This window comes from Tursiops truncatus, chromosome 3 (genome assembly GCF_011762595.2).
Source record: "Tursiops truncatus isolate mTurTru1 chromosome 3, mTurTru1.mat.Y, whole genome shotgun sequence".
NCBI lineage: Eukaryota > Metazoa > Chordata > Mammalia > Artiodactyla > Delphinidae > Tursiops > Tursiops truncatus.
Genome location: NC_047036.1, coordinates 20112275 through 20400632, shown reverse-complemented (window position 1 = coordinate 20400632; position 288358 = coordinate 20112275). Strand labels below are relative to the sequence as shown.

Here is a 288358-nt window from a genome sequence, read left to right as displayed (position 1 = left end):
TTCTGGTGTGTGGAAACCTTTCCTCCTTCTCAGCTCCCTCCCACAGGTGTAGGTCCCATCCCTATTCTTCTGTCTCTGTTTTTTCTTTTTTCTTTTGCTCTACCCAGGTACATGAGGAGTTTCTTGCCTTTTGGGAAGTCTGAGGTCTTCTGCCAGCCTTCAGTAGGTGTTCTGTAGGAGTTGTTCCACATATAGATGTATTTCTGATGTGTTTGTGGGGAGGAAGGTGATCTCTGCGTCTTACTCCTCCACCATCTTGAAAGTGTCTCCAAAAGCTTTTGCAATTATGCAATTGTTCTGTCAAGGTTTCACTCATGTAGCTCTTCTTGAAAAATGTTTCTTGAATATTTCAAATTACCCTTGAATTTTTCCAAATTTAGAACTTCATCCCACACAAAATCCAGGCCATAATTTAAATTCTATTGCTCTTGGTAACAAGAAAAAGCAGAAATCTTAGAGATAAAGATGTGTCATGTGTTTTACCATAGGCTTTTCCTATATTGTCAAGTTCAGGGGCATGGTATATGCAAATGTCATCTTCTCTGCTTTAAGCCCTCTGCCTGAAAGTGGGATTGTCTAATCATCAAATAGTCTTGACCCAAAGAATTGGCCTTGCTTACTTGAAAAAGTAGAGCAGAAGTTAAAGTTACGTCTGTGGGCTACAGTGGATTTTGGGAAAGCATATTGTGAAACTTATTTCCAAGGAAGGCTTTCAAGTGAGAGTGAGTGTTGTTCTGACACTTTTTCTATTTTCCTTCAAGGTTAGTCATTCCATATCAATTCTCTCATACACAAAAGGCAAAAAGGGGTGGCTTTTTTCCTATTCTCTTATGGAACTGTGAAAAAACAGGCTAGTATGATTTTAACATAAAAAAGGATTATAAAAGGATATTGGCAGGCACTGCATAGTCTCACTTTCATTATAGAATACAGGCTTATATTATGGTAAAAGCCCAGAGAAACCTTTTGTGTCTTGCTTAAGACAAACAGACACTGATTTAATCTGTCTTTCTATTCTGCTTTCCATGAAAAAAGGGAAAAAAATGATAATTTTAGTGATGTCAAGGAATCTTAAGTCTAGTTTGGGATTTTTTTTTTTCTTGAGGGTCTTTATTAAGTATAAGGGATCACACAAAATGAAAAAGTAAAGAAAATGGTGTATTATAAAGAAAAGACAGTGAGGAGTGAAGTTTGTTAACCAAAGAAGTCTAAATTAAAAGATTGTTTTAAACAGGTTTATTGAGGTACCATCTACATACCATTAAAGTCCATTTAATTGTACAATTTAATAATTTAAGTAAATTTACAGAGTTGTGCAACCATCATCACAGACCAGGTTTAGAAAATTCCCTCACTCCAAAAGCTGCCTTGTGTTCATTTTCAATCATTCCCTATTTCCACACTCAACTCCAGGCAACCATTAATTTATTCTCTTATTCTATATGCTTGACTTTTCTGGGGAAAAATATCTATTCCAAAAATGAATACAATTATGTTTTAAAAAATATTTTAGGAAAGTGTCGAGTGAACTTCATATTCCTGATTCTGTTGCCCTGAATTCCAAATATCTGAACTTTCATGAGAAGCAGCCCTGCCTATATTCCGAGAAAAGAAAACGTTTACAAGCATGCTAAGTATTGTAAGAGCCTGGCCTCATTTGTTGTTGCTTAGAATAGTCTTACTATCAGCACTAGGCTACAAAGAGATGAAATTTTATTTCTACAGTGTTCCATTGCTGCTTATCAGACATGGTTCCAGTGTCACAAAAACCTCTTCTAGGCATCTATTTTCCCTGCAGTTGTTAATTTTTCACTCAACCCTGGTTGGACTTTATTCTTATTCATTAATTCTGTCTTATCCACAATCCCAAGGCTTTACTATATGACGAATTCTAGGTGGAATCAATGTGAGGAACTAGGTTTCTCTTTTTAAATGGATATATGTTCTAAATGTCACATGCTCACCTTCATGGACGAACAGCTGTAAGAGAATAGGTCCCTTTTTCTCATGGATAAATGTCTTAAATGTCAAATACTCACCTTCATCAGTGGACAACCATTTATGGCCCAGGGTAGTAAATGCACACAGTGGTTATAATCCTGACACCCCACCATCACTACCCTGGTTTCTCTGGTAGGCATTGCAATGAATTATGTGTGAGAAATCTTCATCCTCACAAAACCATTTTAATTGGTCAGTGTCTACATCTGTATTAATCCTTTCAGAACCTTCTGGGAACTAGTGGGCAGCTCTCGAACTAGGTTCCATATTTGTCTCCTGACCTGTCTTCCCCTCATTGCTATGCAGTTAAATTTGTATGTTTTAACTTACATCCAAGATATGCCAAGGAAGTTTATTTACACTTTCTTAAAATGACAGGCAGATATTCTGTATTCTAGCTTCAATGAACCTCACTTATTTTGAATTTCAACAAATCAGTTGGTAGAGGAGAAATTGGAGTCATTCAAAGACCACCTGCAAGAGACCTGGTGAGTCAGACAAGAAATCATGACATTTTGCACAGATGAGAAAGTGTACCCTAAAAAAATTGTCAGTATCTTTCTGTTTTGTCAGAAGACAGAGAAATATACAAGCTGCTATGCAAGAGAACTCAGCGTTACCTGGGAGTGCAGTGACAGATTATAAAGGGATCTATGTAGACCGTTTTCAATTTTTCTCTCTTTAATTGTTTTTCTTTTTCTTTTTTTTTTTAGTTAAGTTGCAAGTCATCAGATCCTGAACTCTAATGAAAGAAAATACTAACTGGTAAATCAAAATCACTGTCGAGAATGTCTGGTACTGGCATGACTAGTCATTTTGAGGCCACTGAGAGTTCAAACAAATTAAATTTGAAATATGTTTCTTTTTCATCCTAGACTCGAAAAAAAAAAAGTTTAGGCTGAAAGTGATTGATAATAGTTGAATATTTTTCTATTCATGCTTTTAAAAATACCAGGCTATAATGATTTTCCTTAATTTCTGTAACATGTAATTCTTCCTTAAGAGAAAAGTCATAGTAGGAGAGATAATATGACCGAAGGAAAAACTGTGGCCTTTAGAATCAGATGTAAATATGATTTACAGCTCTGTGCTCACTATGCATTTGAACTTTTGCATAAAAACAAATACCTAATAGTTATTACCTAAATATTTATTTTATGCCATGAGTAGTATAATCATTGGTCTTAATCTTTAAAGCAATTTTATAATGTAGGTGGTCCACCCTCATTTCCCCACTTGAAATCGGAAAGCAACTTAAAGTAAAACTAGAGATACATTTGGACCTAAATCTACATAACCCCAGAATATATTTCACTTTCATTTTAGCATTTTTTTGGTTAACTGAAATTTTAGTGTAGATTTTTATAAGAAAATTCACAAATCATAAATGTACAGTTCAATGAATTTTACAAACTGATCACACTGTATAACCAAAACTCAGAGCAAGAAACAAAATTACCAGTCAAAATTATCCTGAAAAGTTTGCCTTCCAGTCATTGCCTAACTTCAAAATCACAAACTCATTTTCTTTGTTTCTGAAATTTATATAAATGGAATCATATAGCAAAAAATTATATCTGCGTTCTTCAGTGCATCATTGTGTTTCTGAGATCTCTCTCTTTTATTGCATGTAAGTGTAGTTTGTTCATTAGCATTACTGTATAATAATTCCATGTATGAACCTACCCAGTTTTTATATACACACACACACACACACACACACACATATATGCAGATTTTGCAGTTTAGTTTTGGATATCATGAGTAAGGCTATGGACATTTTTGCACATAAATTTTGGTGAATATTACTACACATTTCTGTTGAATGTACACTTCGGAATAAAACTGTCAGTCAAGGAATATACAGATGTTCAACTTTGATAATGCCAAAAACTGTATTTTTTTTTGCTGTGCATTTAGTTTTTTATGTTACCATATCCTGGATTCCCCACTTTATCCTTTGCCAAGATATTTAACCTATCAAAATATTGTTTCACATCTGAAAAAACAAAGAATAACCTTGTGAACATGAGAATTAAATACTGTGGCACATTAAGAGTCATCTGTGTTTGTCCCATTGGAAGTATGTAGCCCTTTGAAAGTAGCTTACCTCTTTAGATAGTCTCCATATTTTTCATACAACATTAATTATTTTGATGATTCTGTCTGTTGCTATTAATTCTAATGCATCAAAAACTCATATACTTTATATGTCGAGTATTTGCATTCTAAGAAAAAATTATAAGTAAAATATGTATAGGAAATACCTTAGATTTGTCATATGTAGTAAACACACCATTTTGAGATCTAGGGAGCCAATTTCAAATAGCGTTACATTTTAGCTACTGGCTCAGAGTGGTAAACAAAACACAGTCCTTGCTTTCACGAAGTTTAGAGTCTGTCTTCATGTAATAAGTTTATAGATAATTACCAAGTTACATCTTTCTTCCCTTTTAATTTGCTGCAGAATAATGCCCAGTACTAGAACTATCATTGAGCTAACTGGAATTGGTGTGTACCACCTCTGATTTAAAATAAAGAGGCATATTTTTGGATAGGGAATAGAGATAAATATAATAAGTTTAGGAACTTGAGAACTATAGTTCAATAAATATTTATTGAGCAACTAACTCAGAACTCTGATTGATTATACAAAACTATACTAAAGCATGATCACTTCTATAAGAAATTCACAGAGTATCTCAGAATTAAAGAGCTGCACTGTGAGTATAAGTGTAATTCATATTCATGTTCAATTGAAGTTTTTGTTATTTGTTGTTTTTTTTTTATGATGGACAGTCTGATGGTTTTAAATTTGAATGACAAAGATACTGGTCTAATGATTTAATGGTATTTTAAACCTACTAAAGCAATAAAATAAATCATACATTTTTCAAAGTTTTCAGAAGGCACATTTTAATTTTAAATATACAAAACCATACTGCTCTGTCTTTTTCTATAAAATAAAAAAATAGTTATTGATAGAACAGCTTTTAAATTGTCTTAGTCAAACTCAACCAAAAGGATTTAAAAACTTAAACATGAACTAAAAAGAGTTTTACCAGAATATTGAACTTGCTTTGATATTCACAGAAATCAACACAATGTCCATTAGTGCAGAATAAAAGACATAGAACAATTCAGTGTAAGAAAAAAGCACATTGCATTAATGGAACATTAAAATTATGATTTAAACCCACAAAATTCAGGAAATTCAGAATTAGAACTCCCAAGGTAGTTCTTAACTGTGACCTCTTGTGCATGTATGCTGCTTAGAAAATTGAGATTTTTTTGCCTTCCTGATCACATATCACTATGAAGAACAATTTTGAAGGGGAAAAAAAAAGGTACTTTTCCTTAGAACCGCTGTATATGTTTAAAATTTTATATCCACTTAGAAAATCAAACGATCAATCTTATACTACCATATGAGCTAATTATGGAATAAGAAGGAATTTTTAAAATATACTATAGAAAGCTGTATAAGCTACAACATAATGCACATCTACTTGAAACATGATTTGAACTTTCTTTTTGATATAGCCATAAGTGCCTACTATATAAAAACATATTCACATTGCAGAAAGACAGAGGGGAACACTATTAAAATTGAATAGCATGTAGAGAAGAAGGGTCAGGGAAATAATTGAGCAGAGAGTCAAAAGTAACATCCTTCTTATTTTTAAATCTACACTTTCCTGGGAAGATATTTTATCTCTTCAACTATGGCTTCTTCAATTTTAAAATGAGAGGACTGAGTTAAGTAACATCATAGTTTCTTCTAACTTCAAAACTGTATGATTCAGTGACTTCATATAAATTAATATTCTAGAGGAGAATCTTAAATTTGATATTGTATTAAACCTTACATAATTTGTATCAGAGCTTAGTGAGATTTGCCAAGAAAGGAAATGATGTTGATAAAACCACTGGGCCTCTTTTAGATATGATCAGCCTATCTCATTGATCCTGCCCTATCTTTTGGATCTTTTAGTCAAAAAAAGGTTAACTCATCCATCCATCCAGATGTTAGTTCAGTATTTGGGCCCGGGGTTATTGGAAGATATCTTCTAGTAAATCAAAAAACATCATCAGGGCTTCCCTGGTGGCGCAGTGGTTGAGAGTCTGCCTGTCGATGCAGGGGACACGGGTTCGTGCCCCGGTCTGGGAAGATCCCACATGCCGCGGAGCGGCTGGGCCCGTGCACCATGGCCGCTGAGCCTGCACGTCCGGAGCCTGTGCTCCGCAACGAAAGAGGCCACAACAGTGAGGGGCCCGTGTACTGCAAAAAAAACCCCAAAAACAAACCAAAAAAACCATCATCAGGCCTCCTGAGATATGTTTCTCAATATTATGAATGTGAGATCAAGAAGGACTACAGAGAAAGGTAGTAAAAAAGGTAGTAAGCGTAAGAAGGCCATATTAATGTCACCACGGTATATAGCTCTTCAAGCAAAGTCACCACGGCCCATTTTTTTAAATAAGGAAATATATTTATTGAAAAGACAACTGAAAAAAAAGCGTATATACTTACAGTTATATAAACTGTGGCATAACAGATACTATCACAGCCCTTTTGCTCTCCCAGCAGCCAGCACTTGCATCTCTGTCAGCCAGCTGCCCCCAGTCTGCCAAAACCTGGTTTATCTACATGCACAGAGAATATGCATATCCCAGAAGTATCTTGGAATTTACAGACCCCATAGTGGCTTTTGACCAGTATCTGTAAATACCACTGCTCTCTTGTTTCCTATGCTGCAACCTCCACTGTCTTCACAGCTTCCCTGCAAGGCTGAGGCAATGTTATCTATCCTTCAAAGGATTTACTTGAAATCACATCTAGTCCTAATATGCTGCTGGGTTGACTTTGGGAATCCTGGAATAAAAAAAGGCCCAGTTTTTCACAATGTGTTTATTCCAGAATTCCTTTGGGAGGATATTGAGGATGGCAATCAAAAGGCTAAAAGAAGTGAACATGTGAGAAAAGTCCCATTATATACAAGGGGTGAAACTCTTACTGGGCAACCAACTGAAGTGTGAGTGGCATCCTGCTGACCCTATTCTACCATGAGCCCTGTAGTCCTGCACCTGCTGGCCACCAGCCTGGACCAGTCTGAAGGCACTCTGGACCTGACGTTGATGCATGCCCGCCTCCATGACTTCACCCAGGACATGGGCTGCATGTTTCTCTCTCAATTCATTTTCATATATGTTAGCTTGATGCCCAGTTATAGGCCTATTAATTAAATAATAAATTTCTAAAAGCTAGCAACAACAAAAAAATTCATGACTTTTGTTCTATTTAGATCAAAGGAAGAATAGCACTTTGTTTTTAATTGCATGTGTTTGAATCCTTTGTTGAATGAAAATACAATTAGTTCCAAATATAGAATAACACAGAACAACATAAGGATTCTGTCTCAGGGCAACTCAAGTCTAATAACCATCTGTGAAGTTGAAACTTTGTGCCCAACAATTCTTTAACCCAAGAGCAGAATGCAATCTTCAAGAAAACCAAAATGTCTTTGGATTTTCTGTCATAGATAAAGAATCATTGAGATCACTTGTGGAATCCTAGGGAAAAAGAGATTTGTATGGCCCATTTACATGTAGAGAAAGGTGACTCTTTGATGAATATACTGTGGAGAAAATAATATTAAGGTGTTACCTTAATATCATTTAGAAAAAACTAAGAAACCTCTTGATTACTGGTGTTATAGATTAATTGCTGACAATTTTTGCCTAGCTTTCTTACATGCAGTTGGATAAATTGGGAGAATAGCAGCAACAGAGCTTAAGACAAAGTCTTTTATTGAAAAACAAAGTGAATTCTGAAGAAAATAAAATACCCTGTAAATCAAAAATGTCTCAATTATTTTTATATTTGCATATTATCTTTTAAATATTGTCAATAGGGATATGCATATTTTATGGCTGAAATAGTAATGACCAAATCATTGTATAGTCTTCTTTTTAATGGAATTTTATATCATGTTTATATGTCACAAAATTTTTCACGATAATCTTAAAGACAATAATATGTTGCCAAGTTAGTGTACTATAATTTACTTAATTTCTTTATTGTAAGAGACTTTAGGTATTAGAGAATAGACCTTGGGGAATAACCAGGTGCATATTGCTTTTTTTTCTCTTCCTGACAAATTTCCAACATGAAATATTTATGACAATACACAAAGTGACATTGTAACTAGTTGAAGGTGAGGAAAGGAGTGTTTAAAAATTAGACTGCTGTCTTAACGGAAGTGACTGTCAATGATAAATTGTCTACTGAGGAACCAAGACAGAAATCCTGTCTCCTAATGGTATGTAGACATTTAAAAGTAAACTCCCATAGACACGCATTATCTATTCAGCACCCCAAACTAGTTGTTGATGAAAGAGTATCAGAGATGTTTTAGATTTCAACATCCATTCAATGTCACAAAATACTTTTTAGTGCCTATCAAACTGATTTTATCACCTTAAGGTTCAGGTTAAAATATTAGATAACAAATACGGGTACATTCATACTGAAACAAAAATATGGATGCTATATACATTTTAGCAGGGCAAGCATTAATATTTTTAGAATGAGCACTTTGCTTTGTGTATGTAATAGAATTTGGTGGATATTGTTCCATTATGCAAGACAATTGTTTTTGCTCTGGAATATCACTGCAATTGAGGCTAATATCATTTTAACAAACACCCTTTCACCAGCGTGAATGCCTTGTGGTGTTTTCCTTCTCTTTCCTAACACAGATACATTTCTTTATGGAGGAACCAATCCTCTTATTAACTTTTTTCCTCACAATCACTCCTCAACCTTTGTGGTCTGGTTGCTGGCCCTACCATTTGACTGAAACCTCTCTGAAAATAGGCAGAAATAACCTGTGTGAGATGAAATCTAATGGGCACTTTTCAGTCTCTATTTTATTTGACTTCCCTGCCACATTTGATATTTTTGATCAGTTGCTCCAGGAGATTTTATTTTCTCCTTGTTGTCCTATAAATTTGTTATCTCAGCTTTTTTTTTTTTCAATCCTTTTAGGTTGAGGCTCCCCGAAGTAATGTCCTACCCAATTCCCTTCTTATTTTATACTTCTGCCTGCTAAAACCTTATTCATTTCAGTACTTAAAAATTATCTCTTATATACTGATTCTATAATTTAGATTTCCTGTCTAAACTTATGTAGAGAGATCTATTATAAAGTCAATTTTCTGTCTACATGAATAGCTTAAGCCTATTGAAAACTGGACCTATTGCCTTGAACAACTATTCTTATTTCAATACTTGTTCCGATGAAATAAACCATCATCTGCTTAGTTAACCAGCCAGGATTGTGTCATCCTCATCATCACCACCACCATCACTCTTCTCTCATTCTATACATCCAATTAGTTATTGTACACCATCAAATATCTCTGTAATCTATTTATTTCACTTCATGCTCTCTATTTCTTGACAATCTCCTTTCCTAAACTATTAAAATATCTTCTTAACTCATATGCTGATAGTTGCCCTCTAATCCTGTCTCCGTCCAAATTTCCTTCCCAGGCTCACTAAAGACAATTTTCTAAAACACGCATTGGATGGAGTCACTTCCCTGTTTGATCCACTGTTCTTGAAACACCTGCAGAAAAGAATCCATACTCTCACAGCATTGTTTTGTATTTCCATTCAGCCACCCACCCATTCATACATCCATTCATTAGGCTGAGTTCCAACAATAAAGAGAATACAGAGCTCCTGGAGTTTATAGTCAAAGATGGAAGACTGAAGTTTAGCTCACAATGACATGTGGAATGAATGTGTGCCATAAAAACGGAAGCAAAGTTCCTATAGAGGTCCATAAATTGAGGACCCAGCAATGCTTCAGTCAGGCAAAGGCTTTGTAATCAACCGTAATTTGAAACTTGCATATGAATTTTCCAATTGAGGGTGAAAAGAAAAAAGGCAGTATATCATGGAGAATATTGAGTGAAATGATTGTCCCAAATAGAGGGAATAGCATTAACCAGACTCTGAGGGAAAAGAGAACATATAGTTTTAGAACAACCTGATTGGGGGGGGGGGGGACGGTGTGGAGCACAAGGATTTTACCTTCATTAAAAAGGATAAGAGGTCTTCCCTGGTGGCGCAGTGGTTGAGAGTCCGCCTGCCGATGCAGGGGACACGGGTTCGTGCCCCGGTCCGGGAAGATCCCACATGCCACGGAGCGGCTGGGCCCGTGAGCCATGGCCACTGAGCCTGCGCTTCTGGAGCCTGTGCTCCGCAACAGGAGAGACCGCAGCGGTGAGAGGCCCGCGTACCGCAAAACAAACAAACAAAAAGGATAAGAAAGAGTCGGTACAGATGAAATTTAGGAGGATTACTGGGACAAGAGCTTGGTGGACCCCACTGTCCCACTAAAGACATTTACATTTTTAAGAAAAATAAGCAATCAACCAACCAACAAAGCATAAACTTGCTGGTTACAGAATATAACTGTAAGGATCTTCATGATCAAGCTCCTGCCTAAGCCCCTGCCTCATCTCCTTCCACTCATCCTCATGACTCTCCTCCTCTACCCCAAATATCCCCCATCAAAGTTAACATGGCTTTTTCCTAGTATCTACTCTTTCGTGCCTCTACATCTATGCAAATCCTTTTTCTGGTTTCTATAATTTGCTTTTCCTTTTCTCAAACCATCAAAATCTTCCTCATTCTATAGAGCCAGCTCTAGAATTTTCTCTTCTGTAAAGTCATCCTTGACTGTACTTTCACGCACCATATACAGAACTCTCTTTGAAGATATGCATACCCATTTTGTGATTTCCTGGTCCTACACGCAAATTATAGTACCTAGAATGACAACATATTTTTAACTCTTTATCCACTGCAGCTAGAACACTACCGGGAACTTGATGAAAAGAAAGAAAGAAGGGAGGGTAGGAGATGGGGAGGCAGGGAGAGAGACTGTGTGTGTTATTTGATGAATGTGTGGTATTTTCCTACTATTTCTATTACAAGGGTAAAATACTGAAGTGGTAAAAAAGACTTCCCATGAAAATAAGTAATCTCTACAGAATCCTTGACAGATGGTCCTACAGACTTTGTTTGAACATTCGGTGACTTGTGGCTCATTCTTTTTAAACTAAACCATTGTTTAAAATGTTGAATTTTTAGAGCTGACATTTACCTTATAACTTATATCCATTATAACTAGTTCTTCTCCCTGAGGATATATGAAATAAGTGAAAGAATATGGCTCTAGGTACTTTATGTTATTCAGTACATTTCTCTGAACACTTGCTGTTTGATAATGCCCAACATAGAATATAGCACTTATTAAGCATAATATGAAAGCAATATTCGAAGCTAATGCTATCAGATTATTCCATTTACTACCTGATCATGTTGGAGTCATCTACATTTGCTCTTATTTCTTGAAGATTTTGACCCTTAGTTTGCTGACATTCTTTCCAATATTTCTGTCCTGAACCATGATGATTTTAATATTCCCATGGATGATCTTTCTAATATCCTGGAGTTGATATTCTCTACTCCAATGAGTTATCACATAACTATCTTCCATCCACATTATGCATGGTCACAGCTGGACCTTTCTTACCAATAACTGATAATCCTCCACAAATTCAAAATTAAGAATTCCATTCCACCACTACCTGCTCCTTTTATTTCTCTCAGAACCCTGACCTCAGTAATGTTTGGACTCCAGAGGGATAAACAATTCATTGCATTTTAGAGCCTTTATAACAAGAGATACCAGAGAGCTTGCTTCCTATCTTTCTTCTGCCACGGGAGCACTCAATAAAAACTCTACCATCTGCAAGCCAAGAAGAGAGATCTCACCAGAACCTGATCATACCGACACCTTGATCTTGGAATTCCAGCCTTCAGAACGATGAGGAAATAAATTTCTGTTGTTTAAGCCACACAGTGTATGGCATTTTGTTACGGCATCCAGAGCTGGCTAAGACAGTACTGTTCTGCACAGAGTATGAGATGATAAAAAAATTCTATTATGTTGTATAATAATGCATAATTTTTCTTTTTTCATTATGCCACTATTTTAATCAAACTTCTTAAAAAACTTGCTTTCGTAATTCCATACCTCTTTCTTTATTTATCTCTTTCTGTCCTGGCCTACTTCCCTAAAGATTTTCTCCATTTTTGTCTGGAAACTCTACTTCCTTTCTCAAAAACTGGAGCATATGGTTGTTTATTTTAAGAACTTACTATTTCTTATCTGTTCGTGTGATCATTCTGCCCTTATTGCTCACAACATTTTTGACAATATCAGACAGGAAAACAAAGATAGTGTTGATTGAAGGTCACTTTATTGCTTTCATCAGAATCTATACTGCCTGGATCTCAAGTTGAACAATATTTTTCTGGGTCCCTTCTGAAAACAGCACTCCAAATTAACTGTACTTCAAATCCATTTGTCAGGATTCATGTTGGAGAAGAAATCTTATAAGTACCTTTATGCACTGGTTTATTATCTGATTCATTCAACAAAAATTCTTTAGTACTTGTAGTTATCTATATCTAACTGACTGAAATTTTATTGTTCTCATTTTCTCTTATTAAAATGCAGTGTTTATCCACAAGTAAGGATCAGTAATTCACCAATATTTCTTTTAGTTCTGTGTAATTAACCATCAGTATTCATGCTTTCTATAACTAAAAAATAAGATTCAGTAAAAAAATATAGAAGATATTACACTATGAAAGCAATTACTTCTTGCAATGCAGTTCACCAAGATGTTAACGTTAATTTTATTTTTAATTATTGTACTAAACAATTTCATTCAGTGCTTAAAAGTTAATGACTTCCCATTCTATCATTTATATTTTTTAAATGTGCTTGGGTGCTATTTATTAATAATTTGAAAATTATAAGTATCTTAAAATATGCACCTTTAATTCATCCCATTTACCTTCTGAATGAGTTCAACAAGCTTTAAATAACATTATTTGATGATGCAATAGATTTTATTCACTGATAAAATTTTACTGACTAATAACCATACTAAGTATTGTTCTTCCCTTGTCCTCAAATGGGTTAGAATACAATGAGTAAAGAAATGTGAGTAAACAGGCATTTAAAACAGTGAAATAATATTATGTTAAAGTAATACAGGATAAATAAGTTTAATAAGAAAGAACAGAGCTTTAAGGATCACTGCCAATATTCAAGTATGCCTATTCCATACAATGTGAATTGGATAGGAAATAGAGAAATGATAAGAGAGGAAATTGGATATATTAAAAAAAAGAGATTTTTGGGCTTCCCTGGTGGCGCAGTGGTTGAGAGTCTGCCTGCCGATGCAGGGGACACAGGTTCGTGCCCCGGTCCGGGAAGATCCCACATGCCACGGAGTGGCTAGACCCGTGAGCCATGGCCGCTGAGCCTGCGCGTCCGGAGCCTGTGCTCCGCAACGGGAGAGGCCACAACAGTGAGAGGCCCGCATACCGCAAAAAAAAAAAGAGAGATTTTAAAGAGGTATTATTTCATAATCATTTATAATGTTATGCTAGGTCATAGAATGTTATATTAGAAACAGTAGATAATTACTGAATGTTTTCTAATGGGGACATGGCATAATTATATACACATTTTAAAGAATCACTATGACTATAATGTGAAGAATACATTATTGACGAACTAGCGTGGTTAAAAAGTCAACTGTAGTGAAAATAAAATGGCAATCAAGAAAAAGTCATACCTAAATGTGGTGTGAAGTATGATGGTGTTACTACAGATGGAGAGAAGTAGATAGATATAAGGAATATTAAAATGCAGCAAGTAATTTAACAATATGTTTAATTAATTTCTACTCTATATAAAATATGACACATCTATTATAGTTATAGTTTAAATTAGAGAAATCTAGCAATAAAAAAAGACCCAGAAAATGTCTTTGGATAGCTTATAGCATTGTCAGATTTGAAGAGTGAAAACTTAAAAACAGAAAACAAAGATTTAATCTGAAGGATCAGTTATATTTATGATTGTAGCTTCCATTATTAGAAAAAAATCAAATGCTAAAACTTTGGTATTAACCAAATTATCTAATGAGAGTTCAAATTCAACTTCCAGTGGTGATGGGATAACTGGTACCAGCCTTGCTAAAAATGAAAGGACACTATTTTTAGATATTGGACAAAAGGAGTGCTATCCTTGAGAGAAGAGAAACATTCAAGTTGAAGTCCATCTGTCCTCCATTTTTCTACTTGGGAGTGCTTTCTAGTATTGGGCACAGGGAAAAAGAGGTAAAGCCGAGCACAGTGCTCTTGCTGACATGAAGAGGCAGAGATTGAAATGGTAGAAACTTTCAGGGCAGAACGCTGAAGAGGAAAGAGAGGAGAAAGATACACAGAGGTGAGCACCAGCTGTCTACATGGAGATATCTATGAAGCTTTGCCTAAGGCTGATCTGTGGTTTTATGTGCCAAACCCTTATGAGGCTAACAGAGAGGCACTGCTACTGGAGCTGCAAGCTTAATAAAGATACTAAAGGTCATACAGTGCTAGGAGAAGTTGGAATCCTGGCTGAGGATAAATTAGTTTGCACCACAGTAATCCATGCCTTAGAAATAAAGTCCATGTGCTAGATAAAGGTCAGATCCTAACAATAAGGTCAAATCAGAAATAGGATTTTCAAACAAATAATAAAATCAAGTGTGGAAGAATAAAATAATTTACCAGTTATTCAACTCATTGCCAGAACAAAACTTAAAACCTTTTATAGAGATACCACATTATTCAGATAACTTCCAACATGTCATAATAAATGTCCGGCATAAAGTTGAAAAAATAATTTTTCATGTGAAGAAGTAAGAAAAATTATAATCAATTCAAAAAACAAACTGTGTGATACTGGAATTAGCAGACAAGGACTTTAAAAAACTGTTGTGAACATGTTCAGTTATATGAAGAAAATGACTGACATAATGATTGAAGAGAAAGGCAATCTCAGCAGAGCAACTGAATCAATATGAGTGAACCAACTGAAAATTTCAAAATTGAAGATGACAATGTAGAATATGAAACATTTACTGAATGAGCATAATAGCAAATTGGAGACTACAGAAGAAAAAATAAATTTAGATTGATAGAAATTATCAAATCTGAAGCATAATCAAGAAATAAAATTTTTTGAAAGCAATGAACACTGTTTCATTCTGGACAATATTAAGCTTTGTAACAGAAGTGGAATCCCAGAAATAAAATTGTGCAGAAAATTTTTTTTTTAAATATTAGCTAAAAAATTCACACATTTTTGGAAAAAAACATAAACCTACATATCTAAAAGCTTGACTAATTGCTAAGGATCATTTTTTTTTAAAAAATGATAGGTATATAATAATTAACATGTTGGAAGTCAACTTTAAAAAAAGGAAAGGCAAACAGTGAATAAGGCTTACTAAATATAGGGGAACAGCAATTTTAATGATAGCTTCATTTTAATCAGAAACAGGTTAGAAGACAATCGGATAACATCTTTAAAGTGGAAAAAGTGTCAATCTAGAATTCTGTATCACAAAAACTTTGTTTAAATTAATTATATTTCAGATGAGTGAAAGCTCAGAGAATTGTTTTCCCTACTGACATACAGAAGAAAAAATACAAAATAAAAAATCAAATTAAATTCAAATAAGTAGGAGAAAGGAAATAATAAAGATAAGACAAAAAGGAAGCAAGAGAAAATCAATGAAACAATAAGTTTATTTTTTGTATTAATAAAATTTATAAATCTGTAGATTCATTCATCATGGGAAAAAAAGAGAAAAATATAAATTAGTAATAGCAGGAGTGAAAAAGGAAACATCTTTAGGAATCCTGGAGATACAAAAAATAACATGAGAATATTATGAAAATGTTAATGCCAATAAACAGAATAAATGGTTGCATTCCTTGACCACACAAATTATCAAAATTGACTCCAGATGAAACAGTAAATCTGAATAGTCCTGTATTTATTAAAAAATTAAACATAATAAAACACTTTCTTCCTACAGGAAGAAATGTGTAGTTTTCTACAGATGGCTTTGCTTATGAATTTGAGCAAACATTTAAAGAAGAAATACTACAAGTCCTACGCAAATCTTTTGAGAAAATGGAGGAGGAAGAAATCCAAATTAATTTTAGGAGGACAACATTACTCTGATATAAAAACCAGATGAAGAACATTAAAGGGGAAACATTCAGATAAGTTTTGGAAAAACTTGCATTATTTATATTAGTATGGGTGGCTGTGACAGAAAAAGAATTGAATTGGGGAGATGGAATAATGTAGATGAAAACAATTTAATACAGGTAAGAGTCACTCCCCACAGATTTTGAGGATAGTGTTCTCTGGGAGGGAGAATGCGTAACTCTGATTAGAAGTGCAAACAGGTTTAAATAAACAATAAAACTGAAGATGTCGCTGATGCAGGTTTGGAGGTTTAAGGGGAAAAGGAGAGGTGAATAGAAGTCTGAGCAACAAATGTCCTCATCTTACATAGTTTCAAGTCAAAAGAAATTATCTTGATAAGCACAAAATTTAAAAAAAAATAGAATCATATTTTGAGGAGAGAAGAACTAGAAATAATATTCTATTTAATCACATATTGGATGAAAGAGTCAAATAACCAGTAATGCCTAAAATTAATAATTCAAGAGTAATTGAAATAATATCTATAAGAATTAATAATAAACTGTTGAATGTTTTTGCCTCTGGGGAGTGTTGTATATTTGAAGAGAAAGAACTTTGAAATTACTTTTAAGCCATTCTAGGATAGTTGCCTTTTTTTCTGGAAAAAAAAAAAAGTGCCTATATTATTTTAAAATTAAAGAAAATAGTGAAACAGGATTCCAGTAAAACTGAAAAAAAAAAATGCTAGATGATACTAGAACTAGGAGATATGCCAGTCAACTAATCAATTATTAAAGTAGCAGCTGTCCTTTATTTTCAAGCGTCCATGTTAAAAGAAAAAGAGCATACCAAATTTCTGTGTTGTAGAATTTTTTATTGAAGAAGGTTTCAACGTAATCCAGCAGGACATATGCCTGCACACATACAAACACATACACACATATCCTCACAAACCATATACAAGTTGAATATACTTTCTGGCCTTTATGAGTATATTGCTTGAAGAGAATCAGATGTGTTGCACTAGATTTTGACTGTGATCTTCTCAATGAAGAAAAGAGAACCCCAAAAGCTTTCTGTGGAACAGCTGTATATTTTAGAATTACACATCTTAATATTAATTGACATTTAAAAGATTTGAATACGAACATTTAAATTACTACTCTAAGTGATAATTTCTAAATAACCTGAAAATATTAGCTTTTCAAGTTTCACAAATACTCAAATAAGATTTGATTATACTCCTCTTCCTAGCCAACTGTGCTAAAGTGTATCAATAAAAAGAGCTGCTTTTCTATTTTGTTAGGAACATTTGTCCATTTTGGTCAGGCCAATGTTCTCATGGTTTATTTTATTTTTTAAGGAAATATCAGTTAGAACGTCAGCAGATACCCTGCAAGTCTCAGGAAACCTCCCACACCCAACTGTTTTCCAAAGAGATTCTTGCAAATGTGAAAAAGCAGCTAAACCTTAAACAAAGGCTAATATGTTTTATGACAGCCAAGATGTGAATCAAGTACAAAAATATATGAGAACATTTCCCTTCATTCCAAAAAGTGAGTGGCTCCATTATGACTGTTAGACTATTTTTTAGACAGCTGTCCTTATTGCTATTGTTTTGGATTAAGTGGAAAGCATTTCATAAAAATAAGGGTTGTATGTTTTCCATGTGTGTTTATCAGGTAACAACAGATCAGTCCAGCATTGCTTTTGTCCACAGAACCTCCTAGAGTGATTTTTCAGGTCAGTTCACATCATGAATCCATTCCAGCCCCTCCTCCTTGCATTCAAGTTCATACTTTTAATATGACTGTATGTACTTCCTGATATCTTACCTGCTTTTCATTCTCTTTTTTGTTTCTAGTCTTACACATATGTTCTTTCTTCTGTCTACAGGTATTTCTGACTCCTGCCCACCCCTAAATCTAATAACTCTCTAGCTCCTCACATGAGCTGGTTGAACCCTAAGATCTTTCCTAGACTGGAGATCGACACGAATGCTGGCTTAGGTTCAGCAAAATCACTTTCTGTGTGTATTAGCAATAACTAACCAGCTAGATGCCCAAATGATGAAGGAAACAAGAATGCAAAATAGGAGAATAGCACCCTCTTTCTTATTTGGTGGTTATGACGATTTAAGTAAACAGAGAAAAGAATACTGTAGGTTTTTTGGAAAAGCCCAGATGACTTTACGCAGTCCATTAAAACAATCATTTATTTACTTCTACAGAGAAAACTTAACTGAATCCCTAAACAGCTCCAACTAGGTATTTCCTACCATAACTAAATGATTAACTTCACTTTTCCTTATCAGAGTCCAAACTCAATGAGCCAGGGGTGAGGTTACCTATTTTGTTAACTAGCAGAGTAGCTAGCATTAGCAAGCACTCAGCAATTATTTGTTTATGTGCTCTGAATGTTTCTCATGTACCTGCTATGTATCAAGCTGTTACTGGAGAATGAACAGAGAAAACAGAGGCAATAGCTTGGTAAAAATCCTATCGTTTACAAACTAAAAAAAGAAAAAAAAAAAAGAAAAGTCTTCCAGGCAATAACAACTGATTACACATGAGCAAAAATTAAAGAAATAAATGGAATTCTCATGTGCAACAGAAGGTGGAAGACAAAGGAAAAACATCTACAGCCTATGGAGAAGTTCAGACTGTGATCCAACTATCGTGTCCCCAACCAAAATACCAAACGTGTCAGACAAAAGAAAGGCATCTAGAACAATAACAAAAATTAAAAGAATGCACCTTTTTTCTATCTGAAGAAAATCCTCAAAGAAATATATTCAAAATATATCTGAATTAAGAACATGGATTTCAACAGGGAAAATAAAAGGAGAGGGGAAGCAGTGGTGGAGATCAATGAGTCTTGAAATGTATTTAGTTAACTGTAAATGGATAAATGTGCAATATAAGTGCAAGGCGGGGTTCTTGAGGGGAAAAAAAAACATACAGAAGAGAAAAACTAGTAATACCCTGGAGCTAAAATAAAATAAAATACTATCCTAGCACGAAATAAGAAATTAGAAAAAGGGCTCTAGGAGGTGGATGAGATTAGTAAAGTTAAATTTCTCTGAAGGTTTTATCTTATTTCATAGCATTTCCCCCAATAACGTTTGCTCCTCATTAGTCATGCATCTTCTTCATTGCTTAGTATGTGAGCAGAGTATTCTTGCCAGAGACAGTAAAACTAAATAGTAGGCAGTATTATTCAGCACTAACTTCTGCTGCTGAAAGGTTGTCAGATAATGGTGGGAAAAACACAGTTTTAAATAGAGAACAGAAAAATATTCAGGAAGCTGTGAACTTTAGAAGTGACTTTATGCATCCAAAAGGGAGACCAAGAAGACAGATGTTTTCTGGAAAGGGATCAGTATAAAAGGGGGAGGAGTAGTAATTTGTTAATAGGATTGAGTTTATTGTTTTAGGTTAAGTCTTAGCTCTCTGCTGTTTCCTGGAAGCATGGCCATCAGAGAAGCAATACCAGCTGCCACCACAGACTCCTGAAGCAACTGCGGAATAGCAAATAGCTAGACTGTCCCTGAAAAAGTGCCAGTTTGCTTCTCCCTCCCCAACATCCCCTACACAAGCATACATACACACACACAGCAGATTTACTGCATTTTTTTAAATTGGAAGAATGTAAATATGCTTTTTTTTTACTATATCAAAATCTAATATGTATCTGCATAAGAAAAAAAAATAATCTTCTCTTTAGCCAGATAAACCGAACCCTTCCTTGCATCAGAGAAAGGATTTAGATCTCGATGCCCTGCTTCAAACACAGTCATTAGAATACAAGGATAATTAAGCAGTTTTCAGATCCAGTGGGAAAGAGTGGGATCAAATGTACCCCCAGCTGGCATAGGGAACTGGGAACCAGCATCTGTGGCTTATAATTCCAACCCTTATGTTGTAAGGAAAAATGCTCATACTCTATTAGGGTCTATTTTCAATTGATCATTGTCTCTCTTCAGTTGTTTCATTTAGAAGCCTTGTAATTAACCTTCACCTAGAAGTTTCATTTGCTGAAATGGATGGCGCATTTTTGGCTGTGTTGTTTGAGGATTAGAACAGATCAATATAATCAATAAGATTAAAATAGAATGCATTCAAATTGTTCATTGTAATTAGACATATTTGACATGTCTTAGCATATTAACGATGAGATTGAGGAAATAAGTTAATCTCAATTTATAATAATAATGAAAGAGCAAACTAAGTGAAAAACAAGATACCCAAGGGAAAAAAAATTCTGCAGAGCTTTCTTTTGCTTTACTAAATTGAGGTTACAACTGTGCTGGGATCTCTAGTCCCCTTGTTATCACTACCATCACTATCACTGGGTCACCTTGTCATACATCACGTTAGTTACACACAGTTCTGTAGAAACTGCAATAATCAGTGTACATCCAGACAGGTTCCCCTGTCATCTCTCCAAAATGTTTACTGACAAAATGGAAGCAAATCAATGTATTGGCCAAGATTAGAACCTTCAGAATTCAATCAGTAGAGAGAAAAAGAGATATACTCGATGCTTCTAAGCAAATTTAAACTTAAGAAATAGCAATAAAAGTGACTAATAATAACTAATATAATACAGCTAATAAACATTAAGCGTATTTTCTGTGCAATTTGTCCCCATAGGTAGTGGAGGTAAAGTTGGAAGAGGCAGGTCAATTATTTCACCTGTTAACCAAAAAGAAACCTACTGAATGTAGATGTATCTACTTACATCTGTAGATATTGCCTCCTTTGGACACATATTGGTAAGGTCAGATTCACCCACCTATTGCTCTTGTTTCCTCCTTTGTCTATTACTTGGGAAAAGGTAGAGTCAGAAATAGTGAATCCGTCAACAAATAAATTTCATGAACCAGTATTAGGCCAATTCATGAATTTTGCAAAATATTCTTCTCTCATTTATTGTTTGAATGGTAGTGTTAGAGATGATGCAATAGAGAGAGAAAATGAGGTAATATAAATGGGAAAAAAAACTATAGATAAAATAATTCTGGCTATAATTTGGAAATAACCCCCTTCAAATGAGGGAGAAATTTCCATAAAAATCATAGATGTCTTAAAAAATATATACCATTCCTTCTAATTTATAAAATAATGCTACAGATGCAAATAAGCACAAAAAAAATGAGAAAAAGAAAGACAGACTAAAACCTGGAATGTGCTCATATTTTTCCTGCTATTGGAATGAACTGGCTTTCTGTTATTAATAGACCCAAACAGCTTTTACTAGTATTACTCCCATGTCACAATGTGTTGACACATTATGTATTTTCTAACACATTTGGAATGCTAGGTTTCCCTAGTGAATCTCAGTATCTCACAGGATGAAAACAAAGTCTGAACACTGTCAGAATCATCCAGATCTGCTCTAATTTAAAGACTCAGTGGATTGCCCAATTGTCTTGAGATGTTCATTATATGAGAAGAGATACACCTTTTCTTTTTAGTTTTAACTTCTTTAATTATTTTCCTTTTATTTTTGGCATACTGCTATTATGTTTGCCATTCCTCTCCTTTCCTAGGTCACATAACCAAAATAAATAACAGGAAGCAGGAAAGTTAAAAAAAAAAGAGTACAAAGAAAAAATTAAATTACATGATAGAATATTTTGTAAATCACTGCTAATAGTTTTTATGAACTTTCCTCCATTACTGTTTCTTGGTGCATACATGTAGAGAGAAAACACATGTATATGTCCTTAAATATTCTTTGAACACCTGATTTTCAATAGCTACATATTAGCTAGTGTTTTGACTTAGTAATTCTCTATAGTTAGATATTTGAATTGCTTCTAGCTTTTTGCAATCATGGTTGCCATACATTTATGAATATAAAATGCTATTTCCATTTCTTATTATTGCCCTAGTAGAGTTTCCTACAAATGAAGTAACATGGTCTAAATTACTGATTTTTAAAAATTATTTATAGTCTACTTCTTCTTTAGAGAAAAATTGAAAGACCAGATACCAAAATGGAAAGGGCATGAAACTGCAAGAGTTTCGGATTTCACACCCAGTTGCATTGTTTAGCACCTCTGTCAACTTTGGAAATTTATGTCAGCTATTTGAGCTTCAGTTCCTTGTCTAGTCCAAGAATATAAACTCTAGAGATTTCTTGACATGCTGTGTATAAGTGATTACCATAATGTCTTGCAAAATGTAGTGCTCATAACTGGTAAATATTGTTGAAACTTACAAGCACAACTTTGTGGTTGAGAACTTGTCCTCTGGAGCCAGACAGCTTAAAATTGAATATTTGTTCTTCCACTCCACAGATTATGAAAACTAAACAAGTTTTGAAGCTCTCTGTGCCTCTATTTAATGTTAATGATGATGCCTATTTCTAAGATGTTGGGAGGATTAATTGGTAATACATTATAACTAAAGTCCTAGAAAAATGTCCTACACATAATGCATGCTCAATTAATATGGGTTACTACATTTTTTTTTTTTTTTTTTTTTTCTAGCAGTACACGGGCCTCTCACTGTAGTGGCCTCTCCCATTGCGGAGCACAGGCTCCGGACGCGCAGGCTCAGCGGCCATGGCTCACGGGCCCAGCCGCTCAGCGGCATGTGGGATCTTCCCAGACCGGGGCACGAACCCGTGTCCCCTGCATCGGCAGGCAGACTCTCAACCACTGCGCCACCAGGGAAGCCCCACTACATTATTTTTAATACTGCCATGTTCACCTTTCACCAACTTAAAGCTATATCTTATTTTTAAAATATAAAATAAATTCTTTCCAAAGGCCGTAATTATAAAAAGGGTAGTTTTTTAATGTCTTACTTTAGTTAAAGTTTTGTTGAATATCTTTGATTCTTATTCTTGGAATTGACTAACTGTACATTTTCCCTAGGTGATGGTAATTTAAAATGTTCATATGCTATGAATTTTAACACTTTGCCTTTCATATTTTCTTGCAAATTTTTTCCTAGTTTTATATGTAATGCTGTTGTTGTATTTCCTTTGTAGATTGTCAGATTCAACAATTATCCCTTGGTCTTGCTTCTCTTTTTTGCAGGCAAGTGGGAGTTTGTTGAAGTTCTGTTTAGAAGAGTTTACTTATTTTTAATGGAGGTCAGAACATTATATTTTATCATTTCATTGGCTACATTTAACTCTTTAGTGTTCATTTATAAACTTTATTTATTAACTTGATGTTGGGTGCTTTGGACTATTTGTGACCTCCTAAAATTTATATGTTGAATCCTAAATCCCCATTTAGAGGTGGGGCCTTTGGGAAGTAATTCATTCATGAGGTTGGAGCCTTCATGATGGGATTAGTGTTCTTATAAGAAAACAGCAGAAAAATGATTTCTCTCTCCAGCATGTGAGAATACAGCAAGAAGGTGTCTGTCTGCAAACTGGGAAGAGGTTTCTTACTAGAAACCACATTGACTGGCACCTTGATCTTGGGACTCCAGCCTCTATAATTGTGAGAAATAAATGTTTGCTGGTCAAGCCATCCAGTCCATGATATTTGTTATAGCAGCCTGAGCTAAGACACTGGGGAAGGCTTAATACAGAAATTATATTACTGTCGACTAAAAAACTATTCACAACTTAAAAGTTGAGAGTTATGTTTTATTCAGCGGGAATTTTTAGGACTTCAAGCCTGGGAGGCAGCATCTCAAGTAACCCTGAGAAAACTGCTCCGAGGAGGTGACGGCGGGGGGCGGGGAGCCAGAATATATAGAAGTTTTGCAACAAAGGGCAGGTAGTCTGAAGTCAAGAGATTATTGTGAACTAAAGAAAACCAGATATCTCAAGTTAAGGAATTTAGCTCTTCTCTATATATGGGAAGATGCAAGAGTCTGGGCTAACTGAAATCATTCCTTTGAAATGTACCTCAGCTATCTGGGGCCAGTATCCTGTGTTTTCTCATCCTGAGTTTCCTCAGGCTCGCTGTGGGGAGTGGCTGTAGTCTGATGGCTGCTATATGGCAGGTACCCTTTTCCTTCCTGAGTCCCCTCAGCGCTCATCAGCTCACCATTGGCTGTAGCTGCAGTCACTGATGACTGTGACATCCTTTGTTTACTGATATGGCAGGCAATATTCCATTACTCATTACAAAAAGAGTCAATGTAACAAGAGCCACTTTTAAACAGTTGTCCCTCTCATTTATGTATGATGATTTTTAAATTATATCACTCTGTTTTATTCCACAGATTCCTCATAACTATTTTCAACAGTGCTACACTATTATGATTCTGTGTCTTCTATGGTTTTACACTAGAGAAGATAAGTCTCACAATTCTTCTGAAACATTTTAGCTGTTACACTCATTGTTTTATAAGAGTTTAGAAATATATTTGTAACATAGTAACAAAACATAGTAACACTTAATTGCAATGTCAAAATCTTTTTTGTCTTTTGATGTAATGATATTTGTCTTAATTCTAGTGATTTTGGTAAAATGACATTTAAATTCTTTATTGGTAAAATTGAAATATTTATTAAATTTCCACAAATCTTTGAAAAAATATAAAAGATGGCTAAAATATTGGATTACTTGTGATCTGATTAGTACATGACTCTGAACTTGAAGAGCATATTTATAGAAACTGGATGCTCAGAGAACAAAGCAGAGTGATTTGTGCCTGTCAGGTATTGTGAAAAACCCTATTGGATTATATTTGTAGTACAAAAGGGTTAAAGCACTACATACCTGCTATTCAACTAGGAAGATTAATAACTCATTCAATTAGCCTAAGCTTAAATGATAAAAGTTGGGGAAAAATTCAAATTTAGTTAATCCTGGATAAAGAGGAGTGCACAAGTTTTTGGCAAAAATATATTTTATTTGAGTTCTCCTGATATAACTGGGTGCAAATATTTCAGTGGGCTCAAAAATCTCTAAATAATTATCACTTATCCACTTTAGGAAGAAATATATATGAAAGCACTACATCAAATATAAATGACTTTAAGTTTATTCTTGGATCTTCTCATCTACAATTTTTTAAAAAATATAATCAACAGATAAGATTTTTGCTTCAATTAGTGCTAATTTCTTGCTGAGAAAATATATAAAACAACTATCTGCATAATGTCACTAGTTTACTATATGATAATATTTAATGAGAAGAGTATAATTCACTCAACACTCATGAAAACACCTATTTTTTTAATATTAATGAATACATCTTTAAATACACTATATAGCAGTGGAAATATTCAATATCTTTATTTATATTATTTCAAAATACATATTATATACATATAAAATAAACAAAGATATGTGTTTATATATATCCAGTACTAGCATAATTAAAAACAGTGATTATACCATTGTCTATAGATGAAATAGGTTAAACTAGAGATGAGGTAATTTTCCTTCCAGAAATAAAATTTGCAGTTTGTTCTATTTAAAAAGTAATTTTTTAAAATTATAATTTCATCTTTTCATGGTTTAAAAAACTTAACCCTGTTTACCCCTGTACGTAAAAATTTATTTCAGGAAATCAATGATAGCTTAGCTGGAAAATTTAAATATGTGAGATGAACATACTTGAACATACTCCAAGGATTTCTTTTCATTGTCTTTTTCTTATCTGGATTACAAATCTGATTTTTAGAGACAAGTTTTAATTCCCTTTGGAATTAAATGGTTATTTGCCAAACAAAATGATCATTCTCTATGGGTCTTGATATCAGAGAACTTTACAACAATAGCCCAAATCATAGCTTACTGAATTTCTAGGATTATTGTTTTCAAAGTCATTCTATGGGTAATGTTAATATGCTGCCCAAAATAAACAGAGAAAAACATAGTTTTCTATAAAAATACCACAGTATACAATGTTCTTAGGTATGATTTCATCTTCCTGTATTCAGAACAAAGAAGTTCTGGATACATTCAACATCAGAATACAATTTGTCAAAGACCATTGCATCTGAATACAGTTATCATTAGATAGAGGGTGAGAGTATTAGTGGCTTTGCCAGTTGAAATTTATCCTGTTCAAGGAACAGGAAAATGTCTTTGGAAAAAAAAAAAAGTTAAACATGAAAGAAGAGAAATGCTTGTTGTAATTTTTTCAAGGCCACATACTTCATGTAGCTAAATTACTCTTTTTTATACTTTAACAACTTAGACAAATTTCAAGGCTTCTATCACTATTTAGGACCACTGGAGGGATATATAAAGAGAGCAGTAACAAACTCAAGAGTAAATAATACTCATGTGGCAGAAGGAGTTAAAATAGCTTCCAAAGGAAATTAGTTTTACAGGAGACATACTTAAGGCTTTAAGAACTTCTGACTTTCCTTTCCATCCTGATGAGGGCCCCCAAATCCCATTAATGTCACCATTTATCTCATTTTACAGCTAGTTCAGATTATTTTATTTTGGGCAAAGTGAGAAATAAGCAGAAAACACAACAAAGAAATTACCAAGCCACTGTCTTAAAGCAATTTGTCTCAAATATTTAATGTGCATCTTATGTCTCCCTTTTCTTTGCAAGGATCTATCCCCTTTGAAGATACATGGTTTGGATACTGAAATTAAATTGAAGAAAAAATTTTAAATATAAATAATTGTAAGAGCATACATTAGACTTGTAATCAATTATATTTGTGTCAGCTGGTTAACTCAAAGGGAAAAAGAGGAGAATTTCTTGAGAAATCCAGAGCTATGTTCTTTCTGATACTTAACCTGCTGACAGGACCAAAAATATACCTGGGAACATCACTTCGTATATAGCTGGCAAAAGTCAAGGGAACAGATATTTAAGTGGTAAATAGTAAAAGGTCACATACACACACATATGCTGGAAACCAACGGGGTGTCAGGGGGAAGCATAAAGTTCAGTTGAGCTAATACAACAAAGAATCTATACACAAGCATAGCATTTAGCCTAGATTATCAACACAAAATTTTTACTGGTCCCTGTCTTTAATTGACCTGTGCTCACAAGCAGTGAAATAGAATGTAAAAAAGTGGCATTTCCCTTGATATATTATTTGCAGTATACGAGGGTCACCTTACACTTAGGCTGTACGCTTTTAACTTATTCCCTCTCACAGAGGGATATTTTTCATATATGTAAGTATTTACATAATAGCTCTGCTGTTTTAAATCCATAAGCTTTTAGTCTTGTTCGTTAACCTGTGGAGAACACTGATTCTGTTTGTCCCTGTAAACTGATCAAATCCACAAATGAAAAGAGACAGAGAATAAGGAGCAGAAGGCGGCAGAGTGAGAGCTGAGAAAAGAGTAAATAGGTTACAGGGATGATTCCTGGTTGGGGACAGAGTATAAATGCCAAAGAAAAGACATTTGACAATCAGTGTTGTGCCAGTCAAGTGGTGTTTTTTTTTTTTTTAAGTGGTGTTTTGATAGACACACCAAGAGCATGAGTTACTTGTTCTTTACAAAGAGTTACTTGTTCTTATACAGAGTCTCATATACCCAAATCTCCTTTTAAATTTTGTATATAATATTCGACATCTGCTGAGTGTATTATTTATAATGCTTTGCAAAGCCATGAAACAAAATAGAATTCTTTTAAACTAGTGGGCATGCATGCCTCAGCTTACCCTGAAGCAGGACCATTATCATCTCCTGGGACCTACACTCTCCATTTATACTCCATCCCTGAGCAAAACCCCACTCCAGCTCATGTGAAATACATGAAAAGATCATTAAACCATTGGCAGTAGCTCCTGATCGATGCCTGGCCCCCTCTGAGCATGACACACAGGTTTCCATGACAGAGCTGACTCTCCTGGTCAATGCATTCCTTCAGTGCATGTATTCTTCATAGCTGCTTTGGATCATTTACTGGCTCAGCAGAGGAAGATCTGGGACAAGTCTCTACTGAGACTCTTGCTATTGTTAGTGCTCTACATGGAAACATACAAGCTCCATTGGCTATCTAGGAATATCCCAGCAGATATACTCAAAGTATACTTAATTGGGGGGTTAAATACATTATTAACTTTAGCACTTTTTTTTTTTTGCACATGCAATGTACTGTTTATTATCTTTACATCATTTCAGTTAAAGCCTATTTTTCCCAACAACAAAGGAAAACCCCAAGAATAATTGCATCGCTATCACAGTATTTTTTTTTCTTTTTGACATCTTTATTGGGGTATAATTGCTTTACAATGGTGTGTTAGTTTCTGCTTTATAACAAAATGAATCAGTTATACATATACATATGTTCCCATATCTCTTCCTTCTTGCGTCTCCCTCCCTCCCACCCTCCCTCTCCCACCCCTCCAGGCGGTCACAAAGCACCGAGCCAATATCCCTGTGCCATGCGGCGGCTTCCCACTAGCTATACTTTAGCACTTTTGAGTATCAGTTGAGTGACAAATGCTTAGTGAACACTTTTGTGCTACTTAGGTCCCATACTAGGCGTTTTGCTGAACTTTTTGTATTTTCTCACACTTCTTGAACTTGGATTATGTTTACTCATTTTGTTGTTGTTGTTCTGTCTCCTTCCATATTTTCCCACCCAAACTCCATTCATTTTAAGCTGGTGATGAGTTTTCATAATAGATGAATTTGTGATAGTATGTCAGGGACCATTGATACATTCGTGGAAAACACTGGTCTTTGTTACTCTCTTTTCCTACAGATGATAGATGTGCATTTTAAGGGGAACCTCATCAGGCCTCTGCCTTTGCTGTGTTAACACACTATGATTATATTAATGGCAGAGATATTGATTCAGGTATTTGTAGTGGGAGGTGTTTCTGGATATAAGGCTTTGTACTACTCCTATCTCCTCCTCCCATCCCAGGCCAGATCATACTGTATTCATGGATTCATATTCTACTCCCACAAAAGATTACTGGTTTCAATTATTTGCCAACTAAAATGGTACAATTATACACACACTATTTCTAGAACAAAGTATACAGATATATAGTTGAATGTTTATTAGACATTACGATGTTATTAAACATTCAACTATATATCTGGATATATCCTTCAAATCTTACTCATTTGGTGGTCTCATTCATTCATTGATTCATTCATTCATTTAATTTAAAAATGCATCTGTTACCTACAAGGTGTTAAGTTTATTTCCAAACACTAGGCATCATCTGGTGGACAAATTTCAGTCTTTTTCTTCTAGGGGCTTATAACCTATTGAGAATGGTTTGCGGGGTAGAGAATAAAGGGGCAGGGTCAAACAAATTCAAAGGAAATTGTACTAGTGTGGCCATTTCAGTGTTCCTAACTCAATTCAGATCTCATATTCACCTAGTTCAAAATCACCTTTTTAAAAAATTGAAGTATAGTTGACATACAATATTATATTAGTTTTAGGTGTACAATATAGTGATTCAACATTTATGTACATTATGAATTGATCACAATAAGTCTGGTAACCTCTTTCACCATACTAAGTTATTGAAATATTATTGATTATATTTCTATCTGTATGTTACATCCCCATGACTTTTTTTATTTTATGTCTGGAAGTTTGTACCTATTCATCCATTTTAATTATTTTGCACAACTTCCCACCCCCAATCCCTCAGGCCAGCACTAGTTTGTTCTTTGTATCTATGAACTTTTTCTCTTTTGTTTTGTTTATTTGTTTGTTTAGTTTCCACATATAAGGAAATTATATGGTATTTGTCTTTCTCTGTCTAGCTTATTTCACTTAACATAATACCCTCTAGATCCAACCATGCTGTTGCAACCATGTGGTATATATATATATATATATATATATATATATATCTCACATCTTCTTTATCCAATTTATCTGTCAATGGATACTTAGGTTACTTCCATATTTTAGCTATTATAAATAATGCTATAATGAACATGGGGCACATATATCTTCTTAAATTAGTATTTTCATTTTCTTTGGATAAATACCCAGAAGTGAAATTGCTGGATTGTACGGTAGTTCTATTTTGTAATTTTTTGAGGAAACTCCATGCTGTTTTCCATAGTGGCTCCACCAATTTACATTCCCATCAACAACAGTGCATAACAGTTCCCTTTTCTCCATATTCTGGCCAACACTTGTTTTTGTTGTCTTTTTGATAATTGCCATTCTGACAGGTGTGAGGTTATATCTAATTATGGTTTTGATTTAAATCTTCCTGATGATTAATGATATTGAGCATCTTTTCATGTGCCATCTGTATATTTTCTTTTGGAAAATGTCTGTTCAGGTCTTCTGCCATTTTTCAATTGGATTCTTTTATATTGAATTATGTGAGTTCTTTATATATTCTGGATAATAACACCTTATCAGATACATAATATGCAAATACCTTCTCCCTTTCAGTAGGTTGCCTTTTTGTTTTGTTGATTTTGTTGATTTTCACTATGCAAAAGTGTTTAGTTTGATGTAGTCCCATTTGTTTATTTTTGCTTTTGTTGCCCTTGCCTGAAGAGATAGATACAAAAAAAAATATTTCCAAGACCTATGTCAAAGCACATACTACCTATGTTTTCTTCTAGGAGTTTTATGGTTTCAGATCTTACATTTAAGTTTTTAGTCTCTTTCGAGTTTATTTTTGTATATAGTGTAAGAAAGTGGTTCAGTTTCATTCTTTTGCATGTAGCTGTCAAGTTTTTCCAACACCATTCATTAAAGAGGCTGTCTTTTCCCCACTGTTTATTGATGACTCCTTTGTCATAAATTAAATGACCATATAAGTATAGGTTTATTTCTGGAATTTCTATTCTGTTCCATTGGTCTGTGTCTGTTTTTGAGTCAGTACAGTTTTGATTACTCTAGCTTTGTAGTATAGTTTGAAATCAAGGAACATGATGCCTCCAACTTTGTTCTTTCTTAAAACTGCTTTGGCGGGCTTCCCTGGTGGCGCAGTGGCTGAGAGTCCGCCTGCCGATGCAGGGGACACGGGTTCGTGCCCCAGTCCAGGAAGATCCCACATGCCGCAGAGCAGCTGGGCCCGTGAGCCATGGCCGCAGGGCCCATGCGTCCGGAGCCTGTGCTCCGCAGCGGGAGAGGCCGCAATAGTGGGAGGCCCACGTACCATAAAAAAAAAAAAAACAAAGCAAACAACAAAAAAAACTGCTTTGGCTATTTGGGGTCTTTGTGATTCCATATAAATTTTAGGATTATTTGTTCCAGTTCTGTCAAAGCTGTCAATGGTATTTTGATGGGGATTGCAATGAAAATCTGTAGATTGCCTTGGCTAGTAGGACATTTTAACAATATTAACTCTTCCATTCCATGAGCATGGACTATCTCATTTATTGGTATCGTCTTCAATTACTTTCATCAGTGTCAAAATATCTTTCATCTCCAGAACCTTCGCAGGGGTTCAAGTGCCCTGAATCAGAGCACTAGTGCGCCAGCATAGACCCACTATGAACAATTCTCTGAATGAAGAAAGAAGTGACACCAACTACCCATATCTCCATTATTCAGCTGGGGGAGGAATTGTTCCTGAGGGAGGAGGTAACTAATGATACATTGGCACTGGCTCCTCTGCAACTACTGATTCAGCCATGTAAGTCCCCATTTAGTTTTTGTCCAAAGAGAATTAGAGCAATTCATTCAAGTCTTGCAATATTATATAAATTGTAGGAGCTCAAGTTTGGAAAAATCAGAGCAGAATAATCACCTCAGTGTTTGTATCTTGTAAAGGTTGTTATATCAGAAGCCAGAGTTCACATGAATTGGCTCATTTCCTTCTAAATCCCAATCATAGAAATTGGAATTGAATTATAGTGGCAAAGTTAGTAAATTATAGTGTTTTAATATTCAATATATACAGAACTATATTGTGTTATTACTGATTTATTTTGTATTTTAAATTAAGCTCTTATCAATAACTAAGCTTAAGTTCTCTAAAACAAGGAGTCTGAGGGCAGGGGATTTTTTTTTTTTAATTTACTTGCTTTTATATCCTTAGCACCTAGAAAAATGTCAGGTACATAATGGTTGTTTAATAAATGTATGTTGAGTGAAAAAGTACACCTAAGTACTTTTCTCCCTCTTCCATTAGGAAGAGGGAGAAATTGTTGTTTGAACAGCATTCTGAAGAAAATTCTCTTGCACAGATTTCCACTTTGTTTCATTTCTTCCCAATTGCCTCAAAATGAGAAAATTAAAAAGAACACTTTAGGGCTTCCCCGGTGGCGCAGTGGTTGGGAGTCCGCCTGCCGATGCAGGGGACACGGGTTCGTGCCCCGGTCTGGGAAGATCCCACATGCCGTAGAGCGGCTGGGCCCGTGAGCCATGGCCGCTGAGTCTGGGCGTCCGGAGCCTGTGCTCCGCAATGGGAGAGGCCACAGCAGTGAGAGGCCCGTGTAACGCAAAAAAAAAAAAGAACACTTTAGGAAACATGGGGTAAAATTACCACAACTATGGGTTTATAAAATCCAGAATGTTTAAGGATTCTTCCAGCTGTCAGTAACAAAAATCCAACTCAAAAGATTTAATAAGCAACTAAATTATTGTTTCACAAAGATGACAAAAACCCAATGATATATTTCTCAGACATGGTTGAATAGATGCTCCTATTATGTCCTCAGGGATCTGAGTCAATTATTTTTTTCCCTCTCAGTGATATTTTTCTTTTCATTGACTTTATTCTCAGGCAGACATCTGCATATGGATTCAAGATGCCAGTAACATCTCCAGACTTTCATGATATTATAGCTTGAGTTTTCAGAGAAAGAGAAATTATATTCCCAATACATCACGCTGATAAATGTCCAAAGAGAAATAAGATGATCTCAATATTTTTTATGTGCACATCCCTGAACCAACCCCTGGACTGCTAAGCCTGGGTCTCCTGCTGATCTCTGGGCTGGAGACAGAAAGTCAGGGTAAGATTAGCCCCACCCACAAGCTGGGTAGACAAAAAAATAAACAAACAAGCACTGTCAACCACTCATAGTCACAAGACACTGCAAAATCTCATTCCTACTTTCTTTGGTCACATCCCACCTCAACTCTTTCTATTTCCTCATGATCTGTGTTCCAAATAGAGTGACCTTATTTTTTTCCTAAATGCGTCAAAGCTCATTCACTCCAAAACACTTTTACACATGCTACTCTATCTGGAATGTTCTTCCTTCTTCTATTCTCTTCATCCTTACTAGGATGAAGGATATTTATCCATCAGCCAGCAATTTAGTGATTACTTTCTCATGGAAGCCATGGATGGTTTTCTAGCTTAGGCAAAATCCTGTGACACATGCTCCCTGCTAAAAAATGTATTTATCCAGAATTTGTCATTATTGTAATTACTTATATTCTAAATATTTGTTAACTTTTGGTCCTTTTACCTGCAGGAGGACAGTATTCTAGACTGTCTCCTTCCTCATGTTTCCCCCAGCATATGACATACTATCGGTCTGGCCCATGGTAGGCACTAAAAATATTTATTAATGAGTCCAAGAAAATAAGTCAAAGCAATGACTGGATTAATTAAATATTGAATAATTGACTAGTCCATAGGGAGAACAATTTTCTCAGTAAAGGACTAGGAAATAAATATTTTAGGTTTTGCAGCCACGTTTTCTGCTGTATATTCTTCTTTGGATTTTGCTTGTTTGTCTCTCTGTTTGCTTTTTTACAGTCATTTAAAAATGTAACAAACATTCCTATTTCCTAAGCCATACTAAATAGGTCACTAGCCAGATTTGGCCTGTGGGTCATAGTTGGCCCACCTCTGCATTAGTATACCAGTAGTTACAATTATTTCTGTAATTGCATAATTATAATGAGATTCTATCTCCAACTCTTTTATCTTTTGCTTTGCTTTTGTTACACTTGATTTTCTACCCTACATAAAATACATAAATATTACTTCTGTATTACTTCTGTTCTCAGACCCCAATCCAAGATCATATTGATGTGTTCTCTTTTCCAACCTATTTGTTACCAACTTTTTCTCCCTATAAAATGCCTGTGTATTTCTTCTAATATCCTGCTGTCTGTGCCACACTGTGTCTTTCGCATCCTTCAGCCAAGCGCACCTGCTGCCCTGGCTTCTTATTGCTGTTTTAAATTTTTATGCTGCATCATCATCCCTTCTGCTTTCGGCAGTATATAGTATAATACTTCAATAGAAGGAGAAATGTTTATTTAAAATAAACTCATTAAAACAGACATTCCTAGATTCTGACACCAGGGAAATAGCATGCCATCTGCCCTCCATAGGATCTCTTTGCCTGAGGGACATAACCATATCACCCAGGTAAGCTCTTACTAATGTGTAGATTGTACTGCAACCTACAAATTGTGGTTGTCATTCTAGACCTTCTGTCCTTTTGCTGCCCTTATTTCTATAGTACATTTTTTCTATTGTATATACTTTGACATTTCTTTCCCCAGAATGCAACAAGCACTATTCTTGTGAATAGGGAACTTAGAACATCTCACCCATTATTTTCTTGTGCCTTCAGTTTCTCAGTGTGAATTGCAAGAATTTTTTTTAGGAAAAACATGGCACATTTCAGGTACTGCTATTGCATAAATAGAGGGTAATAATTCAAAACCCAAAATGTATACATATATAGGTATTTTAAACGCCATCCCTTGTGAATTCATGGTTTATAAAAGTAAGTGAGCATGCCATGTCTTACAAACTTCAAACAAAAAAGGAATCTGTTATCAACTTATAAAATAATCAAATAAAGTGTGGCAAAAATAAATTGTTTCTCAATATTAACCATAGTTATCTATAAACAACACATAGTCTAGTAGCTCTTCATCCAATATGACAAATGGTATATTAAGATAAATTTTACATACAATAAACTGCTTGTTCCTGAACTTCATATAAGTTGAATAGTAGAGTATGTATTATTTTGTTCCCAATTTTTGTTCACCATGATGTTTTGAGATTCAGCCATGCTTTACATGTTCCAAAGGTCCATTCCTTTCATTGCAGAGGATTATTCCATTGTGTCATGAATATACCCCAATTATTCATTCATTACCATGTTGAAGGAATTCTGAGCTGTCAGTTTTTGTCCATTATTAATAAATCTGCTATAAATACACATGAATAAGTCATTTTGGTGGACCTAGGTGTTTATTTCACTTGGTTAAATACCTTGAAGGGTTTTTGCTGCATTATGAGGTAGGTGTACTTTTAACTTTATAAGATATTGCTGAACATTTCCAAAGTTGTTGCAACATTTTACATTCTCATCAGCAATGTTTGTGAGATTTAGTTGCTCCAAGCCTCATAAAAATTTGGCGCATACAGTATTTTAAATTTTACCCTTTTTATTGGGTGTGAGATAGTTTAATATGCATTTCTCTGATGACTAATGATGTTGAGTACTTTTTCAGTTGCTTATTGGTCTTTCATGTAATCTTCTGGCCTTTCATATAATTTCCTTTATGTTTTTTGGGCAACTTTATTGTTTTCTATTATTATTATTAGCTTATAGGAAGTCTTTATATATCCTGACTATAAAAATCTGGCATATATATTTTTGGTGTGCTTATTCATTTACTTAAAGGAGTTTTGAAAAGCAGTGAATACTTTTTAAAATAAGCTTTTTATTTGAGAATAACTTTAGATATACAGAAAAACTGCAAAGATAGTACAAGAATTCCCGTACATTCCACATCCAGTTTCCCCTGTTAATAACATCTTATATTTGTATGGTCTTATATTTGTATGGTCCATAAAGCAACATTTCACTGTTGCTTTAATTTGTAATTCCCAAATGACATACGATGCTGATAAATATTGTTTCCATTGGAAACAATATCAATACACTATTATTTCCTTAGTTTTTTTTCCTAATATCTTTTTTTCTGTTCCAAAATACCATGCAGTACATGTAGCAGCTATGTCTCCTTAAGCTCCTCTTGGTTGTAATAGTTTCTCAAGTGTTTTTGATGTCCATGACTATTTTGAGACGCACTGGTCAAGGATTTTGTAGAATGTTCCTCAAGTGGGATTTCTCTAGTATTTTTCTCATAAATAGACTGAAGTTATGAATATGTGAGAGGAAGACCATGAAGATAAAGTGCCATTTTTATCACATCATAAGATACATAGTATCAACCTGACTTGTTATTGTTGATGGTGACCTTGATGACCTGGCTGAGGTAATATTCGTCAGGTTTCCCACCTGTCAAGTTAACCACTTCCCCCTATTCGGTCCTTACTGTATTTTTTGGAACACTCTCACTATACACGGCCCAAACTTAAGGGGTGAAAAGTTATGCAACATCCTGAGGGTAGAGTATCTACATCAATTATTTGGCATTCTTTGGCACTGGGGATTTGTGTCTTCTCCCTTATTATTTATTGATTCAATAATTTGTTTTTATTAGTATGGACTCATGGCATATATTTAATACTTTTGATTGTAATACAACAATACTTTATGTATTTAGTTGCTCAAAATGTTGACATTGGCTATCGGAAACTCTTTCAGTTGACTTCTGTCTCCCTTTGACATGCTCCGTTATTTGTGTGTGTGTGTGTGTGTGTGTGTGTGTGTGTGTGTGTGTGTTTATGGTCTATTATTTATTTATTTAAAATTAATAGAGTTTATTTTTAGATCAGTTTTAGGGTTACAGAAAAATTGTGCAGAAAGCATAAAGAGTTCTTGTATTTCTCTTTTCCTCCCTTACCTAGTCTCCTCTATTATTAATATTTTACATTATTGAGGTATATTGTTATAACTGATGAGAGTATCGATACATTATTAACTAAATTTAATCTAGTTTACAATAGAGTTCATTTTTTGTGTTGTATATTCCATGTGTTTTGACAAATGCATAATGTCATGTATTCATCATTACAATTTCATAGTTTTACTACCCTAAATATCCACTGTGCTCCAACTATTTATTTGTCGCCTTCTCTGACCTGAACCCCTGGCAGACTGTTCCCCTGTCTCTACAGTTTTTCCCTTTCTAAAGTATCATATAGTTGGAATCATACAGTATGTAGCCTTTCTAGATGTTCTTCTCTCACTTACCAATATGCATTTAAGATTCCTTCGTGTCTTTTCTGACTTGATAGCTCTTTTCTTTTTATCACTGAATAGCATTCCATTGTATGGGTGTACAACTGTTTGTTTATTCATTCACTCATTGAAGAACATCTTGGTTGCTTCTAAATTTTGGCAGTTATGAAGAAACCTGTTGTAAGTTTTTTAATGCAGGTTTTTGTGTGGACATATATTTTCAATTCATTTGGATAAATACCTGAAAGAATGACGCCCGTATCATATGTTAAGCCTATATATTTAGCTTTATGAGAAACAGCAAACTGCTTCTAAAGTGGCTGTAACATTTTTCATTCTGACCAGCAATGAATAAGAGTTCCTGTTGCTCTATATTCTTTCTAGCATTTGGTTTTATAAGTGTTTTGGATTTTAGTTATTCTAAGAAGTATGTAGTAGTATTTCACTGTTGCTTTAATTTGTAATTCCCAAATGACATACGATGCTGAACATCTTTCTGTATGTTTATGTATGCATTTTTTGAGCACTGCCTTACTTTCTGGCACTACAGAATGTCTCAGGGTTATCTTATATATTTTCTGTCTATGTCCTAGAATCAGCCATTTCTCCAAGGAACCCTGGTTCTTTTTAATGGAGAATGGTATTAGAAACCAAACTCTGGGTGTACGACATGCTTGTTACTACTGGTGTCACTGTTTCTAAGCCATCACAGCTGACAAAACAAGGACATTTATATGTCTATACTAACCTGTATAGATTCACATCCATATTTATTGCTATATGTAATCTTCTGTATCTATATTAAGCTAAACATGAGTTCATAGATTATTGTATCCTCCTACCCTCGTTTAACTCTAACTTCCCACTTCATCAGTAGGAAACCTGGCTCCCACAATCTGCAATAGTATACTTATTTGTTCAATTACAGTATACTGTATAGGGGGTATCAGAATTATTAACCATTACTCCCATGTGAAACAACTTTATCAGCTAGAGGGAAATGCTAATGCACAGTTGGTTTTGCCTTTAGTGTTACAGAATTCACTCATTTCCAGAATTACTTCTTAGTAGTTTTCTTCCCTGACTCCCTTTAGTGAGGTTGTTTCATATATTTGTAATACAAGTAGATTGTTTGGTCACATCCTGGTTTCCATTCTCATATACTCAGACCTTCTAAAAAATATTGTATTTGCATATATAAAAAATTTGCATATATAAACATTTTACTCTTTGTGCTGTAAAGTTCTGTGATTTTGAAAAATGTACCCTGTCATGTACCCACCATTACAGTATCACACAGAATAGTTTCATTTCTCTAAAAAGTCCTCTGTGCTTCAGTAATTCAACCTCACGTCCACTCCAAACTCCTAGAAACTGTTGTTCTTTTTACTATCTCGATATTATTGCCTTTTCCAGAATGTCATAGAATTGGAATAATACAGGCTCCAATGCAGTCTTTTCAGACTGACTTCTTTTACTTACCAATAGGCAAGCTTTTTGTGGTTTGATAGCTTATACTTATCGTTAATAACAGTCCATTGTATGGATGTACAGTTTGTTAGAAGAATGTGTATTCTAATGTTGGTGGATGAAATATTCTATAAGTGTCAATTACATCTAGTTGATTGATGGTGCTGTTAAGTCAACAATATCTTTATTGATGTTCTGCCTACTTTATATATCAATTACTGGCAGAAGACTGTTGAAGTCTCCGATTATAATAGTAGATTTCTTTATGCCTCCCTCAGTTCTATCAGTTTTTGCCTCATGCTATTGGTGTCCTACTTTTAGTTGCATAGATGTTTAAGACTGTTATGCCTGGGCTTCCCTGGTGGTGCAGTAGTTGAGAGTCTGCCTGTCGATGAAGGGAACACGGGTTTGTGCCCTGGTCTGGGAAGATCCCACATGCCGCGGAGTGGCTGGGCCCGTGAGCCATGGCCGCTGAGCCTGCGCGTCCGGAACCTGTGCTCGGCAACGGGAGAGGCCACAACAGTGAGAGGCCCGCGTACCGCAAAAAGACTGTTATGCCATATTGGAGAATGATCCTTTTATCATAATATAATGTCTTGTGTTTTTTTATTGTTTTTTTGATAATTTTCTTCTGAGGTCTGCTTTGTCTGAAATTAATATAGCTATTCTTCTATTCCAGCTTTCTTATTAGAGTTAACATGGTATATCTTTATCCCATTACTTTAACTTATTTATGAGTTACAGACAAACAACAAATCATTGGGTCTTATTATTTTTATGCATTTTGATAATTTGTCTTTTATTTGGTGTATTCAGAAAATTCACATGTAAAATAATTATTGACATAGTCGGACTAATATCTACCATGTTGTAACTGCTTTCTATTCATTAATCTTGTTCATTTTTCCCTTTATTTCCTGCCTTATCTGGATTTAATTGAGCTTTTTATATTGTTCCATTTAATTTTAGTAGTTGCACTAAAGTTTCCAATATACATTTTTAACTAATATAAGTATACCTTCAACTGGCACTATTCCACTTCATATAAATTACAAGTACCTTATAACAGAGTAAAACAGGAATTCTTAATTCCTTCCTCCAATCCCTTATGACATTACTGCCATTCATTTCACTTATATATGCTGTAATCACCCAATACATTGTTAATATATATTATTCTCTTAAACAAATATCTTTTAGATTAAGAATAAAAGATTTTATCTTCATTTATCCCTTCCCTGACATTCTACCTTTCTTTGTGAAAATTTGAGTTTCTGACTTACTTTGTTTTCTCTCCCCCTTAAAGAAATTTTTAAAACACTTCTTTCATGGCAAGTCTGCTCTCCATGAAATCTCTGAGTTTTTGTTTATCTGAGAAAGTCTATTTCTCCTTCACTTTTTTTTTTTTTTTTTGCTGTACACGGGCCTCTCACTGTTGTGGCCTCTCCCGTTGCAGAGCACAGCCTCCAGAAGCGCAGGCCCAGCGGCAATGGCTCACGGGCCCAGCCGCTCCGCGGCATGTGGGATCCTCCTGGACCGGGGCACGAACCCGCGTCCCCTGCATCGGCAGGTGGACTCTCAACCACTGCGCCACCAGGGAAGCCCTCTCCTTCACATTTGAACAGAAAAAAATTTTGGCAGAAATCTTGGTTGGCAGTTTATTGTTTTTGTTTTGTCATCCAACAGTTTAAATATATATATATATATATATATATATATATATATATATATTTTAAAGAAGATGTTGGGGGTAGGAGTTTATTAATTAATCAATTTATTTTTGCTGTGTGGGTCTTCCTTTCTGTGCGAGGGCTTTCTCTAGTTGTGGCAAGAGGGAGCCACTCTTCATCGAGGTGTGCAGGCCTCTCACTGTCGTGGCCTCTCTCGTTTCGGAGCACAGGCTCCAAATGCACAGGCTCAGTAGTTGTGGCTCACGGGCCTAGTTGCTCTGCGGCACGTGGGATTCTCCCAGACCAGGGCTCGAACCCGTGTCCCCTGCATTAGCAGGCAGATTCTCAACCACTGCGCCACCAGGGAAGCCCAGTTTAAATATATTAATTCATTCTATTCTTGCTTGCATAGTTGCTTAGTTTTTGATAAGAGGTCATTGTAATGTTCCTTTTCAGGTAAGGTTTTTTTTTTCCCCTGGGATTTAAGGTTTTCTCTATGTCATTAGTTTTCTGCAGTTTGAATATACTTACCTAGGTTCATTATTTGGTTTGAATTTACTTTGCTTGATGTTTCCTGAGTTTCCTAAAACTGTAATTTGGTGTCTGCTTTAATCTTAGAAAGTTCTTGGCCATCATTAACTCAAATATTTTTTCTGCTCCAATGTCTTGTTTCTCTTTCTAGTATTTCAATTACATGTTCCACCATGTAAGATTAGACCACATATCTTTGATGCTCTCTTCTGTTCTTTTTCTTCTTTTTTTGTCATTTTTTATCTTTCATTGCAGTTTAGAAAGTTTCTATTGAACTGTCTTCAAACTCACTGATTCTTTCGTTAGCTAAGTCAGTTCACTAATGAGAACCTCCAAAGCATTCTTCAACCTGTTACAGTGCTTGTAGTTTCTAGAATGTCCTTCTGATTCTCTCTCAGTTTCCATCTCTCTGCTTGTATTACCCATATATTACATGATTTTATATTTTTTCCATTAGAGCCTTTAACATATTATTCATAGTTACTTTAAATTTCCTGTCTGATAATTTCAACATTTGTGTCATATCCAAGTCTGGTTCTGATACTTGTTCTGTGTCTTCAGATTTTATGTTTTCTTGCCTTTTGGCAGGTTTTCTAATATTCATTGAAAGCCATACATGTTTAATGGGTTCTAGGAACTGAGGTAATAGGCCTTGAATACGAGGATTTGTGTATTCTGGTTAGGAGTTACTGTGTTTAATGTTTGCTAGAGCTGTAGGTGCCAGAAGATTCCAACACCTCTAGTGTTTTTGTTGCTATCTTAACATTGGGCTTCCCTCAATATTCCTCCTCATAGGCAGTCTGCTTTTTGCCCCTCTTTCAGCAGCAATACGCTATTATTATTCTGGAGCCCTGTTGTATGGTGGTCAAGTGTGGGGAAAGGGAAGCATTCTAAAATCTTATGATTAAATCTTAGCATTTTAGTGGGCTTCTGTGTCTGGGTAATGACTTTAACAAGTGGTTTTTTAGGTGGTATAGCATTTTTCTTCCCTTATCTGAGACAGGAAGTCTATGCGAGATGGACTTGGAGGAAAGACAAGCTCTTCTCTCAATGGAATAAGGCTCTGATAAAACATTTTTACCCTGGAGAATTTTTTTGTAATGGAGAATGCTCTAGGCATAGTTCACAATGACTAGTCTTTCCCCACTGTCAGAGTTATGAGGGAATCTTTGAGAACCTAGTGTTCACAAACTTGTGGAAACCCCCCGAGACCATAGCCCCAGGTGTTTCTCACTCTCAAGGTAGTCCACATTTAAACTCCAAAAATTCATCAAAATTACCTTTAAATGGCCTTCAAGATTATGGCTACAGTGACTGTTCTCCAAGTAAGCAGATCTCAGCTGTGAATCTCTCAATTTGCCTCCTTTTCCACATTTCAGAATGGATGGTTTGTACTACAACCTTAGTTCTCTGATGGGTCCAAGAAAAGTTATTTATTTTCAGTTTGTTAATTTAATTCTTGATATAAACACAGATATGATGGCTTTCAAACTCTTTACATATTGGAACTGAAATCCAAAATATGGATACTTTAATTTTTATAAAACCAAATTTATACACTTTTTCTTTTTAGTCTAAGAAATTTTTGTCTATCCAAAGGTCATGAAAATTCTTTCCTACATTTTCTTTCAGACGTTTTATAGTTTTAACATTTACATTGCAGTTTGCCACCTATGTCAAACTAATTGCTCTGTGTGGAATTAGGCAAGCATTTAGGATCATCATTTTTTCAACAGTTGATGAAGCATCATTTGTTGAAAAGACATTCTTTTATACTGAACTTCTTGCACTTTTGTTGAAAATCAATCGTCTATATAAATGTGGGCTATTTCTAGACTGTCTTCTGCTTCATTGATGAAGTTTACAAATGTTAGGTCAATACTGCAGTGTCATTAGAGAATCTTTAAAATGTTTTAATGTTTTCATTAACAGTCATTTATTTTTTAAAGTAATTTAAAAGAAACAAAAGTAGTGTCTTTTTTACATTTGGTAGTGTATATATGTCCATGCCACTCTCTCACTTCTTCCCAGCTTCCCCTTCCCCTTCTCGTGTCCTCAAGTCCTGATTCACTTTGTTACAAAGAAGAAAGTAACACACCATTTTAAAGCAATTATACTCCAATAAAGATGCTAAAAAAAAAAAGTTGTGTCTTTTATATTTACCCATATATTTACTTTTCTGGGTGTTCTTCATTTTAATTCTATAAATCCAAGTTTCTATCTTGTGCAATTTCCCTTTTATTCTGAAAATTTTTCTTTAGCATTTTTTTGTAGTGCAGGCATTTCCTCAACCTTTGTTTTTCCTAAATTGTCTTTATATTGTGTTCATTTTTGAAGAATGTCTTTATTGGATCTTGAGTTACTTTTTTGTTTTGTTCTATTATGTACTAGTTTATTCCTGATTTTAAAAGTCTACTGTCTTTCCTATCATTGCTTCTCATATATTATGTGCTTTTTCTAAAAAATCAGTTTCAAAATTTTTCTAGCTTTTGTTTTCTGTAGCTTGTTTATATGGTCCTTTCTTCATCCTATATGAGTTTAACTGAGCTTCTTAGATTTCTAATATAATGTTTTCATAAAATTTGCAGGACTTTCAGTAATTATTTTTTCAAATAATTTTTTTCTTTCCCATTCTTTTACTCTACTTATGCTATTACTCCAATTAGATTTATGTTAGTCCAGTTGATAGTTCTCACAACTCATTGAGGTTCTGTTCCTTTCTATTTTTTACTTTTTGTTTTGAGTTTCTCTTTTTATTTCATAGTGGATCTTCATTCAAGTTCATATTCCTTACTTTTGCCATCTCCAATCTACTGTTGAGTCCATGCATTTTTTTAAACTTTTAGTTATTATAGTTTTCATTTCTATAATTTTCATTTGATTCTTTGGTATAATTTCTACTTCTTTTATGAAATGGTCTGTTTGTTTATTATTACTACATTTTCATTTAAGTCTATGACTTAAGAATTTATAATACCTACCTTGTATTATTTTTCTATTGCTCCATAACAAATTACTACAAATTTAGCTGCTTCAACCAACACCTATTCATTATCTCACAGTTTTGTAGGTCATCAACCTGGGTGTACTCTATTAGTTTCTACTAAATGCATAGGGTCTTACAAGGTTGAAATCAAGGTGTCTGCTGAGCTGGGCTCTTACCCAAGGACTTTAGGAAATAATTCACTTCCAAGTTCATTCCCATTTTTGGCAGAATAAATTTATTTGTGGTTGTAGGACAGAAGTACCCATTTTTTTCTAGCTCCTGGCCTAGGGCTACTTTCAGCTTTTAGAGGCCCTTCTCACATTCTGGAAGCTGGTCTAGTCCTTACATATGGCCTCTCCATCTTAAAAGCCAGCAATAATGTGACAGATCCTTCTTGTGCTCCAAATCAAGCAAGGAGACAACTGCTTGCTTTTAAAGGGTGAATTTGCTTAGAATAGGTCCAAGCAATAGGATATATAGATGTAAACACACAAACATGAAGATATTCATTATAAGAAACTGTCTCACATGATTATGGGGGTTAGCAAGTCCAATTCTGCAGTGTGGGCCTGCAGTAGAGTCGATGATGCTATATCAGTATGAATGCCAGAAGCCTAGGAACCAAGAAGAGTCAGTGGTATGGATAAAGTCTAAAGACAGTCTGCTAGATAATTCTCCTTTGTCCTGGAGGTCTGTCTTTTCATTCTAGTCAGGCTTTCAACTGATTGGACAAGGCCCACCCATATTATGGAGGATAATCTGCTTTACTCAAAATTCACTGATTGAAATGTTAATCTCATCCAAACACCCCCTCTAAGTTGACACATAATATTAATTACAAGTAGTAACCTTAACTTTATCTGTTTAATCTCTTTTGCCATGTTACATGATATAATCATTGCTGTGATATCTTATCATGTCATACCATATATACACTCTCAGGAATTAGAACAGAAAATCTTGGTGGGCCATTTTAGGATTCTACCTACTATATGATTTAAAGTTCTTGTCTGTTCATTATAACTAACCCACGTTATCTCAATTCTATTTTATTGACTGCTTTTTCTATTGATCTTTGATCACATTTCCTGTTATTTCATGTATAGTTACTTTTCACTATAACCTGGATAGTATGTATGATAAGGTGTAGAGACTCTGAATTCTATTATCTTCTCTGAACATACGTTTTGTTTTGTTTTGCTTCTAGTATGAAATTATATTACTGACTGTCACCTTGAATTTATGGAAGTTCAGTATTAAGCTTTTTTTTTAGGACTGCTCCTTTAGTCCTGCAGTATAGTCTTACTTTAAAGGTGTGGGAACTCTGAGTCTTAAATAATAAATCTGAAATGCTAACCATGTCCCTTCTAATGTTTTGGGGCTCACACTCCATATTTTGTCTCTCCTACAGCTTAGAGTTTTAGCCTTCCAGTGATTACCTTCTTTTTTTCTTTTCTTAATCTTTATTTATTTATTTGGCTGCATTGGGTCTTAGTTGAGGCATGCAGGATCTTTGTTGTGGCATGCGGGATCTTTCATTGCAGAACGCAGGCTTCTCTCTAGTTACGGCGTGCAGGCTCAGTAGTTTTGGTACATGGGCTCTCTAGTTGTAGTGCACAGGCTCCAGAGCATGCATGCTCAGTAGTTGTGGCACACGGGCTCTCTAGTTGTGGCACGCAGGCTCTAGAGCACGCGGGCTTAGTTGCCCTGTAGCATGTGGGATCTTAGTTCCCTGACCAGGGATCGAACCCACGTCCCCTGCATTGGAAGGTGGATTCTTAACCACTGGACCACCAGGGAAGTCCCCCAGTGGTTACCTTCTGATGGGCTTCTTGAAATCTGTCTTTTACATGTGTAAGTCAGGATTCATTTAAGGATTTAAAGAGACTTGTATGGAAATTGTGGAATTGCTCCTTTTTGGGTGGCTTCTTTCTTTACAAGATTTCCTTTCTCAATTTCCAGTCAATCTGGCAGCTGAGAACTCTATCTTCTAACATCTTAAATTACTAAGACTGCAACTTTCTGCTTGATTTCTAGTCAATTTGTGTCCCAGGGACTGAGAATTTCACTCAAATTTAAAGCATTTTAAGAATTTCACTTTGTACATTTCCCTTTTTTTCCCAAAGGGTTGCATTTACTCAAATATCTATCTAATTTTCTTTCTCTTCCAGTGCTTTCCTTTTAGTGATTTTCTATTTCCTTCCTTCAAATAGTTAAATTTTATCTGTTTACTCATTTAATATATTTTGTCCAGAGGTTATAATTTCTCTCTGTGAGAAGACTTGTCTGATAGCAGGTGATACTGAGCTGTGTTGTTATTACTGATAGCAACCTCCTATTGACATTTTATTTAAAATGCTAACAAATATTTAGATGATTATGATAATAATAGAAATAATCATAACTCTTGAATTGTGGTTTATCCCTAAATTTGGAAATTCATTTAATTTTGTTGAATTTTGTACACAAACTATACACACACATAAACTTGCATATGTATTCATATATACATATGCATACATACACACACACCTCTTTAGTAGAAATGGAATGTCATACAACTGTACTTGGAGGAAGTACTGAAATTATTATATGCCATTCAATTACCTCTATTCAAAATAAGTACAGTTGGTCCTTGCCTAATCATGCGTTTTAAACTATTCAAATTGGTTGTTCCTTTATGATCTAATTCAATTTCTATCTGCTAAATAAAGAATAATTCAACAACTGTTAACACTCCTGATATTTAAAACATGATTTAGCACTACTTTTCATACTGGCTTAGCTTTCTCACTCTTTGAGTCATATATTACTCATGCTACCTCAACTTGAGAGCATACCTCTTCATGATAAGTACAAAGTTAAAGGCTATTTTTTTAAACGGTTCATAAAGGAATTAAAAGAGTTTAAGATTTATTCTCAAACAGATATAAGTTGCAGTTCTGGCTTAACGCTTGGCTTTGTAACTTTGACACATTTTCTAACTTTTCTGGTCTCAGTTTCCCCTTCTGAAAAACATACTTGAGAGTGTTCTGCAGATTGTAAGTTGGTCTATCTATGTTATTATTTTTCTAGGATCATGTATTAATGTTGCAAACATACTTTTCTTTCAATAATCTTTGCTGATTGAGTGATAATTCTATTCTCAGTGTGTTGTGAGTGCCAAAAGCTAAAAAGATTTGTGTGCTTCTATTTATTACAACACTTTCGAACAACAAAGATTCCCACTTTTTGAATAATATTCCTAAATGATATACCCCTGATATCAACAATAAAGATTGCATAGCTATTTTAAGACCTGCACAGGAAACCAAACTAGATATATCTCTGTGGCTGAAAAATTTCAATGTGAAATGAGTAGGATGGTGAGAAACAGAATTTCTAAAACTTTAAATTTGATCTGAAATTATACCAGCCTTTATCAGTTTTTTACTTTACCTCATATATATGGAAATGTTTGCCTTTTAGTAAGCAGTTTGAGCACTAGAAAATTTAGAAATTTTCCCTTAGGAAAATTTTGCCTGGAAGTGGGGAAGAGAAAAGCAGTCTTCTTTTTTTTTCCAAAACAACAATTATTATGCAAATTGTTTAAATTGTAAAATCTCTAACTATAATAATTAAAGTCAGAGAAAATGAAATGGTGCCATGATAAATAAGCTTATATATGATACACTTTATCCCTAGACTCTGGCTTACCCAGCAACTGAAAAGTGAAATAATTTGCACAAATGCCATATTACATTTAGCTTATGATTTAGATGAGAAGTTTCAAACATTCAATTGATTTAGTTATGTTGTCATAATATCCTCCTATATTTTACCATAGCTCTCTGTTAATTGCAGCCTTCTTATTGATCTTTTTTTAGGTGAAAACAAATCTGGAAAAATGTGTAGGCCATATCTTGACAATTATGGAAAGATAAAACAGATTTTTCATAATCATGTTTGTGCTTACTGAAATGGTATAATGAAATTATATTTTTTGGATTAGTGCATCTGTAATTCTGTGAAATTCTAATCAAACACAGAGATTTGCAAGCATTCAGAATATAACTAAATGAAAACTTCAGGGAGATATACTAGGTTTCGATCAATGCATTCATAACTATTAAAAAACATGTAGGGGAAAATTGATAACGTTAGAACACATTTTAATTTGAAATCATTAAATATAGAAACTTTCCCTCTATTTTCATTTTAAAGAAAAAAGATATATTTTGTTACTGAACATAAAAAATTGACTGAATATTTTTCTTGTCTTCTTTTTTCTTTGTTCGCATTTTTCTTTTCTCTAAGCTCAGAAAGAGCTTAGTGGATTTTTCTAAGGAAGATAACGATGACAGTGATGATGATGGCGATAAATACGATTTTTATCAGTTAGTTTATTTGAAGAGTGCTACATTATACTATGGTATAAGTGCGAAACAATGTAAAGGACTGTTTTTCTTTTGTCGTTATTCTTTGGACAATAGATTACTGATGTTGCATTTGAAAACACATAAGCTGAGTTTTAATCTTTGGTTCTATATACAGGCAATTTTCTTTCACATTTTGTGTGTGGTGAAAATGGATTTACATACTTCCTTTTTATTTCCACTAATTACCTAATTCTGAGTATAATTTAACTCTTAATTTTTACGGTACGTGGGCCTCTCACTGTTGTGGCCTCTCCCGTTGCGGAGCACAGGCTCCGGACGCACAGGCTCAGAGGCCATGGCTCATGGGCCCAGCCGTTCCGCGGCATGTGGGATCCTCCCGGACCGGGACACGAACCCATGTCCCCTGCATCAGCAGGCGGACTCTCAACCACTGCGCCACCAGGGAAGCCCCTGACTCATAATTTTTAAAACAAGGCTATGAAGTAGGGACTATTATATTCTCCCATTTTATGGATGGGAAAAATGAGTTGCCGAAAAGATAAATAACTTTCTTAGCATTTTATAGCTGGTTGATACAAAGCAAATATTTGGACTCTGGAATTTTGGCTGCTGGATCCATGTCTTTAACCATTTAATTATGCTTCCTAAGAGTAAGTGGTCCTTTCATGGACAGGAGCTCCAAAAGTGCAGGTTGCTAAGCATGAACAGACAGGAAGCTGAATGTTGAAATGGCCATGATGTGTGGGATTGAAGAATCTCTTGCTTTCCTTTTTCATTAGGCTCTGGGAGACTTTAGGCTGCTAAAGTGATAGAAAAGAAAATAATGTTATTTGATCCTTTCTATGTGTTTATGTGTGCGTAAAACTCCTAACCACCAGGATAGACAGATACATGGCTAATTTTTTTTAACCTGGTATGTCCCTAGTTAAAGTGAAAATATATATACAGTTTACATAATGAAGAAGGAAAAAGAAAGAGAAAATGCATTAACAATACATTCAACTGAAGAATAAGAAAGACATTTTTGGATAGGGTGGATTAAGAGGGTAATTGAGGTCATATAGGAATAGCTACGGAGTATGAGGGTAGTTCATGGAAGAGAGAGAAAATAGTAGTTTAAGAAACATTTCTGTGAACTATAGGTTTAGTTTAGTTTTAATACATATATTTAAAAGCATAGAATTGTTGGTAAATTATTTTGTATCTTAGAAATACACTCTGATTTTGAACTGCATGAGGAAAGCACACATACACACACATGTGCACACACACACTGAGAGCCAGGTATGGCTATCCTCTCTCGAAAAACCCCTATTTCTGCTTTAAGCCAACACTGGAGTGTACATCTTTAGCATTTTCCTAAATGAAACCCATTGTACATGTCATTATTGAAAAATGTTGATTTGAGTGAATGTGTTGCTGGGTATCTGGGAATGGAGTGTTACTACACAAGAGAGCATTTCCTATCTAAAATCTCATTAGACATCCACTTCATACCAGCTCTGCCTAGGGAGTCTTCCTCCAAAGAGATTTAAATGGGAGTTCTTACCTATTTTTTTTTTTTTTTTTGCCGTACTCGGGCCTCTCACTGTTGTGGCCTCTCCTGTTGCGGAGCACAGGCTCCGGACGCGCAGGCTCAGCGGCCATGGCTCACGGGCCTAGCCGCTCCGCGGCATGTGGGATCTTACCAGACCGGGGCATGAACCCGTGTCCCCTGCATCGGCAGGCGGACTCTCAACCACTGCACCACCAGGGAAGCCCATTGCCTATTTTTTTTCTATACAATTTAGCTCATGCTCAGCTTCTTCAGACCTAGTTCCCAGTTGAACCACCATATTAGAAGCCTCTCTGAACTAGTTTACAATGATAATCATCCAACAAAATTCGCTCCCTCCCTGGAAGGAAGTGCATTACTAACCATTAAAAATATTAAATTTGGCAATATTGATACGTAAACATAAATTGAATATATAGTAAATATATAAAATTATTTTTCAAGGAAATATATATGAATACAGTATTCTTAAATCTAAATAATTTAATCATGGATATTTAAGGGTTTTTCCTCCAAGAATTCTAAGAAGCAAACTGTTATGGTTATATTCTTTTAATTAAATCTTTAATTTTATTTAAATGAAATAATGATTTCAGATAGGTCTACCTATCCTTCATAAAATGAAGCAAATCTAAAATCCTTTTAACATACTAATGGTAACTCATTTTCATTGATTAAAGTTACATTTGATTTACTGATAGCTAATATTCATGTCATCATTTTTGAAATCAGAAATAAAATTATGTGTGTACGAATAATATACTAGGTTTTATTTTCAGAGATTTTTGAAATGAACTTGAAGATATTTTAAAGTAAGCCAAAATATTAGAAAGGTTTTGCTGTATTCCACTGAAGCAGTTGATTTTCAGGAAGACTGATTGAGATTAGCAAGCATATTCTGAAAGCAGCACTGTTTTGCACTGATGAGGAAGATTGCCGGGCTCATTCCCATAAAACTTTTAATGATTCAAATATGTTGTCAGGCTGTTGTAATTTTTTAAGTTGTATTTTACTGTGGTAAGAACACTTAACATAAGATCTACACTCAACAAATTTTTAAGTGTGTAATACACTATTGTTGACTATAGGTACAATGTAGTACGGCAGATCTCTAGAGCTTATTCATTTTGCAAAACTGGAACTTTATTCCTGTTGAATAGAAACCCCCCATTTCTCCCTCCTCTTGCCTCTGGCAACCACCATTCTACATGTACTTCTATGTATTTGGCTATTCTAGATACCTCAGATAAGTACTTATCTTTCTGTGACAGGCTTATTTCACTTAGCATAGCGTCCTCCAGGTTCATCTATGGTGGCACATTTTGCAGAATTTTTTTCTTTTTAAAGTCATAATAATATTCCATTGTACCTTTATACCATTTTTATTGGTATCCATTCATCTGTTGATGGACATTTAGGTTGTTTCTACTTCTTAGCTATGGTGCATAGTGATGGAATGTGGGGATGCTGATATCTTTTTGATATCCTGATTTCAATTCTTTTGAATATATACCCGGAAGTGGGATTGTTGGCTCATATGGTACTCTTTTAATTTTATGAGGAACCTCCATACTATTTTCCATAGCAGCTGTTGTATTTTTAAAGCATTAAAATTGCAGAAATAATACAGATTGAGATAGGGACATTTTTTTCCCTTCATTTTATAGATGAGGAAACAGAGGTAGAGGAAGTTTAAGTCACTTGCACAATGTCAAATACCCACTGAGTGACAGAGCCCTAAAGCTAAGAACTACTGCACACATCCTCTAATGTAAGGTAGTATGGTGAAACATTTCACCTGTTTTCGCATCGATAAGATAAACTCTAATCACCACCATTGTATTGCTATCATTGATCCCAAGATGACAGAAAAAAGAGACATGGAAAAATAACATACAGGATTCTGCATAACGTAGTTAGCTTTCCAGATATACTGAGATTGATATCGTATCTCCCAAACAAACATATCTCAGCTCAGACATTATCAATTAAGCACCAAAGACACATATAAATGCTTCAATCAAAATAGGCCTTTCTAAATGAAACCATGCTTAGTCCACCAGACAGACCCAATCAGTGTCTACATTAAATCAAAATTTGTGTAACTTTGGACTAAAATCCTGTGGAGTTTTTTCAAAAGCTGTTAAAAATGTTATTTAACATTTTGAAAAAAAAAAGTTGACTGCTTTTTTAAAAATTTCAAGTAGTTGTTGTGTTCTTTCGTTGATACAGCCCCACATATAAAAGCTGGTATATTTTAAAGCAGCAAAACATAGCTTTATATAGCATTACATTTTCTACATATTGTGTTATTTTATATAATCTCTTCAGTCCCTTAAAAGTGTTATTGAATGAGTAAGTGGTTGTTTGGCAGTTTTACATTTATAATTGACCAGTAATGAAAATTTAAATAAGAGAAAAAATATAAAATGTTGTCAGATGGTGATCAATTTATAGTGGAATTTTTCCATGTAAAGTTCTATAAATGAAACAATATTTGGAAGAGTTATCTTAGAAGAAATTTTTCCTGAGTGCATGCATATGGAGCGTTTTCCAAATTGCCTTTGTTAAAACTTTACTCAGAACAAATATTTAAAAATTTTATTGGTATTAACCCTTCAGAAAATGAGTAGGACTTTTATTATGACAATAATATTGAGTACACAAACACCTAGAAATAACTCTATGCTTGAATATGGGTCTGCTATAAGAATATGGTACTGAATAATAATTTCATGTAAGTCTCTTTAATTCCTAACTTTGTGTGGGTTTTAAAAACTGAAACATAGGGAAAACAAACAAACAAACAAAAACAAACATTCCCAAGCTTGAACTAATAATCTCCCACAGGTCTTTTTTTTTTTTTTTTTTTTTTTTTTTTTTTTTTGCGGCACGCGGGCCCTCACTGTTGTGGCCTCTCCCGTTGCGGAGCACAGGCTCCGGACGCGCAGGCCCAGCGGCCATGGCTCACGGGCCCAGCCACTCCGCGGCAGGTGGGATCCTCCCGGACCGGGGCACGAACCCGCACCCCCTGCACCAGCAGGCGGACTCCCAACCACTGCGCCACCAGGGAAGCCCCTCCCACAGGTCTTAATTATAGTTCCTACCTTCATTCACTCCAACACATTAGAAACTTTCAGAACCTAGATTTAGATGAGGTTTCTTAGGAAAGCAGTGCAAGTAAAGAAACTAGAATCAAACACCCTTGGCCACTTTCCAGTTTATACATGAAAAATAGAGGCCACTGGCCTCTTAAACACTTTGTTTTTGTTGTTTGTGAGTTTGCTTTTTTTGGAAAAAAAAGATATATTACCTTAAGATAAAACTCTGTACTTTTTTTGTTTCTTTATGGACTTATTATTCTGTGCCATACTGTACTTTTTGTAGATAAAAATATAAAAACTTCTTTAGGGAATTGAAACATACCCTGCACCAAAAATAATATTTCAAAACTCTATTTCAGGGAAAAATTATCATGATGAAAGCTTCTTTCTAATCTACATTGACCCATGTGCCTTAACCTTTGTCAGGTAAGTTACAGCCTACAGAGCCACAATAATTCTACAGAGTACATAAAAACTGGTTTTCCAATTGGTGAGGTCACATTAAATCAAAACACAAACGCCGAGGTCATTGGTTTGATTTCTACTGTCCTATTAATTCCATCCATCAGCCATAGTTTGGTACCCTAACCTTGGAAAGTGAGCTTGAAAACATGAATATTTATTTTCTTAGATTTTGGGAATGAGGTAAACGTTAAGTGTGCAAATAGATCACCAGTCTTTTATGTAAAAAAACGATAGAGATAAAACTGCAAAGTCTACAAAGGGGGTTGATGAGGAGTATCGCTCAAAGGACTCTACATAAGAGTGCATTATTGTCACACACACGTGCTCTTGAAGATTTAATCCTCTGCTTCAAACATGCAACTCCAAGCTGGCAAGTGCCTTAGACCCAAAGGCCATGTGATTTAGTGTGCTTCTAATTCTGTGGTAGCATGCACAAGAATAAATAAGTGCTTAAGTATCCAGTCGTTTGACAGGTCTTGACTTTGCTAAAAATCAGCATTTTAGTCTCATGCAAGAATTAATATTTTTCTGACACCTCTTACTCAACTCTCAAACAATGATTTTGGAGAGGCTCACTCCCAAGTTTGCCACTCGACCTACGGTTTTATGAATTAGTGAGTTAGTTAACAATTAATATGTTACAAAAGAGGTCATATAATGTAGTCAAAGAATAAAAGTTAAAAGAAAAAGTCATCATGCAGGAAATCAGAGAATATTTAAATAGCACAATTAGTCCATTCTCAAAAGACATCAGAAAAATTTTGTTGAGTTAAAGTGATAGACAAATACTAAGATAAAAACTGGTGATTTGACTTATAATTAAAAGACCTTATAACAAATGTATGGAATAAATTAAAATTAGTAACTTTGTGATTTAATTGGGTGAAAAAAAAAGGCCTATACAGAACAATCATTAATTAAACATTTGGAAAGCAAACCTGGACATTTTAATTTTGACATCACTAAATTTTATTTGCAGGAAAAGGAAAAAAAAATTCTGTTGACTAACAATTATCTTAAGGTGGATGACATTGTGGTCTGCCTTGCATGGCTGTTGATCACATCTCACATTAATTTTTAAAAAACAATCAGATTAATGAAAGCTATTCTGGGTTGGTATATTTTTAGATTATTTCAATAAATTAGCAGAATAGTAACTTAATTCTACTATTTTTAAAATTCTGAATTTTGTAGAATATCTATGTTTTATCCTGAAACAGAAAGAGGTATTATTTTTGGTATAAATTATATTTTTATATTTAGACAAAAATTAGTGAACATATTTTATTATTATGTTATTAATTCAGTACCTAGGTCATGACTCAGCCGGTACTAATATTTATTATAAACATTTGTTATTTAATAGAATATTCTTTTTTTCCATCTATGTGTTGCTCTTCACACTATATACTTACAAGAATTTACCCACATGTGTATGCTTACATGACATCATCAAAGTTCAGTGAATACAGGAACACATATAAGCCTGAAGAAGGCTCACATGCCCAGGTAGGGAAGAATATATATATATATTTTTTCTTTAAGAATATCTAAACTCTTGGTAATACTTCAGATACTTGATGATAATCTACAAAATATATAATCAAAATAATTTCATTACCTGTCATTAAAATTATTTTCTCAACTGATGATTTAATGGGTGTTTATGTTGATCAGTAAATGTTTAAAAATACTACTTTGCTAAAATATAGTGAGAGATATGCACATTTCAGTTACATTGAAGTAAATCTTATTTTGTGTACAATTTTTAATTTCATATCTACATGTTTAGGTACTTCATATGGGTCTGGAGAGAGTTTATTATTGAGATCTACTTTTCAACAATTGGCAATTCTTGTAGATGTTTTAATTAAATACAAATTACTTTCAACTTTATTCTTCTTAATTCACTGTTTAATATTAAGTATACAAATCTATGCCTACTATTCCTAGTACAATGTTTTTGTAATATATGATGCTGACATTTTTGAATTCATGAAAATGATAGTAGTTATTTTTAATTTTTGAAACCTATCACCTAATAGAACAAAAGTGCTCATTCCCACATCCTAGCACCTGGGAACCAATTGCAATGGCTAAGAAAATCAAAGAGTAGAACTTTGTAATTGTGAAATTTCATCTCAATGAATTTGCATATACCTTCAAAATATCATTTTTATTTCGATTTTCAAATTAGGTTTTATCTAGAAAATACTCAAATGAAAAATGTATAATTTTCAGGATGGTTAGGAAGATAGGTAAGCAAAAAACGCTGAAGCTATGAATTTTCAGGTGAGCAACACAGAAGTGGTGCATCCAGCATGAAAATATTAATGGTCTCTTCTAAAGTATTATTTATTCTGAAAATTTTAAATTAATGAAAACTGAGCAAATAACTGAGCAATAATAGTCATGTGTGATATTGAAGGCAGAGAAAAAGACAGGTAACTACAACATATGTGAGGTGTGGAGAAGAAACGTTTAAAAATCACAAAACAGACAACCAAACCAATACTTTGGTTGGTTCCAAATCTACTTTTCCCTCAGTTCTCATCTCAGAATGGCGATTCTATTTGGCAGCCAGAGTCATCCCTCTCTTATTTTTCCTAACACTAATATGTAATTCATCATCAAGTCCTATCATATTTATCTTTATAGTATATACAAAATATAACTGTTCCTCCATGATATCATCATCTTCTACTTGAACATCATCGAAGTCTCTTTTTTGGTCTCTCAGCTTGACCAGTCCTACTCTTCCCCTTCCTTCAGTCTGTTCTCCATGGTGTGATCAAAATGACCCATTTTAAAATCTAAATCAGATGATGCTTTTCCTCTGCCCCAAACCTGCAAAAGCTCCCTATCTCAGTTAGAATAAAATGCCTGGATGTAACCAGCCCCACAAGGCTGACTCCTTGATGCCAGCACTCATCTCATTACAGAATTATTTACTTTCAATTTACTGCTTTTCAGTCCTGATGGTCTCTATGCTATTCTTCAAATAACTGAGCAAGTTTCCGCCTCTGGGCATTTGCATTTGCTGTTCCCTCTGCCTAGTGAGTTCTTCCCACATGTAGGCAGATGGCTGGTTTCGCTTCATTCACTTCTGCTCAAGCATCACATCATCAAAGACTCCTTTTCTAACAGTGTTGTGCGAAAAGGCATATACTTACCAATCTCTCTCGATCTCCTGTATTAGGTTTCTATTTCTCCTAGAACTAAGTACCTCAAATTTGGTGACTTAAATGACATAAATTTATTATCTTACAGTTCTGTAGGTTAGCATTCCCACACGAGTCTCACTAGACTAAAATCAAGATGTCAACAAGCTTTGTGTTCCTTTCTCTCTAGGATAGACTCTGTTCTCCTGTGTTTTCTAGCTTCCAGAGACTGACCACATTCCTTGGCTCCTCCGTCCTCTCATACCACCGTCTCACTGATTCCCTTCTATTTTCACATCACTTTTTGAGATGAGAAATGTTCTCTGCTTTTAAAGGTTCGTGAAATTATATTGAGCCTGCCAGAATCATACAGGATAAACATTTCATTTCAAGATCTTTAACTTAAACATATCTGCAAAGTCCCTTTTACTATGTAAGGTAATATATTCACAAATTTCAAATATTGGATTGTGGACATCTTTGGGTGCCATTCTTTTGTCTACCATCTCTCTTTACCCGCTTTATTTTTTCCTATAGCACTTATCACCATCTTTGGCATTAGTATATGCTTGTTTATTTGCTTACTTTCTTTCTCCCCTTACTTGAATGCAAGTTTCTTGAGACGAACCTTTCTATATTTTCTTTACTGCTCTATCCCTAAGTCCTAGAATAGTCCCTGGGATACTAGAGGCATTACAGAAATATTTGTTCAATGAATAAATAAGTCAGGTGCATTTAATAACTAAAATAGATACTTATGAGCAGGAATAGTAGATTTGATTTTGAAATTAAGAAATATTACTAAACAAATCTGTGATTTCATTTGAATATAAGAACAGAATTTGCAGGTATAGTGAAATAATATGTCTTACGTTTTCATCATAGCCGTCTGTCAGCAAAGGACCACTTCTTCCATGACCATCCAAGGAGTGGTAGGTTAAGTATATAAAAATGAACAAATCTCATATTGAAAGTTTGTTACCAGATGACACTTTAATTCTGTAAAAAAAACAAAACACACAATAGCATATTAACTGCTAAGCTAGATGGTACCCCGAAGATTCCAAAGTGGGTAGGTGGTAGGGTCACTGGAGAAAACAATGAAGTCTAAACATTTCGTACGAAGAGTACTGCACATCAATGTCTTTTCTTTGAAAAGTGTTAACACATATTAAAATAATTATCATCTGAAGTTATTCCCTTTGGCTACGGTCATAAATCTATCTCAAATTTTATCATTTAACTTTTGATTACATTTTATTTTTTGAGGAATTGCATATAAAATGTTATATTTTTGAGGGATTGCATGTAAACAAAAACTACATATTTATTTCTATGGGCTTCAAAAATGGGGGCTTGTAATCTTATTTGCACTGTACATGGTAAGCTAATAAGAACACAGAGGATAAAAGGTAATAATATCGTAAGAAAGATTTTCAAAGCTCTAAGAATTGATATCTGGAATGTATTTCTCTTTATGATATCAAATAGCCATTTATATGTGACTGTATATTGTGCTAAATTTGAATCCATCCACATATTTTGTATGGTTCACCTAGCTGTTTCAATACTGCTAATATAATATAATATAATTCAATACTGCTAATATAATATAATATAATTCAATACTGCTAATATAATATAATATAATTCACAAAGACTGAAATTTTTTACCTGCATGTGGTTATCAATTTCATAAATATTTTAGTGGCTTCTATTTATGTATAATTTTCTCCCTTAACAACAAAAGAAAAGGAGAATTAATTAAAGGACAGAATATATTGATCAGAGAGACAAAGACAGAGATACTTAAGAATGTATGTAGAATTTTAATACTAAATGCTAGGATTAAACTGTTATTTTAGCTTAGTCCACTTTATCCTACATCCTGGTTTAATGAGGGGGAACAGCCCCTTGTTGTGGTGACAACCACCTGTTCCAAGCTAGGACCAGAAGCCTCCAGTGATGAAGCCAAGCTTGGAGGCCTCCCTATCCTAGGGCTTTGATTCAAACTCAGTTCTTTCCCACTTCTGGGTCCCTGCATATGCTCCTCAGTTCAGGTCTTCTCTCCTTGCTGCTGTCCTCTCCCAACCCCAGTGTAAGATATAGGAGCTGAAAACATCTAGATTGATTAATACTGGACTGACCAGGAACTTATTCAAAAAAATGTCAATAGGTCTGGACGACTTACGAAGGGGGATGTTTGTGAGAGAGAGGAAAAGGCAGCTCAGGATTAAGATACAGGAAGGAATTCTTTTTGATAAATAAAAAAAAGTAATAATGTTTAAACATACTTTGATGATTATGATACTATAAGTCTCATGTCTGTACAAACACTTTAAAACTTTTTGGGTTATTATGATGCTATTAGATATGAGTTAATGTTGAAAGTCACGGATAGTTCTGCATCATAAATCTTCCCCCCTGTTTTGGAATTCTATGTTTAGCACTACTTATTTTGTTAAATGATGTTGTTCTCTTGTTTTTCTTAAATACTGATTATTTTATTTGTACTTTTCAGAAAAGCCCTTTTACTATACTAGAATGATGACAAATAACAAAAATAAAGTTGATATAGAACACACTTAAAAATTTCCACTCCTGGAGCAGTATTTACAGAAACCAACTAAGGAATTTCACAAGTGATCATTCTTTTGCTTTGATTTATTTTGTTTCTTAAATTTATTTATTTTTGTCTGCATTGGGTCTTCACTGCTGCGTGCGGGCTTTCTCTAGTTGCGGTGAGTGGGGGCTATTTGTCTCTGTGGTGCTCCGGCTTCTCCTTACGGTGGCTTCTCTTGTTGTGGAGCACGGGCTCTAGGTGCGCAGGCTTCAATAGCTGTGGCACGTGGGCTCAGTAGTTGTGGTGCACAGGCTTAGGTGCTCCATGGCATGTGGGATCTTCCTGGACCGGGCTCGAACCCATGTCCCCTGCATTGGCAGGCAGATTCGTAACCACTGCACCACCAGGGAAATCCCTATTTCTTAATTTAATATTTAAACTAGGCAGTAATTGAATTGCTAATAATTTTAACAAATCAGCTAGAAATTGATTTTGTATTTTTTGCAAAGAATTTGAATCATTTGCATTAATTAAGTTAGGATAAAAAATGCAAAATGTTAAGCAACTGTACGTAGCTTGAGATCTTGTATCTAGCTGAATAGCTGCAGTATCAGTTAAATGAAATTTATGAAATATAAACCTTTATCTAAAAATAAAACTCTTCTCTTGAGGGTGCATTTATTTTGGCCCTTCGTCTAACTGTCGGCTGTATCAGATTGTGTTTAAAGAAATCTAAATACTTGATAAATCTTGGTGACTTTTCAGCCAAAGGATATCTTGATGCAGGGACCATGATATCAAAATTAAATAAATCTTTACATAAAATTAAACAATGGTGTAGTCACTATATAAATGACTTGCACCAACACAGATTCTTTTTCTCCATGATTTTCTTAAAATACATGTGGTTCAATAGGTGTTGTTTTGCTTTTGTTTTTGTGTTGTTTTGCTTTGGTTTTTGATTTGTTTTGCTTGTGCTGAAAAGTGGTTGAAAAGTTGGCAAAGATTAAAGTACTTTTGCACGGGCTACATTGTAGGAGTTGAAGTGTGTTTTGCTCTATTTCAATGACCTATATAGCATGAGCAAGATGTTCTTAGGGCAACAAAAAGGATATATATATGCATAATATGTCTGGTAAATTAGGAATCCATTGTTGTAGTGTTTACATATATCTGCAGTAAGGAAACTACTTTGGCCAATTAGGTGCCAGGAGGGCATGATTTAAGTGTTACCAGGCAACACACACAATGATTTCTTCTAACAGTCACTGGAGTAAAGGGCATTCCATCATGTTTCTAATTTCACCTCAAGCCTCAACCTCATCTAGGAAACTTCTTTGACCCTCTTCCTAGCCCCTCCCCAGTTAGGTCAAGACCCTTATGAGATGCAATAGAATGGTGTCTTCTTTCGCAGTACTTATCATGGTGAATAATAATATAATCATTTATGAAATTAAATAATTATTCTTTTCTCCTACTAGAGAGTGAGCTCTGTGCAGTTGAGAGCTAAGTGAGCTATTGATTACATCACATCCCCAGTGATGAGCAAAATGTATGACGCATTGTAGCAGCTAAATAAGTAGCTGGAAAATGAATAACTGAATACAAGGATGAATGAAACTTTACCTACTCATATCATTGAGGCCTGATGCCAGTGACTTGACACTAGAGATCAGATGTTATAGAGTCAAGCCCAGCTTAACAGGAGTCAAATACACTTTATTGTCCTTGTTTACTATTGACAAATAAATTTATTGATGTGTTTGTTAATTGTCAACACTGATTACTGTTCAAAGACTCACCTATCATGGGAACTTTTCAGTCTGTGAATGACATCATAATGCATTAGTATTATAAGTAGTTCAGCTACAAAATCATGGGTTCCAGAGCAAAATGAAAATGTGGAACCCCTTGTTCAAAAATTACTAAGAAACTCAAGACTGCACCAGCAGTACATTAAACCAGGAGTGGGCTCCTTCTGAGCATGGGGCCCTGTGTGACTACACAGGATGCAGGCCCGCAAAGCCAGCCCTATCTATAAGGAAGAAGATATTTTCAGTTTCCTTTAGTTTTGGAATCTATGAAACTCCTCCTCCTTCCCCTGTTTCCTCTCCTCGTTTCATTACCTCTAGCTCTTCCATATTATCACATGAAGGATTACACAGGACTGAGCGTAATCCCAAGAGGGTATCGGGTAAGAACAGACATTTGCATGCCAAGCAAGCTACCATCATCACTGGAGATTGTAAGAAAGGAGTTCAGAACCCCTCCTTCTTCTGTTTGTTCTCCTGGTAATTCTGGTGGGACTCTGTTTAATCAACATGCTGCTGGGATAGAGTATCATCGCCAGGCATTTTCACTGCTGTCCTCCCTCTAACATGTTGACTGCTGAAATTAAAACCAAAACTGACATTTATAGGAGTTGTAACACTATATTTTGGAAGCCCGAGAGTAACTACTTCCACATTCATCACACACTTGGCAAATTCCCCCTTCTTTCCCTTCATTTACTTTCGTGTATCACTTGTCTTCATTTCTGTCTCTCTCATTAGACGGTTACGTCCTCATTTAGCCGGGATCATGATTATAGCTCTCCCCTACAATCTCATAAATAGCACAATGTTTTGCAGTGCTTCTGCATGTAATATATATGTGTTAAAAATAATGAGTGACTGCATAAACAGTTCTCTCAATTGTAAATCGTGAGTTTTAAGTTGGGGTTTCTTCCTTTCCTAGATTGCTTTACAGCAACTGTAGGCCAGTGATTCTCAGATTTCAGCTCTCAGGATCAATTTGAGACATCTGAAAACACAGAGTGCTGACCACCCCCTTAGTTTCTGAGTCAGTAGGTCTGAGAAGATGAGAATCTGCATTTATAACAAGGTTTCAGATGATGCTAATGTTGTTGGTCCATAGACTGCATTTGTGAACATTGTTCCACACATTTAAAGAAAACATTACTACTTTTCCTGCAGTTCTATTGAGATATAATTGACATACAGCACTGTCTAAGTTTAAGGTGTAGGGCATAATGATGTGATTTACATACATCATGAAATGATTAGCATATTAAGTCTGATGAACCTCCATCATCTCATGTAGATGCAAAATTAAAGAAAGAGAAAAAAGTATTTTTTCTTGTGATGAGAACACAGGATTTACTCTCTCAACTTTCATATATAACACAGAGCAGTGTTAATTATATTTATCATGTTATACATTACACATCCCTAATACTTATTTATCTTATAAATGAAAGTTTTTACAGAAAAAAAATATTCAGTGATACTTGCTAAAGCATGGTAAGGAAGTCTTTATTCAAAGGGGTCATCGAGATGGGTATAGGGACCACTGCAGTGGGGTCTGCGGTGGAGTAGAAAGGTTGGGCTTAACTCTGAATACAGCATGGGTAAGCGGGAATTATAGCCAAGGAGCAGGATGGGGCCAGTGGATGGAAAATTACTGATAGGAAACATCAGCGGTAAGGGGGGATTCTGGTTAAATTGACCTAATCAGACTCTTGCTAAAGGCAGAACAGAGTAATCAGACATCACCTGGGGGATGATAGAGCATGAGGAACTTGATCAAAAATTGAAGGTGATCAGATATTGAGGGTGGGGATTTTAATTAAATTGACTCAGCAGGATTCTTGCTAAAATTGAACAATGCAGAGTTGAACATGGAAGTCCAAATGTCAGGCCTAGTTGTAAAAGAGTTCAGGGGAGCCTGAGTAAAGTTTGATCAATGAGGGACTCTTTGTCACAGGCCACATATTTGGTTCTATAGGTTGAATGCCCAGTTATGTGCAGAATTTTCCTAAAGACTAGGGTGACCACATGCTGCAAATAGGTGAGTTTCCAGCTGACATTTCTCATTGGAACAACAAATAATAATCTGGGGAGACAATTTTCCATGTGTCTGTCTCAGATTTTTGTACTAAACTCCCTTTTCTTTGAGCTATCTCTTTAAAGACATGTGTATAGAAACACCCTTGAATGATGAGTTATTGTTTCCACCAGGGTGGAGGGATTTGCATGTTTTTCAATAACGTAAACATAATATCTCCCTTTGGAGTTCAGGCAGTTTTGTTCACAATCCATTATATAAAAAGCAGTGCTGGGCTTCCCTGGTGGCGCAGTGGTTGAGAGTCCGCCTGCCGATGCAGGGGACATGGGTTCGTGCCCCGGTCTGGGAACATCACACATGCCGCGGAGCGGCTGGGCCCGTGAGCCATGGCCGCTGAGCCTGCGCGTCCGGAGCCTGTGCTCCGCAACAGGAGAGGCCACAACAGTGAGAGGCCCGCGTACCGCCAAAAAAAAAAAAAGCAGTGCTCCCTAACCTTGGTGTCCCTCAGTTACAATGCAAACCCACTGCCTGTGCAACATCCACCTGCCCATCTCAGGCATTGCCCAAATGAGATGTGGAGACCAAGAACATGGACACAGATATGATAGCCATGCTGCTTCCGTTGCCTTTAGTCTCTGACTTAGGAGTCTCATGTCTTCTGCCAACATCCATCAAGCTCACAGCTAATTTGATAGCTTACGTGTAGGGTAAAATGTCACAAAATTAACATTTATTGACAAATAATAAGTGAAGGAAAGGAAGAGGAGGAATGAAATATTTTAAGAGAGAAGAAATAAAAAATAGTTGTGACGTTTCTAGTCTTAGATATTTAACTTATTTAAAAATATTGCCTTTTCTTAAAAAGATTCTAAGAATTCTTAGAATTCTTTTCAGAGTGATAATATTAATTAAAATGTTTTTACCACTCAGACCTAGTCTCTGTATTAACTGTACAACTTAAAATCTAACATGAGATTATATTTTTGTCCATTAAATGCAATTGCAAACACATTAGAATTATGATTTATTGTTTTCCACTTTTTTTATTTGAAAGATTTTCCTTTTATTCACTTTCTCAGGTATAAATTTAAGTCATAACCAAACAGTGGAAAATTCAGTCCTGATTACTTTCACTTCACCAGTGTCTCAAAATTTAAAATAAGCCACTATCCTTATTCAGGTAGAGATAGAAGCAGTCAGATTGAGTAAGAATTTACTTTTCAGTCAACATGAGAATTATTCAATCTATTTTTTCTGTCTCGCTAAGACAATAAGATTCAAGTTACTTGTAAATCTTTTCATGTGTCACCAAAAATTTTTACATTAAAAATAGTAGGAAAGAAGTCAAACAACGTGATTTAGGTTTGATCTAAGGAAGAAAATGAGCCCTGACCTTTATACCTAAAGTACACAGAACATGGTGGCTTATAAAGAGAAGGGGGCAGGAGGGTCAAAATAAATTTAAGATCACATGTTCTTTTATTAACTCTTGATTGTTTTTCTTAATAATTATATTTTTGGAAACATAACTGGCTATTTGACACTTTAATTTTTCCTGGCTCAAGCCTCCCTCGTCCCACTCCCAAACTGCATGATCAAAGAAATGTTGACATATGGTTAAATAGTATTAGTAACAGAGGTTATCATTACAAACAGGTTGTAGTAAGAGTTCAGTTGCAGATAACAGAAACTACTCCAGCTACTTCAGGCAAAATAAATAAGTAAAATAATAATTATTATTATTATTTCATTTTGAGTGATAGATGGTAGTTTACAACATGAATAGAAAGAGAGGATTAGGTGACTATCATCAAGAGCACTTCTAGCCCCCAAAATCACACATCCATTGCTGTGATCCAAACAGCTGCCTCAGGTAAGGGTGACTGCAAAACCATGCTTCTTCAGCTATTATCCATGGGGCCAAAATAATGCCTCTCACCTTGCCTTTCTCTTTATTTAATTCAATTTCTAATTCTAATATGATGAGGACACCTAAAAAATGGAATATGAATCACCCTACCCCCTCCCAGACCACTCACTGCCAGGAGAATGTACTTTAAAATTTTCCAGCCTCTAGAGTCTAGTAAGGCAGGCTGGTAGGAGAATAGAAAAAATGTGTCAAACAAACTATGCCAAATTATTTCTCTGCCATTGTATTTGTGGAGAGTGAAGCGGTGTACACATTCTCTATTCTCATTTCATAACCATAGAGAACTAGGTTTGATTAACTTCCTGTTATAGTGGAATTGATATAATCTCTAGTACCATTAAAAGAAACCCTGGATTTTTATTTTTCCTTAAAAAAATAAAAATAGAATTACCATATGACCCAGCAATCCCACTACTGGGCATATACCCAGAGAAAGCCATAATTCAAAAAGAGTCATGTACCAAAATGTTCATTGCAGCTCTATTTACAGTAGCCAGGAGATGGAAACAACCTAAGTGCCCATCATCAGATGAATGGATAAAGAAGATGTGGTACATATATACAATGGAATATTACTCAGCCAAGAACAAGGAATGAAATTGGGTCATGTGTAGAGACATGGGTGGACATAGAGACTGTCATAGAGTGAAGTAAGTCAGAAAGAGAAAAATGAATAGCATATAAAACAAAAACAAATGTATGGACACGAAGGTAGGAAAGTGGCGGGGGTGGTGGTGGTGGTGGTGGGATGAACTGGGAGATTGGGATTGACATATATATGCTAATATGTATAAAATAGATAACTAATGAGAACCTGTTGTCTAAAAAAATAAAATAAAATTCAAAAAGAAAAGACAAGAAAAGAAAAAAATGCATGTGAAATTAACTTGCTTCTAAAAAAAAAAAAAAAAGAAAAAGGAACCCTGGAAAGGTAGCTGAGAAGCTGTTGTTTTAAAACAAGTATGTAGCTGTTTAGCAGGTGACACCTTAAGGATTGATGCTTATTGTTTAGCAACAGTGAGACAACTTTTAGGCATATAATTCCACATGGAAGGGAAGGTTGTTTTAGTTAACTGATTTTAACCAAATTGGGTCTTTTACATTTGCAATGAAGAGGGTCAGCCTTCAGAGGGTCCCTTATTATAATGACAGCATGCTCTTCAATTTCTTGAGTGTTTTATTACTATAGTAAGGCATTTTCTGTGCAATTTCACATTTAGTTTTTAAATTATGGAAATATATTTTTTAAAGTTTTCATCAGCTTTTATTTGCTTATAATGGTCATGTGGCCTTTCCTTACATCGAGGGACACTTTTGTGAGGCGCTGACCCATTTGTCCCATTTATACAGAGTTTACTGTTCCTTTTTCTGACTTTCCATGGGGTAACATTTCCTAACATTCGTGACCATAGGGAAGATTTACCTAATGCGCAGGACTAGTTTATGTAAGATTTCCAGAGAAAACAAAAGAAATAGAGAAATTTGCAGAATCCCAAGTTAAACCATGTATAGAGTGAAACAGACAAGGAACTGAAAAATGATATTGCTTAATAAAACAAAAATTATCAGAAGCTTTAATTTTTAGCCAACATTTTGTTTATACTTTAATTTTTATTACTAAAGCTTTTACTCAACAGGATACCATATGAGTCTCTCTTGCACAAGGAGGGCATTAAGAAAAATGGGATACATTTTAATGCACTCGTTCAAATTCTCTGTCTCTGTCTCTCTCATATCTGTATCTACACATTCTGAATTTTAGGATACATGGATGTTTTGTTTACTATTTACCTAATACATATCTGATCATAAAACAGAAAATGCAATAACTGGTGATACCACTGTTTCATACTTCAAAGTTTTTAAATGCTAGTAAAATTTATATTGCATGGATACCATTCTGTAACATTATAACAAAATTTTAATTTTAAACAGAACAAAATTTTGTTTTTTCTCTTAAAACTAATAAAATATGCTGCTATATGATACATAGATATGGTGACACTACCGCTATTTTTATCCAATTCTGTCATCTTCTCTAATAGTATGAGTGGTTTTAGCTGGGCAAATAGCTTTCCAGAGTAAATACTACATTTCCAAGCATCCCTTGAAACAATTTGTGGCCAAGTGTCTCATTTCCAGCTAAGGAAACCATAGAAGATTCTAATGAAAGAGGGCATCCTTTCCTTCTTTATTTTATTCCTCTTTCTAGAAAGTGGATGTGGGGGTGATTGCTATTATATCATATATGTGAGTTCAACTCCTCAGGACTAGGAGAAAAGGAACCATCAAGAGAAAAGGAACCCAAGTTTCTGATGACTACACAGAGCACAGAAATCATATCAATTCCGAAATTTATGCAAGAGAAGAGTAAACTTCTATCTCGTTAAAGAAAACTGTTATCAGTATTTGGGGAATACATCATTGCAACATGTATTTTCATTAGTAAAACAGCATTTTACATATGAGATCAGCCTTTGGTTATTTTCTCAACTGGACCAATGAAAATGTAATATAAGCAACTCCTCATACTATGCAGCCATTTATTCTGAAACTAACAACAAACATACAAAAATAATTAATCTAGTAAAGTGCCATCATACATGTATGCACCTGACCTGTTGCATTTAATTAAACACTATACAATTTATATATAGACTATGACATTCTATAATTTCTCTTGACAACCAACTTTAATATGTCAATGGCAGTATTATATTGAACACATACATACATCATATTAACACAAATATATTACAGAAAAAAATGGAATATTTATTTTTATCCGATTCTAAAGTTAAGGTCCTCTGTTCAAAAGCAAAAACAAAAAAACTATGGGTAAGTGAACTAGAGACAAGTGTAAGAATTCTTGCTCTATTATCACACAACTTTAGTAGGGTGATCACAATTTTCCAGATGCCCTCATCTGGAAAATTGTTTCAAAAGGCTCTTTTGAGAGTTTCCCTGGTAGCGCAGTGGTTGGGAGTCCGCCTGCCGATGCAGGGGACACGGATTCGTGCCCCGGTCCAGGAGGATCCCACATGCCACGGAGCGGCTAGGCCTGTGAGCCATGGCCGCTGAGCCTGCGCGTCCGGAGCCTGTGCTCGGCAACGGGAGAGGCCACAACAGTGAGAGGCCCGCGTACCGCAAAAAAAAAAAAAAAAAAAAAGTCTCTTTTGGCTCTAAATATCATTTTGTTGAACCGAAATATTTGATATTTTAAAATATTAAACTAGCTGGTAACATTGGTCATATAATAACCTTGCGTATACTAAAACTTATTTGAAATCTAATTTAGGATCCCCACACCCTTTTTCTCCCCCAGATTGAGTTGTCCCATTATGCTGATTATATACGGGGTCTGCTGGGGTTAGAATAATAAAATAGTCTACCAGGAGGTAGTATGACATCTCAGAAACAGTACTAAACTGGAATTATGACTATACATAAGTATATATGTTATATATTTGATAAACATGTTTATATAAATATAAAATATAAATGTCATTCTAGTTTTAACTCTAGTTAGCTCTGTGACCTTAATTAAATCATTTAACATTTCTGAGCAGAATCATGTATTCTAAAAAAGTTACTATCTTCATAATTCCTCCTCCAGCTTTACGATTATATTTATAGTATATTATTATTTTATGGCATGTTTATGTAATTTATTTATTTAAAAAGGAATCTACATGTAGCCAGAAAAATATAAGGACGCTCATTATTTTGTGGAGCTATACTGACATCCTTTGGTAAGATTTTGGTTCATTCCAACTTAATGTAGAGATAAATAGGGAGATGAACAGTTAGATGGTTAAGTAAACAGAACCACCCAAATGTATTTATTACCTCCCCCCTCCCCCCCCGCCCCCCACACGTTTGGGCATGACAGTTAAGTTTCCGAGAAAAAAAGTTAAAAGAAAAAAAAAAGAAAGATGCTGTTACGCCCCAAATCTAAATATTTTAATAGGGTTAATTGAATATTTACATTATGAATAAAATATTTTATCTATAAAATATAAAAAGGCAAAGCAGGTAAGATTAAGCAGACAAGACTGGCTCACGGACATCCCCAAACGATGAGCAAGGTATGTTCTAGTATGAAAATAAGCAACAAAAATAAGGTGTTTGGAGAATCAAAGAAAGAAAGTTCCCTGAAAGCAAAAATAAATCATTTAAACCGCACCAAAAATCACTCTGGTAACGTGTCAGATCTCGTTGCAGTGTGACTTGGCACTCGGTTCATGTATTTCGGTAGTCTGGCGTAAGGATGGTGCCCGAATAGATATATCAGATGAAGAAGTATCTATTAAAAGGAATTGCAAGAAGCAGTCCTGTTCTGAGATTGTATTACGGACACAGCCGGATTAGATTGGGTTGATTACCTTAGCCTTGAAACAGAGAGTCTTTCTGCCCTGCGGGGGAGGGGACGCCTTTCATCCAAAGCTCTCCTCTGCGCTGCGCCCTCCCCTCGCATTCACTTGCAAATCGCTGTGTGCTTGCAAAAGCCAGCACTTCTAACCTTCCCATGGCGAGTGCTGCAGCTCTATCAGCAGAACCTTTCTCTCCGAGTGAGGAAGGGTTTTCCCCCCCTCCTTCCTTTTCTTTTCTTTTCTTTTCTTTCTTTTTGCTCCCTTAATCAGAAGCACTGAATGAAAGCCAATCAGAGAGAGCTCGCCCCCGTTTTTTTCGGTTCCCTGCCGTCCAGAGTTAAAAGTGATGCTGAGAGAAAGCTTGAGTTAGATTGAAGTAGAATCAGTGATAGAAAATAACAGCCGAAAACAAACAAAAAGGGGACATAGTGACAATTTCTCCAGGGTTATTTTGGCTGGAACCAACTTCCATTATCCAGAAGCTGATAAAAAAAGGTAGGAAGACTTCATCTCGCTCTCTCTCTCTCTGTCAATCTCTCTCTCTTTTTTTCCCCCTAACTCCCTTAAGGTCTCTTATTTTCTTTCCCTGGGGGAAAATGTTTGTTTTTAAGTTGTATTCAGCAGTTATTTTCAAATAATTATCTTTAATACATAGAAAATTACTAAGCATAAAACTATATATTGTATTTTAGAAACAACTGCTTTGAATATCTGAAGAGGTAATCTAAAACTGGATAAATTACATATTATGCTCAACAGTGGGTCATTATGTTAGAGTTTATGAATTCATTCACTGTGAGCAAATGCTAAAAATATATTATGGAGTGTAATTTGTCACGCTCATACTTGTTCATCTTAATTTTTAAAAATCCGTTGAAAAGAACATTGTTGCTATGAACTCTATCACCGAACATTACTTTGCATTCCATATGAATGGGTCCACTCTGCACTTATTTATAGTCGTAGTTCATTGTAAGTTCAATATAAGGAGAAATGACAGGCAGAAGACAGATGCCTTGAACCTGTCAATGGTCACTAAGCATCTACATAAATAAGATAGATTGGCATTTATCAGAAATAGAATAGGCATAATTCCTAGATTCGCATTTTGTATCTGAGTCAGAAGTATGAGAGGGGAAAGATGAAGAGGGGAGATTAAATGCATGTAGTCAGCAGTTGCAGTATTTATTGTCTCTGCTGCAATAAAATCCATATTTTATGTGGTGTTAAATTAATGCAGCACATTGCAAGACTAAATGCATGTCCCCAACAAGTAACTATTGATAGCCCTGTAAGTGTGGGAAAAAGCGGTAGTCTGAAAGTGTTTTTATGCCACTGCAATAAAAACCTACCATCTTCTTATCATTAAAAAGGGGGAGTCTACAGGTGCAGTCACAGGCAAACGTCATTTTAGAATTGACCTCTTGTCTTTTGCTTCCAAAAAGCAAATCTATTTCCTATAATTGTTGTTCTTCATTCCAGTAAGAGCTTCTATTATCCAAAAGGGCACATGCATTACTCTCAGCTGTTTGGAGATGCATGCTTTTTTCTTGCTGTGTTTTTCTTGAAGGATCTATATTAAAAATAATCTGTCCCTCTGATGCTGACAACTGGTATACTTCAATATATATGTTAGTAGAGTTTCTCCCTCCATAGCATCCCCCTGTCTATCCTGCTTTAAAATGTGGCTACAAGAGCTTCTCTGTGGTGAATAACACTTGGCAAGAGTGTGCTCATTTTTTAGGTCTGGTATGGTGAGGATTTTTAATTAGTAGAACTTTCAGGAAAACATTATGTCATGGACAAGAGCTCTAGGTTCATTTTTAGTTAAAGTATGAAGAAAATAGGAAGAGGTCTGTGTCATAGGGAAATAGGTAAATGGTAAATTGCATAGATAATCTGCTTGCCCCCCTTCCCCGTAGCATAGTAAAGGTGGCACATACGTATTCAATGTGTAATGCATAAGGAAAGAGTGGTTTATTGGTGGGCGGGTGTGGAGCAAAGGTGTTAGAAAGTGCACAAATCTAAGCAGAGTGTGTTTGTGGCTTAGGAACACATCAAATACAAATCCATTCTGATGATGAAAACAAAGAAATGCTTCTTTCATTTGCTTTCACTTTTTTTTTTTGGATGTGTTTTTAAAGTGTGAGTCAACGTCTGCTTTCATTAAATCAGATACTTCTTTGGTTTCAAATACTTGCTGCTAACATATTGACTTCCCTTGTGAATGTGTATGCCTTCCCTGACTCCAATCAAAGCATAGAATTCCATACACTTAGACGCCTGAAAAAGAAAAAAAAAAGAGAGAAAAAAAGCCCCAGGGACATAGGAGAGGCGCACATAACCTGTATGACATCCGTATGCACATGTATATGTGTGGTTAGATTGCTTGCTACCTGGTTAATGCTTCAGGTGATATTCCTACATGTTTATAGAACCTAGCTGTTTGTTGATAAGAACAGTACTATACAGGTATTGAATTTAATATTGTTCTGTTAGATTTTCACCTACACTAAGACTTTCTTAGAGAAAAAAGGGATAGAAAATTGTTCTTCTGTTTAGCGAGATATGCATTTCTGGCACAATATTAAGAAAGTTAGTGTATCTGAAAGAGGTATGCTTTTTTTTTTTTTTCCCCGTGTTGAAAAAGAGAATATTTGAAACTGAAAGGTTAATTCCAACATGTGTGAACCCTGTTCAGAGTCTAGGATGCGTTTTTTGGTCTTCATTTAATTTCACATATAAACAAATGACTGAGACAGAGTATATATGATCTGGGAGTTTCTGGGCATATGACTTATTTCATATGTTTCTTAACCTACTTTGCAGCAAGTGATAGAACCAGTGCTCCTGGAATATGTTATTTTTATACCAAATCATTCCGCTAGGCCGCAGCACGGGAACAGCATTCGCTCTGACGATGCTGATTCAGCAGCAAAGTGAACAATATTTCTGTTAAATGTTATTATCAGAAATAGCATTGCAGAGTAAACAATTAGTACAAAGCGGGGCTGTAAAACCAACTACCTCTAGTCTAGCCCTTGGGTTTCAAAAGCATTGACCATAATATATTCTTGTTTCTACCATGCAAATTACATTCTAATACTGTTGCCACACAGAAGTTCTCATAAAATACTGAAACAACAAAGTATTAAGTAGAGAAATAAAACTTATTTATGCCAGTCATAAGTAATTTTATACAGCTATTTGGTCTCCAGATTCCAGGTCTGTTTTTGAAAACTCTACTTCTGATTAAACTAAAGTATTATCTGGAATAGGGTTTCAGAAAAGTCACTTCACTAACCATATTATATTTAACAGTCATGCCTGAAATAGGCTGAAGTTAAAACCCAAGTAGCAAGAAAGGTGCCCTCATTCTTGTTAGGCTTATACTGAAAAATGGTGGCATAGATTAAGCCTTGTACTAGGTGTGTATAGTCCCTCTTATGAATATTTTGAAAAAATAATCAGAGTCCAAAGAATAGCATTATGAATTCATAGTTGAGAAATGAAAGTTAACATAAAAAAATCTTTTTCCTTTTCTTCACACTTAATTCGGACCAGTGAGTTCATGGAGAAAATTTTATTTTTTCATAATTGCAATAACCTAAAATATGCAGATAGAAAAAAAGTTCTGAATTTAAGCATTTTTAAATCTGCCTTTTTTTTTTCTAATTAAAGCATTTGAATTATGTCTACAGAGCAGTGATATAACAATCCCTGCTTTTACCTCCAGTAAGTTCCACACTCAGAATTACAGATTTTTTTTGATCACACATCTGAATGAGAAAATTTCAAACAAGTCTACAAGGAATGCCTGTTTTCTAAGATAACAAAATCAGCTCAGGGTCACCTCTCTCCTCTTCCTTTCTTGTCCTAGAGCAGCTTCAGCTCACTTGATATTTTAGTATGAGACCGCAAGCCCTTTTATAATCCAGTTATGCTGTCTTTCTTAAGGGTATCTAAAACATGTGATGGCATTTTTGCCTTTGCCATACCTTCTTCGTCCAACTAACTCAAGAGGCAAACATAAGAAAATCATATCTATGACATTAAAAGTTGTAGATTTCTGGGAATGCATTATTTTAATGTAATATTGGCATTGATCGGTTAAAATAGTCTGAGTTTAAAACAATGTTTCAGTATAACTTTTGATTAACTCTTTATTCTCAATGCAACTTCTCACAAAAAAGTAACTTGATTTTTTTTAAAGAATAAAGGTACTTTGTTTTCACCAGTCTTTTTACTTTTTCTCTCTTGCAATGTATGTGAATTTCTCTATATCACTAAGAGACATTTGTTAAATATTACCTGTTGGTGGTAATATTTAAAGAAAGGGATTTAAAGAAAGGGAAAACTGAAAATTGAGTAAGAACGAATAAAATAGAATTCCATTGTACTGCATTTTACGAAATATAGTGTAGCGTTCCTTGAAAATAATGACTGTCTGTGGGAGGCTGAAGTACCTTCATATAGCAGTCCCTTATAGCAGAGGACATTATGTCCTTAGAGAGTTTGTCAGTAACATTATAAAGCACTTAACCAAACCATGTGATCTCAATTTGAAATCCACCCCCCCCACCACCCCCCGCCCCTGCTTTGTTCTTTTTAGAAAGAAGCCTTGATACTACATACTCTATATGATGCAGAAATATAAAGTTAAATAACATTTCCACTTTCAGGGCAGGATTAAGCAATAGGCTATAAGGTATCATACAACAACATTGCTTCATAACAGGAAATTCAGTATTAATGACATGTCTAAACATTTCAGAGGCCTGCTGACCTTCCTCCCTTCCTCTACCGCCCCCCACCTCCTTCTCCCTCTCTCATTCCTTCTCCCTTCCTTTCTTCTCCTCTTCTTCATTTATGACAATCACAGACGTCTTTGAATGAGTTTTCTCTTGTGCTTTTTTTATATTATCCTATATGAAATAATATTTCTGTAAATCTTGTGATGTTTATGGCCAGTATTCTATCATCTGCCACATTGTACATTGGGTTGATTACATTATCCTTTGCATTACACCATAAAGTATATGAGAGTTCAGTTGACTAGAGCGTGTCCTTTCAAATGAAAGCAATTTTTATAAACATTATAACACCTAGGCTTTTAAGGAATTGAAATTGGCACCAAAGTAGTTTACTGCACTAGCAAGCAAAGTATGGGAATTCAGCATTTATTAGTGAAATGACTTCTCCTAAGTATCAGAATGTAGATGCATAGACATAAGTTATTATACTCAGTACATCAGTTATTGATTGGGAATTTTTGTTGGTTTACTGGAACAGAGAATATTGAAATAGTTTGACAGAGCCCTGATTTTAAACATACATTAAACATAAATTGTGTGTTTTCAGAAAGCAGTCTTTCATTAGACTTGTTGACTCTTCTTTGTTGCAAAATACAGATATTACCAGTGTGTAATCTAAAAATGTAAACTGATTTAAAATGAGCAAACGTCTATTCTAGATATTGTAGAGTAAAGAATTACATTGCTCCTACCTTGCTTCCAGTTGAAAATTTGGGAAACAAAAACCGTAACAATAATCAAGTCAAGCAGAACATGTGGGGAATTTAAATAACCAATAAACTGAATAAAGTCAATGTTTTAACTTGGGTTATTCTGGTAATTCTCTACAATGTTCATATGGTAGTTATAAATACAAGAATTGAAGTTGAAATTTGGAAGAGTTAGATGAATAGATCAAGGGCAATCAACATATTTGCCTAGGTTATTGAGTGCATTTTTTGCATAATGCTAGTATCATAAGTTTCAAAAATGTGACTGATTCTCCTTTTTTATGTAACTCTACTCCTAATAAAATCAAGTTCAATCAATCCCATGTGAAAACCATGGTAACTTCTGGGATTTTTAAAAGTAAAGAATGTTTCCATAATTCTTGGATCAGACTTCAAATTTAGATGAAGTACCATAATGTTTCTGGATAATTTGACTTCTAAGTACCAGCTTTAAACTAATAGCCTCACATATAGGTTGACTTGAAAGCATTTGAACTATCTGAGGGACTTTAATAGTTTTGTGTTTACCATGTAAATCTAAATTTAATTATTTTATTTAAAACATTTGCTTTAAATAGACCAAAAATTTTTAATTTTATTCCTTCAAACTCATTGGTTTCAATCTATTGCTAATAAAATAAAGACTGTGAATTACTAATCTTTTCATACCAACAGTGTGATATTTATTTGCTTTTGCAATGACATAAAAAGAAAAGGAACCATTAGAATAAAACCAAGTGTATATCAACTTATTTAATCAAATAAGCAGCAATTGAGTACACAATGACTAACCATAGCCTAGTAAAATATAATATTTTGTTTTACTTCTTTCTGAAGCCTTCTAAGTTGGGGGTTGTTCCTGCTCTGTAGTCTTGAACTGTATTTTGTCACCAGGGTGACTTTTTAATGTGTAGTGCACATTTATTCTGTCTGCATCTAGCTTCCTAAATTTGAATAAAATCCTTTCCCAGTGAGTAAGTACCTATGGAAAGTCTTGATTTCTTTATCCACTCCCTTCAACAAGGCTTCAGTGAGTCTTTTGGAGATTTGTTCAACATTGAATGCCAACCACAGGCAAATATTAAGAAACCCCTTCCCTTTCTCCTCTTCTTTTCCTTCTTCTTTTTTCCCCTGATTGAGTGAAGAACGGAGATTTATTATAGAATTTCTACATTTTAATCTACTGACCTAAAATTTCAACATTTTAACATACTGACCAAGGTTTTGGATGGATGCATCTGAAAGAGAACTACATTTTTCGAAGATTCTCTTCTGGCTACTGTGCCCTTTAAAATATGCCCTGATTTTTCAATATTTAACTAGATACTTCTACATAATCTTATCTTATTATCAATTTGTAAAATGTCACTATCTTGGGAAGAGACACTAGTAAGTATTTTCAATACTAAAAAAAAAAAGAAAAAAGACAAATACTGGGGGAATGAAATATCCCTAAAATCTAAGTTAAGAAAAATGGTTTCTTAGCTAGACTTATTTTCTTTGAGTTGGATTATCCTCCATAATTGAGTATGAAATCTGAACAAAGTAGATGAAAAACATGTTTTCTATTTTAGGGCAAAGATATGTCAGTGTTAGGCATACAACCTCTGCTGGGCATCTAGACCCGTGGAGATGTGAAGTTAGAGAAATGGTGACCACAGACTTGTCTTTGACTTCAGAGCAAAGACATTAATTCACCACTTTTTAGGTAGGGGTTGGATCAAACCAGTTTCTAGGTATGTCCAAGATGAACAAAGTATGAATGAGAAGAGCCGCGTCTTTTCTAGAAGCAAACTGAAACATTGAATATAAACCACTGCTCCCCCAAAATCCTTATGGAAATGTTCGGCTTTTAATGGTGCTAATAAATTAAGATATGATAATGCAAAATTCACAATCATTGTGTTTTGATTTTAAGCTATCATGTATACCTACATATTTATTATTTTGCATGTGTTATATTTTTCGTTTGCTTTTTACTCAATAAATTTAAATGAGCTCCTGGTATCTAAACAATCACTTGCTCAATTTTTTCTTAGCTTCTAATTAATTTTATTCATTTAGGGGGAGGTTCCTACGAGCCATTCCCTTAGTGCTACACCCAGAGATATAAGGATGTATCTAATATAAATTTTGTGCTTGAGAAGTGGTTTTAATGTGAGATATTCACAATTAAATATCATATGATTTATAATAGAAATATTAGTAGTTATGTTCTAAATATTTCAGTTATCATGGAAAAGTATTAAATTAGCAGAATGTCATTGGACAGTTACCTATTCCTCTGCCTAACACAGATTCTTCGGTTTTGATTTTCTATTATGTAAACTACCTAAGAAACTTCTCACTATCTTGTTAATTAATTCTTTCATTTTTCTATTCACTGTTCTTTAAATGCCTGCCATGAGCCAGACACTGTGCAAACAGCCAGATACGAGAATGAAGGGGGAGAAAGACAAAACAAAACAAAAACCTTTTCTGCAGTGAGGCATTAAATAATTAATCACATTACTTTTTATTATATTGTAGTTTTGATTAATACAAGAACGATGAGTATCAGGTACTTTTAAAATGAGTAACATGAGGTTCTAATTTCACCTATTTTCATAAGCTGTATTATTGTATTCAAGGCCACATGACATCTTTCAAGAACCTATCAAAATGAGTTAGCAGATTAGTTTAAGATGCATATTTATTCAGTCAGTGTTCAGCCAGTGGGGGCCCGAGGGTGGATTCTGAATTGGTGCTTCAGTTAGGAGCAGCCAAGGTGGTTGGTGATCCATGTTTGCACTTCACATGTGCAGTAACCGATTGTCATCCTGCAGCAAGGACTCAAATTTGAGACTAATATTCCAATCCCAAACGAGAAGCCTAAATGAAAAGCCTACATATCTGAAGACCAGGCAAATTCTATTGCTAAAAATTCTTAGGAACAGAAGCTTCCACACCCCAACAAGCAAAATATTCACTGCATAGAAGCCACTGAGTTTCAAACTTGGTCACTCCGTCAAAAAGTTTCTTCTATATAATATTATTTCGTGAGGATACCTGATAAAGGTCATGTTTAATAGGGAGATGACACAGTGATAAGGCTACATGCCAGAAGCACTGAGATTGCCTTTCTTAATAAATGTAGTGACTCTTACCTAAGTTTACTCACAAGGATGAAAGCATGGAAGGTGGCACCAAACTGGGTTCAAATGCTGTGTCACTTACCAAATATTTAATATTCCTGGTAGGTTTTTCATCTGTAAAATGGGGTTAAATAATTGTACTTATATGATAGTGCAGTTGTCATGACTGAAAGAAACCATAACTGTAAAGTACTAACAATTCTTGACGCACAATAGGTGTTCTAGTGCTACGTATTATTGTTATTGTCACCTTGGGGTTTTTTTTTGGTATTATTATTTGTAAATTAATGTGACCTATGCTTTTTCATTAATATTGAGCGTGTTTTATTTTAACCATAGCATATGATGCAACTTGGGCTATCAAATTCAATTTGTATCATGTAATAATAATTTTGTGTTGAGATGACAACTACATGGTGTTTGAAGTCTGATTTTGTCACTAATTCTACTGCCAACATCATAAATTTCTCATTCCAAATTTTTTGTTTGTTTGTGAAAATGGGAGTTTGAACCAAATAATTTCCAAGGACACAGTTAGTTTATCTATTGTTCCAATTGGAAAGGGCTAATACAACCTATTATTGTAACTGGAAAGGACCCAATATATTACTGTTAAAATATAATCATTCCCTAACCATTGTGAAAATGTCAGTTGCGTAAAGCGAGAATGTAACCTGAAAACTTAAACTACATTCTCAGAATCACATATAGTTAATCACATGAACTAGGGAATTAATGGATTCAAATTTTGAAAATGATGTGAAAGACCTAAAAAGGGGACAGAGGAGGGAGAAAGCATTAGAAAGATGGACACTAAGTGTTGTGAGTTCTGTAAGCCACATAAACTCACTCAGGTGAAACATGAACCATTTCTGAATATACTGCAGTAATGGTTCCTTTCACAGATTCTCCTTCTTGAGGTCAGAGTAATGAAAATTGGAACAAGGATGATGAACAGAGTCAGTGCATTAACAGAAATAATCCCATTAAAGTTTTGATACCTATAAATCTCAAGAATAGTTCTGCCATCTGTATTACAAGCTGAAAGGTCAGTGGGTCAGAAAGTCTCTATTACAAGCTGAAAGACTAGGTCCAAGAAACCGTCTGATGGAGACAGAATCTGCTGCAAAATGTGAAAATTTTAACAGGTTTTACTTAGATAGTTCATTTTTTCATTCTTCACATTTAAGGTAATATGAAAATCAATGAAAAATCACTGTTTCTGTTTTTTTCTGCCTTTTTGTGGCTCTATTTATATGGTATATTAAAAAACATCTGGAATGAATTCTATGGAATTATGTAAAGTCTATAAATTCCTTTCTTTGTAAAACTTCATTTTAAAAATCCAGAATTATATCACATTTTTTATTTTCTAGTTTTATTTATAATTCCGGACTCATTAATATATTTGTTTTAGAAATTTAAACATATTAAACATATTTAAAGAATAAACTTAGCCGTTTATCTTACCCACCCACATGTAGAGGTGAGGTGAGTCATAATAGAGACTACTAATCCTAGCCAACAAATATAATTTTGTGAACATAGTGAAGATAATTCTCATTTTTGGTCATAGCTATATATTTACATTTATTATCTATTTAATTATTTACTATTTAATCAAAGTCACAGTCTTCTTCATAACGTGTTTATTAATGCTATGATCATTTGATAATACTTTTTTTGTCATGGCTTCACTATAGTTTTGGCTAAGCGATTTAACTTTATGGCTGATTGATTAGAATGGCTAATTAAAAATATTCTAATAATAATATATACTTCATTTTACTTGACTTTCTAAAGGCATGTACTTTTAGAATTAGACCTCCCGAGGGCTAAAAATTAGTCATGCTTTCTCTTTAGTTTTAAAATTCTTTAATTATGCTAGAGAAAAAGTTCATTCACTCGCATATATATTTACTTTCATTTAACTGGGAATCAAGTGAGAATAAAATTGTGTGAAACTACAGGAGAAATTAATTTTGAAACCTAAGTAAAGGAAACGTTGAATAAATATGCAGATTAAATCACTTCCTTTCAAAATCCATCAAATTCTTCAAGGTTTTCAACCATTTAATGTGTTGTTTTGAAAGTCTGCATTTTAAAATAATATAAATTCGACTCCAAAACTTAATCAGAAGGTTGAAATGAGTTTATGTTTCTGAGGTATTGACCCATTTATAGGGTAAATCGCTGCTAATATTTCTGGTAAAATTCTATTCGACAAGAGGTAAAACATACTTAGGTGTTTGGCGCCCCCTTGTGGCCATCATATAGTATATTAGGGAAAACTCCAGATTCTTTTCCAACTGAACGCTGCACTTGGGGGGCATTGAAACAAATGTGAACTTATGTTAAGGGTTATACAATGGCATTACAGATGGTTCATGTTTAATATTTACATGTCTATATGAATTATAAAAATATTGTTTTTCAAAAATCTAAACAAAATATTTTAAACAACACTTTTCAGGCAAGATATAATTTCTAAACCAAAATATACTTTTACTGTGCAGCTGCAAGTCAACACTAATGACTCCTTAAACATTTAATGTTCTCAAAGCAAAATTCCTTCCAGTATCCTCTGGTGTGCCGCACAAAGAAACCCGGGGCTGCGTTATTGTGATTTTTGCATTTTGTAAAACTTAAATGTAAATATGCAGCCTGCATGAAAAGCATGAAACGACTGCCAGTAACCCCTGGTCATTGAATGTGTTTTTCAGGGGGCTCACTGGAAATTCAGAGAGACAAATTGTTTGCTTTCATTTTTTTCGTAAATATTCGAGTAATTTATAATTTGCATAGTGTAATATACATATTCACCAAATGTCTCTTTTACTAAGTTTTTTGTAACCTAACAACACACTTTCATGAGAGTAGGGCCCATTGTTTACTTCTCTTACAAGTTTACCAGGAAGTACCTGCATTTAAAAATAAAACAATACTATTATTTTCTTGAAACCAAAAATAAGACTTCTAGATTTTTAAATCCGGAACCCTCACTGATTTCTTATATGGTTTTCTTCCTCATTATCTAGTTTATTATCTGAGGGTAAAAATAAAGAAATTTGATCAGAATGAATTTTCTTTGTACATCACCCATAGCAATAGATGAGCAAAAGAAGTTCTCTAATTTATTGCTATATCTATAGCTCTTTCTCTCTATCTCTACCTACCTACCTATTAGGATGGCACACTTATGTTACCATCCTAAAATATTACCATTCATCATCATTATCATTAAAACCTGAGTAAGACTTCAGTTCCAAGACTGGACATGAAAATGCCTAGTCATACTTACAGGCTTCACTGTCAACAGTTCCTGAACTGCCTGTCTTTGGGGCACTGGGATGATTAATTTTAAAAGAATGGAACTTACTGGGAACTGAAGACAAATTTATAAAATAACAAAAAGTCTTGTGAAGATTATCTGTATGTTCTGTGTTAAAGCCCTGAGTTTCCCATCTTTATAAAGCAAATCATTTTCTCTCTGTTCTGAACTTGCCAGGCTGGCTCTTGATGTAAAACAGGTGGTCAGAGCACGTCATTTCTCATGCACAGCCCAACAGTCTCACTGAAAACGAAGATTACTTTGCTTCCCATTAAACCATGTTCCCTCTGTCAACAAAAGTGCTTCTATTCTAAGAGATATTACTATTGATTTGCCTTTATTCTCAAAAGACTGATAGGGTTTTCATTCTATGCAGTGGTGCACACTGTGTAATTTAAACAAATATGTAAAGTATATATTTCAACTCCAAAAGGGAGACAGAAATTGAAATGGTGTATTTAAGAGGTTAGAAATGTTTAAAATTTAGAAGAAGCCTTGTAATGATGTCATATTCACATTTAGTGCTATTGTTTAGGGCAAAGTCTCTTTTTTTGCAGAATGAATGGTAAACAGATAATCATAGATATTGAAAGAAACATATAGAAATCTCTCCTCTGGTGAGTAAAACCAAGAAATAACTCAAGACACTCTTACCTAGAAATTTCTAGTTCCTTCTCAATTTTAGTCTAAAACGTAGCATACCTATTTACCCAAGATAATTTAGCTTCAAGTGATAAGGGAGATTTCCATAATTAACCATCATCCTAAGACCATTATTAAACTTCTTAAAAATTTCTTCACTGTCCTAGAGCTAAAAATGCATTGTCTCTAATCTTAACTCTCCACCCCCAAATATGCTTATTTGATAAATCCTTTTAATTCTAACTGTGTAACAAATATAAAATTGGTCTTTTTAAAATTTCAACTCAATACTACAGAAGGGATTAAAATTACATTTCCTTCACAGTTCAATCATGTTTTAGAGTTCTTAATATATATTATAGAATTTGCTAGGAACTTGAGATACAGTTGTAGATAACATGGTCCCTTCCTCAATGAAATGAAAATATAGTAGGAAAGCAACATTTAAAGGTAAATACATTGTAAATTAGTGTTTTGCTTGTAGGATGAATGAAATTTTAGGGGAATGTAGGCGGGAGAACATGGCAATTTAATCCTGGGGGAGCTGAAGGGGGCTTGAAAGGTGAGTGTTATTTCATTGGTTATTAAGAGATGAAATTAATGAAATAAGAAACAGCTTTCTGCACATCCAAAATCCTCCTAGCTGATCTTCTCTCTTTCCCCTCTAACCCTTCCTAAAATATATTTTTCTTAATTTATTTTTTCATATAATTATTCATTCAATAATACTTACCAATTTTCCATTATGGAGAAGGCAGTATGTTAGGGACCATGATGTGATGGAAAATAAGTCATATTCAAACTTTTAAACCTCGAATGCCTTCTGGTGTTTTACAGGAGACAATCAAAACAGAAGTTAAAATATAGTCTGATAATTGCAAGGAACAGTGTCAGCACAGGGTACTATGACGTTAAAGATGTGGGCATATGCCAATGTTTGAGTCCAAGAACAGACTCCTTCAGGGATGAAATTAAAGCTAAACCCTTAAAGCTGTGACACTTTGTGTCACTCATATACTCAAAGATTTTTCTGCACAAGTCCATTTTGAGAGATATTGCTACATAGTGGTAAATTGTTCTCCAGAGTTGGGCAGATCTACATAGAGTATTACTTCTGTCACCAAGGAGTTTGGGAATCTTGGCCAAGATGTTTAATCTAGCTAAGCCTCAGTGTCTTGTCTGGAAGATGAGATAATATGGCTACTTCTTAAACCTGCTGAAAGGATTAAATGAAACTATACTTATAAAGCACTTAGTAGAATTGTTTTTGTTTTGTAATTAATAGATTCCTAATAAATATTCCCAGCATTATTACTCCTTGTGGGTAAAATCCAAATTCTTTAACCTAATATGATCTAATTCTTCCTTCTTCTTTTAAATCATTGTAAGTCCCTCTGCCCAAACCCCTGTAATTTGCCTCTTAGTAAAGACAAGTTCACCAGCTCTCAGTTTCAGGTGAATTGTCCTTACTTTGTGTATTATTTTATTATTATTATTTTTTTATCTCTCTAGCTTTGTTTATATTGGTCACTTTGCCCCTAGACTCTGCCTGGTAAAACTCATACTACTCAGGTAGGCTTCAAAAGTTATTTTTTCCTTAAGTTGTTCCTTGCATTCTCCTGCTAAAAGGGTTCTTTAGCTTTGGAAAATTCACAACTTTTTATTCATACCTCTCTTTACCATGAGTAATCATCTGCCTTGAATTTTTTTTGTGTGTTTGTCTTATTTCTTTTTTTAATATATAATTACTTTCTTAAAACCAGGATCATGTTGATTTTTATCTACAACTCCAGCACTTAGCTCAGTAACTCCCACATAGTAGCAGATGTGTGATAAGGAAATTCATGCGTCAGATAAGTACAACATATATTATGGTTTACATTTTATAGACATATTACCATAGAATAATTGAAAGATTAAACAACTGTTAAAAACACAAAAGGCATCTTCCTTTTCACTGGATAATATTCTGGATCTCTCCTTTACCCTAAAGCAATTTTCTTTTTTACAAATACAAACTCTAAAGCAGCTTTTTTCTCATCCTGATTGATTGATTGACTGATTATTATCTTATTCCTTTAGCATTCACAATTGGCTCACCCCAGACCTACTTTATCAGAATTTTTGGAGTTATGGTATGGCCATACATATTTTATTTTATTTATTTATTTTTTATGGAAGTATAGTTAATTTACAATGTGTTAGTTTCAGGTGTACAGCAAAGTGATTCAGTTATATGGCATATATATATACACACACACATATTGATATATATGTGTGTGTGTATATATATATTCTTTTTCAGATTCTTTTCCCTTGTAAGTTATTACAAAATATTAAATATAGTTCCCTGTGCTATACAGTAGATCCTTGTTGGTTATCTATTTTATATATAGTAATGTGTATCTGTTAATCTCAAACTCCTAATTTATCCTCCCTCTTTTCCCCTTTGGTAACCGTAAGTTTGTTTTCTATGTCTATGGGTCTATTATTGTTTTGCATGTAAGTTCATTTGTGTCTTTTTTTTTAATATTCCACATATAAGCCATATCATATGATATTTGCCTTTGTCTGGCTTATTTGACTTAGTATGATAATCTCTAGGTCTATCCATGTTGCTGCAAATGGCATTATTTCATTCTTTTTTTATGGCTAATATTCCATTATACATATATACCACATCTTCCTTACCCATTCATCTGTTGATGGACATTTAGGTTGCTTCCATGTCTTGGCTGTTGTAAATGGTGCTGCAGTGAACATTGGAGTGCATATATCTTTTTGAATTATGGTTTTCTCTTTATACGTGCCCAGGAGTGGGATTGCAGGATCTTATCGTAGCTCTATTTTTGGTTTTATAAGGAACCTCCATACTGTTATCCATAGTGGCTGTACCAATTTACATTCCTACCAACAGTGTAGGAAGGTTCCTTTTTCTCCACACCCTCTCCAGCATTAACTATTTGTAGACTTTTTGATGAAGGCCATTCTGACCAGTGTGAGGTGATACCTCATTGTAGTTTTGATTTGCATTTCTTTAATAATTAACAATGTTGAGCTATACCACAAAGCTACAGTAATCAAAATAGTATGGTACTGGCACAGAAACAAATATGGATCAATGGAACAGGATAGAAAGCCCAGAAATAAACACACACACCTAGGTCAATTAATTTACAACAAAGATGGCAAGAATATACTATGGTGAGAAGACAGTCTTTTCCATAAGTGGTGCTAGGAAAACTGAACAGCTACATGTAAAAGAATGAAATTAGAACATTCTCTAATACCATATACAAAAATAAACTCAAAATGGATTAAAGACCTAAATGTAAGACCAGATAGTATAAAACTCCTAGAGGAAAACGTAGGCAGAACACTCTTTGACATAAATCACAACAATATCTTTTTAGATCTGTGTCCTAGAGTAATGGAAATAAAAATAAACAAATGGGACCTAATTAAACTTAAAAGCTTTTGCATGGTGAAGGAAACCATAAACAAAAAGAAATGACAACCTATAGAATGAGAGAAAATATTTGCAAATGATGCGACCGACAAGGGATTGATCTCTAAAATATACCAAGAGTTCATACAGCTCAATATGAAGAAAACAGACAACCCAATCAAAAAATGGGCAGACGATCTAAATAGACATTTCTCCAAAGAAGACATACAGATGGCCGAGAGGCACATGAAAATATGCTCAACATCACTAATTATTAAAGGAATGGCTGTATATATTTAAAATTTTTTCCTGGGTTCTTTGAATGTGCACATCAGATAAATAACTGTAACTAGAAATTACTATGCTGTTTTCAATGTCTGAACCCACAAATGGATTCTAAAATCAATTTTAAAAGGAAAGTTTCATAAATACATTTAAAATTTATTTTTTTGAAGGCAGGTACATTAAAGGGAACATTACTCATTTTGAAATATGCATATTTTTAGGTTATTCTTTTTTTGAGTCTTGCTTTATAGCCATTTATTGGTTTAAGCACATATGTACAGAGCTTCATGTTGTACACTAAGATGAGTATAATAGAACAAGTAAGAAACATTATGTTATTGAGAAGCAAAATAGCACAGGCTGTGGTATGTAGTTAAGCATTAAAATTACTCTAAACCAGTAAGTATTAGGATTCCTTAGTATACGTCAGAAAGCTGAAGTCATGAGGGAGATGAAATTGTTACTTGACCTTGGCTTGGAGGATACACAGAGTGTATGCAAGGGGGCAGGTACTCCAGAACTTATATCACTGTGAGCAGAGACAGGAATGAACATGGGGATTTGGTTGGTCACTAAGGAACCAAGCTGGGTTTATGCTGAGAAAGCTATATTTATGAAGAAACTTGAATACTAAGGGTTTTAGACATGATTAAAAAGTTCATAAAAAGGTACTATTTTAAAAGTCCATTTAAAAATTCTTATTTTACCCCGAACTCATTGGGATGAACAAGGTTAAAAAAAAGAATCAACCATTATTCTTAGCATTTTATATGCCTCCAATGGTGGGGTTAATGTAAATCCAAATGCTTCAAAGTCAACCCCAAACTCTTGTCTCCCCGAGGTACCAACCTGAGAGTGCCAATGGAATTATCCTAATAAATACCATGTCTGATTCTGCCCATTCTCCATCCCCAGCAATTTTCTTATATGTGCTTTCAAATACATATATGCTGTGAGTTAGCATTTGATATCTGCCATTTTCCTCTACTTCATACATAGTTCCTCAAGGTTGATTTCTGTCTAGCATTTTCTCCCATCAATGAAAGTATAATTTTCTCTGGTCTGTGCATGGTCATAGTGTTCTGGTGTCCAAAGCTATTAAAACTACTGATGGCCACACTAATGAATTAGCATCTTTGATGTATCAGATAGTTTTGTTTAAATTCTCCTTTAGTATAAGCTCATTTGTGTGACTGGGGGTTATTTATTTCAAATTCTGTTTTGTTTTTTTCCTGAGAAAACAACTTGCTCTTAATCTCATAGCTAGTTATTGGCAAAATACGAAGTAGAACTTATGTCCTAAAACTCCCTTTCCTGTGTTATTATTACAATGTTATAGGAATAATCAAAGCTTTCCTTACTGTAAAATGAAAACTCAGACAATATTAATGTCATGACTTTTTTTTTTATAATTAACTGAGATAATACATGAAATATGCTAGTGCTGTGTGGTGTACAGTACATACTCTTAATATGATAATTAAAGCTATCATTTTGCTTTCACTAATAGTGATTATTTGTAAGAGATGTTAGTTATGTTATTACAAAGTTTTAAGCAAATGATTATTGATAATACACATAATAAAGGTAACTATCATTTATTGAGAGCTTATTAAGTGCTAGACGCTATACAGAATGATTTGTCCAGTATTTCTTTTAATCATCATGTTAAAGGAAATGGGTAATATTATTGTCTCCGTTTTATAAATGAGAGAACTGAGGCACAGAGAGGTTAGATAACTTTCACAAATCACAAAGCTAGTGAGAGACCCAGAATGCATACTCTGATAATATTGTCCCTGCCCTTCTGTTCCTAACCTTTACCCATATTTATGTAAGTCATATGTGCATTCCTGAGAGGAGATGTAGCATCTATTTATTTCTACTCCTGTTTTCCTTTTTATAAAATTTCTACTTATTAATGACTTATTTTTATTATTTCTTTTTCAATGAGATAACATTGGCCTAAAAATAAGTAGGATTTTAGGATGTAAAAGTACAACAAATGTGCCATATTTTAAGCCCTGTTCTAGTAACATGCACAATTGAGTTGTCAAAATTTGTGAATGATGAAGAAAGACTTGCCTTGTAGGTAGGAAAAGGTTCACTAAAACAACTTAAAAACTTAAAGTAACCATAACTTACAAAGTAGCCATAAATTCCTCAGTGGACTTCGTATCATTCTCTTAGCATTATGTAGTAGTTTTTTTTTTTTCTTAATGCTCCCTGTTGGAGAAATAAATATATAATGCTATTTTTGAAGTATATAAGATATTTTTCAAGTATACATAGGAAAATAGTCACAATGATTGCTTCTGGGAACAGAAGTAAGGGATTCATGTGTCGACAGAGAACCATTTTCATTGTATATGCATAATTTTGTTAGAAAGTATTATCATAAATATGGATTAATTTTTGAAAAAAAAATTTAATTTTAAAAAAGATTGTCACTCATCATGACTCCTATTGAGCATATGATAAATGAAAGATTCCAAACTCTTAAACTTGTCTTCATAGCATAAGATGACCCACTCATTGTCCCTTTATATAAAGGAAAAAAAAACAACAACAACTAACAAGTCCTTGTATATGCAGACACACTACTCACTGAGTTTTAGTAAACTGAGTAATTATTATGAGAAAAACACTCAATAACATTTCTTTCCCACGTGGCTCTAATCATAAGAAGGATTTTATATTTTTGAAAAAGTTCATGTTGAGGTTGTGACAATGCCCAGTTTTTCTCAAACCTGATTCAGGTTGTATGAATTGAAAGCTGTGTGCTTTCATATGATAATGTGAATATACTTCACATAGTCATATATTTAAGGTGAATAGCTATCTTGTAACAAGTAACTCTCATGTTATTTCAGGATCCACTTTTCTATTGTGATCATTGTTGCTTTCATACCACCTTTAGGTTTCTGCAAAAAGAACAGAGGTGGCAATATTTTATATCTTATAGGTTTTTGCCAAATGAGCTTCAAATGATGTTGCAATGAATTATGTGAACTATTTGAAACTTTTGCCACCTAGAGAAAAGTGAACCAAGAGTTTACTTTGCTCTATGTGTATTAATCTCTAAAGAATTTTCATTTTCATTCTTGGTGCCATATTCACACTTATCAAGCACTTAGTTTTGGTGAACCAAAAGAATCTGTTACATAAAATTAACATTAATTTGAATGCTATTAGTTTTGAGATTTTTGCTTGCAGATATTACTTTTTATGTTGTATTATAGGCACAAATATTTATCATTTTACTATATATATATAAGCTCTTATGCTTAGTTTATACATGTTCCAATAACATTATTCTGCAAGTCATTCACATCAATGAAGCAGCAGCTATCATAAGAGAACACAATTCAACATAAACGCCCATGATAAATTTGAGGTGATCTTTCAATACTTAGTAAAAATGTTGCAGTTAAAACATTACTGAGGGAGAGTAATACATAATGATGGTATTTTATTCTAAAGCTAAGATTAACGTTTTAAAATGCGATGGACATCATGATGTGAGAGAAGATAGATCCCTAAAACCAAAAGACTAAGATGCTTCAAAACAAACCTCTCTGAGTACCAAAATCTAGAATGCCTCTCTGGCTGAGATAGCCTTTGGTACGTTTTCATGTTTGTGAATTTGTGAATATATATAACCCCATTTTCATAATGCTCATTTGGAAGTTTTACCCTGACTGCAGGAGATTAATTTATTCAACAGCCATTGGGTCCTTGTTATGTGTAGAGCATGACACCTCATCAACTCTTGCTATTTAGCCCATGTTACCAAGACACCTGGTTCTTTAATTTCAGTCTGAAAATATTCAAACTCAATCCCTTCAGATATAACTACAGAACAAGGAGAGCCCTGTACTTTGGCAAAGATAAAAGCAGTACTAATGGTATATTGGGCCACTTCACTTGAATAGTCTAGAATTGATTTATTGTATGGTTGGTTTTTTTTTTTCTTTTTTTGCGGTACGCGGGTCTCTCACTGTTGTGGCCTCTCCCGTTGCGGAGCACAGGCTCCGGACACGCAGGCTCAGCGGCCGTGGTTCACGAGCGCAGCCGCTCCGCGGCATGTGGGATCTTCCCGGACCGGGGCACGAACCCGTGTCCCCTGCATCGGCAGGCGGACTCCCAACCACTGCGCCACCAGGGAAGCCCTATTTTATGTTTTTTATCTAAAGCTTTTATGAACCTATTGTATTCTCAGCCTGTGTTACTGCCATGAGCGCTCCACCTAATAAACAAAGTACTATGGCACTTCGCATTATTTGTCCTAAATTTATCTGTTTTAAACTTCAAAGCGTGCCCTCAGACCTGGTATAATTGAAGTGTGTGGAGAACTTGGCTTTCACACTATCCACCTTCTTCATGATTTAATAGATGTCAGAGTTTCCAGACTGAAAATTGTGTGGTGATTAATATGGAAATACCAATGCAATTTCGTGTACTGACATAGGAACCTCATACCTCTGTGACCACCTCATCATAGCTGACATTAAATGTCTCAGAGAATTTATGTTTTCCTCCCCCTTTGTTTATGTTGTTTACTCACAATTTGATTAAACAATTTTCAGCAATATTTGATATTTTTTATTGATCCATTTAAATATTATTGAAGCAGCAGGAAAAAATCCATATGTAAGATAGACTAAAATCTATTACCTTATGGAGTTTACATTCTAGAGAGGGGATCAGACAATAAAAATCTAAATAACAGAAATATTTAATATGGCTAGTTGTAATAAGTGCTATGGAGGAAACAATGCAGAGAAGGTGGTGTTATCGGTCCCAAAGTGATTTATTTCTCAAAACAGGACGCTGCTTCTTTATGTTGGATTTTGGCCCTTACTATACTTTGGAGCACCTAGTGAGCTCCCAAAAAAATGGTTGCTATGTGGTTATCTGTCTATGTCCCGTTTTTTCCCTTCAACTTGTTGCTGTACTTTGATAGTGAACAAATGTTACAGAAATGTATTTCTTAGGAAGAACAGGGAGAGAGAACTTTCATTCTCACTAGATAAGGTACAGTTCAGAAAATGCAAAAAAATAGTTTTGAGTGATACATTTTTCATTTTCATCATTGATATAGTTGACAGTTGTGTGAAGGGAAAAAAAAAAGACATGAGCCATGAGACAAATCTCTAAAAGCACATATGCGGTTATTTAAAAGTACAGCTCACCCTGCAATAGCATTTGGAATTCAGCGTTGCCTTCTGCTTGCTTTGTTGCTGATAGCTTTCCTTTTCTGCGAGGTAAGAGGTACTCTGACCAGAGGGTTGTTTCTTCTCATAAATATTTTTGTTCACATGATGCTTGAACGCTGTTGAAAAACTCCTGCCAGACCTACAAATCTCCCTGTTTGGGGTTTTCTGATTCTCTATTGCTAACTTTGCATTATTTTCCATTCACGTAGCTCTGAGGTGATTGAAAAGAGAGATTTTCTCTAATTGTTTAAATTATTTCTGATTTGAAAGAAATATCCTACTATAAGGATGCACATCACAATGAGGGTTCTCTTTTAAAATTTGTTATGCAATTTACGCGTTTTGAACTGTCACTGCACATTTGTTCTGTTGTATATTGTTATTACCTTTTCTCCTCATTGCATGCCATATTTTATATGCAATCATCAGACACTTTCATGCTCAAGTGGTCGTTAGCTGTGCGCTCTCCAGCTGTTCAAAACTGTTAAATAAAACTAGTCCTCCCATCGGGAGTGTGCCTGACTGGCTTCCCTGCATCTTTAGGAACCGCTGGCTTGGAGCTGGCTGTGAATGAACACTGACGCTGCCCTGAGCCCGTCGCTCTATTTCCCAGTCCTATACCTGCTTCCTGTGTGACACAAAGGAAAGGCGAAATAATACTCATTTCTGGCAGAGGCATAACCGTTTTCTTTTCTTCTTCTTTTCCATACACTTGGCGATAAGCATAGCACTCTTTGAAGCTATCTCACATTTTTTATGGCCTAGAAAGTGCCAGAACTAAGGTCAAATATGTAAGTCACTTAACTCTATTTGTCTCAGAATCCTCTTTTAGAAATTAGAGAACTAAACTGGATGATTTGTTTTTTTCTGAGTTCTACAAAATGAAATGATTCCAAGCAAATATTTTATTTTAAGAATATATGGGTAAAATATAAACCTGACTTTAGAAGGTTTTTTCCCTAACTACCTGTATTTTTATTTCTTTGTCATTAAAATACATGAAGCAGTGTTTGGTGTCTCATAAATATTGAGAGATACCATACTGCCACCTCCATAAATGCCTCTTCTGTCTTAGAATTTTTAAGTCCTGGGGACCTGGAGAGGAGTAAGACAGAGTCTGTATCCAAAAGTTGATATTATTGGATTTAAAGTACAACATGATTATTACTGTCAAGACTGGCAAAGGTTTGAAAAGGTGATCAATTCTCTACTCAGAAGCTAGAGTGATTTGGCTAAAGCACATATCTGATTCTGCACATTCTCATCCACCCTAATGTATTCCAAATTTTGCACCCGACTGGAACAGATCCTTTAGTATCAACAGAGCTAATGAATCTGATGTAGCTTAGCTAGGAGAATGTCTCTTCTGCCCTCATACTCCTATCCGCTCCCTCCTGGCAAATTCTCACAGCCCCTTTATGATGAATATCTCCTTGACCCACTGTGTGTACTCTTGCCCACAACATCCAGAAACCGAAGAAACTGGGTCACTGATCATTCACCAAATCAAGTGAATATGTTTTGTCAAAGGTCATCTGTGACTCCTGAGTTTGAGTTTGTGCCGACTTTTTCTGGAGTCTTCCTCCTGACCGAATAACCTTCAGATAGATCTAAATACCCTTCAAATAGGTCTCCTTGTTTCTGTGCTTGCCCTACCTCAACCCGTTCTCAGCCCAAGGAAGTGAGATTGTTCTGTGCAAATATCTCAGTTGGTGTAAAAGCCAAAGACTTTGCAAGAGCTGGCGAGACTTCTCTATCTTCTGGTTCCCATTCCCTCTTCAACCTCATCTCTTTCTGCTTTCCCAAGGCTCTCATCACTTCTGCCAGCCTGATTTCTAGCTAATCATCTAACTTTCTATCATGTTCCTGCTTTAGGTGAAGCCTTTGCATTTTGATGTTTCTCCTGCAGGAAAATATTTCCCTATACACCTATACATATACACTTACATGTATGCCTCCTTTCCCTCGGGTCTTTATTCAAACATGACCCTTCAGGAAGGCTTTCTCTGACTTCCCTAATTCAAGTAGAAATCCTTCAGCACTCCCTGTGCCATTTTCCAGTTTTGGTGTTTCTTAAGCACGTCCCACACTCAACATACCAATATTTTACTTATTCCATATGTTTATTGTTGATATCCTCCCAATGAAATCAGACTTCTTGCTGACAGTGAATTTGCTTGTTTTGTTTCTGTTGTGTTATTTACTTATTGTGCTTATTGTTTAAGTCCTTCCAATAAATTGTAAACTCAGTGCTGGCCCAGAATACTGTTTAATTTATTTAGCTCTGTGTCCTCTTAATCCATATGCATTGGTTGAATGCTTAAATAAACAAACAGATATGGGGGTTCTGTTTTGTTTCTAGATGGCAATCAATACTGGAGATTTCAAGGAGACTAGATCCCTTCTTTTTTTTTTTTTTTTTTTTTTGCGGTACGCGGGCCTCTCACTGTTGTGGCCTCTCCCGCTGCGGAGCACAGGCTCCGGACGCGCCGGCTCAGCGGCCATGGCTCACAGGCCCAGCCGCTCCGCGGCATGTGGGATCCTCCCGGACCGGGGCACGAACCCGCGTCCTCTGCATCGGCAGGCGGACTCTCAACCACTGCGCCACCAGGGAAGCCCTAGATCCCTTCTTTGGTTTTCTTTCTCCCCACTGCTGCTCTGACACATGTCAGTATTCTGGGTGAAGGGTGAGCAGCAAGGGCGCTTATGGACCCTCTAAGGAGCGATTCCCCTGACCTGGAAGTTCTGACTGTCGTTGAGTAGACAGCTGCTGAAGGAAGCTCATTCCTGAATTGAATTCATCAGAACTACCAGTGTTTGCTGCATGCTGGCAGATATATCCCAGTTTCAGCCTCAAAATAGTAAGTCAAATGCTAATAGGTCCAAATGTCTTGTGTATTATGCTGGCAGCTAGACCTTGACGCTAGGATGAAACTAAAACAGAGTTTTCCATAAACCTTCAAAAGTTGAAACAAACTGTCCAGAGCTAGTCAGTCAGTTGAATTAATTGCTGCTTTATGGGATTTGTATATTTTGTCTGTGCCTCTTCTGTCAACATTCTTTATGTCTAATATGAATACGGACTGGTACAGGGACCATTTACAAAGCTGTGGCGATGAGAGGAGAAAAAAACCTACTTTGTCCCTTAACTCTGGTAATATATAACTGGCACATTCAGAGTTGATTACCTGTAGTCACTCTAAATAATATATAAAGGTCAGACAAGTATATGTCTGACAAGTATATGTCTGACAACTTCGACAAGTATGTGTCTTGTCCTTACTACTCGCCTTAAAAAATAGTTGGATTTATATGATTTTAAATCAAATACAGTGTTAATATGCTTCTTCATTTTTAGAGACCTTCGTTTTTATTCAAAGGCCAGATTTTGAGATGATCATGTTATGTGTCTTATGCAAGGTGTTTTTTTAACTTGTTCATAAATAAGCCTTCTTCATTTTAAACAAAATGAAGAAGTTTGCTTTTTTTTTTTGGCGGTATGCGGGCCTCTCACTCTTGTGGCCTCTCCCATTGCTGTGCTCCGGACGCGCGGGCCCAGCCGCTCCGCGGCATGTGGGATCCTCCCGGACCGGGGCACGAACCTGTGTCCCCTGCATCGGCAGGCGGACTCTCAACCACTGCGCCACCAGGGAAGCCCCAGAAGTGTGCTTTTTAATACTATTCTTTCTCAGTAGATTTGGATTATTTAAAAGGATTATTTATATCTTGTAGAAATGTGGAATCTTCTTATAATGTACATAATTTTGTTAAAATGTGGTAGGCATAAATAATTAAATACTGCATTTTGAGCTGTCTGACAAAAAAACAACAGGAAAGAAATCTAAATTCAGGAATATTAGAAAAACTATTGCTATGTATACTGTGATAAAAATTAATATGTTAACATCTGTGAGAAATAAAAGGTATATGTCTGAGGTAGTAAGATAAGATTGAAAAAGAAGGAACTTACAGTATGCTTGTGGAGAAGCATCTAATTTGATACATGTAAGTATACTGTATTCATTTTATTGCTAAAAGTGTTCTTTTCAATGAACAAACCTCAGTGCTAACAAAGATTAAAAAACACGAGCAAAAAAATAAGCCCAGTGTGATACTATTTAAGTAGAAAGAATACAAAATAAAATTATATGTTGTTTTTGGATACACACATTTTGGTGAAAACAGAAAAAAAATGCATACAGACACACACATACCAACTTAATGATGGTGTTTATTTGTAGAAGGAGATGAAAAAGAAGAGTTAGAATGAGGCTTATTTTGATTTATTAGAAAGAGACTTCTGAAGCAAATATGCTGCTTTACTAACATGTCTAAACTCTGATTTTTGGTTATTTGAATTTTTGTTGCAGTATTTGCTATATTTAAAACACATGCATTAACATAACAATACTTGAATTCATAGACAATATCACATTGGCATTGTAGAAACTGTTCTGAAATTTTAAACCATTTTTAAGCATTCCAGATGTGTATAACTTTCTCTCTGTGCATATTGTTAGGAAGAAATTAAATGCCAGATTCTCTTTTTTCCAAAGTACATATGATTACATATACAGGTATATTATAAAATTTTATTTCTACTAGAAATATAATAGTTTACTTTCTATATACCAATGCACATCCCATATTTAACATACATTACCAATATTATAACCTCTTATACATTCTAATATTAACACCTTTCTTTCTTTTTAAAGACATAAAAGGAGAAATATTTATAATTTTTAAAGTTGTGGACAATTTTCATCTGGGAAGAATTCCAGATGCTTAAAAATATTAATCCTCTTATGAATTATTATTATTTGTTTTGCAGGGGTAGGGGTTAAAGTCATTGACAATGGAAGATTACGCCCTTTGTATTTAGTGAAATTTATTTGAATTTAACATGATCAGTCTTATTCTCTTTAGATGTGGAAGTCAAAACATCAAAGTTTCTGTCAGGATGTGTGAAAACAGTCCCAAGTTGCTGTGTGCTACACTTCGTTTGTTTGTTTGTTTTTTGTTTGTTTTTAAGGAGATAAGGGTCAGTCAATCCCAAGTCACTTATTGAGCTAATATTCTGTCTTAGCTGTGGGGATGAGGGGAGGTGGAGGTAGATAAAAAGATAAGTGAGAAATTACAATGAATTCCTTTACAATGAATTTATGATTATAAATTTTAAAAAGCATATGCATATATATATATAAGTATTTTTAATAATTGAGTATGATTCAGATTATAGGAGAATTTAAAACTTTTTGAGAAGATTCATTAGGGCATTACATTATTTCATCATCATCAATGTACCTATAAACCAAGTTGGCCACCTTGTAAAGGGGGTTTTAATCACAGAGCCATGCAGTTTTAGAATTATAAGGGAGCTGCTAGAGAATGAATGTTTTTATCTTCCTCAAATTTATGTTGAAACCTAATCCCTAATGTGAAGGGATTTGCAAGTGTGGCCTTTGGGAAGTGACTAGGTCATGAGAGTAGAGCCCTCGTGAATGGGATTTGAGAGACACCAGAGAATTCCCTTGCCCCTTCCCCATGTTGAGACACAGTGAGAAAATGGCCATCTAGAAGAGGGTTCTCACCAGACACCAGATCTGCTGGTGCCTGGATCTTGGACATCCCAGCATCCAGAACTGTAAGAGATAAATGTCTGTTGTTTAAGCCATATGGCATTTTTGTTATAGCAGCCCAGAAGGACTAAGGCAGGATCTTAGCAATTAGGCTGTCTCCAGCCCCACCTCCATTTTGTATAGCATTGTCAGAAATGTTCTGTGATTTTACCTATATCTCCTTCAATTGCTGCAAGGGTAGATTACACCCTGAAATTCACCAGTGTTCAATCTCAGTGTGTTTGCCCCATTATGTGTACATAATGAGGTGATGCATCATGTGTTCATTTAAGAGCACATCTCAGAAAAATAAACTATTACTATAAGCATAATTTCGGATAATATTGGGTTAAAGTAATTTAACATGGATATGATGGCAATAATTTCTAGGTCTCTGGAAACTGCACTGAGGAATGTGTACTGAAGGGTAATTAGTTATGAAGCAAAAGTTCAAACCATTTTAAAGTTCAAACTGTAAAGCTGGCTGCTGAGTGCTTCATCTCCACTCGTTTTAAAATCCTTTCAATTAACATGATATTTAATTAATAATTTAAATATCACTGTTAAAACTCATATGACTATACTGTTTTTATGCACAAATATTAAGTGGATAAGTAAGAAACCTTTAGTTTTTTGAACTTCATATTTTCATTAAAGTTCTAAAATTGTATTAACTATATCTCTTAAACTCTGGCCTAATTTTATTCTGACATAATGACTTTAAGGGGGTACTGGTTCCATCTAACTGATAACTGTCTAACTTATTAAACAAGTGGTTGATTAACTAGTGCTGGCCACTTCATAGAATCATAGAGGAGAAAAATTATATTGTGTAGTTATCTAAGTAATGCTTGAGTATTACGGCAATTTAATCAAATGTTTAGTCACAATCATGGAACTCAGTATCTACAAGAACATATCCTTTTCTTTAATTAGTTTTCTTGTTGCTCTGTTATTTTATACTGAAATTAAATGAAATAATTGGAAGTATTTAGAGGCGTTTTGTGGTGTTAGTGTTAAATTTCCTGTCGTCTTAATCATACTCAATATGTATTTGATAAAATAATTACTTGATTATTTAATTTTGAATTATTTGAAAATTTCAAAGGCCTCTGTAAAAATTTTAATTTTTATAATTGTTATTCTTTATTTTAGTGTGTTCTATAGGATTGTTCTGTAATATACTAAAATTGTCAAACTTAAAAATAACTCAAAACATGAGTTTATTTTTAATTGGTGAGATCAGTTATATAAAATAGTGATGGGAATTCTATAATTCTTAAATATTTGTAAGTGTTATCTTGTATCTTTAGATTGAAAGCGCAAGAACACAGGAAAGGTAACTAAGCACCCATTTACACATTTTAGCAAGATGTGAATTAAACCCTCTTCTATGAAATTGAATATAAATTATGTGTGAGCATGTTAATTTTAGGAAGCAAATGTAGGCATAAATTATTTAACTTAAAATAGTTATTAGTGTTTACTAGAAATATGAATTATATTAATGAAGTTGTAGGATTTAAACTGTTTGAAGTTGTAGGATTTAAACTGTTGGCTGGATAAAATTTGTGGTTTAGACTTAATATTCAAAGTTTCCAATCCTTATTTATGCCTTTTTAAAAATTATTTTAAAAATCTTCAAATAACAGGTTAAAATTATGACAAAATATTAATAAATGTGTACTGATAAATTTAAAAACCTTCACAAAATGTCCTGTGAATAAATCTTAATACTACTGGTTCTAATGAGGTAGATATTACCTGTATCAAAACACATCCTCAGGCATTCAAATGGCAAATTCTTAGAAAGTATTAATCCCACTGAAGTGAACACTAAATGTCATCATAGCTGGAAATTTATTTAGAAAAATCTCACACTTGCCAAGTTATTAATGGTATTAAGATGTTTTTTAAAACTCAAAGTATTATGTTAAGATAGCCAGCATTCTTTTTGCTTAATGAAAGAATTGCTTTCTTATCAACAAAAAATGTTGAATTTTTTGAAAACAAAGGAAAAAAAATTCATACATAAAAAATACATTATTTTATATAGAGCTAAACCAGAAAAGACTATCTTATTTCCAGTTATACATCCACAGCTTGTCACAGGAAGTTAAAATGATTTTGTTTGCAAATTTTAGTAAAACTCCAGTTAGTGAATCTTGTTAGATCTTTAAGAAAACCTATCAGTTCAGTAAAGTAGAAGACCAGAGATAGGTCAGCTGTACAGTTGCCTAGTATAGGGATTCTGTGCTAGTCAAGGACCCAGGTTCCTTCTGTCTCTCTTTTCTTCCATTCACAGTTTTGAATTCCTCCAGTGATAAGACCTCTAGGATCTATCAACCAGTGATATCACTAAGAAGAACTGATGAGATCCTTTCAGAATCCTATGCTTGAATCAGTCAGAAGCGAGGGGCATGGGATTACTGGAATTTATAAATTGGGATGTGGTAAAGTTTATGCTTGAGGCACATGAGCTGAGAAAGTAGGAATGGAATATAAAAATCTAAATCTGAGATTAAGAAAGTGGTAAAGGAATGAATGCTGCTAGCTAGCTGTTGGGGATTTTCTTCCAGTCTCTGAGCATGTTTATTCCAATTAACATGCCTAGAAACTGTGCCCTAGGTATTTTCATGAGCTTGAAGCTTTTATCAATATTCTCAAAATGTCCAGCTATTTCTCTCCCCATAGTTCATAGTTAGCCCAGAAAATATCCACAGTCTCATTTGGAAAAGCTGGGAAAAGATATTTGTGCTGTTATCATGGTTATCACTCAGGTGTACTTAAATACTTAATCATTCACTGGACCCTGAATCTTTGCAATGACTCAGTCTGGACTCAGGTCCAGAATTTGGCTGAAGAGCTATACATCTCTGTTGTAGTTGGAGGTATCATTTTTCTACCAGACCAACCACAAGGTTTTCCTGTTACATAAATCGTGTAGACCTTAGAGCTCTGTACTTATATTTCAGTTCTAGAGATTCTGTGGTCAACTAGCCATTGAAAAATGCTCTCTTGTGGTACCACTATTAGTTACAGAAATTACATTTTGCATCTGATGGTTCATTGATATTATTTGGTCTCAACACCCAAGGATCTCGTTCTGCTTATGGAATAAGAGAGCCTATTTGCTGCAAAATCTCTTAGCAGCAGTTCTAGCTAACAGAGAACAACCTCAACAATAGTTTTTAAAGATGCTGGTATGCTGTCATCCATGTATTTCTCAATACACAGGGGAGAAAGCATTTGCTATCCTCTCTTAAGAGATGTAAAGAATAGGTTGAATGAATTATACATGATAAAACCACTCTAATATTCTCATTTCTTTAATTAGATGAATCTTTTTATACAGAAAATACCGAAGAGTTTGGGGTATCTCAGAGTCATCATTAAGTCCATGTTTTAATTAGCAAACCAAGCAACAAAGCAAACCCCATTATCATGTGCTGAGGTTAGCACAACAATTCTAAATTGATGGGAAGGGCAACCATATTAATAAATGTTGCATTCTAAAATTATGTTCTGCAATCCTTGCTTTAGTACTTTCAAAATTTATTCCTATACATATTTTCTAGATTTTTGCTGATACAAATCCAAAATTATTACAATGATTTCATGCTTAATCATCTCTTCTAGAATTTGAGTTTGTAATTGTCTCCCTGGGACATGTTGAATTCTGATTCTAATTTAGATCAGGAGATAATTAGAAGTGGTGGAGGATGGGAATAATAAGAATAGTTTTCTCTGGAAAGGTAACTCTCTCAGATGAGGTTGTTATTGGATTTTAAGCAAAAGCAAAACAGGCCTTCTTGGACTTGGAAGGAAGGGCTGTTTCTTCTCACAGGGGAGATTCAGATGTTTGGGAGTTTGGGGGACACTGAGCCATCTGGATCCTACCACATTTTCCTGCTCCAATATTCAGAATCTTTCTTGTTATCAATCGACTTACTAGCTTTCCTATACTGTGGTAGTAATGAGACTGTGTATGTAACAAACTTTTAAATTTTATAATTGGTATGATCAAACTTTTGAGTTTGGAGCTCTGAGTTAAGTCTACAGTTGTAGATGATACAAGATTATTTCATCATTCATAAAATTCCCCTGGTTTCTCTCTGTGTCTTGAGCCAGGACTTAGGGCTTCACGCTTGTTGTTTCCTTCAAGCTGTCAATACAGTTTGAAACAATCAACTCACCTTCACAGTTTACACATTCCTCATGCCCTTTAATATTGTTCTCTCAAAACAGCCACCCGATCTCTCAAAGTCTCATGGCTCAGTGGGCATTTTACTCTAGGTCATAATTTAATTAGCTATTTGGCTACTGCAAACCATGGGATGATAAAATTTCATTTTTCAGCTAGAATTTTTTTTGAGCTATATCTTGCCTTTTTTCAGCTGTATCTTGCCTTATAATAAAGTGAACATTTTTTCTATTGCCCTGAAGTTCTGTTGCCTGCAGCCACTCCTCCTACCAATTTATATATCATTTAGGATATTGATGCATCAAGTTTGTGGAACCAAATTCGCATGTGGGTTTCCTAACTGCAAAGGAAGCTAAGAAATCTATTATTTGGAATTCTTCCTTGGGAGTCAGGAATTATAAAGCAGGACATTCAGTCAACACTGGAAGGATATTTGAAATAGACTTGTCAGCAAATAAAATGACAAATATATAATACCCTGATTCTTATCTTTCCTTTGGGCATTGCCTGTTCATTTTTTTACTTATTTTTTTCATTGTGGTCCTCATGGTTTTTTTCTTATTAATTTGTCAAAGTACATTGTACAAATTACAAAGTCCCTTAGAGGTAGTTAATCCTTTATCATATATTTTGCATGTATTTTTTTCCAAATATGCACATTGTCTTTAAAATGTGTAAGCTTGTTATTATTATCGCTTTTACATTTATTATCTCCCTAGTTAATGTATTAAATTTTTCTTTAAAGACCTTTTTAAAATGCCTTAGATATATTTGTGGTATTTTGATTTTGATTCCATTCGGATCCTATGTTGTCTCATGTTTTCTCTCCAAATGTCTCCCTAAGATCAGCTCAGTGCTTTGTGACCACCTAGAGGGGTGAGACAGGGAGGGTGGGAGGGAGACGCAAGAGGGAGGGATTATGGGGATATATGTATACGTATAGCTGATTCACTTTTTTATACAGCAGAAGCTAACACACCATTGTAAAGCAATTATACTCCAATAAAGATGTTAAAAAAAAGTCTCCCTGTAAGTACCAAAGTCATCTTTTTTCTATTGATAATGAAAGTAATGTCTATATGGAAATACAGCCAAAGCTTACATTTGTCAGTTATTTCTTTGAAGCTTTTGTGTAAACAAAACAAAACAAAATCCTAGTAGTTTTCTTGCTCCTGGGTCTGCCAGTCAGCTGGCCTAAACAAGTTAGATGGCCAGGATGAAAGTGAGTGGGGTGCGGATGTGAGTGTTATTAACCCAACAACTTCTCTTTGGTGGTACATGGCAAAGGGTATAGATATATAATCTTAATAGAAGGAGCAAATGAAGACTTAGAAATGGTTGTTTAATTATTCCTTTGTAACATCTTCCACTGGTTTATAGTTAGATATTTCTCTATTCTTTTGTTCTGTTTTCATTAGGCAATCTGAAAAAAATATTAAACACTATTTTCACTTTTACTCATTTTTTCCTTCCAGTTTTATTGACATATAAGTGACATACAGCACTGTGTAAGTTTTAGGTGTACAGCATAATGATTTGACTTACAAACATCATGAAATGATTAGCACAATAAGTTTGGTGAGCATCCATCATCTCATATAGATACACAGTAGAAGAAAAAGAAACAAATATTTGTCCTTGTGATGAGAACTCTTAGGATTTACTCTCTTAGTAACTTTCATGTGTTTCCTCTTTAATCATTTGGGATTTATGTTGACATCCCTAGGCTATGAGGATCCAATTTTATTTCAACTAATTTCATTAGCCAACTTACATGAACATATGTATTTTTTTGTGTTTTAAGTTAGTATCAACTGTTTCTTTTTTAATTTGGGGGAGTATTGTTAGTATTGAAAAATATCAAATAAGCTAAGATCACTTGTGGTCATCAAAAAGACCACAAATTATATTTTAATGTCATTATAAGACATTTTTTCTTCAGAAAAGGTATGTTGAGTTAATGCATTTCAATGAAAACCAAGGTGAAAATAAAGGTAGATGGTTAGACAGAGTCAGGATACAACCTCTAATATATACTGTATGCTGTTGCTTACTGAAAGTGACTTTTTGAGCGCCTCCTAACTTAAGCATTCTTGCCTCTGCCTTCTCCCACATAAAACGTCAAGTGTCAATGTCTCCAGCTTGTCTCTATACCAATTAAAACAGAATGGAACTTACTTACTAAGCCATATCAACCACACACACACTTTAGTGTAAAGGAGCTTTTCAATGTTTTCTTGAGTTTTGGTTCAGTGTACTGCTGGAGAGAGCCTAAGTCTATGCTTGAGGGTGTACAGAATGTTTTGGAGAATTTGGTGTGAGACTGGAGTCGAGAGTTTCGGGGTATTGGATCAGCTATGCTAGTATGAACCCTTGGGGAATAGTGACTCATTTTTTGCATTTCTACAACTACTGATTTGGATTAGATTAACTCTGAGGTCATTTTGAACTTCAAGGTTTTATGAAAATAACTTAGAAATGGAAAAACAGAAAAATATCCTATAATAATACTGGCTTCCATTGTAAGCCTTCATACAAATTAATTAGCAAACATGCTTAAGGCCTACTTCTTTTCAGGACTTTAGCCATGTGCTGATTTCAGCCTTCCTTTTTTCTTTAAATGAGCACATTTTGCTTAGGGTTTGCTTTCAGTGCTTAATTAAATTATTCACCTAAATATAAATACTCTAGGCAATGTTGCAATCTTGTGGTTCTTAACTGTTGGCAATTTTCCTCCTCCTCCCCCAGAGAACATTTGGCACTGTCTGGAGACATTTTTTTCTGTCACAACTAAGCAGGGGGTATTGCTACTGGCATTGGGGGATGATGGCCAGGGATGTTGGCTGCTAAACATCCTACGTTTCACAGGATGGCCTCCCACAGCCAAGAATTATTCAGTTCAACATATCAACAGTGCTACTGTTAAAAAACTCTGTCATAAATGCACTAGGAATACACAACTTGATGCATTTGCAAGGGGCTGGATTTGTCATTCTTTTTCAGGAATGACTGATGCAAAGATTGACTAAAGGGATATGTGTTTTAAAAGGATGAGATATTAAATTAAATGGAATCATAATATGAGAGATTTGTGTTTTTCTAAAATCACATGTCTTGCTTAGATATTCTTGAAAAAAAAGGAAGGTATATGCATAAGACAGCTGCTAGAGGAAAAAATAGTGCATACAGTCTGAGCACCAGTGTAATCTATGGTCATACCACAGAGTGAATTTACCTGACATACAAATTGGTAAACACAAGACTTTGGCCTTAGTCCAGTGGTCTACTGGATATATGAATTTGATACTCCTATTTATCTGGAATCAATGAAAACATGTGAGTGCCTACCAAAGTATTCTGGAGAACAAATTTCATTTTGTTCCACATCTAAATTCTCACAGAATAGGAACAATTGATTGTACAATATTTATTAATATGGAAAGCATTAGTTTTGTTCAGATTTTCCAAAGTAATTCCAATCTAGGAATAGCTTTTACTTTGTACTGACTTCATTGATATTCATGAGTGCTAGATTTCTTTTTATACTGATTAATTTTGTACTTTCTTCTCCTTTGTTTTGTCATTCAGCTTTAAGAAATCCACAAGTGTAGAACCCATATTCAGTGTTCTTCTCTTAAAATGCAAACAGTCTTGAAAACCATAATACAAATTTATTGCTGAAAAAACAAATTTCTGATTCTCGTTAGCCTCAGGAAACACAAAAAGTCATTCTTCTTTTAATGACTTAAATAGTGAACATTTAAATATTATTTGATCTTGAGATAACTAAAGTCTACCTTTTTACTAAACCTGGATACCTATTAAAAATTACTACAAATAGACTCCCCCATATTTTTTTTAAACTTGCCAAAAAAAAAAAAAAAAGACTAAGTCCATGCATTGTAATGGAATATATACTTTTGTTTGAAAAAGCATAACAGATAAAATAATTATAGGTAACACTGCATTAAAAAGTATAGTTCTCATGGATATGGTTTGGAGTAATTAAAAGACAAAGCATGCTAGTACCTTGGCAATGTGAAAAGATAAATGAAAAATTCTGTAGTCAAATCATAATCTCTAATAGACATTTCTCCAAAGATATACAGATTGCCAACAAACACATGAAAGGATGCTCAACATCACTAATCATTAGAGAAATGCAAATCGAAACTACAATGAGGTATCATCTCATACCAGTCAGAATGGCCATCATAAAAAAATCTAGAAACAATAAATGCTGGAGAGGGTGTGGAGAAAAGGGAGCCCTCTTGCACTGTTGGTGGGAATGTAAATTGATACAGCCACTATGGAGAACAGTATGGAGGTTCCTTAAAACTACAAATAGAACTACCATATGACCCACAATCCCACTACTGGGCATATACCCTGAGAAACCCATAATTCAAAAAGAGTCATGTACCACAATGTTCATTGCAGCTCTATTTACAATAACCAGGACATGGAAGCAACCTAGGTATCCATTGACAGAAGAATGGATAAAGAAGATGTGGCACATGTATACAATGGAATATTACTCAGCCATAAAAAGAAACAAAATTGAGTTATTTGTAGTGAGGTGGATGGACCTAGAGTCTGTATAGAGAGTGAAGTAAGTCAGAAAGAGAAAAACAAATACCATATGCTAACACATATATATGGAATCTAAAAAACAAAAAGTGGTGCTGAAGAACCTAGGGGCAGGACAGGAATAAAGATGCCGATGTAAAGAATGGACTTGAGGATACGGGAAGGGGGAAGGATAAGCTGGGCCAAAGTGAGAGAGGGGCATGGACTTATATATACTACCAAATGTAAAATAGGTAGTTAGTGGGAAGCAGCCTCATAGCACAGAGAGATCAGCTCAGTGCTTTGTGACCACCTAGAGGGGTGGGATGGGGGGTTGGGAGGGAGACGCAAGAGGGAGGAGATATGGGGATATATGTATATGTATAGCTGATTCACTTTGTTATAAAGCAGAAATAAATGCACTGCTGTAAAGCAATTATACTCCAATGAAGATGTTAAGAAAAAAATCATAATCTCTAATTGCCAAGAAATTTGAGTAGTGAATATCTGCTATGGCTGATCACAGTAAGGACCACTTCATGCTTCAAGGCATAATTTCCAAAAGATATGGCATGCTCAACTTTGATCACTTTGTTGAATTACATAATGAATTAATTTATGACATCATCAGTATAAAAAGAGTCAGTCTAATGGGTAGACTTGTAAGTGAATTCAAACTTTACCTGGAAATCAAGTGAAGGTTAGAGAGGTCTGTTCATATTATTTGGGGCATTATATTGACCAGAGGAAGCACCATCTCTGATAAATATAGAAGGTTTCAGGGAAGCTCCTTGGTCTTAGAAAAGACTTGTTATTCTTCATTTCTTTGTTTCATTTGATTTGTTTGCTAACAGAACATTATTCTACAAACGTGCCAAGACTGCATTTGGGCTGCAAAAAGAAAAAAACATAAATATTAGTTTCCTGTATTCCTGTAGAATATATTTTAGGGGGACAGATGATAGTTAAATAATAGACAAAAATAACAAAAATATTACACTGTGATGAAATCTGTGAAAGTAATGAATGACATGAAGTGAAAGAAAATGTCTTTGAGGGCTAGTTTTAAGTAGAATAGTCAGAAATTTTTAAGAAGGTTATATTTGAGTTGAGATTTAAGAAATGTGAAATATGTGAAATATGAAATATGTGAAATGTGAGCAGAAGAGCTCTCCGTGCAGGAGGAACAGCAAATGTAAATATCCTGATACAAAAATGGGCTTGAGGTATTGGGCGAAATGCATGGAGGCCAGTGTACCAAAAGAAAATCAATCAACACAAATAGAGGAGAGATGAATATAGAGCAATAGGCAGAAACTGTATTATAATGCATTGTGAGTACTTGTGCAACTTGTGAAGATGTAGGGAGGAGGAACTGAGTTGTTTAATGGGTCTAAAGTTACATTTATAAAGTGGAATAAGTTCTAGATATGTGCTGTACAACATAGGGCCTACAGTTAACAGTACTCTGTTGTGCATTTAAAAGCTTGCTAGGGAGGCAGATCTCACGTTCTTACTACATACACAAAAAAAGCAAGGAGACACAAAAAATCTTTTGGAGGTGATGGATAGGTTTATTACCTTGTATGTGGTAAGGATATCACAGGTTTATGCATATGTCCAAACTCATCAAAATGTATATGTTAGACACGTGCAATTTTCTGTATACTAAGTATACTTCAACAAAGTTAATTAAAAAGAAAGAAAGCCTAGTTAAGAATGTATGTTAATGAATTGGGGAGGTGTCACATGTACCAGTGATATCAGAAGATGCAAATACCTCCAAGTACTTGACTCCTGCTGTTGAAGATGGCTTGATGGTTGAAGTCAAAGCCTGCACATCTTCTTCAGCTACTGTTCTAGGCAGTAGGAAAGCAGGGGGGTGCTACATAAGAAAATAAGTCCTATTCTCTTCGATTTTCACAGAACAAGCAGGTGCAAAATGAAAAATGAAAATTAAGATAAACATAGGTTTCGTGCTACACCCCAGTTTAAACAGGTCTCCAGGATTCAGCCCCAAATACCACATTTTAATCTGGTAGGCAGAGAGAATTATTGTCGACACCATTAGCCTCCTGGTTCTGGTTGTGCTTGGTTCTCTGTTTACCTTGTCTGGAAAACAAAACTAAATTCTAGCTTCATCAGGTTGTGGCAAGGCAACAGCAGAGAAAATATGGTGAGATTGATCCTGGACCCATTTTGTTGGCTTCTGCAAATGTCAAAAAATGGTGAAAAAACTTCATCTGTGCTATGTATTGTATCTTCATAAGAGACTGGTTCTTTAATGACCAATAAATTATGTGCCCCCAAATTAATTTATTTAAAGCTTGAGATATTCACCGGGATGTCCTATGTTGCAACACTGTCCAATTCTTAATTACCAAGAATGTCCTCATCAGCTGCCCCAAATATTTCCAGGGATAGTCTTTCATTTTTATGGTAAATGAAAGCTGTCATTTCCTTTTTTTCAGTGAAGAGGATGCTTGCAAGCCAAACCGTACAGCAAAGAATACAATGAAAACGATGAACAAAATTTTGGAAACTAAAGAAAGAGAACACATAGAAAATAAAGATGATTTAGTTTCTCTTTTTGGTAGAAAGGCTATAAAAGTGAATCATGCTGCTGTGAAAGTGAGTCTTATTTAACAACCCATTTATTTATACTTGCTCATATATGTATTAACAGCAGAAAGTACAAATACATTGTTTCTCCTGAGTTTTTTAAAGGTACTTTCACTAACTACAGCTATAGTCAAACAAAACATGAAGTGGTAAAGGTTCAATGTTGATACCTAAGCCACTCTCCATGCATTTTCTACTGCTGATTTGCACTTCAGTTAACCATTTTCAGTTCTGAGAAACAGATGTCTCCAGTAAAGGTAGAATGAAAATCATTACTTTGCACTCTTTAACATTTTTTCTATATGGAAGTACTCTAGGATTATCCTAGATGATGACAATGATTCTGACAATCAGTTATTTGCAGTTTGTCTAGAAACGGTAGATGTGAGTTACATCTCTCAGAGGGATGTGTCTTCATGCTCTCCAAACAGGTACTGCAAAATCATGATAAAGAAATCCAATCATCCTTTAAAAAAGACTCAAAATGTAATAGTAATATTCCATTAGAGGCTGTCATTACCATATACATTTTTTGATGGACTAAAAACGTACCTTACTTTTCCCAAAGTTCAATTTGTGTCATATCAATTTCACTATGTTGATTAAATGGGGCAACACCAATAAATTTGAACAAAAAAAAATATTTAAACTGCTGTAAGAAATATGTGTATAGAGTTGAGGGCTTTATAGTTTCAGAAGTTGACTTTTGAATTTCTAAGGGCCACTGTTTTCATGAACTTTGTTTTTTATATCAATATTATAGAACAAAAAAGAATATTGACAATGTATATCATTAACACATTTGTAAGTTATTATGGTTCATCAGTTGTATGAGCACTGATACATTGTGTCAGTAGGAGAATGGGGGGAGGGATAAATTGAGAGATTGGGATTGACATATACACACTACTATGTATAAAATAGATATCTAATAAGGACCTACTGTGTAGCACAGTGAACTCTACGGAATACTTTGTAATGACCCATATGGGAAAACATATAAAAAAGAGTGGATATATTTATATGTAAAATAGAATCACTTTGCTGTACAGTAGAAACTAACACAACGTTTTAAATCAACTATACTACAATAAATTTTTTTAAAAAATGAGAATAAACTTCTTTCAATTCAGCTATCATCAATTAAAAGACATTTTCTATATTCAGAGATGGTAAAATGTGAAAAAAAATGCATCTTTGAATTGTCCAGATAAGGTCATAAGAAATGGGGTTTACACCAAAAAAAATTTTTAAGCTTTTTAAAAACTTCCTTTTTACAATACCTTATTGCAGTTGGAACCACAATAATTATAGCCTTTATTGTGGTTTAAGAAACTATTTTTACTTCCAGTGGGCCACTAGGACCCTTTGTCTCTTTCCTATGTATGTTTGTATGATCATAAGCAACTGAATAGGTGGTTGTTCTCAGGACTCAGTGCCTTACCGGTTATTGAACTGAGGATCCCAGTTTTTTGATAGCTGTGGGCCATGGGCCAGGGTCAGTTCCTTGCCACATGATCCTCTCCCCCAAGGCAGCTTATTGATGCAAACATGCAAGCAGAGAAGGCAGTAGAGTCTCCTAGTAGGTCGCAAGTTTTGAAAATAATATCCCTTCACATTTCCTGCATTGTACTTTTTAAAAGCAAATCACTAGGGCAGCTTACATTCAAGAGGAAGGGACTACATATGGGTGTGAATACCAAGAGGAAGGGATCATTGGAAACGATTTAGATATATACCTACTGCAACTGCAAACAAAAAATCTACTCTAAAAATAGACAGGAATTTAATAACTTTTCTAATGATCCTGTTTATTCTCGCTCTTATAACTGTATTCATGCTGTTTTATAAGCTATGAACACTCTATCATTAGAAGATAGTATAATAAACAGGAAAGAAAGTTTGTTTCAAAATCTGAGTTTAGCCACTTACTAGTTCTATTGCGTTAGATATGTTACTTAATTCCTCAGCCTCTTTGATTTATCAAGTTAATCAGATCAATATTTAATATAACCTAGTTGTAGGTATCCTGTTAGGGAAAAATTAAAATTTATTTTCCAAGAATTTATTGAGTGACTGTATACCCAAGGATCCACGCTAGATCCTAGGGATGAAAATCGGAACAGTAAATTAGATGAAGGAATATTTAAACTATATAGAAACATGTCTGGTATGTAATAGTCACTCAGCCAGTGTTGGCTCTGAAGAAGATTTTTTGTACTTTTTCTATTTTCTTTTACTAAACACTGATTGTTGATCCTTCAGTGACAGTAGAGGAACAATTATTATACTCTTAAGAGGGAGATCAATTAAAGGGGCAGCAACCCTACTTCCTCAGCAATCTCACCGCTTAATTTGCATTTCTTTACCTCTTTATCATGTCCCATCTTTCTTCCCCACACAATAAATGAAAGTAAGTACAAGGCACTTAAAATCTTGGGGTTTTGGACTGAGGAAAATAAAACATTGAGGATGAGAATATTGCCAGGAAATATTTATTGATTTTAGTATGAAGATTTCACCAGAAATAAATTAAATCAATATAAAATCTCTATATTCAGGGATCATAATTCCACTCGGTAGATCTATTTCACTTTTCCATTCTGAGGAAAAGTAATGTTTTATTCATAAGTGTTTTTGAAATAGAGACCAAACATTCGTATTCATAATATGAAAAAAACGCATTAATATTTAAATATCTCTAAATTTAATCAAATACAATTAGCACAATTGAAGCAAAAATACAGATGACCATAGTCAATAGTTTTTAAATGGACCATAAAATGACTATTTATTGAAATTAAGACTACAAAATTCAATTTATGTTTAAGAAGCTATTTAATATGATGCTACTTTCTATAGCCCAACTCATGCTTCTTGAGGATTCCTTGCCTTATTTTTCCGATTTATATAATTAGAAATCTAATTTACAGAATTTTAAGAATGAACTTAGTATTTGTGAAAGTACCTTTTTCAATGGTTGGCACATGATAATTGGTCATATAAAAGTTGATTTTTCAGAACTTTTCAGATAAAATTAGGTCTTGCAAACAAGGATCAACTAGGTAAAAATATCCAGTGCATTATATTAATATGGAATATTTCTGGCTCCATTGGCCCCTTAAAATAAGGTGGGTAACTTTTACTGGGTTTCTCTCTCTGTTCCTCTGTTCTGTACCCTCATCTTGCATTATAATGGTAACCAGACATTATTGCCTGAATTCGTTTTTTTTTTTATACATCTTTATTGGAGTATAATTGCTTTACAATGGTGTGTTAGTTTCTGCTTTATAACAAAGTGAATCAGTTATACATATACATATGTTCCCATATCTCTTCCCTCTTGCGTCTCCCTCCCTCCCACCCCCCCATCCCACCCCTCCAGGCGGTCACAAAGCACCGAGCTGATCTCCCTGTGCTATGCGGCTGCTTCCCACTGGCTATCTACCTTACGTTTGGTAGTGTATATATGTCCATGCCTCTCTCTCGCTTTGTCACAGCTTACCCTTCCCCCTCCCCATATCCTCAAGTCCATTCTCTAGTAGGTCTGTGTCTTTATTCCTGTCTTACCCCTATGTTCTTCATGACATTTTTTTTTCTTAAATTCCATATATATGTGTTAGCATACGGTATTTGTCTTTCTCTTTCTGACTTACTTCACTCGGTATGACAGACTCTAGGTCTATCCACCTCATTACAAATAGCTCAATTTCGTTTCCTTTTATGGCTGAGTAATATTCCATTGTATATATGTGCCACATCTTCTTTATCCATTCAGCCAATGATGGACACTTAGGTTGTTTCCATCTCCGGGCTATTGTAAATAGAGCTGCAATGAACATTTTGGTATGTGACTATTTTTGAATTATGGTTTTCTCAGAGTCTATGCCCAGTAGTGGGATTGCTGGGTCATATGGTAGTTCTATTTGTAGTTTTTTTAAGGAACCTCCATACTGTTCTCCACAGTGGCTGTATCAATTAACATTCCCACCAACAGTGCAAGAGGGTTCCCTTTTCTCCACACCCTCTCCAGCATTTATTGTTTCTAGATTTTTTGATGATGGCCATTCTGACTGGTGTGAGATGATATCTCATTGTAGTTTTGATTTGCATTTCTCTAATGATTAATGATGTTGAGCATTCTTTCACGTGTTTGTTTGCAGTCTGTATATATTCTTTGGAGAAATGTCTATTTAGGTCTTCTGCCCATTTTTGGATTAGGTTGTTTTTTTGTTATTGAGCTGCATGAGCTGCTTATAAATTTTGGAGATTAATCCTTTGTCAGTTGCTTCATTTGAAAATATTTTCTCCCATTCTGAGGGTTGTCTTTTGGTCTTGTTTATGGTTTCCTTTGCTGTGCAAAAGCTTTGAAGTTTCATTAGGTCCCATTTGTTTATTTTTGTTTTTATTTCCATTTCTCTAGGAGGTGGGTCAAAAAGGACCTTGCTGTGATTTATATCATAGAGTGTTCTGCCTATGTTTTCCTCTAAGAGTTTGATAGTTTCTGGCCTTACATTTCGGTCTTTAATCCGTTTTGAGCTTATTTTTGTGTATGGTGTTAGGGAGTGATCTAATCTCATACTTTTACATGTACCTGTCCAGTTTTCCCAGCACCACTTATTGAAGAGGCTGTCCTTTCTCCACTGTACATTCCTGCCACCTTTATCAAAGTTAAGGTGACCATATGTGCCTGGGTTTATCTGTGGGCTTTCTATCCTGTTCCATTGATCTATCTTTCTGTTTTTTGTGCCAGTACCATACTGTCTTGATTACTGTAGCTTTGTAGTATAGTCTGAAGTCAGGGAGCCTGATTCCTCCAGCTCCGTTTTTCATTCTCAAGGTTGCTTTGGCTATTCTGGGTCTTTTGTATTTCCATACAAATTGTGAAATTTTTTGTTCTATTTCTGTGAAAAGTGCCAGTGGTAGTTTGATAGGGATTGCATTGAATCTGTAGATTGCTTTGGGTAGTAGAGTCATTTTCACAATGTTGATTCTTCCAATCCAAGAACATGGTATATCTCTCCATCTATTTGTATCATCTTTAATTTCTTTCATCAGTGTCTTATAGTTTTCTGCATACAGGTCTTTTGTCTCCTTAGGTAGGTTTATTCCTAGATATTTTATTCTTTTTGTTGCAATGGTAAATGGGAGTGTTTTCTTGATTTCCCTTTCAGATTTTTCATCATTAGTGTATAGGAATGCCAGAGATTTCTGTGCATTAATTTTGTATCCTGCTACTTTACCAAATTCATTGATTAGCTCTAGTAATTTTCTGGTAGCATCTTTAGGATTCTCTATGTATAGGATCATGTCATCTGAAATCAGTGACAGCTTTACTTCTTCTTTTCTGATTTGGGTTCCTTTTACTTCCTTTTCTTCTCTGATTGCTGTGGCTAAAACTTCCAAAACTATGTTGAATAAGAGTGGTGAGAGTGGGCAACCTTGTCTTTTTCCTGATCTTAGTGGAAATGCTTTCAGTTTTTCACCGTTGAGGATGATGTTGGCCTTGGGTTTGTCATATATGGCCTTTATTATGTTGAGGAAATTTCCCTCTATGCCTACTTTCCCCAGGGTTTTTATCATAAATGGGTGTTGAAGTTTGTCGAAAGCTTTCTCTGCATCTATTGACATGATCATATGGTTTTTCTCCTTCAGTTTGTTAGTATGGTGTATCAAGTTGATTGATTTGCATATATTGAAGAATCCTTCCATTCCTGGAATAAACCCCACTTGATCATGGTGTTTGATCCTTTTAATGTGCTGTTGGATTCTGTTTGCTAGTATTTTGTTGAGGATTTTTGCATCTATGTTTATCAGTGATATTGGCCTGTAGTTTTCTTTCTTTGTGACATCCTTGTCTGGTTTTCGTATCAGGGTGATGGTGGCCTCATAGAATGAGTTTGGGAGTGTTCATCCCTCTGCTATATTGTGGAAGAGTTTGAGAAGGATAAGTGTTAGCTCTTCTCTAAATGTTTGATAGAATTCACCTGTGAAGCCATCTGGTCCTGGGCTTTTCTTTGTTGGAAGATTTTTAATCACAGTTTCAATTTCAGTGCTTGTGATTGGTCTGTTCATATTTTCTATTTCTTCCTGATTCAGTCTTGGCAGATTGTGCATTTCTAAGAATGTGTCCATTTCTTAGAGGTTTTCCATTTTATTGGCATACAGTTGCTTGTAGTGATCTCTCATGATCTTTTGTATTTTTGCAGTGTCAGTTGTTACTTCTCCTTTTTCATTTCTAATTCTATTGATTTCAGTCTTCTCCCTTTTTTTCTTGATGAGTCTGGCTAATGGTTTATCAATTTTGTTTATCTTCTCAAAGAACCAGCTTTTATTTTTATTGATCTTTGCTCTTGTTTCCTTCATTTCTTTTTCATTTATTTCTGATGTGATTTTATGATTTCTTTCCTTCTGCTAACTTTGTGGGGTTTTTGTTCTTCTTTCTCTAATTGCTTTAGGTGCAAGTTTAGGTTGTTTATTCGAGATGTTTCCTGTTTCTTAAGGTAGGATTGTATTGCTATAAACTTCCCTCTTAGAACTGCTTTTGCTGCATCCCATAGGTTTTGGGTCATCGTGTCTCCATTGTCATTTGTTTCTAGGTATTTTTTAATTTCCTCTTTGATTTCTTCAGTGATCACTTCGTTATTAAGTAATGTATTGTGTAACCTCCATGTGATTGTATTTTTTACAGATATTTTCCTGTAATTGATATCTAGTCTCATAGCGTTGTGGTCAGAAAAGATACTTGATACAATTTCAATTTTCTTAAATCTACGAAGGCTTGATTTGTGACCCAAGATATGATCTATCCTGGAGAATGTTCCATGAGCACTTGAGAAAAATGTGTATTCTATTGTTTTTGGATGGAGTGTCCTATAAATATCAATTAAGTCCATCTTATTTAATGTATCATTTAAAGCTTGTGTTTCCTTATTTATTTTCATTTTGGATGTTCTGTCCATTCGTGAAAGTGGGGTGTTAAAGTCCCCTACTGTGAATGTGTTACTGTTGATTTCCCCTTTTATGGCTGTTAGCATTTGCCTTATGTATTGAGATGTTCCTATGTTGGGTGCATAAATATTTACAATTGTTATATCTTCTTCTTGGATCGATCCCTTGATCATTATGTAATGTCCTTGTTTGTCTCTTCTAATAGTCTTTATTTTAAAGTCTATTATGTCTGATATGAGAATTGCTACTCCAGGTTTCTTTTGGTTTCCATTTGCATGGAATATCTTTTTCCATCCCCTTACTTTCAGTCTGTATGTGTCTCTAGGTCTGAAGTCAGTCTCTTGTAGACAGCACATATATGGGTCTTGTTTTTGTATCCATTCATCCAGTCTTTGTCTTTTGGTGGGAGCATTTAGTCCATTTACATAAGGTAATTATCAATATGTATGTTCCTATTCCCATTTTCTTAATTGTTTTGGGTTTGTTATTGTAGGTCTTTTCCTTCTCTTGTATTTCTTGCCTAGAGAAGTTCCTTTAGCAGTTGTTGTAAAGCTGGTTTGGTGGTGCTGAACTCTCTCAGCTTTTGCTTGTCTGTAAAGGTTTTAATTTCTCCATCAAATCTGAATGAGATCCTTGCTGGGTAGAGTAATCTTGGTTGCAGGTTTTTCTCCTACATCACTTTAAATATGTCCTGCCAGTCCCTTCTGGCTTGCAGAGTTTCTGCTGAAAGATCAGCTCTTAACCTTATGGGGATTCCCTTGTGTGTTATTTGTTGTTTTTCCCTTGCTGCTTTTAATATGTTTTCTTTGTATCTAATTTTTGACAGTTTGATTAATATGTGTCTTGGCGTGTTTCTCCTTGGATTTATCCTGTATGGGACTCTCTGTGCTTCCTGGACTTGATTAACTATTTGCTTTCCCATATTAGGGAAGTTTTCAACTATAATCTCTTCAAATATTTTCTCAGTCCCTTTCTTTTTCTCTTCTTCTTCTGGAACCCCTATAATTCGAATGTTGGTGCGTTTAATGTTTTCCCAGAGGTCTCTGAGACTGTCCTCAGTTCTTTTCATTCTTTTTTCTTTATTCTGCTCTGCAGTAGTTATTTCCACTATTTTATCTTCCAGGTCACTTACCCGTTTTTCTGCCTCAGTTATTCTGCTATTAATCCCATCTAGAGTATTTTTAATTTCATTTATTGTGTTGTTCATCATTGTTTGTTTCATCTTTAGTTCTTCTAGGTCCTTGTTAAATATTTCTTGTATTTTCTCTATTCTATTTCCAAGATTTTGGATCATCTTTACTATCATTACTCTGAATTCTTTTTAGGGTAGACTGCCTATTTTCTCTTCATTTGTTAGGTCTGGTGGGTTTTTATCTTGCGCCTTCATCTGCTGCATGTTTTTGTCTTCTCATTTTGCTTATCTTACTGTGTTTTTGGTCTCCTTTTTGCAGGCTGCAGGTTCATAGTTCCTGTTGTTTTTGGTGTCTGTCCCCAGTGGCTAAGTTTGGTTCAGTGGGTTGTGTAGGCTTCCTGGTGGAGGGGACTAGTGCCTGTGTTCTGCTGGATGAGGCTGGATCTTGTCTTTCTGTGGGCAGGTCCACGTCTGGTGGTGTGTTTTGGGTTGTCTATGGACTTATTATGATTTTAGGCAGCCTCTCTGCTAATGGGTGGGGTTGTGTTCCTGTCTTGCTAGTTGTTTGGCATAGGATGTCCAGCACTGTAGCTTGCTGGTCGTTGAGTGAAGCTGGGTGCTGGTGTTGAGATGGAGATCTCTGGTAGATTTTTGCCATTTGATATTATGTGGAGCTGGGAGGTCTCTTGTGGACCAGTGTCCTGAAGTTGGCTCTCCCACCTCAGAGACACAGCACTGACTCCTGGCTGGAGCACCAAGATCCTTTCATCCACACGGCTCAGAATAAAATGGAGAAAAAGTAGAAAGAAAGAATTATTAGAAGTAGAAAGAAAGAAAGAAAGAAAGAAAGAAAGATAGAAAGAAAGAAAGAAGGAAAGAAAGGAGGGAGGGAGGGAGGAAGGAAGGAAGGAAGGAAGAAAGGAAGGGAAAAAAGAAAGAAAGAAGATAAAGTAAAATAAAATAAAGTTATTAAAATAAAAAATAATTATTAAGAGAAAAAAAATTTAAAAAAACAAAACAAAAAAACAGAACCCTAGGAGAAGTGGTGGAAGCAAAGCTATCCAGACAAAATCTCACAAGAAACATACACACTCAGAAAAAGAGGAAAAGGGGAAAAAATCATAAATCTTGCTCTCAAAGTCCACCTCCTCAATTTGGGATGATTCATTGTCTAAAGTAGGGAAGGAAGGAACGAAAGAAAAGATAAAGTGAAATAAAATAAAGTTATTAAAATAAAAAATAATTGTTAAGAAAAAAATTAAAAAGAAAAAACGGACAGATAGAACCCTAGGACAAATGGTGGAAGTAAAGCTGTACAGACAAAATCTCACACAGAAGCATACACATACACACTCGCAAAAAGAGGAAAAGGGGAAAAAATCATAAATCTTGCTCTCAAAGTCCACCTCCTTAATTTGGGATGATTCATTGTCTATTCATGTATTCCACAGATGCAGGGTACGTCAATTTGATTGTGGAGCTTTAATTTGCTGCTTCTGAGGCTGTTGGGAGAGATTTCCCTTTCTCTTCTTTGTTCTCACAGCTCCCAGGGGCTCAGCTTTGGATTTGGCCCCGTCTCTGCATGTAGGTCTTTGGAGGGCGTCTGTTCTTCGCTCAGACAGGACGGGGTTAAAGGAGCCGCTGATCGGGGGTTCTGGATCACTCAGGTCGGGGGGGAGGGAGGGGCACGGAGTGCGGGGCGGGTCTGCAGCGGCAGAGGCCTGCATGACCTTGCAGCAGCCTGAGGCGCGCCGTGCGTTCTCCCGGGGAAGTTGTCCCTGGATCCCGGGACCCTGGCAGTGGCGGGCTGCACAGGCTCCCCGGAAGGGGAGGTGTGGATAGTGACCTGTGCTCTCACACAGGCTTCTTGGTGGTGGCAGCAGCAGCCTTAGCATCTCATGCCCATCTCTGGGGTCCGCACTTTTAGCCGCGGCTCACGCCCGTCTCTGGAGCTCCTTTAAGCAGCGCTCTTAATCCCCTCTCCTTGCGCACCAGGAAACAAAGAGGGAAAAAAAAGTCTCTTGCCTCTTCGGCAGGTCCAGACTTTTCCCCGGACTCCCTCCCGGCTAGCCGTTGTGCACTAACCCCCTGCAGGCTTTGTTCACGCCGCCAACCCCAGTCCTCTCCCGGCGCTCCGACCGAAGCCCGAGCCTCAACTCTCAGCCCCGCCCCCCCCCCCCCCAGCGGGGGAGCAGACAAGTTTCTCGGACTGGTGAGTGTCGGTCGGCCCTGATCCTCTGTGTGGGAATCTCTCCGCTTTGCCCTCCGCACCCCTGTTGCTGTGCTCTTCTCCGCGGCTCTGAAGCCTTCTCCCTCCACCACCTGCAGTGTCCGCCCGCGAAGGGGCTTCCTAGTGTGTGGAAACCTTTCCTCCTTCACAGCTCCCTCCCACTGGTGCAGGTCCCGTTCCTATTCTTTTGTCTCTGTTTTTTCTTTTGCTCTACCCAGGTATTTGGAGGCTTTCTTGCCTTTTGGGAGGTCTGAGGTCTTCTGTCAGCATCCAGTAGGTGTTCTGTAGGAGTTGTTCCACGTGTAGATGTATTTCTGGTGTATCTGTGGGGAGGAAGGTGATCTCCGCGTCTTACTCTTCCGCCATCTTCCCGGAAGCCTACTGCCTGAATTCTAAGACTGGTGGGGAAGAGATGACCAGATATCTGACAGACAGTGAGCATGGTGATCAGTAATTCTGGTGGGTGCCTGACCATAGAGGTGAATCAGCTGATTGGTGGATTTAGGGGACTGCTGGTACTGGTATAGATGGCTCAAGCCAGGCTGGGAAATGTGTATGCAGGGAGAGATCTAGCAGGGAAGAGCAGGAATCGTATCATTGCAAGGAAACTCAGATAGGTAGCCTCCTGGTGGTGGCACATGGTCTTTTGGATTCCTATTTCTTTCTGTTGCAAATTAGCTAGTCCCTAAAAACCTACACTGTAATCATTTGAGGGGTAATCATTTTGGTCGATGCCCTCAGAGCTGTGCTGGCATCTAGTAGTGCCCTGTTGTAATCTGCTGCTGAAATCTGTGGCCCTGCTTTCTCATCTTTTCATCTCTGCCATCCAGTTTTTGTTCTGGTTCTGTGGGTTCGCAACCTTGAGAGTTTACCAGGTGAAATTTCAAACTGGCCCCTGTACACAGAGGGCAAGCAGAGGTGGAAGATAGAGGCAGATAACTCCAGATTGGTAGGTAATAGTTTTAATAAGGAAGGGAACTTATATATGAGGCTTGTCTTGGGCAGCCACAAGATGAGTGGATCTCCACTCCCGCCCTCCAGAATCTTGCCTTAATATAGAGTTAAAGAGTTTTCTATGTCTTAACCGGGTTAAGAGTTGCCTTCTCACAACATGCTCGATTACATGAGGCTCTGTGAGGCTAGATGCATTCATCAGTTATCTTTTATCTACTACCCAGTCTGTGCTTCTAAGTTTTCTTCCTCACCCCTCAGCCAAGCCTTAAGGATGTTGACTAAAGGCATAGAAGAGGAAAAAAGTTCCAGGAGCCGGGAGACTGACTCTGTTTGACCACTGGCTGTTCTATTATTTTTCTGAGAGCCCTTCTTCAGAATACATAGTGATTTCTCCCTTTCCAGTGGTATGGGAATTCTCCTACATTAGATCCTTAGTTCTCTCCAAACTGAGGTTCTTACTATAGCTTTACAAATTCACAAATTACTGACTTTCAAGGCATTTATTCTTCAAATACAGATACTTTTGCTGAAGAAAATACAATTTTAAATTTCATGCTAAGTAATCACAATCTTATTCTTTCCACACCCTTGGCACCTAACATCTGAAACCTCTAATCCAAAGAATAATGATAAGTCAGTTGGGGTGTAGCAATGAGAAACATGTAATGGGAATTTTTTTATATGCACAAATTTTAATAATTTCAAAAATGCTGCTTATTCAGTTTGTAATGTTAATATGTCTTTTTTCCCTGATAAGTTTTAAGCTTATTTAAAAGAGTATTGTTTTATCTTTAAATCCTGATTATTTATCACAGTATCTGTTTTAGTGATACTGTGATAAATTGTTCATTAAATGGATTAATTAAGTGATGGGATGATAAAAAATTTAATGGTTTCTTTTCACAGAAAGATCGGAACAGTACAAAATGCACTCTTATGTTATATTTTAAAATATTTTGCTAAAATATTCGAAACATAAGTAAATCAAGCCATTAAAGAGCAACAGATGTTGTATTGACAAGTAAGAAAAGTCAAAAGAGGTGGCTCAGTTTGCTAACAAATCCATTACTATTCCATACTTTTTCTCATTACCACCAGTTTAAAATTGGATAATTCTGTTTGCAATCTACTTTATTTTGTAAGAATGTGTCTAGGTTAGTGTTACAAAAATACAAAAAATTGCCTCACACACAATGTTTATTAGTGTCCTTTCTTCTAACAGTAACATTTCTTGTCAAGGTATTTCAACAGCAAACTGAGGATTCAAAACATTGTCAGGCAGCTAAAATGTCCTTTTGGGGGCTTCCCTGGTGGCACAGTGGTTGAGAGTCCACCTGCCGATGCAGGGGACACGCGTTCATGCCCCGGTCCGGGAGGATCCCACATGCCACAAATGTCGTTTTTGAGGTTATCAAATAAAAAGTGAACAAAAATAGAGGGCTTGCTTAAAATATATAAAATTATCTTTACAACTATACTAAATTAATAAATTTTCATCACCAGATAATCTTTTTATATTTAGGTAAGGCTATGAGATAAAATATTTAAAGTATTATAACCCTTTTAGGAAATTCATCATAGAATATTTGCTTTTGTTTCAATATGAGCAAAACTTTCATATGTATGGTCTTAAATGCAAAGTCCTTCGTAGCTCTGTGACTGATACATAATTCAACTTTTTTGGAGAAATCATTCATTTGACTTTTTTGAATGTAATTATAAAAGGTAAAATTAACGGACATCCCTAGACAATAAAGCGTAAAATCCAACATGTGGAATTTCAACTCATAGCTCTTGAATTTCTTTGGGATTTATAAGGGATTGTTCAAAAGCTTAGCATGTAAGTCATAAAAATATTATTCCTTATTTATAATTTATGTTAGAAATTTGTGTCTGAATAAAGTAGGAACTATAGAAGCCTGATGGTGTCTTTTATAACTTTCGCTTTTGTAAATAATGCAACTCTGTTGAGTTCATTTCCCTTGTTGGCTGTCCCTAAAGTGTGCCCTACCCTATTTTTGTTCTGTTCCATCAGATACTTGTAAATCAAAAATCCCTTTGAGAATAACTCTCCCACCTTTGTGTCTGTATATCTCCGAGGGAAATGTAATCTGACTTCAGTCATCTAATTAGCAGTAGGAGTCTCTGTGCTGCAGGCTGCGACATCAACACAAGTGTGATGAGTCAGTGTGCTGACATCAATGAACACTTTATTAAATTACACACTCCCCTAGGCGGGCACGGGCTTTCAGAACCCTCATATTTTATGCACTATTGCACGGACTCCCTGTTTTCAGAAACTTTGAGTATCCAGGCCAAGCTGAGGATATAAAGTCCTGATGAGATTATGGAGGATTTTTTCAAAAGATATTCGGCACACTGTTAGGTGTTAGGTTTGGCCTGTTGTTTTGACAACTGATAACTAGCCAGAGTAAAAGAATAACAGGAAACAAGACAGGGCATATCATTTAGGGCATCTTTTTTTTGGACACCAGTGTCTCAGAGTAAAATAAAGGATCCATTATCTGAATAAAATTTCAAAGGGATAAAACTTTTCTCGATACTCCATATTTAGATGTGTAAATAGTATGCAGTAATTTTTGTTTCCTGTATAATTTATAAAAGTACACATTCTTAAATTATTTTAATTATTAAATGATTTAATACTTAATAAAGGAAAGTGCAATGAAAGTAAATATCCTTTAAAAATGGCATTTATCCTTTTACATAATAGCCATCTTGACAGGTGCGAGGTGAGATTTCAGTTGTGGTTTTGATTTCCATTTCCCTGATGTTTAGTAATGTTGAGCATCTTTTCGTGTACCTGTTGGCCATTTGTACAAAGGTGTAATTTACATACAGTAAAATTCATCCTTTTTAATGTAAAGTTCTATGAATTTTGACAAATATATACAGACTTATAACAAGTAGCACAGATAAGATAGAGAACACTACCATCTCCCCCAAAAGTTTCTGTATGTTAGTTTGTGGTGACTAGGCCCTAGCAACCACTAATCTGCTGTGTTTTTTATCCCTATACTTTTACTTTTTCAAAAATGTGATATAAATGGAATCATATACTATATATGATTTTTGAGCCTGGTTTCTTCCACTTAACATAATGCATTTGAGATACATCCATGTTGCTGCATATATAAATAGTTCAGACATTTTGATTGATGAAGAGCAAGACATTGTATGGATACAACAAAGTTTGTTTGTCTGCTAACCCGTTTGAGGCCATTTGGGTAGTTTCCAGTTTGTTATGATAATGAATGCAGTGGGTGTAACCGTTTACATATAGTTTTATGTGAACAAATGTTTTTGTTTCTCCTGGACAAGTATCTAGGATAGGAATATTATATCAATTGCTAAGTGCATGTGTAATATTTTAACAAATTGCAGTTTGTTTTCTAAATGGCTATAATATTTTGCATTCCTACCAGCAGGGAATAGCAGTGTCATTTGTTCTGCATCCTTGCCAACACTTGGTAATGTCTTTTTAAAATTTTATTTTAGCAATTTTAATGTAGTATAGTAGTACCCATTATGGTTTCAATTTTCAAATTTTCATTTCTAACGAAAAAAGATGTTAAACATCATTTTATGTGCTTATTTGTCATCTGTATATTTTTTGTTGAAATGTCTGTTCAAGTCTTTTGCCCATTTTTAATTGGAATGTTTGTTTCTAATTATTGACTTCTGATATTAATTAATATAGCATGGATAAATGCTTTATCAGATATGTGTTTTGCAGTTATTTTCTCCAAGTTTATGACTTGTCTTTTCATTTTATTAATGATGTCTTCTGAAGAGATAGTGCTTTTAATTTTGATAAAAACAAATTTGTCAATTATTTTTCTTTTATAAATCAAGATTTAGGTATCATCTCTAAGAAATCTTTATGAATTAAAAAACGCAAGTTTTTCTCCTATGATTTCTTCTATAAGTTCTATAGTTTAGATTTTTACATTAGATTGATAGTCCACTTCAATTTATTTGTTATAAATGGAATAAAATATGGCTTGCATTTAAATTGATTCAGCTCTATTCATTGAAATGATTATTTTTTATCCATTGAATGATATTTAGAGCTTTCTAGGAAATCATATGCATGAGTCTATTTCTGGACTCTCTGATTTCTTCCACTGGTCTATGTACATAATGTTTCAACAGTATCTTACTCTGTTGATTAGTGTAGCTTTATGATAAGTCTTAAAACAATATAGTATGAGTTCTGCAACTCTGTTTCTCTTTCTCAGATTGCTTTGGCTATTTTATTTCCTTTGATTTTACATATAAATTTTAGAAGCAGTTTGTCAACATCGACAGGAATATTCTTCTGGAATTTTTTTGACTCTACAGATCAATTTAGGGAAAATTAACATTTGAACAATATTTCTATCCAGATCATAAATAAATTTTATTTATTTATTTATTTATTTACAGTTTCTCCCGTGAGACTTTGTAATTTTCAGCATACAGATCTTTTTTTAAAAAATTTATTCATTATGTATTTACTGAAAACCTAGTGTATTAGTTATCTATTGCTGCATAACAAATTACCCCAGAACTTAGAGGCTTAAAACAACAATAATCACAGAGAGCAACTAGGCTCAGTGGTTCTGGCCTTCTCATGAGGTTGCAGTCAGATGTCAGCCCGAGCTGTAGTCATGTGAAGGTCTGATTAGGGCTGGAGGACCCACTTTCAAGGTACCTTCCTCCATCGGCTGGCAACTTGATGCTGGCTGTTTGGGGAAGGTCTCAGTTCTTTACCACAAGGGTTCTTGAGTGACCTCACAATGTGGCATGGCTTCCCCTGCAGGAGTGACATAAAAGTAAGAAAGTACCAGGAGGAAGCTGTATTCTTTCTATAACCTCAGAAGTCATATACCATCACTTCCACCACATTCTATTTGCTACAAGCAAGTCACTAAGGCTGGCCCACATTCAAGAGGAGGAGAATTATTCTACCTTTGAAAGGAGGAGTGTCAAAACATTTGTGAACATATTTTATTCAGCTTTATTGAGAAATGATTGATATGCATCACTGTGTAAGTTTAAGATGTACAGCATGATGGTTTGACTTACATATATTGTGAAATAATTACCACAGGAGGTTTAGTTAATATCCATCACCTCATATAAATACAAAGAAAGAAAAAAGTATTCTCCTTGTGAAAAGAACTCTTAGGATCTACTCTCTTAACAACTTTCCTATATATCATACAGCAGTGTTAACCATAGTCATCATGTTGTATATTACAATCTTAGTACTCATTTGTCTTATAACTGTAAGTTTGTACCTTTTGACCACCTTCCTCTAATTCCCTCTCCTCCAACTACTGCCTCTGGTAAACACAAATCTGATCTCTTTTTCTATGAGTTTTGTGTTTGTTTTGTTTTTAAGATTCCACATATAGATGAGATCATATAGTATTTTTCTTTCTCTCTGTGACTTATTTCACCTACCATAATGCCTTCAAGGTCCCTCCATGTTGTTGCAAATGGTAGGATTTCCTCACTTTTGTGGCTTAATATTACATTTTATGTATATGTATCACAACTTCTTCATCCATTAATCCATCCATGGACACTTAGGTTGTTTTCATGTCTTGGCTGTTGTAAATAACAGTAGATTAATCTTACATAGATTTTGTTTGATTTCTACCTAATATTTCATTTTTTTTGTACTTTTGTAAATGGTATGATTTTAAATTTTATTTCAGTTTATAATTGCTAATTGTTAATATGTAAAAATGCCATTGATTTTTGTTTGTTTGACCTTGTATTCCTGTGAACTTGCTTAACTCATTGACCAGTTTTAGTAGATTTTTAAATAAATTGCCTGTGATTTCACATGTTCAGAATCATACCATTTGCAAATGAAGACAGTTTTATTTCTTACTTTTCTCTATGTATGCTTTTTATTTCTTTTTCTTGCTTTGCTTCTTTGGCTAGGACCACCAGTTTAAAGTTGAATGTAAGTGGTAAGAGCACATCTCCACAACTTGCTCCTAAACACATGGGGAAAAACATTTAGTCTCTCATAACTAAGTATGATAATACGTTAGGATTTTGTAAGTGCTTTATATGAGTTGAAGAAGTTATCTTTTATTCCTAGTTTACTGAGAATTTTTATCATGCGGGAGGCTGGATTTTGTCAAATATTCTTTGTCAACTGAAATGATCATAGCTTTTAAAAAATCATTTAATATGATTACAGTGGCTGGTTTTCAAATGTTGAACTTACTTTACTGGGGTAAAATCAAGATATAATTTTACATATCATTGAGTTTCATGTGCTAATATCTTGGTAAGAATTTGTATTCTATCTTCATGAAGGTTATTGCTCTTCTTCTTTGTTTTTGTTTTGTTTTGTTTTGTTTTCCCTCTTGTAATGGCTTTTATCATTTTGGAGTCAGAGTAATGATGCCTTAGTAAAATGTATTGGAAAGTGTTCTTCCAGTCTAGTACTTTCTGAAATACTTTGTATAGAGCTGGTAAATGTCTTAAATGTTTGCTTGAATTTGCCAGTGAAACCTTCTGCGTCTGGAGCATATAGATTCAATCTTTAAATATTTATGGACCTATTGATGTTATCTTTTTCTTTTTGACTGAGATTGGTTGTCTGAGTCTTCATGGAATTTGTGTATTCCATCTACTTTTTAAAATTTATGAGTGTGGAACTTTTAGAAATGGTTCTTAAATAATCTTTTAATATCTGTAGTATCTGTAGTGATAACCCATTTTACTCTTCTACTGTTGGTTTCATTAATTTTCTCTATTGTTTCTGTTTCTAGTCTCACTCATGGTTACATATATGTGCATATGTGTGTGTATGTATATATATGCATGTGTGTGTACATACACACATGTATTATTGACTTTGTCTTTTTGATTTGGGTATTAATTTCTTCTTTTAGCAGTCTATTAAAAGAGAAGCTTAGATAATTGATTTGATATGTTTCTCTTTACTGAAGTTGATATTTAATACTATAAATTTCCCTCTAAGCAATTTTTAGCTACACCCCACAAAATGTGAAATATATAGGATTTTTTCCATTTTTATTCAATTCACAATATACTCTAATTTCTTTTGAGACTTCCTTCTTAGCCCATGGGATTTTAAAAAGTTGTTGATTAAAGTAAAGGAGCTGTTACAGTGGAGGGTTACTGGACTGAATGGCAATATTATGACATAATATGAGTATATTTCATGTTTGGTAATTGCAATCATTGTTGCTTTTGTTGTGGTCATCTATTTACAATGTTTGGTGTCAGTTTATTTATCTCTTGTAAAAATAAAATACAGTGTGTGTGTGAAAAAAAAAAGATCAAAGAGAAATGTCAACCAAATGTAATGTGTGATCCTTGGTTGGATTCTGGATTAAAAATACTAAAGAACGCAGTGGTCACCTACTAGGGAAATGTGATTTTGAGATTAGTGTTACTCAAAAGTATAGTCCATGGGCCCATAAAAAAAAAAGGTTTTGTTTAATTTTCAACTATTATGGATTTTCAGATCTCTCTTCCTCTTATTAGTTACTAATTTAAATCTGTTGTATTCAGAGATGTGTTATATAATTTCAGTCTTCTTAAATATACTATGACTTGTATTATACCCAGAGTATGGTCTTCTTACTGTACTTCATATGTGTACTTGAACAAATGTTTATTCTGATATTGTTGGGAGGAATGCTGATGGTTCCTACCATAATTGTGTATTTTTTTACTTTTTATTTCCTTTCAGTTCTATCAGTTTTTGCTTAATTTATTTTGAAGCTCTGCATACATGTTTATGATGTCTTTTCTATGTGATTTGGCTGTTTTTCATAATGTAAATCCTGTATCTCTAGCAATATTCCTTGTTCTAAAGTCTACTTTATCTGATATTAATTTAGCCAATCCACACTTTTATAGTCAGTATTTTCACAATAAATATTTTTCATTCTTTTACTTTCTTTCAACCTATCTCTTTCTATTCCAAATGTATTTCTTTTACATAGTATATTTTCAGGTTTTACATTATTACCCATTGTGATAGCCTACAAACTAGGATACTAAGCTTCCTAGTATTTGGAAACAATTTACTTTTCCTAGTAATTAACTCTAATTAAATATACAATGCAATTTATTGTAAACTTATTATAGTTTATCATATTTTTATTATCCATTTTTTTCCCCTGGGATAATTCGACCTAATCAAATGAAAAATCAAACTGTTGCTTGCATTTGAAATGCTCAAAATACATTTGCGCAATGGAAAATCCCCATTTTATTAGCTAATTTACAATCTTAGCCAATCCCAATGTTCCTTCCAGAGACATAATTCTTGAAAAAATATTTGCTACTGAATCTTTGTTCTCAAGGGGACTTGAATAGCACATTTATATATAAAATTCAACTTGTCAATGATGTCTTTCAAGTTGAAAGCAATCTGTGGAATTTACATGTCTAAATACATTATTATTAACATTTTAAGTAATATTCTTTACCCAGAATCTTACTGTATGTGTCCCAGTACTTCTGTGGTCTGTAGTTCACCCACTTCCTGTGGTATCAGAAATCTCCCATTCCCAGTGGGTCTGTCTTATTTGTGCTCAGCACACTGGAAGCTAGCCAGGATGTCTTCTAGATAAGAGGATTAAAGTGTAAGTTTTAATCATAGTAACATCTATTCATTATTAAATTATGGAGGACCTTTCAGAACAGTGCAAGGGGAATCTGGTGACCTGAGTTATAGTTCTGGTTATGACACTAACTGTTTGAGACTGAGCACATCACATAACATTACTCTTGAAACTGTTCCCATATCTGTCAGCTTGAGTTATAGGGAAAAAAGCTTATCTCTGAAGCTCAGTTTAAAAGTACTTGATCGTATGTTTTGCTGCTAAGGTCAGTGTGGATTTCTCCATGAGGCAGAGTAGGCACAGTGGGCTTAGGACCCTCATAATTTTTAAGGGAGGGGCCCATGAAAATGTTTTTTTTTTTTTAAGTAAGAGAAAACATTGAATTTTTAGGTCAAAGACAATGCTTTAATATATAATATTAATATATGTGTCTTTATATGAATGCAGTTGTAAAACATTTTCTAATATTGTTTTATCAACAAAAAAGCCCACGAAGGCAAACTGTCTAGAGCCCATAAAAGTCATAATATAGCCCTGGCTATGGTTGAGAAAATTGTGGCTGAAGGGTTAGAAGATTTGGACTTCACATTGTAACAGGCCTAGAGCTAAATTTAGATTTGAACTTAGTCATCTTAGAATTGTATCATACAATCAAAGTGATATCATTTCATTCCATCAGTGCATATGCTTCTTTTTCCTCTGAGCTTTGCACATTTTTTTCCCCTGTTCATGACCCGTAATGTACTCATGACTCATTTTTCCAATTCATGGAACACAATTCCATCCCATTGCATTGCCACAACTCAGTTTAATACCTGCGCTTATGTGCAACCTTGTGCATATGTATGCACATACAACATGCACACACGTACACACACAATGACACCCTGTTTCCTCTTCCCTGTGTCAGCTAGGACATGATTTCCTCCAAAAAGATGTCTCAGCCCACCCATGTTTGGATTAGGTGCTCTTTTCACCCATCCACACTGTTCATTCTTGGATGGTGAGAACCATCTTGCTTTTCACCAAAATTTAACAACTTTCGTATTGCCAAATGTAAGGCACAGAGACAATACTCCATAAACATTGCCAAGAGAATAATTCTAAACCTTAGTAGTCCCATTTATAGAATGAAAATTCTAAACACACTCTACTGAGATGAGTAAAAACACATGCACACCAATTTGTATGACTAGTTCATTGGGGAGCTTAATATAATATACCTTACTACTCCAAATATTTACAAAGCTAATAGTATGTTTTAGTCGAGAGTCTATACTTAGGCACTGATACTTTTTTAAAAGTTTAATAAGTAAATATTAGAAAATAAAGAAACCTTGTATTCTCTTTTTAGTTCAGTTGAAAACTGTGATGAAAGTACCACTTAGCATTGAGCCAAGCATTATGAAAAATGGAAATAAATGACAATCTAGTCTCTTTCTGCCCTCAGAAGTTGAAATTTAACTAATGCAATGCTATGCCAGCTGTATATTTCAGCTACAGATACATAATTTTGGAGCTAATCCTTTTTTATGTAATGGGCTTCCACGTAACGTAGGCTATCTACAAGTGGGCTTTCTAGTATTGTGCAAATATTGAAGCATAGAGTTAAAAAGTAGTGCTGAGGGCTTCCCTGATGGTGCAGTGGTTAAGAATTTACCTGCCAATGCAGGGGACACGGGTTCAAGCCCTGGTCTGGGAAGATCCCACATGCCGCGGAGCAACTAAGCTCGTGCACCACAACTACTGAGCCTGTGCTGTAGAGCCGCAAGCCACAACTGCTGAGCCCACGTGCCGCAACTACTGAAGCCTGCACGCCTAGAGCCCGTGCTCCACAACAAGAGAAGCCACCGTGGTGAGAAGCCTGTGCACCGCAACGAAGAGTAGCCCCCACTCGCCGCAACCAGAGAAAGCCACGCACTGCACGGGAAAACCAAAGCAGCCAAAAATAAATAAATTAATTACTTAAATTTAAAAAAAAAGTAGTGCTGATAAAATTTAGTGCTTTTATTTAAGCCTGACTATCTCATCAATGCCACAAAGATCTGTCTTATGATCACTGTGCTTATTCTCATGTAATAACTATACCTTTAGGTATATTTTTAATGGCCAATAATATAGCTCCATGTTTGCACCTTTGACCAATTTTCACAAATGAGTATCAGGTATAGTTTTTTCATTTTCAGGTATAATAGCAAGAACTCATTTTGCAATGCCCAATTTAGTGCATATTTCACACATTCACATAGTAGAACAAGCTAAAGCGTGCAGTGATTGTTTAGACACTATTAGTACATGCACAGAAGGTCTTCATAGAAAAAACTTTGAATGGGAATAATGTTTAACGGGTTCTTTTTTCCAGCTACGGATATTTTTTCTTGATGTTCTACTAATAATGTGTAAGTGAGGAATGACCCCATCTTGGGTAGGAATTCCTAATCAAACTCCCAAACTCTCCGTATCTCTTCACTCATTGCTTTTTAGAAACAGTTCAAGTCTTGGATCAAAGAAAATTGGGTACCAGATGGCTTTTATCCTAACATCTGTAAATTACCCTAAGAGCATTCTTGCTATCAGTTTCCACGTAATGAAATAAATCCTACTACAGCAGGATGAGACTTCCAGGAAGCAGCAGGTGTAATGTCACAGCTGTATTAGCGTGGATCAAGTTACATCTGGGACTGTCACACTGGCTGCTAGAGTTAAAAAGGCTGCTGAGAGAGTAGCAAGAACTCTTAGGTGCTCTTCTTTAGCTTATTAGCAAGAATCGTAGAGAAAAGTGGCCACACCAAGTTATGTGTCTCACTCAGCAATGCTTCTCTTTACACCTGCCATATGCTTTATCCACCCACTGCCCAGAATTTATATGGGTTATATCTGGTTTTGCAAATTATCTTGTTAAGACGTTAGCATGTAGTATAGCTAGATAAGTGTATTTCCGTTTTATGTGCAGGTCACATTCCTGGAGAATAAAATTAATTTCAAAAGGTCTCTCTTGAAGGGGGATTTGAATCTGAGAATAGCAAGGATTAAAGTTTCTTGGAATTCTGTCTGTATTGGCAACAATCCTAACAATGTTTGATAACTTATCTGAGACTAGCAAACCTTTATGTTTCATATTTCATTCAACAATGATATATTGATTGCCTATTTGACTAATGTCTTGTGTGAGTGTTGTGATGTTATGTATAAATAGGATATAAGCACTAAATGGTCCTCGACATGTTGTTGTGCTTTTTTAGGGGAAGGGACCAAGTTTCCTTCTCACTGAAATATTTTAGAAAAAATAATAATATTCAATACAGTTTAAAAATATTTACTGAACAATTTGTGCAATCCCTATATTAGCAACTTTGGATGCAAGACATAGGCCCTGCTTTAAGCTTACAGTCTAAACAGAGATACATATGCAAATGCATACTTAAAAGAGAGTGATAAATATTCATTGTAGAATTATATATTTTCTATGACATTAGAGCACAGTAGGTAATGTGTAATGAACTCTTGGAAAAATATGATCAAGCATATGGACTCATATTATTTGAGTCCTTAGTGTAAGGCTTTGATTCAATTATCTCACAAAGTGCTTTATACTAGATGCATAAAATGGTATCAGATGCATAAAAAGGAAGTATTTAGTATGCACTGGCTCATTTTAATTGTATAAAGACACCTGAAAAATGTTCCTTTTTTCTCAGTGTTGAAATTTCATTAGATTGTATTGGTGCTATGAAACTCTAAAAGGTTTAAAATTGTTCATCCATAGAGGCTTGGGTATGGTCTCAGTAATCTTTAGCACTTTCTGTTATAATTATAAATGGTAAAATTAAAGGGAATAAAAGCTGGAACATTAAGATTCTAATCAACATAATCAACCAACTTGAAAAATGACTAATTCCTTTTATTGAGAATGGATTACAGCTTAATTGATCACCTGTTATGTGTGGAGACCTAATTAATAATTGAGATGTGTCAAAATGACTATTATATTGTATTTTGTGATCTGCTCTTCTTGGATTCCTATATAATAAAATTAACATGCTATAGAGAAAATAATGGTAGTGATAAATATTTCAGAAGAATAATGAAGACTCTGTGATTACAGACAAGGAATAAGGTTCAGTGGGACAGATGCTTTAAAATGTACATATAAAGGAAAACATAGTTTGTAATATGATCATGAGAATAATTGCTGTGGTGTGTGCTGACTCGAATCAAACAGATTCTTCTAGTTAAAAAAAATCCAGAAAATGACTGATTATTTAGAAAAAAATTATTTAAAAATTAAATTAAAAAATTAAATTAAAAATTAAATTAAAAAATTAAATTAAAAATTAAATTAAAATATATAAAATTATTTAAAAATTATTTTAAAAAAACTATTTAGAAAAAAATGACTGATATTTAAAAAAAAATACTCTGATCTTCCTACAGTAGTCACCTTATATATTATTTTCCCATCAGTGTAATAAGCAACATACTAGGGCTGTGAGGTCCTAAATAGGAAAAAGTCATAAACATGTTCTGAAGATGAACCTCCAAGTGGTTCAGCTATGTTGACATTACAGGCGAGTTTGTTAGAAATGCAGAATCTGCACCTCACCCAAGACTTGCTGAATGAGAACAGACATTTAACAAAAGCCCCAGGAGATGTGAATATACATTAAAGTTTGGGAAGCACTGGAATTATGGGAATGCAGAATGCTAAGGGATGATTTAATAATCTTAAACTTCATGTGGTATTCGTATTAAATTATTTTTAAGAGTAAAATAAAGAAATGTGGTTTTGTAAGAAGTTCTTGAAAATGAAATTTATTAACTGAAAATGACATTATAGAATTTCATTAATTTGTGGCATTTTCATTCCAGGAGATAGTTTAACTGTGGTCTCAACCCACTTGATTCCTTCTAATTATAACTGTTTACAAGTACAGCTTCTTTACATACTATTTTTATACTCTAAAATTTAGCTTCTGTTTTTCACTGTAAATAGTCCAACCTATTCAGAAAGCCTCCTTTATAAACATATTAATTACTTAATTCAAGAAAGGTTTACTGATACACACATACACATATATATATACATAGCAACATGCTATTCGCCAGTGAGGGAAAGTCAATAAAATATAATTACTTAGACATGATTGAGAATTATATATTAGTGGAGGAGTAGGTTATACACATAAGAAGTTACATGTCAGACTTGAAATTAAACAACTGGAAATAACGTGAAATAAATTTTAAAAATCATCTCGTTCGAGATATTGCAATGAGTTATCAAGCATAGATGTTATCTTCCCAGTAATAGACAGGTTTAAAATTTTTAATTGATTTGGGTCTTGATGAGGTGGGTTTTTAAAAATTAATTTATATATTAATAATGCCCTCTATGATATATTTTAAATAAGAAAAATTAAGGTTAAGAAATCTGTTAGTAGATATTGTTCACTCGGTTGCATGAAATGATGATTTAAAACAGTGTGGTGGCACATTAAACGGTGAGTGCAGTGTTGGGGGAAAAGAGCTGAGAGCCATGGAGAAAGAAAACAAAAGCAAGGGAATATATTGTCTGACCATGTAAGAAGTGTACTTGGTTAAATGGAAGTGTCAAAGATGTTCTATATTTTGAGTCAGGTTACTGGAAGTATGATTATTTGTGGTTTTTATACTGAAGGAGCAATGTCTTGAAAAGGTTAATAAGTAGGCTTCTAGCAACATAGAACATACCTAGGGAGAATTATCATTGAGCAAATTAACTATTGGTTTGTTTTGCATAATTTCCTAGTTTTATTTCTTATTGTGAGTGTTTATCAATTGTTCATTTGTTTTTGGAACTATTTTATATTTCCAAGAAAATTGAGAAGATACAAAGACTTCCGAGATACCTACTGCCCCCACACATGTGTATCCCCACTCATTATCAACATCCATAACCAGAATTGTACATTTTTTACTAAGGATGAACCTACTCTAAACTATCACTCAAAGTCCTTAGAGTTCACACTTGGTGTTGTACATCTTATGGATCTGAATGAATGTTTAGGGACAAATGTCTGAGTTTTTTGAGGATCCTACTGATACATCCTCTTGCTCAGAGATTCTTTCCTCAGCCATACCCAGTCTACCAGTAAGCCCATCAAAGGTATTCTTCATTTACAGTGTTTTTCATCTCTCACATTTCATTTTAGTTCTTCCTGAGGATTTCCATCTCTCTGCTTACATAGCCCATCTGTTCTTGCATGCTGTCTACTTTCTTCTTTAGAGCCCTTAACATATTAATCAAAGTTGCTTTCAATTCCTGGTTTGATAATCCCAACACTCCTGCTATGTCTCACTCTGATGCTTGCTCTATCTCTTCAGTTTATGCTTTTTGCCTTTTGGCATGCCTTGTAATTTTTCTCTTGATAGCAGGATGTGATGTACTGGGAAATGCAGCTGCTGTAAATAATCCTTAATAATGTGATAGTAGGGATGGGGGAGGGGAAGCATTCTATAGCCTATGATGAGTTCTCAGTCTTTCAGTGAGCCTATTCCTCTGGACTGAAGTCACAAATGTTTCTCAAGATTTTCTCACTTCTTAGGAGGGACTGGATGGTTACTGTGGGCTGGATTGGATTTTCTCTTCCCCCAGGTAAATTAGTCTCTGATAATACTCCAGCAGGTTAGGCTCTGGTTAAGTAGTTTCCCCTAAGGGCAGGCCTTGTTAAGAACAGAGTGAAACCACAAGGGGATTTTTCTCAGATATTTGCTGTGGGAACTTGGTCGAGCTACTGGAGGTAAATCTCACAATGTCAAGGACCTTCCCCCTGGAGTTTTTAATTCTCAGAGTTGTGCACACTGAATGTCCAGAAATGTATCAATTACAGTTCAGTTTTATTAACTCCATTACTGGTTCTGGATGGTTTCTGCTCATAAGTCTCTGCTCTGGTAAGCTGTGCTTCCTTCTATTCACCTGTCTCTCCAATCTTGGGAGCAGTAGTTTGCCTTGAGTCCTCTTCTCTGTTACAAATCCAAGAAGAGCTGTTAATATTTTTTAGTCCATTCAGCTTTTTGTTGTTGTCAGGATGGAGTGTTAACTTCCAAGCTCCTTACATGTGAACTGAAAATGTCATTCTTTTTTAACTGCTCAGTAGCATTCCATTGTATGGATATAGCATTATTTGTTTATCCATTCACCTGTGACATTGGCTTGTCTCCAGGCTTTCCCTATATCCATGCATTGCTATAAACATTCATATTTTAGATGAGTATACTTTCATTTCTCTTGCATAAATGTCTAGGAGTAGAAGCCTAAGTTACATTATAGATATATTTTTAACACTGAAAAAAATCTGCCTATCCTATTGCTGCTGTAACAACTTACCACAAACTGAGTGGCTTAAAACAATACAAATTTATCTATTACATTTCTAGAGGTCAAAAGTCTAACATCAAATTTTCCACTGAGCTGTGTTCCCTCTGGCGGCTCCAGGGGAACATCCATTGCTTAGTTTTTTCAGCTTCCAGGCTGCCTGAATTCCTTGGCTACTGCCCTCTTCCTCAGGAAACTCTAACCACTTGTTTCTGTGAGCATCTCTTTTACTGACTCTGATCTCCTGCCTCCCTCTTATGAGGCCCCTTGTGATTACATTGGTTTTACTTAAATGATCCAGGATAATCTCCTAAATCCCCAAGTTAGTCACATCTGCAAAGTCCCTTTTACCATATAAGGTAGCATATTCACAAGTGTCAGGATTCAGGATATAAACATCTTTGAGGAGCCATCATTCAACTTACTACACTGTCTTCAAAGAGTTTATATCATTTGACAGTCCCATCAACAGTGTAAAAGATCAACGTCTAAGCTCATCAAGTTGTATACATTAAATATGTACAGTTCTGTGTATTTCAATCATACCTCAATAAAGTGGTTGAAAACAAAAATAAAATAAAGTGATAGCATGAAAAAATGAAAATACTCAGGATATATTTGACAAAAGGTGAACAAGGCTTATATACGGAAATCTACAAAACATGACTGAGAAGAACTCAATAATGGAGAGACATACAGTGTTCATAGGTCAGGAGAGTCAATGTTGCTATGATGTCCATTTTCCCCAAATTTATCTAAAGATCCAATGCAATCCCCATCAAAATCCCCACAGACTTTTATATATAAGTTGTAAGGTAACTATAAAATTTAAATGGAAAATGCAAAAAGTTCTGAAATAACCAAAAAAAATTTTAAAAGAAGACCAAATTTGGGGGACTAACATTATCTGATTTCCAGACTTATAAATTATAGGAATCAAGACAGTGTGCTATTGGTGTAAAGATGAACAAATAGACGAATGTAATAGACTAGCGAGTCTAAAAATATATAGACACACATATATAGACAACTGAATTTTTACAAAGGTGTAAAGGCAATTCAGTGGAGAAAGGATGAGTTTTCAACAAATGGTGCTAGAGCAATTGAATATTCATAAGTAAAACATAGAACTTCAATTCATATCTTGCACCATATACAAATCTTGATTCAAATTGGACCATAGACCTACATTGTAAGAACCAAAACTATAAAACTTCTAAAAGAAAACATAGAGGAAATGTTTTTGTCCTTGAGTTAGGCAGAGATTTTTAGACACGAGACAAAAAGCCCAATCTATTAAAGAAATAAATTCAAAAATCTAATTAATCAAGATTAAATTTCTTATTTTAATTTAATCTTATCATTGTTTGAAATGGTTTTATCAAATAATATTTATGTAAAATATATTTTAAACATTTTAATTATCTTAAATCAGTATTAAAATGCATTTAATGATAGACTTCATAAAATTATTATGAAATAATAGAAACTAGAACAATAATGAAGAAAAATGATTCTATATTTTTGTGATGCTCCAATTATTTACTAACAACTTTTACAGATGCAATCTCCACCTACTCCTTCCTAAAAATATTGGTACTTAAGCTTCTAAAGTTATAGGTAAGGTTGTAATTGTATTGAAACTGATCACCAATATAGCAAACAATTGCTTGCAAATATTTCTAAATTGAAAAAAGAATTGAAATGAGAATGTTGCTTCGATAAGTTTTAAAGCTTTTAGCAGAAACCCTCAATTATGCAAACTCTCTTTTAACTTTTAGGAACAGTATATTTTTCTGGAGAATACTGTCTAGCATGTCCTGATACATTTTAAAAGTCAGATATCATTTTAGTAAATGTTCCTATTACTTAGAATCCAATCAATTTGAGTTTCTGTAAAGTCAGTGCCTTGTGATGTAAAACCATTTTATGTATCAGATAATTTCTATACTCCAAGTACAGCATTTTACATGACAGATTTTAATACAGGTTACATCTGTCACGTTGAATGCTTCATGTGCTGTGGAGAGCTCCACTGTCATTTAGTACACTCTGGGGAAATACTGCTTCGCCATTAATCTTATTTCTAAAGCATGTTTGTATTAACCTTAAAATCGTCCTAATAATAAAACAAACACACAAAAAAGTAAACAGATTGCTTAGAAATCTTTGTAAATGAAAGCATAAATATAAATGCTCGAGTACTTAGAATACATTGTCATATTTGAGAAATGAAACTCAATCCTTTTGGTCCTCCAACCACTTTTTTATAGTATTTTATCATATCCTGAAATAAAATTCATAGCTAACAGAAAACAAAACAAAAAAAATACAGAGAAATTTTTAAAATAAAAATATTCTAACAGTAATATAAATAAATAATAAAATGAAAGTAATTATGATTTAAAAATACTATTTTCATGCATAAATGTTTGAGTTTAACTACATAGAGGAGGTAATGATACTCAGATGTTTGAATCAATTTACAATTCATTCATTCAAACTGTTTAATGAGCATCTACTATGTGCAAGGTTCTGTTATAGACATGTGAAAACAGTAGCAAAAAAAAGAGCAAACTTCCCTTCTTTCATGGGATGATGGTAGGGAGACAGAATATATGCACAATAAATAAATAAAACACATGGAGTGTATTGGGATGTGCAAATTAGGGGAGGTTTCAAGAAAGAACCGAAGGAAGCAGGGGATCTACCTACGTGGATAACTACATGGAAAAGCCTTCCATGTGGAGGGAAGAAGTAAAGAGGTCCTGGTTGAAGAGAGGAGCGTATGAAGTGTGTTGCAGTCTGAAACAAGAAGGACACTGGCTGGAAAGGAGTCAATTTTGAGGAGTGGCTTGGGGGATCGAAGTATAGCATGAAGTCAGAGAAGTGACCAGCTGTCATGAAATGGAATACAGAATTGTAGGTATTTGTGAGATGCTAGGTTTAATCAAAGTGAGGTAAGAAGCCATCAGAGTAATCCCATTTTAGTGGGATTACCTCGGATACATTGTTGAGAAGAAATAATTGCAGGTGGAGAGCAGTGAGGAGCCTGGGGCATCATGGAGTTCTAGGTCAGCATAGGGTCAGGGAGGTGGTCAGAAGTGGACACATTGTGCAAATGTATCAAAAGTATAGCTGACAACATGATTAAATTTTTCTATATAATAGTGTAAATTATGTCATATGTTGATTTACTGTAGTAGAGATTTTTTTTTTCTACTCTATGAAGCTCTAGGTGTTCCACAGACCGACCTAAGAGGGGAGAGAGGAGAGGTCTTCAGCTGAAGACACTAAGTTTTTTTGGTTTTGTTTTTGGCTTTACTTTTACCTTTGAGCTGGATTAAATTTGAAGAAACTGTGCTGCTGTTTAAAAATCATTTAAATATCATTACACTGCATGACAGATGCATAGTTCCTGTAGTTTATTAAAATCACTATTTTATTTTCAAAATTTTAATTATGTTAAGTTACTCTGGAAATGTTGACGTGCAAAATTAACTGCATATCCACTCTATATAGGGTTTATAATTCCTGAAAACTGGTAAAGTGCCAAAAGAAAAAAAGAAATAATAGCTAAATATGTCCTTTCTTTAGAATTTGTTTGAAAGAAATTATTTACAATTATCTTTTCTTAAATTGTAGACATGTTACTAGGTAAATAATGTTTCCAAACTAATAATTATTTTATGTAAAAGAGGGGAAGCAAATATTTTGGTTACTATTATTAATTAATATTTGTTATGTTAAATTTAAAGCGACAGGTAACATTCATAATGTTGTCAACTGACTTTTTTTTATTTGTTTATTTGTTTGAAGCTTTTGGAAACATGTCCAAAACATTGATGAAATGCTGGAAACGAGTTGAAACACAGTAAAATTCAACCCAATAATATAGGACTGCTTTTTCTTCATCCACGTTGGGAATTGTCAAGAAGTGAACTATGACAATATATCAATTTTTGCTACTGTTTCTACTCTGGGTATGCCTGCCACATTTCTGTTCTCCAGAGATAATGTTCAGAAGGACTTCTATGCCCCAGAAAAGAATTTTAGGTGCACGCATACCTAGAAGTGATGGCAAAATTCTGCACCGTCAGAAGCGTGGTTGGATGTGGAATCAATTTTTCTTACTGGAGGAATATACAGGATCTGATTATCAATACGTAGGCAAGGTAAGTCTGTGTTGAAATGGCAAATATTTACATTCCAGTTTTTCATATGTCTTGTAAAGAAAATTTGAAGGTTATCAAGATTGCCATTCTTACAAATTTGATTCTCTAAATATCCCTAAAGCAGTTTTTGTTTATGGAATACAAATTAGAATTTGAAAAACTATGTAATGAATATAGCATTATAAGTGTATGAATTCATTTACTAGAATTAATTCTGCCTACTACCTCATGTATTAAAGAGGTACTAAAAATTGCAATTTCAGAATTTGTAGTTAGAAATCAATGATCAAGAGAAAACTATCTGGCAATCTAGTATTTAAAATAACAATGCTTGTATATAATACATATATATATATACCTATATATATTTCACATTGCCGTTGAATTCAGTGAGGAAGAAAAGATATATTTAAAAGTTGTTTAATATTCTACAGAATGAGAAAACAAATGTCATTAAAATATGACCTAAGGTCAAAATAATGCTTACTTATAAGAAAACTTATTCCAGATATGAGCGTTACTTATTTTTCTAAAGTCCTACCATGGGTACATTTAAATAAGGGAAGAATAAATGGGAAGACAAGCAGGAAAAAGTAGTCTACTTGTCGGGATATGATGACATGAGGAGATTTCATGCTATTCAGTTATAAAAGATAGTGAGGAAAATGAGCTTTGGTTAGGACTGGAATAAAAGTTACAATGGATGACATAAAAGTTACATAAAAGTTACATAAAAGTTACAATGGATGCTTTTATACACTAGATTGTATTAATTTCCAGTTTTCTTTCTTGGCACTATCTGAATCTAGTTGAAATTAGGTAATATCTTAAAGAAAAAAATCATTTTAATAGTGTTATTTTTATGGACAGTTTATGAAACTATATCAAAGAAAAAAAGTTAAACACACAAAAGGAAAACAGATATAATCACATTCATATATCACATGTCAACAGTACAAAATTATGATAGATCCATGATTGTGTTGGCAACTTTTGCATCAGCCTCAACTTTAATAGCTTCTTTCACATAATTAAAACTGGGCTTTTAAAGTTTTTGTCTTCTAAGAAGAACTATTTTTGAGAAAATACATGTTCATTGATTTTTAAAATACTTTGATAGGCTTTTTCATGTTCCAGTTATTTCAGTTTTTTAAAAAAATGTCTGGCAGTATGAGAAAGATAGCATTAAAGGTTAAATGTCATATTGACTGTAAGGTGAAGAAAAAAGCCAGCAACCTAAGCAATTTTACCAGAAAGTATGCAGTAGTGGACTTATCACAGGGTCATCTGATAGAATTCCTGAGCTCAGAGGGTTAAGGTAAATTTTATGGTTGCTGCAATAGGCAACTTTCAGTTTATGAAACCAACCACATGAAAATATAATAACTGAAATCTGAGCCATAGAAACTATAAATAGTTTTATTTGGCTCTTCCTGGACATAGCAGTTATGTGTTTATTTGCATAGATTTTCCTTCACCTAGTCCTTAATGAGGATTTAATAAATGTTGGTAAATTGAATTATCATTGCATTATGTGCTCTGTTGTGATAATCAAGGTACTTCTATGTACTTTCATTTGTTCTTTCCCCAAAGAATATCAATAACTTGAAATCAAGAACTTTACTTCGTATCTTTCTTTGTTTTTAGCTCTTAGAGTAGATTTTAATATTTAGTTGGTTGAATTAACCTGAGTTGTATTGAACTGAATTCCCAGAGTCATCTGGTAACACTTAGTTCTTTGGTAGGGAAAACTAATGTAGAGTTTAAATTACTGTGGGCTATTAAAGCTGGTAAATACTTAAGATACATGCATCTTGATATGCAACTCAAATTTTATTCTTCCTTACTCTGCTCTATAAAAGCAAGCCAGAAAACTCTTTAATGAGGAGAGGCATAAGGAATTTATGGAATGTGTTCACCAGTTTCTTCTATAAGTATGTCCTGAACTACCAGATCAACAGACATATATTAGATGCTGTAGCTCTGAGTTTACTTCTAATACCCAAAGCATCTGTTTTTTTGCTTGTATTTCAAGTCAATTTTGTATTTCTATCATTTATTCATGTCATGACCTGTGAAATAGTTATTTTTAAATTTCCCTTGTCTGTAGTACATATGTGTGTTACTTTTTATTAAGTATTTATATTGTATTAATTACTTATACAATTAAAGATCTTATATTAGGGCTTCCCTGGTGGCGCAGTGGTTGAGAGTCCGCCTGCCGATGCAGGGGACACGGGTTCGTGCCCCGGTCTGGGAGGATACCACATGCCCCGGAGCGGCTGGGCCCGTGAGCCATGGCCGCTGAGCCTGCGCGTCCGGAGCCTGCGCTCCGCAACGGGAGAGGCCGCGGTGGTGAGAGGCCCGCGTACCCCAAAAACAAACAAACAAAAACAATATTAAAAAGATCTTATATTAGAAGTAAACATACAGATTTTTTTAAACATATAGATTTGTATATGCGAAAAGGCAATTATGAGATATAGAATATTTTTATAAACATGCGTTTTAACGAATATAATTGTGGGCTAAGATATATTTTCTTCATGAAACATAAAAAATTTTAAATTCCCTGGGTATTCTTTCCAACATTACTTATAATAAATTTATTACATATTCATCCTTTCAGAAATTCTACTTTCAGTTTTTACTTCATTTAAAGTAGGCATGTGATATTGATGCTGAGAGATTCAATGTCTCTAGGTTAGTTCACAGGTAGGAATAATACATGTCCCAATTACTAGACTTATGGGAAGACACTGATAAACTCTCCATTGTTGTGGAAAACATGGTGGGAGCTCAGAGTAGGAACAATGGAGAGAATTACACTGGTTGAGTGGGGACAAGACTGAAAAGCACATGCATGAAGAGGGGGAAAATTTTTTAAATACCAAACAATTAGCCAATAAATCCTACAAAGAATGGATGGCATATAATTTCTTAGATTAAAAACCCAATACTGCTTGAGGGGTTGAAACAAAGGGAAAATCCCCTTACTTCTCATTGGATTAAAGTAGAGGAAAGCTTAGGAAAAGCATATAACTGCCAATCAGAATACCTATATGTAAACTTCCTTCTGCCACTGTTTTTGCTTTCAGTAGTGAAATCAATTAACTTCTCTTGGCCTTCATTTTCTCATCTATAGTATGATCATGTCAGTCATTTTATATATATATATATATTTAATGTACTTATATATATAATTTTTATATGATTACATTTTAAATGTGAAGTGTTTGAGCATTTAAAAACCCATTTATATATAAAAATAAAGAATAAGAAGAAGTATAGAGAGACAGAAAGAGAAAAAGAGAAAGACAGCTAGTGGCAGAATTGTCACTGCCATGGCTATTATGAAGAAACTAGCTAACCAGCAGTGAACTCAAAGCATTTCTTTGTTCATCTCTCAATGAGCAAAAAAATATTTTCCTCTAAATGATTCAATCAAATGTATTCTAAACCAAAATATATTTGGTGTAAGTTCTTTTTTTCTTTTCAGTGAGATAATCACAATATTGACCTTTAAGAAATTTCCTATATAGGACAATGCGTGCTAACCTTTTTTACCTTCCAAAGCAAGAGGTTTAAAACTTAAACTTCAAGTATCTACTTTTGCCCTATGTTGCTTTTATATCTCAACCTTCTATAAACATCTTTAAATTTACCAGTTTAAGATTTGAGAAACATTGTGATTATAAGCTATTTTTATTAATGTCCTAATGTAGCTTCTTATCACAGTTTCCCATTGCCTGATTCAGTTGCCTAGATAATTTCAAAATTTTAGGCTTCCAAATATTCAAATAAATAATGACAATAAACTAGATATTCTTGAATTTACTTTTAGCCGTTAACAAACATACAGTTCTAAGTGAATTACTAATTTTACTTACTGTACAAACTTTGCACTTTAATAATTATTCTCAAGTGGAGAAAAACATGTTAAAAATAGATTTTTAATCAAAACCAGAGGTTAAGAAAAAACACCAAAAAATTAATAATGTAATTGAACAATGATAAACCTGATTCTGAGCCAGCATAGTAAAATAATTCACTCCAGGAAGTAAAAACATAATAATAATCTTAGTAAATAATCAAGGCAACTGTCTATATCTTCTTGGGATAATGAAAACATGTACCATCTGGAGACATGAAAGAGATTCTTGGGGCCTCCAGGCCATTCAGACCTTATAGTACCTCACTGATATCATCCTTCTCTAAATGCAGAATACATTTGACACATAAATTCTTTTTTTTTTTTCCCAATGATAGATTCTTTTTTTAAAAATTGAAGTGTAGTTGATGTATAATGTTGTGTTAGTTTCAGGTGTACAGCAAAGTGATTCAGTTATACATATATATAATACATATATATATTCTTTTTCAGATTCTTTTCCCTTATAGGTTATTACAAAATATTGAGTATAATTCCCTGTGCTATATAGTAGGTCCTTGTTGGTTATCTATTTTATATATAGTAGTGTGTATATGTTAATTCCTAACTCCTAATTTATTCCTCCCCTCCTCCTTTCCCCTTTGGTAACCATAAGTTTTTTTTCAATGTCTGTGAGTCTATTTCTGTTTTGTACATAAGTTAATTTGTATCATGTTTTAGAGTCCAGGTATAATCGATATCATATGATATTGTTGTCTGTAAGTCTTTTTGGGTTCTCAGTTGTTTAGCATTCTTGAAAAACAGAAACCACGTTTAATTATTTCTTAATTTCATATCCCTTTTCCTGAAGAGTTAATGGCTTCACAGAGCTAGAGCAATAATGGTGCTCTCTATTTTAGCAGATTAAGAATACTATAGGTATTTATAGTTCTTCTGTCCTTAGATGATTACTTAAGCTCACCTCTACCAAGGGATACACGGTTCCCCATAGTCTACCATGGCTTTGTCCTCCCATAGTTTATAACCCAATATGAACCTTCATCCCCCTTCCTGAGTAGCCAATAGAAACTTTCTCCCTGTCCCTAACAGGTTTTTCTCTTTGGAACCAACTGCTTTTATTTGAACAAGTATCTTGCTGGTCACTTGACTTTTCAATATTTCAATCCACTATTAAATATTTCATTTTCTGACTCTAACCTGTTCCATGATTGAAAATGATAGAATGAGCCATATATTTTTCTGGTCTATCTCAACTCTATACCTTTAGTACTGTCTTATTTGCCCTCATGGCCCCTTAATGAGCATGATGAGTTCAAAATACCCTAAATTAATGATTCTAATTGGGGGTTATTTTGCCATCCAGGGGAAATTCATCTATATATGGAGACATTATTTGTTTTCACAACTAGGTAGAGGGAGTAGCTACCGGCCTCAAGTTGGCAGGGACCAGGGATGCTGCTTAATATCCTACAATGTATAGGGCAGACCTCCAGTCCTAAATGTCAATATGCTGAGACTGAGAAGCCCTGTCCTCAACTTCCTTAGTTTGCCAGAGCCTTTTACATTTCCTCAACAGCTCAGTCTTTATTTTACTTCTTTCTGGGTTCTTGTTTCTGAATATGCTCTCAATTATCATCATGTTTCTTCCCTTTGGAGTTGCTGTAAGAATTTGCTTTCCCTAACTTGGATTTCTCTCAAGACTTACTTTCCTATTCATATTCTGTCTAATCCTTAAAGCATATGTTTGGCTCCAGTCTCTTGGTCATTCTTCTCTGTAGACTTGTGAGCTGCACACACCCACTATGAATAAATGATTTATTCATTCTGTCAACAAATATCTAGAAGACCTGTTACTACTCAGGTACTACTCTGATATTAAGTACTGTGGTGAAAATATAATTTCTCTACTCACAAAATATGTGCCTTTAAGAGAAGGAGAGAATAATATGTAAGGATAACAGGAAGTTATGGGACTCTTTTTGTCTCAGACACAGCACAGATCCCAAAAGCCTCGAACAAAACAGTAAGTGCCAAATATTGCCATGTTTCATTTCTGCAGTACTTGTAAATAGGTGGAAATAAAATAGTTTGGGGATTCGTATTACACGAATCTGTATGTTATTAAATGTTGAAACTGGAGAGTCAAGTTCTTATTTATTTATTTATTTATTTCTTCGGAAGAGTTTTTTAATGTGCAATGCTTTATAATGAAGTGATTTTTGGAAATTTCTAGAAGAGATATCTTCCAGAAACTGAAAAAACGTTATTCATGAGAGAGTAACTTGACTTTAAACATTCACAAAGTCTGGCAATACCAACTGTATGCATTTTGCCCTTAATAATGTAGTTACAATCAAGTCAAACCTGGTTGCAACAGGGGAAGGAGTAGTTGGAACTAAGACAGAAGAAGCTGTCCTGACCTCCCCACTGCAGTTTTCCTACAGGGGAAGGAAATCTCAAGTGAACTCATGGAAGAACTTTATGTTTTATTAGAGTTTAGAGAGCTGGGAACACTCTCTGGGACCTTTTAAAAACTGTAATGTTGTTGAGACTAAAAGTTTCCAGGTGACTTTTTTTTAATACAAACATGATGAAGAGAATCTACATAAAACACAAACACACACACACACACACACACACACACACACACACACACACAGATAGGCCTGCTTTAGTGGTGAAATGGGAGTAGAAGAGGGCTTGGTATATAGTTATTTTCTATTTGAACCCTATTAATGACAACCATAAAAGGACTGAGCACAAAACAAATTAATACAGTGAGTGATTTTAGTTAGAAAATGTCCTAAAAGAAAATAAATCAGGATGATTTGGTAGACATCAACAGAAAGTCCTTTAGATTAAATGATTAATAAAGACCTTCCTGATGAGGAGACATTTGGACTTTTGGGGTGAATATAGACATTATTTCCCTAATAGGTAAAGACCACAACAAAAAAAAGATGATCCTGAATTAGAATTTATAAAGACTTCTTATAGTAATCCTCAAGCAAGAGGTAATTAAAGCATTTTTAAATAGAGGCATGTCCTGCATAACCCTGATAATGTTTTCCAGGGAGAACACCTCTTGGTTTTTAACTCTCAGAATGCATACAATGTCTGTATCTCTCAATGTTTCAGCCAGAGGTTATATTGGAAAAGTATGCTCACCTCCTCAAAGTTCACTATAACATTTTAGCAAAGCAGTATTCAGGAAGATCTTAAGTTGCATTCCAGATACACTTGATAGAACATCAGAACCACCCATAGATGTTTTGAAACTAACAGAGGCTGTAATAGAGAACGTGCATCTAAGATTTTGTAAGCCCTTCGAGAAGCCTTGCTAATTCATGTTAACCTGTAAGTGTTCAAGTAACACTGGTTTAAGCGTTTTCTATACTAACATTATAGTGTGTTATTCATATATAGAGATTTTATATGTTTTAGTTACTTTTTTAGGAAATTAGTTTTGAATTTGGGTTTAATGTGTAAGCATTCTAGTTTTTCCAGTTTAAACTAATGGGAAATAGACTTCTTGTTAGCATTTTCAAGCAAAATGTCAAATATTGAACTCTTTTTAAAAAGATAAATGGAATTAAGTATGGGATACTCATATATAAATAACTACAATCATCATTTTACTTAAAAGTTCTTACTGGTAGTAGTGATAACATATGTTTACTAAACTCTTCCATGAAGTTATTTACATAACGTGTTGTCACTGTATAACCTTCATGAAACAACAGTACACCCGCACCACCTAAACACATTTACCACACTCACTGCCCTTACTGTACTCTAGTGATTTGTGGGAAGTCCACCCGTCCACTCTTTTTTCACTCTTGAATTAGTAACCCATCTTTTCTTTCCCATTATAGTCTTATTTTTGTATATCCCTCTCTTGTACTCACCATTTTATAATCCCCTCCACACAGAAGGCTTCTTCATCTCTTTTTCTTCCTTCTTCAGTTTGTCACACAGCATCTTTTAAAATCTACCTCTCTATGTTATATCCCTTGAATTTAGTTTTATTGGATTATGTTTTAGATAAGAGATAATTATGAATTTATTTTCTAAAAAGTATTATTTCTGTGGTTTTAGGCCAATTAATTCACATAGAGTAGTAATAGTTGGAAGTAGATGAAAGGACTTTGATGATAATAATTGATAATAATAAAACAACTCAAAGAATTTTTCTATGATGAATAAGCTTTTAAAAACTTTACCTATTATTTAAAAATATTAAAGTTCAAAAATACTAAATCTACAATTTAACCCATCATTTTTCAAGTATAGAACTTTTAAGAAATACAGTCATCTCTGAATGAAGATTATGTGAAAATTGAGCCAGACTTTTAGGTAAAGCTCGAGAGAAATCTCTGTAGATGAAAAATGTATTGAAATGTCATAAAAATTTGCTCTGCAAAAAGTATCTTAATATAATTTATCAATAACAGGTGAGTGTGTAATGGTCATGAAGCATGGGAAATTATTATTATGGTATTATGTATTTCTACCAAAGACCTCTTATTTTCTTTCTTGGAGACAATATACAATTATATATTCAATTAAATTTTGTCCCCTTTGTACTAAAGAATAATGTTCTTTTCAGTAAAGAAAATGAAAGTGGATGTATGTTATTATGTTTGCTCATCAATGTCTCATACTTAGAATATGTTCAAATATTCAAATTCTCAGTTGCTTCTTATGAAAGCATGAATAGAAAAGAAGGGAGCACTTCAATAAATTTTCTGAAGTGAATTATTAAATATTCACATAATGTAGTTAAATTTCTACTTTTGTTTTGTCAAAGAATATTATTTAATCTTATTTTTTTATTATTATCATTATTGTTGTTGTTGGTATTATTATTGTGTTGCTAATTGGGTAACTGCATTCCATGGCTCCTGGTAATTGTAAATAAAAGTTAAAATAAAGAAAACATAAAAGTTGCCAGGAAAATGGACTAAGTTTAGAGAAGGGAACAGTGATTTTGTTGGGATATAATATACAAACCTTTGGTTCTCTCCTTAGAACTCTAATCGACAAGACGAAAAGCACTTTATGCAAATTTCAGACTCTCTTTAGTAAAATTCTTTCACTAACCTCACTTTTAGAGCTATACTTTAAGCATTTATAGATTACATAAAACTATTAAATTTAGAATTTTAAATGAAGGTCTTAAATCTCAGCCCAGGATTAAAATTGTTTTACCAAGTAGGAAATTGAGCTGTAAGAATGTGTACTATTATAACCTTTTATCTAAAGGAACATTTCCTATTTTGGGTGATGTTTAGCTTAAATTCCATTAGTGAACTCCTCAGTTCAGTGTTGTGTCTTCCAAATACCCCCCAAAACTCCAAGACCACTGAATTTTTCAATTTTCCTTGATACCAATTCTGTCAGTATATACAAACCATCAAAAGCTTAGCACCGGACTTCCCTGGTGGCACAGTGGTTGAGAGTCCGCCTGCCGATGCAGGGGACACGGGTTCGTGCCCCGGTCCGGGAAGATCCCACATGCCGCGGAGCGGCTGGGCCCGTGAGCCATGGCCGCTGAGCCTGCGCGTCCGGAGCCTGTGCTCCGCAACGGGAGAGGCCACAACAGTGAGAAGCCCGCGTACCACACACACACACAAAAACAACAAAGAGACCCAAGCTTGATATTTTTAGAATTTTTTTTTTCAAAACTGGTGATTTAATTTGTATTTTCCTAAATAACAATGAAGTTTCATTACTGTGAACAAGTTTTTCAAGTGTTTTATCAACTGTTTCTTCAGGTCATCTATTTTTTGCTTATTGATTGCTTCATTCCCAAATCCATAATAGGTGTGGAGCACCAATTATTTTTCAGGCACTCTCTAGGTGACCAGTCACAACACACCCTGTGTCACGAAGCTCACAGTTTTAGTGGGAAATGCAAAAACTTAAATATAAACATAATAAATATATTACTCTTATGGTATCTTATGGTATGTTAGATGATGATGGTTACTATCAGAAAAGAAGAGAGAAAGCAAGGTAAGGAATATTGAGGAATAGAGCAGAGCAGGTGGTGGTAGTCAGTACTTTCTTACTGAGAAGGTGATATTTAAGCAAAGGATTTGGAGGAAGTGAAAGGGATAACTAAGCAGCTGTTAGAGGAATATTTTTTGCATCAGGAAGAAATAGTTACTGCAAATGCTCTAAATCAGGAAATTCCTCATGAATATTCAAGAAAGGGCAGGGAGGTATATGTGCCTAGAGCAAAGGGGGCAAGGGGCAGGTGGTAGAAGGGAAGGGCAGAAAGATAACAGGATCCCCAGATCCTACAAAGTGTGGTAGACAAAATAATTGCCCCAAAGATATCCACATCCTAATTCTCAGAATTCATTATATGTTATTTTAAATAGCAAGAAGAGACTATTGCAGCTGTAATTAAATTGAGGATCTTGAGATGGGGGAGATTATACCCTGGATTTCCTATGCAATCCCCATTTGATCACACGGGTCCCTATAGGAGTGAGGCAAGAGGGTTAAAGTCAGAAAAAAAGAGATATCACAATGCAACCAGAGGTTAGAGTAACAAGCTTTGAAGATGGAAGAAAGAAACAGGAACCAAGGAATGCAGACATCCTCTGGAAGCTGGAAACAGCAAAGAAACAGTCTCATCTGAAGCCTCCAGAAGTAGCAGAGCCCTGCCAACACCTTGTATTTAGACTTCTGACCTCCAGAACTACAAGAGAATAAACTTGTGGTGTTCTGTCACTAAGCTGGTCATAATTTTTACAGTAGCAATAGGAAACTAATACACAAGACATTGGATTTTGACTTTTACTCTAAGATGGAAGATATTGTAGACTTTTTAGCAGAAGACTGACGTTATATGAAATAAGTTTTAAAAATATCAGTCTGACTTCTGGCTTTAAAGTTGGTACAATAGAAATCTATGTAGTATTCATGCATGGATGTTAGGAAGCATTGTTACAGATGGCTCAAAACATTTTGGTCTGAGCAACTGAAAAATTGATTGTTTTTATTTAGAGAGCATTAGGAGTAAGAGCTCGAGTTCGTCTTCAGATGTATTAAGATAAAGGGAGTTTTGAGATTGTATTGGGGTGGCCAAAAAGTTCGTTCAGGCTTTTCCATTAAGGTGTTACGGACACCCGAAGGAACTTTTTTGGCCAGCCCAAATACAAGTTCAGGAAAACTTATATGGAACTTCTTAGAGGCCATCAGCATATAGCTGGTATTTAAAGTCATGGGACTGTTAGATATTAAGAATGTGAATGTCGTGAGAAGTGGAAATAGGGCTGTATTTAGAAGCAAACTCACATTCAGACATGTGTGAAGTGGCAGATGATATGGGAGGAAAGAAGAAAAACCAACATATACAACTGAGAATGAATATTCCTTGAACTGCAAGGGAACCTAAGAGCTGGGGGTGTCTTAGAAGACAGGTGAAGAAAATGTTTGGAGAACAGAGCGTGTTAACTGAGTCAAAAGCTGCTAAGTCAAGGAGGTAGAGAGTTCTGATTTGACCACTGACTTTAGTTTCATGGAGATTCTAGGTGAATTTGGTGTTTATGGTTTCAGTGCTGTGGTGGGCCCAGAATTCTTATTGCAGTGCATTTCAGAGGGAATGGAGAGAGAGAAATTGGAGCAAGTACACACAGGCAGCATTAGAGTCTTGCTGCAAAGGAAGCAGCTGTTTGTAGCACTCTCTGATGGGAGGAGTGTGAGCAGGATCAAGAAAAACAAACATTTTTTTTTTACTTGTCTTTCTGCATTGATTAAAAACTCCAATAGAATATTGAATAGATGACATGAGAGGGATCTCTTTATTTTTTTCTTAGTTTTTTTAAATGATCGACATTTTATCATTAATTGTGAAGTTTCTTAAGTTTGTTTTTAAAGGTATTTTTATCAGACTAAGGGATTTCCTTTTAATCCTAGTGTTTTATGTTTTTTAATCATAAGTGAATATGAAATATTGTCAAATATATGTATGCGTATAATGAACTGTTTATTTTCCCTTCAATATGTTAATCCAAGCAATTACCTTAAATGATTTTTCCTATTTGAACTAAACTTGCAGATTTTGAAAGAGTTCACCTTGGTAATGATATAAAACTTTACATTATCGTATTCCACTTGCTCTTTCTTTGCTTACAATTTCTACTTTTATAAAATCATTCATTTTCATACAAGATATCACTCAGTAAAATTACTTTTTAAACTCTTTTAACTGTTTTATTGTATTTAGACATCAAAGTTATGATAGTCACATAAAATGAGATAGGAAATATTACCACTTTTTCTATTACTTTATATAATTTGTGTGTGTAATTGAATTAATGCTTTCACGAACGTTGTCTAGAATTCATTAAAAATACCTTCTGATACAATAGTTTTATTATAGGGAAACGTTGGCTATTGACTTATCTTCTTTAATGGTTATAGGGCTACTCAGTTTCTCTTTCCTTCTTGACTTAGTTTTTGTAAATTGTATTTTTGGCATCTGTTAAATATTTTTTGAAATAAGCTGGTGGGCTAAATTCAGAAGGCTTCTTAGCTCATGGTCTAAAGAGAATTTGTATATGTTTTTAAGACTGGATTTAAGAAAAAAAGGAAAAAGAGGAAGAATATGGTGCAGAGGCTGTTTGTGGCCCTCAATGTTAAAATATTTACTTTCTGCCCTTTACACGCACAAGAAAAGTACGGTGAGCCTGTGTTGGTGGCTTCTTTAGGAGTAACAGTACAGAAAGTCCTCTTTTTGTGGGTTCATATGGGACCATAAAAATGTCTTTGCATGCTGAAACCGTGCCACATCATCTTAATAATCATTGGGGAAAATTAAAACTGTTCTGTTACCTTAGAATTTTTTTTTGTCAAAGCTCCAAAACCCTTCTAATTCTTGCTATTAGTTTACAGGAAATAAAAAAGGTAAAACTAATATTATTGAGTGTGCTGTAATTTAAAAGATTAGAAATATTGATAATTAAATCATTTATTTTATAAAAATAGATTACAGTAGTTTGAGTCACGCTTACATTCTTTTCATCATATACATGATTTTTTTAATGCCTTCGTCAAGTTCTCATACTCCTTTATAAGTTTGTTGCTGTGAAATATCTTTTTAAGAGTTCCCTTAATCTATTACGTTACCTGGATGCTGGTTTGTAAAAGTATCACAGAATATTTTAGCGCTGTTTTCCTCCAACATGACTTATACTGTCATTGTCTTTTATGTTCCTTGTTTGTTCAGATTCGTTCACACATTTTACATTTTCTTCACTATTCCTTCTTACATATCAACTTTCAATTAGAGATCATTTGCCTTTGTTATGAAATAAGTATATTCATTAGTATATATGCTGGTGATGATATCTTCAGCTTTGTTTATCTGAGGATATTTTTGGCTTTGTGTTAAAAAGTTAATTTTTGTGGGTATAGAATGTGAGAGTGACAGCCACGTCAAGGAACATTTTTCTGTCCCCTGGATTATGAATGGATTGTTGTTACTGAGAAATCAGCTGACAATCTGCTTCTCCTTTGAAGATATTTAGCTCCTTTTTGTCTGACTGCTTTCAAGTTTTATCTTGAGTCTAGGGTTCCCTGGTTTACTTGCAGATTTTTAATCTGGCTCAAAATCTTGGCGAGGGCCAGCTTCTTACTGGCGAGGGCCAGTTATTTTTTCTTTACCTTTAATTACTTATGTATTTTCTTTCCTTTATTCCTCTAGTTTTGCTTACGGTAAGGTAATTTTCTCGCCAGTTCCATAACATGAGCAACTTGTTTTAACTGTTTAATGTTTGAATGTTGAGTCTACATCTTTGGCCTTGATATGTGTACCTCTTACCCAAGAAGTGCAACAATGCTGAAAAGCAAGTTTTCTCCTATAAACATATTCTCATAGAAAACACAGCTTTACGATCTGCTGTTCTACTTACTGACCTAGGTGTTTAATTCCTGTTACATTTTGTTCTGACATCTTGTCTTTATTACTTTAAAGGAGCTGTTGTTTATATTCTCTCCAGCATTTTCAATTGTTTTGAACGTAAGTTTTTCTAAATAACTTCTCTACCGTGTCTGAAAATGGAGTCTCTTCCTATGAGTTTTATTATGAGTTGCAAATATATTTTCCCTAGTATATGTTGTATTTTACCATTTGAGCATGTATCTGTAAACAGATTATTCGATTATTTGTATGAAGTTAAATTATTTATTTCTTTTTGTCTTCTAAGTTGTTTCCCTCATTGTTCTGATCTCTTCTTGGAAACAACTCCTTTCATTCTCTTATTTTCTCTCTAAATCATTTTATTCCACAACCAAATAATTTAGTGTTTATTTCCTTCAAACAAAGATATTCTCCTATATAACCACAACACACCATCAAAATCAGGAAATTAACATTGATGGATTATAAACATCTACCTCAGACCCCATTCAAATTTTGCCACTTATCCCAATATCATCCTTTACAGAAAAGCAAGGCAGTTCACAATCATACATTGCATTTAGTTGTCATGCCTCTGGTTTCTTTCTGTCTTCTGATAAAGTTCTCAATATTTCTTTGATTTCATGATCCTGACACTTTTGAAGATTACAGGCTGCTTGTCTTCTGAAATGTTCCTCAATTTGTGTGTGTCTGATGATTCCTCATGATTAGATTTGGGTTATGAATCTTCAGCAGGAAATCACACAAGTGATGCTGTTCTTATTGCATCCTATCGAGGGTGGAAGACTTCAATTTGTGCCATTACTGGTAATCACTATGATTATTGGATTAAAATGGCATCTTCTGTAAAATTATTCTCGTAACTTTTTCTCTTTTTGTTTAAAATTGCTTTTTAAGACTTTGTTCAGAGCAGTTTTAAGTTAACAGAAAGATGGAGAGGAAGGTACAGATATTTTTCATATATCCCTTGCCTTTACACATGCATACCCTCCCCGTTATCAAGATCCCCCACCAGAGTGGTGCATTTGTTATAAGTGATGAACCTACAATGATACATCATAATTACTCAAAGTCCATAGTTTACTTTACAGTTCACTGTACATGTTGTGCATGCTATGTGTTTGGGCAAAGTATAATGACATGTATCATTATGATGGAATCATAGGGACTATGTCACTGACATAAACTTTTTCTGTACTCTACCTATTCATCCCTCCCCATCCTCTAACCCTGACAACCAATAATCTTTTACTGTCTCCATAGTTTTGTCTTTTCCAGAATGTCATATCATTGGAATCACACAGTATGTAGCTTTTCAAGTTGGTTTACTTCATTTAGTAATATGCATTTAAGGTTATTCTGTGTGTTTTCATGGCTTCTTAGCTCTTTTTTTTTTTTTAGTGCTGAATGATATTTCATTGTCTGGATGTACCACAGTTTTATCCATTCACCTACTGAAGGATATCTTGGTTGCTTCTGAGTTTTGACAATTATAGGAGAAAGCCTTTGTAAACATCCATGTCCAGGTCTTTTGTAAACATGTTTTCAACTCATTTCATTAAATACCCAGGAGCGCTATTGCTGGATCGTAATGGTGAGAGTCTTTTGTAAGAAACCAACAAATTCCCTTCCAGGGCTTCCCTGGTGGCGCAGTGGTTGAGAGTCCACCTGCCGATGCAGGGGACACGGGTTCGTGCCCCGGTCCAGGAAGATCCCACATGCCGCGGAGCGGCTGGGCCCGTGAGCCATGGCCGCTGAGCCTGCGCGTCCGGAGCCTGTGCTCCGCAACGGGAGAGGCCACAACAGTGAGAAGCCCGCGTACCGCTATACTATTTTGCATTCCTATGAGCAATGTATGAGAGTTCCTGTTTTTCCACATCCTCACCAAAAATTGGGAATTGTCAGTGCCCTAGATTTTGGCTATTCTAATAGGTGTGTAGTGATATCTCATTGTCATTTAAATTTGCATTTTCCCGATGACATATGATGTGGGACTCTTTTCATATGTTTCATATGTTGCCATCTGTATATTTTCTTTGATGAGGTATCTTTTAAGGTTTTTGACCTATTTTATAATTAAGTTTTTTGCTTTTTTATTTTTGATTTTTAAGTGTTCTTTGTGTATTTTGGATAATAGTCCTTTATTATAGAAGTATCATTTTTCCAAATATTTTCTTCTGGTCTGTGGCCTGGCTTTTCATTCAATTGCCATTGTCTTTCACAGAGCAGAAGTTTTTAATTTTGATGGAGTCCAGCTTGTCAATTATTTATTTCATACATGTGCCTTTGGTATTGTATCTAAAACGGTATCACCGTATCCAAGGTCATCTAGGTTTTCTCCTATGCTAATTTCTAGGAGATTTATGGTTTTGCATTTTGCAATGAAGTCTGTGATCCATTTTGAGTTTGTTTCTGTGAAGGATGTCATTTTGTGTCTGGATTGATTTTTGCATGTGGATATCCAGTTATTCCAGCACCATTTAATGTAATGACTGTCTTAGCTCCACTGTATGCCTTTGCTCCTTGTCAATGACCAGTTAAATATATAAACATAAGTCTATTTGTGGGCTCTTTATTCTGCTCCATTGATCTGTCTAATCTTTCTCCAACGCCACCCTGTCCTGATTACTGTAACTTTATAATGTCATGAAGTTGGGTAGTATCAGTCCTCCAATCTCATTCTTCTCCTTCAATTTTGTTTTGGCTATTCTAGGTCTTTTGCCCCTCTATATAACTATTAGAATCAATCTGTCATTATCCACAAAATAACTTGCTGAGATTTTAATTGGGATTGCATTGAATCTATAGATCAAGTTGGGGAGAACTGACATCTTGACAATATTGACCGTTTCTATTCATGGGCATAGAATTTCTCTTCGTTTATTTAGTTCTTATTTGATTTCATTCTTCAGAATTTTGTAGTTTTCCTTATATAGATCTTGTACATCCTTTCTAGATTTATACATAGGTATTTCATTTTGGGGGGGGTCCTATATAATGATATTGTGTTCTTACTTTCAGATTTTACTTGTTCATTGCTTGTATATAGGAAAATGCTTGACTTCTGTGTATTAACCATGTATCCTGCAACCTTGCCATAATCACTTATAAGTTCCAAGAGGTTTTTTGTTGATTCCTTCAGATTTTCTACATAGATGGTCATGTCATCTGTGAACAAGGCTGTTTTATTTCTTCTTTCTCAATATGTATACTTTTTATTTCCTTCTTTTGTCCTATTGCACTAGCTAAAACTTCCAGTATCATGTTGAAAAGCAGTGGTGAGATGGTTATCCTCTCATTGTACCTGATCCTAGTAGGAAGGCTTCAAATTTCTCACCTTTAAGTATGATGTAAGCTGTAGGTTTTTGGGTTTTTTTTTTTTTTGCGGTACACAGGCCTCTCACTGTTGTGGCCTCTCCCGTTGCGGAGCACAGGCTCCGGACGCGCAGGCTCAGCGGCCATGGCTCACGAGTCCAGCCGCTCCGCGGCATGTGGGATCTTCCTGGACCGGTGCACGAACCCGTGTCCCCTGCATCGGCAGGCGGACTCTCAACCACTGCGCCACCAGGGAAGCCCAGCTGTAGGTTTTTTGTAGATATTCGTTATCAAGTTGAAGTTCCCCTCTGTTCTTTATGTACTTAAAATTTTTAACATGAATGGGTGCTGGATTTTGTCAAGTGTTTGTGCATCTATTGATATGATCATGTGATTTTTCTTTTTCAGCCTATTCTCTCTAAATCTTTTTGGCTCTATCTTTCTAACTCATTTTGCTTGCTCTTCTGGGTCTAGTCTTCTCTTTTATCTACTATGTTTATAGCAAGTTCTACTTTCTCTTTTGTTGTTTCCAATTTTGTCTTTCTGTTCGTTTCATTTTACTCTCCTCACTTTTCCCCCCCCATTAATCCTGTCTGTTTATATTTTAACCCCTTCCTCTGTTATTAGATTATCTTATATCAACCCTTAGGTCAATATTTGGACACATCGTATGAAACCCATTTTCTTGTTATTTTTTTTAACAGTTCATGCTGTTATCCTGCATGTCGTGCTCATCATTATTATGTGGTTTAAAACAACTTACTACATAGATCATTATCTGTATGGTATTTTGGAGTTCCATAAAAATTGTTTTATACTGTAAAAGAAAACAGTTCATGTCTGTTTCATCATAATTTCCTGATAACCACATTTTGTATTGATCTATTGATCCTATTCTTTTGCTTTTTTTTTCTTATTCTAGTACAATTATACAAATTCCAATCTGGTCCCTTTTTAGTAATTATTGAATACAATGTTTGCCCTAGTCCAGTTATTTACAGGTAATATGTGAAGCAGAGGTAAGAGTGCAAGACAGGAATTCTCTGTATATGTGAATATGATGTGAGCTAAATGTGAATGTGGTGTGAATAAGAGGCAACGCTTTCATTTGTTTGATTTTATACTTCTTTGCAGCCAGCTCAAATTAGTGGCTCTTGGACTTTTCAAAATATAAATTTTTTTCTCTTTCAGTCTTATGCTAACATAGTTTCCTGCAAATATGACTTTCCTGTTTGATTCATTTTACCTGTCGTTTCTGTGCCCAAACTGATCCCCTTTACTCCTGTCATCAGCCCACATAACCATTACCTTTTTTCTAAATAAAATGGTCTTGATTTTTTTCTTGCCATGTAATATTAAATATTTTGTCAAATTCAACTCTGCTAAAGTTGTCTTAGATACTCAGCTCCATGTATTCTTTCTTAGTGTCTTTTCTTTCTGCCTTTAAAAATTCACTGCATATAGGTAATTTTAGGGAGTTCCTTAGTTTCTTCAAGGATAAGGCAAGCATTTTTTCTTATTGATCTCCCAAATTATTTTATGTGTTTTAAAGAAGAGGAAGAGGGAAATCTCTACATATTGTTATTTTTAAACTAGAAGTTGTAACGGAAGTTTCCAAAGCTCCCTTCTGGATGCCCAGAGGATAGATAATTTTATTCTTCTAACTCCATCTCTTGGGTTTCTCAGGTCCTTTTAAGCTCTTAATTAATTTTAATTTCTAGCCCAGGCACAGCACTAGGACAATATTGACTTCCCCAAAGTCATCCAGACAACATGTTTTTTGTTTGCTTTGTTTTGTTTTTCCTGAAAACTGGTTTAGTAAAAATATCATGGAGCTTTGAATCAGAAAAGCTTTACGTAAATTTAAGTCCACCCTGGCCTGGATTTATGATTTGTGTTAGTGTTTTCATTTTTAAACCAGACATAACAGTAGTAGTGTGCTGGAGCTAGTTCATGCCTGCTTGCAAGAGCCCATTTAAAATTTTTCAGGGTGTTCCCATGTCAATTAATGCCATGGTGATAGTTTTAAGTTGAGTATGGTGCGGTATTTACACCACAGAAATTGTCAGACAGTACAAATCAGGCCTCCTTCCCCTGGAGAGTTAGTTGTTAAAGTTTTGCCAGTTTACCGCTGTACAGTAGCATTCTTTTCATGAAGGTATTGCTAGAATTGAATATAATAATTTATGGACTACATTAAGTATGTTTTCTGGCATATTGTAAATGCTCAATAAACGTTATTGATTTCTTTCTTGCTTGCTAACCAGTGTCTTAACTTCAGTTCTCATGGATCTCATGGAATTTCTTCTTAATTTTTTCATCTTATACTGACCTTGACTCAGAACTGAATAATAATGCTTTCCTGGCCTCTGACTTAAATTAATTTATTTTTCTGTCACATCATTCTTCACTCATTCTCTGAGGCATTTTCTTACTGCTGACCCCTGTGACCTTTAGCATTAATTAATCTCTTCTTAGTTTAATTGAAGCTGTTCCTTTTATTACTTACATCTTTTTTTTTTTTTGGTCCAACTTCCTAAAATCTTTCCCTGTGTCTCTACAACTTCAAGGTTCATCATGAATCTCACTATTAAAATGTGCTGAAGCATATAAATTATTAATATATTTACCCTTCATATACAACCCACAACTGACCACTGAGATGCTAATTATGATGAGCGCCACAATAAAGTGAGAAAAGATTGGTTCTCCTCCAAAACTCTTAAATTGGATCTTTACTGATGCAGAATTCCATTTTGGGTAATTTGCAACTTCTAAGAGAAGGAAGGAGCCAATGGACACTGTTTCTCTTCTTTCTTTTAGAATAAACTTTGGAAAAAGGCTGTGTCAGGAACAAATCTTTATTAAAATAGGTAAGAAGCCAGTAGGACTTCAAAATCAGCAGCTACTAATAAATTCTTAATCTCACACTACAGCGAGTTTGGTCAGATCATAACTTCCATTGGAAAAATCAACACTATTTCAAAGCATTCACAAAAGTAGACTTTTTCCTTATTGGTAACATTTAAATGGTTCCAAAGCAAATTTGATTAAAAATATGGAGCACAAGCGTACCACAAGCATATATTTTGTAGATATTCTGTAGCAATAGTTTTTAAATTTTGGATCTGATTAGATAAAAATGCAGACAGCATTTTACTAGTATAAATTTCAGCAGTGTATATTTTGGGTGTTCCACGATGTAGCCTTTCACAACACATATAAGGAGTTTTTTTTGACACAAACACCTGTGGAAGGGAGATGTGAGAATTTGGATTGAATGAAGAGAGAGTTAGTCAGTGATGCAGACCCAATGGCCTCAGCCCACCTCATGGGGTCTCTGGAGTATAAATATCCCATCAGAATCTTCTTTCATTACATTGAAATGGCTAACCCCTTACACCTCTACCTCCATCAGATTCTGGATGTGAGCTTCCCTCAGAAATGGTGACTTTGGGTGAGACAGCTCTCTGGAGTTGAGACAATCTGTGAAGGGGTTTCACACAACTGGAGCAACATTCTGTTCTTCAAGGCAGAACTGGGGCTGACAACTCTACCCAAACCACAAATAAATATTTTTAGCCTTGTTGTTTTCAATGAAAACAAAATTTATACAAAGATTTTTATCACTGTTAAAAACATAGCAAAATTTTCTATAATTTAATATCTCTAAGAAAATAACGGATTCACCATGCAACAAAAAATTGGATCATTTTCAGACAAAAATATATTTCAAAGAAAATACACACCTGCCCATACAAACACACACAGATGACAATATCTCCCCAATAAAGAATAGCAATTTGAAAACTTTATATATTTGAAGTACATTTACTAAATCTACTAAAATTTTGTAAAAAAATAAATAATTTAAATTAAGAAAAGTATGGAGTCATTTTAAACAATATAAATGTGCACAAATTGTTTTCAAAATTACCTTAATGATTCTGAGGCAAAGCTATGTTTATGACAATAAAAATTATTTTCAAAATAATAAATCTTTAGAGGCATGCATTTATTGCATTTCTTTTCACATAAGTATAAAAGGCTTTACACATCAACTATATTAAAATAATAAAGTTTGTAAAATTATTTTATTATTGTGGTAAAATATACATAACATAAAATTTACCATTTTAATCATTTTAAGTGACATTTTTAAGTTTCTAATCCAGTGACATTAGAAACATTCATATTTTTGAGCAACCATCACCAGTATCCATTCAGAGAATTCCCATCAGCCCAAACTGAAATTCTGTATCTATTAAACAATAATTTGCCTTTACCCCCTCACCTGAGCCCCTAATAAGCACTATTCTATTTTCTGCCTATGAATTTGCCTATCTACTAGGTACCTCATATGAGTCACACGATATTTGTCTTTCATTGTCTGGCTTATTTCACTTAACATAATGTTTTCAAGTTTCAGTCGTATTGTATTGATAGTACGTATCAGGTATCCATTCTTTTTAAAGGCTGAATAATATTCTGTTGTATGTACGTACCATATTTTGTTTATCCATTCATCTGTTGATGGACGTTGGTTTGTTACCACTTTTGGCTATTGGGAATAATTCTGTTGTACAAATATATGTTTGAGTCCCAGCTGTCAGTACTCCTGTGTATATACCCAGATGTGGAATTTCTTGATCATATGGTAATTCTATATTTAATTTTTTGAGGAACCAACATAGTATTTCCACAGGGGCTGCATCATTTTACATTCCCACCAGCAATGCAAAATGGTTCCAGTTTCTCCACATCTTTGCCAACAGTTTTTTTTTTTTTCCTGTGTTGTTGATAATAGGCATCCTAATGGGATCTCACATGGTTTTGATTTGAATTCCCCTAAGGACTAGTGATGTTAAACATTCTCTCATAGGCTTATTGGCTGTTTGTATGTCTTCTTTGGAGAAATGTCTATTCAAGTTCTTTGCCCATTTTTAATTGGAATGATTAAAGTTATTTTATTTTGAATGATTTTCCATGTGAATTAAGAATATGTTCTCTATGCCCAATATTTCTTTATAGAAGTACACTCAATATATTAATATTTTCCCGTTGATTTGTATTCTATATTCTTTATTTTTGTAACAAGCCTACTTTTTAAAAGTTTTTTGAAATTGCTCATGCTAAATACAAAATTAAAAATATACAGTTAAGTAAACAGTCTTGTAGATATTTTTAGATAGAGTAGATCATAAGACTTGGGAAAATCATTTAATTCCCTGGGTTTCTGGTTTTATTATCACTAAAAATGGAGTATTTGGGTGAGATCAAATTTGAGATACCATTACACTCTATAATTCTATATTAACATAGCTGATAAATTAAAAGCAAAGAAAGAAAGAAATGTATACATAGTTACATGGTTATAGGAATGGGGAGATAATATTTGTTGGCATATTTAAACTTTCTCAATAAATCTCTTCAAGAAAAGCATTTTTAAATTTTAAAGTATAATTTACTTACCTATAGCAAAACACACTGATCTTAAGTATGATCTGATAAGTTTTGACAAATGCATCTACCTCTGCAATCACATGAAGATATAAAATATCCATCACCCTGGAAAGTTCCCTGTGTTTGTTCTTAGTCAACCTCCTACCCACAACAGGCAACCACTGTTGTGACTTCTTTCAACAGAGATTGGTATTTCCTCATTTACAATTTCATGAAAATGAATTTACAGAGCATGTATTCTTTTGCATGTAACTTCTTTCGTCAGCATAATATTTTTTGAGGTTTTTGCATGCTGTTGTATTTATCAGTGGTTTATTCTTTGTTATTGCTGAGTGGTGTTCATTGTATTAGTATGCCACAACTTGTTAATCCAATCTCCTGTTGATAGGTATTTGGGTCCTTTTGTGTACATGTGTGTGTGTGTGTGTGTGTGTGTGTGTGTGTGTGTGTGTGTGTCTGTTTGGCAAATGCACAGAGTGAAGTTTCCAGTCATGGATTAGGTATATGGTTAATTTAGTGAGAAAATTCTGATTTTCTGATGTGGTACCATTTTAAACTTTTACCACTAATGTATGAGAGCTCCTATTATTCAATGTTCTGGATAACATTGGTGTTGGTAGTGTCTTTATATTGAGCCATTCTATAGAGTGCATAGTAAAATTGCAATATATTCTTTATTTCCATTTCCCTCGTGACTAAGGATGTTGAGCATCTTTACTATAGTTTAATAAAATGGTTAATGATATATAACATATATATATGTATATAAAACATATATATAATCCCTTTATGCAGTGTCTTTCTGACTTTTGCACAATATTTTATTAGGTTGTTGAGATTTTATAATTGAGTCGTAGGAGTTGTTTATATTTGGATATAAGTTTTTTATCTCTCTTTATTGCAAATAATTTTCTCCCAGTTTCTGACTGGCTCATTCATTTTCTTTATGTTGAGGAGAAGTTTTTAATTTTAATGAAGTCCATTTTTGCGTTTTGTTTTTCTCTTTTTATGTTTAGTGCTTTCTGGGTCTTGTCTAACAAAATGTTGATTACCTTAAGACCATATAAGGTTATTCTTCCCCCATATTTTCTTCTGGTAAATTTATAGTTTTATATTTTCCATCTAGATCTTTCATACATTTTTGTGTATAGTGTAACATGTGAAAAGTGTTTTTCTTTACTATTGTTCTTTTTTCCATATGGAGATCCATATAGTGAACCAGTTGTGCTAGCATAGTTTGTGAAAATGCTTTCCTGTTTGAAATGTCATATGCCTTAGTCAAAAATCAATTGAACATTTATATTGTATTCTAATTATGAATCATTGATTCTGTTCCATTGATCTATTTGTATATTGTGTATGTTATCTTGCTTATTGTAGCTTCAGAGTAAGTTTTGAAATCAAGTAAGTGCACCAACTTTGATTTTTACAAGTATTTTTGATAATTCTATGTCATTTGCATTTTTATATAAATATTAGCTTCATCAAAATATATTTAAATATACTGGGTTATGGTTTGGATTTTATTAAATATATAAATCAAGTTGGAGAGAATAGACATATTAATATGATTGGGCTGCCATAACAAAATAACATAGGCTAATGGCTTAGACAACAGAAATTTATTTTCTTATGGTTCTTGAGGCTAAAGTTTCCAAATCAAGGTCCAGCAGGTTTGGTTTATTTTGAGAGCTCCACTTCTGGCTTGCAGGTGGTCAGTTTCTCACTATGTCCTCATGTGACGTTTCCTTGGTGTCTGTTGTCCCATGGAGGCGGGTTGAGGTAGGAGAGAGAAAGAGAGAGAGAGAGAGAGAGAGCGCATGTCCACTCTCTCTAGTACCTCTTCTTATAAAGGCACTAATCCTGTAGGATCAAGGCCCCACACTTATTACCTCATTTAACTTTACTTTCTTAGAGGCCCCCTTTCCAAATACAGCCAAAATGAGGATTAGGGTTTCAATATATGTATTTGAGGGGGACACACAAATATTCAGTCCATAATACATCTTCCAATCTATGAACATGTTATATCTTTCTATCTGTTTAGGACTTCTTTAAATCTCTCAATAATTTTTTGCAAATTGAAGTGTAGAGATCTTACATGTATTCTGTTATGATTTTTACCTCATTGTTTTAAGTTCTTTAATGTTGTTGTGAAAGGCATGAATTTTAGAGTTCATTTCCCAAGTGTATTTTGCTAGTATGTAGAAATACAAATTATATTTTGACCTTGCATACTGTGGCCTTGATTAATTTATTTAGCAGAACTAACATTTAAAAAAATAGATTGATTAGGACTTCCTACACAATCAAGTTGTGTGAATAAAGATAATTTTACACACCTTCCTTTCCTCTTCTCCTTTCCTTCCCTTTCATTCCCATGCTGGACTGTTCAGTGAAATCTTTTGGGGACAGAGCAAAGTAACATCAACTTTGGGACTGAAAAAAGTCTCAGTTGCACACATTGAGGTTTTCAAACAAAATCAGAGTAAGTAGGTATTCTAAGAGATGGCAGCCAGAGGTGGAGTGTCAGAGATTGAGCATAGTAAAGAAAATTATATAGGGCTTTGGACTGGTGTGGGCAGACACATCTCTTCACGGGAAAGACCAGTATGATGTATCCGAGCCTGGTTACATAGCTGAACTCCCCTGAGAGAGAAGTGATGGTGGCAGATATGAGAGATTTGTTATAGGAGGATTGACCAAATATGTAAATATATTAAGGTTCATCATAGAAAATATTCTTTCTCTAATAGAGAGGAGTTACAAATAAGGGAAAGGAATAAAACTAGAATCACTTCTATGCTGTTGGATTGCAATTAGAAATATTGGTGGGAACTCATGGTTTTTAATACATGGATATGTATTGATTAGAAATATAGATAGATAGATAAATAGATAGTATGCATTATAGTGTGTACAGTATAGTAGTATACAAATATTCCTTAGTTGTATCCAATGAAAGAGCCTGGGGAAAGCAATATCCCAATAACAGTGAGTGTACCAAATACCCCAGATATTTGTTTCTAAATACCAATTTTGATGAAGAGGAACAGATGGATGATTATACAGCTGGAGCAGGGTGTGTACAAGACAAACCTAACCCATCTTGTTGTGTCAGAAAGCAAGTAAGTTCTCAAAGAATGAAGGAAACATGTAAAGGACACAGAGCAGCTTGAATAGGATCCCACCGGACAAACTGGGGGCTATTTGAACATCAAAATAAGTAATGTTAGTAAAGGATTATACCCCTTGGAGAAGATGGAAAGTATTAGTTCATGAAGATATAATTTATTAATTACTTGATTAGAAAATGTTATGAGGAGTGGAATATTTACATAGCTTTTTTAAAAAGCTTCCCATAAAACATGTATTAATGCAAAGGGAAAATTTATAATTTTCCAGTTGAGAAGACTGAGTCAGTTGATCAAAGCAAAAATCATCAGTAAAGAGATAAATTGAAATTTATCCTTATTGACAGGATACAATAAGAACATAAGACCTCTTCTGAAATAATCCAAACAAAAATGCCTAACCTAAATCACAACACAAGGAAATTTCAGACAAACGTAAAGAGGAAGATACGACAAAATAACTCATGGGTGATGATTGTCATTGTTCAAATCATCAAGTTAAGGAAAAACTGACTGTTCCAGTCTCAAAGACGGAAGCTGGAACTGTTAGTTCTTAGTATGTCTTAAAAGTGCATAATGCTTAAGTGCAGCACATAATTTGAGATGAATACTTTTACTACAAAAGATGTTATTGGAAAAATTGGTGAAATTTAAATGGAGCCTGAGAATTGTAATATTATATCAGTGCCACCTTAGTGATTTGATAGATAATTTGAGATATGCAAGAGAATTCACTTGTTGGTAGGAAATGGCAACTAGAGAACTCAGGAATCATGGTACCTCAAGTTGACAACTTACCCTCAAATGGCTAAGAGAAAAAGAAGGTTTTTATATTGTAGTTCCAACTTTCTATAAGTTTGTAAGTGTTTAAAATTTTTTAACGAGTTTATTTCTCCCATTGCAATTAGTACACCTGTGATTGTATTTTTATTTACTAGTTGTAATGGTTAAGATTGCCAGTGTTATGTTAAATGGAAATTATGAGAATGGAAAATCTTCTCCTCTTTTGACCTTACAAGGAAATCATTATGCCTTTTTACCTTTTATATGACATTAACCACAGGAATTTTGCAGAATAAGTAGAAAATAAGGTTTGAAGTTGCTTATGATGAAAAAATAAAATAAAAACACACAGTTAAGGCTAACAGTTTTGTAGATATTTTCCTGGAGAGTATATTAGGAAATGTTGTATACCATGCTTCTGCCATAATTATCATCATGACTATGGACAAATCATTTAACCCCTTGGATTTCTGGTTGTATCATGACTAAAAGCAAAATAGTTGGGTGAGGTTAAATTTGAGACACCCTTACATTCTGTAATTCTAAATTAACATGACTAATAATATAAAAAGAAAAAATACATTCATAGGTATAAGAAGAGGAGATAATGACTTATTTAACGTTTCTCTATAAATCTTTTCAAGAAAAGAATTTTTAAATTGTTGAGGTATAATTTACATATGGTATGTTTCCTTATAAAAATTGTTAATATAGTGTATTTAAAAATACTGTGTATTTTTAAAACTTATATGAATGATATTTTGCTAAACTAATTCCATTTCTCTTTTTTCTTTTTAACACTATGTATTTTAAAGATTTATAATATTATTTCTATACTTACAGTGTTGAATTTAACTGTTGCACAGTATTTCATTATATGCATCTACCAAATTATAAACAAAAATAAAAAGAAACAATCAGTCCTACTCAGAAAGATTTCAATTCAATTGGTCAACATTAAGAGCCAGATGCATTTTTTGTTTCTATTTTTTAAATTCCTGTGCATGGTCCTGAGCATGGGAATAGAAGCATGAGCCTGGCCTCCCCAAAAGTTTTGAATCTCTGTTTTTAATTAATTACTGTGGTCATTGTCTCATGACTTGTTTAAAATATGACGATTTGTTGCTCCAAGCTTAAGCTCCTTCAGGATGTTTTAGAGGTGAACTGATCATAATGTTAGTTGTTTTACGCTGTGGTTTTAATTTGCTTTAATTTTCCATCATGCCAAACAATCTTCATTTACTCTCAAAATGTAGGAACTTTCTAAAAATGTTAACTTCTCATATACCACCACAGCTTTATTCATTAAAAAACATAGGTATATTCTTTCATCTCCACCTAATTATTAGAGAGGGGATGAATAAAAGTTGAGACAAGCCTACTAAATTTCACAGCAAGAGATAAGGGAAAAGAAGAATGCAGTAGGGTTACTTACTATGGCATGTTTTGAGCTGATCACCAAATTACCTTTAAATTCAGAGTAAACTTACTGTAACACCACTAAAAGTGTATATAGTATTGTTTTTTTCTCTTTCCACTGAAATTTGTCTTCATAACTTCCTTATAGAATTGTTTATCACTTGTCCATTTATTTATTTAACTTAAGACTTTATATTTTTACAGCAGTTTTAGGTTCACAGAAAATTGAGGGTAAAGTGTATAGATTTCCCACATACCCCCTACCCTGATACATGCATAGCTTCATCATTATCAAAACCACTCACAAAGTGTTACAACTGTTAGAACTGATGAACCTACATTAACACATCATAATCACCAGAGGTCAAGGTTACATTATAATTACCCTTGGTGTTGTACATTCTGTGGGTTCAGACAAAAGTATGACATGTGTTCATCATTATGTTATCATACAGAGTATTTTTGCTGCCTTAAAATTCTCTATGCTTCACCTAGTCATGCCCACCACCCCCAACCCCTGACAGCCATGATCTTTTTACTTTCTCCATAATTTTGCTTTTTCCAGAATGTTATACAGTTGAAATCTAACATTATGTAGCCTTTTCCAGTTTGGCTTCTTTCTCTCCTCTTTTCATGGCTTCATAGTTCATTTCTTTTTAGTGCTAAATAATATTCCATTGTCTGGATATACCAGAGTTTATTTATCCATTCACGTACGGAAGGACATCTGGTTGCTTCCAAGTTTTGGCAATTACAAATGAGCTTCCATAAGCATCCATGTGCAGGTTATTATGTGGACATAATTTTCAGCTCCTTTGGGTAAATACCAAGGAGCATGTTTACTGGATTATATGGTGAAAGTATGTGTAGTAACCTTCAACTGTCTTTCAAGTGGCTGCACCATTTTGCATTCCCATCAGCAATGAATAAGAGTTCTTATTGCCCCACATCCTCACCAGCAAGGGTGTTGTTAGTGTTCCAGATTTGGGGCATTCAAATAGGTGTATAGTGGTATCTCACTGTTATTTTAATTTGCATTTCCTGATAACATATGAAGTAGAGGATGTTTTCATGTGCCTTTTGCCATCTTTGTATCTTCTTTAGTGAGGAATCTCTTAATTTAATCCATTTTTTAATCAGGTTGTTTGTTTTCTTATTGTTGATTTTGAGATCATTTTATATTTAATCAGATGTGTCTTTTGCAAATATTTTCTTCCAGTCTGTGGTCTGGCCTCTGATTCTCTTGCCGTTGTCTTTTGCAGGGCAGAAATCTTTGATTTTAATGAAGTCCAGCTTATTTATTTTTTTCTTTCATGGATCATGCCTTTGCTATTGTACCTTAATGTTAACATACCCAAGTTTCTTTACATTTTCTTCTGTGCTGTCTTCTATAAGTGTTTTGTGTTTTACACTTAGGTCTGTGATCCATCTTAATCAAATACAAATTTATATCAAACACATATTTCTGAAGTGACTAATATATGGTATGAAATTTATCTTAATCCCCCTGAGATTTCTACTTTAAAATAACATAAATATTCTGTTCTATTCAGGTTTTTACTATATGTATATAAACATAATATTAGCACTATATTTACAAAAAATGAAATATATGTAATGCTTTTAAACATTAAATAATAAAAGTAGTACAAATTACCATTTATTGAAGGCATAATGTGTGCCAGTTATTGCTAAGCAATTTAGATGCTGTAATATTGCAATACAGGGATTGCTATTCCTACTTTACCAAGAGGAAGCTGAAGCTTAGAGAGACTAGTTATTATATCTAGTTTTACTTAGCTAATAAATTTCACAGCTAAGATTCAGAACTATCTTATCAGGAAACTTGGATTAATTCACTATAGTGTACTAGCTATCAGTGAATAGATGTAAAACATCAGAGAGAAAACACAACATCATTTTATTTTGTTTCTGTGAGTAGAGTTCTTATTGAATGCACAAATCTATCAGCAATAAATTTCAGCCTGAAATTGCTTTACTCTTAAAATAGTGACAACCATTTATAGAGGAAAGAACCCTGGAGTTTCAACTTCAGGGCACATTAGCAGCCAAGATTCCTTGAAAATATAACCTAATCTCCCAGAGTCTCAGTTTCCATATTTTTAAAGGAAATAATAACATCTATTTATGCAAGTTGTAATTTTGGAAATCAAAATTAAAAGATGAATATGCAAACTCTTTAAAATCTATCAAGCCCCTTCCAAGTGCATAGCATTATTGCAATTTAGGGCACACGTCAATGAAAACGCACAACAGATTCTAACAAAAAGAATATTTAATTCAGTGCAGTTTTAATTACATAAATGAAAAGAGGAATCGAAAGGAAATACTCAGAAATGGAAGTGGCAGCATAAGTAGTTAATTACATGTTGGCCATGTGCTATGTTGGTGGATGGGCTTTCTTCCCAATATAATTTTTTACTGGCCTGTTTAACATGCCGGAAACATGGGAACCAAAAGAAATGTGAAGAATATTCACACACACACAGAATTGGAAATATTTCCGAATGAAACATAATCTTTTTTTAATTTAATCAACAGAAAGTAAAGAACATCTTGCTTTTAGTTGAGCAGCTGGGATCATGGATTGCTAAAGTAAAATCATCCAAAAGAGTTAAGTTAAAGGCAAGACAGAAATAGTCACTTGGTCACAAATTTGGAGATAAAGTGATGAAAACTGGTAAGTCCTTTAACATCAATGTAAAGAAAGTAACAAAGTATTAAAAAGTCATACTTTAAAACGTGACTTTAAACATATGTTAAAACACACTTTAAAAGCATGAAATAAATGTATGACTGTACATTTAATTTGTTCTCTGGCCAAAAGCAATATAGCAACTCTAATCTGACCTATAAGATAAACTGATTTTTTTTTCATTTTTAATCAGTTAAAGCGGTTTCTAATGGAAATTTCCATTCTCCCTGTTTTGAATAATTTAAAACTAGATTGTAATAGTTCTTTCTTATGAAATATGGACCTTGTTCTCAAAGCCTCACTTTGCAACCAGTTTCTTTTTCTTTAAAACCTTTCAATTTACTGTTTTATAATCTGTTTCATTTTCAGATGCATCCATTTTTTGTAATATATTAACCCAAATTTTAAGAACACACTTTCTCTTTCCTACCCCTAATATGTTTTCAGTCAATCAGAAACCTTCTTAGTTTTCTCTTCCAATAAACACATTTCTCAAGATAAAAAAAGTACTCCAGTGTGATCAGACCAATAGTGAAATGTCTGAAGGAAGGGTTGTTGACTGGATATTGATCTAGGGTCAATTTATGCATATTGTATAGCTCTACATTCAGTTGATTTTTTTAAAAAGTTAGATAGTTTCTTTTATGTGCTCAGATATACCTTTGTATACACAAATTAATAAGAAATGTCATGACTAAATAATAAATTTCAAAAGATGTCTATTTATTACTAAAATTGGCTGTGATATATACCTTGGTTAAAGTAGGTTTGTAGGATGATGTGCCTGAAGAGTAAAATGACCACAGCTTTTTTTCTTTACCTGTTTATTTCTACTAAACAAGAGAAAAACAATTCCATTAATACCTAACAGCATGTTTATTTGTGTGCACTAATAAAACAAAATAAGGAATCAAATGTATGTTTTTGTGAGAATTGTCCTGCTAAAAAGACCAGTTAAAACAAATAATTCATACTAGGCAAACCCTCCCAACCACACACCCTAAGCAAAATATTTGCTTTTAAAGGATAAGATTAAAATATTGCTTAAAAAAAGTTAAATAAAAGAAAGGTGCTGAATGAGGTAGAACTAGGCTCATGAGAAAATACACTGGATCTTAAAATACAAAAATGTAAAATATTTTAATAACTAATATATGTTAAATTTCATATTGACAGGTCACTGCAAGGTAAAAATAAAGTCTTCTCTGTCATTGAACACCTGGATTCTAACATTGCACACACATGTGTTTTTCTGAACCAAACTGATATAAATTGTAATAATCGGGATATCCCTTCTCACAGTATTTCTTTGATTTTTTCTTCTCTGCTCCTTTTTTCTCTTCCAATTTTTATGCTGACACCTTTATTTCTTGACGCTGATTTGTTGTTGTTCAATCTTAGAAGCATACCCTGAGAAGGGGTTATGAATTTTCATATCTCTTAAAATATATACTTACTCCATTTGGGGATTGAATAGAGTTGTCCCTATAAAGTGTGGTCATCTAAAATAAAAATATATTTCTCTAAATTACTCCTCCAGACTAATTATGATTTTTAAATTTTTCATCCCAATAGATTTTTATTACTTTACTTAAATTCTTGTAATTATTTTGCTATAGTGTCCTTGCTTGCTAAACATAAATAAAAATTTGAAAGAATATTTGAAATTTTGAATGTTCTGGGAAATTCAGAATCCCAACCATAGCTTATAACAGTGAAGTTTCAAACAAAATTAGTGATGTAAATTGTATGTTATTGCTGTATAAACAAATATCCTGAAATGATAAAATATACTGGCATTGTATTAAAGAGCTTCAATTACAGAAAGTTTGTCCAAGAACATAAGTAATTCTCAACGTTACTTAATAAAAGTCTTACAGACTTTCAACACTTAAATAATCTTTGGTTATACTCAGTATTTTTTACTCTCAGTTTAAAAATATAATTTGTATTTTTTTCTTTTTCCTATGCTTATTTTGCTTAATATCACATAAAATTTTAATAAGCACAAAAGTATTTTATTTTTATACTTTCCCTCTTGTTTCAAAAAACTTGAATTCTAGGGTTGGTTAAGTTTTAAGCAAAATATAAAATTTATGTAATGATTTCTCACAGGAGTTAAAAACAAATGAAATTATTGCTTGAGAAAATTGCTAAGCATCATTAGTTGCATCTTCAATCCATTCCATTCACCTTATTTTGTTTAGTGACTATAACAATTTTTAAGTAATTGTTCAATTCATCAGGGAGGGTTTAGTTGGAACATCATCTAGTTGCTGCAGAAGTAGAAGTCGTTATTTGTTTTTATAGACAGAGATATTTATTGGCATCCTTGGGTCTTTTTTATTTTCTTTATTAACTGACTGGAAATAAGCTCTGTGAAATTATCTCATTTTCTTTTCCCTTGACTAATGACTAAAGGATGCAAGCAAACAATTTAGCTGAAGAATGAAATTAAGCTATGGAATTTTAATGATGTGTTGTCTTTATTTTTATGTGAAGAGGATCACAAATGAAATTAAACACAAAATTACATGGACATATATTGAACCTTTTTTTTTTTTTTCAACCAGCATTCAGTTCTATTTTACTAAAAACAGAATGGCTCTGAATTGAAAATGATACGATGGGAAATAAGAATGATTATTTTAAGGTATTAAAATAGGAGGAAAATATTAAGACTTTCACAGTTGGCAATAAAATAAAATTACAAGTAATGCAAAAAGAGCAGAAAATTTCAACTTAAAAAATTTTCAGGATATTAGTGGTAAATGGAAAGCATCTAAATTGAAGTATAGAAAATAAAATAGTAAATACAAAATAAAAAAGGAATAGATTTTAATAACCCCATTTTTGTCTGTGTTCAGAGTTGTAGTATATAGTACTAACAACAGAAAACTATCCATTCTGTCGCAACATCACCACCACACATACACATTAATATTTTTCATAGAATCTAGGCAAAGGAAATGAGGTGATTTAGGCAAACTTGAAAATAAGAATACCTTCAAATATAGTTTATATTAATGCTTTTAAAGTAAAGACATGAAAAAATCTTGAGATTAAAAACTTATCAACTTGAGACAGCAGAAGCAAGAAGAACTACAATCTTGCAGCCTGTGGAACAAAAACCACATAAACAGAAAGACAGACAAGATGAAAAGGCAGAGGGCTATGTACCAGATGAATAAACAAGATAAAACCCCAGAAAAACAACTAAATGAAGTGGAGATAGGCAACCTTCAAGAAAAAGAATTCAGAATAATGATAGTGAAGATGATCCAGGACCTCGGAAAAAGAATGGAGGCAAAGGTCGAGAAGATGCAAGAAATGTTTGACAAAGACCTAGAAGAATTAAAGAACAAACATCTAGAAGAATTAAAGAACAAACAAACAGAGATAAACAATACAATCACTGAAATGAAAAAAGCACCAGAAGGAATCAATAGCAGGATAACTGAGGCAGAAGAACGGATAAGTGAAGTGACCTGGAAGACCGAATGGTGGAATTCACTGCTGCAGAACAGAATAAAGAAAAAAGAATAAAAAGAAATGAAGACAGCCTCAGAGACCTCTGGGACAACATTAAATGCAACAATATTTGCATTATAGGGCTCCCAGAAGGAGAAGAGAGAGAGAAAGGACCGGAGAAAATATTTGAAGAGATTATATTTGAAAACTTCCCTAACATGGGAAAGGAAATAGCCACCGAAGTCCAGGAAGTGCAGAGAGTCCCAAGCAGGAAAAACCCAAGGCAAAACATGCTGAGACACATAGTAATCAAATTGACAAAAATCAAAGAAAAATTATTGAAAACAAGAAGGGAAAAACGACAAATAACATACAAGGGAACTCCCATAAAGTGAACAGCTGATTTCTCAGCAGAAACTCTACAATCCAGAAAGGAGTGTCATCATATTTAAAGTGATGAAAAGGAAGAACCTACAACCAAGATTACTCTACATTCAGATTTGATGGAGAAATCAAAAGCTTTACAGACAAGCAAAAGGTAAGAGAATTCAGCACCACCAAACCAGCTCTACAACAAATGCTAAAGGAACTTCTCTAAGTGGGAAACATAAGAGAAGAAAAGGACCTACAAAAACAAACCCATAACAATTAAGAAAATGGTCCTAGGGACATACATATTGATAATTACCTTAAACATGAATGGATTAAATGCTCCAACCAAAAGACACAGGCTAGCTGAATGGATACAAAAACAAGACCCATATATATGCTGTCTCTAAGAGACCCTCTTCACACATAGGGTCACATACAGACTGAAAGTGAGGGGATGGAAAAAGATATTCTATGCAAATGGAAATTGAAAGAAAGCTGGAGTAGCAGTACTCATATCAGATAAAATAGACTTTAAAATAAAGAATATTACAAGAGACAAGGAAGGACACTACATAATGATCAAGGGATCAATCCAAGAAGAAGGTATAACAATTATAAATATATATGCACCCAACATAGGAGCACCTCAATATGTAAGACAACTGCTAACAGCTATAAAAGAGGAAATCGACAGTAACACAATAATAGTGGGAGACTTTAACACCTCACTTACACCAATGGATAGATCATCCAAACAGAAAATTAATAAGGAAACATAAGCTTTAAATGACACAATAGACCAGATAGATTTAATTGATATTTATAGGGCATTCCATCCAGAAACAGCAGATTATACTTTCTTCTCAAGTGAACATGGAACATTCTGCAGGATAGATCACATCTTGGGTCACAAATCAAGCCTTAGTAAATTTAAGAAAATTGAAATCATATCCAGCATCTTTTCTGATCACAACACTATGAGATTAGAAATCAATTGCGGGGGAAAAAAAACGTAAAAAACAAACACATGGAGGGTAAACAATACGTTACTAAATACCAAGAGATCACTGAAGAAAGCAAAGAGGAAATAAAAAAATACCTAGAGACAAATTACAGTGAAAACACGACTATCCAAAACCTATGGGTTGCAGCAAAAGCAGTTCTAAGAGGAAAGTTTATAGTAATACAAGCCTACCTCAAGAAACAAGAAAAATCTCAAATAAACAATCTAACCTTACACCTAAAGGAACTAGAGAAAGAAGAACAAACAAAACCCAAAGTTAGTAGAAGGAAAGAGAGAAATAACGATCAGAGCAGAAATAAATGAAATAGAAACAAAGAAAACAATAGCAAAGATCAATGAAACTAAAAGCTGCTTCTTTGAGAAGATAAGCAAAATTGATAAACCATTAGCCAGACTCATCAAGAAAAAGAGGGAGAGGACTCAAATCAATAAAATTAGAAATGGAAAAGGAGAAGTTACAACAGATACCACAGAAGTACAAAGCATTCTAAGAGACTACTACAATCAACTCTATGCCAATAAAAGGGACAACCTGGAAGAAATGGACAAATTCTTAGGAAGGTATAACCTTCCAAGACTGAACCAGGAAGAAATAGAAAATATGAACAGACCAATCACAAGTAAAGAAATTGAAACTGTGATTAAAAATCTTCCAACAAACAAAAATCCAAGACCAGATGGCTTCACAGGTGAATTCTATCAAACATTTAGAGAAGAGTTAACACCTATCCTTCTCAAACTCTTCCAAAAAATTGCAGAGGAAGGAACACTCCCAAACTCATTCTATGAGGCCACCGTCACCCTGATACCAAAACCAGACAAAGATACTACAAAAAAAGAAAATTACAGACCAATATCACTGATGAATATAGATGCAAAAATCCTCAACAAAATACTAGCAAACAGAATCCAACAACACATTAAAAGGATCATACACCATGATCAAGTGGAATTTATCCCACAGATGCAAGGATTCTTCATATATGCAAATCAATCAATGTGATATATACCATATTAACAAATTGAAGAATAAAAACCATATGATCATCTCAACAGATGCAGAAAAAGCTTTTGACAAAATTCAACATCCATTTATGATAAAAACTCTCCAGAAAGTGGGCATAGAGGGAACCTACCTCAGCATAATAAAGGCCATATGCGACAAACCCACAAACACACAAAAAAACTTATCAACTTGGTTTTAAATCATTTCAAATATATTAATATTAAATATTTCAAAAAATATTTTTGCAAACAACAAAATAGTAATTTGTGTAGTAATTATCAATGCATAATAATAATAAGAAATTATGTTCAATTATTAATAGATTGTCATACATACTGTCATTCATTGATCTCTATTATAGACCAGTGGGCTGCTTTGTAATAAAGATGTATTAAATATTCTATTAAATTGTATTAATATTTTAAATCTATTCCTTATAATTTTCTATTCATTAAATTAAAAAAATCATCCAAGTAATTACATTTAATGGGTAGTTCAATCAAAATGTTTTTTAACCGTTAGTGGTTAAGGGACCTTTGAGAGATTTTTCAGCAAGTATGGAGCATAGTGATTTTAATTAAACCTTATGAAAAAGACCTCTTGATCTAATCATACAAAACAACTACTACATTTTGTAGATTTTAAATATCCTTGAAATTTGGAGATTCTACAGCAAAAGAATAAAAACACAACTTCACAGTTATATTTTATTTAATACAGTAAGTCCCCTACATATGAGGGAGCTCACTCTTGATTATTTCCTTTACCATATAAAGAAGAAGAAAATGATATGTATAGATAAGAAGCACAGGGAACAAACTGATGAGATTTCAGATGAACAAAAATTATGAAGATTTTACGGGCAACTAAAAGTGCAGTGGGTCACGGTGATAGTTCCACCCATTGACAGAATAGATGTGGACATTAATGAGAGTAGTATGGGAGAAAGCTGAGATGAAAGTGAGTATTATTTGCAAGTGTGTATTATTTTCAACTTTAATTCGTACACATTGGTTGTTTAGTTTACTTCCTCCTCAACAATCTACCACCTTGATATCTTCTCCTTCCTACTCCTCCACCTCCCACCTCGACTAAGTATAAGCAAAACATCCAATCAGATATCTTCCTAGAAGTGATTATGGCTCTCATATTGGGTGTTACTAATATCCAGTATTTGGGTACAGTAGTGGAAATGGGAGCTTATCATCATCATGCATCTCATTTGCACAGTTTATTTTGAAGTTCTCAATCCCCATAGACAGATCCTATCCTTGTTGGAAGACAGTTTTTCATAAATCTCTCACATTTCTTCACTTTCAGGTATTAACAGCCAATTTGCTTAGGTTAATTTACATTCCAGAATAGTACAAATAGAAAATAGCTCACTCACCAGCAATGTTCCAGGACAGTAGATTGAAAACCTCTCTCTTTGATTCCTGATGAGGGTTAGCTTGCATCCCAGGGAAATTAAGGTAGTGCTAGAAATTCCCTTGGGGATTTCCTGTGACATAGATCCACAATACGCACAGTGGATCTGTGATGCTGCATCAGCCCTTGGGATCTGGGAAGCAAGGGAAACCATACAATCATGAAGCTTAAGGTGCCTGCTCTGCTTACAGTAATAAACTGTCTAAATCAACTTTGGCTTATTATGTCTTTAGTGGACAAATCTATGGAAGTGGGGCAAGTCAGCCTAGCAGCAACCAACTGCTTGGCTGCTTGACAATCCCATTTGGACAACGTGTAGTCCTCAGGGTCATTTAATAGTTAGGCTTGTAAGGAAGAAGAAAAGTCATTTAAGCTTCTAATGAACACTTTACACAAATTTAAGAGAATAACAAAATGTCACTAGCACTTTAGAAAATCCCACAGCACACAGAGAAGAGAAGAACTTCATTTAATAAATAGAGCATCACTCTCTGGGGAACAAGAAATAAGTCAGAGAAAAGTAAAGAACTTTAGAATATGAAATTATATCTTCTAAGAAAGTGAAAAAAAGTAGGACATTTTTATAAAAAGACTTACTTGAGGGCTTTCCTGGTGGCGCAGTGGTTGAGAGTCCACCTGCCGATGCAGGGGACACGGGTTTGTGTCCCAGTCTGGGAAGATCCCACATGCCACAGAGCGGCTGGGCCTGTGAGCCATGGCCACTGAGCCTGCGTTTCCAGAGCCTGTGCTCTGCAACGGGAGAGGCCACAACAGTGAGAGGCCCGCGTACTGCAAAAAAAAAAAAAAAAAAGACTTACTTGAAACAAAAATTTTATTTCAAATTATAAATAATCAAAGCAGATTTAAAATTTGTATCTGAATCAAACACTCAAAGATTAATCCAGAATGTCTAATAAGCTTCTCATAGAAAACGTAGAAAAAGAGGAAGAAAAGGAAGGAGGGAGACAGAAAAAGAGAGAGAGAGAAATCAGAAAATGTAGAGATAATCAAATATTAAACAATATAATATTTTTTCCCCAAGCTGAGGAAAAACATCAATGATCAGACTGAAAGGACTCCATAAAACATTAAAGTGAAGGAGCTTAATTTCTAGAATTATTATCACAAGCCTTTAAAACTGCAAGGACAAGATCTTCAGTGTAAATACTATATAACCAGATTTTTTTTTTTTTTTTACTATAACCAAATGAAAATCAGGTTCTGAGTAGACTTTTCAATAACAATATTGGGTGTTAAAAGAATGTCAAAATTTCTAAAATTTTCTGAGAGAAAAATTATTTGTACAAAACATTATATATCTAGTTGAAGTATCAGTCAAGACATTTGAAGAAAGCTGTTACTATAAATCACAGAAAAATAGGGAGAAAAAGCAGTTTGAAGGAATTAGAGAATATGTAGTGAAAAAGCTCATGAACAAGCACCAGTTTCCAGGTATGTAGGATTAATATAAAATTCAATATTAATTAACATATGTTTCACTGATAAAATAGATTACCTTTCTGGCTAGCCATTGCTGCCTAACACCATAAAATTTAATGACTTACCACAAGAACGGTGATCTTATTATTTGGTATAGTTCCTGTGGTTCAGGATGTTCAGAAGGACTTGGCTTGGTGTGTCTGGCTTAGAGTTTCTTGTGAAGTTTCAGGCAAATGGTAGGTGGAAAAATAGAGTACTTGAGTGGGCTGGACCTTTCTCTCTCTCTCTGTTAGTCTCTGTGTTTCTCCATGTGGTCTCTCCTCTACTCTGAGGGGTTCCTCAGAGTCTAGTAACTTCAGAACAGCTGGACTGCTTACTCAGTGGCTCAGGGGTATAGTCCAAGTGTTATAGCTCACAAAGCAGATGTCTCTTCACATTTTCTGACTCAGTCTCGAAAATCATGTATTATCACCTTGGCTACATTCTGTCTATTACAAGATTCAAGAGGCAAGGAACTAGATTCTACCTCTTGTTGGGGCTTCAAGAGGAAGGCTATTGGGCACTTCCTCTTGATTAGGGAGTAGCAAGTTCTTAGAATAGGATATAGAATGGAAATATTGTTGTAATCACCTGTGGAAAATACTATCAGCTACATACAAAGAATTTTTTTAAAAAAATGAATTTACATAGAAGAAAAAAATTGTATTTGGAATTTAAAGGGATGATAAATATAAAAATCTCAATAGATGATGTGGAGAATAACATTCAGAACGTAAGTTAGAAAGTAAAGCAAGAAGGCAAAGAGACGGAAAATCAGAGCTAAAGGATAATGAAATTAAAGGGAAAAACAATGAGGATCAATATCTGAATAATAATAGTTCCAGAATAAGAAAAATGGAAGAGAGGGCATATCAATGAAAAGTTCATTCAAATATTCTAGAATAGAATGGTATGGGATTGAAGAATGAAAAGGCCTGGTGTGTAACCTGCAATTTTGATAGAAATATACAAACACCAAAGAACGATACCATGCATTTTCAGAAATCTGGACAAACAAAAGATTCTACAAGCTCCCAGAGAAAAGTAGATCCATGGATCTTATAAGAAGATCAGGCATCAGAAAGACTACAGATTTCTTAACAGCAATATTAATATGAAGAAGATGATGGAGTATTGTATTCCATATCCTCAAGAAAAATAATATCCAGCCTTGGATATTATTGTCCAACAAGAGAATACATGTACAATTCAGTATTTGGATTTCACATCAAAAATCAGAGTGAAAAACAACCAAAAAAAGAAAACATACTAAAGACTGGAGAGGCAAAGGATTCTGATGAAAAATCAGAGGCTAACAGCTGTAAGCAAAGTTTGAATCTCAAACAGTTCCTTTTGGAACATGTCAGAAGGTTCTGGGAGATTGTCTTCAGAAAGATGAAAGCTGTTTAATGTTAGCAGCTTGAGAGGAAATTAAGGCAGTTGTGGAAGAGTTTGTGGTTGAATTAAAAAAACACACAGAAAATAACGAATTTAGACAATTTGTGTTTGTGAAGAAAGGAGAAAGTAAGAGTGGGGTCAAAGATATTGTGTTGGAAAGGAAAATTAATCATTGTGGGGCTGGAGGAATAGAACCAAAATCAACTCTGTGTTTTTAAAAGACTACCTTAATTATATTTACAAAGAAAGTTTGAAACTAATATTTAGGGTAAGAAAACATTTCCCTTCTTCCCTCCTAGGATCTTTGGCCTAATTACTAAATTGACATATAACAGATTAACGAGAGAAAAACAAGTTTAATTTTGGATGTACCAGAGTCCTAAAGATATGAGGCTCACAGATGTGACTGAAGCAAACAGCTTTTATACTTTTTAGACAAAGAAACAATAATTTGTGAAGAATTGGCAAAAACAAAGGGGCTTGGGCTCTGGGTAGTAAATTAATGAAGAAGTAACAAGGTTTGTTTACACAGCCTTCTTGGTCCTGAATTCCTTATCTCTGGCAGTAAGGATGCCTTCTACCCTCCAGGTTCAGGGAGGGCAGCCTTCACATGCGGGATTTATTTCCAGCTTTCAGGGGGACAAATGAGGGCCCGAGTGTCCTTCTTGCAACAACTGTTTCTTGAGTAACTTTAATTCAGAATAATCAATATACCAAAGTGACATATTTGGGAGCAGCCTGCCCTGACCCCCATCAGGCCCCTCCTCTGAAACTTCCCTGGAAGTTTCACATATTTAAAGCTTAGCTGAAGACTGTGGAGAGCAGAATTGGTTTAGTAGCTGAAAGGTAAGAGATCTGCAAAGGGAGAAAAGAACATAGATTAAAATGAGAATGAAAAAACAAAAAGGATCCAATGGAAGCACATTTCCTCACACCCCATTAAACCAGCTTCCCAATGCTAGGAATAGATCAGTCCAATAAAATGGCTCTGCTTCATTTATCTGATGGAAAGTGTTAATCTTATCTTTCAACAGATGTAAGTTAGATACTATTTGTCCCGTTTGAATTAATAGAAGCAGCATTTTCCCCCATAATTCCCTCCTTGCTGGGCAGTCAGTGTATCTATTATGGGCATGGTGATTTGGAGATCAACAGAGGCTAAGCTGTTCACTACTGACTGGAGCAGTGCTAAAGTTCACGTAGTGGTATTGAACTCTGGTTCTGTTACTGTAAAAAGTTTTAAGGTCGTCTTTTCCAATGCATGAGTTCCAAAGCTTGGGAATAAGGTCCTCAGCACTACAAAGAACTTGGATTGTTGATACACAAGCAGATTTTCTATGATTTCTCATCTAATCCATTTATGTGGCATGCCTTTATGGACAAAGGAGCTCAAGTTTGTAATTTGGCTGGTATTTAAGGTAGAGTTTTCTGGTGGCAGAAAAAGCTAAGTATCTGAGTCCATAACATCCTGACCATTTAGGTGGGAACCTTTTACATATCTTATCACCACATAAGATGAAAAGATGAGTGTGCTTCAACAGCAAGAGTGGAATCTATAATTTCCTAGATCAGGGGATTACATGCTACTAGGACAATTAGCATCCGCATATCTCTACTTTCCATGTACTCCTGTCAGTTCATAAGAGCAGAACAAGCTGTGGAATATTTGATAGAGGAGGCCTGCAGTTTGGCTTTGGCAACTATAAAGCTTAGTTTTGTCATCTGGCCAAGTTCATCCAGATTTTTGGTCTATCCATGTATAGTTTGGGGTATTGGACAGTCTAATCAGAGGAGCAGCTGAGATACCCCCAACTCGTGCAAGGGTGATTTGGCAAACATCTGTGCCATAAAAGGTAGTGCTGGAGCCACTTTTCATCTCCTTGATAGGTTTGAATATGCCATCCATGGAATCAAACCACAGAGTTTGACTGCAATATTGCCCTGATATGTCACCAGGAAAGGTCCAGCGGCACATCTGTTTTCAATACCAAGGGAAAAGATTTCACCTATTGTCTTTATCAGGGCAAGAAACAGTCCTTGAGTTTCTAGAGAGGTTTTCCTGGGCCCAAATAACTCACTAGAAGAAGAGGCAGACTGATGGGATACCATACCCTGTTCCTCCACCTTCCATACTGGAAGGAATGAAAACTAGTTCAGATTCTTTTGCACTATAGATGCTGACATAACCAACAGTCAGCTTGATTAGTTAACATGACCAGGGTTTGGTAAACTGGCATAAGGGAGTGTCTGGTTTGCCCCTGACCTGTTGAAAAAGTAAGTGCTAATAAGAGCAAGACATAGGTTGAAAGAGAGCCATAGTGGAAGCGTAGAGGGACAGTAGATAGAAACAAGCAACCTCTAGTCAGCCTTCTAATAAATGGTTAATTAATGTAGAAGAAAAAAAATGTTCATTAATAAGAAAAAGTGATTTTTCTTTGTTTTATTTATTTTTTTTGGTTTGTGTATGGGGAGTCTTTAAAGGTGGGGAATAGGAAAAAGTGAAGTTTCTTGATCCCTGATCTAGGGGAAAGTTGTCTACTTCATAATGCCACCTGCTTCTGGAGACTGGGGATTGGTTCTAGAAAAGCTTTACTTTAAGATCGATCAATTGTAGGGGTTGTCTCCCAATTGTCAGGTGATATGGGGTATTTTTTGGTGTGGCTTGTCTGAATCCAGGAGGATTTTTCTTTTATTTTGTTGGCAGATTAGGTGGTTAGCAATACCTTGTAAGGTCCTTCCCAGCTGGTCGACAGTGAGTGTTTTCCTCTAAATACCTTGATGTACACTTGGTCTCCTGGTTGAGAGGAATGGAAGGCTTATCAGTCGGTGGAGATCATGCCCCTTTCACCTGTTGGCCGTATGCTCCAAGATACTAGTTAGTTCTTCTATTAGCTGGTCACAGCATCAGATCATTCATGTAAATTCCCACAATATTCACTTAACCCAGGAATAGAAGGTTTAGTGATGCCAGTAAGCATAAAAATTTAGGCATATAAAGGACTTTAGGAAAGATCTGTCATGAAACTGGACTTAAATAGCCAGAAGCATTACTCCTGGCCCTTATAAAATTCCAAAATACTCCAAATAGGTGACATGGATTGACCCCTTTTGAAATCATGTTTGGACACCTGATGCCACAGGGTCTAACTGGCATGAGAAATATAGGATGTATCTGAGAGGCAAAAGATTGTCTTAAAATCCCATTAGTTTCATGGCAGTAAAGATGAAAAGGTTTGTCAAAATTAGGCAAGCTGAGAGCTAGGGGTGTGGATAACGTTAATTTTAAGGCTTCAAAGGAGGTTAATGCCTCTGAAACTCAGGAAATTGGCTCTGGGTGGTGTCTGGAAGGAGGGCATCAGACGTTTGGCAAGGGCAGCAAAATCAAGAATCCATTGGCTGTAGTAACCAGTTACTCCTAGAAATTTATGTAACTTTTTTCGTTTGGGGGAGAGGGATGGACAAAATGGACTCAAGGAGCTTTGGGGTGAGCATTTGAATGCCCCATATCTCAATCTCATGTCTTTAGTGGATAACACTTGTTTGTACCCATCGAAGTTTAGTTCCAAAGGCTTTATAGACTTGTCCAACTAGTGCCCTTAGGTCTCTAGAGACCAAACAATGAGTCCCACAAATTCAGATGGAAAAAGTGAGCTAGATATCAAAACAAATATAAAATTATACTGAAGGGCAGCTATATGTCCTTAATAAATGGAGATATATAAAATTTTTTTTCTTTAAGGGAGTAACATAAATGCGTTTTAATTTAATTTTTGTTTTATTTTGATGGAACAGAAGGGAAACAAGAATTCTGTTTTGGATCTGTTAAATGTGAAATATCAATAAGCCATCCCACTGAAGATGTCAACTAGACAGCTGCATATTTAGAGCTGAAGTTGAGGGGAGAGGATTGGGTTACATATATACATTTGGAGGTCATTGTCACATACATTTCATTTAAAGGAAATGAAAGTTGAGTTTTAGAAGGGAGCTGAATAGGAACAAAATGTACAACCCCAAAATATACCTCATTGGCTTGTTGTTTATTTTAAGCTGGTTGTTTTTAAGAAACAGCAGACACAAGTGAAGCATTGAAAACCGAGTACAAGTCACCCCCAGTCAGCATATTTCTGAAGCCGGGAAAATTCTGAGGGGCTGAGGTGGACCCATTTTTCCTGGTTTGTCATAGTGGTGGTGAGGAGTTCCCTTACATACCAGGTGAGGAATTCTTTATTCAGATGTTTGGCAGATTTATGCTTCAAAGTTTCCACATGGCATTTTTCTTTATAAAATACCTTAAGCTTTCAGAAATATACAGTCTGTCAACATGAAACCACTGTGAATATGAGCTTGTAGTTTCAGTGAGGTATTAAAGCACCTAAGAGATCAGCAATCAGAGATTAGTATGGTAATTATTATAGCCCCCCAGCCCAGGTATCCGAAGAAGCTGAAACTTGCCACGTTAACTTCAGGACCCATGGTAAGGTCCCAGAAATTTTTATTTAATTGACTTAGGGTGTGGTACAGGAATCAGGGTTTTTAAAAACTCCATCAGGTATTTCTACTGTGCAGCTAAGGCTCTGGAGATATACACAATTTTTGAGAATAGGAGGTGTTCATGTTTAAGATGATACTCTCTCCAATTTAATCTGTAAATTCATTGCAATTCCAATCAGATTTTTAGCAAGACTTTTGTTCTTTATTTTTTTAGTAGAAAGTAACATGCTGATATAAAACTACATGTGGTAAGGACCAAGAACCCTCAAGACAATTTTTTAAAGGACAGATAAGGAAGGGTACTTATTTGAATGGGTATTAACAATCATTGCAGAGCTTCAGAAATTGAATGTGTTATTAGTAATAATGCTATATTTGTGACATTAGACAGATGGAACAAAATAGAAGGCTCTAAAGTATACCCGTGGTTATATAGAAATTTTTGTTTGTCTCTCATCCCTCTGGAAATGTCCTGAGACCCAGGCCAGCCGTGGATCCCTGGCGGCCCATCTTGGAACCTGCAGCATATCTGTGAGTGGCCAAAACCTTTCTCAGGGGCTCTCCAGTCCCGCCTCTGGGCCTCACCTCACCATGATCCAGGAGGAACAACCAAGGTCCGGATCAGGCCTGTGCTGCCTGGGGTGGCCGGACACATGTGGCTCATCCTGGGGTGCAGTCCAGTGGGAGCCTGCCTGGCTCTGGGGGTTTGGAGACTGTCGGGCAGAGAGGTTGGCCCCAAGGACGAGGCAGCTTCTGGGGACTGGATGTCTATGGCCCAGCATGATCCAGGGGTACCACATCCATCATGGGCTTCTAGACACCAAAGGCCATGAGGGAGAGTTGACCACGACAATGCTGAAGACCAGGCCAGTGGCCAGGTTGTTGAGGTCATACTTGACGAGGAAGATGAATACCGTGCCCATGCAAGTCTGCAGCACTAGGCAGTTGGAGAAAGTGAACTGAGGCCCTGCTCCATGATGGTCTTCAGCTGGGAGGCAGTCACCATTAGCAGCGTGATGCAGCCTGAGCTAGGCCTTGGCCATGCTCTTCTTGTTGACATAATGGTCAAAATAAATAAATAATAAAACACACCTGTGCTTATATAGAAAAATTTTAGATGAGTTGGAATTAAGATCAGTGGTTTAATAAATATCTGTTGTAAATCCTTACTAGAAAAAGTTGAACTGTTCCTAACACCACACACACACACACACACACACACACACACACAAACATACATACACACAACAATGTGTGTATATGGTAAAAGTGAGCTACATGTCAAAGAAAAGCTTTAAAAATATTAAAAGTGAACAGATTATATGAAAACATAAGTATGACTTTGGGTTAGGTAATAATTCTTGAATAAGGTACAAAAAGGAATACGCATAAAATTATTGATAAATTTAACTACATTGAAATTAAACATTCTCTAGGACAAAAGAAACTATTACCTATGTTAAAAGAAACATCCCAGACTAAAAGAAGAAACATGCAATGATATAACAACAGATTATTAATATTCAGATATATAAAGAATTTCTAACAAATTGAGAAGAAAATGACAGAGCGAGAGAAACAAAGGGAAAAAAGATATGAAAGCACAAAAGCAATACACAAAATCACCTATAAATATTAAGTGAGGAAGTGTGTATCATTCAAAGAAATAGCAAGTGCTAAAGCGAGAGGTAGAAATAAACTTAGCATGTTCAAGAAATAGGAAGGTCAGTGTGAGTTCAAGTGGTTAAAGGAAGAATGGAAAGAGTTGAGGCCAGCATGACAGGCCAGGACTACTTCACAATGAATGTTGTAAATGAGGGTAAGGCGTTGTTCAGACTGTGTTCTAAATGTAATGGGAAGCCACAGGCGGATTTTGAGCAGAGTAGTGGCTGTACCGATCTGCATTTTTAAATGATCACTCTGACTAGTGGGTGGAGAGTAACCATGGAAGGATGGAAATAGAGGTGGGGAGCCTAGGTGGAAACTTAAGGATGGAAATAGAGATGGGGAGACTAGGTGAAAACTTAAGTGACAGATTACAGTGACTTGTATTGGAATGACAGCAGTGGAGGCTGTGAGAAGTAGTTGGAAAAATATTTGAAGTCCAAAAGATTTGCTTATGGAATAAATAGGTAGAGTTGGGGTGGGGGGAATCAATGGCCCCTAGGATTTTAGCTTGAAAAACTGGCTTGATAATCATGCAGTTTACTAAAATAAGAGTTGATTTGTGGGAAAGGTGGAGATGAAGCATTCTGTTTAGGATAAGTGCTATTACTCACATTGCAAAAACATAAAATACGGAAGGAAAAGAGGCACACAGTCTTCAAGATGATGATGTGTATAAAGATGTAAGGAAAGGAATGAAAGGGCAAAGAAGACTTCAACTAATGAATCACAGTTTATTTTAATTTTATTTTCTTTCTTAAAGCAAAAAGATCCAACATAAATTGACAAAATATTGACATTTATGGAACTCTGGCACTCACTTGTTTGTTTTATTATTCTCTGTTTTTCTTTATATTCCATTATATTGGCATCCATTTCCTTTGGGAATTATAGCCAGATTTACAAGCCTAACGTTGTAGTGGGTGAAGGTGGTGGGGTCCGATGGAAGGTGGGAAGACATCAAGATAAATTATGCTAACTTTGTATTGAGGAATAATAATCATAGATAAAAGTGTGCATATCAGAACTGCACATTTCAATGTATTTTCACAAACCAGTTTAAATTTAGAATCCTTTAAAATTTTATTCCCTCTTCTTTATTTCTATTATGTTATTGTCATGTACTTTATTCTAGCATCCAAAGGTATTACTATTATTGTTTTGTATATTCAGTAATTATTTATATTTACCACACAATTATAGTTCTGGTGTTTTCATTCCCTTCACAAATTTTATTTGGGATCATTTTCTTCTGTGAAAACTCCAATTTAATATTCCTTTTACTGAATACCTATTGGGGTAAATACCCTTAGTTTTTGTCCAAAAACATACTTATTTCAACTTCCTTTGAGAAGCCTATTTTTGCACAGTGTAGAATTTCAGGTAGCTCATTATTTTCCATCACTGCTTTAAGATGTCTTTCCATCATGTTTTGGCTTCCATCATATCTTTTCAGAAACAGGCAGACTTGCTGTTTTGAAGTTAATGTATCTTTTTTGTTCCCAAATACTTTTACAGTTTTCTCTATGTTTTCAAATTTCAAAAATATGACTATAATGGGATTATTTTTTGTTTTACTTTTATTTATCCTTTTGGAGTTTCTCAGATTTTACTGAATCTGTTTCTTGGTATCTTTCATCAGTTTTTAAAAATTCTTACCCATTTTTTCCTTCAAATATAATTTGCATTCCATTCTCCTTTCTTTCTGGGAATCCAATTTCATGTGTGTTGCAACTTTTGATTCTGTTTCACAGGTATCCAGTGATCTTATTTATTTTTTCTCATTATTTTTTCTCTCTGCATTTCAGATTTGTATTTTCTATATACCTAACTCCTTGATGGCAATCTCTGCTTACTTTTCAACAGACTAACCTTGTGTTTTACTATATATCCAATCTGCTATAAAAACTATCTATAGATTTATGAATGTCAGGTATTGTATTTTTTTTACTTACTTACTTAATTAATTAATTAATTTTTGGCTGTGTTGGGTCTTCGTTTCTGTGCGTGGGCTTTCTCTAGTTACGGCGAGCGGGGGTCACTCTTCATCGCGGTGTGCAGGCCTCTCACTGTCGCGGCCTCTCTTGTTGCGGAGCACAGGCTCCAGACGTGCAGGCTCAGTAGCTGTGGCACACGGGCTTAGTTGCACCGCGGCATGTGGGATCTTCCCAGACCAGGGCTCGAACCCGTGTCCCCTGCATTGACAGGCAGATTCTCAACCACTGCGCCACCAGGGAAGCCCCAGGCATTGTATTTTTGGTTTAGAATGTTCTTTTGATTTTTTTCTCAATCTCCATTTTTCATCTGCTCTTTCCACTATTTCCTTACATTTTCAAATATATTATGCATAGTTATCTTTCAATTTTGTCTGCTAAATACAATATATTAATCATATACAGTCTGTTTCTATTCTGTTTTTACTCTCATATTGGTTATATGATCTTGCCTTTTTGCATGAATAGTAACCTTTCCTACCATACATTATGTATAATGGGTTATTTTTCACTGGAAAGAAATTTTTTTTAATAAATTTATTTATTTATTTTTGGCTGTGTTGGGTCTTCGTTTCTGTGCAAGGGCTTTCTCTAGTTGTGGCGAGCAGGGGTCACTCTTCATCGCGGTGCACGGGCCTCTCACTATTGGGGCCTCTCTTGTTGCAGAGCACAGGCTCCAGATGCGCAGGCTCAGTAGTTGTGGCTCACGGGTCTAGTTGCTCCGCGGCATGTGGGATCTTCCCAGACCAGGGCTCAAACCCATGTCCCCTGCATTGGCAGGCAGATTCTCAACCACTGTGCCACCAGGGAAGCCCTGGAAAGAATTTTTTGATTGTTTTTTGGATTATTTGCTTATCATCTGTGATCATTAATTTTATGTGTCAACTTAAGTAGGACATGATGACCAGTTGTTTGGTCAAACAGTAATCTAGATGTTGCTATGGAGGCTTTTTTTTTTTTAGATGTGATTAACCTTTATAATCAGTAAACTATAATTAAAGCAGATTGCTCTCCATAACGTGGGTGGGCCTCATCCAATCAACTGAATACCTTAAGAGCAAAACATGAAGTTTCCCAAAGAAAAATGACTTCTGCCTCAGAACTGTAACAAAGAAACCCAGCCTGAGTTTCTAGCTTACTGGCCTGCCCTGTGGATTTATGACTCAAAATTGCAACATATACTCTTACAAATTTTGAGATTGCTGTCCTTCCTGATGGATTTCAGACTTTGCATCTTCCACAATCCCATGAGCCAATTCCTTAAAATTCTCCAAACAATACATAGATATGTAGAAAAATAGATGGAGATATATATATATATATATATATATATATATAATATATATAAAAATATAGATTTCCTATTGGTTCTGTTTCTTTGGTTAGAAGACAAATGATATATCACTACAGTTCAATCAAGGATTGAGGAAGATCAGATTGAATTGCCATTTGGTAAGCCTACGTCTACCACTGTTTACCCCTTTACCAAGAAGGTGAATCCTCCCAGTGAGAGTGGGTCCTGTCTCTTTTGCCCCCCAATTCCTCAGGATATTTAGTTTTGCCCTTCAGAAATTCTCAGTTTAGATCTTTAATCGTTTGCTTGATGCTCCTTCAACAATTGACAGAATTCTCCAGCAGGGAATAATCTGTATGTTTTGCTACTTTGCATGAAGAACAACACATTTCTTGCTTTCTTTTCTCTCTGGCAGTGACCATTTTTCAAGGGACCAAGTCTGTGAGTCTGTATTTTTAGCCTATAGAGGCACTAAGAATTGTTGAACACTCCTAGGTGCAAAGTCCCTGTAGATCCTCAGGTTCAGTCTGACATTCCCTGGAGGGCTTTCAAATTTCACCTCCTCATGAGTCTTTTTTTTTTTTTGAACCTAAGAACCACCAGTCTCTGGGAATGTGACAATTACATTCTAGCTTTCAGAAGCTTTCAGCCTGGCCCTTAGCCATCTACAGACTCATAATTCAAAAAATGTTTTATGGAAAGACTGGCAATGCATTTGGGGACCTTCACTTCCCCAGTATTTTCACTCCACTACCATGTGAACTCTAAACTCTTTTCTGACTTCTCGTGTTCCAGAACTACCTTCCTCTTGGGACAATCACAGATTCTTACCTCCAAACCCAGGCTCGGAACTGGCATATTCCCCTGGGGAAAATGCAGCTGCAAGTCTTCTCTTCATCTCTGAACAATCCTCTCCTCCCAGGTTTTAATCCATTCAGTTCCTATTGTTTACACAGCAATTTGGCATTAGCAATGTGATTTTTTTCTTTTTTTGTAGTCCAGCTGGATGTTCTATATGTTGTCAGTGGGAATGTCATCCTGCTATTATTACCTAACTACCTTATCCTACTCTTAATTAAATTACAGACGTCTACAATGACTTACCATATGGTTTTAGAGATAAATTTGGATTTGCATTTCTATCCCTGGCTCTTCACTGAAAAATGTAAATATGTCTCCTGGTAATCCATGTATATATCATATCCCACTGATACCATCTCATAGTTAAGTGGAATTTATAGCTAATTTATAGCCCCAATCTTTTTCAGTATGAAGAATAAGATTTTATTTATTTACATTTATACTTTCAATGTAGAGTAACGCTGATCCCCACTTTTCATTATGGACTTCTAATTCCATTTCACTCCATTCAGAAGAATTTCACTTCTTTCCAAAGAAGTAGCATAAAATGAACTCTTTATTCCTCATGTCTGTGGTATTTGACTCTGATGTCCATTTCCTTTTACAAGTAAATAATTCCTTATTATGTATTGTGAAATGTTAGGAGTCCATAAGAATAGAAAACTCGGTTCTCATCCTCAAAATATATTTGTAGTTCCATAAAGACTTATGAAAATAATAGTTCAAAATTTGAAGTGGTTATAAAATTTTATATGTATATACATACATATAATACCTATATACACATTCATACAAACAGACACACATGATAATTGGGGCACTAAGGAAAGAGAGGTCAATTCAGCCTTACAAAGGAGTTTGAAAAAATGCCTCATATAGGAGATAAGATATAAATAGGATCTTTATCGATGAGTAAGAATTTTCAGGGTGGATAAATCAAGGTAGTGGGGAAGGACACAAGTTGTAGGGGCATGATATTGTCAGATAAGTTTGGGGGCTATGTTTCCTCATTTGATGAAGATATGAACGTTTCTCCACCAAATGAGCAATCCCCTTTCGTAAGGAGAACATCTACCTTGATTTCTCAATTCCTTTTGTATGTGTGTGTGTGAGTATATGGAAAAACATATAAAATCTACCTAGAATAGAAGTTTTTAATTTAGTGGTCTAGGGCTATATTTGTACTCCCTGATACCGCATAGTAACATTCTTTTTGTATTTTACACACACGCACGATTTGGAGCGGAGTGGGGTGGGTAGCGTTCATAGCCCTTTTTCAGATTCCCATTTCAGCCAGTGTCTTAAAAAAATCCAACAAATGTAAAGATCCAAACCTCTTTTCATTTTCCCCGTCTTGACCATAACCCCTAGCGACAGCAGGCAGCTGCTTAGTCCTTCTCCTTTGGGCATCCAATTATGTACTTGTCTGTCTATAGTTTTCAAGATAGAAGCATCTTTATGAATAAGACTTAGAAACCCAACAGCTTCAAATACTTCCTCTGTAGCAAAATCTCCGAAACTTCTAAGTCCTAAAATGGCACACAGAATTCTCATTACCCTCCTCAATTTAGTTTAGTTCAATCCGATTCAAAAAATGCTTATTTAAATAAACTCCTTCAGTGAATACATATCCCTAGCCCTCTCCTTCCTTTCATACCTCCTATCATTATACCTTTCTTGATTAAAAGAAGGAAGGAAAGATTCTCAGCTGCCTGTGAAGCCCATAAAAAGAGATGATCACCCTTTATTTTTTCTTCTCTGATTTCTGTAGACCTTATTAATCAAAAATGAATCTCTTGATTTTAAATATTTTGCATTTACTTAACAATTTTTAGACATGTATTTACGCATAATCCCATATTATAAATCTAAGATGCTTAAAAAGACTTCAAGTTGGGGGAAAATAAGGTGTGAAATGTTCAATGTCATTTTCACACTGCAAGGGAATACTCTGCATAATTTAGTGATCTTCAAAACTATAGAAGGAAGATGCCAGGCTTCTAAAAGAATATGAACCTTCTCTAAAATATTTCCCCAATAACTCTCTTTGGAAAGGAAAACTAATACAATAATTAGAAAGAATGTGTCTACTGTGTATTATGCATACTATTTATGGTCGAGAAGCAGATAATGCCCTATAAAACTGTGTTTATGGAAAGCTTAAATAAATGCCTTCAATGTAGTCTTGGTATCTTTACAGTACCAGAAAAGAAATGTATGAGTTGAGACACTGTAAGATGTGAATTAGCAGCAGTTCTAGCAGGAGATGTCTTTATTTATTTATTTATTTTTACATCTTTATTGGAGTATAATTGCTTTACAATGGTGTGTTAGTTTCTGTTTTATAACAAAGTGAATCAGTTATCCATATACAGTTCCCATATCTCTTCCCTCTTGTGTCTGCATCCCTCCCACCCTCCCTATCCCACCCCTCCAGTCGGTCACAAAGCACCAAGCTGATCTCCCTGTGCTATGCGGCTGCTTCCCACTAGCTATCTACCTTACGTTTGGTAGTGTATATATGTCCATGCCTCTCTCGCGCTTTGTCACAGCTTACCCTTCCCCCTCCCCATATCCTCAAGTCCATTCTCTAGTAGGTCTGTGTCTTTATTCCTGTCTTACCCCTAAGTTCTTCATGACATTTTTTTTCTTAAATTCCATATATATGTGTTAGCATACAATATTTGTCTTTCTCTTTCTGACTTACTTCACTCTGTATGACAGACTCTAGGTCTATCCACCTCATTACAAATAGCTCAATTTCGTTTCTTTTTATGGCTGAGTAATATTCCATTGTATATATATGTGCCACATCTTCTTTATCCATTCATCTGATGATGGACACTTAGGTTGTTTCCATCTCTGGGCTATTGTAAATAGAGCTGCAATGAACATTTTTGTTCTATTCTATTTTTGAATTATGGTTTTCTCAGGGTATATGCCCAGTAGTGGGATTGCTGGGTCATATGGTAGTTCTATTTGTAGTTTTCTAAGGAACCTCCATACTGTTCTCCACAGTGGCTGTATCAATTGACATTCCCACCAACAGTGCAAGAGGGTTCCCTTTTCTCCACACCCTCTCCAGCATTTATTGTTTCCAGATTTTTTGATGATGGCCATTCTGACCGATGTGAGGTGATATCTCATTGCAGTTTTGATTTGCATTTCTCTAATGATTAATGATGTTGAGGATTCTTTCATGTGTTTGTTGGCAGTCTGTATATCTTCTTTGGAGAAATGTCTATTTAGGTCTTCTGCCCATTTTTGGATTGGATTTTTTGCTTTTTTATTATTGAGCTGCATGTGCTGCTTATAAATTTTGGAGATTAATCCTTTGTCAGTTGCCTCATTTGCAAACACTTTCTCCCATTCTGAGGGTTGTCTTTTGGTCTTGTTTATGGTTTCCTTTGTTGTGCAAAAGCTTTGAAGTTTCATTAGGTCCCATTTGTTTATTTTTGTTTTTATTTCCATTTCTCTAGGAGGTGGGTCAAAAAGGATCTTGCTGTGATTTATGTCATAGAGTGTTCTGCCTGTTTTCCTCTAAGAGTTGGATAGTTTCTGGCCTTACATTTAGGTCTTTAATCCATTTTGAGCTTATTTTTGTGTATGGTGTTAGGGAGTGATCTAATCTCATACTTTTACATGTGCCTGTCCAGTTTTCCCAGCACCACTTATTGAAGAGGCTGTCCTTTCTCCACTGTACATTCCTGCCTCCTTTATCAAAGATAAGGTGACCATATGTGCGTAGGTTTATCTCTGGGCTTTCTATCCTGTTCCATTGATCTATCTTTCTGTTTTTGTGCCAGTACCATACTGTCTTGATTACTGTAGCTTTGTAGTATAGTCTGAAGTCAGGGAGCCTGATTCCTCCAGCTCCGTTTTTCGTTCTCAAGATTGCTTTGGCTATTCGGGGTCTTTTGTGTTTCCATACAAATTGTGAAATTTTTTGTTCTAGTTCTGTGAAAAGTGCCAGTGGTAGGTTGATAGGGATTGCATTGAATCTGTAGATTGTTTTGGGTAGTAGAGTCATTTTTACAATGTTGGTTCTTCCAATGCAAGAACATGGTATATCTCTCCATCTATTTGTATCATCTTTAATTTCCTTAATCAGTGTCTTATAATTTTCTGCATACAGGTCTTTTGTCTCCTTAGGTAGGTTTATTCCTAGATATTTTATTCTTTTTGTTGCAATGGTAAATGGGAGTGTTTTCTTGATTTCCCTTTCAGATTTTTCATCATTAGTGTATAGGAATGCTAGAGATTTCTGTTCATTAATTTTGTATCCTGCTACTTTACCAAATTCATTGATTAGTTCTAGTAGTTTTCTGGTGGCATCTTTAGGATTCTCTATGTATAGTATCATGTCATCTGCAAACAGTGACAGCTTTACTTCTTCTTTTCTGATTGGATTCCTTTTATTTCCTTTTCTTCTCTGATTGCTGTGGCTAAAACTTCCAAAACTATGTTGAGTAAGAGTGGTGAGAGTGGGCAACCTTGTCTTTTTCCTGATCTTAGTGTAAATGCTTTCAGTTTTTCACCACTGAGGATGATGTTGGCTGTGGGTTTGTCATAAATGGCCTTTATTATGTTGAGGAAAGTTCCGTCTGTGCCTACTTTCTCCAATTCATAAAAAATGATGTATATTTTTCTATATCATTAATATTAAAATAATGCTCCATCTTACTGTGTAAATGTCACACACTCCAATTCAAGTTTTGCCCCCCCTCCCTTTTTTCCTCTAGTCTCAACAAAATGAGTAACTGCTTACTTATTTCTGACCAGATTGTGTTTATTTGCTTTTACATGCTTTCAGCTGTTTTCTGGTGCTAGACCATCTTCACTGGTATTTTTTTATTGGATGCAAACTTAAAGTTACTTGATTCAATGCCTTATTTTCCATTTGATATTATGTTAGTCACTAGAGCAATTAGAGCAAAATACTAATGATGATGGTATCAGAATAGCATAGCATATTAGCCATTTTCTGGATTTTTAAAAAAAACAAATACAGACTATATTGGCTGTTTGAAATAACAGCAGGCATAAAATTATCACTGTACATTAGAAAATCTATTCAACAATTTCTGATATTCTGAAGTTAATGAACACACACAAACCAGATATTGTTAAACTCAGATTGTGTATCTTATAGTTATTTGGATTCATTTATCAAAATGTATCCTTCAAAGAACTAGTCTAACCATTATAAATACAATCCTAATATAATTCTACAAATATAATTCTGATTTTTCTACTGTCTTTTCCCAGTGTTGGGGATCAAACCAAATACCAACGATGACCAATATCTAAAAGTGTATCAGTATTCTGAATGAGAAAGAATCTCACACAGCAACATAAATTCCTCTGAACTAGTAATCAGATTTTACTGGCAGTATTGATACTTTTTTTATGTTTTAAAACTTGTTCATTTTTCTTCCAGCCAAGGGGGAAAGTATAAGATAAAATCTTTTATCAGTTATCCTTTTGGTAACAAATTACTTAAATTCCCTGTACTTCATAGATCAATACTTTGATTGCTTTTATAGTATTTCCAAACTTAATGTGAGTAACTGCAAAATAAAAATGAACTGATATTAAGAAGTAAAAGTTCCACCAACAAAGCACTGATCCTCAAGTGTAATCTTAATTTAACTCCTGTGTGATAAAAAATTGATTGAATCTCAGTTTCTTCCTCTTAAAAGTAAAGATGGCCTTAGACTATATAAGCCACAAGACCCCTTTTAGCTTACAAACTTCGTTTTAGACAAATATATTTAAATGAATGCTTTACATGAAATGTTATAAAAACTTGCCAGATTTAAAATTACTAGGCTTTCATTAAATAATTTGTTGTTAAAATATTTATTTAAATTCAGTGGATTGTTTAGTTTTAATTATTAAACTAATCAATATAAGCAAATGAGTTATAACTAACCACATCCAAATTTAAAAAGTTAAATAATAGGAAAATGACTTTTAAATGTTCAGCATAGTACCAGTTGTTCTGTTTTCATTAATTGTCATGTACCTTGCCATGTCCTTTATCTGCTTGTGAATTTACAAGGAACACAGCAGGTTGTGAATTTTTAATAGGCTTTCTTGAAGGAAAGAAAAGGTCAGTATTAACATAAAATTCTTCTTGAGGATTTGTGGCCCAAATGTTTCACACAGGAGAACAGGGGTTACTGAGGAACTAAAGCCACAATAATCTGATATTTTTTTCTATGTTTAAAGAAACCTTAATATCTCACATAATAAAATAGCACAAGGTCAAATCAATATAAAATTTATTTCAGAGTAGACGCTTTAAGTTATTTAGCACTTGATCCATAATCCCACTTCTCAATAACACAAACAGCTGATTTTGTTTAATTAAATATTTAATAAATCCAAGTATTGATAACTAATATCCAAATGAAAAAAGGAAGAATAGTGAGAAAGCTACAGTTATAAGGACTAACCCCTGTCTGATCATTGCTTAGTAAATGAGTTGGAATGTAAAATAAAATTTTATCACACACACAAGGAATGACGGCGAGAGACAATAACAGGATAAGGAGGGAAGAGTATGCAAAAGAAGAAATAATTACAATAATAAAGAGAAACTTGAAAAAGAGAGAGGGAGCTTAGGTGGAGGACTATAATTAAAGAACTTTGTCCATTGCTCTCTTTCTGTAACTTTTAGAAAATCAACATCATCATCATACCCCTTAGTAGTTAACTCTGTCTCCCATCAGGTTCATCTAGGGCAGAAAGCAACTTCCCAAGTCTTAGGACATCTAGAAATGCATGTCTCTGCCTCATAGTACATATCTATTGCAGTCTCTTTCCTTGTCCAATTCTCAAATATGTTTATTTAAATAATATTTCAATAAACATAGACTAATGTCAAGCCCCCAAATATGGTCATTTTTGTCCTTTTATTCTAGTGTTAGTGTTCCATTGTTTCCTCTGTAAGAAAAGAAAATGCTTTTTCTTTTCTTTTATGCAGGCTCTCACACAGTTCAAGAAAAAATTATTACGTCTGATTTCTTAAAAGAAACACATAAATTCATAGATCTAATTTGTTTCTCTTAATTATAAGGTAGAAATCTTTTCATTTCCGACTCACGAAACCAACAGTCCAGTTTCCAACCCTCATCACTTTGATTCCCAACTATCATGTTCAATTTTCTAATCCAACGGAAACTGCCACCCTATGTGGTCCAATTACAAGATTTAATTTTCACTCTCTGTAGTATAAGTGAAGGTAAAAATCCTGCTGTGATTCATAGTCCAAAACAGAGCTTTATAAAAATTAAAATATCACTATACTAGCAACTTTTTTTTTTGCATGTCTAACCGACTAGAAGAGAACTGGTCTTAATGATTCCCATCTTGTCTTATTTCCTTCTCCACTCTGAATCTACCTTCTATATTCATCCAGTGTCCTTTATGAGGTGTAAAATTTGTAAAATGCAAAAAAAAATTCCCAGGTTTTAACCTCTACTCATTCTTTATCACGTAACTTAGGTGATATATGCTTAAGGAAATCCTCACTCATTCCTGTAGGCTAGTTTAGGGACTATCCTGTGAAATTCCATTACACACTGTGTTTGAATCTTCCATAGCACTAGGATGGAATTGTTCATTTACTTTTAGAACTACCTGATTCTTATGAGAGTAAATAAATATTTCTCAATTAAAATTGTTGAATGAATAGACAATAAACATCATAACTGTCCAGTACAAATCACAAAGTTATATGATCAGATGATTGATAATATCAATAATCTTTTCTTGAACTATTTTGATTCCTGGACAGAATAAGAAATATGCAATGCTTATATCTGTCATTTGGAAAATTGCCACATTATTGTACATTTATATAATTGGAAAATTTCCCAGCAACTATGTGCATTTCAGTGACTAAAAAGCTTCTATCTTGGGCTTCCCTGGTGGCGCAGTGGTTGAGAGTCCTCCTGCCAAGGCAGGGGACACGGGTTCGTGCCCCGGTCCCAGAGGATCCCGCATGCCGCGGAGCGGCTGGGCCCGTGAGCCATGGCCGCTGAGCCTGCGCATCCGGAGCCTGTGCTCCGCAACGGGAGAAGCCACGACGGTGAGAGGCCCGCGTACCGCAAAAAAAAAAAAAAAAAAAAGTCACAAGACTGAAGGCCTCCCACTGCTGTGGCCTCTCCTGTTGCGGATCACAGGCTCTGGACGCGCAGGCTCCGATCCCCTGCATCGGCAGGTGGACTCTCAACCACTGCGCCACCAAGAAAGCCCCTCTTGTGACTTTTTGAGAGTCGTTCCCTGGACAACACAGTCATATGTTACTTCTGAGAGCTGTTTAGTTAAAAGCAGATATTTCTTGTTTCTCAACCTTACTTTGTTGTTTATGAATAACTAAAAATGCAGTAAAAAATTATTTGTTGCCTGACTTCTATATCTTTTTCTCCAAAGTACATATCTATTTGGAGGTTTTTTTTCCTATTATATCTGTAATACTGAGTTATTTATCCAAAAATCAGAAAAATGGAGTTTGATCCAAATTTAATGGCTAAATGCTGATTATTACAAACCATTAACAAAAATATAGACTGCTTTTGTAAACCCAGCAGTTGTATATAATATATTGTATTACCTATATATTGTATTACCTACCCAGTAATAAAATATATTGGGGAGAGGTTAAATATTTATTTCAGTTAAACATTTTTGATATCCACATAAAACTGTTCTCACAGCCAAGTTCATTGATATAAGTACCTATAAAGAAAAAAGAAACTTTCAAATAAAGAAACAAAATTCTACTTTAAAGAGAATATAATCAGGGTAATACTTCTACAGGTAAATAGATGAAAATTTTTGTTGATTTAAATAATCTAAAGAGCAAAAGTCAAACCTACTCAGATAAATATCTAACTCTATAACATTTTGCATACTGGAAGGATATTGTCTCCAGTTTTTATTTTTCTAGGCTACAGGTCAGTATGCCTATTCCAATTTATGACTATATTTTGTATGAATATTAAAAAAGACAACATGCTACAAATGAACTTATTTACAAAACAGAAACAGACTTACAGACATAAAAAACAAACTTATTACCAAAGGGGAAGGAGGAAGAGGGATAAATTAGGAGTATGGGGTTAACAGATACACATTACTCTATATAAAATACATAAACAATGAGAGTTTACTGTATAGCACAGGAAACTTTATTCAATATCTTGGAATAACCTATAATGGAAAAGAATTTTAAAAAAGAATATATAACAAAATCACTTTGCTGTATACCTGAAACTAACACAATATTGTAAAACTATACCTCAAATTTAAAAAAGACAACATGTGCATGATGATATCTAAGTTATAATACATGCTTTATCAAAACTTGGAAAATCTACACATTCTTTTTCTATTTCTTATCAGATAAAGAGCAAAATAAAAATTTTAAAGCATAATCTCTTACTGCAAATAAGGAAACATGATTTTAGCATTAAAAAAAAAATTTATTGGTGTGATGGTACAATTAGAGAAAAACTTACAATCCTTGTGTTTTACAAAGCCATGCTCTGTTCCTCCTATGGCTAAGTCTCTCCCTCAGGGTATGAATTCCATGACAGGCATGGGGATATTCACATCTGGAACCTGCACATCCATTTCCAGACGATCCTTGAAGTACTTGGGACCCATTATTTCCCCCCCAAACATCCTTGAACTTGCTTCTAGGTCCGGGAGAGTCTCTTCTCCAAGTCAGTCTACCAACGGCCAGATTTACCCATTGTTATATGTACCCTTAATCCTGAGGGCTGGCCTAGTGTGCATCTGTTAAAAAAACTATATACAATCACCCCTCCACATCTGTGGGCTCAGTGTCTGTAGATTCAACCAACCACAGGTGGTAAACATAGTGCACAATCCATGGGTGGTTGAATCCATGGATGCTGAACCCATGGATACTGAGGGCTTACTACACTATGCCATTTTATGTAAGGGATTCAAGCATCCTTAGATTTTGGCATCCACGGGGGTCCTGGGACCAATCCCCCACAGATACCACAGGGCAATTGTAGATGGAATTTGCCCATGACACATGGGCTCCTGGGCAAGCATTAGCACTGGGATGGGATGTGGGCTAGGCTGATATATCCACATGAATGCATGCCAAGCTCTTTGACATGATGACTAGATTGTGGAAGATTAGTGTTGTGGGCATAAGCAAGGAGGCAAGAAAAAGGCTTGCCCTACATTGCATTGTTTCTACACAGAACTTGTTTGCAGTTGTTAAGAAGATAGATTTGACAAGGTAGGAGACTAGATAGAGCATATTTTATTTTATAGTTTACTAATTTGATTTATAACTTAAAATATATAGGCAGGTGTTATATAGACGTCTATTCTGAACCCCACAAATATTTCTGGGGCAGTTGTTGTCGTTTGTGTGAATCAGAGAATGATGGGTAGGGCTTCTAACATAGAAGCCATGTCTCATGCAACTTTGCCTGTCTTACAGTTCTTAAAATATTGCTAATTCCCCAACAGAAATACAATAATTAAAAATAAGTTTACAGGAAATAAATTTCTTGCATAATATGAGAGTAAAAGTATTTTCCACTCAAAGAAAGAGATGAGAGAAGCAATGTTTACACCAGCATATCAAGACTAATGACTTATGTCTTTGTCAGGAGTTATTTGCCTACGGAAATTGTTATTTACCGAGCAAAGCAAAGAAAGGAGCTGTGTTTGGTTTATTTTTATTACTTCTTTCCATTTAGAATAAAAATCACACTGATATGTAAAAGGCTAGTCCTATTGTTTAAAGTATATAGATGAGTGTGATCATACTTATTCAACTCTCATTTCAAGAACTAAGATAACTGACCCCATTTTTCAAAGATGTGACCTGAGAGACCTTCTTTGAATTCTTTCTGCATTATGTATCTTTAGACATTATCATGGATATGCTCATTTTTATTCCCCCTAGCTTCATTCAGACCAAGATAAAGGAGATGGATCCCTCAAATATATTTTGTCTGGAGATGGAGCTGGTACTCTTTTCATTATTGATGAAAAAACAGGTGACATTCATGCCACAAGAAGAATTGATAGGGAAGAAAAGGCCTTTTATACTCTACGCGCACAAGCTATAAACAGAAGAACTTTGAGGCCGGTAGAACCGGAGTCTGAGTTTGTGATCAAAATCCATGATATCAATGACAATGAGCCAACATTCCCAGAGGAAATTTATACGGCGAGTGTTCCTGAAATGTCTGTTGTAGGTAAGTTCATTTACAGTGTTTATGACGGTATTCAAAAAGTATAAAAAATAATTATCAAGAAATTCTTAAAATATTATGATCAATTACTTGAAATCATATTTGATTCCCTGCTAAGAGTACGTGTTTAATTTTCTGAATTATGAAACGAGTCAGGAAAAAAAAAGGATTAATGCATTTCTAATTTCCTATGGGTTTGTAAGTTTCTACAGTACAATAAATAGACACTTCCTTCAAAAATCCAAGAAAATACCATTGACCTTCAGTAGAAAACTATGAAAATGCAAATTTTTGTCACATGGATTTGGAGAACAGCTGTGTAAAGTCCTGACTCCAAATATATTATAAGTACACTTAGAACACCATAAATGTAATCTAGAGTCTACATATATACTCTAGTCGTAATCTGCCTAAAGAGTTTGTCTGGATTATCTAGATGTTATAAACATTGGAATTAATTAGATTTTCTATTACTTCATATTAAATATTTTAAAACATCCTTTCAATTTAACCATTATATATAAAACTCTGCTGATATAAATCTCTTATTCAAATAAACCAGTTGAAAATCAACAGCTAATCACAAACTGATACAGAATTTAAAGTTAGGTTGCAGAAGCAGTAAGACAGAAGGTGTGAAAAAACTGGAAGTATAACATTCAAGAAAATAGAATTCCTTTTTCGATGTAAATAAATGGAGGGTGTATTTGTAGGCAAAGAAAGTTAAAATTGATTTCATGTTTTTGCTAAATAGAGAATCACAGAAAATTAAACATCAAAAAACAATAACATTTTTAGAGATAATGTATTTGGATTTAGTAGAATAGATCATTTCTCAAATGTGGGAGAAGTATAAACTGATGAAAAAATTCTGATACATTTTTTCCTTGTAACAATTTTAATAGAAAATTTCCAACTGCAGTTCTCAAAAGCATTGCTCAGAGATTATTATTTAATATTTACTTCACTAAATCCCAAGGACTTTTGGCAATCACCTTAATATAAAGCCCTTTTATATATTTTGAACTTTATTAAATAGCTTCTAATAGTTCTTGGGACTTGGGATCATCTTGGATTGTTTCTAAATTTAGAATTTAATCTATTCATAAAATCGTATTCTAGAACAGATGTTAATTATTTTTATAGTTAATTAGTGGAGAGAGAGAAAAAAGAGCATACTTACTCCTTTGTGATTAGATATGCCCTTTACACAAAACAAATCTGTTATGTGAAAATGAATTTAAATATCAAACCCGAGCATTTGTAAAGTGTCTGCATTTATTATAATCTGATACACTGTAGCATTATCTATTGCATGTATGAAAATACACCTGTTGGCTAAATAAAATATGTTGTTGAATTCAAAGTTTACCTACAATACACTATATATATATTATTTTCATCTAAATTATATATGAATGTTTCTTTAAGAGGTCATTATTAAAGCCAAAAATCATTGAAGTCTTCCATGAAAACCAGTGCTTTTGCTCCTCCTTCTGGTACTGTGCAGAACTAAGCTGAATTTGGATACTTCAGGTACTTCTGTGGTGCAAGTCACAGCTACAGATGCCGATGACCCTTCCTATGGGAACAGCGCCAGAGTCATTTACAGCATACTTCAAGGGCAGCCATATTTCTCTGTGGAACCTGAAACAGGTCAGGAATCATGAATCAGTGTTTGTTCATTTAGTAGTCTTTATGATATTTATAAGTAAAAAATAAATAAAAGGCTTCCCTGGTGGCACAGTGGTTGAGAGTGCGCCTGTCGATGCAGGGGAACGGGGCCACAACAGTGAGAGGTCCGTGTACTGCAAAAAAAAAAAAAAAAAAAAAAAAAAAAAGGGGGGAAAATAACAAAATCCTAACATTAATACTCACAGAAGAATGATGATGCCACAGTTAAAGATTTAAGAACTCAGAGTTGAATGATCGAGCGAGCTAATGGGAATATACCTGCTTTTATGTTTTTGCATCTGGGTTTAGGGCAGTAGACAGTGCATACGATATTCTTTAGGAAATAGAAAAACAACACAAATCATCAAATATTTACATAGAATCATTTTTACAATTTCTAGGCAATAAAAATTAATAGCAAAAGCGTCTTCATCTTTCAAAAATCACTACTATTTTGGATTTACAATTGTGAGCTTAATCAACTAATAATTGAGATTTTAATGAGCATAATAAAAGTTTTTCCATTTTCTTCAAGGTATCATCAGGACTGCTTTACCAAACATGAACAGAGAAAACAGGGAGCAATATCAAGTGGTAATCCAGGCCAAAGACATGGGTGGCCAGATGGGAGGCTTATCAGGGACCACCACGGTCAACATCACGCTGACAGACGTCAATGACAATCCACCACGCTTCCCCCAGAGTAAGCTGTCTTTAATGGTGTTTCTGCAGGGCAAAAGCTTTAGAGTAAAAACAGAAAAGAGGAGAAAAAGCAATTGTCAATCATTTCATTTAAAACAGACCAAAACTGTGCTACAAAAATGAAGAAAAAAAATAGATGTATATGCTGATGAATTCACTGTTATCAAAAGATAGAAGTTAAATATTTCAAACATAGTTCATTCAGAGACAGAGGGATCTATGATCACAAAACCACTCTCTCTCTCTCTCTCTCTCTCTCTCTCTCTCTCTATATATATATATATATATATATATATACACACATGCAAGTTTACATATGTACTGTCTCTCTCTCTCTCTATATATATACATATATGTAGTCTATCATCTAAGAACTATTTCTGTTAGCAAAGGAAATGTTTTATTAAAATAAAAACTAAATTATACTTCTACAATGAATGTGTTTATTTCTACTTAGAATTTAATAAGGAAGATTCTAACCTAAGGGTAAAATTTTTCAATAAAATAACTAAGTTGCCATATTGTAAGAACTTAGCCAGAAAGAACTACATAGGGAGAACCTTACAAACTAATCAGACTTCCATTTAATATCACTGTGTCAGACTTGCATGTAATATCTGTGTTTGGAATGGCAGTCATACTAAAGCATTTTGTATTTTTGATTTATTTATAGATTTATTTTGTGGTTTAGAATGAAACCTTCAAATTCTCAAAATAAGTCAAGAAGAGGTTAAGAACCATTAGCTTCTGACCATATAATTACATTTATTTATTCTCCTTTCTTATACAAATTTGGTAGACATGCAGCTACAGAGGATGATATTGGGTCTCAATGGACACCGCCAAGACTCAGCCAATTTCCTGCTAATCTAAAAGACCCTTTACTTCAAGATGGAATCTCACGTTGTTAGGAAATGTGGCATAAAACACAGGCTTTAGTATGATCTGTGTTTTTAATTTTTAACATTTGCTGTGTATTAACTTCTAAATTGATCCCCCAATTTTAGTTTGTTTTTTGCCTTAAATAACTTTGTGATAAAGTATTAAAGTGTAAAAAGCAATAGCTTTTCGTGATATTTATATCTTTATACTAAAGACCATTACACAGAAAGAATTACAGTCTAAGAATTCACTGTATTATTTTGACTCTTTAAAAGCATTTCACCTCTTTTCTTGTACTATTTTTATCTAACTTTATTAATAGTGCATGATTTTAGTTGAATTGTTTAAAATCACATGTGTGGAAAGATTACAAAATTCAGAGAGAATATTCTTGAGTGGACTAATCATATGCTTATGTGTTTTTATGATATTTTGTTAGATATTTAAGGTACATGCTCCTCAGGATTGCTACTGTGGTGTTTGGCCCAAAACACAGAGAAGGGTGTTTGCTTATGCTATTTTCAAATTATCAAGTTTCAACTTCAGGTTACCTTTAGCATCAGCAGGGAAAGGCAAACCAATAATAAATCTTTATAGTTCTTTTAGAACAGGTCTAAAGACATGCCTCGTTGCACTACAATTTAAATTTCACATTTTATATGTATTTCTAACCACCTCTTAGCATGATCCTGTTACCAAGAGAATGGACATGCAAATATAGGAGAACAAACTGTTAAGTGGTTGCATAATCCACAATGAGCAAAAATATTTGTGAAAAAAGTATTTTATGAGTAATAAATGACCATTAAGAGGATTATTATAGTTTAAATTCTCAGGAACATATATACATGTGTCCAAAATACAGTCCATTTAAAAATTATGCATTTGATAAGCAAATTAATAGATTCTAATTAAATGGAAAAACTAGACATTTGAAAGATGAAAATATCTGATAAAAATTCATTTTATCATTTTTCTTCTACTGTAACACCTTTATTAATTCATTCACTAATTACTTTCTTTTCTTTTGTTAAGTCAGAATTTGTGGTTGGTATCTGGTAGGCATATTACACAAGCCTGACATAATAATAATAGTAATAATAATTAAAAAAAGAAACAGCAATAGCATAACATGTTTTCTGAATGGCGTTTTTATGTCACCCGGTATCAGTTATTTACTGACCTACTTTATTTTATCAAAACAACTCATTGAGGTCAGTATTCTGATCTCCATTCTACAGATGAGAAAACGAACATTATAGACATTAAGGCCAACAGCAAGTAATAGCAGAGGTGGTTTGAAGTCCATGACCAACTCCAGATGCACAACACAATATATTATGAAAAGTTTTAGAGCATCCTGTATCTTGTCTCATTATTGTTTAATTATAGATGGAAACATAATTTATGGATCTTTGTTTTCTCAATTATCTTTTCTCCTATGAACATTTGCAACCATATCTTACTGTTGGGAACACTCAGTCATGGCAATTAAAATGTTACTTGATAGTCTAAGTCACCTAACATGCGGAAAACTAGTTTTTAATTTCTCATATCATTTCATTAAATAGCCGAGGTTTGGAGGGAGTTCCACAGTTTATGAAGACCTTCATATGTAGCATATCACTGAAACTTGCAACTAACTCGTGTAGACTCATTGTTATTATCCTTATACCCAATATACGGAAGAAGTAAAGGAGGTTCAGAGTGGAAATAATAAAGAAGACAAACTAGTACTGCCTAATAGAAATATGCAAAACAAAAATGTGTGCCACAATAGTGATTGTAAATTTTCTATAAGCCATATTAAAAAAATAAAATAAGCAGGAGAGACATTTATTTTAATCATATATTTTAACCCAATATTATTCTTTAAACATATCATCAATATAAAACTTATTCAGATGTTTTACATTCTCTTGTTCCATAATTCTTTGAAATATCCTCTTTCATTAAGTATTTTCCAGTTACATCAAGGCTCAAGTCAGACTAATGACACTTCTAGTCAATAGCTGCATGAGGGTTAGTGGCTTGGCTAGTGGCTGCCATATGGGACAGTTCAGGACAGACTGTGGAGTCATCCTCTTGAATCCCAATGCTGTCTTCTTCACTTAGTAGCTTTTTCACCTTGCTCCATTAAACTGACCTTTTAGTAGAAAGGTGCCATTTCAGTGCCTTTCAGTAAAACTGGATGGCAGTGCCTACCCCATGGAGTGGTAAGACTAAATAATTTAAATCAGGGTCCCCAACCCCCTACCAGTGCGCAGCCTGTTAGGAACCAGGCCGCACAGCAAGAGGTGAGCATTGGGTGAGCGAGAAAAGCTTCATTTGCCGCCCCCCACCGCTCCCCATCGCTCGCATGACTGCCTCAACCATCCCCCCGACCCCATCCGTGGAAAAATCGTCTTCCATGAAACCGGTCCCTGGTGCCAAAAATGTTGGAGACCGCTGATTTAAGTTATATGAAATGCTTGACTCAGTGGCTGGCACTAGTGTATTTATGTGCTCAGTAATATTGATTTGTGCAAGTACTGCTGTATTATTATTATTTTTCAATATTATAAAAGTAGAGTCAAAACTTAAACTTTCATACAGATTGATCCAAATTCCACATTTCCCAATATGGTACATCTGCGGAAGACAAAAATCTCCATCATTTGGAGGGGACAAGGACAAGTGAAAGCCCACATGTCCTCCTTCATTGTTTAGCTTATTTATTGTGTGGGTCTATAACAATCATTCTCAATCAGGGACAGTTTTGTCCCCCAAAGGACATTTAGCAAGGTCTTGAGACATGTTTGTTTGTCTCAACTGGTGGGTACTACTGGCATCTATTGGGTGTAAGCAAGCATGCTGCTAAACATCCCTACAATTCACATGACAGAGAATTACCTGGCCCAAGATGTCATCAGAGGTGAGGTTGAGAAACTTTGATATTATCTGAGGAACTGTTCAAGTGAAATCAGAAATTTTTTTATCTAAAAATATTTATTGAGAACACTCTTGCACCAAACATTATTTTAGAAAAAAGACATATGAATATTGTTAAAAAAAAAAAAAACAACTTTTTTTTGTCCCTATGACCTTTCATTAAAGCAGGGGAGGCAGATGACACATAAGAAAACAATTCTATACATACAAGGTATTGGCTCAGTTCTGGTTAAAAAGAGGAACACAAGTGTTCCAAGGAAGAGGATAAGGGAAGGTCTTGCTCAAGAAGGGATACTAAATCCAAACACTGCAAGATGGAATAGGCTCACCATACAAAGAGATGGGAAAGTCCTTCAAGCAGAGGGAACAGAATATGGGAAACCCTGAGTTGGAAGTTGAATGATGTTGAATAGAAGTTGAATATCAAGAAATGAAGACCAGAGTGGTTGGATCTTACCAAACAACAAGGAGGTTAGTGGGAGATTAGATCAGGGAGCCCTACACTCACAGGAACATTGGCAATAGTCAATTATTGTTGGAATTAACAAACGCATAACTGTGTGCTTAAGTTACCATCATACTCTTGTGATTTTAGAGGTATATAAGTATGTGAACACTAATAGGACATGTACACCTTAGTATGATTCTAAAAGAGAGGTAATGGATTAGAAGGCTGGGGTGCACCTGAAAACTGAGTTCCAAAAGTCTTTTAGGTTCTTTTGCTCCAGGTATTAAATTGTATTTTCACTACCAAAACAATATCTCTGTTGAAATTATTTCAGAATATTGGATTATTTCAAGTGACTTTAATTTTAAAAACAATTAGTGAAGACAAAAATCTATTGCTTACCTTCCACTGATAAGCACTGTGCTTGCAATTAAGCCCATGAAGGTTAATAAGTTTTGTTACCAGAAGGGGCTACTTTTCAGGGCCCAAGAATGGGCTGTTGTCTAACACTCTGAAATGAATTGTCCGAGGAGACACACATACCGACAAAGCAAAAGACTTTATTGGGAAGGGGCATCCGGGCGGAGAGCAGCAGGGTAAGAGAACCCAGGAGAACTGCTCTGCCATGTGGCTTGCTGTCTCAGGTTTCATGGTAATGGGGTTAGCTTTCCCGGTTGCCTCTGGTCAATCATCTTGCTTGTGCCCATATTTGCTCTGACTCAGGGTACTTCCTGGTGGTGCGCGCATCTCAACAAAGATGGGTTTTAGTATGAGGGTTTCTGGGAGGTTGGCGGGACATATTATGGGCTGACATCTCCTCCCTCCTTTCGGCCCCTCTTGAATTCTCCCACTTAGTTTTCAGTGGCAGCACCTTGTTCCTTACTGAGATCTCCTGTTGTGAAACAACCAATGCAAGCAGTTATTATTGTGCCTGGACAGGGCGGGCAGTTTCCGTCAACAGTTCCCTAACATCTTGATTCCTGATTACAAGTGGCTTACTGTCGAGGAGGGGAGAGAATATTTCAATATGAAATGACATGTCTGACAGAATTTAATGGGTGTATGGAAGAGCAGCACTTTTCTAAATATGGGGAAGGAGAATTGAGTGCATCTTTTGCAGTGAAAGGTTTTCTGGAGAATTTCTCTTTTGATATAAATCCTTTCTTCAGACTACTAAAAGCAATAAAGGCAGGAAAGAAAGGAAAGTTCATGAAGTTGGGAATTAGCAAAATTACCAATGTAGGATATGCAAAGGGCATATTCTGTGCAGGTAAAAAAAAAATGGTAAAGGACTGCTTCAAAGCGGTCGTGAGGGTTATCTTTGGTGATGCCTTTAATGTTTGCTTTTCTATTTTTTATCTATTTTTGTAACTTGATACAAGAAAATCAGAATAACAAAGGATAGAAAAGGACAAATGTGACAATTGCTTCGAAGTCAGATAAAATGAGTGCTGAATAGCAAAATGGGGGTAATTGTGGATGATCTTTCCCAATCGGTTTTAGTAGAAATCATTTCAAAGAAGCTGGAGGGTAGTAAATTGAGGAATAAAAGAAAGTCAGGAAGACGATCAAAGAAATAATGCCTGCACTTTAAGAAGCTGAGGTGAACAAGAAAATTAAATAGAAAAGGAATATATTGTAATAGTTAAAAATAAATCCTGGATTAAGCATGGTTCAGTAGATAATTTTGAGAGCCTCCTTTGTCCAGGCTCAAAGCAGGAATTAGGGCTTCAGTGGCCATCCAAGGACATGGACTACCGGAGGAAGGTGTAGAAGATAAAGTGACAATCACATGAATACATAATATGATGTCTGGCAATGGGGTAAGTGCATGCAGAATAGAAAGCAGAATAAAGGACTAGAGAATGACAGGGGTGCTATTTTAGGAAGCATGAATAGGGGAGACTTCTCGAAGGAGGCCTGAATAATTTTAAAAACTGAAAATGCATAAAATTAGACAATTCAGCTCCTCTAGACATCAGTTTCTATATGTACAGTACTTAGAATGCTACAATTAAGAAATAAGGTCATATATAAAATGTTTTCAGTAGTAACTGTAACATATAAAGGTTCTCCATACACAAGGGTTTTTCTCCCCTTCCTTCTTCCTTCTCAAGGAGTATGACCAGTGTTTCAAATCTTGTCTTTATTGCTCTGATGCTGTGCTGCTATTCATTAATGGCCCACAAGAGATGAAATAAAAGTGCCTTAAGCCAGGAGATACCTATAATCTCGGCGATGTACCTCATATGAACAAATGAACATCCATGGATGAGGACTCCAGAGCAAATGTTCCTGCTCTCCAAGCAGTCAATGTTCAATAGTCCTTGAATTTCACTATGTTTCATTGTGCTAACAGAGACAAAAGTTATACTCCATCACCTGTATTCTATCCACCTGGTATTTTCACTTGAATATTTTAGTCTCTTTTACGTCACATCCTTCCTTCTTTCCCTAACATCAGAAAAACAAAATAGGCTCCATGGAAAAGGTCTATGAAGAGATTAAATTACTGGAACCTGATCGTTGTAGGGCTTGGCAAAAACACCTGGAACAATGGAATTTGTGCCCAAATGGCCTTTTAAAAAAGTGGCTCTGGAAAAATGCTATGATACTAATTTTCATCTAGACAAGAATCAGTGATTAAGGAATAGCTGATCTGCAGAGATGAGCACTGAATAGCAGCTCCCAACATCTTTGTCTCAATACAGAAGAGAATGTTGTATGGTAAGACTCTCTCAAATCTGTTCCTAAAAAAGAAGAAAAGAAAAAGAAAGACAAAACAAAAAATAGACATCAGAAAGGAAGGTCCAGGCCTAGAATAAAAGAGTTTATGAAAGCGGTTATGTCGATGGTCAGGGTCCCAGTCAACCAGCTGGTGCCTAGGACTTGGCTCTAGTACTTGGATGGGACAGTTACTAGGACTCAAGAAGAAAGAAAGACTAAACATCTGAGATCAGGCAAAAAATTCCAACCCACAAAAAGAGCCAACTCTAGAACATAGTTTGAGAAGACCACAGCTTGTTATTCAAATGTAGCTGCTCTCCCACACATTGTATCACAGAAAAGAGAGAGGAGATTATTTTTCTCATCCTACTTAACAGTGAGTATGGCCTCCAGAGAAATCCAGCTCTCATAGAACCATGCCCCTGATCTACTTAGTACTGAGTCACAAACATGTTTGCAGACAGCTTAGGTGGACAAGTGGAAGTCAGGAAGCAGTAACGAACACATTTACATAATAGCTGAGCTGGGATTTCATGAGGAGAGAAAATTTATAAACTGCTAAAAAATATAATATGATTGAGTGGTGGTCTTATTTGTATTTATTTATCTTTGACCTCTTAAGATGTTTCAGAATATTATGTATATAGGTAATCAATATCAAATTTATGAGAATTTGATATGATATTTATTATGCAAGATTACAGATCTAGCCCAAGTGCACTCAAAAGAGTGAAGTTATTGCTGCTTACTATATCTTTTCGCCATGACTTATTGAGAATGGTAACAAAAATCCGTTTTTCATCATTTGGTTGTCAGTTCCGAAAATTAACACAGAATTTCTCACTTATAGGAAAGGTTTTTTTTAAGATAAATTATAGATGATGGGCACTTGGGTGTACAAATAAATTAAATGAGACTCTAATTTCCTGAGTATTTTGATGCCAACACTTTATATTTCCATCAAATTATATTTAAAGATTATACACAAATGTAGCTAATTCAGATGCCATACTATGCAATTGTAGAATCACTCAGCGCCTAGGTTTGTTTGTTTGTTTTAACTGCATGACCTTTATTGGCTACTAACTTTATTTAGCTCATTAAATTACATAAATATGGATTGTCTGATTTGCCCACATTTAAATAAAATAAAGCAACAGTATAAAAATAATAGTAACAGGCACAGTGTTACAGCATGGACTAAACACGGTAAAATATAAAATTAACTCAATCTTCATACCTGTATAATTATAATATAACATATATTTATTTACCCCTTTATATTAGTTCAAGAAAAACTGAAACATGAAACTTAAATCACTTGTTTATGATTCTACAGTTGGAAAAGAAATAACAGCCAGGTTGAGGATCCAGGTTCGATGATTCAAAAATCTGTGCTTCTAACCACTACACCAAGAAAGAAATTGGTACATCAAAGACTCTCTTTATCTTCCGTGGTACATCTTGCCTTTAGTTAATTCGGTGATTCACTACTTGTATATAGATTACAGGAACAACTTTAAATAGGACATACTGAATTCTTACAATGTCCATGCATTTTCATACAAACCCGGGAAAATCAAAGCTTTATTTGTTAGTGCTTTTGCATTACCCAAGGACCAAACATGAGTGACTGCTTTGCTGGGATCCTCATGCTGCTTGGCGGATAGATAAACAAGTTTACATGAAACAAGGTCATTCAAGGAGATGTCTATATGATGTACACAGGGATTTAAGACACGTACTTTCAGTGAGCTGTGAGACTACCATTATCCCTGCCTGGTACAAGGGAGGTTTGATTTAATAAGTGCTGATTTTCGCTTTGTAAATAGAGTCAACCTTGCCTCTACTGGGAATTCTAAGGTAATGTAGGCCCCAGGCTGATCTGCATATTTTAAAATTATCAAGCACATTTCAAGTAGAGAAACAGTCAGGTATGTCCCAAGGAAGATGCTTTAGCCTGAGAAAGAAGGGAATGAAATTAAAAATGTTTCTTTTCTCCCTTTTTTAATCTAAAGAAAATGAATATTCTTATATTCAAAGGCACTGTTCTACAATTTACATAGGTTAGATATAGCTCTGATTTTTACCGTGATCACAAAAATAGCCTCAAATATTTGTAGGATTTTTCCCCATGGTCCTAGTACTTAGAATTTGTAAGAATTATAAAGAAAGAATGTTACTGAAGCATTCTTTGATTTTTTAAACACTGATTGAAGCCGTACTATGTGGAAGGATGTATGATAGGAAATAATAATAAAGTAATAATTTTATAGAGAGAAATAAAAAACAGAATACATACATAAATGGTCTGCCGTTTGAAAGATTATAAAACACAACACCTCTCTCTCTCTGTCTCTCTCACACACACATACACACACACAAATAAACATATATACACTTTTATTTTATTATATTGTAGTTTCCCTCACACATAGTCTCCTTCACTCTTTTGCTTGCTTTTGTATATAGGCGGAGTTTGTATATAGGTTGCATAAATGTAAGTATATATGCACATGTATGTACATATACACACATATATGCACATATGCATGTAAACTTATACACACACATATAACTGGAGAATGATATAATAACATTCACACTATAATTGTCAATTAAAGCCTAAATCATAAAATGATCAACCCTTCAGAGGTAAGGGGACCAAGAAAGAGAAAAACATTTAAGTGTTTTCCAGGCAGGAAAACAGGCATTGAGGGGGAGAGCATTTTTGTTAGGGAGGACGGAATGAACACAGGTGACATTCAGAGAAATGCGTGTGATTTGGTGTGGCTGGATCCCAGGGCTTGAAGCAGGTGTTGTGAGAGATGAGAATGGAAATGTAGCAGAGTCAGCATCATGAAAAGGGTTGGATACAAAAATAAAATGCTACATATATTATGTAAGGGAGTATTTTTTAGGAGAGCACCAGGCACAGTTCTTCATTTTGTCTAATTATTCTGGCAGCAGCGAAGCACATTGCTTGGATCGGAAGAGCAAAGGTTGATGAGAGTCTGAACTGAAGCTGAGGAGAGGAGGGATTTGAGATATAGTTAAGTAGTTGAGCCGTAGGACGTAGTAATTAGGTCGATAAAAGGTTCGAGGGAGAAAGAGAGCAAAAGATACTTTCTAGTTTTCTACCAGAAGAGCTTGTTTGAAGAGAGACAGGGATTTCAGTTTGATTCGAACGTTTTAAATTAAGATTCTTGCAGAAAGATAGTGGTTTTAAATACCTAGGAGACGGTGAACTATGTTGATCTGATGTACACAACACGATATATAAGTGAGAACAGACATGATGATCTCAGCTAAGCTAAACGTTTAGAGTGACATAACTGAGGAAATGTACGATTCCCAAGTATGATGAAATATATACTTCTCTAAGAAAAATAGAAATTATACAAAAATCCACTTGGAGCTCTCCAGTTATTCCCATGGAAAGTTGCCTTAGACTAAACGATTTAGCATTTTTGCATCAGGGGATTCGAAGTCCCTTTGTGTTATGGTATCCTCTAGAACACACTTGGAAAATACCCCTGGGTAAGTATAGAGAGAGATATATAGAAACAGAACTAGCTGTGCAAATATATTTAGACTCAGTTAAGCCACTGTTACAGAGTTTTTAGTAAGCCTACAATTCCAGGGAAGACGCATTGCAGAGACTGAGTACCTAGTACAATGTAATATGTTTATGAATGACTCTAAGGTTATCTTAACCTCCCCTGATTCTATATACTTTTTATGTTCTTACACATTGCAATTGTGTGTATTTATTGATGCCAGTTAACTTGGAGACAATTTCAAAGAAATGAATCACGATGGATTCCCTAGTCTCTGGGAATCAATGGCAGCTTCTCTAAAAGCTTTGTCCTCTTGCTTTCTTCAATGGCATGAACAGGAAACTAAGACATCTTGCAGCATCTCATTTTGCTCTAATTTAACTTAAATGCCCAAAGCTAAGTTGGTGATCATGTCTCCAGTGCTCACAGAATAGGTTTCTGCCTCTCCTCTGGTGGGAGTCTTCAATTCCAAACCCTCAATCCTCCGTCAGTCTCTGGTGTGACTTTCAGCTCTCCGCTCCTTTTCCTAAATGCCCATTTAGCATTGCATAATTTCCTTAACTGCTCTGCAGTTTCCTCTCAGGAGCTTTATCTTGTTTTTAATTTCTTCCTGTTAAGCTCATTAAAAAACATCTTTTAAACATTATACAATGGAATGGTTTATAAACGTGCATAATTGTGTCATTTTTCTTAGAGCAAGTGTTGTTTGAGATTATTATGCAGCGTAGAGATGTGACAATAAGATTACACACAAAGCAAATAAAAAAATTAAACTAATGTTAAATTATTTTGTTATTCACATATGTGGTGCTTTTTTTCTCACAACTCTGGAAAAGTAGAGAGTTAATGTAAATGTGAATAGAAACAAGGACAGGGAACAAAGGAAAGAGTCCAATTATATTTCCTGGAACCTTACTGTTTTTTATCAACAAAACAAAACGGCAGCTATCTGTTGTCAAGCTTCCAAAGCTATGTTTGCCCTCTTAGCTCTCCCATTTGTTTTCTGGCATCTATTTTGTCGTTCCTGAGGAAGTCACGCTGTCACATCTCTTACTGTGCCCATCTTATGCCTTTCCTCCAAAGTCTCTTACATTGAGCTGTCAGTTACTTCTGTTTCCAGTACACAAATCTGCAGTGTTTTTAATACTCAAGTGCAAAGGTCCTATTGATCAAATTTTTGGTGGAAAAAGTGACCTGGAATACTTAATCTTGAATCAAAAAAAAAAAAAAAAACAAAAGAAAACAAATGCATTAAAATTGTTTTAAGTCTTTAATAATGAATATTTAGATGTTATGTGAGGTTGTCGTTAATAGTCTCAGAATACACTTACTTAAGTAGTCTTATCTTTTGGCCAGTCCTTAGGAAGTATTCTTTGCAATATTACCATTTAGATTTTTATTTCTAATACAATTTTTCATAGGTGATATGGAAATGGCAATTACCTTTCTCCTCCTTGCATTTGTGCCTTGCACTTAAGTCGATAACCAAACCAAGAACATACCAACTGGGAAGAAATATTTATCTGCCCTAAACATTAAAAGAGAAGCAAATGATTCAATCAGACACCTGGGAATGAATTTCAAACAACTATAAATTGGAATTGACAGGAAAGCATACCACATAATTAAAGCTTCATCAACTGTAAGATAAAAAATAAGGAGCATACAAATAGACGTCTTTAAGGAAACATGACACGTAAGATGGGTGACAGGTGCTACTTTGCCTTTGTCAGTGTGTGCAGTACAATCTGTCTCCTTTCTGGATCCCCTCCCCCTACATGGTAAACACCCTTGCATGCTCTTAATGAAAGCAATTTCACTTTGCTTGACAAACTAAGATACTTGTGTTCAACGGACGAGTCTTGGAAAAAAATTTAAAAGCGTGGATGAATAGCTCTTTCATACCTTTAAAATATAGAAATGCAGTTTTTAAACTTTGAAGTAAACCCAGTAAATCTCGTCCCTGAATAGGTTTCTGAGCATAAACGCAGTTCCAGAGAAAGCATTATCCAATTATATATCTTGGGCACTGAATAAATATTTATTGGATGACTTAACTACTGAAGTTACCATATAATCAAAACGATCATGAATATGTGTGTTCTATATGTGTATACAACATATATACCTTTAATATAGCTATCTGAATTATTTAACAGAAGAACTAAATCTATGTTATTTTGATGAATGACCTCAATCTTAATCATTGCTGTTCTGCAAAGTATGGAACTCCTTGAAAACACTTTTATTAGTATTTCAAGGAAAAATAAATATACTTTTGTGCATGTATATACACACACTCACTATGTGTGTGTGTGTGTGTGTGTGTGTGTGTGTGTGTATCCCTTATCTATAAAATGATTTAGGCTTATTATAATGTGCATCAATGGAGCATGATCCCTTCCCTGGTAAACCTCAGAAAGTACTGAAAATTAACATGGATAATGCTTACTGTCATCAAAATGATATAAACTTTGTGATGGAGATCGTCTCTGCGCCAATCAAGAAATAAAATGAAGTAATAAGTGATTTTGGATCCTTGACCAGAACTATTATGACAAGTTCAAAGCAGACAGATTTTCAGAATCTAAGCCTGTGTCTAGAAATCCAAGTAATCTCATAAAAGTCCATGCTAAAAATAAAAAGTGGGAGAACAAATTCCCAGAGAATACTCCCAGTGAAATCTATGTACAGTAAAATTAATGAAACCAAAAAACTGGTTTTTTTTCTTTTGTTCTCTCTCTCTCCATGTTAAAAAGATCCATGATACAGAAACTTTTTACCATAACCTGATAATCTCCAATAATATCAGGTCAATTTTCTATTTAATTTTTTAAAAAATAATTTGCTTCAGGGAATTCCCTGGTGGTCCAGTGGTTAGGACTCGGTGCTTTCACTGCCGAGGGCGTGGGTTCAGTCCCTGGTCGGCAAACTAAGATCCCATGTGCTGTGTACCCTGGCCAAACAAAAAATAAATAAATAATAATAATAATAAATAATTTTCTTCAAAGTATTAAATTCATAGATAAAATTTTTAAATGAAAAATAAGCCACCCATTCCATTCTTCCTCACCCATAGCTCTAATCATCACAGAAAACAACTTTAAACTCTTACTCTTTTTAGTTCATCTAGGTTAAGCTGTAATTCTCTAAGTAATATTTTCTTGTTATTTTTAAAATATTTTTTACATTTCATTATTCATGAAAATGGAGTTCAGTAGCATCTCAGTCTATGCTCCCCTTAATATAATTATAACACTTTTAAAAATTTCTCTATTGGTTTTCTTAGAAAATTTAATTGTTATGAAATTTCTTTTATATCCACCATTCTCAGCCTTCCTCTCTGTCTTTCTGTCCCAACGGCATTCTCACTGAAGCACTAAATGTATTTAAGAACCGTTTAACTGTCTTAAGAAAAAGCTCTACAATTTTTAAAATACACTTTTCAAAGTACTATACTATTACCTGTAAAAGTTTGATCTTTAGTCCAAAAATGTATACAAAAGCATACACTGGCTCTCAAAAGTCTTAGAGGAGAAAAGCCAGACATTTTATTTCCAATGTAATGATTTCAACTACTGACTATTAAAGATCCTCTTTAGCAAAGTTGTATTTTCTGAGATGTTACAGGTTTGTGCTTTAGATGTGCAGTGGGTACAGCTGTTCAAAATTTGTTAGTGAAAAACTCTATAGCACTTAGCTTCATTTTGGCAACATTCAGAGTTGCAAACCTAGATTCCTCAGTATTCCCCTTCCAGTATGGGCTGGCTAATCTCTATAGCTCAAGAAAATCTGCCATCCCAGACATTTCTTTTTCACTTTTGTAACTTGGATACGTAGCTCTGTAGATCTCCTGTATTCCTGTATCTTGATTTAGCCCATTATTTTCCTGGAATACATTCATTAGTTTCTTTTAAAAAGCCCAAAGGCAGAGAAATTTGCTGAGTCTAAAATTATCTTTATTGGGCTATCATACTTGATTAATATGGTGCCTATAGTGAATATTCAAGGTTCAAAATAACTTTATCATCAAATTTTGATGACATTTGCTCAATATCTTTCTAGGATCAGAGGTTACCTTGAAAGGTCCATTGACATTTTGATCCGTGCCTTTTATTTTTTCCAACCACACAATTATATATTAATTTTTAATTGTGTGTACTTCCTTCCATTGTCCTCCAGTTCACCAATTCTGTCCTTTGGTGATTTTAATTTTCTGTTTAACCCATCCATTATTTTTTAACTGTTTTGACTTCAACTATTATATTGTTAATATCTATGTTTTGTATTTGGCTTCATATCAATATAGCCAGCCACTTTTCATTGTCTAGTAAAAATATTATAACTTTTACTCCTTAAAACATAATGAATATATTTTTAAAATATTCTTCATGTGATGACTCCACATTAGTTGTTTTGTTGATATGATTCAGCTAAAGTGCTTAATTTTTTTGTTTTGTGCTTTTGAATTTTATTTTATTGTTGCTTTTCAGTGTTTTGTTTTCCTGCTGACACTCACTTATATTTCCTTTTGTTGTTATTATGTATATATATATATATATATTTAATTAATAATCATTGAAATTTGTGAGACCTGAAGTTGAATTTTACTTTATATTTTTAAATAAATCTTTATTGGAATATAATTGCTTCACAATACTGTGTTAGTTTCTGTTGCACAACAAAGCGAATCAGCCACATGCATACACATATCCCCATCTCCCCTCCCTCTTGAGCCTCCCTCCCACCCACCCTATCCCACACCTACAGGCTCACTGACCCCACCTACATGGTCATTGCAAAGCACCGAGCTGATCTCCCTGTGCTCTGCTGCTGCTTCCCACTAGCTAACTATTTTACATTCAATAGAGTATACATGTCGATGCTACTCTCACCTTGCCCCAGGTTCCCCCTCCCACACTGTGTCCACAAGTCCATTCTCTACGTCTACATTTTTATTCCTGCCCTGCAACTAGGTTCATCAGTACTTTTGTTTTTTAGATTCCATATATATGCGTTAGTATACAGTATTTATTTTTCTCTTTCTGACTAACTTCGCTCTGTATGATAGGCTCTAAGTCCATCCACCTCACTATAAATAACTCCATTTTGTATCTTTTTATGGCTGAGTAATATTCTATTATATATATGCCACATCTTTATCCATTCATCTGTTGATGGACATTTAGGTTGCTTCCATGTCCTTGGCTCTTGTAAAAAGAGCTGCAGTGAACACTGTGGTACATGTCTCTTTTTGAATTATGGTTTTCTCAGAGTATATGCCCAGTAGTGGGATTGCTTTGTCATATGGTAGTTTTATTTTTAGTTTTTTAAGGAACATCCATACTATTTTCCATAGTGGTTGTATCAATTTACATTCCCACCAACAGTGCAGGAGGGTTCCCTTTTCACCACACACTTTCCAGCATTTATTCTTTCTAGATATTTTGATAATGGCCATTCAGACTGGCACAAGCTGATACCTCATTGTAGATTTGATTTGCATTTCTCTAAAAATTAGTGACGTTGAGCATCTTTACATGTACCTTTTGGCCATCTGTACATCTTCTTTGGTGAAATGTCTGTTTAGGCCTTCCACCCATTTTTTAAATGGGTTGTTTGTTTTTTTGATATTGAGCTCCATGAGCTGTTTGTATATTTTGGAGATTAATCCTTTGTCTGTTATTTCATTTGTAAATATTTTCTCCCATTCTGAGTGTTGTCTTTTTGTCTTGTTTATGATTTCCTTTGCTGTGCAAAAGATTTTAAGTTTAATTAAGTCCCATTTGTTTATTTTTGTTTTTATTTTCCTTACTCTAGGAGGTGGGTCAAAAAAGATCTTGCTGTGGTTTATGTCAAAGAGTGTTTTTGTTATGTTTTCCTCTAAGAGTTCTACAGTGTCTGGTCTTACATTTAGGTCTTTAATCTATTTGGAGTTTATTTTTGTGTATGGTGTTAGGGAGTATTCTAATTTAATTCTTTCACATGTAGCTGTCCAGTTTTCCCAGCACCACTTATTGAAAAGGCTGTCTTTTCTCCATTGTATGTTCTTGCCTCCTTTGTCATAAATTAGGTGACCATGTGTACATAGGTTTATCTCTGGGCATTTTATCCTGTACCACTGATCTATATTTCTGTTTTTGTGCCAGTACCATACTGTCTTGAATACTGTAGCTTTGTGATATAGTTCAAAGTCAGGGAGCCTGATTCCTCCACCTCCATTTTTCTTTCTCAATATTGCTTTGGCTATTCGGGGTCTTTAGTGTTTCCATACAAATTGTAAAATTTTTTGTTCTAATTCTGTGAAGAAAGTCATTGGTAGTTTGATAGGGATTGCACTAAATCTTTAGATTGCTTTGGGTAGCATAGTCATTTTTGCAATATTGATTCTTCCAATCCAAGAACATGATATATTTCTCCATCTGCTATGTCATCTTTGATTTCTTTCATCATTGTTTTATAGTTTTCTGAGTACAAGTCTTTCACCTCCTTAGGTAGGTTTATTCCTAGGTATTTTATTCTTTTTGTTGCAATAGTAAATAAGAGTGTTTCCTTAATTTCTCTTTCTGATTTTTCATTGTTGGTGTATAGGAATGCCAGAGATTTCTGTGCATTAATTTTGTATCCTGCAACCTTACCAAATTCATTGATTAGTTCGAGTAGTTTCTGGTGGCATCTTTAGGACTTTCTATGTATAGTATCATGTAATCTGCAAACAGTGACAGTTTTACTTCTTCTTTTCCAATTCGTATGCCTTTTATTTATTTTTCTTCTCTGATTGCTGTGGCTAGGACTTCTAAAACTATGTTGAATAAGAGTGCCAAGAGTGGACATCCTTGTCTTCTTCCTGATCTTAGTAGAAATGCTTTCAATTTTTCACCCTTGAGTATGATGCTTGCTGTGGGTTTGAAATATATGGCCTTTATTCTATTGAGGCAGGTTCCCTCTAGGCCCATTTTCTGGAGAGTTTTTATCATAAATTGGTGTTCAATTTTGTCAAAAGCTTTTTCTACATCTATTGAGTTGATCATATGTTTTTTTTCCTTAATTTGTTAATGTGGTGTATCACATTGATTGATTTGCATATATTGAAGAATCCTTGCATCTCTGGGATAAATCCCACTTGATCATGGTGTATGATCCTTTTAATGTACTATTGGATTCTGTTTGCTAGTATTTTGTTGAGGATTTTTGCATCTATCTTCATCAGTGATATTGGTCTAAATTTTCTTTTTTGTGATTCTTTTTCTGGTTTGGGGATCAGGGTGGTGGTGGCTTCGTAGAATGAATTTGGGAGTGCTTCTCCCTCTGCAATGTTTTGGAAGAGTTTGAGAAGGATTGGTGTTAGATCTTCTCTAAATATTTGATAGAATTCGCCTGTTAAGTCATCTGGTCCTGGAATTTTGTTTGTTGGAAGATTTTAATCACAGTTTCAATTTCATTACTTGTAATAGGTCTGTTTATATTTTCTAATTCTTCCTGGTTCAGTCTTGGAAAATTGTACCTTTCCAAGAATTTGTCCATTTCTTCATGATTGTCCATTTTATTGGCATATAGTTGTTGGTAGTAGTCTCTTATAATCCTTTGTATTCCTGCGGTGTCAGTTGTGATTTCTCTTTTTTCACTTCTAATTTTATTGATTTGCATTCTCTCCCTTTTTTCTTCATGAGTCTGGGTAAGGGTTTATCAATTTTGTTTATCTTCTCAAAAACCAGCTTTTAATTTTATTGATCTTTTCTGTTGTTTTTTCTTCATTTCTATTTCATTTATTTCTGCTCTGACCTTTATGAGTTCTTTCCTTCTGCTGACTTTGGGTTTTCTTTGTTCCTGTTTCTCTAGTTGTTTTAAGTTACGGTTAGATTGTTTATTTGAGATTTTTCTTGTTTCTTGATGTGAGATTGAATTGCTACAAACTACCCTCTTAGAACTGCTTTTCCTGATTCCCATAAGTTTTGCATTGTTGTGTTTTTGTTGTCAATTGTTTCTATGTATTTTTTTTATTTCTTCTTTGATTTCTTCAGTGATCTCTTGGTTATTTAGTAGCACACTGTTTAGCTTCCATGTATTTGTGAGTTTTTCTAGTTTTTTTTCCTGTAATTGATTTCCAATCTCATAGCATTGTGATCAGAAAAGATGCTTGATATGATTTCAATTTTCTTAAATTTTCCAAGGCTTGACTGTGACCCAAGATGTGATCTATCCTGGAGAATATTCCATGTGCACTTGAGAAGAAAGTGTATTCTGCCACTTTTGGGTGGAATGTTCTATAAATATCAATTAAATCTATCTGTTCTATTGTATCATTTAAAGCTTGTGTTTCCTTATTTATTTTCTGTTTGGATGATCTGTCCATTGGTGTAAGCGGGGTGTTAAAGTCCTCTACTATTATTGTGTTACTGTTGATTTCTCCTTTCATGGTTGTTAGCACTTGCTCTATGTATTGAGGTGCTCCTATGTTGGGTGCATAAACATTTATAATTGTTATATCTTCTTCTTGAATTGATCTTTTGATCATTATGTAGTGTCCCTCCTTATCTCTTGTAACAGTCTTATTTTAAAGTCTATTTTTTCTGACATGAGTATTGCTACTCCAGCGTTCTTTCGATTTCCATTTGCCTGGAATATCTTTTTCCATGCATTCACTTTCAGTCTGTATGGATCCCTAGGTCTGAAGTGGGTCTCTTGTAGACAGCATATATATGGGTCTTCTTTTTGTATCCATTCAGCCAGTCTGTGTCTTTTGGTTGGGGCTTTTAATCCATTTACATTCATGGTTATTATTGATATGTATGTTCCTATTACCATTTTCTTAATTGCCTTGGGTTTATCTTGTGGGTCTTTTTCTTCTCTTGTGTTTCCCGCCTAGAGAAGTTTCTTTAGCATTTGTTGTAAAGCCGGTTTGGTGGTGCTGAATTCTCTTAGCTTTTGCTTGTCTGAAAAGCTTTTGATTTCTCTGTCGAAACTGAATGATATCCTTGCTGGGTAGAGTAATCTTGGTTGTAGGTTTTTCTCTTTCATCACTTTATCCTGCCACTCCCTTCTGGCCTTCAGAGTTTCTGCTGAAAAATCAGCTGATAACCTTATGGGGATTCCTTTGTATGTTATTTTTGTTTTTCCCTTGCTGCTTTTAATATTTTCTTTTGTAATTAATTTATGTTAGTTTGATTAAAATGTATCTTGGTGTGTTTTTCCTAGGGTTTATCCTGTTTGGGACTCCCTGTGCTTACTGGACTTGGGTGACTATTTCCTTTCCCCTATTAGGGAAGTTTTCAACTATAATCTCTTCAAATATTTTCTCAGACTCTTTCTTTTTCTCTTCTTCTTCTGGCACCCCTATAATTCAAATGTTGGTGCGTTTAGTGTTGTCCCAGAGGTCTCTGAGATTATCTTCAATTCTTTTCATTCTTTTTTCTTTATTCTGCTCCTTGGCAGTTATTTCCATCATTTTGTCTTCCAGCTCACTTATTCATTCTTCTGCCTCAGTTATTCTTTTATTGATTCCTTCTAGTGTATTTTTCATTTCAGTTATTGTGTTGTTCATCTCTGTTTGTTGTTTATTTCTTCTTGATCTTTGTTAGACATTTGTTGTATTTTCTCAATCCATGCCTCCATTCTATTTCCGAGATTCCAGATCATCTTTACTATCATTACTCTGAATTCTTTTTCAAGTAGATTGCCTATTTCCTCTTCATTTATTTAGTCTTGTAGGTTTTACCTTGCTTCTTCATCTGTGACATACTTTTTTGCCATGTGATTTTTTTTTCCTTTTTTACGAGTGGGATGTGTTCCTGTCTTACTGGTTGTTTGGTCTGAGGCTTCCAACACTGGAGTTTGTTGGCTGTTGGGTAGAGTTGGGTCATGGTGCTGAGATGAGGACCACCGTGAGACCTCACTTCGATGAATATTCCCTCTGGTCTGAGGTTCTCTGTTAGTCCAGTGTTTCAGACTCAGAGCTCCCACTGCAGGAGCTTTGGCCTGACCCCTGGCTCATGAACCAAAATCCCACAAGCAATGTGGGGTGGCAATAAAAAAAAAAAGAGAACAATAACAAAGTAAAAAATAAAATTAGACTAGGAAACTAACAGATATGTTAGAAAGAATATGAAAATAAAAATATAGATGAAACAACTGGAGGGTACAACAGTACCACAATAGTAAAAAAGAGGAGGAGGGAAAAGAAAAAAAAAGTGAGGGGGAGACCTTGGCTGTGGAGGGTGGGGCCTAAGCAAGGGCGAGGTTTGGGCAGTGGGCAGGGCCTATGCTTAGGACCCACAAAGTAGGAAAGGCCCTGGGGCTGTGGGAGGTGGAGCTTAGGCTCAAGGAACAGAAGGGGCCCAGGTGTGCCCCCCACCCCTGGTCTCAGAGGACAGGGCACCTTACCTTGGAGTCCAACAGGCTTCCTGGGCTTGAGTGGGCAGGGTAAATGCCCTCTACTCCTCTCCCACTCCTCCCAGAGGGCCCCTCCCACCTGCCTCTCCTGATGTCCCTGGTCTCAGGGGCATCAATCCTGTCTGACCTCCACTTCTCCTCCCCCCTCAGTCCCCCACGTCTTACCAGTTCACTTGGTGTTTCCTCCTGTCTCCTTGGGCTTCAGGGTCCCCCACCTCAGGTGGCAGGTGCCCTACTTAGAGGGTTCTTCCTGAAGTTGAATTTTAAACAGAAGATGTTTACTTCCATCAAGTACCAGGAACACTAAAAACACTTTTAAGTAATGCTTAATTTGACAATTATTTATGAGGTATATCGGTTTGTTTGTTTGTTTTACGTTTTCATGAAGTATGCAATAACAACAAGAAAATATAAGTTGTACCACTTTAACACATTACAAGGACTTTAAAAATATTTTGCATTCACATGCATGATCCTTGAATTTTGTGCTCATATATGTACATGTTCAAGAGAGATTATTCACATATATAAATATATATACATAGTATTTATGTTTTTCTAAACAAAATATTGTTGAGTTCTTGTTTATGGTTTATAAAAATAGTATCACACCATATATAATTTTCTGAAATTTGTCTTTTTCCACTTAATATGATGCAACTAAGATTCATCCACATTTTTTCTGATGTAACTATAGCTCATGGTTTTCAATTTTGGATTATGTTGGGATGTGTGATAATGTAACAATTTATTTACCTATTCTCGTGCTGTTTGACATTTGGTTCCCTTCCTCTTTTTTTTTTTTTTAACTTTACAAACAATAATTCCCTCTTTAACTTTACATAACTTTACAAACAATGGCATTTCTGCAGCTATTTTCCTCATGCACATTGCTGGATTTTATTTATGCTAATATTTAACAACATATAATCCTGTTATGGGTTGAATTGAGTCTCCCCAAAATATGCTTTTAAGTCCTAACCCACAGTATTTCAGAATGTGACCTTATGTGGAAATAGGGTCTTTAGAGGTGATCAAGTTAAAAGGAGATCATTAGGGTTGGGACCCTTTTCCAATATGACTGATATCCTTAAAAAAGGGGGCAATTTGGATACACAGAGAGACACACACTAAGGGAGTATAATGTGAACATACAGGGAAAAAAATGGCCATATAACTAGAATGATGCATCTACAAGTCAAGGAATACCAAGGATTGCTGGCAAACACTAGAACCTATAGAACGGAAAGAAGGATCTTCTCTAGAGCTGTCAAGGAGAGAATGGCCCTGCCAGATACATAGATTTCAGACTTCTAGCCTTCAAAACTGTAAGACAATAAATTTCTACTCTTTAAAGCCACCTAGATTTTTGTACTTTGTCATAGTAACCCAGGAAATGAAAATTTCCCAAAATCATTGTGTCAAATTTAACACCAATCAGCTCTGCATAATAGTTCCTCTTAGACCACATACTTTTTACAGTTGGTTTTGTCAGTCTTTATTTTTGTTAGTTTAGTAGGTGTAAAATGATATCACATCATGTCCTTAATTTAATTTGCATTGCTTAAGATCCAGTATATTTCTCTATGTTTATTTGTCTTTCTTGTTTATTCTACTGTAAACCCTTTTCCATTTACATCCTTGACCAAATTTTCTACTAGCTTATATGCATACATCTGTATGTATGTATATGTGTGTGTATACTCCAACAGGCATTTGGCATGTTGTTCTGTATCTTATGGCACCTGACTCCATCATTTTTCTTCCTTTGTGTCTTTATGAGCCAAGTATTTACAACTGTATTTTCATTGAGCTATGTAATACATCTTTCCAGGGCTATTAATGTCTCTCACTTTTGGAAAAGGCACTTGAGGGAGAAAGGTATGAGGAGAGGTAGTGAGGAAGGGTCCTCCCAGTATCATAATCTCAGTGGTTTTCTTGTCCACATAGATTCTCCATGAAGTATTGGCTTGGCCAAAAATTTCGTTCGGGTTTTTCTGTAAGATCTTAGGGAAAAACATGAACGAACTTTTTGGCCAAATAATTGTAGCCTGCCTTGTGAGCCTTCACCCCTTGTGTTGTGGAGGCCGCAGTGTCATCTTTCTCCCCTAGTGGCTAAAGTTGCTTATATCTGTAAAAATAGAGTTCTTCCGGATCATCCAAATCCACACAATGAATGCAAAATGTCATAAAGCATGGCTTGTGTCTAGATCACCCTTCCACTGAATGCAAAACACTTATTGTGGAGACTATTTGCTGTTGTGTAACTACCCTGCAGATAGCTTGGAGTTTGATATGTATTCTTCTTGCTTCAAGAGGCCATAAAAATAAGGATCAATTTTTGAAAATGGCAAATATCTTCAGACCAAAAGTGAGCTTCAGTTTTCTACTTACTTCTCTAGGTTCTCATTTTCCATTCAATTTGGAGCTTATACTTTTTTAATACCTTCAAATGTGTATCTCTATCTCTGTGATCCACAGAGATAGTATTGTTTTTCAGCTAAAAAGTTCAACTGAATTAAGTTACATTTCCAGAAACCTAATCTGATTTTATGTGTTTTAATCAACTAAATAATTATTTTCTTATCAAGGATCAAATTTTCAAAATGCTGTACAGTAGAAGCAAGTTGATTGGGTTCTTTGTACTTTTCTATGATCCCAATAATGTCTGATACCTCATTTAACTTCTATCTCAAGGAATTCTAATTTCACTTTCCTTTCTATTCCTCAGACAGTAAATCTCCAAGAAGAATTTGTTTATATTATAGAAAAACACTGTATTAGTGACCAGTGTTTGGCCATTAGGGTTTTGTTTTTTTCTAGTGGAATGGAATTCTAGGCCTTTTTCAGTGACTGTGATTAAAACAAAAATGTGCAACTACTTTACAAGTATGAATTTATAAATAAAGATTTGTGTATTCAGTTCTAATATTACAGTGTTTCTATTTAAATATTTTTATTCTATTGTACTACAGGGTTTTCTCTTATGCTGAAAAGCCTTAAATACTAATATTTTAAATCATAACACTCTAAATTCCTTTGAAGTTTACAGATATTTTATTTCTAAAACAAAGATCAATTAATATGATAACAGGCAATAACTTACTGTTATTTAAATTTTTATATCAAAAACATAATTAGACTTACATTTCAAATACAAATAGCTTCCTTTTGCCTTTTTTGACATATTTGCATGTTATGAAAGAAGAGTTGCTCCATTTACTAAAATTTTGAATACTACACTATATTAAAAAAATCATGGTTCTTTCTTCACTAAAAGAAGTCAGGGCTCAACTTGGAGACATGGTTGATTTCAGGGCTTGGGCAGGGAAAATATAAGATGAACCCACAACATTTTGTGATGCTGGGAATTAAGGAAGTACTTCCCCCCCCCAAAAGTAAATAAATAATGGAGGCATGTTGAAAAGACACCAGAACCAACCTAGAAGATCACCCAATGACCAAGCCTGTAAGAACTTGCACAAAATAATAAATAGCCATATTATTAGATTATAACACATAGAATAAAATAAATGTCCTTACTGATATAAATAAATAAGTAAGGGAGAAAGGGCAGCTTTTCCTTACAGAAGAATTCCAATTAATATATGTGGAAATAATGAAGAAAATAGAAGATCACCATTAGAAGCACCATTAGAAAGAAAATAGATCACCATTAATGGTGCATTAGAATAATTGTACCATTAATTATTGCAAGGAAGATCATTGATTGATTATAAAACTAATGAGCAGACTTTTGAGGAAAAATAGGATATTTGCATAATCTTGAAGTATATTTCCCAAAATATATACTAATTATGAAGAAAAAATATTTACTTAACAAATGAAAAAGACTGGCAGAAACACCTTCTTAACCAAGAGATCAAGGTTAATATCAACAGTCATAAGACATATTTGCATCCAATGCTACACTGAAAACAGATCACTCTTATGATATCCTTGACAAAAAAAAAGAAATGCATGACCTCGATCTAATCATGAGAAAATATGAGACAGACCTAATTTTAAAGATTATTTATAAAATAACTGACCAGTATTCTTTAAAGGTGTCAAGGTCATAGGAAGCACGGAAATACTGAAGAACTCTCACAGATTGGAGGAAAATAAATAGGCATGACAACTAAATACAAAGTAGGATCTCTGAAAAGACTTTAATGGAATAGCTGGTGAAATTAAAACAAAGTCTGGATTTTGTTAATAGTAAAGTGATTAGAATAGTGTTTCTCACATACTAAACTTTATACTATATAGGAGATTATGAATTAAAAATTTAAAATGAACTTGCTAAATATTATACAGTCAGGTATGGTACAGCTTGAGTTTTAACCCACACTATATAACCACTGGACTTTTCTTGTCTGGTTTTGGTATCAAGGGCATACAGTACTGATCTCACATAATGAGTTGGAAAACAGTCCTCATTTTTCTTTTCTCCAGAAGACTTTGCACATAAAGCTGTAAGTTACTTTCTTTAAGTAGAATCATTTTCTCTTCACCACATATTTGAGTTCCTTTTAATTTTTTTTCCAATTTTTTTTGTCTCCCAATTTGTATTTTATTTGAACCATCAGTTGCATAGAAGTTTTTCTTAATTCTTCTAAATTTTCAAGAATATGAGTATTTGGGGGATTATCTTTTTTGTTTTAACCTCTATCTTAATTGTATCCTGGTCAGAGAATTTAGTAGATACTGATTTATGAAAATGTATTCAAATTTGTCTAATAACTTAATACTTGATCAAATTGGGTTCAATGTTTCATGCCTGCTTGAAAAGAATCTATATTCTCTAGATGGTGCATACAGGTTTTATATATATAAATGTCAGTTGAAACGTCCATATTATTTGCATTTATTTTGTTAAGTATTCCATGTATTTATAATGTTTCTAGTCTGGTTGACTGATCATTTATTGAAAAAACTTATTTTTGGCTGTATTCCACATATACTCTAGGTTTGAGAATAGATAAGCATGGTACTAAAGATTTTTTTTTAAAACCCGGATTTTATAAGACATTATAAACCAAATGAAGAAATTAAGAATTTATTCTAACATCAATAAAAAGTGCTTTCAGTAGAGAAGTTAAATCATTTCTGTCTTTTAGAAAGGCTACTTCGGCTCCAGTGTAATAAATCAATTCATTGAGATGCTACTTCTCTAACATTTAATATTTAAAAGAAAGTTGTTGAAGTAAGTAGGCTAGAGTTGATGATGTTCTGAGGTACAAGCATAGTGAAAATAAATGTATATCAAAAGAAAGAGCTAGAGGTTGCCAGGCAACGCATTGTGTAGAAAATCTTTCATGAGGGAGAAAAGTGTATTAAATTGAAGAAGAAAAGCATATTTTAAAAACCTAAAGGAGACCTAAACCTAAAGGAGTGTTATGGAGACTATTAATTAAGGGAGGGAATGACAATAAAAAGGAGCCAATCTGTGGAAGGCCAGCCTCTGTATGTTTTAAGTACAAAGAGAGCTATCAAATGGTTTTGAAGTTCTGAATAATTATTGATTTAATTATTGTTTTCGAAGGGATAATATGGATGCAGTGTGTACTGAGAGTAGCTGAGATTTGAGTGGATTTGGCTAAGAATAGCACCTGGTAGACTAGTTAGGAAGCTTCTCAGTTATCCAATATAAGAATAAGTATGGGGCTTCCCTGGTGGTGCACTGGTTGCGAGTCCACCTGCCGATGCACGGGGAAAAGGGTTCGTGCCCCGGTCCGGGAAGATCCCACATGCCGCGGAACGGCTGGGCCAGTGAGCCATGGCCGCTGAGCCTGCACGTCCGGAGCCTGTGCTCCGCAACAGGAGAGGCCACAGCAGTGAGAGGCCCGCGTACCGCAAAAAAAAAAAAAAAAGAGAGAATAAGTATGGGGCTTCCCTGGTGGCGCAGTGGTTGGGGGTCCGCCTGCCGATGCAGGGGACGCGGGTTCGTGCCCCAGTCTGGGGGGATCCCACATGCCGCGGAGCGGCTGGGTCTGTGGGCCGTGGCCGCTAGGCCTGCGTGTCCGGAGCCTGTGCTCCACGGCGGGAGAGGCCACGGCAGTGGGAGGCCAGCGTACCGCAAAAAAAAAAAAAAAAAAAAAAAAGAATAAGTATGTAGAGGCTGCTACATTCAAAGAAATACAATGGGAATATAAAGGTGAAAAAATACAAAGTCTTCCCTGTCATGTATCAATACAACATCCTCATGGTACATACAAATAAACAAGTAAATAATATAATGCCTAACAGTGACAAGGGATATGAAAAGTTATTGGGAGTGGTCTTCTCAATAAAGTTGTTTTCAGTAAGGTTATTGGTGAGGGGTCAGAGTTGAGGGGTCAGAGTTGAGCAATCATCTGCAGGAAGAAAGTGAATGAGCCATCTGAATATCTAGGAACAGCTGTTTCTAGCAGAAGAAATAGCAAAGGCAAAGAGAGCCAACAAGACAGTAGCTAAGGAACGAATTGAGAGCTGCATTCAACAATGTGTTACCAGAGATTAATGGAGAGATGGAGAGAAAAAATGTACAAAAAGAATTAAAAAGTACGCATTAAGTGACTAACCAGAATGTGGTAGAAACTGAGTCTTAATGATGTCTCCTAGAAGAGGACTTTTCAAACTGAGCAGATATAGATGCCTGTATTAGTTTGTTAGGGTTGCCATAACAAAGTACCACATACTGTATGGTTTAAACAATAGACATTTCTTTTCTCACAGTTCTGGAAGCTGGAAGCCCAAGATCAAGGTGGTTTCTTCTGAGGCCTCTCATTGGCATGTAGATGGCCATCTTCTCCCTGTCTTCACATGGGCTTTCCTCTGTGCCTGTCTGTGTCCAAATTAGGACACTAGTCATGTTAGATTAGGGCTCACCCTAATGTTCTCATTTAACCTTAATTACCTCTCTAAAGACGTTATCTTCTAGTACAGTCATATTTTGAGGTAGTGAATGGGGGTTAGGGATTCAACATAGGAATTTTGAGGGCCATAGCCCCCTAAACACTCAGCACATAATAGACCCACTTTCTCAGATTTGATAAATTGGGTCATGGTTATTTGAGGTTCGTGGAGGGGGGAAGAATTTTATGTGAGGGAAATAGTATGTGAACTATAGAGATATAGGAAATTAATTTTTGACAAGAAGGCTTTGAAAAGTCCAGTTTGGTGCAGATCTTTCCTGGAAGTGGCTAACAGAAAGACACATTAGAAAAGATATAGTCAGGCAAGAGCATGACTAGCTAAGAGGTCTGGACTTTTTTATGTATATTAAAGAGAATTACTTAAGGTTTATAAGCAAGAAGGTGCTCTAACCAGAAGTGTCCCTCAGGTCGATTAATCTGTCAGTAGCATGTAGTTTATGATCAGGTACTAAAATATAAATCTCATTAGCAGGAGAGGTTGTTCATGCTGAAGCACGAGTAGGTGTACCAGGGGCTTAGATAAATTCTTGTTTTGCTCTGAAATGTAAGGGAATTGGTCAGAATTTAGTGTTTTTACACTGACACTGTGAAGGGCATCTTTGTATTTCTCCCACAGAGTATCCTTTGTGTCTCCTGTCACAAATAGAAGTGGGATTCTTCCCCACTATGGCTGATTTCATGGAATTTTGTAATGTTCTGCCCTGCAGCTGAAATAAACTGAGTAGTAAATAACTAAAAACAACAAAAGAAAAACAATTTTCAAATATGTTCACTGCAACATATAAATATTCACAGTATATTCTGTGATTTGTTGTGATTGTATAAACACACACAGGTACATATGTGCACTCAAAGCTGATATCTAGTTACTTGTGCAAATGCAAAAACAGACAACATGCTCATTTTTAAAAACAGAACTCTTGATACAATTAGAGATTGGGTCTCACTATTTATAATAGGCACAGACCAAATCCCCCAGATTTCCACTTTTTCTGTTCCTAGACTTTATATTATCCATGTTGTGTGTATTCAACTTATTAGTCAACATCTAATGTAGAGTTTAAGGTTTATAATATTCTCTCATACACATTTTACCTTAGAATACTCTATGGAGAAATCTCTTTCTCTCTCTCTTCTTTCCTGTAATCTTTACAGACACCATCCATCTTCGAGTTCTTGAATCCTCCCCAGTTGGCACATCCATTGGAAGTGTAAAAGCAACTGATGCTGATACTGGGAAAAATGCTGAAGTAGAATACCGAATTATTGATGGTGATGGGATTGATATGTTTGACATCAGAACTGAGAAGGACACACAGGAAGGCATCATCACTGTGAAAAAGGTGCAGAACATCAATAGAAATAATCATCTGACTGTTTAGGAAGTAGGGATTTCGATATGTATTATCCACTCATGCTCTGTCCATTAAGAAATGTCCCTACCATGTTCCAATGTAAATTCATAAGTAGGGCTTCCGTGGTGGCGCAGTGGTTGAGAGTCCGCCTGCCGATGCAGCGGACACGGGTTCGTGCCCCGGTCTGGGAAGATCCCACATGCCGCGGAGCGGCTGGGCCCGGTGAGCCATGGCCGCTGAGCCTGCGCGTCCGGAGCCTGTGCTCCGCAACGGGAGAGGCCACAAGAGTGAGAGGCCCGAGTACCGCAAAAAAAAAAAAAAAAAAAAAAGCATAAGTATGAGAGACGTAAAGCCAAAGATCTCCTTGAATGTTTTGACCAAATGTTTTTGTTAATTAAAACATGAAACCTGACATTTTACAAAATTTAAAAGGCAAGTTAATATACATGCGATTGTATTTCTGAGCCACGTTAATAAAAGCCCCTTATTAACATCGCTTCCTTAAAAAAATAGTTGATAACTAATAATAGTAATATATCATCACAGTTGGAGGCATAAAAAGTAACATGCCATCTATCCAGATGTATGAAGCAATAATTAGAGTTGCTAATAAAAAGAGACAGCATGGATTGGAAAATAATTTCATTGTTCACATTTTCCCTTCTGCTACATAAATTAAACTTTTCTGCTAACATATGCTCAGTGATATGATTTAAAGGTAACTAGTTTTTTATTGTACATTCAGTACCATCCTTATAAGAAAAAATAAGGCCCAGTAAAATGTATGTCCTAATGAAATGTCCTGAACACTCTATTTGCATAAAGTAACCGTCAGTTAATCACGGAACTCTCCTCAGAGTCTATTGCGAAGTTCAAGGTACACAACCACTTTTAAACAGACAATGACCAGCAAAGGAGTGACCTACTGAATATTTAAGTTCCTGTTTGTTTCATAATGTAACCTAATTACCAATTAGCTATCAAAATTTTTCTCTTTACCCAAGGTTTTTCTTATTTTCAATGTTTCATATAACTGCTGAAAAGTTTTGTATTAGTCTTAAAATTTCGTCAAGTTTATGTAGTGCCATGAGCCTGTTGAATGGAATGGATGTATCACAACATATATTTTAAAAGATTACTGAATTTTTTACTTAGAAAAACTTAGCAGTAGCCAACAGCTCAGCACACATACGTACACACAAACACACACACAATCCACCAGGCCATGTTTTGTAATGAGTTTCCACTATATGAGACAGGTCTTAATATCCTTTTCAATTTTTCTAAGATTTAAAATCTCATTTTCCTATGTTCTGAAGTACTACATTTTAAGTACATAAGAAGTAAAAATTGAATTCTACCTGATGTGTAAAGATTATATATTTTTATTAAATTTAATTATTTACAGTTTATAAACAACTTGACAACTCAACTAGGCTTTAAAAATCATACTGTAACTTGGAAGGAACATATAATTTAATTTCCCTCAATCTAATTTGATGATTTATTTACTTAATTATTTTTAATACAGCCACTTGACTATGAGAGCCGAAGGCTTTACACTCTGAAGGTTGAAGCAGAAAATACCCATGTGGATCCACGTTTTTATTACCTAGGACCATTTAAAGATACGGCAATTGTGAAAATCTCTATTGAAGACGTGGACGAACCACCTGTTTTCAGCAGATCCTCCTATCTGTTTGAGGTTCATGAAGATATTGAAGTGGGTACAATCATTGGTACTGTGATGGCAAGGGACCCAGATTCTACTTCTAGCCCCATTAGGTAATTATGCTTATGCTTAGGATGAAAAGAAAGGGAATTGAAGTAAATGTAGAGAGCATGAGATTCTATTTAAAGCGTTTAATGCATTAAAAGATAGAGCTGTGCTGGGCTTCCTTGGTGGCGCAGTGGTTGAGAGTCCGCTTGTCGATGCAGCGGACACGAGAGGACATGGGTTCGTGCCCCGGTCCGGGAAGGTCCCACATGCCGCGGAGCGGCTAGCCCAGTGAGCCATGGCCGCTGAGCCTGTGCGTCTGGAACCTGTCCTCCGCAACGGGAAAGGCCACAACAGTGAGAGGCCCGCATACCGCAAAAAAAAAAAAAAAAGGATAGAGCTGTGCATATGTTGGGTGAGCACAAGTATTTAAAATAAATTGTCTGTGTTCTGGGCCAGGGTATGCACACATTTCATAGTTTGATTCCATTTTAATCATGCCAGTTACTGAAATTTGGCTTGTATCATCTGCCTGGCTCTTTAAGATATTTGTTGTTCTGAGGCCTGGTACAGATAAAGGGGACTATTTCAGCTGTGCATCTGCAATGTAACAAAATCAATTTCTCTGTGCTTTTGGGTTCTTAAATAATATGAGGTTGAGAGGAGTTTTAATAATTAAAAATTATATAATCATAACAATGTTACAATGTAGTTATGATTTTAGAAACTTCTATATCCTACCAGCAAAGGGGGAAGTTTTTTTGGTGTTCTTTTGGCTATATCAAAAAGTTTAGAACATTCCAGAAAGATCAGAGTTATTTCAAATTTTTGTTTTGCTTTGTTTTCTTATGGCACCTAAAAACATATAAGATGTGATAAAAACATACAAATGAGAAAGATAAAGTTTTCACTGACATTTGTTCTCTCATTTTAAAAAAGTACAAATATCTATATACAATATTCAGGATCAAAACTACTGCTCGCTTTAAACTGTTAGTCCATCAATTATTTTGGATTTCATTTGTTTCTTTATCCTCAGCAGACTGATTTTGCTTATCCTTTTTACAATGTGGGCCAGTCTAGTAGGAGTTCAAGTGGTTGTACAATTTCCAAGTACACACTTCTCTGACTCCTAACTATGCAGCAGTGGAATGTCAGAACCTCTACTTATATGCACCATGTGACTCTAGCTCAAAGTTTAAAATTCTGTAGGTTCTGCCGTATCATCAAGTGACTTCATATTATATATATATTTATATGCATATATATTAAAATTATTATTTGATTTATATAATTTTACCTAAATATTTTCTTATAGTCACATACATGTCACATACATGACAGGTTACATATTGGCAGACAAAACCTGCATATGGTAGTCAAGGACAGCTCCCATCTGTCAGCATGATTTTCCCATAAATGCCTCTCCCATCCACTTATCTTCATTGAAATTGCTGCATTCTTTGGATTTTTTTCCTTTAAAGCTTTTTTTTTTTCTTGTCATTCCTTCGGTAGACATTTATTGAACATACACTCTTATTCTTCCCCATTGAATACTACCAAGCATTCCCTTGGCAGAACTCCTAACTGATTTTAATAGCCTGTGTTCTGTGTTCCTGGTTTTAAAATGGCCTTCTTAAAATAAAATATAATACTTAAAAAAAGTTCAGTTTAAATCGTGGCATTATTAAGAGGCAATATATTTGTCCACACAGTGAAATAGATTCTAAATATTCTCATAGACTAATGGTTATTACATGTTAAAATATGTCTGTGGATTCTTTCTTAAGTTAAATTTTTCATCAGGATGCAAATGTCAGGACCAGGAGAAAAGAATCCATTTATGTGTACTAAGCAACAGAATTAATGACTTCATTGCTTATTAATGACAGAGTCTAGTTAAGATCGTTGTTGTATATTTGAATTTATACTTACTTGATGTAGAAAAAGAAAATGAATATTTTTGGATGTTAATCTTGATAGGCCATGCAGATTAAAAAGATGTATATATATAATCAAAGAGGTAAAGTAGTTTTACTAAAGCAATGTATTTAGGGATGGATAATCGGATAATACTGGTCATGTTATAAACTGTCCGTGTCATGTATTGTAGATGTTAATGCAATAATCAAAGGTATTTACCTAAAATATGTCTTTTGGAACTGATTTTTTAAATGAAAATGTTAGGTAATAAATATAATTTACTGATAGAGAATTGAAAAATAAACGGTTGCCCCTTGAACAACTCAGGGATTAGGGGTGCAAATCTCCCCTCGCCCCCTCCCCACAGTCAAAAATCTGAGTGTAACTTTATAGTTGGCCCTCTGCATCCGCGGTTCCGTGTCCAAGGATTCAACCTCACATTTATTTATTCAATAAACACAGACTCTAGTTTATATTTTCTGAAAATATCTGCATATAAGTAGACCCAGGAAATTCAAACCCATGTTGTTCAAGCGTCAACTATAATTATATCAGGTTTGAAAAAGAACCAGGATCTCTCTGTATCTTCAAGATAATTTCACATAATCCTTTAAATTTTGTCACTAGCTTTTAAACTGAACTACAAGAAAAAAGACAAAACACACATAAAATGGATTTGGAAAAGACAATGATGCTCTATATTGATTTACATAATGCAACTTCCTGTCATATTTCTGTAGAAATAAGGATACTTATCATTTGCCAAAATACCAAAGAAATCATTCAACAAATATTTGTAGGTCACCATGTCAGTTACTAATTTGTTTCTCAGGGAATTCTCAGTCTGTTAGGAAAGAAGATTCAGTATGAGAAATAAGATTCATTGAGTATCTACTAGATTCCAAGTATGATGCTTGCTGTTTTCATGCTTGATTTCCTGTTTGAGACGTGAGATGAGATGAATTCCTAATACAATGTGGTAAATGGCAGAGATGATGGTACAAGGTGCTTTAGGATGGAAGGGGACAAATAGCTTCTCCTTCAGGTAATCATGGAACAGTCCAAGGAGGAGGTAAAATTTACGTTGACTCTTTCAGTAGTAAAATAATTATGTCAACTTGGGATATAATTTTTGAATTATTCCAGATATAGAGATACAATGTTTTGCTTTATTTGTGAATGGCTAAAGCATGTAGTTTGAATACAAAACTAAATCTATATTGTGTTAATAGAGAGGGATGGGGTTTATTAAGGAAATTTGCAAATTACTGGTCGATTCTACTTAGAACTGATTTAAAATAAAAATCTAAAATAAGCAATCCTCAAAAATAAAATCATATTAACTGTATCAAAATGTTAAGTTATTCTTCTAGTGTAATTTATTAAAAATCCCGCAAAAAGATCATAAATTTCAATTGATTTTTGGAAATATTATACAAGTTTGGAACACTAAAAGAAAAATGTTTTATGGCACTTTCAAAATTATTTTGTGTTATTACTTACAAAATACTATTTAAAAATAATATTTCGTATCTTGTTCCTTCAAATAAATGACAGTTGTGGCTTAGGAAAATATATGCCATAACTAGATATTACTCCTAGTTTTGTCATGTTTATTTTGATTTGTTTTTTAAGTTTTTAAATAGGGAACATTAAAGATAACTTGGGGAATTATGCTTGCTAACTCAAGAATTATGAAACGTTTGTAAACAACTAGGCTTGTGAAGTGGCAGGAACCACCAATGTACAGCTCTTTTAAACCTTGGCTGACAACCCCCCAAATAATGGAACTTATCCCAACTACATCATCCTGATTGATAAACCTGTAGTTGGGCTTTGGAATGACACCTGACACAATGCCTTTAATCAATTTGCAGAATAGTTGGTTTTGTAATATATATACTAAGATTTAATTTGGTACAAACATATAAAAACTCCTATCCCAAACTTTTCTATTTTTAAAACACTTCTAGTTAAAATGTATACATTTTATAATGATATATGTGGGTAAGAAACCAAAGCTACCTGGGTATCATACTTTGAAGCTGCTGAACACCATCATAAATTGATGATCTACTACTCTGAGGGAACTAATGCTGTCTCCAGTATTCTTACTAAAAGATTTTACTAGTGGGAATGATATTTTGCATTTGATCCTTGTAATAATTCTTCAACAGAGTTCTCAATCACTAGGTAATGTCCGTTGGTAATATAAAATTGTAATTCCAAGTTTTGTGGAAAAATACCTCAAGGTTACTTGAATATGCAATAGACAATGATTTAATTAAACAAACATTCAGAAGACCAGCATTTGAATGCAGAACAAAGGTCAATTCAGGTCTTGGGAAGAGGTTTTGGGAGGGTGGGAGAGGGTCAGTTTGTGTGTGTGTGTGTTTGTGATAAATCCATGACACAGTCTGCATCCTGGATCAGTACTATGTACTTTCCTGAAATTATTATATATCACTATATATGTGTCTTTACATTTCACCATTTTCTCCTGCAAACCATCAGTAATGCTGCCATGTGTTTTTCTCTGCCCTCGATGTTCAGATTTTCCTTGGATCGCCACACTGACCTCGACAGGATTTTTAACATACATTCTGGAAATGGATCCCTTTATACATCAAAGCCACTTGACCGTGAACTATCTCAGTGGCACAATCTTACTGTTATCGCTGCTGAAATCAGTAAGATGAGTTTTATGTATATCATATTTAGCATAATTTTAGGTTTTATTTTGTATTAAGAATAATTTCTTCTCATTGCACACATGAGTTGTAATTTCAATCTAAGGTTATAAAAGGCTTCTCTACACCTATAATTTTTTTCAATAGTTTCTATATATACTGAGAAATAGCTGTAGGCATCCACAAATCTACATTTAATATTAACTCATAAAAATGATCTAGAATTGGAAACTAAAGATATTCTCTTTGGGAGAAAGGGAAATGTATTAAAATTGTTGCTTGGATGCCATGAATTAAAATCTATGCTAAAATGCTGGGAGTCCATTATTTAACAATAAACACAGAGATAGATATTATTACTTTCTTTTTACAGGTGAAGAAACAAAGGTATTAGTAATAAGAGCTAACATTAAACACTCGGTGAAGGTATTATTCTAAGAATTTTAAATTAATTCTTTCCTCCTAATATTTTTCTTGACCTTAGTTAACAGAGAAGGAAATAAGACTCCAGGGATATTAGTAACTTGTCCAAAGTCACAATGCCAGAAGTAGTAAAACTGGGATTTTAAACTAGTCATTCTGTTTCTAGAATGACTTAATTCTATACCAAATTTACAAAATTTCATCCAGCTAGTAACAGACAAAGCCAGCATTCAAAATCATATCTGTCTCTAATTGCAAAAGTTCTTGTCCATACACAGGACTGGTTACATAATTTTTAGAGCCTATTATAAAATGAAAGTATCAGGCCTCATGTTAAAACATGATTAAGAAATTTAAGATGGCAACATTATAAAACTCTTAGAGGAAAACATAGGCCGAACACTCTATGACATAAATCACAGCAAGATCCTTTTGACCCACCTCCTAGAGAAATGGAAATAAAAACAAAAATAAACAAATGGGACCTAATGAAACTAAAAGCTTTTGCACAGCAAAGGAGAACATAAACAAGACGAACAGGCAACCCTCAGAATGGGAGAAAATTATTTGCAAATGAAGCAACTGACAAAGGATTAATCTCTAAAATTTATAAGCAGCTCATGCAGCTCAATATCAAAAAAACAACAAACCCAATCCAAAAATGGGCAGAAGACCTAAATAGACATTTCTCCAAGGAAGATATACAGATTGCCAACAAACACATGAAAGGATGCTCAACATCACTAATCATTAGAGAAATGCAAATCAAAACTATAATGAGGTATCACCTCACAGCTGTAAAAATGGCCATCATCATAAAACCTACAAACAATAAATGCTGGAAAGGGTGTGGAGAAAAGGGAATCCTCTTGCACTGTTGGTGGGAATGTAAAGTGATACAGCCACTATGGAGAACAGTATGGAGGTTCCTTAAAAAACTAAAAATAGAACTACCATACGACCCAGCAATCCCACTACTGGGAATATACCCTGTGAAAACCATAATTCAAAAAGAGACAGGTACCACAATGTTCATTGCAGGTCTATTTACAATAGCCAGGACATAGAAGCAACCTAGGTGTCCATCGACAGATGAATGGATAAAGAAGATATGGCACATATATACAATGGAATATTGCTCAGCCATAAAATGAAACAAAATTGCACTATTTGTAGTGAGGTGGATGGACCTACAGTCTGTCATACAGAGAGAAGTAAGTCAGAAAGAGAAAAACAAATACCGTATGCTAACACATATATATGGAATCTAAAAAAAAAAAAAAAAGGTTCTGAAGAACCTAGGGGCAGGACAGGAATAAAGACGCCGACGTAGAGAATGGACTTGAGGACACGGGGAGGGGAAAGGGTAAGCTGAGATGAAGTGAGAGAGTAGCATGGACATATACACACTACCAAATGTAAAATAGCTAGCTAGTGGGAAGCAGCCGCATAGCACAGGGAGATCAGCTCGGTGCTTTGTGACCACCTAGAGGGGTGGGATAGGGAGGGTGGGAGGGAGACGCAAGAGGGAGGAGATATGAGGATATATGTATACGTATAGCTGATTCACTTTGTTATAAAGCAGAAACTATCACACCATTGTAAAACAATTATATTCCAATAAAGATGTTTAAAAAAAAAAAAAGATGGCCACAGCAGAGCATTAAATAAGGGTGTGTGGGGCCCTTCTGAGTGTGAGGCCCTGCTCAGTTAGACATGGCCATGAGCCAGCCCTGCCCACACACACAAACCTGTTCATGGTTTCTGATTCCCGCATTATGATATGTGCATGGAATAGAGCAACTCTTTGTTTTAAAAAGAAGCATAAATTAGGGACTGAATCACGGTAAAAAAAAAAAAAAAAACTAAGCCTATACATTTCAGATCTGAAAAACTAAGCTGAATCCACAAACATATATCAAGGTCAAGTTATTCGAAGTAATCATTCCAAGATTTGGAAAGCAGGGCATTGGGGCTGAATTACGAAGAGTCTCAGAAGGATGGAACCGGGCTAGACTGACCATCAGCAATGAACTTAATGCCTCAAGAGAAAGTACTAGATTTAATTTTTTCTTAAATCTGCCTCTGAAATATAGATTAACCCCACCATCCAAACAATCCAGTTTTTCCATAATGAGATATAAATAGCTGTGTCTCTCAGGGTGAACTGAAGAATTGTTTAGTTTTTCTCAAGGAAAGTTTTATTTCTCTATCTGTATCCATATCACAGTGTTTAGATGTGCCCGACAGGATCCAGTCTGATTACTCCAGAATCATGATTGTTTGTGCTCTAGGCTCTATTCAAGGTCCTTATTCAAGCCTAATGACCTCGGAATTGCATTTTCCATTTCAGATCCTTTGAGAAATTTAACTTCTAAAGCTAGTTGAAGTAATGACAATTCTGTAAAAAGCTAAGTCAATTATGTTCTTCTTTTTAAGAATTAAACCTACTTTCTGCCCGTAAATAAAATCAATCTATGGAGTAACTGCTGGAAATGCCTACCTGCAAAGCCACAAACAGTCAGGGGCCCATCATACTGTTCCGATTATCAAATGGAATGAGGGGGAGAGGGAAACAGCATGTAAGGAATAGTTTTCACTAGATTTTAAACACTGGGTTTGTGGTAAGCATGCCATACACCAAGCCCAGAGTAGTGCAGAATGGCCTGGAAATGTACTTCTTACCAATGTTTCCAGGCTCTGCCTCTAACAGTTTAATTCTACATTCATATCAGTGTATCCCACTGTATGGAAAGTATTACTCCAGGTAATCATTTAATGCACTATACCATGGAATAACTTCTCTTTTTCTTCTTTAAAAAGTATTTTAAAATCCCATGTGGAGAATATAAAATCTAAAATTAAGGTCATAATCAGGGATTGTAAAACACTTTGATGTAGAAACCAATGAGTTCCTATAACCACATCTGAAGATTAAATTATAAGCATTGCAATATATTCTGACAACAGTAGAGCAAAGTTTATGACTGAAGGACTCCATTTTCTATACCTGCTTCCTCATTAGTAGAAATCCTTGCCTTAAGTAGGTAGGAGAGATACCTCTTTCTAAAGCCTGGGATTTCTAGATAACGATTTATACTTTCTTCTTCCTGGAGGTATGGAAAAGCCTGTGAATACGTGGCGTGGTTTTACCTTAGGACATACATTTTAAGATCCTTTCCTGTTCACACATTCTCACTACAGTAGAGTTTGCTGGATGACCAAGAGTCTCAGGTGGTAAATATATGCCAGCTCCTATTCAGTAGGATGCTTCCTTGGAAGACTTTATATTTTTATTTCTACCTAAGCAGCCGCATCTGCCAGTAAAAAGATTAGTGTAAGCACTGTTTTTTGAATAGGTGACTCCAGGCCTGGTGCTTTACAAAACGTGTTTATCCCCGTGGATTTAGCTTTTGATTTGAAGAGCCTTGAGTTACCTGTAAAGAGGCTGGAGAATCTCCATATTGTGTTAGGGAAGGGACTGACAATGAAGTTTTTTAGATGTGAAACTTTTGTCTTTCTTGGCTTCTGTGGCACAGTTAGAAACTGAATTGCTACCAACAAAAGAGTTTTTTTTTTGTTTTTTTGGTTTTTTTGCGGTATGCGGGCCTCTCACTGTTGTGGCCTCTCCCGTTGCGGAGCACAGGCTCTGGACGCGCAGGCTCAGTGGCCATGGCTCACAGGCCCAGCCGCTCCGCGGCATGTGGGATCTTCCCGGACCAGGGCACGAACCCGTGTCCTCTGCATTGGCAGGCGGATTCTCAACCACTGCGCCACCAGGGAAACCCAAGAGTTATTTTTATGTCAAGACTTTGTATTGAAGGAAAACATTTAGATTATGTCCATTAACTATAAAAATAGGTTAAAGAGCACATTCTAGAAAATACAGAAGAATCATGCCTTCCCACTCTTCCCCATAGCATCAAGTAACTCGGGGTAGTTGAGGATTCATTCGGAGGTGAACACTATGCCTCTGGGTTTTAGCAAGTTGTTTATGAGTGAGGGAGGTAGGAAAATAGCAGAATAACATTTTTCTCATTTTTTTCTCCTCTCCTCACTTTTTCCCAAATGTACTCCTCTTGAGACCCACATGAATTGCAGGAAAGCTAGTTAACACATTTTTATTGTGTACATGCTTTGTGTGGAGAAAGATAGCTTAAGCTTTTAAGTAATGTAAGGAAATAAGATATGACAGTGGTACGTCCCTGTTGGCGCAGTGGTTAAGAATCTCCCTGTCAATGCAGGGGACACAGGTTTGAGCCCTGGTCCAGGAAGATCCCACATGCCTCGGAGCAACTAAGCTCATGCGCCACAACTACTGAGCCTGCGCTCTAGAGCCTGTGAACCACAACTACTGAGCCCACGTGCCACAACTACTGAAGCCTGCACACCTAGAGCCCGTGCTACACAACGAAGACAAACCACCGCAATGAGAAACCCACACACCACAACGAAGAGTAGCCCCTGCTCGCTGCAACTAGAGAAAACCTGCACGCAGCAACAAAGACCCAATGCAGACAAAAATAAATAATAGATAAATAAATTTCAAAAAAGGAAGATATGACAATGATAATAAAGGATCCTAATAACAATAGTCAACATGTATTTGTTTTGTGTGTATACCAACAAATTGATACTTCAATAAGAAGTTTCCATGCATTAGCTCACCTAATTATTCAAATAACTGTATAAGATCAGAAGTTCTATTTTGATTCATTTTGAGTAAACTGAGGCATTAGAGACAGAGTGTAAACTGGCCAAAGTCACACAATGAATAAGTGGTAGACCTGGGAATCAGGTCAATTCTGTTTGACTCCAGGATCTAAACTCTAACCACCTGACATACTAAGAAGTGAATAATATGCAGCAATAGCTTAGCAAATATGAAATCAGAGCCTGAGAACTGAACACATATGGGTTAAGAAGACTGAAGGAAGACTAAACAAGAGTGTTAAAGAGGAGATGCACTTTAAAGTTTCCCTTGAAAAGAGTAAAGTAAGGTAAATACACTTCAGGTGGAAGTGCCTGCCTTGCTTCATACTACTCAGCCTTGTAAACGCCCCTGCCAAGTAATCAGTTCTTACACGTTATTTTTTTAAAATGCTGATTTAATTATTTTAGTAACATTACAATTACATGGAGAGAAGGGAGGAGAAATAAATTCTCTTGAGTAGTGATATACTCCCTGTTTGTACCTGACAATATTTTTTAACACTTGTATCTGAAAATTATTTAGATAAAATAAGAAAATCATATAAATTTCACAAGGGTAAATCATATTATTCATAACCAAAGTTGGTAGAGGCCATTTAGTACGATGGCTACTGTCCCTCAGCTTATCTGCTATTTTTTTTTTTGCTTTATTTTTAGTGAATTATCTCCTTTCTCCTTTTATATTGATCTTGAGCTTGACTTTACCGAAGTTCACAAAGAAGTTAAACTATATCCAGAGACTGAGATTTTGACATCAGAAAGGCTGATGAATATAAACCTGAATTTAAGATCTCCAAACACCTCAGATATCAGTGCAAGTGCCTAGAAAAATTCTTGGTGGAGATAATGCAATTATGACTAATATGCGGTTGTTACCCAAGGCTAAGATATATTTTAAAATTCCATTTACAAATCAAAACATATTTTTAAATGCATATTTTATGTGAAAACTTTGATGCCCTTGATTTTAGCCAAAAAAAAATCATGATTATTACACTACATGTTACTATTGAACTAATTTTGTTATACAAAATTGAACCTGGATTGTTGAAATGGTACCAGTAACAATTGTATTAATGAAACATTTAAAATCTTGTATTTCATTGTAAATTTCCATCCAGTTTGTAAAATTAGTAGCTATATATTAAAATTTCCAAAAGGAGGGATGAGAGTAGCTGTTGGAATACATTTTAGTGATAGAAGTAGTCAGAAGGGTAGGTTGTAATATAATAACTACCACGTAGATGACCTCGGGCAAGTTACTAATTTATTTAAAACCACTCTTCATCCAAAAAAAATGGTATAAATTAAGAAATATAATGAAATATAATAAAGATTTAATAAATATTTGTTCTTATATTGTGTATTTGGAGAATAAGGACACAAATATAATATGAACTCAATTATACTGGATTGTGCTTTTAAAAAGATTTTTCAAAATATTAATAGTACTCTTGGGCCCATTAATAACTGAATTCATGACTACCTAATTAGGCTCTGCAGTAATTTTCTTTATCGCATTTGCTCATTACGTTAGTAGAATGAAGGTGATGCTTATTTGTATGTGAGCACTTAATATCCACAAGAGGCTTATATAAATTAAATCTGGTGTACAAATGTGTCTTCCTAAACAGATTTTTTCCTTTCCTTTTTCTAGACAATCCCAAAGAGATGACTCGGGTGGCTGTTTTTGTGAGAATTTTGGATGTTAATGACAATGCCCCACAATTTGCTGTGTTCTATGACACTTTTGTATGTGAAAATGCCAGACCAGGACAGGTAAGCACCCATAGAATTTTAAAGTGTAGGAAGATTTTAACAGGGACGTTAAGTATTTTCTTTTCCCAATCTTGAGAGGAGTGAGTGAACAGAGATAAAATCACTCATATAAAGTCCCAGTAGTATGATTAAAAGCAAACAAAAAACAAAAGCAAAGGCTGATGATTTTAGGGTTAAAAATGTTTTAAATAATAGTGTAAACACATTTCATATGTCCTTCGTAAAGTTCTAATGTAAATATGAGATTTTACTGTAGCCACAAAAGTTAAAGTGTAAGAAGAAATAACTTCTTAAACTTTCAAAAACAAAAATAAACGAACAAAAGAAAAAATAAATCCTGCTGTGCCATTAGATAAATATTGGTAACAGCTCACAAGATGGGAAATGAAAGTTGGGGAAAACAGAGACAAATACTTGGGATCATCAAAGCATTCCATCAATATTCCAATGTATGCAAATACGGTTTTGAAGCAGGACCGCAGAGTTCACTCTTAAGACTTATACTTGCATTTCATCATCGTAGCAACACATAAAGTGCTTAATGACTTCGTTTTCGTCCTTTAAAACATTCTTCCTATACCAGATTTGTTTATAAGTCTTTTCCTCAGTGGACTCATTTTGTTGTTTGAAGAGCCCCAGCCTGTATGGCTGAAAGAGATGATCTTAATTGGTTTGAATGCCATCTTCACAGAAGGAAGCTGCATGTTATAAATAATAATTGGGAATCAAATGTGTTTTATTCAAGAAAGAGAAGCCATCGCGAAACTGTATTGCGTTTTGACATCATTTGATGCTCTTTATAAACATCGATGTGATTGGTACATTTTTATGCAAATTAGATTGTGAAATAGCTCAAATTCTTCCTTCAGAAGATTCTAACAGGAATTCAATAGCCTGTCTATTGTTCGAAATGGTAAAATTGCTGCAATTGGATTCATTTTTTTATTTGAAAGTGTTATGGAAATGTTTAATTTGGAATATTTAAAGGACTAAGCGGCTTCCAACCTACTTCTTAATGAAACAGTGTGCCCTAAAAATACAATTCCAAATAGTCCTCTGCTTGGCAGGCTCAGCATGATATGAGTTGAAGCCTTTTCTCTAGGAGATGAATTACCCACTTTGCAACTGCTGCATATATTGCTCGCTCTATGGTTATTCTATTTGATTTTCAAGAGATATCTTTTCAGAGCATTTGAGTCATTATAAATACTCATTCCCAAATGTATTCAAAATACACAAAATAAGGGATTGTGTTTGTTTATTTTTCTTATGCCTTTTTTCTTTTAACCTATATCTGGCTCAGTAATTTCATATTTTTTGAACTTTTAAAAACAAGTTAGTATATTGAGGGAAAATAATCAAATCAAAGTTGATTTTAATTAAAAAAAAGTAGTCTATTTTGACAAATTTGACAAGAAGAACATGATTAATAATTTTTGTCTAATTGGCGGCATGTGCAAAAGCCTCCCATAGTAGTTATTTTTAATAAGACTTGTTTGTTAGATGTCATTTTGGTCTCATATGCTGAAAAATTGTTGCTTGAACTGAACTGTAATATACTCACTGATGGAATTCTAGGTTATGACATCCTAGCAGGCAAAATCAAAATAGTTATTTGATAAAGTCCTTCTTCACTGAGCCTTTCTTGAAATTAATTTGTTAAGTCTGTCTTCCCTCCTTCCCGGGAAATAGGAGCTTTTTGGAACTTCTGAGTGTGCTTTAGTTATTTATAGAGTAGTTTAGTCCACCCAGTACTCCTCTGAATTAAGTGCTCTTTAAGAGCAGCACTTAGAACAACATAGAACTTAATTCTGATTCATTTGGTGTGTGGACTCAATGAGACAGAAATAAAGCTAATTGCCACCCTCTCCACCTTTCTTGCCTTTTCCCTGGCCTAAGGGTAGAAGATTTTCCCCCGGGGAAAGGGATGCAATTTACAAGTGATGTAGTTTGAATAGTCCTGTCTTATGCTTGAACTAGGCAACTAGACTCCCATCTTTTCCATCTCAGACAGAGTCAAGGGACCTTGGGAAAGGGCAGAAGAGAGGACTGGCTATTTCTCTTTCTTCCATTTTCTCTCACACAGGCTTTACTCCTTTAGTCAATAAAATATATTTTAATAATTTTTAATTTCTATGAGGGGGCAATAGCATTTCAGTCTCACAAGAGATTTCCCAGGGAGTCTCTCCAGGGAGACAGGCTGCTTATATTTACCCATTGATAGTATCTAAGCTCCAGGCCCTTATCAACCCCCAAAATCCTATTACATATTTTCCATAGAACAGTGTTTAGTTACTTCCCTAACAACTAAAAAGGGTGCTTTTTTACCAGAGCAAAGGGAATTTTCGCATCAGTGGAAACTACTAGTCTTTTCACCGAAAAAACTAAAATGTTAAAACTCAGTGACCGGTTTTCTAACTAAACATCTTAAAATCCATTTGTCATTCCAAACTTCATTATCTTATCCCAGAAACACCCTTCAAGTTCATTTAAGATTATTTTAGAATAGCTCAGTGAACATGCAAGCCAATTATATAATTGCTAAGGAGATAAAATATAAATGACTTGTCTGTGTCTAGTTTTCATATGCTCAAAATGGATACTGGACATCACCTTTTTTTTTTTTTTTTTTCCTAACTGTGGCAACTTCTTTTATTGGCAGTGGGTCAAAATGAATTTGTCTCTAGTCGAAATAAAATAGTGAGGTCTTATAGGGAGAGACAGGAGAAGCAGTTTTACCTCCTTCTTGTTGCCATCTTCTGATTTCTATTGCAACTCTTTATGGTACAAATACCGAAATAAAATGTGACTTTTTAATGTATGACTGGAAATGCAAAGGAAGACTGTATTAAAAGGTAAATGCTGAATATGGGGAAGTTGAATGCTAGAAGCCAAGTTATATCTCAAAGAGAAAAAAAATCTATCTTGTAAAGGAAGTAAGTGTCTCCATCTGCATAGAGAAGTCTTCTGGTCATAAAAGTATGTTGTGATATGATATTGATTTGCAGCATGTCATTCTATTTTGTCTGCATTGTTAAATGAGTTTACTTATTCCCTTTATAACATTTAATGAAGATACATTAGCAAATCGCTGAAGTATTGCTACCATATACAGTGCTACTGTCTTTTATTAAAATAATACATCTTAATTGAGAATTTTTATGTAAACCTTTATAATTTCTTATAGTTATATGTAAAGATGTGGCCATTTCATTCTCTGAACTATGTTATTTTGTCCATAAAAATGAACTGGAATTGTAATTTGTAATCACAGTTGCAAATGTAAATTTATTATGAGACATTGTAGTTTTTATTTTAAAAGACCATTAGCTCTACTTTTACATTTCTATAATTTTATGCATCTGTATGTGAGTTAATATATTAATATTGATATATATAGACATAAGAATTTCTATTAGTCTACTATCTTTCTTGATATGTTATTTCATTTATGCCATTTTTTTCCTCTTCAACTTATTTCTATAAATCACTATTTGAAAATAAAATCTTTTAGACTGCTCCTCAAACGAGTCAGTCAAGAAATATATTTGTAACTGAATAGATACATCTTAAAGGGTATTAGTTAAAATTATTTTAACATTTTTCTCTTGAATTCCTTTATATATATACCACCTTTTTGTTTTTGATTGACTGGATAAGCCATTAGCCATAAATTCTTGCTTATATTTAATCTTAAATAACCACTAAAATTTCATAATGTTAGATTTTTAAATATATATTTTAAATTATTTAAAGTTTTAAATGATTGTTTTGCTACTTATTTCTAGACGATTAACATTTATCTTTGTTTGGTCCAATTATATTTCTTGTATCATTTTGAAATAAATGATTAAGGAGTACCGCAACTTTACCACATTTTAATTTTAATTTTTTTTTTTTTTTTTGCTGTACGCGGGCCTCTCACTGTTGTGGCCTCTCCTGTTGCGGAGCACAGGCTCCGGACGTGCAGGCTCAGTGACCATGGCTCACGGGCCCAGCCGCTCCGCGGCATGTGGGATCTTCCCGGACCGGGGCACGAATCCGTGTCCCCTGCATCGGCAGGCGGACTCTCAACCACTGCGCTACCAGGGAACCCCACATTTAAATTTTTATAGAACACTTTAAAAGAAAAATAATTTAATATGGAATACTTAAAATATTTCCTTAATTTTTTCTAATTATTTTACATAGTGTTTTAAACTTAAGAATCTTTTCTAAATTAATAAAACATCAGTAACAAATACTTACATCAAATATCCAGACAATATAAAATTGAGTTAATGCAGTAAAAAGTATATTCCTTTCAGTTAAACATAAATTTGACCATTTACTAGGCATTGAAACACATATTTAACAACTTCTGAAATCTTCTTGCAAAATTAAAATATGCAAAAATACATAAAATGGTATTGTATAAATAAGTTAAGGACAAAATGTATATATATGCAAAAAATACATAGCTATCTGTTACATATATATTTGTATAATATTAATTAATTGTATAATATGTTCAAAGCAGTCATCTGTTTATAGTATAAGGTGTTAAATTTTCTACTTTGTTACTAGATAGCTTCTTATATTCTCTTACCCTAAAATAAATCAGAGTTGACCTTTTTAAAATAACCAATCCCTGTAGTATTATACGTATATGTTGAATTTAAAAATATATAATTCTGTTGACAGTGCAAATGAAGTGAACAGTTACTGTTAAATTAGATAATACTGTAATGTTTGTCTTTCCTTTATAAAGTTATATGTAATTGTCTATAAAATCTCTAAATTCTTTGAATAGTTTTCACTTTACTTTTAATGAAGAGGAAAGCCCTAATCACAATAATTTTCTAAATTTTCCTACATTAGATACATTTATCTTCTAGATAAATGTTTAAATATACATGAAATACCTACTTATTTCAAATGCTATATCTAATAAAACTGTAAAGAATACAATGTTACTATTTATTATTTTAATTATAATTAACTTTAATTGATTTAGTATTAAATTAATTACTAGTGGGAGGGAGAGAGAGAGACTTTGTTTAAATCTAAGTAATAATAAAAAGATGGAATAACTCAAACAAAGGTACATGCACAAGGAAGAAAATCAATTGTCCTTTAAAAAATGTTAGACAAAATTGGATATTAAAAAATTATATATTATAAAGCAGATTCTATCCATGGAAGTTTGATAAATATACATTTTTCTCTCTTCTGCAGCTAATACAGACTATAAGTGCAGTAGACAAAGATGATCCCTTAGGTGGACAAAAATTTTTCTTCAGTTTAGCAGCTGTCAATCCAAACTTCACAGTACAAGACAATGAAGGTAAATTTTAGAACGTGTTCATTATGATTTAAGGTGACATTAACAAGAAATTTTCCCCAAAGTAACAATTACCATATACATGATATATTCATTTATAGATCTGTGTTACAAAATTTTGGCTTCATTATATTTTTAATGCGCTATTATGGTAATTTCTTAACAGTGGTTACTTTCTTGAATTTTAAGATTATAAAATATGTGAAAGAAGACTCTATATGGGTTCTAATGCAAAGACTGAATCTTGCAAACATTAGAAAGGCCGGAATAATCAGTTCCTATAACAAAATAGTAGGACACACAGAGAAATGAATGGCTCAATGAGACTCTTGTGTAAACTTCAGTGAGATTTAGCAGCAGCAGATTCACCAAAGCCAAAAAGGCATAGAAGAGACAAAGAAAAAATAAAAGTAGCCACATTAGCCTATGAGGGGATTGGGTGCAAAAACATAGTTTCAATGACAAGATGCACTATTCTTCTGTGTAACATATGAATCTTATAATGACTCTGTGATCAAAAATACTAAACATATTTCTTGCATTCTCAAAAAAAGAAGAAACATATTTTTGAGGAAAAATACAAAAATGGGTCACTATTTTCAAAAAGTCAAAGAGCTTTATTCTTTGGAAAATATGTATGGTAATTATTCTAGGCTAAACAAAAGTATGTAATCAGAGTTTTCTGTCTTCAACAAATTTATGTTAAAACTAATTATATAAGGTAGTTTTTGGTAAAAAGGCATAGTTGTTTTAGAGCTACTATAGATGTAATTATTCTTAAAATAAATCTAATAACTACATTGGCATATTTACAATACCTTCCTAACTGTGTATGTACACTGGCAGAGCCAGGTTGCTATAGCATATCTAGGTGGATTTCAGAATGTCAGAAAGCAGTTTAAGATAATGGATAGTTTTACACTGAGCAACTACTACTTGAGATATTTGATATAGTATGATCTTTGCACACATCAGCTGAAGGGAGGCATCGGTTGGTAACATCTATTTACTAATGAGCTTCTGAAATGTCTATCTTTTCTGTCCCTCTGGACACCTAAAATAATTGTGATTAGAAATATTAACGTAGAATTGGCAAATAAAATACAAAATGCCCAATATCAGATGTAATATCTGAATATTAGAAAAGGACCCATCACTTTAATTCGCTGAATCTGGTAACCTAAACATAGAATTTAGACAGGACATTCTTAGTACTGAGCTGAAATATCGTATTGTATTGTACCACTTTCTAATTGTATTTTAATTTGTTTTATGTTCTTGTTAAACTGAGCCCCGGATCTCAACAACCACCTCTCAATTTTAAAAAGTAATAGAGACTTGAAATAGTACTATCTTATCACCGCACTTCACAGTTACTGGGGAAACAACTCAAGCTAATCTTAATTAATTTTTGATAAATAGTAGCAATTTCCTATACTGGGTAGAGTTCCTGATCCTACATAAGTTACTCAAAGCAAGGACTGAAGCCATATGAATACAAACCTGAACATACACTAAATAGACTACCAGTAAAGTCTGATGGAATATTTGATCTAATCTTTCATAAATTCACTATTTTCTGTTATTGGGTGAATTTTGAAAGAAATTCCAATGACATAGGCATCACCTTAAAGTTGACCTTCTTGAGAAAATACCCTCGCATTTGTCTATATGTTCATCTTAAAAATCTTTAATTCTACATCTTTCTTCAAATACATTTCCTGCTTCTGTGATACCACAGTTAGTATCACATTGTTAAAGATGCCTCACTTTTCACTAACTTACAGGTCAAAAGCATAATTATATGATGACTTTCTGAATATTTAATAAAATGATTCAAACAGAATTGTTAGTTTAGGGTAAAACTTCTTTTGGCTCTTCAATGTATCAAAGTTATTGCAGGCAAAATTAAGATTTAGAAATTTTTGAAAAGTTAAAAGTAAGGCAAGAAGATTCTGAAAATACCCATATGCATGTAAATGTTTGTTTTAGTGTAGGTTTGAGAAAGGAAGAATTGTATCCTAATACTCCTTGGAAGAAAAGTCAGAATTGCAACATTATCAGGATTACATTTTATTTTTTAAATTTGCTTATGCACATCTTCTATTTTGCTAATTTACTATTCTAGATTATGTGGTAGTTAACTGATATACTAAGATTTAACTTCTTGCTAAAATTTAGGAAATGATTACTTTATGTTCAACCACTACACCTGCAAAAAGATTGTCATTTTCTTTTCTTTTTTTTAAATTTTGCTATCCTGTTGGTTTGATTTAGCAATTGCCTAACTCACTCCCTTCCCTACATTGGCATTTTAAGCATCCTTATGGGATTGGCTAAACAAGACCCAGCACATTGGACAAACAGAATAGGAAATTATCATCCAAGTATATATTGATTTTATTTTTCAATATCATTATATAGATGCACAACCCACATTTAAGGATACTGGGTGAGTTATTGGATAAAGGAAATATCAGTAGCAATATACTAGGTAGGAGGATGCTAGCCTTGATTAAGTCCCTACTTCTTTCTGTGTGTCTGTTAGGCACTCCACATTAGTGTCTTCCACCAATACTTTGAGTTACACACTGTGTTCATTTTAATTGGTGGAAATCAAAGTTCAAAAATATTAAGTAACTTGCTAACTGTTCTTCATACATCGGGACTCTTGAAGGTTTTTGAATGCTTAATTGATTTTAAAAATACAACTATAGTTAAAATTTACCCAATCATATTTTTCTTCATGAATATTGGATTAATGTGTGTTTTGTGTATGTGCACACACATACATTTGTAAATAAAAAACATTTACTATAATTTTTTCTTTGGTATGCGTAATATTTATGTTTTTCAAAAACTGTGGTAAACAATATGCTATCATCTCTATAGTCTTGATAAATGATTCACTTATAAAAAAATCACCATTTTGAAAGCATCTGAAAACTAGTTAAAAATCTAATAAGTAATAATGGTATTAGATTCTTCAAACTGTCTTATTTATCTTATCTATATTTGAATTGCCTTGTATATATTTGATAGGGAAATTGATATCAATTTTGTATTTTACACAAACAACTCTTTATTTTTGTGTCAAACCACGTTGATCAGGATGAGACAAATGTATTGTCCCCAAAGCCATTTGTAATATGTTAAAATTTATTTTAGATAATACTGCCAGAATTTTAACCAGAAAAAATGGCTTCAGTAGACATGAAATAAGCACCTATCTCTTGCCTGTGGTGATATCGGACAACGATTACCCGATTCAGAGCAGCACTGGCACACTCACCATCAGAGTGTGCGCATGTGACAGCCAAGGCAACATGCAGTCCTGCAGCGCTGAGGCCCTGCTCCTTCCCGCCGGCCTCAGCACAGGGGCCTTGGTCGCCATTCTCCTCTGCATCATTATTCTGCTGGGTAAGAAACCGTGATTATTTCCTAGATGGCTACTTCACAGTGTTTGTAAGTGGAAATGTTACTATTAAAATACTTCCCCTAAAACTAACCCCCAAATTTAAGACAGACATCAATTAACAGTGGAATGTTGTTTGTATTAAAATATTTTATCTGATCAGACAGAGTCATTACCTTCCCTTTTTAAATAATGAAACTGAAAGTTAGAGATGTTCTAAACGTTTTCCAAGGTTACACAATTTCTGAGTGGCTGAGCTAAGGCAAGGCACCTTGCTGTCAGTCTTTATACGTAGTTTTCCAGTAAATCTAAAGTATTTCCACTGTTTTTGGTTCTTATTACAGCTGGACAATGGCCTCACTATCTTACCTCTTCACTTATGTAATGTTAACATAGCCCTTTACCTCGTTCACTTGTCCCGAAAACAATACTTGATTTTATAACCCAGAACAAATTGCTTTTTAACTGCTTTTGAGTTAAAAATCAGATTGTTTACTCTCTAGTTGCATTATCTTAAAACTATTGGGAGTATTCTTGTGACTCCAATCAAAAAACACTGTATCTGATATTTTAAGAAGCAGTGAAATGAACTGGGATTTTGAAGCCAATCTTAGTAAGTTTCATTATCCTCATTATTAGCACATTTTTTACTGGCTAAGATCCTTTAGCTGATCATAAGCAATCTGAGGTTTAAAATCGTTACATCACAAGTTTATGTGTGTGCACAAATCATGAATTTAGCCAAAAGAAAAGGTCACATTTTCTTAAAAACTTGAAGAATAAACATTTTCTTTCTCTTGGTGGTGGCCTATTTATTTTTTAATCACTTTGAAGGTCAAGAACAGTTGTCAATGGATTAAAACTTTCTTTTTTGTTGCATTAATAAAAGTCCCGGGCTTCCCTGGTGGCGCAGTGGTTGAGAGTCTGCCTGCCGATGCAGGGGACGCGGGTTCTTGCCCCGGTCCGGGAAGATCCCACATGCCGTGGATCAGCTGGGCCCGTGAGCCATGGCCGCTGATCCTGCACGTCCGGAGCCTGTGCTCCGCAATGGGAGAGGCCACAACAGTGAGAGGCCCGTGTACAGCAAAAAAAAAAAAGTCCCTTGTCTGCCCTCTCACACAAGCTTGAGGGCAAGAAGTCTTACTGTTCTGAGTTAATAAAACAGAAAACATAATACCACTTTACATAATAACATAATTGCCTTCATTCAGGCTGCTGTAACAAAATATCATAGACTGGTAGGTTTAAACCACAGAAATTTATTTCTCACAGTGTGGAGACAGGTAAGTCCAAGATCAAGGCACTGGTGGATTTCATGTTTTGCAAGGGCATACTTCCTATTTCACAGACGGCTGTCTTCTCTTGTATCCTCAAGGGGCAGAAAGCAATCCTCTCTCCTGTGTCATGTCAAGAGAGCACTAATCCCATTCATGAGGGTTCCACCTCCATGACCTAATTACTTCCCCAAGACTCCACTTCCACACACCATCACATTGGGAATTTATTTAGGCTTTAGCATATGAATTTTTAGGGGACACATTCAGTCAAGACCAGTAATAAATCCCATATCCTTTAAATGTTTGTTCTAATGAGGCTAAATAAATATAGATATTTCTTCATACATATACCTGGTAAGATATTTTCCCTTCCTTTCCTCATCTAACTGAATTCACATCTGTTTCTCTAAATCATCATTTTTAAAGGATTATGACCAAAATGTTTGGGGATAAAGAATGAGGGTGGGAAACTAATACAACCAGAGGGAAAATGATTTTAGCTTTCTCCTATCTTTTATGCTATTACCATTATTATGATTACTAAAATAATAAGCATATTATTATTATTACTGATACCTTCCCATGGAAGTAGGGAAATGTCCTGTCTGAATGATACACATTTCTACTTGTGGATCTATACTCATTAAGATACATATAGCTGAAATTCATACATAATTTTTGTAGTTAATTCAGTGTAGTAATTTGAATTTACTCTTTGCCATCATGTGATCCAGCAATTTTTTTTTTGATCTCATGAGTGATATATATTTCCATGGAAAACCTCATAAATTTCTAAACTAATAATGTCTAAATAATGTGATCGTTTTTTCCCAGTAATTAAGGCCTTCTAGTAACAATGTAAGGAAAAAAAATATGTAAGTCCATCCACAAAGCTATTTAACAGATATGGATACTCCATATCTTGTGAAGAAAGCTGCCTTTCTAATATTGCATAAGGATGTAAAAATATGGGCGTATTTTTGCCCTTCTTCATTGTTTTATTTGAAGCTGAATTTGATTTGTGTCTATTTTTTAAACAACATCTTATGTCACTATTTAATGCAAAGTATAAATAACATCTGTACAATCAGGAACTATCTCTAAACAGTTCTTAGAAAAATAGATAAAATAAGTCACTGTATTTGAAAAAACCTTTCACATTGCTTTAAATTAAATTAGAACCACTGTTCTTAAACTCTAACCATCCTGGCTAAATCCTTCAACACTCCCCTCTCCTCTCACGCCTCCCCCTCCCCACAAGCCCTGCAAAAAAAAAAAATTATGGAAATACAAAATTAACCCTAAATTCTAACCAGTTCCAGAAAACCTAAATAAGAAACTCGTTTATAGTACTTCCACTCGTTATTTATTAATATGTGTTTCAGATGGACCTCTAATGCATCTTTTTTCTTTTTTCAAGTTATAGTAGTACTGTTTGCAGCTCTGAAAAGACAGCGGAAAAAAGAGCCTCTGATCTTGTCTAAAGAAGATATCAGAGACAACATTGTGAGCTATAACGATGAAGGTGGCGGAGAGGAGGACACCCAGGCCTTTGATATCGGCACCCTGAGGAATCCTGCAGCTATCGAGGAAAAAAAGCTGCGGCGAGATATTATTCCGGAAACTTTATTTATCCCACGGAGGACTCCGACAGCTCCGGATAACACGGATGTCCGGGATTTCATTAATGAAAGGCTAAAAGAGCACGATCTGGATCCCACCGCACCGCCCTACGACTCACTTGCAACGTATGCCTACGAAGGAAACGATTCCATCGCGGAATCTCTGAGTTCTTTAGAATCAGGTACCACTGACGGAGACCAAAACTACGATTACCTCCGAGAATGGGGGCCTCGGTTTAATAAGCTGGCGGAAATGTACGGTGGCGGGGAAAGTGACAAAGACTCTTAACCTAGGATATATGTTCTGCTCAAGCAAGAGGAAGTAACTTTACCGACACCGTCTCCACTTCACAATATTTGATATTCAGGAAAATTTTCCTGCCACTCAGCACAATTTTTTTCCCATTTCCTTTTTAATTTGTTCATTAATTACATTAATTCTTCCCTGTAGGATGTCTCATGGAATATATACGACATTTTATTTAATCACTTCCAAGAGCCAAAGCTATGGAAATTCAGTGTTGTCCTTCTTAGGAAATAAAAGATAATTTCAGAAACATGAACAGGATAGTTCTCCCTTAAGCAGCCTCACAAACAAGCCGCTTCCGTTTCTTAAAGGTGAAGAAAAAATTTAAGGTATATCCTGTTCTGTATGTTAAATTAAAAAAAAAATGTACATGTGGTGTTAGTAGGTGTGATATGCAACCTGGTATACAAACGTTTGTGCAATTTCATTTCATCAAATTCTATCTGCTAATGTTTTATATTTATATTTTTGTATTTATTTTTTAAAAAAAATAAACCAGTTTTTACAACTACCTTGTCTCTAGCTTCCTTTTTCTTTAGGGAGAAAAAGTTTCTCCACAGACTAAATATCTTGGTACAAAATTCCACTGAATACAGGTAAGAACACAAAATCATTATCATTACTATTGAGAGCTCTAACCAAATTAATATGATTTAGGGAAGAATTATTTTTCCAATGAGTCTTGCTATGCTGTGATATGTGAAAAACTCTTCACATTAAGAGGGATAGTCATTTACAGATCACCTAAAACTTTACCATATAAGCAAATGTAAAACATGACCAGCCTTATGCTAAATATCCCCAAACACCAGCAATGCAGTAATTTCATTTTGTCTTTATTCACTAAAATAATATCTGAAAGAATAAAACGTTTTCTTTTTTTGTATGGCATTTGTGCTATTCAGGTTTATGGGCAATAATAGTTCAGACAGATTTCATACTGAAATAATCTTTTAATGGAAAATAGGCTTACCTCCCATGGTGACTTTGAAATGCCTAGTAATGACAGTAATAATGCTGAATATTCCATTAAGATACAGCAATGGAATTATGTAATGTTTCCCAAAATGCATTACATATTGCATATTGGTAACAAAGTCTGTTTTTCTGTCAATGAATGTTTCAATAGAAAGGAATAAAAAAGTACTGGCAGTTAATTATCCAGAGTTCCTGATATTCAGGGAAGCCAACTGCCACTAACTGATGCCTCTTTTCTCAAGATCCAAACATGATTTATTCATAAATGGAGCACTTTGTTGGGCCTACACTAGGAAGTCACATTCCCTGCTGAGTTTATCGTAAACAATACCAAAGATTTGTGTACTTTCCAATTAGTGAAAATGGTATGCTCTTGGAGTGAGTCAGAGGGCAATATTGACATATCCTTAATGCAGAATTAATTATTTCAATCTTCTTGAATGCTTTTTGTTCCCCAGCTTCCAGGCTGCAAGACACATATCCCTCTGACCACAGACATTTAAGTTTGCATAGTAATCTAGTCATGAAAGAAAAACAACCCATGTGGTCTAATTAAAATTACAGTCACGTTACAAGGCTGACACATCAGACCACAGTAAAACCTAACTTGGTCAACTTCCTATATTCCAAGAACCCATGCACCCACCCAAAAGATTGAGAAAACCCTCAGTATGCTAGAAGGTTTATTTATTCAAATAAAATCATCAACAAATGGAAAAGATAAAAGAAGGTATATCTCACGAGCATTTCACATTAGTTATGATTCAAGCTATAACATTCGGGCTTCCTGGTGGCGCAGTGGTTGAGAGTCCGCCTGCCGATGCAGGGGACACGGGTTCGTGCCCCGGTCCGGGAAGATCCCACATGCCGCGAAGCGGCTGGGTCCGTGAGCCATGGTCGCTGAGCCTGCGCATCCGGAGCCTGTGCTCCGCAACGGGAGAGGCCACAACTGAGAGGCCCGCGTACCGCAAAAAACAAACAAACAACAAAAAATACTATAATATTCATTTGAGTAAAAATTAGTTAAAAATTTTCCAGCATTAGTTATTTTTATTAATATTAGATGTCAGTAATTGGAATTCTTATTTAAATATTTTTAATTATCCTCATACAGATAATTTTAGACTGGCATTAACTTGCTCTATCATTTATTTTGTCATCCAACTTTTATATATTTAAAGAATCACTGAGCTTTTGCATTATTCAAATCAGGTTTCCAAAAATTCTCCTTAAAGAGATTGATTAGCAGGCTTCTTTGGCAATATAAAATCTATATTGTACAGAAATCATTATTCAGAGTACTGAAACAGTCCTTGGTATCAGATAGCCTAATATTTTTTGATAATGAAGGTGATATGTTATATAATTAATTTTTTGGAGATCCTGAAATTAAAAATACACCTATAAGGACCTGCTCAGACTGTAAGTTTCCCTTACATTATACTCTCCCAAAAGCAGACCCAATATATAGATTATTCTATGTCCACAATTTCTATTATATGTGGAGTGGGGAAAAGTGTCACTCAGTAACATGTTGATTTTATCATACAACCATGGACTTTTCATTTATGCATCCATGTATTCATTTATCAATTATTTTGAGCAGTTATTATAAAAATCAAAGAATATTCTAGATCCTAGAGATGTAATAATAAATCATATATAATTTATATATATGTACGTAATTATTCTATTAGTGACAATGGGGGGGAAAAAGGCAAAATAATTACCAAAACTCTCAGATTTTGTAACAAAATACCTAACTTGTACTAACTTTTTAAAGTATAGTGAAAAGAAATTATTCTGCCATCTTTTTTTTTTTTTTTTTATTTGTTTGTTTTGTGGTACGCGGGCCTCTCCCTGTTGTGGCCTCTCCCATTGCGGAGCACAGGCTCCGGACACGCAGGCTCTAGCGGCCATGGCTCACGGGCCCAGCTGCTCCGTGGCATGTGGGATCCTCCCGGCCCGGGTCACGAACCCGTATCCCCTGCGTCAGCAGGCGGACTCTCAACCACTGCGCCACCAGGGAAGCCCCTTTTTTATGTTTTAAATATTCAGATAAGGGAAATAAAATGATTTATAAACCTTTGGTCATTAGAAATGGTGATTAAGTTAATCAATTCTCATTGGTTCTATTTTCATTGACATATCAAAGAACGTTTATATAATGATAAAGTAATGCTCTTAGACTGAGGTTTCTCTGTATATGTTAAGTAGATACTGTCACACAACTTCAAGAGTTCCAGACATAAACTATGAGTAATTAGATGTTTAGGATACTCTAAAATAAATAAACTTAAGGTGTAGAATTGAGACTTAGGGATATCTACATATTTGGGTTCATTTATCAACACATCTACCTAAGTATCTATATATAATGGCTTCACCATGCTTTGACCAGCTGCACCCCCTTCCCTGCTGGCAGTGCTGACCCTGTGCTGCAGCTCCCTGTCCAGTGGCCTTGCACATGGTTGGGCACCCCTGGGCAGTGCTGCAGAACTAAGTAAGCTGCAGCTGCTGGTGGCTGCAAAGGGAACCTCCCTGACTCCCATGCTGCCCCTCCAGATCTACTACAAATCTACTACAGATCTATTAGAAATGCCCTCTGTTCCCAAGCTTGAAATAAAGTAGACTGTTGGTGTCCTTTTGCACCTGGCTGCTGGACCTTCCCATTGCTCTGAAAGAGTGCAGGTTTCACCCACAGAGAGGGGTACAGGGCTCCTGCTTGGACATCCTATAAGTTGAAAATAGTGTAAGATAGAAGCATCTAGTTACTTTTGCTGAGGGTGCAGGAGAGAGCCGAGTCTTTCCTTTTTTACTCCAATGTTTTGCTCAACACCAAGACTTTTTTTTTTCTTTTTTAAGAAGATGTTGGGGGTAGGACTTTATTAATTTATTTATTTATTTTTGCTGTGTTGGGTCTTCGTTTCTGTGCGAGGGCTTTCTCTAGCTGTGGCAAGCGGAGGCCACTCTTCATCGCGGTGCGCAGGCCTCTCACTATCGCGGTCTCTCTTTTTGCGGAGCACAGGCTCCAGACGCGCAGGCTCAGTAGTTGTGGCTCACGGGCCTAGTTGCTCCGCGACATGTGGGATCCTCCCAGACCAGGGCTCGAACCCGTGTCCCCTGCATTAGCAGGCAGATTCTCAACCACTGCACCACCAAGGAAGCCCAACACCAAGACTTTTTAACTGTTGTGACCATACTATTCCTAGCAAATCCCCCATGCAAGCAATTGGATTCATTTCATCTTTAAAACATACACAGAGGGCTTCCCTGGTGGCGCAGTGGTTGAGAGTCCACCTGCCGATGCAGGGGACACGGGTCCGGGAAGATCCCACATGCCGTGGAGCGACTGGTCCCGTGAGCCATGGCCGCTGAGCCTGTGCTCCACAACGGCAGAAGCCACAACAGTGAGAGGCCCACGTACCGGAAAAAAAAAAAAAAAAAAAAAAAAAAAAAAAAAAAAAACATACACAGAATCCCACCTCTTCTCACCATTTCCATTACCCAACTCAAACCATCAACACCTGTTTTCTCCATTGTTAGGCGCAATTAACTTCCTAACTGGCCTTTCTCTTGCACCTTGCCCCACTTATACTCTACCGTCAGCACTGAGGTCAGAGAAATATTTTCAAAACGAATTTCCCATCTGATTGCTCCCTGGTTCTAAACTCTACTTCCTCATTTTACTCAAGAGTAGAAGGCAAACTCCTTATAATATCCTGAAGGCCTGTCCAGAACGCTTTGACCTCTTCTCCCATTTACTCTGCTCCAGCTTCTCACCCTTTACTGTTCCCCTCTGACTTCATGTGTTTATACTGACCATTCCTTCTATCTCCAGCCATGTCCTTATTTCTTTATAAAATGCTATTTTATAAGTTCTCTATAAAATGCTATGTTAATTACGGTCCACACTATCTACCTTACTTATAGAATTTCCCTAGACTAACCCGTTGCTCTTACACTGCATTTGTTTTCTCCCTAACACTACCACAGTTTTAACATGTTATATGACTTATTTGTTTACTATGATTATTTTCTCTCTCCCTCAAATAGAATGTAAAATTCATGAGAGCATGGATTTTGTGTTTTTTCATTGTGATGTCCAATACACAGAATCATGTCTATCTGTTCAGGTATTCAACAAACACGTATTGGAAGAATTCATAAATATTGTACTTTTGGATTTATCACATATTATACTTAATTTTAAATATGTATGTATACATATTATGCATATGATATTTCTGCTTCTTCCTTTATTCAGATAGTGAACTACTCAAAGTTATAGGAGGTATCTTAGTGATTATTTTGCTCATTTACCAGGAACGATTTTACTTCCAGACTGATATAGTACTTGGGTATTGTTTTAAGGATAAATGTTAATTAGCCAAAAATTATTTTGACTAATTGCTTTAGGAAATTAGAGATATATTCTGAAGGGCACACAAATCTGAGAAAGTCAAAACGATGATTTAAACGAAGTTACATAGTAAATGTGCTTAGAATATTTACAAAGTGTTGAAAATTATAATAGTGGGAATTGACATAAAATAAATACTACAGTCAGAGAATGACTAACTTTTCAGGTTCTGTTCTGGTGTGGTTGGGGTCTGGGTCATGATGGGAATTTAATATTGCAAAAAGGTCAGATAAAGGGGCAGTTGATCAGGGAAAGTTTTGAAAAAGATTATGATGAAAGGGAACAGAAGACCAGAGCCCCAAGGAAGATGCTCCTGCTTCCTTGCCAAAAGGTACTAGGGTTCAATTTTTTTTTTTTGAGGGTTTATTTATTGTTTTAAATATTTATTTTTCTTTTCGTTCTTTTTTTTTTAAACATCTTTATTGTAGTATAATTGCTTTACAATAGTGTGTTAGTTTCTGCTTTATAACAAAGTGAATCAGCTATACATATCCATATATCCTCATATCTCCTCCCTCTTGCGTCTCCCTCCCACCCTCCTTATCCCACCCGGTGGTCACAAAGCACCGAGCTGATCTCCCTGTGCTATGCGACTGCTTCCCACTAGCTATCTATTTTACATTTGGTAGTATATATTACTCCATGGCACTCTCTCACTTAGGCCCAGCTTACCCTTCCCCCTCCCCGTGTCCTCAAGTCCATTCTCTACATCTGTGTCTTTATTCCTGTCCTGCCTCTAGGTTCTTCAAAACCATTTCTTTTTTTTTTTTTTTTAGATTCCATATATATGTGTTAGCATAAGGTATTTGCTTTTCTCTTTCCGACTTATTTCACTCTGTATGACAGACTCTAGGTCCATCCACTTCATTAAAAATAAATCAATTTTGTTTCTTTTTATGGCTGAGCAATATTCCATTGTATATATGTACCACATCTTCTTTATCCATTCATCTGTCAATGGACACTTAGGTTGCTTCCATGTTCTGGCTATTGTAAATAGACCTGCAATGAACATTGTGGTACATGACTCTTTTTGAATTATGGTTTTCTCAGGATATATGCCCAGTAATGGGATTGCTGGGTTGTATGGTAGTTCTATTTTTGGTTTTCTAAGGAATCTCCATACTGTTCTCCATAGTGGCTGTATCAATTTACATTCCCACCAACAGTGCAGGAGGGTTCCCTTTTCACCACACCCTCTCCAGCATTTATTGTTTGTAGATTTTTTTCATGATGGTCATTCTGACCGCTGTGAGGTGATACCTCATTGTAGTTTTGATTTGCATTTGTCTAATGATTAGTGATGTTGAGCATTCTTTCATGTGTTTGTTGGCCATCTTTGGAGAAATGTCTATTCAGGTCTTCTGCCCATTTTCAGATTGGGTTGTTTGTTTTCTTGGTATTGAACTGCATGAGCTGCTTGTAAATTAAGCCTTCATCAGTTGCTTCATTTGCAAATATTTTCTCCCATTCTGAGGGTTGTCTTTTCATCTTGTTTATGCTTTCCTTTGCTGTTCAAAAGCTTTTAAGTTTCTTTAGGTCCCATTTGTTTATATTTATTTCCATTTCTCTAGGAGGTGGGTCCAAAAGGATGTTGCTGTGATTTATGTCATAGAGTGTTCTGCCTATGTTTTCCTCTAAGAGTTTTATAGTGTGTGGCCTTATATTTAGGTCTTTAATCCATTTTGAGTTTATTTTTGTGTATGGTGTTAGGGAGTGTTCTAATTTCATTGTTTTACATATAGCTGTTCAGTTTTCCCAGCACCACTTACTGAAGAGGCTGTCTTTTCTCCATTGTATACTCTTGCCTCCTTTATCAAAGATAAGGTAACGATATTTGCATGGGTTTATCTCTGGGCTTTCTATCCTGTTCCATTGATCTATATTTCTGTTTTTGTGCCAGTATCATACTGTCTTGATTACTGTAGCTTTGTAGTATAGTCTGAAGTCAGGGAGCCTGATTCCTCCAGCTCCGTTTTTCTTTCTCAAGATTGATTTGGCTATTTGGAGTCTGTTGTGTTTCCATACAAACTGTGAAATTTTTTGTTCTAGTTCTGTGAACAATGCCAATGGTAGTTTGATAAGGATGCATTGAATCTGTAGATTGCTTTGGGTAGTATAGTCATTTTCACAATGTTGACTCTTCCATTCCAAGAACATTGGGGTTCAATGTTTGAATTGATGTCCTTCTTGTATTCTTTTCTTGTTTTCTTCCTTACAGGCTGTGATTACTGGGTATAAAGAGTTTGATGTATATTTTCTTTCTTTTTTTTTTTAACATCTTTATTGGGGTATAATTGCTTTACAATGGTGTGTTAGTTTCTGCTTTATAACAAAGTGAATCAGTTATACATATACATATGTTCCCATATCTCTTCCCTCTTGCGTCTCCCTCCCTCCCGCCCCATGTGTATTTTCTTGATTACTTTTAAAAAGCCTGACTTGTTGAGATTGCCAAATATATGAAGATATTGATATGCAAAGAGAACAGCCTGCATATTTACCTATGCATGGACTCTAGAGACAACCTTGAATCAAGAACCCACAAAAAAAAAAAAAAAAAAAGGAAACGAGCTGAGAGAATTGATGTGAATGAGCAAAGATTCTTGGAGCCAAAAGGTACACTGATGGTTAAAAACAACAACAAGGGACTTCTCATTGGCTCAGTGGTTAAGAATCCACCTGCCAATGCAGGTGACAGAGGTTTGATCCCTGGTCCAGGAAGATCCCACATGCCATGCAGCAACCAAGCTCGTGCACCACAACTACTGAGTCTGTGCTCTAGAGCCTGTGAGCTAAAACTACTGAAGCCCTCGCACCTAGAGCCTGTGCTCTACAACAAGAGAAGCCACTGCAATGAGAAGCCCGTGCACTGTGACAAACAGTAGCTCCCGCTCACTGCAACTAGAGAAAGCCTGCATGCAGCAATGAAGACCCAACGCAGACAAAATTAGAAAATAATAAAAATTAAAAAAATAAAAACAGAAGCAAATATGGGCTCCAAAAAAAGGAAAGCCAGCAAAACTATATCTATCTATCTATAATTTATTTTCATCCACTCTAACATTTTTTTATACGTATTACATTTTGCATCCAATTTCCCTGAAAATCTCTTTATTTCTTTAATGCTACAAATATAATACTTACTCCCGTGCTGAGCTAGCTAAGTCATTTGAAGATCTGGAAACCAGCTAAGCAAAAAAAGAGGAGAAAAGGCATGTTTCACAACTCTAATTAGTAAGGGCAAAAACAAAAAAAAGGCAAATAAAGTTACTTTGTTTAACCTTATTTTCTACTATTATTATAAATGGATTAGTTTAAGTTATAAATACATTAGTAGCACAATGAATATTCTTTATTAAATTAAATGATTTATATAGGAAAGAATTAATGATTAATAAGAGTATAACAGAAAACTGGTAGACACTATGTGAAAGCTCTTTTCCAGCTGTGGAATTATCCTGAATTTGGAACATGACATTTACAACTCCACAGGAAGGATAGCACAGCAACTTCATTCCCAAATTTATCTGAAACCACCTGCACAATGTGAAATATTTAGAAGCATTCTTAAGATTCTTTCCATGATCTTTGCCTCTCTCCTTTTACAGTCAAGAGGATTTTAAATGACTTTTTAATCAATATGTAAAATCTATGCCACTGTGTTACAGTTTACATTTACTTCCATTATCCCCACTATTAATATAGCTTAAATTAAATCTTTCCTAAATGATGTTGTTAATGTCAATGAACCTTTGTGAAAAGCAGCCAGTGATTAACTCTGCTTCTGGCATATTCAACTTTTCTTTTAGAAGAGCAGGACTTTAGCACTACAAAGTTATTTGTTTGAAACTATTATTTATCATTTCCCATCTTTATTGAGATATAATTGATATATAACACTGTATAAGTTTAACGTGTACAACATGATGATATATGTATACATCTTAACTACATAACTTTCATATTTGTTTCTTCAAAGAGTTAAATTTTATTACAGGTAGAATTTGTCTCTGCCTTTGTAATAACTCTGAGCATAGAAAATATTCATTCAAAAGCGTGTAGGTACTTTAGTAGCACCAACATATGGAACATTCTATTGGCAGACCTATATAATTTAGATTAAGGCAGCTCCTTAATTTTTAGGTTGCATTTGGTTAAACACTTAAACCTGATAAAATGCTGGTTCCAAGCAATGCATTGGACACCTAAGTAGGTATTACATAAATACTTGTTGAGTGATTGATTAATCTTGGCATTCTAATACTTTGTTTTCTAATTTTGGCACTGTGGAAAATTTCAGGTTCCATGCCTTCCTTACCCTCAACCAAAAAGGCAACATGTTTCATTCATATTTGAAAAGGCATATTCTAGAAATGTCACAGTAACCTTTTAAGATGACAGTCTCTGCCTAGGAATTCTTGACAGTAGCTATGCACAATTATGCCAGTTATATTTTGAAACTTTCTTACATCATCTTCCCAAAAGTGATAGCCTGGTAGACAGAGTTTAGGTGATTGGATGGAAGGATATGCAAACTCGATGCACACTTTTATAAACTTATTTTTGAGATAAGAATAGAAAAAGTAAAATTCAATTACTGGTTTATTCATTGTCAAAATGAGTAATTTATTTAAAAGTAATCATATTATGTCTCAATTTCCCTATCTGTGAAACTAATATCTCAGTGTTTTATTAACACAAAACATTGAACACAATTAATTTTGTGCCTAGATACTTTCATTAGTATAAATTTTTCAATTTTATTGAAAAGTAAAAAAAATGAAGACAAACACCAAAGTTATTCTCCAAATCACTTAAAATATAATGATGCATCTTTTAAGTGGTAAACATAAGTACCTAAAATATCACTGATTAGCAACAACTTTAATGTGTGTTCTTATACACAGCATGGTAAGGCTATATCTAATTTATGATAATAGTGTTGAGTAAGATGATAGAGATGATGATGGTGATGATTATAAGTAACATTTATGTGCCTAATATTCCAGGGTTTGTTCAAAGTCTTACATATACTAATACATTTAATAGTCACAATGACTCTGTAAGGTAAATACTATTATTATCTCCATTTTACATATGAGGAAATACAAGTGAGGATTAAATAAAATTGCCCAAGTTTCTACTCTTTCTTCACAAAGGAGTTCAGAAACACAATTGGCTCAGCTATAAGGTTAATGCTCTTTAATCCAAGCCTACTCCTGGTAAGGATAAAACAACAAATCTTTATATCTCAGGGTTAGTAATGATAGTGAGGAGACCTCTATCAACAGAGTTGCTTATAGAGAATGAATTTTTTAATTAAAAAATATGTAGTTGTATTTAAAACACACATTTGTCCTTAGCTTCACAGTTGGTACTGGGTTATCATCTAGGTCAGTAGAATTTGTGTAATCCTGGTCTTTCAGTTTGGTTGGGGATTGTCTCCTTGGACTCTCTAACGTGAGGGTCATATTGTATAATCTACCCTCTACTGGGCCACGAGTGTGTGGAAGATGGGGAGATGATCAAAATATCAAAATGGTAAAGGGAGCATTTCTCTGGTGAGTGGATGTGAATGATGTCCTCTCTAATGTCGATGGAATGAGGGTTCCCTTTAAGTACCAACAAGGGAGTCCCTGGATAAGACTGGTCTTAGGTGTGAGGGAGCTGGAGAGCTGAGGGCCAGGAATTAAGCAGTATTAGAGCTTAGTGTAAAGTATCTGTCCATTTGGGGGACCACTTATGGTTTAAAAGCTTGAGGAGCATATCTTTGAGTAAACTGCTGTGCTTCTCTATAAGTCTGGACACTTGGGACCTGTAAGCTAGGTGGAAGTTCCACAAGAGTCCATGGTCTAGAGTCCATGACTAAACAGCTTGGGAGGTTAAATGAGTCCCTTGATCTGCATCTACACTATCTGGTGGACCCAAGGGGATGAGCACGCCCCTGGTTAAGGAGATTGCGTGATGAGACGCAGCATTTCTGGGGAAAGCCGCCAGCAGTAGTCCTCTGTAAGTATCATACCTACTAGCTCTAGCAGAGGGCAGCAGTGGTCAGATAAAATTAATTTGCCTTCCTGAATAGGGTCTGTCACCTAGGGGCACATGTCCCCACCTGGGAGCCTTCCAGAGTTTTATTTGGGAGCGAAGAGGGCAACTATTTACCACCACTTTGGCTAGACCTGTGGTGAGGGGGATTTCGCACCTGTACGCTCCATCTGTGAGTGTTGTCACTCCCCTGTGTTGGGGTGTAATACGGGCCTACCCTGCTAGTGTGCATGGCACCTCTGGAGAATAGTTGTGTGTGGTACTCTAGGAGGTAGCTCATGTGGGGCCTTGGAACAAGCATGCCATTTGGATAAGGAGTCGCAATGTTATAATGTGCTTGTTGGCATTTGTGCACAGAGACATGAGTGACCGTAATCAGCCTATGTGAGTCGGCTCTCTCTTTCCAAATGGAAACACTCCACAGAAGCTTTTTCTGAATCTTGAAATTATCCATTTGCCTTTGTCCAGACCAGACTGGACGAGCCCATTGGCTACGATCCTGGAGCCAGTAAAAATGTGTGCCCTTGGGAGTCCCATTTTTATGGCCTGTTGTAGAGCCAGGGGGGCTGCCACCATGTCTGCCAGCTGACCCAAGCCAGGAGAGCCCTCCTGGTCTAGGGATATGCTGCCAGAAGGATGAAATTCTGCGGCCTTCCAGTGGGCTGCACCACATACAATGGGCACTGCCATTCAGGAAGAACACCCACTCTCTTTCCATGCAGTTGGTCCCAAGGGGATCCCCAAATTGCTAGAGGGCCCATCAGTGGAGGTACCAGTAGCTGTACCTCAGTGTCAGTGGGCAAGAGGCTGAGCATGGGGGCTGCCTCATTTTCCTGCAAGGGAAAGGCCCTTGACGTCAGTTTAGTCCTTTCCTGAAGGTGCCGCGTTTCTTTTTAACAGTGAGGCCTCAGAGGCCATGCCAAGACTCTGCTGGATTGAATCCCTGACTCAAGGACTTTTGTGTGAAGTAGTTCGGACTGTGAGCCCTATGATTCCTCTGTCTCTAAAAGAGCCCAGGAGGCTGCCAACATTTGACATGTGAGTGTCATGTCCCAGGCTGCTGTCTAGGGCAGGCGTTTGGTCCAAGGTCCCATGCCCAGAACCCCAGGTAGAGCCATGCTGAGTCTAGAGACCCCACGGGGTGTTGCAGTGACTCAACTAGGAATTCTGAGCTGTAGAGGGACTACAGGAAGGAGCTGCTGTCTGGTTTGCTGGGCCAGCTGCAAGGAAGTCTGTTGAGGCGCTCCTCAGTGGGAAGAAGCTGATTTGCATGTAACAGCATAAATAGCCTTAAGTAGAATGAACAAGCGTGTTGCCTCCAAAATGTGAACAGAACTAACATGTGCTGGGCCTGTCGTAATGTGACAGGAGGCTTGATTGTAAGTTGAGGTTTTACAGCGATAGGAATTTTGAGGCCTTCAGCTGACTTCAGAGGCTGGTCCTTGGATCTTATGTGGGGCAATGGTCCATCCTCTCTACTGTAAATATTGTATTTCTAGCTGTAAATCTTCTTGGGCTGCATCCTCAGAGAGCCCCCTAGTAGAGTGTCATCCATGTAATTGCAAGTGTGGCAGTGGTTAGTGTGAGTGAATCTAGATCTTGCTACCTCGTTATGTGCCATTCAGATAACCCATGGGCGGCCAGGCTTTTTGGATATCATCTATCATCTCTATAACGTTGGGAATGGAGGCCTTAATGGTGGAAACCTTAATGGTGCATTGAAATTTTGATAGTCAATTGTTAGTCTCCATCCATTGGTGGCCAGTTTTAACACTGGCTAGGTGGGGCTATTAATAGGTGAGACCATGGACCTAATGACCCCAGTGTCAAGCATATTTCTAATGATGGGCTGAAGGTCCTCTGTACCTTGTTTCAGTCAATACTGTGGTGTATTTACTGTTTTCACTGGAGAAGGCTGTTGGACAGGTTCTCATTTCACAGCTCCCGCGAAAAAGGCCAGGAATTTGGGTTTATTCCACCTAGTGTATAGCTGAGTAAGGGCCTCCATGCCCATATTAGGAAAAGAGAGAGTCAGGGGACCACCAACACTGGCAACTGTTTTAGAAACATGGTGCCAATAGGCACACCTAGCTTAACTCGTACTCCTTTTATAGTTTTACCTGCTGTGTCTTATAGGCTGCAGAAAGTTCCCTTGAAGAATTTGGAAGGGTTGCCTGGAGTCACTGTGACGTGCGTTCCTGTGCTCATAGAGCCAAGAATCTCTGGTTATTTTTGCTTTTGTCCCAGTGGACCACCAGAGTCGTCAATGGGCAATTATCACTGGAAGGTGGGACAAGCTCCAGGGAGCTGCCCATTTGTTAGGGTAATGTTCTAGAGAGGTTGTTTAGGGCAGAGAGAGTCCCAGGACCCTCTGAAGGCCTCTGGGCCATTGAGGTTGGACTCTGTAGCAGGGATCCTGAAGATGTAAGCTCACTGGGGACCCCCAATTCGTGGAGATGTAGTATAAGGTACTCAGCTGTTTGGAATTGTTCCAGGCATTAAATCCCAACAGGGCTGGCATGGAGGCTCCAGGACCAGGAGGTGAGAAGGGTGCTTTTCAAGGTGGGATGTGGGGCCTGGCACCCAGGGTTGACCTTGAGGTTGTGGGTTGGTACTATACAATCTTTGGTACTATACAATCTGAAAGTCTAGGTGAACGCCTCCTTCACGGAGGGCCACCTTGTCTATTCTCTCCATGGCCTCATTGAATACTGTAGGAAGTCCCCACAAAGTGGAGGATTACAAGCTCTGTAACTTGGAAGGAGGGCTTCCTGTAAGAAGAATTCTTTGGATTTAAAGTCAGTTGGGGCCTCCTCAGCATTGGAGGTGAAATCCAGTTCATCTGGGTTGCTATCTTAAAAGAAGTGAAAGATCCACTGGACCATACCAATCCAAGGAGAGTCAGGCTTCATCTAGTGTCTTCCTTTGGCCTTGAGCCTTGGAGGTAATAACTGCAATAGAAGGGTGAGCTTCATGCAAGCCATAAAAATCCTAGTAAGCAGGGGAAGGGATTTTCCCTCTATATGCTTAGGGCTTGTGCTTTTGGGTTTGGCCTCTCCCTCCTCCATCGAAGCCTTGGTTATAGCATTGGGATTATTGGTGGCAGCAGCCTTTGCTTTAATTCTGGTTGGCTTGATCCTGGTGTGGACCCTCATGGGTGGGGGGATGGCATCACCAGTGTCTCTTAAGAATTTGGCCTCAGGCTCTGGGAGTCTTTTAAAAGGTTATATGTTTTCCAGTTCTTGGAAAAACCAGCTAGTTGCCTCATTTCTGGGGCAGTGAGTAATAGCTCAGAGCTATTATTAAACACTATGAAGAGTCAGTCAGCACTCCCCCACACTTTTTTTCTCTCCTGCTGCATCAAGTCTTTTAAAATATTTTGAATCTGAAGACAGATAAAATTTTGAGTTTCAGTTTCTAATTCTCTATATCTGCCACTGATTTGACCTAATGAATTGTCCCTTAAAAGATATGCAGTTGACATCCCCTGGTGGTGGGACAAGTAGTCAGTTCCCTCTGAAGCGTGTTCTAATAGACCTCACTGAGATGGGGTCAGCCTTTGCTAGAGCAATGGTACCAGGATCATTCAGACCTAGACCATGAGAGTGAAGAACCGGGGCTTTGGTATGTTGGTATGCCTGGGTGTTGAGCAGTGCCAAGGCTGCTTCTATGGGCATTTCTATGGGCATAGTAAGGAGTTTAATTTCCTTGGGCATTATAGTGGGGGCAGTAATAGGTGTTCTGGACATTTGTATTGAACCATTTGATCTTGTGCCACCTCAAGCCTAGAGTGGGACAGATGATATTCATGGGATCAGAAGACTTGAGATGGGACAGCAGCAAGGTATGCAGCATCAGAAGGACCTGGGCCCCAGCCACATGTGCCTTTGCCCTGGGCCATGACTTTCCCAATGACCGTGTCCCAACCACATGGTTTAGAGCTCAGTGTCCTGGTGCAGCCTGAAAACACAATGGCCTGGGAAGGAGAGCCTCTCCCTCCTCTTTCTAAGGTCACTGCCTGGCACATTTATACAGTAGACCACACCTGGGTGGGGGTTGTCACTTTCCTCTCCTGGCCATTAACTAACACGACTGGACCTTGTGAAAACTTAGCCAACTCTCCTAAGAGTCGGTAGCTGGGTTCATGTTTATAGTTGGGAAACACACCCAAAGCCTAATACCTGCTGGGGGAATTTGTTCCCCTTCCTGTGGGGTATTTCTAGGTAGAAAACACATCTGTAACACCTCAAGTCAGCTCCAATTATCAACGCTCTGAAGTTCAGGAGGATTCTGGTGATTTTTTCAGAGCTTGCACTTTGGAAAGCGAAGCCAAGGAAAACTCAACAGAATCAATACAATGCAGTGAAAAATAGCACACCTGTAGGTTAGTATGTGGTAGACTTTTTCCAGATAGAATTACCCACCTGGGAGAGCCAGTCAGTAAGCCATTTGCAGCTAAATGGCATTTCTAACAGTTATAGCAAGACTGTTACAATCCATCCCATTCATAAAGCCAATTGTGACTTTGCTAAAAGCCCTAGGGAATTGGGTGGTGAGCCACGCTTCAACAAGGGAAGTGAAATAGAGAAATTCATTACACATAGGTCATGAAAAAAGTAACTAGCATGCCCTGAGGGGCCACATGGGCTCATGGCAGGTTACAAGTAGAGGGAGTAGGGCAGGACCTGTGCCCATGCACTTATTAAGGTCATAGGTGGAGTGCTTTGGGTTCCTAGGCTAAGCAAGTATTGGTCAATTCAAACTAAAAGGAACAGGGTTTTGATATGCTTCTGAGAGGGTCTTACCTAAGGGTGCACAAGAGGAAGGCCCTGGGAACAGGGGGAATGCTTATCCCAAGGGAAGTAGGGGGTAGTTAGAAACATACATTTACTTGTGACTCTGGGAGCTGTTATATAAGGCATGTACTCATAGGAGGGGTTAATTTTTTTTTTAAACATATTTATTGGAGTATAATTGCTTAACAATGTTGTGTTAGTTTCTGCTGTGTAACAGAGTGAATCAGCTATATGCATACGTATTTCCACATATCCTCTCCCTCTTGTGTCTCCCTCCCACCCTCCTTATCCCACCACTCTAGGTGGTTGCAAAGCACTGAGCTGATCTCCCTGTGCTATGCAGTTGCTTCCTGCTAGCTTTCTAATTTATATTTGGTAGTGTATATATGTCAATGCCACTCTCTCACTTTGCCCCAGCTTACCCTTCCCCCTCCCCATGTCCTCAAGTCCATTTTCTACATCTCTGTTGTTATTCCTGTCCTGCCCCTAGACTTATCAGAACCATTTTTCTTTTTAGATTCAATATATATGTGTTAGCATATGGTATTTGTTTTTCTCTTTCTGACTTACTTCACTCTGTATGACAGACTCTAGGTCCATCCACCTCACTACAAATAACCCAATTTCTTTCTTTTTATGACAGAGTAATATTCCATTGTATATATGTGCCACATCTTCTTTTATCCATTCGTCTGTCAATGCACACTTAGGTTGCTTCCATTTCCTGGTTATTGTAAATTGTGCTGCAATGAACATTCTGATACATGACTCTTTGAATTATGGTTTTCTCAGGGTATATGCTCAGTAGTGGGATTGCTGTGTCATACAGTAGTTCTATTTTTAGTTTTTTAAAGAAACTCCATACTGTTCTCCATAGTGACTATCAATTTACATTGTCACCAACAGTGCAAGAGGGTTCCATTTTCTCCACACCCTCTCCAGCATTTATTGTTTGTACATTTTTTGATGTTGGCCATTCTGACCAGTGTGAAGTGATACTGCATCGTAGTTTTGATTTGCATTTCTCTAATGATTAGTGATGTTGAGCATCCTTTCATGGGTTTGTTGGCAATCTGTATATCTTCTTTAGAGAAATGTCTATTTAGGTCTTCTATCCATTTTTGGATTGGGTTTTTGTTTCTTTGTTATTGAGCTCAATGTGCTGCTTGTATATTTTGGAGATAATCCTTTGTCAGTTGCTTCATTTGCAAATATTTTCTCCCATTTTGAGGGTTGTCTTTTCATCTTGTTTATGGTTTCCTTTGATGTACAAAAGCTTTGAAGTTTCATTAGGTCCCATTTGTTTATTTTGGTTTTTATTTCCATTTCTCTAGGAGATGGATCAAAAAGGATCTTGCTGTGATTTATGTCAGAGTGTTCTGCCTATGCTTTCTTCTAAGAGTTTTATAGTGTCTGGCCTTACATTTAGTTCTTTAATCCATTTTGAGTTTAGTTTTGTGTACGGTGTTAGGAAGTGTTCCAATTTCATTCTTTTATATGTAGCTGTCCAGTTTTCCCAACACCTCTTACTGAAGAGGCTGTCTTTTATCCCTTGTATACTCTTGCCTCCTTTATCAAAGATAAGGTAACCATATGTGCATGGGTTTATCTCTTGGCTTTCTATCCTGTTCCATTGATCATATTTCTGTTTTTGTGCCAGTACCGTACTGTCTTGATTACTGTAGTTTTGTAATAGAGCCTGAAGTCAGGGAGCCTGATTCCTCCAGCTCTGTTTTTCTTTCTCAAGATTGCTTTGGCTATTTGGAGTCTTTTGTGTTTCCATACAAATTGTGAAAATTTTTTTCTAGTTCTGTGAAAAATGCCATTCGTAATTTGATAGGGATTGCATTGAATCTCAAGATTGCTTTGGGTAGTATACTCATGTTCACAATGTTGATTCTTCCAATACAAGAATATGGTAGATCTCTACAACTGTTTGTATCATCTCTAATTTCTTTCATCAGTGTCATGGTTTTCTGCATACAGGTCTTTTGTCTCATTCCTAGATATTTTATTCTTTTTATTACAATGGTAAATGAGAGTGTTTTCTTAATTTTTCTTTCAGATTTTTCATCATTAGTGTATATGAATGCAAGAGATTTCTGTGCATTAATTTTGTATCCTGCTGCTCTACCAAATTCATTAATTAGCTCTAGCAGTTTTCTGGTAGCATCTTTAGGACTCTCTATGTATAGTATCATATCATGTGCAAACAGTGACAGCTTTACTTCTTCCTTTCCAGTTTGGATCCCACTTATTTCTTGTTCTTCTCTGATTGCTGTGGCTAAAACTTCCAAAACTATGTTGAATAATAGTGGTGAGAGTGGACAACCTTGTCTTCTTCCTGAGAGGAATTGGTTTCAGTTTTTCACCATTGAGGACGATGTTGGCTGTGGGTTTGTCATATATGGCCTTTATTATATTGAGGTAGGTTCCCTCTATGCCTATTTTCTGGAGAGTTTTTATCATAAATTGGTGTTGAATTTTGTCTAAAGCTTTTTCTGCATCTATTGAGATTATCATATGGTTTTTAACCTTCAATTTGTTAATATGGTGTATCACATTTATTGATTTGCATATATTGAAGAATTCTTGCATTCCTGGGATAAACCCCACTTGAGGATGGTGTATGATCCTTCTAATCTGCTTTTGGATTCGTTTTGCTAGTATTTTGTTGAGGATTCTTCCATCTAAGTTCATCAGAGATATGGACCTGCAGTTTTCTTTTTTTGTTTCATCTTTGTCTGGTTTTGTTATCAGGGTGATGGTGGCCTTGTAGAATGAATTTGGGAGTCTGCTGTATTTTAGAAGAGTTTGAGAAGGATAGGTGTTAGCTCTTCTCTAAATATTTGATAGAATTTGCCTGTGAAGCCATCTGGTCCTGGGCTTTTGTTTGTTGGAAGATTTTTAATCACAGTTTCAATTTCAGTGCTTGTGATTGGTCTGTTTATATTTTCTATTTCTTCCTGGTGCAGTCTCGGTATGTTGTGCTTTTCTAAGAATTTGTCCATTTCTTTCAGGTTGTCCATTTTATTGGCATATAAATGCTTGTAGTAATCTCTCATGATCCTTTGTATTTCTGCAGTGTCAGTTGTTACTACTTTTTCATTTCTAATTCTATTGATTTCCGTCTTCTCCCTTTTTTTCTTGATGAGTCTGGCTAATGGTTTATCAATTTTCTGTATTTTCTCAAAGAACCAGCTTTTATATTTATTGATCTTTGCTATTGTTTCCTTCATTTCTGATCTGATCTTCATGATTTCTTTCCTTCTGCTAACTTTAGGTACTTTTTGTTCTTCTTTCTCTAATTGCTTTAGGTGTAAGTTTAGGTTGTTTATTTGAGATGTTTCTTGTTTCTTGAGGTAGAATTGTATGGCTCTAAACTTCCCAGTTAGAACTGCTTTTGCTGCATCCCACAGGTTTTGGGTCATCTTCTTTCACTGTCATTTGTTTCTAGGTCTTTCTGATTTTCTCTTTGATTTCTTCAGTGATCTCTTGGTTATTTAGTAGTGTATTGTTTAGCCTCCATGTTTGTATTTTTTTTTTACAGTTTTTTTCCTGTAATTGATATCTAGTCTCATAGAGTGGTGGTTGGAAAAGATACTTGTTGTGGTTGGAAAAGATACTTGATATGATTTCAATTTTCTTAAATTTACCAAGGCTTGATTTGTGACTCAAGATATGGTCTATCCTGGAGAATGTTCCATGAGCACTTGAAAAGAAAGTGAATTCTGTTGTTTTTGGGTGGAATGTCCTGTACATATCACTTAAGTCCATCTTGTTTAATGTGTCATTTAAAACTTGTGTTTCCTTATTTATTTTCATTTTGGATGATCTGTCCATTGGTGAAAGTGGGGTGTTAAAATCCCCTACTATTATCATGTTACTGTCAATTTCCCCTTTTATGGCTGTTAGCATTTACCTTATGTATTGGGTGCTCCTATGTTGGGTGCATAAATATTCACAATTGTTGTATCTTCTTCTTGCATTGATCCCTTGGTCATTGTGTACTGTCCTTCTTTGTCTCTTGGAATAGTCTTTATTTTAAAGCCTATTTTGTCTGATATGGGAATTCTACTCCATCTTTCTTTTGATTTCCTTTTACATGGAATATCTTTTTCCATCCCCTCACTTTCAGTCTGTATGTGTCCCAGGGTCTGAAGTAGGTCTCTTGTAGACAGCATATATAGAAGTCTTATTTTTGTATCCATTCAGCCAGTCTATGTCTTTTGGTTGGAGCATTTAATCCATTTACACTTAAGGTAATTATTGATATGTAAGTTCCTATTACCACTTTCTTAATTGTTTTCAGTTTGTTTTTGTAGGTCTTTTCCTTCTCTTGTGTTTCCTGCCTAGAGCAGTTCCTTTAGTGTTTGTTGTAAAGTTGGTTTGGTGGTGCTGAATTCTCTTAGCTTTTGCTAGTCTGTAAAGTTTTAAATTTCTCCATCAATTCTGAATGAGATCCTTGCTGGGTAGTGTAATCTTGGTTGTAGCTTTTCCCCTTTCATCCCTTTAAATATGTCCTGCCACTCCCTTCTGGCTTGTAGAGTGTTTGCTGAAAAATCAGCTGTTAACCTTATGGGGATTCGCTTGTATGTTATTTGTTTTTTTTCCCTTGCTGCTTTTAATAATTTTTCTTTTTATTTAATTTTTGATAGTTTGATTAATATGTGTCTCAGTGTGTTTCTCTTTGGGTTTATCCTGTATGATACTCTCTCTGCTTCCTCGACTTGACTGACTATTTCCTTTCCCATGTTAGGGAAGTTGTTGACTATAACCTCTTCAAGTATTTTCTAAGACCATTTCTTTTTCTCTTCTTCTTCTGGGACACCTAGAATTCGACCCCTATAATTTTAATTGTCCCAGAGGTCTCTGAAACTGTCCTTAATTCTTTTCATTGTTTTTTCTTTATTCTGTTCCCTGGCAGTTATTTCCACCATTTTTTCTTCCAGGTCACTTATCCGTTCTTCTGCCTCAGTTATTCTGCTACTGATTCCTTTTAGAGTATTTTTAATTTCTTTTATTGTGTTGATCATCATTGTTTGTTTGTTCTTTAGTTCTTGTAGATCCTTGTTAAATGTTTCTTGTATTTTCTCCATTCTGTTTCCAAGATTTTGGATCCTCTTTACTATAATTACTCTGAATTCTTTTCCAGGTAGGTTGCCTATTTTGTCTTCATTTATTTGGTCTTATAGGTTTTTACTTTGCTCCTTCATCTGTGACATACTTTTTTGTCATTTGTTTATTTATTTTTTTCATTTTGAGTGGTGCTGTATTCCTGTCTTACTGGTTGTTTGGTCTGAGACTTCCAGCACTGGAGTTTGCAGGCAGTTGGATAGAGTTGGTTCTTTGTGCTGAGATGAGGCCCTCTGGGAGGCCTCACTCCAATTAATATTCCTTGGGTTCTGAGGTTCTCTGTTAGTTCAGCAGTTTGGACTTGGAGCTCCCACCACAGGAGCTCGGGCCCGACCTCCAACCTGGTAACCAAAATCCCACAAGCTTCGTGGTGTGGTAAAAAAAAAAAAAAAAAAAGCAAGAAAAAAAGGAGCAGTATAATATCAAAGAATAAAAAACAAAACAAAATTAGAAAGTTAAAAAATGTATTAGGAAAAATAAAAGTATAATTGAAACAACTGCAACAAGGTAAAATAAAACCACAACAGAAAAAAGAAAAAAAAACGGTAGGGGAACAAGACAAAAGGAGAGAAAAATAACAAATATGAAGAATAAAATAAAATTAGAAAAATAAAAGATTTATTAGGAAAAATAAAAATATAAAAGAATCAACAAGGTAAAACAGAACCCCAATCTAAAAGAGGAAAAAGAAAAAGAGTTTGGCTATAGGGGTGGAGTTTGGGGGGGTTGAAATAGGCAGGGGCAGGGTTTAGCATGGGGCGGGACCTAGGCAGGTGAAGGGGGTGACATTTGAGCATGGGGCTGTGCCTAGGCTCAAGACCCATGTAGCAGGAGAAGACCCTGGGGGCGGGGCCTAGGCCAGGCTACGTTCAAGTGTGGGGCTGGGCCTCTGCTTAGGACCTGTGCAGAAGGCGAGAGGAAGCACATCCAAAGGGGGGCCTCCGAGTGTGGTGTTCAGAGTTTCGAAGTAAGGCCCTGGGTGAGGGTGTGTGGGTCGGGTTTAGGCCCAGCGCAGTCTGAGGGGGTCTCAGAGTGCGTCTCCGTTTGTAGAGGTAGGGGCCTGGGTGGGGGTATAGAGGTGGGGCTTGGGCTCTGTGCGGCAGGAGGGAGGCTCTGAGGACAGAGGATTAGGCCCGGGAGCCCAACAGGCTCCCTGCTGCCTAAGTGGACAGTGAAAGCGCTGTCCGCTTCCCTTCCATTCTTCCATGGCCCCCCCACCATCTTTCCCAGGATCTCTCCCATCCCTGCTGGACCCCTAACCGTGGATGGGTCCTGCTGGGTGTAGGAACTCCTCCCCTCCCCCAGCCACTCCTCAGGGGTGCCAGTCCTGGTGGTCCAGCCTTTACTTTTGCTCCCCCTTCCCTCCCTCCCACTCCCTCAGGACCCGTGTGGCTGGAGGGGGCCTTGGTGGGCAAGAGATCAGGCCCAGGATCTCAACAGTCTCCTGGGGACCCAAGTGGGCAGGGGAAACTTGGCCATGCACCCTTCTGATCCTCTGTTCTCCCAATGGTTTCCCAATTTTCCCCTTCGGGCATGGAATCCCTTCTCCCCACTCAGCTGCCCCTGAGGCAGCGAGAAGTCCTGTCCTGCCTCCACTTCTCCTTCCTTTTCACTCCCGCTATGCCCCACATCCCACCTGGTCACTGAGGATTCTTCCCATCCCCTTAGGTGTCCGTGGTCCCCCACCGGTGCCTGGTAGGTGCCTTAGTTGTGAGGAGATGTCCTCCTAGTACACCATCTTGACTCTGCCCCCTCAGGGGTTAATTTCAATTCAAGGTACCAGTAAGACATTTGGTCACACAAAATAGACTTTGAGACAGCAATATTATGGAGTAGTTTAGCTTAACTCTTAAAAATGGGCAATCCTTGAGTTTTTGTCCTTTCAACATGTTTCTTTTGAATTTTTATATTTGAAGGACATTATTGCAGAATATAAAATCCTTGGCATGCACTTTGTTTCCTGAGTTTCTTAAAAAGGTCTACTACCCCATTGCCAGTTTTGTACACAGCATCTGAGAAATCTAATGAATGACAGCATAGTTTTCATTCACTTCTAAGTAGTTTGATAATTTTTCTTAAAGTTTCCAGGAATTTTTTTCTTTGTCTTAAAGTCTAAAATTTTTACTGAAATATACCTCAGGATTGATTTTTCATAGCCCAGTTTTTCATTTCTCTTTGTCATTTTATTTTCTTTCATAAATTTGCTTTATTAGATTTTATTCTTATCTATTTTCACTTGACAACTTTGTAATTTGTTTTTTATTTCTGATATTTTCCTTTCATGTAACTTCCTGACTCCAGTCAAATTCCTTTGCATTTATTGCTACCCCTTTTTATATCTATTATTCTTAATTTTTGGATATCTAGCTTTAGGGGATTTAGTGTTACTTTTTAAAATCTCAGAATGCTTATTTTGGATATTTACTTCAATTAGCAGTAATAAAATTTACTTCTGCTCTGTGTGTGTGTGTTCTTTTAGGTGTAAAATAATCATTCGATGAAATATATTTTGATTTGTATTTTCTCTTTTTACCATAGCTCTATATAGAGCTTGTGTGACATATTTTCTAACCTTAAGCATTACATGGGAAAAGTTTGTATTAGTTTTCTATTGTTACTGTTACAAATTACCACAAATTCAGTGGCTTAAAAACAGCAAGTGTTTATTACCTTGCAGTTCAGTAGTCTGACACTGGTCTTACAAGGCTAAAATCAATGTGTCTACCAGATTCAGTTCCTTTATGGCATCTGGCATCCATTTCCTTGCCTTTTTCAACTTCTAGAGGTCACTTGCAGTCCTTTGTCAGAGTCCCCTTTCTGTATTTTAAAATCCCTCAGTGGTGGGTTAAGTCTTTACATCACATGACTCTGACTTTCTCTTCTATCACCATTGCTAAGGAACCTAATGATTACTTTGAGTTCAACTAGAAAATCTAGGATAAACTCTTATTTTAAGGTCAACTGATTTGCAACCTCATTTCCATCTGCCTCCTTGACTCCATCTTGTCATGTAAAGAAACATAATGCACAGTTTTCAGGATTAGGATGTTTTAACCTTAAGGGTGCCATTATTCTGCCTACACAGGTTTCAAGTTCAAAAGCATCCACTTCTGTCAGTTTAGTGAACTATATATTATTCAAGTGATGATGTTGTCAATGTTGGATGTAGCAGGTGAAGGTGAGCAGTTAGTGAGTCTTGTTTCTATTTATTTCTGTAGGATTCTTAATATTCCACCCCTCCATTTCTTTTTCCTCTTCTTGATTTATTATCTTTTCCTCCAGGGAAATGTTTCTGCATGTCTCTCACTTCTGGTCCTGTTCTGTTTCAAGCTACCTTGCTGTAGCTGGTATGAGCTACCAAATCCCAGATATGTGTTCAGTCTTTTGGGTTTTAGTACTGGAATTTCTCTAACTGAAGGTAATTTAGTTTATGATTTGTTGTTCTCCTCTTTCCCTTCTAATTTTTCAAGACGTCTCTTAAATTTCCTCTCCCCACATAGCTACCTTCTCTCTGTTTACCAGCAGGCTTGCAGCAAAGTGAGAGCGCTATGAAAACTTAGTGGTTATATCTTTACTCACAGGTAATACAGTTTTTTATGGTATGCTCTGTTTCTTAGTAATGCTTAAGGTATGGCCAAAGTGTGTATGGGGAAGAATGCATAGAGAAAATCAGATTCAAGCAAACACTACTGTCTTTCAGAGTCGAAGTTCTCTTGTGTGCTATTCTTTACAGCTAAAAAGCTAGCATTCTGTCTGATAAAGTATATATGCCATGCATCTCTTTGCTTAAAACTACAGTATACTAGTAAAGATGAATCTTAACAGGGTTTTTAATGTTTTCTAAGGGACAAATCCTTCTATGTTGTTACCTTTTATTTTTGTAACCTTTAAATAATTGTTGAGACATAAGACTGGCTAAAATAAAACTAAAATAAAATTATTTAGGAAAGCAAAAATATGGTTTTTAGAACTAAATAAAATTGCTATTACTAGAATATCTCAAAAACAGCAAAAAGGCAAAACAAAATATGTCATATGCAAATTCATATTTTCATATATTAATCAAAATGTCATGCAGAGACATGAAATAATTATTTTCTATCTCACGTTCTAGTCCCAATTTATCTCTAAATAAAGGCTTTGAACTAGATGATCTCTATTTCAATAATTGTAGTTTTATACTCAATATCTTTGGTTGCTTTCTATTACTAGAATTGCTTTTTATTCCTGCTTCATGTTTTCAATATGTTCTTTTTCCTTTTTCTTTTCAATAGTACACACATACACACACACATTAGTTTTGATTCTCTTTTATTGGTGATTTACATTATTCATGGTGTTTCACTGTGGCTGTCTTTCTCATATGTCATGTGCCCATCTTAATGCTCATGTTTTACTCTAGCTAATAATATCTAACTGGGGCTGGAGGAAGGGTCAAAGTCTAAGTCCTATCTTGTTTCAAACTTTTGTTTTATTGCAAACTACCATGGAAATATATTTTTCATGGTGTATTCTAATAAAGTTGTACATACTTGTATTTATTTTAAAAATGTTTATTGACTGCCTATTAAATATCAGGTATTGGAGCAATCTGACTCAAGGTGTCAGGATTGAATAAAACAGACCAATAGCTGTGTCCTCAGGGAGGTAACATTTTACACAAGAAAAAGAAAATAAATATATGGTGGCCTATCCATACACACACACATACACACAGATATATAGATAGAAATAGATATATAGATATTGTAGATATACACGCATTTGAAAGGTTTAACTTACAAATATTTTAAGAAAACATACTTAGCATCGCTCATGGGATACATCTTGATGTTTCAATCCACTTTAATTTCATTTAAACACACTCATTGTGGCCCACTAAGATGATTTTGTGACCTGCAAACAAGTATTTCTCCAACCTGTTTTAACATTAATGTGTGGCCTCTTGTTCTGTCCCAGTTCAGGGCAGTGATTTCTCCAGTGCTGGGTTCCATTCCTCCCGTTCTTCCCACATAGGATCCCTATGTAGTCCCAGAGAGTTTTCAGAATTCATGTACTTGTGAACTCCAGTTCCTTCAATCCCCCTCTTTCTCATGGGTTCAGGGTGGAGTTCAGGAGCTGATGCTTGTTTTACATTTGGTCAGAATCGTCAGGGCTGGCTCAAGTATTTCTTAATTTTCACATTTTATCATCTTTTATCTTGGCTCATACCTTCTCAATTATTTGAGAAAAATGGATTTTAAATTATAGGAAAATAAGATTAAAGGAAATATTAGTCAATCCTCTCTTTTGTTTTGCAAAAAAAAGAGACTAAGAAGCAAAGACTTACATTTACCCACCAAGTTTTTTTTTAAAATGTTTATTTATTTATTTATTTTTGGTTGTGTTGGGTCTTCTTTGCTGTGCACAGGCTTTCTCTACTTGCAGAGAGCAGGGGCTACTCTACGTTGTGGTGCACGGGCTTCTCATTGCAGTGGCTTCTCTTGTTGTGAAGCACGGGCTCTAGGTGCATGGGCTTCAGTAGTTGTGGCACGTGGTCTCAGTAGTTGTGGCTTGCAGGCTCTAGAGCACAGGCTCAGTAGTTGTGGCGGCTGGGCTTAGTTGCTCCACAGCATGAGGGATCTTTCTGGACCAGGGATCAAACCTGTGTTCCCTGCATTGGCAGGTGGATTCTAAACCAGTGCGCCACCAGGGAAGTCCACCCACCAAGTTTTTAAGTATGTTTATGGTTAAGACTATAATTATTAAGACTATTTTAGGATTGTTTCACAAGGGAGGAAAAAACTATTATTCTGTTATTATAATAAAGAGCAAAAAAAAGAGAAATTGCTTCTTGAAAAATATTAAATTAAGAGTTAAAACCAAGTCTCTTAAAATTATCTGCATAAACAAAATCACCAAGTATTAATAATAAGCTTTAATTTATATAATTAGAAAGGGCTGACCTAGCTGTGGAGGAATAATGACTATAATATTTAAACATGTAAACATGTTTTTTAAGATGTAGTTGAATATATTGATATTCAAATGAACTTTTCAACATGTGGTCGAATGACTGGAGAATATCCAGGCTTTAAAATGTATTTAAATATATACTGAATTGTTTATTCTTAAAAATCTTTTTACATTTATTGATATATCCTGAGAAATACATACATATGTTACACACACTTTTATATATGTATATACATACAATTACATATATGCATATAACAGTTTTAAACACATATTTAATGCTGTTATATGTATACATATAAAATTGCTATATGCACACATGTAATTGTATATATCTGTATAATTACACAGATATTATGTATGTGATTTTACACATAATACTTCTTTGTAGCAGTTATTTTTGTTGTTAATAGATCAGTATTCGTAGGTTAAATCCATTATTTTGCTTTGAGGTAGGCGATTTTTTTTTAAATAAGGTGTAATTTAAGTATCAAAATTTTTACCAAATACGTACAAAGTATAATCCCCACCTCAATTAACCTATAGAACATTTCGTCATTGTCGTAGATTTCTCATGTCCTCTTTTAGTAAAGCTATACTCCCAAGTCCCCCAAGGCAAAACAGGTTCCTGACTTCTATCACCATCAATTTGTTCTGTTGGTCTAATACTTAATATGGATGGAATTATACAATGTGTATTATCTTGTAACTGGCTTCTTTCACTTATCATGAAATTGTGAAATTCATCCATGTCATTGCATGCATCAATTGTTTGTCCCTTTTATTGCTGGATATGAATTGTATGAATGCCATAATTTCTTTATCTATTAATGGATTAAAAAATTATTATATTAGTGTCATTTTCCCCTTTTGATTACTATGAAAGAAGTTTTTGTGAATATTTTCTTGAGAGTAATTGCTGAGACATATATTTAGGGGATTGGAATTGATGGTTCATAGCTTAGGTCTTGTTTAATAAAACAAACAAACAAACAAAAAACCCCTGCAAAACTGTGATCTGAAGTGATTGTAGCATCATATACTCCTAGAAGGAATGTGTGTAAGATCTAATTGCTCCACATACTAGCTAACATTTGATACTATCAGACTTTAATTTTAGTCAATAAAATTGAGTATGAAGTAATTTTTCTTGGTGACTTTAATTTATGTTTCCCTGAAGGATAATATGTTGAGAATCATTTCATGTGATTGTGAAGCTTTTACACATTTTATAAACTGTTATTATTATTATTGAATTATTAGATATGCATACAAACATAGACACACATACATAAATATTCTGGATACAAGTCTTTAGACAGCTTTTACATTTATTAAGTGTTTTGTATAAATTTTAACTTGCCCTCTTATTTTCTCAATATTTATTTTGAGGAGTTGAAATGTATAATTTCAATAAAGTCTAATTTATCCATTTTTTTCTATATTTAATGATTTTAATGCATTTAATAAGGAATCTTTACTTAGAGGCCACAAAGATATAATCCTAAATTTTCAACTAAGATATCATAGTTTGAATATTTATGCTCAATTCAATTATCCATTTCAATTTAATGGTTGTAAATCATTTGAGGTAGGGATATTGATTCTCATTTTCCCTTATGCAGATACCAAGTTGTTTTAGAACATTTCTTGAAGAGAAAAGCCTTTCCCCAGTTAATTACCTTAGTACTTGAATCAAAATCTAATTGTTCATGTATGGTTATGTCTACCCCAGGGCTTTATATTCTGTCCCGTTGATCTTTTGTGTACCCTTACATTCTCCTAATAACAATAGATTAATAGTAACTGTGGTATTAAAGTCAAGCTGTATAAGCCTTCTGTCTGGGTCCTCTGCATTTTTATGTCCATTTTAGAATCAACTTATCAATTTCTACCAAGAAAACCTGTTGGACTATTTACAGGGATGACCTTGAATTGTGTATTATTTTTGGAAGGATTTACATAATATATTGTTTAAATTCTTTAAACTTATGACATGAGCTATCTCTCCATTTATTCAAATCTTTAATATCTGTCTGCTCTATTTTATAATTTTCATTGTATTAAGCTTGCCATATTTATTGCAAGTATTTTTTCATTTGAAGTGGCTGTGAATGGCATTGCTTTTAAATGGCTTTAATTTTCAATAGTTTGTTACTAGTGTACTAAAATACAATTAATTCTTTTATGTTGACTTGAGTCTTATAATGTTGTTAAATTTATTTATTAGTAATCTTAGGTTTTTTTCCTGATTAACTTATATTTTATATAAAGGCAACTGTATTTTCTGAAAACAAAATAATTTCTTCTTCCATTCTTTACTAAACAAATTTTTTTCTTTCCCTTTTGCATTGGCTAGGAACTCCAACAAAATGTTAAATAATACTGAGAGCAGACATCCTTGCCTTTTTCCCATCTTAAGAAATGTGTGGTCCATACACTAAGTATTAAGTTAGTTATGGGTTTCCATGGAGATCTTTCATTATATTAAAGATGTTCCCTTCTATACCTAAGTCACTGAAGATGTTTCTCAGGACTGGATATTGAATTTTGTCAAATAATTTTTGTACATGTATTAAGATGATTATATCGATTTTATTTTTTATTCTTTTAATGCTGTAAATTACTCTGGTTAATTTTGAATGTCAAACACATCATTCTAAGTCATTTACAGATGTCAACTTGTTCAATC

General features: G+C 35.1%; 1 protein-coding gene across 3 annotated transcripts; it reads left to right on the top strand.

Moving 5' to 3' along the window:
• The first annotated feature begins 138807 nt into the window (after positions 1-138807).
• On the top strand, positions 138808-258490 carry LOC101325429 (cadherin-10). Of its 3 annotated transcripts, none has more exons than XM_019951038.3 (11): positions 138808-139147; positions 201262-201556; positions 203090-203209; positions 203763-203930; positions 232942-233129; positions 234673-234926; positions 239335-239471; positions 246265-246386; positions 251604-251712; positions 254878-255129; positions 257828-258490. In XM_019951038.3, exons 1-11 carry the CDS (start codon positions 138917-138919, stop codon positions 258310-258312), a joined length of 2361 nt encoding a protein of 786 aa, XP_019806597.2. In that variant the 5' UTR covers positions 138808-138916; the 3' UTR covers positions 258313-258490. The 3 variants fall into 3 exon arrangements, with proteins under 3 accessions (XP_019806597.2, XP_019806596.2, XP_073658008.1); XM_019951037.3 differs by having other exon boundaries at positions 257822-258490; XM_073801907.1 differs by lacking the exon at positions 203090-203209 and having other exon boundaries at positions 257822-258490.
• The last annotated feature ends 29868 nt before the right edge of the window (positions 258491-288358 follow it).

Coding starts and splice junctions, on each gene's coding strand:
- LOC101325429 (XM_019951037.3), top strand. CDS start 138,917: ATGACAATATATCAATTTTTGCTACTGTTTCTACTCTGGGTATGCCTG. Junction 139,148..201,261: donor ATTATCAATACGTAGGCAAG/GTAAGTCTGTGT, acceptor TATTCCCCCTAG/CTTCATTCAGACCAAGATAA. Junction 203,931..232,941: donor TCCACCACGCTTCCCCCAGA/GTAAGCTGTCTT, acceptor TAATCTTTACAG/ACACCATCCATCTTCGAGTT.